This window comes from Leuciscus leuciscus, assembly GCF_965113295.1.
Source record: "Leuciscus leuciscus genome assembly, chromosome: 14".
Classification (NCBI taxonomy): domain Eukaryota; kingdom Metazoa; phylum Chordata; class Actinopteri; order Cypriniformes; family Leuciscidae; genus Leuciscus; species Leuciscus leuciscus.
In genome coordinates this window covers 11,534,801-11,820,998 of record NC_138738.1, presented here as the reverse complement: position 1 = coordinate 11,820,998, position 286,198 = coordinate 11,534,801, and the positions used below count along the sequence as shown (strand labels likewise).

Sequence of the window (286,198 nt, the reverse complement as noted above, 5' to 3'; positions counted from 1 at the left end):
TCAGTTATGACTCCATTTTAATATATTTACAACCTAGTATGGTTTAACTTAGAACTATGAATTTTAAGCAATAATTTGAATTTATCTCATAATTATGACTTCAAATCTCATCATTTCTACTTTTATCAAAGTTCTATCTTCTACCTTTATCAAAGTTCTATCTTCAACTTTTACCAAATCATAATTTATAAAAAATTTTCTTATGTGGCAGAAATGAGTTTCCATAAAAAAACTGATATTCAAATTTGAATTAATAAAAAAAAACTGCAATGGTTTTGATAACAAGCCCAGCTTAGTCTAATGCAGATTCTCCTACTGATAACGTGATCAGGAGTGAACTGTTTAATGGAATACAACTTAGGTTACGTGTTAGTTATGCGCTCCAGATGAAATTCATTCAGGATTGCCAAGTGCGAGTCTTTCAGGCCCCCAAAAAAAGAAATGTTTAATTTCTATAACAGCTTCTAAGACTCAATTTTGCTTTTCAACCATTTTGAAACAAGGCCTCACATTCATAGCTGGGTTAGTTAACTACTGTACATTCACAAAATGCAAGCACGAGTCATTACGTGTGAGTTTTTGTGTGCATGTTCCCTAATAAGAGACCAGATGCACTTAAACTTTAGGGTCTAACCTCTAATACAAAAGGATTTATGTATTTTGGTTAAAGATACCTATAATTCAGCAGAGCATATCATAATCATACTGATCTAAAACATGTCCACATGGTTAAGCTACCCGTCACATCCATATATCCATTATATATATATATATATATATATATATATATATATATATATATATATATAGAGCAAAATGCAGACAAACTGATAACGATATTCAAATATAAAAATATATTTTCTCTCCATTCTTAAGCTTTTGCGAGTCCATTCTGCGGCGCCAGGTTACACTAATGTGAGACACGATCTTCACCAAAACAGCCACAGAAGCACAGACCTGAGAGAAATTACTGTACATACGATAATAAAATTAGAACAGAGAGGAAGAGAGAGAAAGGGAAACTGGGAGAAATGGTGAGAGTGAGTATGTGTGAGAAAGCGTCACAAAGAGAGACTGAGAAAGAAGGCGTTAAACTTATCTGCATAGTGTAGAAATCATCTTTCTAATGTGGCCAGAATCATGCAACGAATCATTATATTAGAAAAACCATTGAATAAAATGCAAAATAATTAGAAATATCTGCAAACGAGACAAATATCAATTGAATGCATTAGTGAGAAGATCTATACAAGTTTAGGTAAAGGTGTATTTTTTTTAGAGATGACAGAAGATAATTCATTTCCACTGCAGTGCTTCCTAGTCTGTGCAGTCTGACAGGGGCGTTCTATGATGTCGCCACTGTAGCCCGGAGAGTGTCTGTGAGCGGGGTGTGGTCAGAACGTGGAAACATTGGTTCCCATTTGTCACATGAGAGGATTTACAAACACACCGTGACTGAGAGTTTTGAGGGGAAACGGGGATTCGCTCCTTTGAAAGACTCAAAGTATATTTAGTTCCTATTGGCTGAACGACGTGCTCATCATCTGGATGTGGGCTGTGATTGGGAGGAAGCATCTCCAGACGTGCTACTCCACTGACCCGAGCCCATTCCCGCTAAAACAGCAACAGCCTCCGCCGCACGCACGCTCAGACCGTTAACAGACACCGGAGCCGGGACCGACACGGGCATCACCAACGCCGACACCGAACCCTCATCTACTCCTGCAGCTAAAGAGAGAGAAATGAAGGAAGGATGAATGTTAGGCATGAAGGATTTATGACATATAAAGGAAATATGTGGGTGTATCTTACCGAGATATGCTTTTTTCTGCATGGCCGTTACAGGGCAGTCCTTATGGGCCAACAGCAGCTCCTTCAGCCGTATCACCTCAGTCCTCAACAGGGACACTTCACCCTGTCAAGCACATGTACACAACAGCAACATAGACTCAACCAATGGCATGATCAAAAATGGAACTATACCGTTCAGAAATTGTAGTTCTTAGTAATAAAGAAACCATAAACATAGATTTATGTTTTTTTTATGCTCAAGTCTGCATTTAAATTTTTTTTTAAATACAGCGATGTTGTGAAATATTATATTATTAAAAGTTTTATTTTAATTTATTTTAAAATGTAATGTTTTCCTGTGACAGCAAAGCTGAATCTTTAACATAATTCCAGTGTCACATGATCCTTCAGAAATCATTCTAATATGCTGATTTGCTGCTCAAGAAACATTTCTCACCATTATAACAGATGGAAATGGTTGTGCTGCTTAATATCTTTGTGGAAACCGTGCTACATTTTTTTTCCCAGGATTCTTTGATCAATAAAGAGTTGAAAAGAACTGCATTATTTGAAATATGATGTGTTTTTTTTAACCGTACAAAAGTCTTAATTGTCACTTTTGATCAATGTAATGTGTCCTTTCTAGATTTGTCAACCATAGAGTACATTTCAACAACATAAAATCATCTTATTTCCTGAATCTTTTCACTCTGTCTGTATGACTCACGGTGAGCGTGACGTTAGAAGTAGCTAACTCCTCGGCGCGCTTCTCCAGGGCACTAACCCACACTTTCCGTTTTTGCCGGCAACGGGAAGCGGCTGCTCTGTTCCGTTCAAGAAAACGGCGCCTGCGCTCATCCGGTTCAATATCTGCACCCCGTCGTCTACGGCCACCTTTTGGGGGAGCAGGGGATACCTACAAGATATTGCTTGGGCTGTCAGATACAGTGAGAACTTAAGCATATGTCAGCATTTACACAGTGTATACTGACATAATGCTTCAGTTGAGCTTATTTACTGATATATCCCATTTAAACCCATTAATTGAACTATTTTCAAACGTCACAAACTACTCAAAAAGAACAGGCAAATACTAGCATATATGTAACACAGGCATGAGGTGTCTGTGAGCACCTGTGGTTGAGCAGGTGATGGTGTCTCAGTGTGATCTGTTTTTTGTATTGGTGCTGGTCCACTAGGACTCTGCTGAGATAGTGCTGCTTTTAGCCTCTAGATGGAGACAAATCCCATACACAAACACAAGGAAACACCACAGCGTGTAAATTAACGCTCAAAACCTGTGTGTTACATTTGTGTAGTAAGTTAATCGTTATATAATAAGCCCGTTGTAAAGCATTTATCCCTATGTAAAGTCTACATGTGCTAGAGTGGGTGTACGCGTGCTCATTCTCACCGTCTTGGCATCAGAGTGTGTACTGTATCCAGACGGAGAGGAGGAGCCACTGCTGCTCCCACCAATAGGAGGGCCTGGAATCCCTGGGATATTGGGCACTGTGTTTGATGATCTGGCAAGCTATATATATATATACACACACACACACACACACACACACACACACACACATAGCAACACAAGTTTAACATACTATAATCACAAAAGCATAAACACAAACACAAAAAAGATGTGTACTTGTTTTGAGGCTCATACTGCTGAAAATAAAATCACTATTATTTTGATTTAGGAGCAATATACTGTATGTCTGTGGAAAGTTTTCACAAGTAGAGATGTAATATATATTTTCATAATTGACTAGTCAGTGGTAAAAAAAAAGTGTGTTACTCTGTATTACTAAAAAGATTTAGGGTAATGTTCACCGGGGCTGTTCACATCAGATGTATTCTTGCATTCAAAAACAGCTGGACAGGGTGCAGCAGAATGCATAACTATTTTTAACTTGATATGCTGATGGTGCAAGAAAACCTGCTAAATAAATAGCGCAGAGTGCAAGAACACACATTCCCCCAAAAGGGTAACATCTATTCCACAAATATTTAGGCTAAATAACTACAACTTTATTGAAAAAAGAAGACAAAATATCTAAAATTTTTATTTTATATTTTTTTTATATTTCACACAAAACAGAGAACTACAGGTTATGTAAAAAAAACAGCAGGTAATTTGAAGTATTTGAATGCAACTGTCTTGAAGTAGTTGTCTTTAAATGTATTGAAGCATTAGCTACAAATTATTAAAGCTAATATTAAACTATAAAAAAAATTAAAACCAAAAAATTTAATTAAAAAAAATATTGAAATAAAATGCATAATAACTAGCTGATTTGTTAAATGATGGATTAATAATCATACGTATGTGAGACCTCCATACCGATATGACTGAAGTCTGCCCTGGACTGGGAAGCAGAGGAACAGTCTGACCATTTGGAAGCTGCATCAGCATAGGAAAAGAACCAGACGGCGAGCTAAAAAAGAGAGTTATAGAGGAACTATTTTAGGACATTTTTCCTCACACAGGGTGAGGAATCAGAGGTGTGAACAACACTGAAATGACTCATCCAAATTAAAAAAGTTTCAACTCAAAGAAGTGAGTCTGCTCCACTGCTGAGGATCAACACATCCTATCAAAAACTCAGGCTAGCTATTTATTTGAGTGGATGAACTACCAAAATAATCGTTCATAATCATGCATTTTGGGTATCAAGTAATCTGTTGATTATTTTGACGATTAATCGGATAGTTTTTTTGTGTTCATAAAAATAGACCTAAGTGAACAATAACCATTGTTGAACAACCAACAATAACTGTCAATAGATTAAAATATTGAATCACGATTAATCGCACCCTCGGAAGAAACTCGTAACCTGCACACATGTAAGTAATTAAAGGCGTCGCGCTTCACCCTGAGGCCCGCAGTGCATATTTTTATTAAACTGAATCGCAGCCTTTGTGATTTCACAATAGTCCTATGCTATATTATGATTCTTAAATGGTTTTAATATATTGTGCAGCCTTTGAAAACTGTCTAATAATGAGATCCATGGATTCTCATCCATGGAACACTTCTGGTATTTTGCCAGTTAATCGACACGGGCAAATTGCAATCAATATTTTTTTTTTAAATTAAGTACTCGAATTTAAAAGAGGAATCGTGACAATCCTAAACAAAACCTTTTTGACATGAGGTCAACTAGTGTGTACCTGAGTCTGTTTGACGGAGGGGTCCTGGTGATAACAGAGGTGGGAGAGGGTTGAGTTGGGATCATGGAGTCGAATACCTGGTGAAGTGGGAGCGAGCCTGGGCGCATTATGGTTGGTGTAGGGGTGGAACTTGCTGCAGTTCGTGGAGGAACATCCTGTAAAAGTGAGTTACATGACAATATTATATTCTGCACTACAACAACAAAAAACCTGCACTGTAAATACTGTAATCTGCCTCGTCTCAAATTCACCATGGCTTTCCTCAAGGCAATAGGCTCCTTTGCCATGGCAACTGCATCTTTGCTGTTTGTCATGCTGGAGGTGGAGTCAGGGCTGTCCGGAGGGGAGGAGTCAATTTCAAGAGGACCTTCCCTCTCTTTAACCTCTGTAGGCGTCTGTAGAGCTTGAAGCTTTGAGGGCAAGATTCAAGATGTCAAGTTCATGCTAACAATTGTCAAACAAAGCATACAAGTTGATAACCTTTGATACTTCACACTTTCCTTATTTGAAATCTTACCGTGCTCTTAATTCTCCTCTCCTCCTCCTCGTGTGCTTTGCGAAGATCTTGCTCGAAGGAGCCAGCCAGCTCACTAAACAGACCCACCTCCTCACAATTCTTAAGAAACCGGGTGGGAGTGGGTGTCTGATCTGCGCGCACACACACACGCACAGTCTTTAAAATTTATATTAACATCTAAATCACAACCAGACGGCACGCTTTATTGTGTGATACTGCTTAATTACTACTATTTTGACATCAAAATCAAGTGTACAATTATGATATTTATAAAACATATACACAGCTTAACAAGCAAATAATGATTCATAGGAAAATCAAACACCTAAAGGCCCGTTTCACACCCAGAGCGATTACCATAATGATAAAGTTTTAATAATCATTGTAATTCTGTTTCAGGGAGCAGGGAAGTCCATAATTATAAAGGCCCATTCAAACCAAGAATGATAACTATTACAATAACCACAGTAGTATCCACACTAGTGGATCCTTCGGATGAGACGTTGGTCCTGACTCTCTGTGGTTATTAAAAATCCCGGTATCCTGGCCAAATTTGCCCATTGGCCTCTGTCCATCATCATGGCCTCCTAATCATCCCCTTTGTGGATGAAGGAGTTGATTGGCTTCATATCCTCTCCACCAATAAGCTGGTGTGTGGCGGGCGCTCTGTTTTTGGATATAGCATAAAAAAGGCTGGATTGAAAGTCAGAGATGCCCATAAATTCTAAAAATATGCATACAAAAATGTATGCGCTCAATTGAGGCGAATCGCTTTTTATCAGATAAGAAGACAAGCATATAAACTACAATGGAAACACATTTACAGAATAAATCCCTCAATGCACAAAAAAAAAAAAAAAATGGCGTGCTTGTCTCAAAACAAAATGTGATTGGATAACTGGACTAAACAGCAGACCAAATTCATTACAGAGCATCTCAAATGTTGTTTGAGTCATTCTGAAATTCCTGAGCCAATGTCCGTAATCAAAAGTATTTGGTATAATGACCTCCCAGAACTGTCTTGCACGACTGCGTTCCCAAGGCATCTGAACGCAAGAGGACATGACAGTACTCACTGCATTTCGTCTGCACGCTCTGCGTCAAGTCATGTATGAAAAAAGCCACAGGGGCTTTCCCGATTACAGCAACTTCCATCTTATTAAAGATATTTTGTACGAGTTTCCAAGGTACTGAAGATTTTGTTCTCTTAGAAATGGTGCTTTATTTACAAAGGTTTTATGTGGTGTTCCAATCAAGTTACATTCGCAACTTTGGATGGAAACATCGTTTTTATCATTCATCGGCTGGAAAAAAATAAAACGGTCTGAGAGCAATTCCAGCGATATTGTTCTTCTCTGTCATTATCGTTACAGTTGTAATATGGTCATCCCTATTCGCATAGAATTCTTTATTGATTTTGGTGAAAGCGGGCCTTAACGATAACGACACAAAAGGAGGATACCATTGGAATCACTTTCAGAATGTTTTTTTTCCAACTGATTAATGATTAAAAACATTGACAGCCAATCAGAATCCACCCGAATTTAAAGAACTTAAACGTTTGCAGCAGCAGAGGACATAACTGCAGGCTTACGATAAACACAATTTTATTGTGTGTTGGTGTGGACACTAAAATAGTTATCATTCTGGATGTGAACAGGCCTTAATGCAACTTACTCTGAACTACGGGTTAAACAACCTCAGATTTTTTGAAGTCGACGTCAACTAATCACCGAAGATGTAATTAATTAAAACAAGAGATGGGAATGCTTTGCAACATGCCACAATTTGCAACAGCTAAAGTTTGTTAACAATCTTAATGTTGGCTTGAGTAACCCGAACCTCGAGCCGAGACTCAAACTCGGGTTGCCTTGTGCACAGCTGCAGCGTGTCAGAAAATGTTTCAGTTATTTTGTCTATGGGTCGTAATATTTCTTAACTAATAGTAAAGCTGTGGGGTTTAGTCCAAAAGCAGATGGTTAGTTTGTGCACTCCTGAATGTTTCTGTGTGCGCGAGATCTGCACGTGATGTGCGAGCTTCTGTCTGTATGTTTATGCGTGCGTGTTACAATGTAGCAGCACATTAGTTTAGAACAGCGATTAACTTCCCTGTACAATAAACTGTTTAAAAGGTGCATTCACCTGATCAATATTGAGTATCCAGATAGTACTATAAACAAACATAACTAGTGGAGCGCTCTCGTAGTATGCATTTATTTGTCATTTTAACTGATGGATATGGAAAGTTAAAGTGGTTTTCAAAGATATCTTATCCTCTATAGGACTAGTATTACAGCCAGTGTAAATCTATGGGATTTTTTTGGAGTTTTGATTGTAATTTAAACTTAAATCTTAACTCCGATCAGTTAGAAAAGATATAGCACACTAAGTCAGAACAGTCTGAAGGTCTTCTGGAAGGCAGCCGTGTTGTTAGTTTCAAAATCACATGATCAGCGACTAGTTAACGTCATGGCAGAGCATTAAATTTGACACGTCGACTAGTCAGTGCAACCCCTACTATGAACACAACGCAGACTGAGCCAACAGAATGACAGAAATGCATCTATGTGGGGACACAAACCTGCTATAATAACTGTATCTGTTCTGGCTTGTCCGAACTTCAGCGTCATCTCATGCTTATGTTTGTGCACTGCCAAATGGTCCTCATTGGTGAACCTCTGACGTGAGAAAAGCATTGACAGAGACACATGCATTAACCCACAGTAAAGTTTTCAGTCATTTTGGGTCTCATTCAGGGTCCTAATTTAAATCAGATGGAAGCTAGAGACAGAGAAGCAATGGATGATATCAGGCCATCTGTTGTTTTCATGACGGCTTATGTTATCCAGTTATGCAGTGCTATGGGAGCCTCTTACAGATGCCCAGTGGAAGCAGGGATTAAAACAGCTGGAGTGATTTCAGAATAAAAGTTTTGGCCAACAATCTGCTTCTATCACCAAGATTAAGGGGCATAAAAGAAATTAAGGGGAATGATTCTTAAACATTCCTATTTGGGCTCCCAAATCTTGAACACCTGGACTAAAGGATCAGGACTGTAAATATTCCTTACACAGTAGGACAGGAACACCATGAAAGGAGAATTTGAGAATAATAATTAAAAGAAAATAGCTCTTACCTGTCCACAGCCTGGGGCAGTGCAGACAAAAGGTCGATCGTCTCCCATTTTAGATCAACTACTTCCTGTGTTACTTCTAAAGACCATCCAAAAAGAACAGATGTGATTTATCTTATGAGATCCAGACTTTTTAAAAGACTCATTTCTATTCATTTCAGCTCAATTTGAACAATCATCTGAACATAAAACCCCTATTTAAAATATGAATTCCTCCTAAACTTTCCATTTGAAATGTTGTACAGTCTCTTGACAGATGACAGGAATCCATACTTCATTGCTGCACAGAGGCCTGCTGGGTTCAACTGATTGCATAATGTGCATGACGATTACATGATAAGACGCTTTCATTTGACTACTGTCTGAGATCATCCCCGTTTAAAGAACATTTCCGCTAAATTAAACCAGCTTCAACCCAATAGCTTTATCACACATTTCGCTAGCTAGCATGCGTTTCCTCTCTAAGCATTTCCAGAAAGATATCCACGATAAAATTAACCGCCACTAGTATGTAACAAAGCCATAACAACCATGTTAACCACACGATAACATTTCGGAGGGTTTGTCGCAACTCCTAACGCGCCGTGTTTCGTTTAAATGGTTCTTAGCGGTGTCCAATTTGTGAACGAATCGTTCTTTTGAGTCGGATCTTTTCAATGCACAAAACCAGACCGAACGATTCGTCCACAAATCGGACTGAATCAGTGAGCCGATGAGTGAACTGACACTAAGAGCAGTTGGAGTTAACTGAAATGTAAATTACTTTATATAACTGAATAGCAGAAATGTTACAATTAAAATGTACTGTAAATATGTTCATGACTTCACTGCATGACAACTTAAAAAAAGAAGAAAAAAATAATATATATATACTGCAGTGGACAATTATATGTAAGGTTCTAAATGGCTTTTTAAACAACAACTGAAACGAGACAAATTACATTACAATACAACTGTTATTAATTATTAATAAGATTGACAAAATCAGTGACTGCGAGATGACGCAAGTACGTGATTGAATCACTGGTCATTATCAGTGGATTGAATACAGAATAGCTGAATTCGTGTTTAATCGGTTCTTTAAAACGAACTGTTCAAAAGAACCGATTCTCGAAAACGAGTCGGACTTCCCATCACTAAAGCTAACTGGCTAATGCTAACCACACATGAGCCAACATGCTGTAACACCCTATTTACACCGCAAGCGATCGACGCGAAGGGACAAAACAAGAACACTCCCATTATATTAAACGAATCTACAATGCGAGCGCGCTCGGATTTCGTTGATTCTAATGGGAGTGTTCTAATTGTGTCGCGTCTCGTGCAGTGTGTACACACGGTGCTCATGACACCTCCACCATTCGCGAGACCAGCGTCGTTACACTTGAAATCACTAATTTTAATGCATCAGGTAATCCGAATGTGTTGCGTGTCACCTGTTCCTCAGCCAAGGATTTCAGTGTTTACAAACTTACCCTGCTCCTCCCTCTCTCGCTCGTTCCCTCTCTCTCCGCGTTCCCACCTTTGGAACTCCTTCATCCAGCTTGCTCACAATATGTAAAATCTCGCGATATGTTGAGGTAATACTGAAACCAGATTAAAGTCGTTACGTAACAGATTTGAAGCAGTGATGAAAAATCCATTGCTCTAGTTTACGCATGTCTGTGCTGCACACCGTACACGTCGAATGACGCAATAAAAGCAGACATTACAGATAGAATAATAGCTCGTAAAGCTTTAACCATTACTTGTTGATTTATCTTTAAATAATTAAAAATCCCCCAAAATTGCAATCAAACGTTCGCTCACATTCTAAACAGAATCCAATACAATGCCGTCAATTTATGCACTGTGATTTATTACTACAAAATGGCCCAGTGGAAACACAACAAAGGTCATGTGTGCTGTACATGATTTCCAATTCCATTCAGTTACCACAATTTGGAACAAATGAAATAAAATCCTACTGATGCTACAAGAGTTTCTTCCCTTTAGTTATGTTGGACATTAGCTACTTTATCTTTATCAGAACAATACTTGCATTTAATTAAAATTTAAAACACTGCAGCAGGACAGATACAGAAAAATCACAGGGTTTTACCATACAAACAATTTTAAATTACTCTAAAAATACTTGTTCTAGGTGGTCTACTTTGTGTGTTATGTGGTGGTAATACTTTATTAAATTTAAGTTAAATTATAATTTAAAAAATCCCAATAGAATTACTAGGTTGTACTTTCAAGTTGAAAAAAAGTCAAACACAGATTAAAATCATTTTATCATTTATTTTTTTTCTTCAATTTCCTTAAGCATTTTCATTAAACATCTACGATATCATCCAAAACACTTCACTCAGCAGTTGCTATGCCTATCCCCCTATAAAATTAAAAAGAAAGGATGAATACTTTTTTTCCTTTTTTTTGGCTAAAGACTTGCTACTTGTAACCGTGCCATTTCATGGTGTCTAAAAAGCTTACAGCCTACACAGGATATAAGATTAGGAACAAAACGTAATCATTTCACCAACCAGTTATGAATCAAATCCATTAATTCAGTTAAAATAATAAAAAAATAAAACCAGTTCCACTGATTTTTCTAATTTTAGTGGCACAGTCTCTACGTAATTTGCGCCCAAGGATAATATTGCCAAACAAAACAAAAACAAAAAAAATCTGAAAACATCTCAAACTAACAACAGGCATATGTTTGGGCAAGAAAGCCACAATGAAAGTACAACAGAGAAACAGAATTTAAAACAAAATAAATTAAAACAAAACTGATGCATAATTTCCCTCCGATATTTCTTCTAAAAACTGTAAAATTAAAAAGTAGGGGATTGAGAAATTATTCATTAGGACACATTAATAACGTTCCACACGCACACAGATTTTTCAAAAACTAAAACATACATAGTTCAACTCACTAATCAACAATCATGATTATAAGCACTCGCTCAAACAGTGGCAGAATAAGAGAGGAGTGAGGGAGGAGCTACTGCATTTAAACAGCACTTCCTGAGATTGTCTCTCTGCTGATTTGACTTTGGTCTGGATCTGTGCACAACCCATCCATACATGGGAGGAAATCAAATTGTAGGAGAGAATCATGCATAACAGTGTGATTGATTAAACATTTTTTTTTAAACGTTCAAATACACATTATTAACTGAAACTTAAGACCCCTAAACAGTTTTATGTGATTACTGAATTCAAAAAAGGCTACCAAAAAATCCTGCAATAAGTATTGGCCAAAAATGTGCAGTCATACACATCACCAATTTCCTCTGAGGTCCTGAGTTCCCTCTCTTTTACCAAGGCTGACATGAGACTGGATAACACGGGTAAATGAGCTCTGTATATTTATGTAATCACACCTGAAAAGTACAGGCATAACGCAAGCGTCAAATACAGATTATTATTATTATTAAACAAATAGAAGGAAAACACACAACATAGACTGACACTATATCACAGACTAGGACATGAAGCAGCACACTAACTCAGAGCATATCAAATCCAACCTGATTATTGTCACCAGCATCTACAGCAGACGGAAAAAACAAAGGCTGACAGTATAGAAACACCATCAAGACTTTCACTCCAAAGGAAGAGGAAGACAAACAGTGGCTTTGCTCATTTACACAATGATATCTATTCATTCTTTCAGCATTTAAGTAGCTTGATCTTCCCATTACTGACAGACCCAGCATTCAAAAACACCATACATCACAGATGACACCGTACGACATTATACAGCACGACACACCAACTCAAAATCACCTTAAATTGTATAATATTTGTCTGGATCTTTTTTTCTATGGATGTCTAGTACTATTTCATCCATTCGTCAGTCTTGATCAGTCGTGTCCTTCAAACCTACAAATTTCCCTCTTTCTTTGTCTGAACAGGATACACTTGTCTTCCAGTTTTAGACCGGGGTGGGAATCAATAAGCACCTCATGATTAAATTTTAATTAATTCACAAAGTGCTTTGAGCTTTCTGAATCAGGCCAAACCCTTAATACATGCTTGACAGTTAGTTTGAAACTGCATGGCGGACCTCGCGCACGGCATGCCACATATCGACAGGGTTCCCACACATTCGACCAAAACATTCCCTTGACTTTTCCAGACGTTATTAATGACTACATAAGGATTTTTTAGAAATGATCTTAAAAAGAAATTGACTCATCATATTGGAGTAATTTCTAGCTGTATAAATAACTGAAATTACATTAGTTTTTTTTATTCATTTCTATGATTTTTTTCCCAAGCCTGGAAAAAGCACTTTTGAAATTCCACATTTTTCAAGGACAGTGAGCAGTGGGAACCTTTTATCGATATCTGTAATGTTCTTGCGCATGTTTCCAATAAATTAAAGAACAAACCACTATGAATCGCAAATAATTCTGTGTCAATTACAGAATTATTTGGGAGAGCATCACATCTGAATCAAATTTTCCCCCAGCCCCTTTCAGGACTGACGCAAACACAGGAAGTAGTGCACAAACACACACACAAAGGTGAAATATGGACCGGTGGGGGCGGTATTATGCCGTCTTTGTGTGATCTGTTGCATACAAACAACATGTGCTTGATTTCTCACCAACAGTACTATCATTTATAGATAATAATAAAATAAAATAAAATAAAAAGTACAACATTGTACACTAGTGCCAGGACCTTAAACACTCCAAGTAAAATCAAAACTCATTCACAAGCTAATTAATCGCTGTAAATCAGACAACACAGGAAGCATGGCCTCCATTTCTCAGTTCAAGTGTAAGAGGTTTTTCCATCTTCCTTAAAATTCCTAGTTTTCTTCTGTATTTTTAAGAATCAACTTCCCAGATTTCAAGTCATTCGGGAGGCAGAGGATTCTTCGACACCACAGTGCGACAGTCCAGTTTTCATATGTAGATTTTATATAGATATATATAGATATATATAGATTTATATACTCTTGCTTTATGTATAAGATGTGTATCCAAGTATACACGCGAGTTTGCATGTGTCGTGGGCATAAGAGGCATTACTTTGGCGATCTGGGTGGGATGTTTTGTTCTTTTCCACTGCGTCTGTTGTACCCCGACTGTGGCGAGGAGCGCCGACCTTGTGGGGGTCGTCTCTGTTGCTCTCTGAGCTTAAAGCCTGACCCTCTGGGACCATTACCACGTTGGTAGCCAGTCTGCTCTCTGGACGTCCGACTCTCGCTTCCTTTCTCCATTTTCTCACCGGGGCTGCAGCGGGATGAAGCTGGGTCTTCCGCTTTGTTGACTCGAAGTTCACGTAGTGGTTGGTTTGTGGTGGGAGAAGGGGTGGGACTGGGCGGGGCTACTGGTGCAGGGGGAGGGTCTTTGGGTGGCCTCTGACACACCTCCGCATAGCTCAGCTTCCGAGGTTCCTGAGGAGAGTCAATAAAGCCTTAAAGGTTAACAGAAATCTAATTTCTTTTACTTTCATGTGTGAATAAGCTCCAGGAGCATTTATAATTTAGCAAATTAAGGTGTTTACCTGAAAAGATGTGATTGATGGCAGAGGTGGAGTAGATGTTTCAGTGCTTGAAGTTGATTGGCTGCGCAAAGGTTTTGGAGCGGAAATGGGCTGGACGTGGTGGTGTGTGGTCACTGATGCGGTCACTGATGCAGGCTCTGGAGGCGTGTCAGAGGTCTGAACCTCTTTCTCTGGTTTCTTTACTTGATGTGACGCACTGTACAGAGAAATGTGGAGTTCCAAGATTTTCAACCTGCTTCTAATTTGAACAACCTTAATAATAGTCATTTATTTACAAATCATTTGTATATTTGTTTTAATAAATGCAGTGAAAGTAATGTTCATTAGTAGTTTATGATGCCTAATGCGTGTGCATGCATTTGTGTACCTAGTGGTAGGTGTGTCCTGTTTTGTGGCGGGAAGCTTTGGCGCTGGAGGGGAGAGTACGGTCGACTGGGCTTCCACTTGACATGTTCTGGGATCTTGACTGAGATCTTGCTTATTTGTTTCAGGCTAAAGCACAAGGAGAAATTGCAACTTTACTGGAGTGATATCGAAGATTCTCTGAACAAGCAAAACTATAGTAATTGAGAATACACAGGTACAGGAAGTAGTTCTTACTACCTTGTCCCTGCTGATGCCCTTAACTACATCTGCCATGCGATTCTCCAACACAGACTCTGTTTGCATGGTCACACCTGGCAGACAACTCGGCACACCTCCTGGTAAAGGCGGGAAGTTAGTGGTTGCGAGGTCAAACTTTGGAGGCGGAGTTTTCACCTCTGATTCAGGATTCTGCCTCTGTGTAAAATGAAATTGAATGAAACGAGAGACAACAAAAATTTTACACTTTTGGAGAACCATGCAATAAACTTAGGACTTACCATCCTTTCATCTTCTCTTCTCCTCCTCATGCCACGATAGCTTCCTCTCCTGGACACATCACTTAAGTCGTTAAATACACTCGTATCATCAAACCTGTCAGCATTCAGAGAACGCACTTAACAGATGACCCTCAGATCTCATAATCTTAACGCTCACTGGGACAGGAGTGACAGAGACTTTAAGGAGAGAGACCGAGAGAGATAAAGGAAGAAATGAAAGGACAAGAGAAGTGATCAGAGAGAAAATAAAGAACTCCTAAAGTCTTCCCATCACTCCCTGCTTCCCTCTATGCGCTTAGTTGATCATCACTGGGTCAAAACAACCAAATCTGATTCTTATACAGTTAACTTATATTATACAGGTAAAAGAAAAATGCTGCTACATGTCTTATCTGCGTGTACTGACCTGGCCCGGCTGCTGATGCAGAGTTCGGAGAGGTGGTTCTCTCTGGGGGAAACTGGCGGTTCAGAGAGTGGGGTGAGGGTGGAGGCAGTGGTGTCTGAAGTGGGGGTGCATGGGGGCTGAGGACTACCGGCACCGGACGAAGTCTCCGTCAGCTGACTCGCATCAGCACGAGGCTGTGGCTTTACATGATTCCTGCACAGAAAAATCAGCCGTTTCTCAGAAGTGATAGCATTTAACTATAACCATGGCTCATAAAGCCAGAGCAAAGCTGAATAAACATCTGTAGAACAGATAGTTTATCCAGCTGGGCTTTAAGGGTGGTCTCTCTCACTGTGTAGAACAAGCATCACAAATGGAGATGTTATGCATGAGAGATGTAGTGACAAAAAGAAAAATGTTTTGCAGAGAAATTCCTGAAGTGACACCATTTCATTTCATTTCTTTTGTAGCAGGTTTGCTGCGGTAGTCAGGGTTTACCAACACAGCACCACCGCCACTTCGCTTTTTTTTTTTTTATAAAAAACATTGTTCAGTTGGACAACGAACACTACTCCATACAGTACTATCAGCAGAGTCACAGTGAACAGAGTAAGAAGAGATGGGACGATGGCAGAGGATTTGCTTGCTGAGATGCGTATTTTGACAATTGTGTGAGTGTCCTTTCAAGGGCAAGGAGATGCGAAAGAGGAATCAATTGAGTGTTCACGCGTCTTAAACGCGACTCTGTGTGTGCACGGCTGTGCTTACAGATAACAGTGAGCACGTACCGAATTGAGTTATCTATCGCATCTTCTTGCAATAGATTAAAATCGCTTGAATTGTCTTGCAAATTTGCAAGACAAAACATGGCAAATTATAAACATTTGCTCTCTGATGGTTAAACTTTGCAATTAATCCACAAATCACATTGGGCCTGGTCCGTACGAACCACGGATAAACTATGATCCATTTAATCCCTACACCGTAACCCACCCTTTAACCTAACCATATCACTAAACCTGTCCCTAACCTTACACGCATCCCACCTCAATAGCAGCAAAAGTGTTTTGCAATACAACATGCACACAAGTGCATAGCACCCAACAATTACTTTTTCGACACAAGTACATAAGAATATAAAAAGTGAACAAATATTGTTGCTACTTCCTTTTAGCCAAAATTACATTTAGGCTATCTCATTTGCCATTAAATTGGATTAAGCATATATTGGCACTATAGGCCACTGGTTCACCTGTCCTCATCATTCAACACCTATGCAGATTTTATTTATAATGCATGTACTTAGACACAATCAGGAAATTCTCATACCTGCAGAGCAACAGATGATACATGCAAGGACAGGGTTACATGACGGATCTGATGACAATGCACTGTCATTCACTGTGAAAGCCAACATGCAACATACAGCTTTTAGCCGAGTCATGATGGTCTTTCACTATGGAGCTCTTACTCATGGTTAAATAGCACTAAGATGAACGTGCATAAGATTATGATTTAAGATGAATTTACCTGAAGGCATTGATTACATTCTTTCTGGAATAAAGTGGAAGTCTAGAAAGTAAAAGTAACAAAGACAGTCTGACTCCAGTGTCTCAAACACAGAGCTCCGCCTCACTTTCTGCACATGACAAGGAAATCAATGTAGTTAAACTTCAACAATATTTCACACTTGAACAAAAATTTCAGCCAATTTAATTGTAAATGGAGGGATAGACGTGCTGATATACGATAATATGACATATCACAATAATGAACATGCACGGTATTATTGTGGGCATTTTAAAATACCATGAATAATAATTTAGGAAATATTCAGCTTTGTAGGATGCATTAAGAATACTTTTCCATCAACTGGTTAAAATGTACAACTGTGTGTGTGCGTCAGAGGCTTGTGCACTCTGATGTAAACAAGTCCAACACGCATGAGCAGCAAGGCGGAACGAGTGAAGGAGACGCACTGAATGACAATGCGCATTCACTTTCTGACAGCAAATGTTGCTTATGGAAGAGCAGAAATGCAACCATTACATTGGAAACCATAGTAAACAAAGTATTTAATTGTTTAAAACAGCCATTCAGATTTTTGTATTTGCAATGGTGTTTATCACACTGCCAAATTCTTTATAGGCTATTTATTTCAAACTTTTACATTTTAATCTGGACTACAACATGTCCTAGATATTGACTGAAAATGTTCTGATTCTTTATTATTGTTCGGTAACACTTCACAATAAGGCTTCATTAGTAAACTCAATAGTTAAACACACTGATGAAAAATACTTCTAAAGCATTTATTAATCTTAAATGTTAGATTCAACATAATAATACATTATTAAAATAAAACCAATGATCAGGTTTTTACATTTTTTTTTACTAACGTTATTAAAGAACAACAACTTCTGCACAAAAACGAGGACATTTTCAGTAACCGAAACTAAATAGCGTCTCTAGTGAATTGAAAGGCTGTCACTCAGCGTGCAGTTACATTGTTTTGGCAATGGACTGTCTTTGAGTGAGTCATTAAACCGTTCATTCAAACACCTCATTAAAAGATAGAAGTAATGAAATGGTGTTAATTATTTTGAACTTTGAGCTCCACTTTTTAAGGATCAGGTACTACAATATTGCGGTTATCGCAACAGCCCTATTGTAAAGTTTTCATTAAATCTATCTTTGAATGAATCTGCTTTTTTGAGCGTTAGCTGAATGAATGATTTAATGACTCACTCAAAGACAGTCCCTTGGCACCAGGGCCCGTATCCCTAAAGAATTTTTGTGCAAAAAGTGGCTCCTAGCGGCCAAATTCTAAGAAAATTCTCAGAGTCATGACGTTTTCTTAGAATTTCCCCTAAAAGTGACACGAAAATCCCAGTTAATATAAAAGCTATTCCTCAAGATTCCTAGCGCTTAAAAGGGCTCCTAAGGCGAGATCTGCTAAGAGCAGGGAAGAGGACTTTTAGTGGCTTAGGAGTTCCCCTAAGCAGCTGCACAAAACCTTTTTTTCTCCATTTTCTGTGTTTGTAGGATATTTGTTAACAAGCCTTCATAAATAGACCAGCCAGCAATCACAGACATTGATAAAAGCTGAGCCGTGTTACCCTTGTTAAGACCACACTGAGTTGTAACGTTGCAATTTCTACTTCATTAAGGACAGCCCCTTGAGATAGGCCATCTTTTTTTCAATGGGGTCCATATGGGAGTGAAAGTACAAAATATGCCAGCTAGGATAATAATATATGAGCAAATAAGACATGAATCATTATTTGAACAGGGTGTAATGAGCTTAAGTTTTCACATATTTTAGATTCTAATGTTAGGCTATAACCCCTACAGCTTACTATTCATTTTCCAGATATTTTCTTGAATGTGAAATATTTACAATTACAGTCTGCATAAGATTAGAGTGTATAATTATGTTTATTGATTTGAGGGTACATCCTTTGCTCATTATCACCAAAAGTTCCTTTTCATCAAACTTGTAGGATCAACCAATCACGGCTTTTGAAATGATGACTCATACCTAGCAACGGGTCAACCACACCTCCTCACTAAGATAGGATTTTCCATCCATTCCTTGCTCAGAGTTCACTGAAAATGTTCTGGAATCACTTCTAAGCTAAAACTCCTGGCAAGGAATTTTTAGGTTAAGTTAGGAGCTCTCTGAGAGGATTCTCAGAATCTTTAGGGATACGGGCCCAGGTTTTGCAACTTTCAATATCACGATCATACAGTTTACTGTATAAAATGTTCATGTTGTGTTAAATGCTGAAGCTTTTATCAAAGTCACATGCCAACTGAGGGATAATTTAGTATAGTTTAGTTTAAATAATTCCCACAAATATAACATTTCTGTGTAGCACGGCAAGGTAAAGTCTACAAGATGGTTTTAATGTGACCTTCATAAAACAGGGTTTCTGCAGGTTTTATGCAGGTACATTTAAGACTGTAAGACCTTTTTAAGACCAAGTAAAGAAAACCTAAGGAATAAATTAAAGGGAACACAATACATTGTTTTCTAAATGTCCTTGTCTATGGAGAAACACAATGATTTATATTAACAACACTTCAGAGAGTTGTAAAATACGACTTCCAACTAGGGGTGCGCGATATAAAAATCTTGATATGTTCTGGGATTTTCTCGATAACGATAATTAGACGATATTTGTGTGTTATTGTGCTGGTTCCGTGGCAGGTTTAGGACTGCCGTGGACAGCTGACTCCTTAAGTTTATGATATTCTTCATATTCTGTGTGGTGGTCAGTTCACAGCAGTGACAGAAATTTTTTTCTTCGTACAGATGACAATGTTATCAAAACAATCCCCTTTCACACGGAAACAACTTATACCGCTGTATTATGCATGCCAGAAAAGTAGTTGGCCATGTCACTTTGTAAAGGAAGACTACACACCTGCGCACATATGCATTTTTACTACAGTGCACTCGAGCTGAATGCACATGCCTATAACCAAATAACAATCTATTTTTTTTTTGTCCGATTTTTATTCTGAGAATGTTAATCTTGAAAATACTGTATTTTTACTCTGTCTTCTGGGTAAAATTCATCTTAAAGCCAGAAACATTCACTGTAGTTCCTAATTTTAGAATGTTCTCCTCTGATAAAAAGTCCTTTTACTTCCTTTAAGAAAATGTCAAAATCTTTGAACACAAAGGCTTTGAAAACATATATCATCCTTGAGTCTGTTGTAAGGAAACTTTAATTGTTCATGATAAAATATTATATTGTGCTATGTGTAATTCTTATAACCACTTGAGATGATGTCCATATGCCCCCCCCCTTATTTCTTACAATTAATATCTCCTAGACAGCAACAGTGTTGGCCCAGATCCGGACCACATGTGGTACGTGTGGAATCCATGTGTACCAGATCTGGGCTGACACTATGTTTCTGTCTGGGTTGTATCTTCATTTGCAAAAAATAAACCTATAAACTAAACAATTAAATAAGCCTTCGTATGTGCATGACTTGACCGTTTTCACAGATTCACACACCGCTGTGTGTTGCTCAGAGACGCAATTGAACCATTTTCGTTGGCTAAATAGATCAAAAACAGACAATATGGTGTCTAAAATGTAAGTCACTTAATATTAACTTCATTTATTAAACTGTGATATTTGTTAACTTTTAAATTATATAAATAGACTAAATTACGCAGTGAAATTATAAATGCGCATCCACACAGTGTATGCATGCACTCTCTGGGTGTGTGTGAGGGATATACTCGACAATGTCAGATTGCACATCATTACAATATTAAATCGCAGACGATATATAATTGCACCCCTCTACTTCCAACTGATATCAGTTACTTTTTCATTCATTTTACAAAAAAAATAGCTTTAATACCTCTGCTCCCAACCACTAGAATATGGAAAAAACTTTTACTGTACCTTTGGATTACACTGCAAAAAAAGGATATTCTTCCACAGAGCAAATGTCTAAAAATTCTTAAATCAAGATGCATTTATTGGAGATACAAAATATGAAGTCTTGTTTATCCAGCTGAGAGTTTCAGTTTGCTATCATAATGCTCAGGCATCAGTTGGATGTTTTGACCTTCCATTCAGTCTGTATTTCACTGATTAATTCATTTGTACTTGAGCGCTGTGATTTAGAAGCTTTAAATGATTAGATTGCAAACAGAAAAGCTAAAACATATAAAAACTGCTTTTCATTTTTCAAACTATTATTTCCAATACAATGTATTGATTGAATAACCAACTTCAGAGGTTGAATCTAACGCTTTTGCACTGCATACAACATTTAATGCCATGACTTCATGAATTTAAGACTTTCTGCTTTGATTTAAGGCATTTTCAAAGCCTTAATTTGTGGAAGGGTGAATTAAGACTTTCTTAAGACCAGCAGAAACCCTGAACAAGTCCGTTTTTATTAAAAACCAACCCCTAGGATATACATTTCCCATGGTAGAAGAAACAACCGATTATGTTTTTGGCAGAGAGGGAAAGGGATAGGCTAAGAAAGATTTTTAAAACAACATTTCAGGATCTTACCGGTTGCGGGAGTAGTTGCGTGTAAGGCTGATTGGAGACGAGCCAGTTTTGTAGTTTCCTGCTGTGCCAAAGCCATTTACAAATGTGCTGTTTGGAAATGGAGCCTGCAAGATGAAACAACAGCTGAGATTAACCCACACATCCTCAAACTCCTACAAATTATCTTCAATTCACATTTTTGTGACGCATGCCCAAAACACCTCTTAACATTAATGTGAAACGCTAAATGAACCAAACAACTGTTGGCATGGTAACCATTTAGAAAGCAGTCAACTGCCCTGACTGACATCATACTGCGCTTCACTCCAGTAACTCCCCTGCAGCTCGGTCTGCAATCACAAACCTGATTACAAACCCAGAGACCTACTGAGACTCCATCAGCTCATACATTCAGCCTCCATGACTGCAATACAAATTTAACTAAAAATGCTTTTAAAAAGAGTAACTCATTGGATGAGTCACATTCAAATCTGTTGAAAAATGACTGCGTTGCTACAAAGCTTGGACATTGAAAAGTCATTTAGTTGGCATTCCACAAGTGACCCTCAGATCTCATAATCTTTACGCTCACTGGGACAGGAGTGAACTTTAAGGGGGAGAGAGAGAGAGAGAGAGAGAGAGACACAGACAGACAGACAGAGAGAGACACAGAGACAGAGAGAGAGACAGAGAGAGAGAGAGAGAGAGAGAGAGAGAGAGAGAGAGAGAGAGAGAGAGAGAGAGAGAGAGAAAAAAGGAGAAGAAAAAACTCCCCACAAATTCAGATCACTCCCTGCTTCCCTCTATGCGCTTAGTTTATCATCACTGGGTCAAAACCAAATCTGCTCTGATCATCTTTCATATACAGCTACAATTGTGTTTCTGAACATATAGCACCATGGCAACATCAATTATTTTTGAAACTGCAGTCTTTAATGATTTTTTTTTAAACCATTTAAAATATTTTAATAAAATAAACAAATTATTCTTAAATATTTTTAGTTAGTATTTACACTACCATACAAATGTTTGGGTTCAGTAAAATAACTAAAAAAATATATATATTTAGCAAGGATACATTAAATTGAAGGGACAATAAAGACTTAATTTTTTTTTTACACATTTTAAAGAAATTACATGCAAGCATGTGATTTGCGGATTAACTGCAAAATTTAACCATCATAGAGTGAAAGTTTATAATTTGGATGCGTTTTTCTTGCCAATTTACACAAATTTTAAACACGGAAGAGGCGAAAATCAGAAAGAGGGGCGTTTCAGACAGTGCTCGAACACCGAATTGATTCCTCTTTCGCGTTTTGTTGCCCTTGAATGAACAGGACAAACACAAAATTATGTAAAAAATACCCATCTCGGCAAGAATTCTCTCGTTTGTCATAAGTGAAAAGTTGAGAAAGAAACCGGATGTTTGCCAGTTTTTGCGGTCCGTGCATTCGGTCCTAAAGTGACAGCAGACGCCTAATATTCATACTGTTGTCTGTATCGTTAATAACACAACAAAATACAGCTTTAACAAAGATAAAACTATATTTAATTTCTACAGTGAACAAAGTGTTATTTTACATTTAGGCTGTTATTAATTTCTGTACCTGAATAGCACTTTGTTATTTAGTATCCATCTCTGCTTGTAATTTGTGTATTTATTCTTATTTTTTATTACTCACCGTTCACAATTTCACTTATATGTGGAAATTGTCACTTGAATCTCTTAATTCAGCAGTAAAACATATATATTATATTATTGATAAAATATATTTTATATCAAGTTCTCACCAGTGGCGTTTCAAAATAAGGGGTGGGTGAAGGGGTCCACGTCTGTGGCAGAAGGCTGTAGAGAGGGTACTGCTGCGGAGGCTGGTACACCTGCTGCAGGTAAACTGGAGACGAGTACTGTGATGGCGTGGAGTACACTCCAGAGTCAACGGCCCCATAACCATTCTTAGCAAAGAACGTGTTAATGGCCTTGATGCGAGCCTACCATGACAAAAACATACAAAGACAGACCTGCATTAAAACCAGGGCTCGTTGTTCAAAAGTAATCTGATCGGAAATCTTGAAAATGGGTTGTTCAGAAGATAAATGATTCTGCAATTGGAAATCTCAGTATAGATCTGGATCAAATCATCAAGTTTGTGTTGTTCAAAACTTTTCAGTAAGTTTGGGATACCTTTGATATAAAAAAGGAATAAAATAAAAATCAGGATTTATCCTCATCCCAGCAAAAGGGTGGATTTCAGGAACAAAAATGTAATAAAACTTTAAAACTGGTCATAAAAAAATACAACATTTGTATCATAATATACGCTTTTTTTGCTCTTGATTACTTTAACTGTTAAAGTAACAAATTAGACATAAGGTTACCTATTATTAAGCCTTTGAGTACAGTAAAAAGTAAAAAATATTTTGTCTGGGAGGAAAAAAATATTTTAATGTTTGTGTTGTCTTGCAAATGTTCTGCATTCCCCAATAAACTGTGTTCACTCAAAACTGTTGAGTTCTTTGGGAATAAATGCAAAGTTTCCTGGGGAAACACAAAAGCATTAAAGAGCCCATTAGAGATGCAGCTATATTAAATTTCTCAGCCGATGATGATTATTCAGAATGACAGCTGTCGATACAGATACTGATAGTTGGATTTTCTAAAGAAAAAGAAAAGAAAATATCTCTCCCAAATAATGCTGCAAACTATACAGGGAACCCTCTCATCTGATACATTACTATAATATTAGAGGATATTGTATTCAACTGCCATTTATTTTCAGATATAATAATTACACTCAAATAAAAACTGAAATGTTTGTATGCAGCTCAGTTTATGGCAATTTTATTTTTAGCTATAACTTGAATTAAAGTGGAAGAGATGACTGGCGCTGCCTCTTGATCTGAAGCGTTACAGCGATCTGTCAAGTCACATTTAAGAGCACATTTCGAATTTCATGATAAAATGGACATTGCTTGAACTACGGGTGATCCATAGGGTCAAATAGAGACTGCTTTAACGTCACTATTTTTCTGTAAATGCGATATTGTTATAGTCTAAATCCAACACAAGAGATTTTCACACAGTATGAGTTGCAGTCTGAACACGTTTTTCCACCCCCTTATGATTGACAGGTTATAATCATCCCTGATTATTAGGGGTGGCACGGTTCACAAAACCCACGGTTCGGTTCGTATCACGGTTTTAGGGTCACGGTTTTCGGTTCTGTACGGTTCTTGTTGTTGTTTTTTCTTTTAATCTTTAACACTCCAAAAATTTACTTCCGCATATGATATATAGCTGAATTATCTAATTATTAATTAATTTATTTCATAAATGGGGTGTGTTTGCAAAACGCAGCTTCTCATTTCCCGTGGGCTGTGTCGGACAGTTATTTGTCACCACTTTTTGCCAGGGTTGATATTATGTCCCAGCACGGATGTACCAATACAAATAAATAAAACATTTCCAGTTAACTAGCAAAGTATTCGTTTCGTTCGTTTGTTAAATAAGAAGCAATCTAGCGCTGAAATGTGTTTTTTTTAATCAAGTGATCAAAGTGCTCGTTGCCGTTGCGATCAGTGGCGCTGATACAGTGTTCTCGTGGCTCGCGCACACACCGCAGCGGCTTCACATTCTTCACTCAGACGCGCGCTTCAGTCCGTTGAGGAGACTCTAGGCTACTCTATTCGTTCCGATGAAATCACAAAACAAAATTCATACAAATCTGTCCCTGCTTGATATACAACCGCTGATAAACATAATCGGTTTTGATGAAAAAGAAAAATATATACGAGTGCAGATTAGAACTCAGAACCTTTGACACGCTTGGCAAGTTCTGCCACTGGACCATTAAAGTACATACCGGTACGTGGAACAGTCGATCTATGTAGCCTATTTATTCACGTGAAAAAAACAACATATAGCCTAGTGGAGTTGATCTCATTAAATGTCTAAGTAAACCCAGTGTACTATTTAAATCGATTGCTGGACATTGTAATGTTATTCTACATTTGTCTGATTTATGATTTAGCATTGTATTAGCAGTAGCACGGGCACAAGGCTACATTGCGCATGCGTCGAACCGTGCGAACCGCGCGACGCACACACGCACCGAACCGAGACAAGCGAACCGAACGGTTCGGATGTTTTTTCATGTACCGTGCCACCCCTACTGATTATTGGCTGTTTTTAAACAATCGACCAATGGGTGATAGTGAAAGTAATTGCTTTAATCTGCAGAGACAGTGCATCTCTAATTAAAACACAATTTCACCCATTTTATATCCCCCCCCCCCCCCCCCCCCCCCATCACCATTAGTGCCTCCATAGGGGTCTGATTGTTTAGAGGAAATTGAAAATGGAAGGGATGTTTGATTATGTTGTATTTTTTTTCTCTTCAAATAAAAGCCCTTGAAGTGACCCCACATTGACTATTCTACTTGTTCTTTACATAGCTAGTAGCCACTGTGAAATGTACAACCCAATTTGAAGCACCGAAACATGGGACTTTCAAATCTAGATAATTCTGATCAAGATTCAACTTTGAACAACTGGGCCCAGAACATCCAAGATCAACATCCATTATGTGCGATGCACATTCATTTTTAAACTAAATGGAGGTCTTAAATGACAAGTGCACATTCACACATCCATTCCATTCTAACACACAAGCATATGCACATGCTGGCATAAATCATCAGTCTGGTCAAACTATAAGACAGAGCAACACAATGTGCACTCACCATAATTGGTTTGCCCTGAAAGGTTTTGACTTCCTCACGCAAGTATCTGTAAGCCTGTGAAACAACGTGGCCAGATAAAGACCATTTGCATTAATTAAATCAGCAGACAAAATGCAAAAACACGTTACGCCTCATCCATGCAACAGCAGAGCAAAAGTGCATATTGGTTTTCATATCAGCAAATTATGGCTGTTAAAATAACTTTTCAGTTTTAAGCAGAGCAGCTAGTTAATCAGCAGCTAGCTAATATTATATGTATATAATAACTTTATATAAACCAAGTCTTTACTGCTTTTTAGATTTCATTATGGCCATATTTCATGAATTATAATAGTGAACAGAAAATTACACATTACAGATGAAATGGTCATGAACCATATCACAGGAAAAGGGCATCACAACCATTCATGAAAAATTAGTGAATTAAAAATGAGTTAACTCAATATGGTAGCAGAGATCTTGAAAAAAACCCAACATTATGTAAGAAAGATTTTACCAATTATTTATACAGACAGCCGTTTGTGAATGTGTTTGTCAATAATACCTGTTGAGCATCAGTGTCAGACTGGAATGTGATGTACCAGTTGTTATTGTGCGCAAACTCCACGCTGATGACCTGCGGACACTTCTCACTTTTAAAAAGTGCCTCCACCTCCTGACAGAGAGACAAAAGCATTAGTCAGCAAATCAAAATAAGTGAAAACTACTGAAAAACAGAAGGTCAGATATCCCTCAGATCTCATAATCTCACGGTCATTAGGGCAAAATCCACTGTACTGAGAGAGAGAGAGAGAGAGAGAGAGAGAGAGAGAGAGAGAGAGAGAGAGAGAGAGAGAGAGAGAGAGAGAAATAAGAATAAAGTACAGATAAAGGAGGACAATGAAATCTCAGCAGCAATGGTTCTGGATCCTTCCAAGCGCGATACTGATCATCATCGGGGTAACCACAGTAATAATAACCAATCTCTATTCTCTACCATATACAGCTACAGAGATGAACATACAGAATGGTCTCACCTCGACAGGTGTGGTCTCAGGGACTTCTCTGAGGATGATGATGCATCTCTTGTGATTTGGCCGTACCTTCTCGCCCTTCTCATCCACCTGCACCATGGGAGAGGCTGAGAAGAACAACACAGTTAAATGCAAGGAACGAACAACAAACTCTGTAACTTTGGCCAGTGGTTGTTTTTTTTTTTGCCTTTTTTTTTTTACCTCGTAGCACCTCAAGTATCAGGTCCATATCAGTAGTCAGCAACTTGACCCCCTCCATGCTCGCAATGGTCCAAATAGGGACAAACTGATCACTGTCCATCTGAGATATCAGGTAGAGGTCTTTGGAGAGATTCTCCCTGTAGAATTTTTTTTTTTAATTGTAATGAACAGATGTTGAACACTTGCAATGATATTCAAGTTTCACTTGGTAAACTTGGTGTTTCACTTGGTAAAGCCTTTGAATACAGATTAAGCAGAATTTTAATGTCTGCTTTGCTAACTACAAGCTTCCATTGCATGATTTGCATATTCCATTGATAGAAACCCGTTACTCCAAATATTACTGTTATCACACCACTGGACATGTTTGCTTAAGTTCACATGTGCAAATGAAAAAAGACCAGGGCCCGTATTCATAAAGATTCTAAGAAAACTCTTAATTTAGCTTAAAAACTTTTACGTACAAGTCTTAGCTTAAAAGCGATTCCGGACCGATCTGAAAGCAACTCTGAGTAAGGAAAAGACAAAAACTTTCATCTTAGTAAGGAGGTGGGGTTGACCCCGTTGCTATGTATGACACAATCTTTTGAAGACTGTGATTGGTTGGTTGTCCAAGAAGAAAAAAAAAAAAGTGATTTTAAGTATAGGGTCTATTCTAAGCCTTCACTTTGAAATTACATGCGTCATTTTTCCTATTTGACCGTTCTCACACACACACACATTAAATATGTGTAGATAAATCCTTTTTTATTTTATTTACCATGCTGTTAATTTCCTATAAGGTATTTGATTGGCTTAGAATGATAAAAATTGTTCCACTCTTTCCAATTACACTGATTGCTGGCATGTCTATTTAAGTGGTGGTTTGAATGTTGGTTTTAATGTAGCAAACATGGAATTTTCCCAGTTGCCAAATATCGTAATGTAGTGATTACTTTCATTTCTGGCGCTATGGCATTTCTGCGCTGTGTGGGAGATGTTAGCGCGTCTCTAATAAGATCAGTCTCAAACATGATCCCTGCACGATCTAAACTATAGCGTCTTATTAACTCACTGTTATTCATTGTCTGCAACACATTTCTTCTCCCTCTTCGTCTTTCTGCCATTTTCTCCTCTGCTAAAGAAACTCTTAAGCCTTTTAAAAGTCCTCGTCCGTGCTCCTAACAATTTTGAGCTTAAGACCTCTTTTAAGGGTTAAGATGCTTTCTGAATTACTTTTTTCTTTACTAGGATTTTTTCTTAAATTTTAAGAGTAAACGCCCACATTTCTAAGAATTTTGTCACTAGGAGCTACTCTTTGCATTAAGATTCTTTATGAATACGGGCCCAGATGTTTTTTCCACAGAAGCGTAGAAGTATTTCTACAGTGTTTCTTTTGACTGGTAGTATTTTTTTAAATAAGACTAGTCAGTAGGTTTCCTGAACAACTAGTCAACTAATTGATCCTAAAGAAGCTAGTTAATTCATTAGTTAACATAGACTGATATGAAAAACACTTCTAAAGCATTTATTAATCTAAATGAACGCATTATTACAATCAAAAGTTGTAACTGTATTTAATGGACCTGAGCGAACATGAATTAACAATGATTAGTTGTTTTTAACTAACATTAACAAAGAATAACTTCTGTAACAAATGTAGCTATTTCTCATTGTTAATATTGGTTAATGCAACATTAATAACTAAAGGACCTTTTTGTAAATTGTTATTTATTCTTTTGCACTTTAATCTGTTTGAAACATTTGTTTACTTTATACATTATGTATAGCTTTGTATAGTATAGTGTATAGCTATTTTATGACACGCAAAAACTAAATGACTTCTGGTATCCAATAAGCATACATAATATTTGGGTGATCTATTCTTTTCATATCGAATTAAATCATAAAGAGATTACAACTGTGCATGCTTGACAACCAACAATTACAATACTGCTGAATAAAAGCGCTTCAAATCATACTGTCCATGAAATCACTTCCAATGTCATAGGTCCATTACGACATCACATTTAATTACTGAATGAGAATTTTTTTCAAGCAAGAGTAGAATAAGCATTGCTTTATTGTTCAGGTGATTATGAATTTCCATTCATCCCTGAAGGTCTTAAGTATAAAAAAATAAAATGATGTAATATGGGAGAGCAGGTGTAAGCATGTCTGGGCGTAGAGTGGGTGTTACCTTGAGAAACAAAATTCTAGCTGCTTCTTCAACGACTCCTTCAGACTCTCTTCGGACAGTGGAGGCTGCTCCTCGACGGTCTCGCCCTCCACTGAGCAACAAAACATACAGTCAACAATGACAATCAGCCATTAAGCATCACGGATGGAATTAAAGTGTGACAGTGGGTGTTTGTGGCAGACCTGGTTCGTAGAGTGGGTAAGCCAGTTCTGCTGACTCAATGCCATTCAACAACATGCTGCTCTCCATAGGAGGGGCTGACTCAGAGTCACCATAGCCAACAACATACTCCTTGAAACCTTCAGAAGAGGAATGACAGTAGTAGTAAATGAATTTGAAACCTATCCATTCAGTTACCATGCAAGAACAGCAATAGGTCATGCAACCCTCAGATCTCATAATCTCACAAGTCATCAGGGCAGACCCAATCCACTGTGAGAAAGAGCAAGAAATTTAGTTTGAGAATTAGAGAAAGAAATGAGAAAGGACAGAATGGGGAAGCTAGAGGAGAAATTAGGTTGAAAGATCTCTACAGTGAGAATAGTTCTGGGTCCTTCCAAGCGCGATACTGATCATCACTGGGTTTTAGGAAACTTTAACATCATGTCTGAAATTATCTTAGTTGCTATTGCATATGAATCCCCCGCAGAGTAATTTTATTCGTCCCAAAACAACACCTGCCAAGAATCTAGCCACGTCTAACCAGAAAAACCGCAACAGTAGGGCTTCCCAAACCCCTGGAGGTTTGAGCGGGAACTTCAGGGTGTTCATGAGTTTATGAAAAGTCAATTAAATTAGTTTTGTTAATATTATACATAATTTTCTAATAAACTGAAATCAAAATAAAACTTACAAAAGATACAATATTTTATTTACCTGCATGTTATTAAGCAAAGAAACCAAGTAAACATGTTATAATTATATTAACTTAATGAGATGTGTAGAAATCAAAATCCTTTGGTTTCCTACATAAAAGAATAGGGGTTGACAATTTAAATTTCCAGGTGAACAATTTGAGAAGATAGCATTTAAGTCTATTTTTACACATTACTTGCAGCACCAAACAACTGCCAATAAATATACGTACCCTCTGACTCCTCAGTAGAGACGGTTTCTCCTTGTGGCCAATGGCACGTCTCCGTGGCCGCCTCCGGAGCCTGGGCGGTTGGTGCAGACACTTCCTGCCACACTTTAGCATTGGGATTCAGACCGGCCCCCTTGGTGGTCACCTTGAAGACAAGGTTAAAAAAAATAATCAAATTTTCATATCACAGTAGAATAAAACCAGAAGAAATCTGTCAACACTTTCCAACTGTAGATTCAGTAAACAGAATTGAGACTTAACTACAACATTACCGGTCATGTACCTACCCATTATCATAGTCTAAAACTGACAGCCATCTATCATGGCACAACCTTATCAAAGTTAATGTAGAGTAGGCTAACTGTTGAATGTAGTTGGACCACAATTGTACTTTACAGGTGGTCAGTGAGATGAAGAAATATCCCATATCTTGAAACTATAAACAGTGTAAGCGGTTTGATCTGACACAAACTCTTTGAAGGCTTCAAGAAAGTAATTGCATACTTCATTATAACAGGGGTGAACTTTTGCAGCCCTGAAATCACAGCATTGCAATTTTGAAAAGTTCCCCCAAACATTCATCCAAAATACGATTAAAATAACTAATTTTAATATCACTTTCAATAGGGTAAAGAGAAAATGCATTGTCAGTGCTTGGGTCTTTTAAGGGTTAACAGATCCGACGCTATCAAAGTTTCACATGACACGCCGAGGAACAAATTACAACACTGCTTCAAACTTTGCTGTAAAGTCTCAATTTTTAACTGCTATATCGAATATAACTGCTCTCTCAAATGAAACCGTGCTCTTCAGACGTCCTTAATCAAATAACACAGTGAAGGAAAACAAACACCACAGGACAGGCAAAGGGCCCCAACTATTAACACACTCCACGAGTTTGAAAACCAAAACTGTGCACAACTTCCCCCTCCAACTTCTCTATACTTTACACTACTGCGCCCGATCAGATTGAACATCATCCACAAGATCTATTACCTACCCGGCGCGACACTCCATACACACACAGAGATAGGTTTTAAATAGTTGGCCTTTCACCCGTTTAATCTGATTAGCCTCTCTGATAAACCAGAGCGAGAGTTCAGGGCATAGAGCTACAAACCTGCATCTGTAACGCAGCCTGGTTAACCTGACTAATGCTTTATTGGATTTGAACGGGCTAAAGTTATTTTTGAACGAGAGGATAAATAAAAAGCCGATACGAATCGTGGATGTGGTCATTACTAGTTGTGAATTTCAACAATAAAAGTTACGCACCTTACGCTAATAAAAGAGGCTGGCTAAATAGCTAGCATTTGTTGCACGCACGTGGATCTTTCGCAACCGACGCTCAGTTCGCATCCACATAAACAAGGTATTACATAGTAGGTTAACTAACCTTGCTTATCGCTAACTAATCGATTTAAAACCAGAAACAAATAATAATAACTGTAGCAGCACTACAAAACCACAAAAAAATGTCCTCTTGTTGAACTCATGGCAGGCGCCATCGATTCCATGCCGCAGCTGTGAAGAACCTTCGCGGTCGCCAAAATGACCTCTTTAACTCACCTCCACAAACAACAGCATGGTCTTCTCCCCCGACAACGTTACCCCTCGCTAGATACCTTGTAGGCGAATTAATCTAGCTTACAATAACGCAGCAACGTATTCCACTTATTTCCGTTTAAAGCAAAAGTGCAAGTTCACTGCCAAAGAGTTTCGCGGCCACTATCTGCATCAATCCCCTTTAGCTCTGCGTAAGCATTGGCACGGCGCTTGACGAGTCTGATTGGCCGTTCGCTCGTCTTTCCTTCGCCTTTGTGATCACATGTAGAAGCACATTTTGAAAATCTCCCGCCCACCATTACGGGATTGGTGCATGCTGAAATACGTCATATGGAATCTCCCTGTGATTGGAGTGGGCTTTCGTCTGTCAAACGTATGTTCAAGTTACCGGAACTGTAACCTCTGCCATCAAGATCACTGCTGAGCACGTGGCGACAGCTGAGACAAATGCTGTACAGGCTTGACAAAAAATGAATGAATGAATGTAGTAAAATATGAGCAATTTACAAATAACACTACATTTGGAAGCAATAAAATGGCTTTTAATGATACAATTTGTGTATTACTAATATAACAGTGTCTAATATCGTAATGTCACGAGGCATCGACTAGTAGGCTACTAGGAACGCCTTATTTAGACAATGGACAATCTGGTGGGTGGATCTCAGTGCATTTAACCCACTGTTCAAAGAAACTGCAGAAAACCGAGACTTGGGAAACAAATGTGAGAGCCCTATAAAAAGTCTTCCAGAGCTGTCTAATAATTTTTTTTTGATGGCAAGTCAGACACAAAATGCAATCAAGTATGTCATTTTGTTTAAAACAATATTAAACGTACAATACTTAGTTTTGTAATGTATTATTTAGGAAAGTCCATAGTTTCCCTAAGATTATATTTCTACAGCTGAAACAATAATTCCGGACATCTTTATCTATACTAGCTTGTCAGAAGCCAAAGTAAATGGAAGTTTATTCTGTATCCACACAGAAAAAAAGTGGTTCTTAACCAATGGGCTGGGACCCACAAAGGGGCCTCAGCAGACTTCAAAGGGGGCTCAAAATTATTACAATTATTTAAAATAAGACAAAACGAGCAATAAAATAAGCTAAAACAACAAAAAAAATCAAGATATTTCTTATTTTATACTACTAGGCTGTTGAATGCTTGAATCTGATTGGTTGACGAACGTTCTAAGGTGTGATGTGCAATATATAGTGTATTTTCAGGGAAACACCCACCTAAAGTAGTTCCAGGTCTTGACCACATTATCACTTCACCAAATGATTTCAGTTATTTCAAAGGTCCTTACAGCCTACAACAGCAAAAGAACCAAAACCCACAACGACACTGACCAAACAAATAAATATAGTAAACAATACGATAAAACGACAAATTATTTCCATGTTTTTTCCCCCAACAAAATTAAGTTTTATTATGTACGGAAAGCACATAGCCTACTCTCTTTCTCCCGCTCTCTCTCCCACTCAAACACACACACACAGTACGGACACACACTCGCACTGAAACGTTGTCAGCGCTGCTCTGATGATTTTATCAGTAAAATAGTTTGACAACTTAAAAGCTACATGACATTTCTCACTAGCAAGGTAACGGCGCTGTTCTTGAATCAGATAAACTTACAGTTTCGCTTTTAGTAGAGACCGTAGAGACGCTGCTGTCAAACACTTTTGAGAGACGCACAGACTCTGGTAATTCACACATGCTGAATCTCTCTCTCTCTCTACCAACTGCATTAATAAATGCATTAGTCTACTGTCAATGGCTAAAGCATCCATTAGCTACTACTGAACAATGTTTGGAGGTGTGGTAACCGTATAAGCTGAATAATTTACTCCAGTCCGTTGAATTATTAGAAAACAATACACACCAGATGTGTAACTGTTTCACGTTGAGGCCACATTACCACCTCGGGTGTGCATTATTTTCTAATAATTCAACGGCCTGTTGCCAATTAATCCTTACTTAATTCACCCCCACAATAACTGTCTTTAAAAACCTGGACATAGTACGTTATGTAAATTAATACATTTATAAATTCATAAATACGTTTAAATTAATAAATTAATAAAACTCCATGGCCATTCTTATGAATATAAATTTTTCTTGTTATGCCGAGTTGAAATATTTTATGATGTAGAAATGTTGAGTACAAAATATTTGTTTATCCTTTACCCATTAACTCATAAATAACTGGAAATGTCATGGGGCCTTCAAATATTGAAGGTTAGACTGATGTCTTCATTATTTTAAAGAGAGAGAGCTTCATTTTGGTGCAAGTCCACATCTGTCATTAAAAACATGGTAGTACAATGATATTCTTTAAGATACTATGTTAATACCATGGTACATGAATATGGTAATCATTGAGCACCATCGTATACAGATGTACCATAGTATTAAAATGTAACGCCATCCCTGGCGTTCATTATTTTGTTCAATTTGGGTTAAAAGATGAGGTTAACATGCTTTAATGTTCAAAAAACTAATTTTTCTCATAATGTACATTATTGCAGCTCCTCTATTTTTAGTCTGTCTGAAATGCAGTAATTTCTACAAAGCCCCATCTTCCGAAAAGCTCAGAGTGCTCTGATTGGCCAGCAGACCCGGTGCGTTGTGATTAGCCAAACACCTTAAGCCTATCGATCTGAACCAACTTTGCAAGCACGACTTGAGCAGAACGTTTCACAGCGCTAATTAATCAGTCTTTGTATAAAACCGGCGTTGTACAGGAAGCTATCCTGACCTCTGTTAAATTGTGCTATGCACAAGCAAACTTTTGGGTTGTACTGCTTAAGAACAGCTGTATACATAATCCCTGATTCCTAATTTCATGCGTTTTTTTGCTTTCGCCTCCAAACAAACAGTCTCAGCGACATGACGACAACACAAGCCCCGTCTTCTCTCTTTGCGTACGCCTTTGGAGGGAATTATGCTAATCTTTCACAATGTGACGTAGACGTTTGAGGAAGTAATAAGTCTGGACTTTGGTCAATGCGTTTTAGGCAGGTCTGGATTGTTAGATATAATTAATCCGTTTGTGGGAGACTATGAGCTTAGTAACTTTGCAGATCGTATGCATGTACAAACAGATACATTACACACCTAAGGAAAAGGAAAACATTAAAAAGGATCATATGACATTGACCCCTTTAAAGTTGACCTTCCTCACCATGTTAAAACATTCATTGCAGTGACTAAGCACCTCAAGTCTCTGTTCAACAAAAAAACAAACACACACACACAGGCATGACACAAGAATCTGGGCAAATCACTAACAGAAATATGTGCCTGGTAAATGTATAATGTACCTGTAATCACAGTGGTGTCACAGTTAGAAATTAAACCCTGTTTAAAGTACATTAGTAGCATTTGTTTGATTGAAGTGGAAAAACAGTCATGCATCTTGATTTGTTAGACTAGAATATCATCATCATGGTTAAATGAGAACCATTTAATTATAATAATAAAGTTTCAATTATTTAAATAATTTTATTACATATAAATTATTAAAATGAATTGTTTTTGACAAATGCACCCAACATTATTACACTAGATTTTAATTATTATCAAACTAGAAAAAAAAATCTCGAAAAGTAGTTAGGCCTAATTGTAACTTAAAGCAAGCTGTCAGGTGGTCGTGGTGGGGTATTTTAATTTCCAAACGAGTTAACCCGCTTGTAATAGAAAACGTATGAACCTTAGCTTGAGTCACGAGTCATGCAAACATTGCTCATTTACAGTAGAGCGCTCCGCTGACCAGGATACGAACACGTGCTGTGTCATTTATGCGCAGACGAAGCCTCGGTGTCAATATATTTAGTTTATGTTGCCTAGTAATGTCGTCTTACCGGTGTCCGACTTAAAGCCGGCTAGCCAGGCGTAGCTAATACTCAACTAAGCAGTTGTTAAGCTCAACAATTTCAGTGGATCGATAAAACGTAACGAACTGACAATCTGGGTAGCGCGCAATAACACAGGTAGTTTGTCAGCATATTGCAAGTAGATACTGATAACAGTTCGATAAACATGTGGTCTAAACACGTATGTTCTAAATATGGAAGTGCTACACTCTAAACGAAAAGTTAACACACAGTAACGTCGTGTTTCGCGGGAGATTAAGTGGGTTGTGCAGATTCAGCACCACAGGCCTGAGCTCACCATGCTGCCGTGGTCCTCGCCGGTTTTCTCCTCTTGATCTAGGGCGACTGATCCCGGCTCGACCTCCTCCTTCTGTTGCGCTTGGCTGCTACTCTCCGAAGTCATCGGCCGCCTTCGTCTCTGCACCGGCCGGCCACTCTCGACCCCGATCCGCGATCAAGCTCCTCCTCGCCCAATCCGCCGCTCCTCACCTCCTCTCACCGGCTGAATGCAACAAGCACTTGCTCTAGCTAGTTAGTATGTCTTACCGTTTCAGAAACTAAACAAAGAGGGGGAAAGGGAGCTGCGCTTACACTAACGCATGCGAATCTATCTCCAATAGGGGTGTACTTCATATCCTAATACTGAGCCTTAATGGGGATCAGCGAGCGTTCCTGGCAGACGGCAGAAATTCACACACCGCCACCGTCCCGACAGACAATGCGACCACCCCCTCCATCGCGCTCGCTCTTCCCTGGCAACAGAGCGCAACACGCGCCGCGCCGCATAACGACAGACAGACGCGCAGCGAAACTCTGCAGCCCGGCAACTGAACCATGACACAGCGAATAATACACATATAATTACCGCAGCCTTCGCACTCATCTATCTATCTATCTATCTGAAGGATTGACTTTAATTGTCATTAGTTTGAGACTCAAACTAATGACAATTAATGTCAATCCTTCAGATAGATAGATAGATAGATAGATAGATATAAAAAGACAGATACATACATGTAGTGTCTGGTTTTAAGTGTCAATTTTTATTATTTGTTTCAGCATGGGTGGAAAATAGTACATAACATTTTACAGTAGTCATTAAGTTGCTGCTCTCTGTAACATGGCCCAGTAAATCATCTGCCTGCATGGGACAACAAATCAAGCCATTGTTTTTGACATTGTTTTGCTTGTAAATTTCCGTAAATTCACTTTTAGCCAAGCAAGAACATTTTCTTTAGCCGATTTCATAAGTAAATATTTGCTGTATTAAAAAAAAAATCCATGCAAAGTGTTTGCCACAAAGTAAATCTCCTCCAAAGACATTAATCCCAGTCTTGGAAGGCTTCGCGGATACAGCCACAGGCTGTGCCCAAAGCTTCATTTGTTCACTAAACATGAGAATGAAAACAGAACAGAAAAAAAAATTTGTAGTTGTTTAATTTAGGCAAAGTGCTGGACTTCATTCTCCTCCAAGGAGATGTGAACAACATGTTGACATCAGAGCAGTGGTTCTCTGTTTCAAGGGTTCAGAATGGATCCGTCTGAAAGGTCAATGCTCAGGATCTCCTCTGGATTTTCTGCCATGCTTCTTGTAACCATTTTTAGGCTTTGGTGGTGCCAGACTGTGATGCCTGTTGGCTGTGCAGTTGCTGAAGCTTCATATTCATGACTTCCACCACAGCTGTTAGGAGGCAGATAAAACATATTTAATCCATTTACGATTTTGTGCAGGTTTTCCTATCATTATCAGAAAACGTGACAGTATGCAACAGGTTGATCAGGGGTCTTGTATGATTCTGAAGGGGTTTCTTTTGTGATAGTGGTAAAGACTTTATCACTACTATTACATTACATCACTACTTATTACATGGCTGCTTACCAAATAAATAGACATGAAATACTGATATGAGCTGAAATAAACTAATAATTACCAGAATACCAGTTACCAGTATTCTAGATAACTATGTGATTTGCAGTAACCTGACTTGGAAAAAGTAAATATATTATATATATAAATATATATACAGTAGTCAACATTTGAAGTGGATCAAAAAAGTTAATCAAAGTTGTCATAAGACAAGAACAGGTATTGTTCAAAATTCATGTAAAACTTTGATGAAGTGTGTGTGTGTGTGTGTGTGTGTGTGTGTGTGTGTGTGTGTGTGTGTGTGTGTGTGTGTGTGTGTGTGTGTGTGTGTGTGTGTGTGTGTGTGTGTGTGTGTGTGTGTGTAAAAAATAATCACCTTGTTTCATAGAATGTTTTTCTTGAAGGGCAGGCTGAATTTTCTCAATTTGTTTTGTAAGGAAGTCAATTTTGCGTTTAAAGAACTCTTTGCCATCTTCTACATTCTGAAAAGATAAAAAAGCAGTGAGATTTACTTAGACTTTGATTTCCTTAAAGGGATACTTCACCAATTAGCATTAAGCTTTGTATCAGTAGAAACCCGGTAGTATTTTTCAAATGGCTGTGCTTCCCTCCCTCATGTCCCCCTGAGACGAGAGATTTCTGTATTGTGTGTCTGGAAAAAAACCTCAGATGACGCAAAAATCGTCATTTTGTGTCAGTCGGAGGCTTTTTTGGCCAGAGGCTAGAGCAGGGGTGGGCAAACTACGGCCCGCGGGCCACATACGGCCCGGCCCGTTAGGCTGTTTAATCCGGCCCGTCGAGTATTTAAAAAATTGTCTTAAGATCGCATTCATTTAGCCTTTTTCTTGCAATACTTTGCGTTATATATATATATAGCGTTGCATATATTTGACAATCGGAATATCAGATATTTCATGCCATAGCTAACAAATGTAAAAAAGGAAAAATGACATAAAAGCAGATCATCATTCATTCAGCGCTGTTGTGGCTGCGGTGTGTCAAGTCAAGTTTATTTGTATAGCGCTTTTCACAATACAGATTGTATCAAAGCAGCTTCACAGTATTAAATTTAAATAATACAACAAAGTTTGTTTCAAGAGGAATTTATTGATTGATAAAAATTAAATTAAATATCCCCAAAATATCCCCAACTGAGCAAGCCAAAGGCAACAGTGGCAAGGAACCGAAAAACTCCATCAAGTGACCTAATGGTGTCCTAAAACTCCATCAGGTGACCTAATGGTGTCCTAAAACTCCATCAAGTGACCTAATGGTGTCCTAAAACTCCATCAGGTGACCTAATGGAGAAAAAAAAACCTTGGGAGAACCCAGGCTCAGTCGGGGGCCAGTTCTCCTCTGGCATTTATGAGCTAGAGGCCATAATGTGTGTGTCACGTAACAAGCAATGACGCGTCACCATGGAAACCAAACAGACAGCGACTTAAGCGCATAGACTTGTTGCACGACGTTAATGTTTTTTCCTTTTTTGGAAACTCACAGAGAAAAAAAAATGTTTGGTAACCGCTTGCACACCCGTTTAGTTTTTCCTTTGATTTGTCTGCTATTTAGTGTCTTTGTTCCTCTGGATTAGTGGATGTATCCTGACTGATTCCGTTTACCGCCCGGCTTTCGACCACGCTCCCCTGTCTGCCATGTACAGAACCCGGTTTTGTTCATGAAATGTTCTGATCTGCCTTTGCTTTTTATGTTTTATTTTAGTATACTTAAAAAGAAATTTGTATATTCGTTTATTTCGTTTTTTTCCACAAATGTATGACTTTTGGAACTGCAAATTAATTGCCATATGCAGTTTTAATAAAGTTGAATTAATTTCTGTCATTTTTACTCTTCTAAGTGTTCACTTGCAGGTGTTTTGTTTCTAATTTACTGTTAGGCCCATTAAATAATAATAAGGATAAACAATATTTAAAAAGTATAGGCTATAATTATCTAACATCTAACTAATTAAAAATTAACCTCAAAACATAACATGCTAAATGGGGGATATCTAGCAAAAAAAAGTATTGTCAGAATGTCGTCTCTCAGTTGTTGAATTTCGCGCAGACGTTGCCACAACATAAATATGAAGTGTGAATACCACGAATTGTATTTGTAGTAGCCTACTTTTCGCGTGCATATGATACGCACTTTATGGCGTGTAATAGGCACGCACTCCGCACCCCTAATCCTAACCAAGGGGTTTACAGTGCGTAGCATATGCACGCAAAAAACATTCTTGGCGTATAAATGGCCCGAGAAATAAAATTTGTGGTATAGATAGGCACTTTCATGAGATTGTGTTTCATAATCTGCTACTGGGCCGGCCTTCTGTCAAATTTTAAAACCCAGTGTGGCCCTTGAGCCAAAAAGTTTGCCCACCCCTGGGCTAGAGACTACAGCCAGTAGTAGGAGCTAGTTCTGCATGTTTTCAACCCGCCCATAGGGGGTGGGATCTCATGATAAGGCAGAGGTGGACAAAGTACACAACTTCCTTGAGTGAAAGTACAGATACTACTGGTGAAATATTACTCCGTTACAAGTAAAAGTTGTAAAGACAGAACTTGTTTTTAAAAGTACTTAAGTATCAAAAGTAAATGTCAATGCATTGTTTTATTATTGTTGGATTGTTGTGTGTAATACTTACAGTACCTTATGCCTCTGAATCTATGCCTGCCTACCCTCATATCAATATCAAATTTATTTCTAGAACACAGTTCCAGTCGTGGGATTGAATGTGAGATTGAATAAGTGCACTCAATAACGTCCACAACGGTTTCGGACACCCAAATAGCTGTTCCCTCAAATAGTGCCCTATTTAAAGTTTTTTGGCTTTTGGTATGAATATGTTAGCCTTACTGTTATCTATAAGCTAGTGTGCACCAAAACAATGACAAAATTTGCATTTAGAAGACCAAACCCAACGTTGAAAATGAAAATCAGGTTGATGTCAGAATCCAACGCCGGATTGACATTAATCTCCAACGTTGGACAGACGTTATATTGTGGTTGAAAACGAAAATCGGGTTGACGTCAGAATCCAACATCATGTTCGACTTGAAACTGCCCACAGTCTGACTCATTTCCAACCAAAATGCAACCCCTGCAACCAAAATCATCCCCTGACTGACATTACTACGTTCTACTCAAGGACCTTGACAGAATTGTAGTGGAGTAAAAAGTACGATATTTGTCTTTCAATTGAAGTGAAAGTAAAAAGTTTCCAGAAAAAAATTATACTCAAGTAAAGTACAACACTCAAAATGTTTTACTTTGTTACTGTCCACCTCGGTGTCTTTTCAGTTTCGAGTCAACTATTAGCCTAGTTGTATCATTTCTTCCGATACTGCCCTCTGTAACCAGTAGGCGTGGCTTGGGAGTGACCTCATAGGGCAGCGAAGCAAGTGCATTCTGGGAATTGTTGTCTTTCATCCACATGAGCCAAAAATACATTTTCTGTCTTTTCTCAGTCTAGAAGGCACCAACTTCTAAAATAATTTCACATTTCTACTACATAAATTACCCAATTTAAAAAACACATTCATCTTTACAGCGGTGAAATATCCCTTTAAAAGTACAAATTATTAAATAGATTGGCAAAATCCTGGCTCACCTTCTCCACGAAATAACCTGTTCCGACATCCACTAAGACATGATTCACATCATGAAGCTTTCCAGGCACGTACATCTGCAATGCAGTAGTTAAGGGAAACAACTTATCTGAGATGGATGCAAATTAATAAACACCAAACTGCCCATGTGACTTTGTTGAGGGTCAAAGAAATCAATCAGCAGTAATTTATCACTCAGCCATTGGGAGGATACAGAACTGGTGAGAGGGACAAGTAGTTCTTTTCCTGAAAGAAAAAAAGTAATAGCAAAAAGAAGCCAATGAACATATTAACTATTTATATTAAAGAAGCATCGTATAAAGTTTAGCAGTAATACTCACCTTCATTGCTTTTGTTAAGGACATTCAAACTGTCTTTGGCTTCCACATATTTTGTTTGGACGACTTTCAACTGGCCTATGGATGATGACAGGAACTCCGTTTCCTAGAAAACAAATGTTTGGCATTTCATTTGTTAACATGGCTCTGATAAACTGCTGCTTTGTAAAAAATATAAAATAGGAGGGAAAGGTAATTTATACTAAACTAATGTGTGCAGATCTGTCCTGTTCAAGCAAAACAAAAAGTAATACATATTTATCTCACTTTCTCTATATCCTAAAAATAAAGGTTAATCAATAATTTTGCTCATTATGTACTCGTTAAAATCATTCTAAAAAGGAATAGACAAAAATAAAAATGTCATAATTTATGTTTTGACACCCTTCACTTTCATTCCATCCAATGAATGGTGAGCGAGGCTGTCATTCTGCATCTCCTTTTATGTTCTAAAATTACTTTAAAGAATAAGAAGGTTGGTAAATAATTACAGAATACTCAATTTTGGCTTAAGTATCCTTTTAATGGCGAATTAAAGAAAGCACTACCAGCAGCACGCGCACAGACAGCATGACAACCGCTGCGTGCATGTCAGGAAACCACTGACAGAAAACTACCATCCTAAGCTGCAATTTAGGGATCTGAAATCAAAGAATTGTTATATTTATAGCACAAATTACCTGATCAAGCTGAGTTTTCAAGCCTTCTAATTGTGGAAGAGACAATTCAGTCAGATTCACCGCCATGTTGACAATTGAATAGGGGAGGAAAGCTTCCGGGTCAACGGGAACAACTGGAAGGACTTTTAGCAATGATTTTGCATTTCGATACAAAAAAAAAAAAAAAAACTTTAAATAAAAATCAATAGACAAGCATAATACAAAAAAAGTACATAATTTAAATATTTTGTAAGGCTTACAAATATTCCTTAATGGCTTTTTTTTTCTTACTCTGTAACACCATACAATGCAACAAGTATTTTACTTTTATGGGTATAGTATTTTGCCAAAATTCCAAGTAAATTTTCCAACATAGGTAAGGTGGGTCTTGAACATTTGATTAATGGAAGCCTGAAATGGAATGAGTGATAAATCAAAGACGCCTAAATCTATCATGGAAAAATAAGAATAAAAAATTCGTATTGTTGGGTGTAATCAATCATTTCACTTTTGTCAGGTCGATCATTTAGCCTGCCCCTGCACACATATCAGATACATATCTGAGGAACATAGAGATAAGATCCCCCATGTCCTCCGCCACTGCCCTTGACATTCTGAAGAGTAATGGGGACACGACTTTCAGTGTTTATGGTCCTTGCCACTGGAACAGCCTGTCAGTTTATCCGTCCAGTTTGACACTTGTACTATTCATGTTGTTTTTCCACCATTTGTATTCTTTAATTCTTACATGCAATTGCCTCATTCCCACTACACAGTATGAAGTTGAAATAACCACCATTGTCAAAGAATACATTTTAAAATCATTTTATTTTAAAGAAGCTTGTCATTTGATATAACTTAAACAGAAAATAAAAATGTAATACAAAAATGTAAAAGAAAAAAAACTTGTACATCAGAAAAATGTTTGACTTAAAAGACTTCGTAAAAGTAGTAAAACATCTTGAGGTATGAGCACATTAAATCAGCAATTGCAATCACAAAATAACATGGAAGAAAACATATGGGAGGACTTTAAAATGGCAAAACACTTCAAGCACCTAGGCATAGGTTAGATTTAGTCCTCATTCATTCTCATTAAGGCAGATCTCATTCTTTGCATTGTTAACTAGCCCTGAGATTATATTTGACCTTAAATAAAAGATGGTTGCATTTACATAAATCTTTTAAAAATCACTATATTAAATTAGTTAAAATTTAAATTCTGGGCTACTGAATATACACAGGCAAACCATATGCAATGGGCGCAGCACCAATTATATGTTTTAGATGTGTGGCATTACGTGATTGGGCTAAATGCTGAAGAAGGGAGGAGCCAGACCCAGAAGAGAGCCAGGACTGGAGCAGAGCCGACGTGAAACGATCTAAATCACGATCTGTCACATCCCACAGATTACCGAGCACTAACGGGCTGGTGAAGAGACAAAAGCAACATTTAATAATAAAGCAAATCATAAGGAACTACACAAAATATTTGTATACATGGATGTGTACATTACCATCCTGCGGTCAGGTAGCTGAGGATGATCCCTGTTCCCTCCTGATGGCCAAGGACACTGAGAGCAGCACTACTGCAGCCAAACAGAAGAGCAACTGTCCGCACAGGCCCTTTCAAAACCCTCTGAGCATCCAGAAAACGGGCACCTGCACCGTGTCCAATGTAACTATAGAGAGGTACATATACATACTGTCAAGCACATGTCATCTAATCTTTATATTTCATCATCCATTATTTAACAAATAACAGTATCTCTTTTCAGTTTCACTTACATGTAGAGGTCTTTGGTGGTCACAGCCTCATGTAGTTTATCTGGATCAGGAGCAGTTCCACAAACCCCCTGCCACACCCGCTCACTGGCCAATCACAGACAGAGATGCCAGATTGGAAATGGGACCAGTTACACAACTGTGACTGTCAGGGTGTTTATGCATATTTTGTGAACTTACCCAGTAAACCATTCTTTAAAGCGATTCTCAGTGTCAGGTAGGTTTCCATCTGGGTTTAGCACATAGTAAACTTTCTTAGGGTTCACACCACAGGACAGAACAGAATTTGAATCCATCTGAGAAAAGACAAGCAGAATTCTTATCAGAGAAACCGTTCACCCTAAAAATGAAGAAAGTCAACCATAAAGGTTCAGAATGTCAAAAGTGAATAAATTATGACAAAATACAATTAATTTTCCTTTCAATGGAACTTAATAGAGACAGGCTGTTGAGCTTTTTTAGGATATTGGAACATGAAGTTCAAAAATGCTAACTCGGTTTCGGGTTTTAGCACTCATTCCTTAGCACTGTTTATAAATAGACCAAAATTGTAACTTGATATAAATATTGACTTTCTATTCTACCATAGCTCACAAATTTTTATTGAGTTTCTACATCAAAAATCATTGTTTCTTATCAATAGAAAAGAACAGCCAAGACATTCTGCCAAATAACTCCTTAGTGTTCCATGCGAGTAATATAGATTAAAAAATGGGTGATGGGTGAACTAATTTTAAGCTAAAGCTTTACTATGTGTATTAAATACTGTGCATGTTTTGCTTGCAATAAGTAGCATATACCTCTTTCAGATGACTGTGTCCGAGTACTGCATGTAATGAGGGCATACGAGTGACGGAAGAAGACTTCAGACAAGCAATGTTCTCCCATGGTAACCTTTGCAAGTACTGTAGAAACAAAAAACTTCTTATAAGATCAAAACATGCATATGCAATCAGATCAAAACAATTTCAAGTTGTCTAGAAAATAGTCATGTCTGTATTATTTAACACGAGTGGATATTATTAGTGTACCTTGTCTAAGATCAGAACTGTATGTCCCTGTGGTTCCTCCCTTCCCTTCAGTTTAGTCACACCGCACTGCAGAAGCCTCAGGAAGTCTTTGTCCTGCTGACCCATTCCTTCTACAAGACACTGCAGGTCTGGCAAGGACAGGAGTGGAGATGCTGAGAGAACCACCTTCAAGGAGAAAGAAGAAATGAGAAAGTACTACAAGTGGGAACATGTGATGATCAAACTAATGCAGGTGCAAATAGAGGCCACATACCCTGAGAATGTCCTGTGTGATCTTTGTTCCTTTCAGTGCCTTTTGGAAGCACTTCACCTGAACTTCAAGCTCAGGGTCAGAGGTTAAAGGCAGGAGTAGAGTTCGCCACACCCCTAAAGCCTCTTCCATCTCCTCAAGCATTTTCTGATGGACAGAGAAAGAACTTACATTCAGTATATCCAACATCCTCACTTTAATATTAATCATTTTCTAACGGTCAAAGATCTTTGTGTCTCACCTCCACACGGACATCCAATGACTTCCTTCCTTCCCACCACTGTGATTTCTCAGCCACCATGCTCACTTCTTTTTGCCCCTTCAAGACTCCATCCATTTCTTGCAAAAGCATGGCAACCGAGCGCTAAATAATGGTCAAATATGAACCAGATTTGAGCAAACATCTCCCCATTTCCTTCTCATTGTGAAAATATAATTTTAAAGTTTTAAAACTCTTAGCTGTACTGCATTAGGTAATATACAGAAGTACTAAGAACATCAGCACACAATCTGTACCTCTCTGTTTGCAGTAGGGATTCGAACAGTGATTGGGGTAGAGCCACGCTCCAGTCGAGTCAGAAGAATAGTGCTGCCAATTTCATCAGGATACACCCCCGCGAGTGACAGCATGCACACTGTTATTCCTAAAGCAAATATGCATCACATTTATATCATTCTGTATGATTCTCATAATACATACCAACAGGGCTCAAAATTACATAACATTTTCTTACCACCATGAAACTATTTTTCATAGTTCATTAAAATGTTTTGTTGTTCCTATGACAAAGCCATTACCCTTGCATACTTGCAGCAAACAGTGACTCATTAGGTCACTTTCAGAAGCATAGACAATTCCCCATTCTAATAATTTGGGTTAGGGTATTACAGCGAGCTTTGTGGCCATCTTGCTTAAAGGGATAGCCCACCCAAAAATGAAAACTGTCATCATTTACTCCCCCTCATGTCATTCCAAACCTGCATGACTGACTTTCTTTTGCAGAACACAAAGGATGATATTTTGAAGAATGTTGATAACCAAACAGTTTCGGTTCCCATTGATTTCCATTCTATTGATAAAAGACTACAATGGGAGTCAATGAAATGGTTTTTGGTTATCACTATTCTTCCAAATATCTTCCTTTGTGTTCTTTTTGGAGGACTATCACTTTAACTTTCAGATGAAGTTATTACCTGCTGGCAGATCTTTCATCTGCTGTGTGAACTGATGACAGTGTGTCTGTGGGAACTGTGTTGGGTGTGATGAGGCGAAGGAAAAGATCTGCTCAAGCGCAGAGAGTTTCTGAGACTGTGTCACCCCAGACGTTTCCTCCAGACTCAGAGCGCCAAGACCATCTGCTACATCATTACAAGATTTCTTCAGCTTCCTACAGAGACAGGAAGAAGAGGTTCTGTTCCTCATCCAAATAGTTTAGAATACAAGCTATCACTTTTTTTCTGCCGAAATGTTTGCATTTCATACTAACTGACATACCTGAACTGACTAACCACATGACGGGTCATATGGTGGCGAGTGGACACACCCAGCGACTGTGCATGCAGCATTGCTGTGGTGATGGGATCGGTCTGGCCGAGTGACTGAGCGAGAAGTGAGCAGACGTGGGGATAAAGAGAGGGAGGCGGGAAGTGATGGAGAAGAAGCCAAGAGGAACGCAGGTACGACTGGACCGCCTCTATGGACAGGTCAGCTAAATATGAAATAAATACACTGATGGTTATAAGACATTCAACAATTTTATCAATGACAGCAAAGTCAAAATGCAATATAAAAACAAACATAACTAGGATCCTGTAAGATTGTTTAAAAAAAAAATTTTTTTTTTAAAGAAGTCTCGTACTCACCAAGGCTGCATTATCAAAAATTCAATAAAAAACTAAATATTTGTTTTAAAGATATTTATTAATATTTAAAATTGCATGCATTTCTATTTTCATATCTTTTAAAATATTTATTCACTGTCACATAAAAATATTTCTTTAAAACAAAACAACAACAAAAATGACAAAACTTTTGTGTGGTAGTGCACATGCCACACGGTATTACCTAGCGGTGTAGATCCATGTGGTAGGGTTGTGTGAGATCCAGAGCCATTTTGTCCGGTTCTTCTGAGCTCACTGAAACACTCTCGCCCAACATCTGCAGCCAGATCTCTCCTCAAGACCTCACAATCAGCATCTGGGCTGCCTGGAACCACACACAACATGAATTTAGTCCAACAAGAATTAGTCAAATAAGCAATTCAATTACATCAGTTTTGTACTGCACACACACACCTGTGTCATTTATCTCTGTGTCAGACCCTCTGAGCTCCTCCAGGCTGACATCCAAAAGAACCTCATCTTCATCCTCTTTAATCATCCTCATCCTCTCTGGCTCTTCTGTGACCTCTGAACTTTGACTCTTTTTTGATCGTCCTCTGCGCGTGCGTGTCTGGGAAGATAAGCCAGTTTCTTCCTCAGAAGAGAGGCAGCTGGTAGAGGCGAGAGCTGTGCTTTTCTTAGTGGTCCGTGACCGTCTGGGAGGTTCTGGTTCTACAGTGGGGTTCACAACTTTGGCGTCACTAGGGATGGTGTTCAGTGCTGGTTTCAGGATGCATGATGTTTTGGAGTTGCAGGCGTTTCGCTTTTTCGACTTTTCCACTACAGCAGGAGGTGCGGCTTCAGCTTCACTTTCATCACTGAACTCGACCTAAAACAGAACAGATGTATTTAATTAACTGACGATTTATGATTCGTAAATGTCTTACCATCATCTTAAGAAGTCTGAAACCAATCAATGGGCCAAACCTTAAAGCGAGAACGCTTGGATCGTTTAGGCGCAGCTGGCACGACCACAGGTTTCTCTTCTGCAGGAGAAGAATCTTTGTAAACCTCGAAACATCCCTTTGGAGCAACTTTTGACTTCGTAATCCCACAATGGCTGGCAGATGCGTGTAATGAGGGGGTGAAGTTGACAGAAATTTCAGGCACCTCATTACTGAAGTCAAATGCTCTTAAGTCACCAACACCAGTGCTTGTGGAGACAGATTTTGACCGGGATGTCCTTGTTGCTTTGGGCGTTTTAAAAATCATGGAGGATTTTGTGATGGTAATTTTGGGCACCAAGTCTTTAGCTTTCTTTGAAACTACAGGGGTCTCTTTGGTTTTCCTGCTTTCATGGTCTGCAGATCCACTCTTAATGTCAGGGTTGCGTTTAACACCTTCTGGAGGAGTAATTTCAGAAACAGGGCTCTTGGATCGATGCATTGATTCAGTTTTAAGTTTCAATTGTGGTTTACTTTTTGGAGGATTCCAGCCCCATGCAGAAGAAAAGAGTTCATCAGGTGTACATCCTTTCTTCATGGCCAATGCCAAGCAGCAGGCCACAGCTTTAGCCCCCAGCAAAGCAGCTCTGATGGGCCCAAGCTCTGGCTTCAGTGCCCCTTTATGTGTCACTGCCTTCAATCCTGCCTCTATTTCCTCCCACAGGACTGTAGCTTTCCCTTTGTCTCCTGTTCTGAGAAGTTGAAGCACAGCACCCAAATGCACCTTGCCCTGTTCCACCTGGAGAAGACACAGTTCAGCTGACTTTTTAGAGCACACAAGAGCTGCCAAACTGCTTTGGAGCTTAGCTGTGACACTACAGCAGCGTTTACTGGCAGATTGGCGTAGTCGGCGGGAGTTTTCGGGGTCTGTCTGGAGCTCTGCCTGTAATAGTGCCCAGTGGATACTGACTCGAGCCACACTAAGCTCACTGCAGCAGGGACAGGAGCAGGTCACTGCGTGGGTCAGGCAGGAAAGCCCATGCTGACGTTTGGGCTTCAGAGGGGGAGATGCTCCTTGGCTTCCTAATCTAGACATGGCTTCCAAAGGCTCCTTGAGAAGGCCACGAGAGCTAAGGATCCCACTCAGATCATCATCTTCCTCAAGGGTGTGACCAGAGGAAGAAGGGGCAGCTGGGCGACCTTTGCGAGGTTTTATTTTCACCTCAGACTTCTGTTGTCGCCCGTGGCCAAAATCTACATGCAAGCGAGATGAGACCAATATATAAACTTTGTTTTTAAAAAATAAATAATTTCTGTAAATCTAGCTTGTGTTTAGCAGCAGTGAAATAAATACATTTTAAAAAACAAAAAAAATAAAACCTTTTCTCCTAAATACCTTTTGGGCACCTTTACCAATACAGACAGTATAATCACAAATAATGACTAGAGAAGGGATCAAGGTGTCTTGATTTGGTAATCAATATTACATATTTACCTGTACAGAGATCAAGTAAGTTTCTAACTTGCTCCAGGTCCAAACTACTAGCTTCAGTTGCACCCTTCATCAACTCCAGTTCTGCTTTCAACACCAACAGCTCAGCACAGCTACAAAACAAAATATTCAAATCCACAAGAAATTTGTCTGGCATCCAAGGAGCATATTCAAGCCTACTTCAAGCTTCAGAGAAAAAGCATTGGTTTGTCATGTCACCCATCAATGTCAGAAATACATGTTTGGACCTGAAATGTCTCACACATTCTGAACTCTCACACTCAAAGAAATGGAGCATCCACTCACTGGCTGAGTGTCTGCAGTTTGGTGGCCAGTTTGAGAGCCTCTAGACATTGAGCTTTAGCTTCATGAATGGCTCCACTGCTGCTCCTCACAATCACCATTCTCTCGGAGCACACCAGCACCTCACTCAGCAACAGCCATTTAAAAACAACACTGTCTCCTACAGTGAGAAAACACAACAAGTTGAAAATGACAAATAAAGAAAATTCCTTTAAGTAGCCAAACCTGCTACCGCTTGTTGTACCTTGGTCTACAAAACGAGAGTCTGTGTTTGGTCCAGGGGCTCCATAAAATCCATTGCCCAGCAACATCATCACCAGGCTGCACAATAGCTTCAACGCTTCATACTGAGCCGTGTCTGGAGTCTTCAGACCTTCAAACACAATTCACAACATTAATCACAGTATATAGGTAATTGTGACGTCACAAATTTTCTGTCCAGAACTATTAAGTCATTAAAAAATAAATTAACTACCATTCAAAAGTTTGGGGTCACTAAGATTTTTTTTCACTTAATACTTTTATTCAACATTATAAAAACAATATTACCATTTAAAATAAATTATGAATTTTTATTCATCGAAGAATCCTGAAAAAAATGTAAATCAGCATATTATAATGTTTTTTGAAGGATTGTGTGACTCTAAAGACTGGAGTAATGGGTTCTGAAAATTCCGCTTTGCCATCACAGCAATAAATGACATTTTAAAACATATGAAAATAGAAAACAGTTATTTGAAATTGTTATAGTACTTTGTAATATTACTGTTTTTACTGTATTTTTTTAACAAATAAATGAGCCAAAAAATATTGACCTCAAACAAACAGCCCACCATATTTTGAACTTCCGATTTGTAATGCTCTACATCATGAATTCTATATTATCGAAGCAAATTTTTTCTTCTTGCTCTAATGAAAGTTCACACAAGACGAATGTCTTCAACTGTACATTTGTGTGAGCTTATACATGGGATATAACTGTTCCGTTTGTAGTTCCTAAATGTGTAATGTGTGTATTGGATGAGAGCTAACCATGCTGTATGATGCTCTGACGTAGCTGTAAGTCCAAAGCCTGTGTGTCCAGACTCAAGTATTCACTGGCTGTCTGCAGTGCTCGTGCCCTGAGCAGGTACCAGCTCTTAGAATGATGCTGAGCGGACTCCTTTATCACCTCCATCAGGCAGCACACACCATGCTCCACCTGAAAAAGAGAACAGGGACAAATCGGTGTTTTTTCAGTATGTATGCAATTACAATTTAATGGACGGTTCCCAGGAGTCTAATACTGGATAAAATTGACTCACTGGTCCACAAACAATTATATGAACGAGTATTACCTGTCCTAAAGCGTAGTGTATCTGTGCTTTTTGCAGCATAGCCAGCATGGATATAACAGATCTGCCTTCGGAGCTCGGGACAGAAGTCAAACTCTGTTCTGCTTTTTGCAATTCCACCTGAAACATGCAGACAATGTTCTGGTGTAAACAACTTGTTAGAGTTTAATATGATATAAGGCTATTAATTGTCAACAGAAAAGTTTGTCCTGGTTAAAATTAATTCACCTGTGCAAGCTGAGGGGAGCCCAGATACAGCAGGACCCTGGTAGAGTGGCAAAAGGCATTCGCACTATTCTGGGCATCGCCGAGGCTATGGAAAAGGGCTGCAGCGAGCTGATATGCCTCCAGAGCTTGCAGGTGCTAACAGAGACATATTTATTATTCAACATAAATACAAACACCAAATACTTCTCCTCTCTTGGTAATGAGTTTGAGGAGACTTGTTACATAGAACACAGTGAGTGATGTGGGTGTGTAGTCTTACTTTGCCAATAAGAGTGTAGAGGGCAGCCATCAGTGTCATGGAATAAGCAGTCAGTTTAGGGTCTCTAACTGCAGGCACAGACCTCTTGAGTAGACTCCGCCATAGAGACAAACATCTATCCAAAGGCTCACTTAACTCTGACACACACATGAATCAACAGTATTAATAGATTATCCTAAAAACAGTGATTCTCAAATCTGTTCAGGAAATTTTTAATGCAATATGCAAGTATGTATTTGCTGTGATTGAGTGTGTGGCTTACTGCTTTGAGCCAGTAGATTGAAGCATAGTCCATCATAGACTAACTGGCTCTCTTGTGATTTCTGTTTATCCTCATACTCTAGATCATTGGTGGGAACAGGATCCATATTCAGCTCTGTTTTATTCTCCTCCTGCACTGCCCGCAATCGCTTCTCTGTGTCCACAGCCTGTTATACACATAAAGGAAAATAAAATGAAGCACAGGTGTATAATATTTTAGGAACGTACAATGCCGTTCAAAAGTTTGTATGATGTTGAAAACTTACAAGAAAATTAAATGTATTCCTGTGTGATGTAAATCTGAATTTTCAGCAACAACTATAATTTTATAGTATTAGAAACATTGAAAACAGTTGCGCTGCTGTGTGATACATTTTTTCAAAAATTATTTGATGAATATAAAGTTCAAAAGAACAGCATTTATTTGAAATAGTAATATTTTTTAACATTATCCAATGTCTGTACTGTCCTTTCTGGTCAATTTCATGCATCATTGCTGAATAAAAATATACATTACTTTCAAAAAATAAAGTAGCCCTAACTTTTGAACAGCAGTGTACACTAACAACCAAAAGTTTGACCATATCTAATCATCCTTTATATTAGCATAATTTTCTCATTTTAGAACAAAAGTAAAGTATGTTGGGCACCAGTAGGTTACTTTTCCTTCACTATATGAAGTGACTTACAAACTAAATAAATAAATAAATAAATAAACAGATAGTTTATATATTTGTCTACAAGAAAAATTTCAGGTAGATCAGAATGTTAAGATCATAAAAAAACAGATCAGTCAAATGTCAACCTTTGTCTGGTAGTGTATAAGGCACTGACCTCCTGCAGGTTGGACTCAAGAGTGCAGATGTAGAGCCACAGGGAGGCATGTGCCTTCTCATCCTTCAACCTATCAGCATTCTCTGCGGTTTCTGGCTCTGCCTCCAGCAACCGCAAAGCCTCATGGGTAAAGTCAACTGCTGAGCTGATTACCAAGAGCAAAAAAATTGTTTAAGTCCTCCATATTTTCAATCTTCTATCTCTGATTCAAATGAGGCAAAAGCAAAATTATATAAAAATAAAATGAATAGTCCTGTGTTCATGGTCACCCACCAGTCAGTCTGTTGGCTGAAGTCCTGGTAGCACACAACCTGTGCCATCTCACACAGATAAGTAGCCCGTCTCAGTGTGTGTGGTGTTTCTTCATGGCAGATATCTAAGAGGTCACAGAGTGTGTTGTAGCGCTCCTGTGCTGTGTCTCCAGTCTGCTCTTTATACATGCGCAACTCCTCCTCTAACAAACACATCAGAATTTCCTCATCCATTACTGCTTCTCCTAACCCATCCCTCAGAGTCCTGACAAAAAAAAAAGAAATGAGAAAGATTTTCAGCACATTCACTCTTTAGTGTCAAACAACAGTACACCGGAACCTTTTCCGATTGGCTAAGTGCAGGTTACCTCAGGCGTGTGTCGTCCTCTCCTGCTCGGGCAGCATCACACTTGGTTTTGACCCACAGTGACACAGGTTCTGCCAGATGATCAAAGATCTGCATGCCCAAAACCCGAATCCAGCGCACTATCCAGTCTAGAGCTTGCTCCAGCTGACCTCCACGCCGGCTACACTGCACCGTCAGCATGAAACAGCGATTTACCTGAAACATCCACACAATAAATCCACAGCCAAGATCTAACATTGTCATTTATACATTTGCATGCTTTAAACTGATTGTACAGCTTGAAAGAGTTATATATTATAATATATAGATCAGACAACACAAATACAAGGTTCTTCAAGGGCCACAATAAAAAGACAAAATGTCAAAATTTTATGTTGCTCCTTTTTATTCTCTTTTAATCTCAACAAAAGCTAAAAAATGACCAGTGGAAGCTGCTGTTCTTACCCTATCCAGAGGAAGAGAGGGTGGGCAGTCCTTGCACAGCTCCTGACACACAATTACAGCCAAACCAAAGGCTCCCTCATACAGCTTCCTGTTAAACAGCTCATACACCACATTATTCACCGCGCACACTAGAAACAAAAACAAAAGAAAATAGAATTCAGTTTATTTGCACACTTACACTACAGTTCGAAAGTTTGGGCTCAGTAGAAAAAATTATTAAATTAAATTAATAAAATGATTTTATTGAGTAAAGACTTTTACATTGTTGTTATAATAAGTTTCTATTTCAAATAAATGCCGTTCTCTTGAACTTTCTATTCATCAAGTAACCCTGAAAATAAAAGTTAAGCAGCAGTTTTTAACAGCAATTTTCAACATTGATAAAAAAAAAAAAAAATGTTTCTTGAGAGCTAAATCAGCATATTAGAATGATTTCCAAGAACATGTGACACTGTATGGCTGCTGAAGTGCTTGAATTCAGGTATTCAAACATCCAATCAGATTTCAGCATGCAGACTTCAGGAAGACGTACCTGCTTTAAGTAGGAAGTTGTCGTTGTTGAGTGTCCGCAGTTCACCAAGCATGCGTCCTGCAGTCGCCTGGCAAAACAACAGCACCCTGTCCAGAGAATCGCCCGCTGACACCTTTGGACATAAATGTTAAATGAAGGATATAAATGTGATACATCTAGCCAAACACTTTATCATGGTTTAAAGTAGGTTTAATATGTTACCTGAGATGCGTGAAGACTATCGTATGTGCTAATATAGCCCTGGTAAAAGCTGAAGCAAAGGGAGTACTGCACCTGCTGCGAAAACGAGTCCTGGAACGAACAGAAGCTTTTAAAATTGATACATATTTGGAATGTGAATTTAGTACCAGTGAATTATACAATCTTACCTTTTGCTGTGCAAGCAGAAGTTCTTGATATTCTTCTAAAAAGGAAAAGCAAGCCAGCAATGTGGTTATATCCATCGCTTTACACTGACCAGCTTCCAACGCCCAAACCACTAGCTGACAAGCCTCTAATAGGGCATGAGACTCTGGGCCCGACATGGCACGGGGCAGCACCCTGAGTGCACGTGCACATTCGGTGAAAGCCTTACTACATTCACCTCCCGAGCTTAACGCACACTGCAGCTGCACTGCGCAATCTGCAAGGCTCAGAGCCGAACGCAAACCCACATGACCATCAACCCCCTCCAGAGTGCCACGCAACAGTCCAACAGCCTCAGCTGAAAACCGGCTCTTACATAGCAGTTTACACACTTTAAACACCACCTCACACCGCACAGCCAGCGAGGGACAGGTCAGCGCAGAGTCTTGTGGGCCGAAGAACAGTTCTCGTAATTCAGAGGTCAGAAAACTCACGTCGTCGAGAGTAAAACACCCACACGACCGTTCATGCTCCACCACCGCTTCCTCTACAAACAGAGGAACTTTGGATGGGAAACAGGCCGAGCTGGACCCCTGTTCTAGGAGTTTGAAGGATAAAGCCTGTAGCTGACAGTGAAGTCTGTCCCGCGGAGAGAGGGTGGAACTACTCGTTCTGTTAGACAGGAGACTGTTCCACAGCACTGCAAAGCAATTCCGCACCAGAACATGGAAGTCATCCGTCTGTTGACAAAAAACGAAATATGAGGTCTACAGATAGCACCTTGAAATATTAATACTTTATTACAATCGAAAGAAATGTAACGGTTTCCACACTTTTTGACCAATGAATGGCCATGATTTTTCCAGATTAATGGACATAAATGAACACTTATTTTATTGAGATTGCTATTTTTTAAGACTCAAGCATACGGTACCTCTGCAGACAAACGCTTCAGTCTTCTATACATAACTTGGCCCAATCGGCAAGCAGGGACATGAGCTCCAAGGCTACAGACTTTCTGTAGGATGTGGAAGACTATTTTCTCGAGATAAAACGGGTTGTTCTGCATTCCGGACTCTTCGAGCAATTCAAACCCTCGGATGGCCAGTTCCACCAACTCCACTATCTGCTCCTGATGGGCAGGGTCCAGATTCCCACTGCCCAGGCTCTGGTTGCACGCCCGGATGATACGATCACACATTGTTCGCCCATAAGGACCAAGCCCATCATCAACATGTTTCTGCAGCAAAAGAAAAAAAAAGAACAGCTCCAGCAGTGTACGTCATATATGAAATAAACTCAACTCAAAGCTGTTTCCACTCACACATGTATACACAAAACAAACAGTTTTTTTTTTTTTACCTTAAGCTTGTCATGAAGAACTACAGTGTCCTTTACACAAGATAACTGTTGGACATACTCCTCTGTTTTCAGACACTTCATTGTCATCACTGTTGTCTCTGCAATGTGAAACAAACTGCTTTTTAAGGACAACTATTTCAGATACTAAGATGATTAACTGGCATGGTAAACTAATATATGTGTTGTATACGTTGGCTATATATATAAACTTTAATATTAATATATATATATATATATATATATATATATATATATATATATATATATATATATATATATATATATATATATATCGTTATGAGTGTGTGTATTTCTATTGCAGAGTGATTTGGGCTGAATGACAAGTACATGGATGTACAATAAGTTAACGTTACTACATAACAATATGTTTTATGATCATCTGCTATAATTTCTTTCACGCTTTGCCATACATCTGCAAACTAGCATGTTAGCTAGCTAACTCAGCCCAGTGTTAATCCCTAACCCGTGTAAACAAATCAAATAAACCTGTTAGCCTGTCACTTACCATGCTCGGATAAACGGTCAAATGTGGAGGAATATCGACTCTATTTGAGTGTTATGAAATGTGGCGTTCATATGTATCTTCAATAAATATAAATGTCCAATGTTTTGTATTTCCAGTCGCGCGTCGCCGTTATCAGGATGACAGCAGCGGAAAACAGAAAGTAGCGCTGCTCGCGCACTTGTTTAAAATACCGCAAAGCTTATCGGGAAACTGCGGGCACGAAGTGGAGCTAAGGAACTATGGGTACTGTAGTTTTTATAATTGTTACGTAACAAAGTCTCTTCTGATTTCCTTAATTAGTAGTAACAATAAATGTAAGTATTAATCTTTCGGAAACGGACAATAGAAGGCGATCTATTAATTAAATTGATTTAAATAAACTGAAATTAAAATATGAAAGAAAAATACACTTTTTTTTTTAACGGCACCTTTATTTTTTTTTTTACACAGACCAAGTAAAATACAAAAATAACACTATTAAACGTATTGCAGTAAAGCTAATCAGACATAAACGGTAGGCCAATGTGATTCATTATAGGTCCCCTCAGGAATTTCCTATGGGAATTTAATCTAGAAAATATTCTATATACAGAAAAGTTGTTTTGGATCAATGAGAAAAATAAACTGTGGTTAACTTTAATGTTTTTTTCAACAACATAAATAACACAAAGTCATACCTCAAACATACATGTTGAAGCCATCATTTAAAAAAATAAATTAAACAATGTAAACTGTAAAGTTGCTGACATAAGGACTATAAGGAGGACCATAAGGATTATTTCCCAGAGGAGATTCTTGAGGGACCCATGGCTTAAAAATGCAAGTTCTCTTAGATAGAGTTGTTTAGTTTTACAACAACCTGGACAGCTCCATTTAATCATAAGAGAAACTCAAGGCTTTTTGTTCAGCATACATATTAATATGCATAAAATACATCACCATATTTATAACAGTCCTGTTCTCCTGTACTGCAATACTTTTATTGCTAGCTTAGAATATACATTTGAAAGAAGTTTAAATTTGCACAGTGTAAGATGTACAATAGAAAAAAAATAGAAAAAAAATAAAACAAGATATTACAATAACACACTTCGAGAGATTAACGTTTCAGATGAATTCTCTTTCAGAATGTTAAATAATTTCAGAATGTTGCTATGCATCCTCTTCATTTTGCATATGCAAAGGGTTAATCACCGTTGTTGTGGCACCTTTGAAAAGAGGATTCTGGACCTGCATTGAACAGAGAAACATTAGATTGTTAAATATTCAATCTGTAAATGCTTTCATTTCACACTGAAGCACTTAAACATCATTTTGTATACACAGGTTATAATTTGCTCCACATTTATAGCCTAAACTGCTAAATGTGTTTAAGCAGTGTGTCTCTGTGTGCACATCACCTCATTCCATTCGGTCTGTTTCTGTGCTTTGACGAAGTTCTGATATTCTCTGATGTCATACAGTTCCAGCAAGACACGGTATATAATGATTATTATAATGCCAATAAGAATTATGCCTGACACAGAGCTGCCAATTATAACTGTAGTCTTATCAATGGAACCTACAGAAGAAAATAAAAAAACATTTTAACTTTTAACATTCGTTACACCAATTCTGTGTCATACAGATATACGTGTGGTCTAATCAAATGAATGATTTATAATACATACAAAATTATATTTTAATACATACGGGGCAGGTCTGCATATCGAAGAATAATTTTGCCGTTAGCACCAAGTTCTACTTCGTAGGAATTGGCATCTTGATATGTGCAATGCAGCTCATGAGTGCCTTCAAGACGAGAGATTTCAGCATTCAAACATTTCACAGCACAGACACTGGCATCAGAAGTACCATATTCCACAAGACATGCCACACATTCCCTACAGACACATTAAAACAGAGAAAGGCATCAGTCAGACACTTTTATGCAAAGTGACTTTTCATTTGTAGTAGATTCAAGGTATCAGTTCATGCTTTAATCGAACCCATGACCTTGGAGTTGCTAGCACTATATGCTCTACTACTTGTGTTATGCATGCAGCATCAGAGCATAAAGCAAATTGTTTTTTTTTTTTTTTCATTCTGCCTGGAAATAATTTTATCATGCTATCAGTTTTATACAATGAGCACTTGAGAAAGAACTAATGACTGGATCTGCCAAAGATTATCCCATGTTTTGTTTGAGGCAAGTACAAATTCACAAGCAGAACTGAATATTTTGCTTTTTTGTTGTTTTATGAATTATGTCTACAAAATCATCATAATTTATTAATAGAAATTCTGATCACACAGAGTACACATTTTCTGTTATATTTTCTTTGTTCTTTCATTGTATTATTATTATTTTTTTACAACCTTTCACAGAGACTTCCATACCAAATACTTTTTCCCACGCTGGTCTATTGATGTGGTATAATATATTTCAGATCAATGTGGCCTAAAAAGCACAAACTGTGGCCACAATAAGCTTTAATGAGGACCACACATTATAGGTGCATCCCAATTCACATACTTATGCACTATTCTATTACGTTTTTAAGTATAGTGTGAGTAGTGTGTTCACACTAAAAAAAAACAAGTGCACTTTAAATATTCGGATGATGCACTAACTTAACAGAATGTTTTACACTTTGTGCACTCAACTGTTGCAACTTTAATCATAGATAGATAGATATACATAGATGCCTCATTAGCCATATTGGAGCGGTCTGTGAACATTCAAGAGCGAGTTGACTGTGCATCTGCAACCGTAGTTAGATGCATGTATGAATAGAATATCTATATATGAAATAGGCTTCAGCAGATGATTTTGCTAAAATAACACAATACAACAAGACAAAGGCGTCAGCTGACATTACGAAGTTACCATAGTAAAAAGATACCTTAGTAAAAACCTGCAATATTGAGTTAATACATATAAAAACCCAAACCAACACATTTTCACCAATCAAAGGCTATCCCATTTCTTTGGGAAATCATGGCAGTTTCACAACCAGAAGCTGCGCAATGATGTGTCATCATTGATTCTTACTGTGAGTGATGGCACGCTGACCGTTGCAAGATGGCGGGCGCGCCTTTGTGTCTGGAGCGATCAAATGAGGCATCTACGTATAAATTCCTATGACTGTTTAATTACAGGGCATTAATTACAGCATCAGACTCTTTTGTTGAATGACTAAATAACCTTATAAACTTCATACACTACACGGATGAGTACATATGTATGAGTGCTTAGTGTATAAGTGCACAGTGTATAATGCGTCATTTGGGATGCAACTTATGTCACATTTCAAATGTCTTGCTATGCAACATTATAATCATTATTAAATGTATGACTTATTGAACAAACAGACAGAGGAAACTGAAATTGTGGTTTAAAGAAGAAGCAAACCCACACACAACTGCACAACTCACTAAAGATAATCTTGAAACAGATATCAGATCACAGGAAGAGATACTCACTTAAACAGCATGCAAGCGTCGATGAATGTAGAGCAGTTATCTCCCATGAAGCCTGTGTTACACTGACAGCGGTTGCAAGTGCATTTGCCTTGACCGCTGCAAAGCCCCTTGTCATTAATACACTTGTCTTGGCTAGGCGAGCACTCGCAGGCAGACCCCGTGTAGTTTTCTTTACATTCACATATTCCACACTTGCATGTTCCCTGTCCTATGACAACCAGGCATAGGAGTAGATAGTGAGTTTTGAAGGCGAAACTTAAAGAAACAAACAAACAAAGGCCAAATATTTTGCTTACCATTACAGGACTTGCCATTATGGTTTTCACAACTATTGTCATCACACTCGCAGTACTTCCCACTGTAGTGGCCTTGACACACACACTTGCCACACTCACAGGCGCCGTGTCCACTGCACACCAGAGAGCTGTTGTCAGGCCGACAGGACGCCAGCATGTTGACGGTAGAGTCCGCATCGCTTTGTTGCACACACTCGCAGTGCTGACCCAAATATCCTTCATCACAGCTAATACACACATTTCACACACAATTTAAGTAAAAAATTATAGTTAGACATACAAACATTTACACTTGTACAAACAAAACCACATATTCACTTAAAAGATTGTTTAAATATATTAATATGTTGGCATGACATCACATATCGTTCTGGTGCTGTTTTATTTTCTTTCTTCTGTGAAACACAGAAGGAGATGGTGATTTATATAGCCAAGTTAAAAAATAATTTAATTATTAATTTAATTTACATTTTTTATGGCAAACCCCATTGTTTACTGTCACCTGACCAATCACAACACAATGTGTGACAATTTTACTGACTGTTTACAATTCGAGACTAGCAAATTAGATTTGTGAGCTGACAGTTTTGGCGCTTGGTAGAATAAATCACCATGGAAAACACCATGGACAATCTCTAAGATTTACTTTTGTGTTTCATGGAAGAAGAAAATAATACAGGGTTGGGTGAATTTTTAGTTGAATTACTCATTCCTTTATTCCTTAATAGTCTTTAAAGGCACAATATGTAAGATTTTTTGATAAAATAGGCTATCAATGTTATATATTTTGTTGACTGGGATATTATCCCAAACTAACCATTGTTATATAGCTCAACACAGTTAGACTTATTATTTGAATCTATTGTTTTCTTGATTTACCGCGAGTAACATTTTTGTACCATGCCTCAGAGACAACACTATTTTGTCAAGTGGCTAACGTAGCAAAATCAGAAAGAGCCATTTAGCAACACAAGTCATCCAGCTTTTATTAATATGATATTCTAATATTGATCTGACTTAGGCCTACCTCAATGTGCAACAAGTATCTCACAGCAGCCACCGAGCTAACGCAAAGAGTATGATTGTATTTTTAGCATGATGGTTTGACCTATTAAAATAGCGCTGCGTTACCCTACAACTTTAATTCGTCAAATAAAGTGACCTGTATGAGAAGTAATTCAGCACTTGGGGCTATTTCATAACAATGTAAAAAATTAATGTTAATTTAAATGATCAAATGGAACTGTAACAAAGTTCAGGTTCAGGGAAGAAGGAGGTGGACGTTAAACGTAATCTTAATCGTAAAATATACATAAAATAAAAGTAGCATAATAAAACAGCAACGTAAAATGCCCCAGGCTCTCGACCCCACTATGCTTCATACCAAAGTAACATTAATAAAACTTTAATACATTAGCTTAATGTTTCCCAACCCTGTTCCAGGAGGCACACCAACAATACACATTTTGGATGTCCCTTATCTGGCCCCTTAATTTCTGGTCTTGGAGCATGGGTGTCCAAACTTGGTCCTGGAGGGCCACTGTCCTGGAAAGTTTAGCTCCAACTTGCACACCTGCCTGGAAGTTTCTAGTATGCAAGAGCATGATTAGTGTTTATTTGGGGTTGGAGCTAAAATATGCTGGACAATGGCCCTCAAGGAGCAGGATTGGACACCCCTGTCTTTGAGTCTCTAATGCGCTGATGTTGAATCAGGTGTGTTTGATTAGGAATAGTTTGTTGGTGTGCCTCCAGGAACAGGGTTCGGAAACACTGCGATAAGCTCATGATTTCTGCCCGAGTCCCGTCTGATTTATTTCCATCGGCTGTGGAGTTGAAGACGACAACTCCCATGATTCCAAACTACGCCTTTTTCATTGTTTTGAATAAACTACCTCTAGCAACGAAACTTACATACTGTGCCTTTAATCATGACATATTTCACAGATTCTGTCAGCTGATGTGTAATTCTCTGCTGAGATGCTAGAGGGCTCTACCTGCACACGCCGCATGAGAGCGTTCCTGTACTGTTGCAGTGTTTAGAAGCATTCTCTGGAGCACCACAGTCACAGTGACACTCTGTATGTACTGTGATCTTCACTTCCTCACTGATACCATGCATTCTGATCCGAAATGTCTGAGGCTCCTTCAGACACGCAGATGCGTTCAAACGTACTTGGAACGCAATCTATACAAATAATAAATGACAAGAAAAAACTAAACTTATCAGACACAACAACAAATGTTTCCTGGTTTATGATAATTATGAGGAAACCACTGATGGTGGCGCTCACCTTCTCATGCTTGATGCCTTGACACTCTCCTCTCTCCTTCCATTCAGCATCTGCCTGATTCCCTTTACATGAAGACCTGTAGGACACATCCAGTTCTTTCGGAGCTCCCTCCTGCTCCAACACCAGTGTGGACGACAAATTCTGGCCCACAAAAAATATATATTCAGTATGTATATAAAAATATACAGTCATTTATGAAATAAAGCAAAAACATAAATATCTATGGCAAATTTGCCAGTTATATGTAGACATACTGATTATATGTAGTTAGGTTTTTTCAATAAGTTGTTTAATTAGCTGTTTAAAGTGTCAAAGCAAAAATAAATGTGTCTGCCTGCAATACTTTATGCTGAACGGTCAATTGTTTCATGCTAAGGTAAAATATTTTCACGTAATGACCAGTAAACTGTATAATTGACCGTCTGACTGCAGTTCCTTACACTGTGCAAGTTTAAAGTCTCTAATACGCAGTCACATGATCATAATAATGATCACATAATAAGATAATTTAAACTTAAATAATTCCATTTATGACAATTTATTTATTGATTTAGAAAGTAGGCCATGTAATAGGCACAAACACAACCACACACAGTTTCAGTTAATTTAGTAAATTATTTAACCATTAAGCAGAAGTGAAAAACAGCAGGGAAACGATGACTATTTTGTTCCTACAGCCAATTGTAATTAGTTCAAGTGGGAAGTAGGGCGAGTGCACAAGCCACTAAATAGGGTCAAAACACAGGATAGCAAATGATGAAAACACTCACCCCATAGGCTTCAGAGATGAGATCAACAACATTACTAGAGTCATTCTTTAATACAGCAACCACAGACTGAGGAATCAATGCACTCAATGCCTGTGAATATATTTGTATGTGTGTGCGAAAGATGGAAAAAGAGAGGATTATATTTTAATAATACATATTAATTATTATTATAATAGATATATTTAAATATTTAAATGTATACACAATGCTGTTCAAATGTTAGGGGTCGGTAAGATTTTTAATGTTTTTGAAAGAGGTCTATAAGAAGGAGATATATAAGTTTCTCTTATGATCATTGAGTTTGACCAAAAATACAGGAGAAACAGTAATACTGTGAAACAGTATTAGCCTACATTTAAAATGACTATTTTGTAGATTTATTTCTATAAAATCCAATAGCTTTCCTGACTCACATATACTTAGTAAACTTTACTCAGTAATATAAAATACATACTTCTTACTAGGTTTTGTTGAGTTACAGTCAATTGCAGGGTGAAAATAACAAGTTACTCAATCGTTTGAGTGACGCTTACTTGAAATAAGCAAGTAGCAACAAAGGATGCAATGACTTTACCAAACCAGTGAGAGGCAGCAGTGAATTAAAGCATGCCTAATGTGCAGAAAAAACAAAGAAGAAGAAGCGGCACTTGTGAGAGCATGCGCAATAGATTCAGTGCGTATTTCATTTTCGGCGCCCATTTTGCAGATGTGGAAAGACTTTGACAGACTACCTACATTTTTATCTGGAGTTTTTGGAATAATAATAAGGTGAGTAATCAAGCATGCGACTTTTGTGTGAATGTTTTTTTTTTACTGTCTGTCGCAAATTTTTACTGATTTCCTTAATGTCTAACGTTACCAAATAATTTAGATAATTAGAGCTTGAAGAATATGGTTTGGCCTGTTTTGGGGTTTTTTTGCGCATAAAACTATCAGGTACCATAACAGTTCCTGGAATGCCTGAAAAGCGATTTATTTGTCCCAAATGTAAGAATTATGGTTTTCTATTTTACCATTTTCACTGATGCATTCTCCTCTGTTGGCATTGGTTTATAAATTATTAAGGTTCCAAATCTGGTGAAATGGTGCACGTCTACAGTTAAAGGTAACCTGCAGCTTATGCAGAGATGAAGTATGTGATGCTTTTTGACAGTATTTGTGATTTCACAACAGCATTAAACTATTATTTTTTAAATTGAGTAAATTCAGATTGTAATGCAAGCACTGTAAAAGTGATTTTATTTTATTTTTTACTCGAACTCAACTGCTTTATCACTGCATCAAAGATGGACCAGACCTTCTCAATGCGAAGACGTGAAATTTTGGATGCAGATGGAGCAGTGGCCAGCTCTTTTTACAGAGAGACAAGTAAGTACTTATTCATACCCTTTTCCACCATGAGAAACCACATTCTGTTTAGGTCTGGCTTTAGAATTGGCCTATTGGCCTGACCATGCATTGAAAGATATTTTTTATAAAGATCAGAAAAATCTAAAATAATTGTTCATTGAAAGATTTCCACACTGTCCCATGCCTTTTTTTTTTTTTTTTTTGTGTTGTAGGTGTTTGCAGAGTTTAACAGGATAGTCCCCACAGATCTGCAGACTGCAGAGTAACTTTTATGGTGCTGTGGATCGCTACACACCACGCTTTGTCACAATCTTCAAGTCTTCAAGAAGCATTGGAGAGAAATTAGATGAGCTTATGCAGCAAATTAATACAGGGGTGAGTTTACTGTATGTTTCGGTTTACTGTGAGTTCACCCAAAAGTTAAAATTATCCCATGATTTACTCACCCTCAAGTAATCCTAGGTGTATATAACATTCTTCTTTCAGACGAATACAATCAGAGTTATATTAGAAAATGTCCTGTCTCATCCAAGCTTTATAATGGCAGTGAATGGCCGTATATTTTTTAAGTCCATCAAAATGCATCCATCCATGATAAAAGTGCATCTATCCATCATTAAAATATACAGCCATTCACTATAAATCATTTTTAAATTATACAATTTTAATTTATAATTGATAAATCATGCCTTTTCACTTTTCTCTGTTGTAATATTTGTATTGTTTGGTTTCATTCAGGTATGTGATGTTGATGAAGCCTGGGCACAACTATCTGTTGGGGTGCTGACTGTCATTGATGAAGAACAACTTCCCTCTCTAAATAAACTCTACCTTTGCCCAGTGTCTACTGCCATCATTGTTGAGAGAGGTATTGTAATGGATAATCTGCAGAACCTGCCTCAGGCAATTTGCATCTATTTTGGTCTGTCTTATGCTTTAAATTTGGATTACCCAAAAGACATGAAAAATACTTTTAACTTCATTCAGAAATTGATGCTTGCTTTGAGACAGAACAAACTCTCACCAAAACTGCAATCTCTGAACAATCTCCTGTTGAGTAATCAAATGTGCAAGATTGATGATGTTTGGCATTAGATTACATTTGTTTATGACAGTGGAATTAGATTAGTTGATAGAAAAATAAAAGGGAAACTAAGCCACTTGTTTAAAATTGTCAGCCCATTCGTTCATGAGCAAGTTAAAGGGTTAGTTCACCCAAAAATGAAAATTCTGTCAGTAATTACTCACCTTCATGTCGTTCAAAACCCGTAAGACCTTCGTTCATCTTCAAAACACAAATAAAGATATTTTTGATGAAATCTGAGAGCTTTCTACCCCCCCATGACCGCAACGTCATTGCAGCTTTCAAGGCCCAGAAAAAAACATCGTTACAATAGTCCATGTGAAGTATACAGTACTTCAACCTTAATATTATGAAGCGACGAGAATACTTTTTGTGCGCAAAAAACCCCCCAAATAACAACATTATTCAACAATCTCTTCTCTTCCACGTCATTCTCCTACGCTGTTGACGTAGTGTAGTGACGTAGGCTTATTATTGGCCAGCATCACACATGACCAGCGTCAACCAATAATAAGCCTCAATCTGACGTAGAACCCAGAAGCACTGGGCGTTTACACTACGTTAACAGCGTAGGAGAATGGCGTGGAAGAGAAGAGATTGTTGAATAATGTCGTTATTTGGGGGTTTTTTTGCGGCCAAAAAATATTCTTGTTGCTTCATAACATTAAGGTTGAAGTACTGTAGACACATGGACTATTTTAACTACGTCTTTACTACCTTTCTGGGCCTTGGAAGTTGCAATGACATTGCAGTCTATGGAGGGACAGAAACCTCTCAGATTTCATCAAAAATATCTTCATTTGTGTTCCTAAGATGAACGAAAGTCTTACGGGGTTGGAACAACATGAGGGTGAGTAATTACTGACAGAATTAAACATTTTGGGTGAACTAACCCTTTAAGAATCTGTCAGCGTATTCATTTCTAATGTACATGTGTGTCAGAGACATTGCTTTTTCATCGTTTAGGCTTAAACGATGAAATACTATTCCATCGTTAATGAATGTAGCCACTTTTTTTGCACTTCTATATACCAAGTTTGGTATCCGAAGTGTTATTGATTAAAGTGAGTCATTGTTATGTATTGAATTGTTAAAGCTGTTTGTTGAGAATCTGTTAGAGTCAGGGTATGGTCTCTAATATATTTATTTTTATTCAGATTTTATATACATTTACTAATACGTTATTAAAATCAAAGGTTGTATTTGTTAACATTAGTTAATGCACTGTAAACTAACATGAACAATGAATAGCTGTATTTTTATTAACTAACATTAACAAAGATTAATAAATACTGTAATGAATGTATTTATCATGGTTAGTTCATGTTAGTTAATACACTACCTAATGTTAACTAATAAACCTTATTATAAAGTGTTAATGTTTTTTGTTTTTTTTCCCCCAAAAAATTAAAAAACCTAAAGTGACTATTTGCATAAATTGTATACCCCAATGCAAACTTGTGTGGACCACCCCTGTGTCAGTTGTTTAGAAAACAAATACAATAAATTTACCTTTGAACTGTATCATTGCCTTAAATTTATTTGTCCAGTTGTAAATGTTATCTTTGTAAAATTGTGAAAGTATTCTCAATGATATATAATAGATGATTGATAGCACTTAAGTTATTGGAGTAAAGCTTACTTGCTATTTTAAGTGCAATCGGTTTGCATGGTTTTAACAAGTAAACTGGATTGCTTTTGAAGTAAAGTAAACTCAGTAATTCCAAGTTGTATGCAGAAAACATTAGAGTTAACACAACTAGCATAAATGAGTACATAAAGTAAATGATCAAGTATACTATACAAATTAATTTTAAGTTACTGGAACTCTCTTGTAAGTGTACACTACTAGACATGCACTTGTTAGTACTACATACTATTCCTATTTCACGTTACTTAGTTTTTTAAGTGCAATCGGTTTGCATGCTTTTTTTGAGTAAGCTGAACTAATTGGATTTTACAGTGTGGTGAAGCTGAATTTTCAGCAGACATTACTTTAGTCTTCAGTGTTACATGATCCTTTTATCAAATTATTCTAATATGCTGATTTGGTGCTCAATAAATATGTTGTGCTGCTTAAGATTTTTGTGGAAACCATAATAAATATTTTTTTCAGTATTCTTAACTGCATCAATTTAATGCATCCTTCCTGAATAAAAGTAGTAATTTCTTAAAAAAAATTTAAGAAATTACTCACACCAAACTTTTGAACAGTATTGTACAGTATATATATTTCCCTCAAACCTTATATGCTGGATAAATGCCCTCAGTCACAGCAAATATGAGCTGAATATTGTTTTCCTGCAGAACTTTAGATACATGGCCCACTGATGGGTAATCCTGTAGGAGAATTGAATATGATTTTTATTTTGTCTTCATATGCAAACTATCCCACTTATATTCCTCTTAAAGTTGCATTTTTATTCTTTTTTTCTTTTATCTATAACAGAAAACGCATAAAGAATGTTCATCATTAAATGAGCAACACTTACATAGGCTTTTCCATTATAGGAACCTTTCTCATTAAGATGACACTCTCCATTATGTGGCTGAAAGACACCACCTAGTCGTCCATCTCCTGCCATGTGGAAAGTATCATCAGATGTGTAAACCAGAATCCGTGTCACATCATGCCATCTAATCTTCTCCTGTGGTGAGAAAACCAAAAATAAATACTTTTTCATGTACAGTAGCTTTTCACAGACTCTGATATACTGCACACAAAAATGGCAACTTGTGTCTTTACATGTAATTCCATTCGTTCATGGCATATCAGCTCTCACCTTACAGACTGCAGCCTGCATTATTGCATCCAGACCAGCCTCAGGAGAGTCCAGGTTGCCAGAGATTTTCTGTTTGCTAACTTCTCGTTCAAACTCCTTGGCATCGTTAGTCAATGGCAGGACATTCTGAAAACTGAAAGCTGGTTGGCAGGTATCTATACGATTGGGGCAGGGGTTCTGACGTCTTGCCTTCACCTGACTGACATATGGCAACATCTCCTTATCAACAAAAGACCCGAAACCTGAAAGATGGAGAAAGGGCTTAGGATAAATGACAGAAACATAGCTCTAGTTCAACCACTGCCTATTCTTTAAAATTGCAGTTCAAATAGGTCTATTTTAATTGACAATTACGTTTTTCATTAAGCAATAAGATAACTTGTCAGTAGGACTTTTTAAATGTTTTTGAAAGAAGTCTCTTATACTTACCAAGGCTGCATTTATGTATTTATTTAATACAAATGCAGTATAAACAGTAATATTGTGAAATATTATTACAATTTAAAATAAATGTTTTGTATTTTAATATATTTTAAGATGTAATCTATTCCTGTAATGTTAAAGATATATTTTCAGCATCATTACTCCAGTCTTCAGTGTCACATGATCCTTCGAAATCATTCTAAAATTATGATTTGGTGCTCAATAAAAATTGCTGTTGAAAACAGTTGTGCTGCTTAATATTTCAGAAAGTTCAGAAGAACAATTTTCTTTTTGTAAAAGAAAATCTTACCGACCCCAAACTTTTGAATGGTGGTGTACTTTAAAATAAAATATTAACACAAAATATTTATTTTTGAGAAAGTTTGATAAGTTATAAAATATGAGCAGAGTTTAATAAATACATTTAATATATAAATGTATTTTCCAGACCTGGAAATACTAATTATGTTCTATTTAGAAATAATTGTCTCTAATCTGTTAAAAATTCATCATTGGTTAGCCACATTGCTGCTAGTATTTCAGTTAGCGATTCTCACCGATCCGGACGGTCTCTGTGATGTCTTTCAGTTTCTTGAGGATTTTCTGCCCCAGAGTTTTAATTTGCTCCAGATCATCTTTCATGGAATAGCTCAGGTCCATCAGGTAGTACAGATCTATAGGGTAACCCTGAGCCCTCTTAAACTCAATTGTGAATTCATATGGAACTCCTGCACATGTGAAATAAAAAAATTATTAGGAACTGCATTCACAAAATACTATTGACCAACAATGTTAAGGAGAGTCAAAATATGGTTGTTTTTGTGCCAATTGTTGTATATGGTTTATTGTATGTGTAAGATACATAAGCCTGTATATCTTTGCTGTATAATATTACATCTACTGTACATATTAAAGTGAACAATTACACTAAAGTGAAAATACTCTGCAAATGGCTTCAAGCTTATGTTCCAATAAGTTGCAGCATGCAGCTGTATGTCTGGGTAACTCACCAACTCTGAGTGTAATGTTGATATTCTGAGGTTTGAGTTGGACCACATTTTCAATATCGTTGCTGAGGTCACTGTTCTTTACATAGATCAAGGGATGTTCTCCAGGATTGATCACATTATCCTCTCTACAACTCCTGGCCTTCAGAGACTCGGGAGAATCACAGCGCCGTTCATTAGACTCGCCTGATTTTAAAAAGTCCTGCATCACAAGGAAATTAGCAGTACAAGTACAATCAGTTATAAGCATGTCCTTAAAAATGTGCTTCATATGGTAACATCTAAACATCTTTATTATAAGTGACCTACACCAAATCATGATACGGTTCAAATCAGGGTAGAAATAACGATTTTGATACCAATTTATTTCACATTTACAATATAGGAGATATAGGTGCGGTTTTGTTAAATTTTTATAATTTTTTTAATAATGGTTTGTTATCCCATTATACACATTTATAAATTGTATAAATGTTTATTTAATTGATTTAATGATTTATTGGTTTTAAAATTGCACAAATGACTCTGGTAAATATATGCAATATAAACTAGAATCTTCTGAAGGCTTCAGAAATGAACTTTGAGCATTCTCTACTTTAAATAAAATTTCAGGATTTATAACATTAAATGGTTAGTTCACCCAAAAAAAGTAAAATTCTGTCATTAATTACTCCCTCTCACGTCATTCCAAACTCAGAAGACATTTGTTCATCTTCGGAACACAAATGAAGATCTTTTTAATGAAATCTGAGAGCTTTCTGTCCCTCCATTGACAGTCTAATTTGAAGACCCAGAAAGGTCGTAAAAACATCATAAAAGTAATCCATGTGACTCCAGTGGTTTAACCTCAGTTTTATGAAGCGAAGCGAGTGCTTTGTTTGCGCAAAAAAACACACGAATTTACCAATTCATTTACGAAAAAAATATGAATCTCCAACATGGGTCACAAGGATTAATGCATGAATAACAGCAGCCTTAACTACATGTTAGTACATGTTTGATAGTGTAAGACTGGAAAAACTGGAAGAGAGGGCAACTCTCTGAGAAAAAAAAGTGTAAATGAGAACCCAAGTGCAGTTTATTATAAACAAAACCAAACATGAAACAAAAACATGGCGTGGCATGAAAACTCAAAAATCAAGACATGAACAGGACTCACAACAGTGGTTACAGGAAACAATACTTGACAAAGAAGACACATGGCAAACATGAGGGCTTAAATACACAGACTAATGACAAGACAAGGGACACATGTGAACAATGATCAGACAATTAACCAATGACAAGACATATGGCAGGATCACATGACAAACAGGGAATCACATGACAGACATGGAAACATGACATGAACAACCCCAGAAACATGACATGAACAAACCCAAAAACAAAACCGTGAAAGTTTCTGTCTCGGTCTGAGCACTTAAAGAAATGTCACAAGAGGCTAGGGGCGATTTGTAGTTCACATCAGCCAGTGATGCTGAATGTGCTCAAGACACTCAGCATCATGTATTTTCTAATGTCAGGTTCGCATCTTTTCTCTATTTTTCCAGAGCATTTGATGTTTTGTATTTATTATCTTTGAACTGATTATGTAATTGGCATGATACATTTACCTGACATAATAAATTGTTACATTTGGATTTATTCTGACTTACTCTGAAATAATTTTTCCAAGTAGATTAAACAGATTCGTATGTTACCGCAAATCTGCATCAGATTAGTGACGGACTAGAGACCAGAGAAAGTAATATTGGTCGGCTTATAGTAGTGGCCATGACCTCTGTCTTAAGAAAACGTTACTTTAATTCAAGTATATACTGACAAAGGGGGGCTATACAAAAATATCTTTGATTGAATAAGCATGAATGCGACTGTCTAAGATATTAGCCAATTACCTTTGTTTAGTGACCAAAACTGGCAAGTTTGTGATCCTGAGACTCTTGTTAAACGGCCGACGTGAGGACCTCAAAGCGACATAGATTCCTAATGAACGGGTAAAATATAAGTAAGTATAATATATAATATATTAGTAAAGAGTTGAATAGAATAATCAAATGTGTCGCTTAACTTATCTATGCGCTCTATTGACTCTGTTGATGCCTTCAAATGCAGACAAATGTATTTTATGATATAAATGTTTTGTTGTGAAGCACTTTGTGGCCTTATACCTGTGAAAGGTCGGTGCTATATAAATAAAACTTACTTACTTAACTATTATATAAATTACCAATAACCAATTGGCATTCTAACCTAAATTCTAGGTCGTGATAAAATGGAGTCAGATAAAAGTTGAATTGGAATTAAATTACTTTGCCACGCTGAAAAGACAGTAACACGCAGTAAACCTTCACCCGCTTATCGGAAACTGTAGTTGGAACAACTGGGTAGGCCTGACAATTGTTAAAGGGATAGTTCACCCAAAAATGAAAATTACCCCATGATTTACTCACCCTCAAGCCATACAAGGTGTATATGACATTCTTCTTTCAGGCGAATACAATCAAATTTATATAAAAAAAATCTCCTGGCTCTTCCAAGCTTTATAATGGCAGTGATTGGCCGTTTCTGTTTTAAAGTCCATCAAAGTGCATCCATACATGATAAAAGTGCTCCATACAGCTCCGAGGGGGTCTAAGGCCTTCTGAAGCGAAACGATGCGTTCGTGTACGACAAATATCCATATTTAAGTCTTTATCGTCAAAAATAACTAGCTTCCGGCAGACGGCCATACGCATCGATTTACGGCGAAAGAAATCGATGATCTGTGCTTTAGAAGTTTAGATGCCAACAACTGTAGCAGATGACTACTATTATTCTGTTGCGCGGAGCTGAGTAAGAACTGATGACGGCACGGCTTAATCTTACTGCGCGCTGTCTAGTGCGTCGCACAGCTTCTGCACACATATTTTGAGAGTTGGTCAGCTAAATAAAACAGGTGGTGTGCCAAATATGTAGGCTAGGGGTAGTTGTGAGAGCAGATGCCACGTAAATTATTATTTAGGCTAATACAATAAATTAGTATTTCACGGCACGCAAATTTATGTGTAGGCTACACATAAGAAAGCTCTGTCTAGGCTCTGCCCCGGTTTGTGTCGGGCCATTTATTGGTCTGGCTGTTTGATGGAAAGAGATTAAATGTTGTTGCAATAAACTCTATAAAAATAAGAATAATAACAAAGAATAATAACATGAACTGATGACAGCACGGCTTGATCTCGGTTGACCAATCAGGGGAAAGGGGCGTTTTATTCCCGCCCATGTAGAGATTGAATATTCAAGCTGTTTATCCATTTTGGTTTTATTGTATTTCCATTTGGCGGATTAGAACAAAGTGTGATGAAAACAAAAATAAAAATTTGACAAAAACGATGCGAGATTTGTTTATTTATGTTCATGAGAAGGGTCGAATATGTGATAAATGAAAAGTTTCTTCGGTTTTCTTTTTAGAAGACAAAAACAAGAAAACAAATTACCCGAAGGTACACAGACCTTTCTATTAGGTTGAAGTTGTATAGGGTTACCATTATGGTGAAGAATAGAGTCTGTGGTCAGGTCGAGGATGGGCTTCAAATGTTCAAGGCTTTACTGAATGTTGATTAGGTAGGCTACTTGCAAGTATAGTGTGATAGACCCTTTGATGGTTAAATTAGCATAAGCTAGCTATTGCTAACTAGCGCATAATCATAAAGGTTTGAGTTAATAGGATGTTCATGCAAAAAAAATTGTATGAGCTAGCATTTTCAATATTTCAACTGAATTGTAATTAACACGTTTGTGTAGTACAACATTTTTAAGATCTAACTGAATCTTTGAGTTAGTTAACTTTAAAAAAAATTGAGTTAGTTTACTTAAATTTTTTGAGGTAATCGGTTTCCACAAATGTTTTGAGTATTCTGAACTTAACAGGTTTTACAATGAAGCAGCTGTTAAGTTTGCACAGAAAAACATGCTCAACCACAGGTACCACAGCAGGAAAAGAGCCTCCAAAAAGGAGCACAAAGCTAAATGTGAATGCTTTGTTTCTCAGTAATCTCTTCTCTCAGTTCTCGTCAGCTCTGACAAAGTATGACATCTTCTCCATCCTGATCATGGGAAACTGACTCTTGGGGAAGGTTCAATTAAACTACTTATTGATCCATTCACATGATAACCTACCATCTGTGTGCACCACGCACATCCAGGACTCCTTATACATTCAGAACATGAAGGGTGAGATTGACAAAATGGTTCTTGCCCTAAAATGCACATAATAAAATGCACACTTTAATAAAAATCAAATATCAAAAGCATCAATGACTTGTTTTACTTTTCTAAAAAGGCATGGATGTCCATGTGCATTACCTTGTATACAGTGAAAGAGAACTGTCACAGCTATCACAAAAGCCTTCATCTGCAGAGAAAGAATGTTTTAGGTTATAATGACAAAAAGTTCATTTCGAGCTCATCGAATATATTAGAATTCTAATATGAAATATACCTTACTAATACTGTATTTCCAAGATACTGTCCATTTAGTAAAATTTGAATAATACAGAATTACTAAACAGTGAAGATGTTTTCATATTTACCAGATTTTTTATCAAAACAATATTCCTTTTAACTTCATTTTTCTTTTTACACAAATAAATATATAAATAAATAAATATTGAAATATCTGTGTTTTTGGGACCAGAAAGACAAATCACATCTGATCAAAAAAAGAAAAAGGATTTCTACATGTGCGTGACATACTATACCATATGACAGGCACATGAATCAAGAAAAACAGAACTAAATGCTAAACGTATTTAAAAAGCACTTCCACCACGCTGTATAGCCTACTTCTCATTCATGTGAACATACTTAACACCAGACATGTGACAATGAGTCAGGCGTTACAAGATGGAAGCGTGCAAGCATCTGAAAACCAAGGCGACAGACAGACATACAAAACCGCAGTTTGTCACTCTTCCTCTTTATCGCTCACATCATTAACTATAGCACAGGGACATAGAGACAACTCATCCAACAGTGAAAACACACATTCTAGCATTTTTTCTCAGTAGTAACAATCTGAACTTAATCTGTCAGCTGTTTTTTTAAGTAGTTTTTTTCTGAAAAATTCAGATTTTTGGGTTAGCCCTGTTTCGGTAACGGAAACATTCAGAGAAACAGAGAGAAAGAGTGTTTTTTTATATTGTTTTATATATATATATATATATATATATATATATATATATATATATATATATATATATATATATATATATATATATATTAGTAAAGTATACTTTAGTAAAGCAAGCATTCTAATAGACAACTCGGCTAAAACATTTTTTTATATATATAAATTCCAAATTGTGTAGCTAAAATAATTAAGAAAGCAAATATGCCAGAATAAAATAAAGTTTGAAACAATTAATAATCCATATTTAAATACAGAAACAAAGGTTTTGCAATAGGAGCAATATGAGACAAAGCAAATAAAGAGCTACAAAATATGTAGCACCTTTTTAACAACATGATAGTTTGTATGTATTTCGTTGTTGTTAATTTACTAATTAGAAAACCTTGAAAATGTTTGGAGTGGAATCCACTTTTATTTTATTTTGAAGGTATTGTATAATGGTACTCTAATTAAGCTAAAATGATGTAAATTTGTAGTTGCAAAACAACCAAGTAATGGCATTTTTTAGTTCACTATGTAAATATTGGGTTCATAAATTACATTGTAGAGTTAATATGTCATTACTTGTCATGTAAACAGAAAAACCCTTTGAAAAATCTTTAACATTTTTAGCAACATATTAACTATCTAGGCTAAAGTGTATTTAGTTTATTTATTTAGGTCAACTTATTTATTGTCTACCATTAAACTAATGATTTATTTTTACTTCATTTATTTATTTAATTTCTTTCAAACAAAGTGGGACAGCCAACCAGTAATTAGATATTGGTCAGTCTACCAGTTTCAGCCCTACAGCAACAGTTTCCTAATCCAATTCAACTAATTGCTTTTCTCCAAATTCAAATAGTAGTTTTCAAACTGTTATAAACTAAACCTGTCAATCCTTAACAAAACCAAGTCAATTAGATAGCATCCAACACAACGAAATCTATTAAAATTTGAAATCATTTTAATCGTCTCTTACCGTAAATGTGAGATGTCGTGTGAATGCGAATTCAAAGCGTCACTGGAGGGAGGCGTCATCATGATTCTCGTCAAAATGTCTATGGTTGTGTCTCAAAATCTAGTGAGCTTCCTAGCTAGACAGCATATTTGGTCGCTATAGATACGTGCAGCATGTTTGAGCAGGATACGCGGCTATGAAGCTTAAAAAAAATTTAAAAAAAATAATACACTGTATGTGGTTCCCAAAAATGTCACATGCGCCTATGATGTTTAGACATGCTGTCTAGATAGGAAGTTCACTAGGAATTGAGACACAGCTTATCGATCACATCAGAGATAGGCTACCCTGCAAGAGCTACTGGAATAATGTGGTCACTTTAGTTCACCTCTTCCTCTTCCTGTCTTATATTTTAGTTGTCACTGCGTATCTTACTTTTGTGACTTTCCCCCCACAAGCCAAATGCAACACGCTTCAAAATATTCACATAAAATGAGGATAGTATTCGCTCTATACAATTTGATAATAAATGAGTATTGATATTTGCAAAGCAAATGTTAATAACGTTATAAGAAACATTTTATTTAACACTGAATAAAGAAAGTCACCTTTTTAGTTTTACTAGATTATTACTGTAACAAGGGCATTGTCACCACATGGCGGTGCTCTTTGTTCTCTCTTCAGCACCAAGTTTTCAGCTATTGGATATATTTGAATCTCACATTTGTTCGTAATCTGAAAATTCTGCTTTAGAAAACAGTTATATACATATACCGCTATATACCATAGGCCTATATGTTACCATATACATAAGAAAAATTGTGCACTTTGGAAACAAAATTTATCACATATATAAATCCTGTTGGTCTTTCAGAAAAAAATAAACAAGTAAAAAAAAGAACTGAAAATATGCAATGTCTCTGGCAATGTTGCCATGTTGATATTAATGTGACTGTACAAATATTACTTTTCTGTGCTCAATGAAATCGTCGAAAAATAAATCTACAGGTTTAATTTAGTCTGGCAGTTTTATTTATTTAGAAACAATAGTACAATAATTTTTTTAACAATAGTTTATTTAGGCCAGATAGGCCTAGTGGTGAAATGTTAAAAATACAGCTGTTCAAATTTGTGAGGTTTTGTACTTAAAGGGATAGTTCACCCAAAACTTCTGAAATGAAATTCTGTCATTTTTTAGTCACTCATGTAACCCATATTTCTTTTTGTGTGTTTACATGGTTTTGGAAGAACATTAGGGTGATCAGCTGATTATTCTTTTACACTAGATCTTTTTTTTATCCCACTGTAATTCAGTGTGTGTCTAGACTGCTCCTCTCTTCTTAATAACATGCTCCATCGTAGCGGTCTCTGAGGTGTCCAAAGTGATCTTGTATTTGGCCAGAATCTTGAGAATGGGCCTAAGCTTCAGCCACCACTGAGTCTTCGGTATACGATGTCTGGAACAGAAACGGGTGGGATTCACTCAGTGAATGACAATGTGTGCGATGCAATGAAACAACAGTAAAATGAATCTGGGATCACTCACACAAAGTCAGTGTCCTCTTTGAGGTCAGAGAGAGGCTGGAAGATCATGGCTCTCTTCCTCATTCCCAGAACACAGGCAGAGTCCGGTGTGTTAGCAAAGATACGGCCTGCTCATACAAGAGTGAAAGATGTTTATGGAAAGACAGAAAGATACAGTCAGGTTCATTAGGATTTATGTAAGGCGCTTTCAATGAATACAGTATATTTTGGTGTTCAATTGCTTTTTATGCATTAAAGATTGTGAGAATTATTACATATGTTACATACAATATTATATAAGATACAATTAACCTAGCATTAAAAGTAGCTCATTTGAAACATTAACCCCCTGGTAAGACAAGGCTTAAGCCTATAGTCCCAGACTAAAATGCATGTTTGAGCTGTGCTATATTGACACTAGCTATATTTCCAGGCAAAGCTGTGAATTTTGTGCAAAAAAAAAAAATTCACATACAAAAGTGCAAAATTGTCATGCATTATGCATCTTTCATTCTGAGGCTACACCTTATGTACCACAAATATAGAGGGATTTATTTGGTAAATGTGTTTCCATCTTAATTTATGTCCATGTCTTCCTATCTGATAAAAAATGATCGAACTCAAATTAAAGCATACATTTTTAAATGCACATTTTTAGAATTGATGCACATCTTGGTGGAGTTATTTCTTTCTCTTACGATTTCCCAAAATTCACATAAAAATAGGTTGATGGAAACATAGCTAATGATATAAATCTATTGCAGTAAAACATGTTATATGTAATTATTCTTATTATTTATTCATTCAAATGTTTATTATTTGAATTATTATGAAATTGTAATTATTAGTAGTAGTATGTAACCGTGTGTTTGTGTGTGTGTGTGCGCGCATGTTTGTGTGTGTATGTGTGAGTTTGAGTGTTAAAACTTCAGTCACTATTTTCTAACCCATTCATGGAAAGTGCTGTAAATTTAAACACAATTCAAACCCATTAAGTCCTCCTATTTAGTCTTGTACTCACCATGTCTGTAACACTCCTTCAGTTTATCAGTCAACCACAACACCGCTTTAGCACCCATCTTTGTGCCAAAGTTCCTGTCAAACGGTGTAGGCGCTCCACCCTGAAAATACCATGAGAAAAGTTAGCAATTGAGCCCAGAGATGATGACAAGGAAGCTCAGCAATAGTGTTCAAAAACACAGGCCAAAACCCTAGAATACTATCAATATTGTACACACAGACCTGCTGCATGTGCCCAAGCACATTCTTACGGCAGTCAAAAACTCCTTTGCCCTCTTCGGAGTACAAGTTGAAGATAAAATCTGTAGTGTAGTTTGCATTACATTTCTCATTCCTGAGGGAAAACAGTTTGATGTTATTAGAGTGCTGGCACAAGAATTACATAAGACTGGAGTCATTTGTCTAGATTATCGCTGAAGTTGACCGAATGAGAAAGAAAGAGTGAAAAGATGCAGAAACAGATTGTGTGACAAAATGACCAACCTCAGGATGAGGCCTCTTTTCACTGTGGTCTTCATCTTCTCCAATAAATGCTCCACATTTGTCTATTTCCCAACCAGAAATTTAAGTTAAAATCAAACAAAATTACATCCATCCATCCAATCACCCATCCTAACATGCCTCACCTCCAGGTCGTGAATGGCAAATGGATCTTCATAGATATAAGCAGCATCAGCCCCCGCAGCCAGTCCTGCCATGGTAGCCAGATATCCACAAAATCCCCCCATTGTTTCAATGATGAAAACCCTGCGCTTTGTTCCAGCGGCGGATTGCTTGATCCTATCGCATGTCTTAAAAGACACAAAACAGACGATTAAACAGATGGTTGGGGACATGTCTGTGAATTGTACATTATACAATTTTATAGTGTGTGGTTTCTCACAGTCGTGATAGTATTCAGAGCAGTATCAGCACCGATGCTGAAGTCTGATCCAGGAATGTTATTAGACACAGTAGCAGGAATAACAACCAGGGGAATACACAACTCCTCATATTTTTCTCTGGCAGTCACTAATTCCAAACCTCCAACAAAGGCCTAAACAGAAAGGGGGAGCGAGAGAGTGTGTGTAAAAATGAAACAACAAGGTGAGGTAGTTGCCGGTGGACAAATAAAAGGATTTCAAATATTTTATTTCATATTGGCTGTAGTATTTGAGATTGTCTCACCTCAAATCCTCCAATGATAACCAGGGCATGAATGTTAAACTTGGCTATATTCAGACTGATATCTTCCATCATAGTAGCCGGCAGTGACCTACAGGGAGAGAAGGAGAAAGAAAGAGATACAAAAATAACACACACTATTTACAAAAGTTTGGGGCAAGTAAGATTTATTTTGTTCACCAATTTGCATTTATTTGATAAAAAAAACATACCTCTTGGTTCCTAAATTAGAACCGCCTTTGCCTGTCCAGCCTCCCACATAGCCCCATTCAATTGGTTCAATCTGCAGGAGACAGTTTAAATCAAAGAGAAGACATTTCTTCATATGGACTCATGGATTCCTCATGCATGTTAAATACTTTACAGTTCCGTGTGCAAGTCCCTCGAAGCCGTCATGTACTGCTAGCATGTTGTGTCCTTGAATGATACCGATTCTGACTGCCGAACGGACTGCTGCGTTCATTCCTGCACACGGAGCTCCCACGTTCAGTATAGCTATGTTTATATTACTCTAAAGAAGAAGAGAAAGATGGAAAGGGGAAGATGATGAAAATCAAAATAAATAAATATATAGAAGAGAAATTCATACATATCTGGAGTAAAGTCTAACAAATGGGATAAAATGAACAGTTAAATGATTCATATGTTGTTACGCACCTTCACATCTGGGGCGGTCACATGGGCCAAGAGTTTATATGTGTTCCAATTGTTCTCAAAACTCCTGCAGAAGAGAAACAGCAAATCAGTCACAGGTTTAGTTTGTTATAACAAAGAAAGAAAGAAAGAAAGAAAGAAAGAAAGAAAGAAAGAAAGAAAGAAAGAAAGAAAGAAAGAAAGAAAGAAAGAAAGAAAGAAAGAAAGAAAGAAAGAAAGAAAGAAAGAAAGAAAGAAAGAAAGAAAGAAAGAAAGAAAGACAGACAGACAGACAGACAGACAAGGATAAAGAACTCACTTTCCCCTGAGCTTAACAGCTTCCTCAAACCTGCCCTCTGCCATAGCTTTGGTCACCTCTTTTGTCTAGAAAAAGAGAACAAGATGTATTACAAATTAAATGGCGTAATTAGGGTACAAATCAACAAACCAAACATCTGCATCAAATTGACTGCAATAAAATACAATAAAATACATAATAATAATATATTAAATGTTATATAAAATTACACTACCATTCAAAGAAAGGGTCAGTAAGATTTTTTTAAATAGATTTATACTTTTATTCAGTAAAGATTCATTAAATTCATCACACCGTAAAGACTCTTATATTGTCTCAAAATGTTCTATTTCAAATAAATGCTGTTCTTTTCAACTTTCTATTCATCAATGAATAGAATAACATTGATAATAATAATGAATATTTCTTGAGCACCAAATCAACATATTAGAATGATTTCTGAAGGATCATGTGACACTGAAGACTGGAGTAATGATGCTGAAAATTCAGCTTTGCCATCACAGGAATAAACAAATTTTTAAAAGAAAACAGTTATTTTAAATTGTAATAACATTTCACAATATTACTGTTTTTACTGTATTTTTGATCAAATAAATGAAGCCTTGGTGAGCATAAGAGGCTTCTTTCAAAAACATCAAACATGAACGACCCAAACGACCTGTTCATATAAATACTTTTATATCTGGTTGGGGAAAACAGCAGTTACTTTGATATGATTTGAACTACCGCATCAAAACACATCAAACATAAAATAATAATGCGGCCAGGAAGTCAGGATGTGTCTATGCCTGCTCACCACTTGCACACACTCCATGAGGGGCAGTCGAACAGCCATGTTTCCAGACAGACTGACCACACATGCAGGGGTGTCAGGAGTGGCCTCTAGCAATGCCATCACAGCCTCCACCCCCATCCTACTGCCCTGAGAACGAGACAGAGCATGTTACATATGCATCAAACAAACAAAAAATGCTGATTCTGATCATACCAAGATTCTGTCAAAGGCTGAAGGTGTTCCTCCTCTCTGCACATGACCCAGAATAGTAGCACGTGTGTCAAAGCCGAGCTTTTTAGTGACCAGCTAAACAAACACAAACATGGACAAAGAATTAGTCATGATAAAAAAAATCTCTATGATCATATTTTATGTGACAGTTTGGGCTTACGTGCTTGATAAAGTCACTGGTGATGGGTTTGCCGTGGCGATCCAAAGCACCTTCTGCCACAATGATGACATTCAAACGATGGCCAATGCTTCTTTGCTGCACAATTAAGACAGTATAATTATATTGGACAGAATATATTGATGATGATGGTGACTATGATGTTAAGTAAGGCATTATAATGTGTATAGATGTTACATAGGTAAGTCTCCTGCACAGATGGTCCTCCCATCCTTCATCTGGAGGCATCTCAGGAATAAACACCCAGTCAGCGCCACACGACAGGGCAGTGACTAAGGCCAAATACCTATATTTACACACAAAAAAAAAAATACATACACTCTTGGTTACACACGGTCATAACAAGGAATGTTATAGTTAACTGGAGCTAAAACTATTTTCATGCACGTTTTAATAAATGCTACTTAAATGTCCTAATTTAATAAGGCCTTGTCCTGGCTTAGTCTAAGCCCTGTCTGTGAAACCAAGCCATAACATATTAATTTATAATTTTATAATTTTATTTGAGCTTGTTTCCAAAGCAACATTAGTCATTTTTCATTTAGTTATCTTGATGTGATAAAGTAACTAAAGCTAAAACTGAAATAAAGAAAATAAAAACTAAAGTAATAAAAATGACAAAAATACACAACAAAATGATTTAAAAATAAAATTAAAATGAATGTAAAAAAAAAAATACAAAAATAAAAACGTATTCAAAATATTAAAAAAATTATAGTATCTCAATGATACTAAAATAACACTGGTGGTAACCTTGTGCATAAAACAATAATCAAGTCAAACACTGATTAGCACAAGATATGGATTTTTTTTTAGAACAGATAATATGGTAATATGCAACAACAGAATGACAGATCATGCATCCATACTACAACATACCCACAATGCCTCCCCATCACTTCCAGAATAAAGGCTCTTTGATGACTGCAAAGACAAATCAATGTGTTGTCAGGCTCAGAATGCAACTGTGTTGTACCATATGTACGTACATGTGTGTGTATGCATTTACCTCTGAGCTGTTGTTGTGATGGCATCCACTACTTCCATGATTCTGTGCAGAGCTGAATCGGTGCCAATGGTCATGTCTGTGCCACAGAAATCATTGTCTATGGATCCAACCATCCCAACGATGTTCAGATGAGATGAACGTTTAGCCTCCTCTGCTGTGATCTTTCCTACAGTATGAGCACAGACAGACAGGCATGTGTTTTATGTGTATCTTTCTAATAACTGACACATTGAATCTTCTCATCAGTCTCCCTATTTATATAAAGGTACAGTGTCTTACTTTCTGCAAAATATTATGTACATATTTAATATATTTACAAAGCCAAAACATATTCTCAGAGATCACCATATACACTACTGTTCAAGAGTTTGCGGTCTGTAATTTTTTAAAAATGTTTTTGAAAGAAGTCTCTTATGCTCACCAAGGCAGCATTTATGTCATAAATACAGTAATAACTGTAATATTGTAAAACATTATTACAATTTAAATTAATTTAATTTGAATACATTTGAATATGTAATTTATTCCTGTGATGGCAAAGCTGAATGTTTTCAGCCATTACTCTAGTCTTCATTGTCATATGATCCTTCTGAAATCATTGTAATATGCTGATTTGGTGCCCAAGAAACATTTCAATGTTGAAAAGTGCTGCTTATATTTTTGTGTAAACTGTGATCATTTTTTTTTCAGGATTCTTTGATGAATAGAAAGTTCAAAAGAACAGCATTTATTTGAATTTAAAAATGTATGTTTTATGTTATGTCCTTGCTGAATAGAATGAATGGATGAATGGGGACATAAAAAAGTTTTAAAACCCTTGATGTAACAGACTGACAAGCATTACTGGATGGTGTAGTCCTACCTGCTTTCAGCAAGATTTGGAGCAGTTCACTCCACTCATTACGGAACTCGTTGGCGCCAGTCAGGCTGCCATCTCCACCAATTACACACAGATTAGTGATGCCCAACTTCACCAGGTTGCATGCTGCTTTAGCTCTACCCTCCTTAGAGCGGAAGTCCTGACAGCGGGCACTGCCAATGACTGTGCCCCCCTGACAAAATAGAAAGAGGTAAATAAGAAAAATAATCAGAAATACAGAAAAAGTGCTGTGGACTGTTATTGACAACATAATGTGTAGGATGCCAATTGAGTCAAGGTTTGGCTGGATAGTAAGGGTTTGAGGGCCCTATTTTAACGATCTTATATTGCGCCATTGACTTTAGACCAGGTTTCAGTTGGTCAATGGCGCAGTCTATTTCTGTTGCCTCAAAATAGCAACGTGCCAACAATGCGCCCAGAACACACCCCGTTTTCAGACCAGCACGCCCATGGGCGCACAAATGGGCGCAAATGCATTTGCCATTTAAACAACGTGGCACAGGACGTGAAAATTATAACTGCGTCGGACTGAAACTAGCAAAAAACACTCGCGTCGCACTTGGCGCTTTATTGCGCCAGGTGGTGATAGGGCCCTGAAACTGTCTGCGGTCTTGTGGTGCCATCAGCCAATCAGCATTGTCATAATGTAATTTGTCTATGGCTTGTGACATTACTCACATGGTAATTTGTAGTGTAGGCACAGGTAGTAGTGTGTGTGTAATATGTGTGTCTATCTAATATTACCCTAAGTCTCAAAAGCAGAAATCTCTAGATGAACTCTGGCATTTTGTGCTAGATCAAAGTGGTTATAGCCTGCCATGCAATATGACCTCATACATGCATACAAAAATAACCTGATGCACTCACCCTTTAGTTTCATTTATGGTTTGATTGTGTTGGTGTGTGCACAAGAGTCAGCTGAAGGAGCATTAATGTGTGTTGAAGGCAAGAGCGTTTCTAGCTTTTCATATTGTACTGAGGCACAGGACCCCATAAAAAAGCATCCCCATATTTTAATAAAAAATGTTATACTGTTTTGGATACATGGATACAAATTTTACCTGCAATACAGAGTGTGCTGCTTGTTCACAAACTGCACGTGCAATAAAGAGCAGCTTCATTGCTGACACACGCATGCAAGTTTGTGTCATACAATGGTGGACTGTAGGTAAATATCACCTCATCCAGTGCCGTTTTTGTTTTACCACTGCAAGTGTGTAATTGAACTGTTTGAATTTACATTTAAAGTTACACATTTATTCAAAGCAATTTACATTGCATTGAATGTATCCACAGTGGCAATTTGTAAATTGAATGTGCCTGGCTTTCATTGTCATCCGCTTCCCGTTATTTTATACAGAACAGCTTGTTATGCTGCTTGATATTGCAAACTGATATTTTTCACCATATTATTTTTAATACATAGTCACTATGGTTTATTATAAACACACTGGTTTGCAGCGCAAATAGTTTTACCAATTACTGCACTTTGTTCTAGTTACCTATAGCGGCTAATGAAGTCTCGCTCATTCACAGGAAATAGCTTGCTTCCGAGTTGCTAAATAAAGTGGATACAATTTATCAGTCGATGCATTCCCTGGGGATTGAACCCATGACCTTGGCATTACTAGTGCCATGCTCTAAAGTTTGAGCTCCAGAACACTGTTTGAATGAATCAAACTGAATCGCAAACTATTTCAGACCTTTTTGCGAACCCATTTGACCAATTAGATAAATAGTGATTCATTCACAAATTGCTAGTTCGGATTCCAAACAGCTGATAGAAAACACACATGATATAATTGCCGAAATATTACCAGTGAAAAGATTATCAAATTACCAGTTGCAGCATCATTGACACGCTCTCCCAAGTTGCTTGTCGGATGTTATCGCCTCCATCGACTAGGCCCTGATAACCCTAGACGCACACAGAAATTGGAGGATGCATAATTGAATGCACACACATGTTAAATAATGCATAGACTTTAAAAAGATTGAGAGGACTTAGAATTGAGCCAGAGCTGAGTGAATTGGAAATTGAATTTCTCCTGCATAAGTGAATAACAGTGAATTAGAATTACAAATTCTCAATTTTTGTGTCCAGCGCATACCAATCTTTCACTTTTAATTCTTTGTTTCTTATGTGTGTATGTGTGTGTTTAGATGTACAAACCTCATGCACAAAATAGACTTTCGCACCGGTGTAGATCCCAACTCTCACTGTGGCTCGGACAGCAGCATTCATGCCTGAGATATAATAATTAATGAATCATAATTACTGCACATATTTTATAGTATTTTGATTTGCTCGACACTTAGTAAAGGTAACTGGAAACTGTTTTTGGTTTTATTCCAAACCTGTTATCTTGTCATCTGGTCACACATACACACATGGTGGTTAAGTCCCATTGAAAAGGGCAATCTAAGTGGCTCAAGTTTCATTTAAGATTGAACCAGAGAGGACAACAGGCAAGCTTCATTGCCCAGCTCTCCAAAGCAACCACATTTCCCCAAAGGTCACCGGCTAAATATAACACCCTCCAGACAGAGAGAGAGACAGAGAGATCATGGGAAGGAATTGAGTGAGAGGGAGAGGGAACGATGGGACAGCCATAGTTAAGGTTCTTCTAGGACTAGTTGACATTACACAGTTATTTGACTTATTCTGCAGCTGGTACCAGATAAGGTTAAAGGTCAGTTCTTTTTCCTACTGCTAAAGGTTGGATAAAAGGTCAGTGTGAAAGCTTTAGCACCTCTCATGACCTCTCTGATATATGATTCCTGTTGCTCATTCAATATGGCTGATATAGTAAATGAGGGGGTGGTAGTTCAATCAGGTAATCAAGGATTCAACACAACCACTTTAAATGATCATCTATCAAGTTATGCCCAAATTCAGAACCACACACATTTGACTTTATACCCATTTTAATGCAAAAGAGGAGGAAACTGCATATCACTCTTGATTCTGTAGTTGAAAAAACCTTCCTACATGGAGGTATAGTTTCCCCAAATCTGTAAATGATGTCATCATTTGCTCACTCTCATGTCATTCCAAACCCCTATTCTTATATTTCATGAAACACAGGAGATGTTTAGCAGAATGTCCTTGCTGCTCTTTTCCATATAACAAAAAGTGGATGATGATTTATATAGTTGAAATCTATGCAACAACAAAAAGGAGGAGAACAAGTTGCACACATTTTGAATGCACAGAAACATGAACAAGGTTTGTATCATGAACATTTTCATGTGTAATTTTATAGTGTTTGACGGTATAAAAATCTCCTTTAGTGTTCCATTGAACAAAAATACATAGGTTGCAGAAAAAAGTTGCAGAAAAATGATCAAATATTTTGTATTTTTAAAAACTGATGCTAGCTGAAGCTAAAATAAATACTATTATGTGTTCATATAAACTGTAACCTAAAATCATGATTTATGTTGAATATACTCATCATTAAGGGCATGTTATGCTCAACTACCCAAAAACATCTACACTAATGTTCAAAAGTTTGTGGTCTGTATGATTTTTCTTAAAGAAATTAACACTTTACTGTTCCTTTTGATCAATTTAATGTGTCCCTGCTGAATTAAAGACATTTATGACGTTACAAACAAATGCTGCTTTTGAACTTTACATTCATCACAGAATAATATAAGGAAACACAACTGTTTTTTGTTTAACTGTGATAATAATAAGAAATGTTTCCTGAGCACCAAATCAGCATATGAATGATTTCTGAAGGATCGTGTTACACTGAAGACTGGAGTAATGATGCTGAAAATTCAGCTTTCATCACAGGAATAAATTTCATTTTAAAATATATATTTAAATAGACACCAATTATTTTAAATATGTAATAACATTTCACAATTTTACTGTTTTTCGATCAAATAAATGCAGCCTTGGTGAGCATAAGAGAATTTATAAGCATACTGACCCCAAAGCTTTGAATGTTAGTACACAGAAACTTAATGACCAAATCATCTATTAATACAAGGACAATGGCAGATTATGGGTTTTGTTGTATGAAGTTGTCACAGCATAAAAATATGGATAAGTTATGTTTTAAAGCACTTATTTGTTAGATTCAGTATGTGAGAACTTAAGTAAAAAAAAAAAAAAAAAGCTGTGACAACTGCTTAAAGTTGGACCCCAGAACTGTTTAAAGCGTCAAAGGATTCAGCAAACTTGTTCTGTATCTACATCCATGGAGTTAGTCTCCATAAATGCCTGTACACACAAATACACACTTCCTCACCCTGTGCATCTCCTCCAGAGGTGAGGACAGCGATGGCCCTTCCAACACCCATCTTTGTGGGGTCCACAGGTGCTGAACGCTGCATTTTGACAAGATGGCCTGAAGACGACAAGAGAAATTTTGAAGTGAACTGTCAACCTTTCTCTCGCTATCAGACCACTCTCTTCCCGACTGACTGAATGGGAGCGTGACGGCAGTATAAACACCCTCCACCCTGGCATGCAGTGTCACACACAGTATCCACCCCCGTCATAACTAAATTTAAAATGATCTGATGCACCACGTGCTTCTAGTGTTCTGATTAAAACACACATACAAACTGCATTTACGATCACTTTAATCCCATGCCATGTGATCTTTATGCAGAAATACAATCAGATACAAACACAAAACATTTACACAGAGGAACAAAAGTGCACACACATGGTTGGACAACCATACACCAACATGACCTTTATGCTATCTTTTCCTATAGGTCATACTGTGAATATGCAGTGCAAAAATACTCTCTCTTCCACACACGCACGCACGCGCGCACACACACACACACACACACACACACACACACACACACACACACACACACACACACACACACACACACACACACACCAACACACACACACACACACACACACACACAGACTTACAGCCATTGCGTATGGTGGTAGAGCAGTTGAGATCTCCCAGGGTTCCATCGAAATACTTTGTAGATGTGGTCTTTCCATCTGTAACAAGGTTATTGAAAAAAAAAAAGATAAAAAATTTTCATCCAATGAACACAGCTCTGACATGACTAAATTTTAGCACACTTCCATATGATCTTTCTGAGAAAACAATGGTATGAACAAAATATCATGACCATATGGTGAGGAGGTGTGTGTGTTTGTTTATGAGAGTGAAACAGCTTCTCGAACAAGAATAAATGTAGGACTTGATTTTGTCTATCGCAAATCGATTGGATCGTTGTGGTTTGCTATTGCTGTGATCACATATGAGGGACACTTTGTCCCGCCTTCGTGTCAGTAAACATCATCATGAAAAAAAATAATGAAGTGGACGGATAAATCATAAAAATACTGCAATATAAAAATATTAGGAATTGTCCATTGGTGACTTTAACAAATATGAATTTTGTGGTGGGGCAGTAAAGATGTTGACAAGGCAAGTGTAAATCTGAGCCCCAAACCAGGAGGAAAAAATTCTAAATATTAAGGAAATTAAAGTAAATAGGAGTAAATTAACACATTATCCAGTACTGGTGAGGTAGATTTATCTTTTATTACCCCATTTAGAAAAAAAAAGAAGATTTTTAGTCACCAAGATTAGTATCCTAAAGTGATTATAGTAGAGCCCGGATTAAACTCTATGACTCTAACATGCAACAGCTGCTGGGTGTTGGTCAACGTTAGTGTTAGATGCAGCGTCCAGACTCCAGTATGTTGCTGTCTACTGGTTGAATGCTGTTGTGTTTGGTTACACCCAGCCAGTCATGTCTCAGTTAGTTACTACGGGTTAAAGAAGTGGATCACTATGAACCTTCCAATCCTGTTTTGCGATTTAAACAAGTTATTTACAGTGCCGAGTTAAACCTCCTTAACACCAGATAATTCTCTTTAGCAACATTAAATGTAGTGTGATCTGGGGCCAGCTGCATTAACGTAGCGTCTATGTTAAGACTGTGTCTTAAAAACTAGTTTGACCAACTAGCAGTTATACAAGAGGTAATCACTCTTACTTTTTCAGATTCAGATTAGACCAAACTACCTTTTTATGTAACTGAGCTAAAAAAAGTTAAGACCAATCTCGAAGAAAAAATGATGTTACAAACTTCCAAGATAGTCTATTCTAGACTAGCCATAGTTCTTATGGTCCTCCTGAAAATTTGTTCTGGAAACAAATTCCTGTGAAAATAATCAGACTTAAACCTACTATATGCTGTAAGATTTTTTTAATCCTTTTAGATAATGTAATGATAGATTATGCAATGTGATCTCAAAGACAGATGGTTCAGTGTGTACAGTGTTAATGCCAACAGAAATCCTTTACGATCCCAGAAATTTGTCTCAAATGGCAAAATTTGTGGTCAAATTTGAACTTGCTTCATATTTTTATAGAAAGACATGAATAAATAATGAATAAATAATCGCAAACAAATTTAAAAACTAATATTGACATTTAATGTAAGTTAGTTTATTAATATTAAAGTCCGCGTGAACCGGAAGTTGCAAACGACTTTTCTCCAGTGTTGTGACGTATTTCCCAGTGAAAAGGAATATTGAACAGAGGGCAGGGTTTTACTCTAGCGCTCCTCCTCTCCACCTCTGCTCATAGCAGACTAACGGTTTGAGGGGAGTGGTTAAGCGTTTCCCAACCCAAGCCGTCAAACCTAAATCATCAGAGAAGGAACGCCATTCCAGACCAGACCGGAAGTAACTTTTCAGACTTTGATTAAAGATTACGACGGCAAACAATTTTTTTCTGTGTATTAACTTGCACGGATTAATTGTTCACCACAAGACTAGTAATATGCGCTAACAAAGTAAATAGGGTCAATTTTGATTTCAGTTGGACTTTAAAACTGTACTAAATCTAGTCACCTTAGTTATCATGTAAAGAAGAATCCTAAAGAAAAATGCAAGGCTGGTAGTTGAACCCAAAATCTACAAAGCAGAATTGACTACACAGATGAGCGTGACTTAATGGGATACTCCACTTTTTTTGGAAATAGGCTCATTTTACAACTCCCCCAGAGTTAAACAGTTGAGTTTTATCATTTTGGAATCCATTCAGCCGATCTCCGGGTCTGGGGGTCCCACTTTTAGCATAGCTTAGCATAATGAATTGAACCGGACAAGACCATTAGCATCTCTCTCAAAAAAATGAACAAAGAGTTTCAATATTTTTCCTATTTAAAACTTGACTCTTCTGTAGTTACATCGTGTACTAAGGCCGACGGAAAATGTTAAGTTGCGATTTTCTAGGCTGATATGGCTAGGAACTATACTCTCATTCCTGCGTAATAATCAAGAAACTTTGCTGCAGTACCATGAGTCCAGCAGGCGTAATGATATGACGCAGCGCCTGATAATAGTCCCCAGCTCAGTAGCCTATTATCAGGCGGCATGCGCTGCGTCATATCATTACGCCTGCTTCAGCCATGGTACTGCAGCAAAGTTTCTTGATTATTACGCAGGAATGAGAGTATAGTTCCTAGCCATATCAGCCTAGAAAATAGCAACTTTACATTTTCCGTCGGTCTTAGTACACGATGTAACTACAGAAGAGTCAAGTTTTAAATAGGAAAAATATTGAAACTCTTTGTTAATTTTTTTGAAAGAGATGCTAATGGTCTTGTCCGGTTCAATTCATTATGCTAAGCTATGCTAAAAGTGGGACCCCCAGACCCAGAGATCGGCTGAATGGATTCTAAAACGGTAAAACTCAACTGTTTAACTCTGGGGGAGTTGTAAAATGAGCCTATTTCCAAAAAAAGTGAAGTATCCCTTTAAAGGAGTCATGACATGAGAACTCAAAATCCTCCTTATTATAAACAAAGCATTTATTTAATCAAGCTTCAAAAATGGCTTGTTTTGATATTGCGGGATCTGTGATGTCACACAGCCAACTACATTTGCATATGAGTGCTTCCAGAGCAAGACATCAACGAATAGTTATTTATCATTGAACCATAGGCCCAGCCTAGTTGGCATTCAGTCGCTTAAAGCTTGGTTTTACTCGCTGCACGAGGTGTGGGCGGTCTTTCGCGTGGCGGTGTGCACGGCTTTTTTTTTTGTAACTTTGCGCATGGCTCCGCTTTCATAGATGCACGACTTAGAGCCGAGGCACCCAGTTTGTGCTTGTCCAATTTAATTGCTTACATTTACAAAATAAGCCTACAATAGCAGAAATAAGCCCTTTTAATGAAAATAAAGATTTAATAAAAATGTTCATGAAATTAAATAAAAATATGTAATGAAATTAGAACATATTTAGAAAACAATTCCTACTCAGAGTCGCCCCCTGTTGTTTCAAAGAATAGCACAACGGCGAGCGCGTCAAGTAAAGGCCTAGGACTAGTCCATTTGGGAAGGAGGAGCACTCGCAGTCAGCGGAGCCAGGCGAAAGAATAAATAACGGCTTAACAGCTGAGTTTTGCCTACACTGTATGTGAGCGTCAAAAAGCAAAAAGACCCCATTTTAATCACTGACGCTGTCTACAGATGCGCATTCAGTTTCTGACGTAGTACGTACATGTACTTGAGTCTGTGGACAACAGGACAAATGGAAGCGTGAAAGAATGTTGGCTTTGAAGCGTCCTGTTTAAAGGGATACTCCACTTTTTTTGGAAATAGGCTCATTTTACAACTGAATATTACGCAGGAATGAGAGAATAGTTCCTAGCCATATCATCCTAGAAAATCGCAACTTTACATTTTCCGTCGGTCTTAGTACACGATGTAACTACAGAAGAGTCAAGTTTTAAATAGGAAAAATATCGAAACTCTTTGGTCATTTTTTTGAGAGAGATGCTAATGGTCCTGTCCGATTCAATGATCTATGCTAAGCTATGCTAAAAGTGGTACCGCCAGATTCGAAAAACGGTAAAACTCAACTGTTTAACTCTGGGGGAGTTGTAAAATGAACCTATTTCCAAAAAAGTGGAGTATCCCTTTAAACAGCTCGTTTGCGTCTTGGTATACAGACTTCAGAAAGATAACGTAAACCAACCATGTTCCGTACACTTTTCGCATCAGGAACAAGTGGATGTTTTTTCTTCTTTCTTTTTTAAATGATCGCGTCGGAGTTTTATTTGTTTGTTCAGAGCATTTGACTGCAGATTGTTTTGTAAACGAAGGCACAGTGTAATGGAGAGTTCGCAAATAAACTTTTGTTGAAAGATGAAGCAGCCAAATGAATTGGATCGGACAGCAGCAACATCACAAACTGTAAGTAAATGATTTCATAATGATTTGTCTGTAAATGACGTACAAGTGTATACCGACGGAAAATGTACAGTTGCGATTTTCTAGGCTGATATGACGTATATACAAGTGAGGGTAATAGAGTGGTGCAGGACTTCACTTTGTTGTCCAATCGGCAGTTAGAATCCATCAAGATAATTTTCACAGATGAGCACAACTTTTATGAATTTTTAAGGCTAAATGCAGTCACCAGAAGTAAAAAGCGAGAGGGGGTAAAATCTTTGCGTGGCAGGGGGAGCTGCCACTCGACCAGTCACGGATATATGCGCCTGCCACTGCGTTATATGCGCCCGCCACTCGACCAGTCACAGATATATGCGCCTGCCACTCGACCAGTCACGGATATATGCGCCTGCCACTGCGTTATATGCGCCCGCCACTCGACCAGTCACAGATATATGCGCCTGCCACTCGACCAGTCACGGATATATGCGCCTGCCACTGCGTTATATGCGCCCGCCACTCGACCAGTCACGGATATATGCGCCGGCCACTCGACCAGTCACGGATATATGCGCCTGCCACTGCGTTATATGCGCCGGCCACTCGACCAGTCACGGATATATGTGCCGGCCACTCAAACTTACACAATATGTAAGGTTTAAAAAACAAAACAAATGCAGCGCGCGTCTCGTGGCTCTATTAGCATCGCGCCGGCCATACCAGCCACACAATCTCTCACTGTTTACATCCATCAGACACTCCTTATGATACACAAAAGCACACATACAGTGCAATACATATCTTATTTACCTATTTCTCATCTTATCTGGTTTTTTATTTGATCTTTTTACCCGTATGGGAGCGCGCTCGTGGCTAAGCGAAGCGTCGTACCAGCCACACGATCTCTCGCTGTTTACGGCCACTACCAGCCACACGATCTCTCACTGTTTACATCTTTCAGACACTCCTAATGATACACGAGAGCACAAAGACAGTGCAATATATCTTATTTACCTATTTCTCATCTTATCTTGTTTTTTTTATTTGCTCTTTTTACCCGTATATGGGAGTGCGCGCTCGTGGCTCTATTAGAATCGCGCCGGCCACTACCAGCCACACAATCTCTCACTGTTTACGGCCACTACCAGCCACACGATCTCTCACTGTTTACATCTATCAGACACTCCTAATGATACACGAGGGCACACACACAGTGCAATACATATCTTATTTACCTATTTCTCATCTAAATCTTATATTCTTTTCGCTCTTTTTACCCGTATGGGAGCGCGCGCTCTTGGCTCTATTAGCATCGCGCCGGCCATACCAGCCACACAATCTCTCCCTGTTTACATCTATCAGACACTCCTATTGATACACAAAAGCACACATACAGTGCAATACATATCTTATTTACCTATTTCTCATCTTATCTGGTTTTTTATTTGCTCTTTTTAACCGTATGGGAGCGCGCTCGTGGCTATAAGCGAAGCGTCGCACCAGCCACACGATCTCTCGCTGTTTACGGCCACTACCAGCCACACGATCTCTCACTGTTTACATCTTTCAGACACTCCTAATGATACACGAGAGCACATAGACAGTGCAATACATATCTTATTTACCTATTTCTCAACTAAATCTTATTTTTTATTCGCTCTTTTTACCCGTATATGGGAGTGCGCGCTCGTGGCTCTATAGCATCGCGCCGGCCACTACCGGCCACACAATCTCTCACTGTTTACGGCCACTACCAGCCACACGATCTCTCACTGTTTACATCTATCAGACACTCTTATTGATACACGAGAGCACACAGACAATGCAATACAGATCTTATTTACCTATTTCTCACCTTATCTTGTTTTTTATTCGCTCTTTTGACCTGTGCCGCGCCAGCCACACGATCTCTGACTGTTGCAGCTGCCTGATACTCAGATAGACATTCTGAAGAATGATTTTGACCACTCCATTAAGTTTTGTATAAAGTCTTTTTTTTTAAGTCTGATTAATTTTGTGTAATTGTATATTCATTTTAATCAATGTTTGACCAAACAATTCCCTTGATTTAATAAATAAGAAGCATATATAGAAGACATATATAGCCTATAGCAATACAATCGTGGCATGGTTTCTGTGCGATCACTTGCATTGTACGTTCCTCACATGCACAATAAATATATACAGGGTGTGATTTGCCGGGGGGGGGGGGGGGGTGCGTGGGATTTCCCCCTTTTTGGTCAATGTATCCCTGCCTCTGCTTAATTATCACGGATCCGTGGTTTGATTAAAGTCAATTTTATTTTAAAATGCGCTACTTAGATATAGCTGCCGCAGCCTCTGCAGACTTGCTCAATGTCCCGCCCACGGCGCTATCTGATTGGTTACACCTCACGAGTAATAGCCTATCAACACTTGCGAGACGGTTGCAGGTCCTGGGCAGTGTTTCGTGTTTCGAAAGGAAGGCATCTTAGCATATTACTGAAGCGGGAATAAACATCACAATCTGATTATCTGTTTCTAATGATGACAAGCAGAGTTAGTGTCCCAGTCATGAGTCACGCCACTGAGAATGTCCGAAGTTACACACGGTGTTTCACTCAATTGAGGCTAAAGCAAAGGTTTTTTGATTACTCACTCACTCTTGAGCGTCTGGCGCGAGTGATTTAAATTTCAATGTAAAGACGCGTTTACGCGCGTCTAGAGGTCCTGCGGCGCGGGCGCGTCCAGTTCGCGCGAATGAGGCGAATTGACTAACACAGATAATGCATCTGTCTTTTCTATCATTTCACTGTAGCTCAGCATCGCGATATAAAAATAAGATTTAGATGAGAAATAGGTAAATAAGATCTGTATTGCACTGTCTGCGTGCTCTCGTGTATGATTAGGAATGATAGATGTAAACAGTGAGAGATTGTGTGGCTGGTAGGGGCCGGTAGTGGCCGGCGCGATGCTATAGAGCCACGAGCGCGCACTCCCATATACGGGTAAAAAGAGCGAATAAAAAATAAGATTTAGTTGAGAAATAGGTAAATAAGATATGTATTGCACTGTCTATGTGCTCTCGTGTATCATTAGGAGTGTCTGAAAGATGTAAACAGTGAGAGATCGTGTGGCTGGTAGTGGCCGTAAACAGCGAGAGATCGTGTGGCTGGTGCGACGCTTCGCTTATAGCCACGAGCGCGCTCCCATACGGTTAAAAAGAGCAAATAAAAAACCAGATAAGATGAGAAATAGGTAAATAAGATATGTATTGCACTGTATGTGTGCTTTTGTGTATCAATAGGAGTGTCTGATAGATGTAAACAGGGAGAGATTGTGTGGCTGGTGTGGCTGGTATGGCCGGCGCGATGCTAATAGAGCCAAGAGCGCGCGCTCCCATACGGGTAAAAAGAGCGAAAAGAATATAAGATTTAGATGAGAAATAGGTAAATAAGATGTATTGCACTGTGTGTGTGCTCTCGTGTATCATTAGGAGTGTCTGATAGATGTAAACAGTGAGAGATCGTGTGGCTGGTAGTGGCCGTAAACAGTGAGAGATTGTGTGGCTGGTAGTGGCCGGCGCGATGCTAATAGAGCCACGAGCGCGCACTCCCATATACGGGTAAAAAGAGCAAATAAAAAAAACTAGATAAGATGAGAAATAGGTAAATAAGATATGTATTGCACTGTCTTTGTGCTCTCGTGTATCATTAGGAGTGTCTGAAAGATGTAAACAGTGAGAGATCGTGTGGCTGGTAGTGGCCGTAAACAGCGAGAGATCGTGTGGCTGGTACGACGCTTCGCTTAGCCACGAGCGCGCTCCCATACGGGTAAAAAGATCAAATAAAAAACCAGATAAGATGAGAAATAGGTAAATAAGATATGTATTGCACTGTATGTGTGCTTTTGTGTATCATAAGGAGTGTCTGATGGATGTAAACAGTGAGAGATTGTGTGGCTGGTATGGCCGGCGCGATGCTAATAGAGCCACGAGACGCGCGCTGCATTTGTTTTGTTTTTTAAACCTTACATATTGTGTAAGTTTGAGTGGCCGGCACATATATCCGTGACTGGTCGAGTGGCGGGCGCATATAACGCAGTGGCAGGCGCATATATCCGTGACTGGTCGAGTGGCCGGCGCATATATCCGTGACTGGTCGAGTGGCGGGCGCATATAACGCAGTGGCAGGCGCATATATCCGTGACTGGTCGAGTGGCAGGCGCATATATCTGTGACTGGTCGAGTGGCGGGCGCATATAACGCAGTGGCAGGCGCATATATCTGTGACTGGTCGAGTGGCAGGCGCATATATCCGTGACTGGTCGAGTGGCAGCTCCCCCTGCCACGCAAAGATTTTACCCCTACAGTAAAAAGCTAAAGGTAGTAGGCTAACGTTACACCACGGTCCCACGACTTCAATCACCACCACTACGCTTCCGACAACTCTTTCAGTTTTTATATAAGAACATTTTCCCAGAAAGTGAGTTAGAAGTTTATAAGAGCACACTTAAGCATAACGAGGCTGTAAAAGCGAACTGATCTTACATGTGATGTTCGGCGTGATGACGTTTAATGTCCCCGACAGCCTAGTCCCATTTAGCCTTTAGCCACTCTTAGCAACCCCCCATTTTCAAGACACGTAACAGCTTTAAAAATCATGGGGTAACCTAATAATACCATAGACTGTAAAAGGGTAATACTGATGTATTTTATGTCGTACAATAAAACTTGAAATTGTATTGAGCTTGTGTTCACTACAGACCTTATTTCAGCCATTTAAAGCTGCAGTCTGTAACTTTTTTTGTGTTAAAAATGCTATATATATATATATATATATATATATATATATAATAAGCGAGTACATCATGAATCCATTTTCCAAACCGTGTTTATGTCTTATCCTGAATCATTATGGTACACCTATAATAAGTGTTTATATTTGGATTATTTTAGACTGTACGGGTCCTACCACTGTGTAGTAGCTAGTACCTGTATTACACAAACAGAGAGAAGTAGCTCCGGCTACAATGTTCTTCCGCAAGAGTCGATCTGGGACGCATTACGGATTATGATTACGAAATAAAAAAATTTATTATGATTTTTGCTAAATCATACATATTTTACGAGTTGCCCAATTCGTATGAATTCATTCTGGGCACATAATGCAATACCTGCTCTTCCTCTCTCATCTCCATCTCTTTCTTCTCTTAGTCTCTTTATCTTGACCTGTACATCTTCCCTTCCCAAAGCTGAGCTTTGATTGATACAGTCTTTACAAATTGATTATTTTTGTCGGTCGCTTAAAACTTCTATCTTAAAACAGCTGTTTTGCCTCTTATCTAGCACTGTATTATGACCGTTAACTGAAGCGTGAAGCGCGTCGCTCTGAAATTTGCGCTCCTGTAAACATAAAGCCCGCCTACTGTGATTTGATTGGTCATGTGGTCACTCGGTCAGGTGTTTGAGAGTGTGCTGATGCAGCGCAGATGAGAAGGTCGGTTAACGTCGCGACTCGTAGCTTTTGTAGCAATTGAGCTTCTCTTCCTTCTTTGTCCTTTATTTGCTTTCTTTTCATTGATCACTCGGTTGTGGTTTTAAACTCATTTTTGTTTTGTTTTTCGAGAAACCGTTCTAAGCGTGACTTTATATTACGCAGTGATTTTAACTCGCCTCTAGATGTCCCTCTCGACAGCGCAGCAATACATTAAAATTATTTATTTGATTTATGTACCAGTTAATACTTTGCAACTGCAGAAAATGATCACATTATTCCACAATATTCAACAATTTTACTGAAAAAATTTATATATAATAATAATTATTTGAAAAGAATAAAAATTTGACAGGGCCCCCTGCTGGCCCAGTGCCCTGGGCAACTGCCCATTAGGCCCATGCGTTAATCTGTGCCTGCGCAGTTCTGTTTATTAACCGCTAGAGCGACAAAGGTTAAGGACTCTAACCAAAATCCTATTTAAAACGAAAAAGGGAACCGGAAGTGCTAAAATCCTTGCGAGTGCCCCCTTTGCGGTCGATATGGGCCCTTAATGTACACTTTTGCAGAGCCCGCGCTGAAGCGAGCTCTGCTACAGACTTCTTCCCGACTGTCAAAGTGGTGTTATGTCACGATAGTGTGGACTCTTTGTTAGAGTGTTAGGGTGCCATTTGGGACAGGGCCTTACTCATGTGCAATAGCGAAACTTTATTAAGTGAACCTCAAGGAACATTAAAATAATAAAACAAACCAATGTCATGACCCCTTTAACTACAGTATGTCCATTAACTTGATTGCCAAACTACTTCACTCTCCAGAAGAGCCTTACCAGCACATAGTTCGGATTTTGATTCATCCCGGCAACTCAAATTTTCCGATCCTGTTTTAAAAAAAAAAGTGTTACATCACTAGACCAGTAGGTGGCGACGATCCTTCTTTAGTACAATGAGTGAGTTTTTAAATAATTTGTACAGTCTCAACAGATTCATTCAATTCAGATTTGTGTCAATTGTGATGGAAATACTATAACAACGGAAACACTTTACAATAAGGTTCATTAGTTAGCCTAACTACCTTAGTTAACATGGACTAAGAATGAACAATACTTCTTCAGCATTTATTAATCTTACTTAATATTAATTCACCATTTACTAATACATTATTAAAGTCAAAGGTTGTATTTGTTAACATTAGTTAATGCACTGTGAACTAACATGAACAAACAATGAAGAGTTGTATTTTTATTAACTAACATTAACAAAGATTAGTAAATGCTGTAACAAATGTATTGCTCATTGTTATTTCATGTTAGTTAATACATTTACTAATAAACCTTATTGTAAAGTGTTGTAAAGTGATACCATAACAACACAAATAAAAATATTAAAACGATTTTTAAAAGCACTGCAAATTATAGCATCATTAAAGGCATTAAAAGAGGTAACGGCAAGTTTATAAACTAAGCTATGTCAAGATATTGTGCCATTTCACACTAACATCATTCAAGTTAGTGTAAAATATACTAGCTTGTATACATCAGACAATTGTCTCACTTTCCATCTCTACTTTTTAAAGAATCAAGTAAATACAGCAGCCTAATTCTGGAATCAAGCCATTGAAAAAAGTTTAATAAGCCACTAAATATCAGTTCCCTATGAGCAACGCTTGCTCACTGTGACATCAGAATATTGAAAAGTGCTGTGTCATTTGGTTATCTGCCTGCTTGACCACTGAAACGGCATCTCGTACTCAACACAGATACACAATCAAACACATGCCACAAACACATGAGTATTTTCTGATGTAAGTTGACTACATCCACAACAATGTATAGAGATAAAAGATGCACAGCTTTTTTTTTTTTTTTACACACACATGTACACACACACACACACACACACACACACACACACACACACACACACACACACACACACACTACGCGTACCGTAGACATGATTTGCATCAAACTGAATCTTCCTGTGCGTGCACTGCCAGATCAGCACCGCCAGTCCAATATGTGGGATCCAGTGGAACAGGAGAAAAGAAAGTTGCAGAAAGCACACAAACAACTCTAACAAACAAACACTAATCTGACACACGCATACAAACACATCCCAAATGCATACACACACCTGGCAGACACACACACAGTTGTCCCACACTGCCTCCATTCTTCCCATTAGAATGAGATGGTGTGGTGGCCATGACAAGGTCTTATCAGTATTATTAGAACTGACCTCACGTTTCCTACTCACGTTTTTTTCTCTCTACTTCCAGTGCGTTCTCTCCTTCTATACACCATCCTTATTTATTTGGTGTTTCCCAGCAAATCTCTCTCTCTAACTCTCTGGTGTTTTTAAATCAGCATTTGTTCGTCGGTCTGTTTTCACTGGATTTTTCTTAATCAAATGAATGAATAGTATTTTAGTTCTGGCTCAATACTTCGAAATCAGCTTGACTAACAGCAGTAGAGGCAGTCTAATACTGTAATAGGATTGCACGCAACACAGTTCACGTGTAGATTTTATTGGATCAAAGCAGGAGTTAATAGAGGTAATGTTAGTGAATAGTGAATGTAAAAAAAAAAGAAATAAAGAATTTTTAACAAACTGTGATTTTAAAAGATGATGGTGGTTTGATGGCCCCGGGGCCAGTGTGAAAGAGTTTCATGCCAAAAATCCTTTATTGAGCCCTACCTTATGCCCTATCTTTATGTTAAAAAATGCAACTCCGAGTCCTTACCTTACCTTACAATTTTTGGACATTTATACTCGTACTTTTATTCATTTCAGTTTTGACCTGAAAATATAAAAATACTTTACTACAGGCAGGATCCATCAAAAAGACTATATATTAGAATAGTAACAGATTATGCTATTTTGTTTCTGAATAACTTAATTAATATTTATGAGTTATGGTTTAATTTTGTCACATCACAACCATATAATACAAAATTATTCAGATACTGTACTTTCTCTTCTGCTGTCTTTTAGTCTTCATTCATTAAACTGCAATACCATTTCTTACCAGTGGGCGGAAATAGATATTCACCTGCTACTTCCCACCAAAAAAGACTGCTGTTATAATGGACTGTGGTAAATGTTATAAGAATATAAAAGAATCTTGAACTCCATTTTTTTTTTATTTCCCAATCTTTCTCTCTATACCTCTATACCTATACCTCATACTGTATTTCTAATACCTCTTCCAGCTACCTTTATTCATTTATCGTGTCTGCTATTCTCACTTGATTCATTCCCCCATATTTAATTTCTCTTTAGCCTTTTCACCATCTCTCTTTTTCTCCATTTATCTTTTCAATACATTTTTCTGTTTGTCCTCCTCCTCCACCACCCACCTTTTTTAGTGACTTGCCCTCTCCTAACTTTCCTTCTTTTGTGATCTTTCTCTTTACCCCCTCTTCCTGTTTTTAATTGTATGCTAAATGAAATGCTTAACTTACTCACCCTTGACATTTAAAGCACACACACTTGAGAATGCACACGCATAAACACGCACTCACACTTTGTGTTGCATATCAAATGAATGTGTGTGTGGCCGTGTAGGAAATGGAATGGTGGGTGTTTATGTAGTCTGGCTGGGTGCACAACTTTTTATAAACACTGAAACTCTGTGAACATAAGTTGGCTGTACAGAAACAAACTATAATTGTTGTTCATGAGGTTCTGGGTTAGCTATTACTTTTCCAAATTTTCCAATTATTGATTTTTTTTTTAACCTGGTGGATGATAAAACAGGAGAAAAAATTGCATACACTTCGAAGAATTAGGTATCAACACATACCTGTAGTTTTCAAAAAAGGCAGAAGGACTCGATTTGCTGGATCCAACATGTTTAACTTGCCACCGCCAGCATTTTTGATCATTTTCACAAAAATGTCATGTCCCCAAGAATATTTTGTTGTATGAATATCTGAACATGCAATATGTCCAAAGAAAGACCAGACCCTGTTCTTTTAAACAAAACAAAAACCCCGTTTTAGCTTAAACGTACAGTATGGAATTTTTCGCCACTAGTGGTCGCTAACCTATTTACAATAACAAAGGCGTAGTTTGATGACGCAACATTTGCTAAGAGTAATGGATCTTGTCGTCAACGTCAAGCCGACCGATCTAATCTATGGATCTAATAATGTTTATGGATGACTGAATACATCGATGCTTTTATCATGACTGTGATATGAAGCAGTTTGGGATTGCTAAGAGACAGCTATCAGCTCCACACGCGACGCGAGTCCCGCATAAGGAATATGGACATTTCATTCTCGAACTAACGTTACACGCGAGTGCAGAATTACTACTCACAGTCACAGGTTAGTTTATTAGACAAATTAAACTTGTGAGGTAACGCAGCGTTGTTTCACTTGGTCTAACATTACACTATCACACTAAACTGCATTTGAATGTGTTGAAATGTATGTGTTAGTTTGTCTGTATGAGACTAGCAGTAAGCTAGATCAACATTAGAATAACATACAGATCATATTCTAACATTTCATCATGTTGAGCTATATAACATTGATTAGTTTTATGTAAATGTGCTCACCTGTTTAATAAAGTACATGTAGAAGCGGTCGAAGTCTCGGACGTGGAGCTCTCGTTTACTGTCTATGGGAGCTCTAGGCATCTCGAAAACACCGCGCTGATATTGATTCTTGTTTTAGTTCTCCTTTTTTATCCAAAGTCTGCTTGCCATGGTCCATAATGTTTGAACAAAACAACAACAGCGTGCAAATAGACATTGCGACCTACCGTCAGTCGCTTTGGTTACTATCAGAGGGCTCTGGTTCATAGCTCTGGTTGCTATGGCAGTACGAGCGGAAACCAGGGACAACGCGGATATGACGCCATTGACGGCGACAAAACGGAAATAAAGAAACGGGACGTTTCTCGAATTAAATTACAAATTTCTCCTGGTTTGAAAGTTGTTGGAAACAGTCGGGATAATGTAAGTACACAACTAAAAAATATATATAACATAGATATAGTGATTTTTGCTATTTTTAAAGCAAAAAAGTTACATATTGTGCCTTTAATTCATTCCTTCTTTTATCAACATTTGAATATGGGTAAGTTTCATAAAAAAAAGCAACATTTTGAGCAAAAAGCTGAGAAAATTGGGTTTTTGTCAAAGACATACAGATCGGATTCAGAACGATGATCAAATTATAGATGGAGTAGATCGAGTCCATCAACACCCACAAAGCTTGCACAGTCATAGCTTGTCCTGGGTCGACATGGCACTTTTGATTTATATGCTGTTTATTATTGATGATCGTGTTATTTTATATGCATCTGCTACATATGATTTCGTATGTTGCTGCTGCTTTTTCTCCTGTGTTTTGATGAGGAGATTCTCAACTCTTTCAGAAGATGTGTAATAGCGCCCCCTATAACAGTGAAAACACGGAAAGCCGGAAATTTCCTTCAATGGTGGGGAAGCGTTGTCTCACAAATGACGGAAATTTCCGTCAATGGCAGGGAAAGAGTTCATTAATGTTGAACCTAAACTCTACGGGGCTGTGGCCCTCCAGGAACCAACTTTGACACCCCTGCCCTAGACCTTTCAGTAAAACGTAGCACAGGGTTTTCCAGGGATGGACTGAGGCACATGTTCTCTACAAAGGTGCCCGATTCCACAATCCAGCATAGGGCAATGTTAAAGGAAGATGGCTAATACTGAGACCTCACCGTGTCTGCTGTCAAGTACCTTCAAAAACATCACCGTCCACTTAGAGAGCTGGACTGAACATCGCAATGTCTCCAGAAGGTTTCTAGATGAGCTTTAAAAGATGTACTGATCACCAACCCATGAATCCATGTCAAGGTTGTCAGAAGAATGTTACATTGGAATTGGGGCTGAAAAAGCCTACTAAGAAAAAGGTAGAAGAGAGATTAAAGAAAATACTGCCATACCGGTTTGGAAAGACATGAGAGTGAGAAAATGACAGAACTGACTGAACTATTCCTTTAACATTGGTACTAAAAAGACAGTTAATGGTAACGCTCATGAGTCATCTCGAGGACATCACATTGATCAGATCTGGTGGAATTGTGCACAATAAATACCTCAGTGTAGTTCACCTTCAGCGTTCAACCTTTTTTTTTTGGAAAGGTATAAAAACAAAACCTATTAATGATACTTGCTGAGAAGGACAGCACTGTGTGGTCAGATTGCTTTTTCAGATTCTCGTTCTTTCTTAGAGACATTACACACACACACACACACACACACACACACACACACACACACACACACACACACACACACACACACACACACACACACACACACACACACACACACACACACACACACACACACACACACACACACAAACATTCATGCCACTGTGTCCATAAGGATATGTGCTAACTTTCATGCTAACACACATACAATGTTTCCCAGTTTGACACCTAACAACTGTGTGGTAACAAGGCAAATCTATTCAATTACAGCAACAAATCCCCTTACTCCATTTTTTCTTTTCCATCTTTTCATTCTTTTTATCTTGCCACTAACAAGCGAGTATTTATACACCCAAGAAGATTTCTGGGGTTTCAGTGTGGTGCTAGCTGTTACATTTTGTAAACTTCTTTAAATGTTTGTTTGTACTTTTTGTTTTACGTATACTGTGTTTTTGAATGTCAAACTCAGGTGACCCAATGTATGGTAACTCAATAAATGGTCACCCAATTAAAAATATAATACACCCAAATAAATTAGGTGACCCAATATATTACCCAATGTACAAGCATGTTTTTCTGTCTTTCTGAAGGCTCAAAAGTATTGCTAATATTCCATAAAATTTGGGTCATGACATTGACATCGATTTGAAATATAAAAGCAATTATTAAAACAGCAACCATTTTGTTTTGAAAAGGAAAAGAACATGATTGTACTCTGCAAATTATAGTCATAAGCATCATTAATGGCGGGACTGCCAAAAAGTGGTCCTTGTGTTTGTCAACATTAATGGAAAAGTATGTATTCAAGGTGAATATGCGAGATCATTTGATGAAGTGAACTGGTCAGAAAGAATTATTGCTCCCTCTAAACACTGTGTAATGAGATTTGTAATGACATTTCAGTTTGGACTTTAAGAAGTGAACAAATATAACAACTATCAAGACCAGATCAATACATATCATTGAAAATGTCTTTATTAAAACAATAAAAGTTCAAAATTAAACATTTTAGTATTGCAATATTAATGTTAATATTCATGAGCTAAGCCTCGTGACAACATAACTAGCACGTTTGCCCCCTTCCCCTTAAAACTTGGTGATGCCAATGCATGTGAACATGTTCTCAGCATCAAAGGTTTCAAAATGTAATCTGAAGAAGCAAATAAACTAGGTAAGAGTAATTTACCTTAGCTAATAAAGAGTATCGGGGTATCTGTCCTGGCTTGAACTGGCTGCATTATGCTTTCAACTCACCATGTCTCAATCCACCCCAGTGGGTATTGACTGCAACTTGACAGACAAACATTCAAGAGCATACTTCAAATACGATAGCCTGCATGGTTCCGAAGTGTAAAGAGATTCAGTTGCACTGCTTTATTTTTATTTTATTTTTATAAATCACAGAATATTTCAGTGATGATATTGATTGTTAACAGCAAAGGATTAATTAATTAACAACATCTCTCTTCAGATAAAAAGCAGCATACAAATCTTCTGTACTGGTTTAAAACATGAAGATCTAACATTATATGAAAATATTGTTGCATCCCTGATCCCCATTCCATTTCTAAGGCTTAGTACTGGACTGTCTACAAAAGCATAACTGTTCACCAAAATGCTGCTATTTCATGATGGAAAGCAACATTTTTAATGGCCATCATTTCTTCTCATAAACAAGCAGTGGGTGCGGATGCAAGTGCGTGAGATGCAGTTTATTCTGGTATTTGGTGTTGTCATTGATAAAAGATGAGCAAGATTATGTGCAAGAGAGTTATGGAAAGCGATTAATTTTTGAATTATATGATCGTGAGTTCATCTACTGAACCATAAATCCTAACCATCCCTTGAGTCTCTTTGGCTCTCCTCTTCTCCTTCGCTTTATTTTTTCTCTCTCCCTGGTTGACTGTTTGTTTTCTTCTTGCACTCAATTTATGTCTCAGACAAAAGAGAGAAGGACAGTTTTGCAGTTGCTTTAAGTTTACCTAAGTGACAGATCAGTTTGGTATGACTGTGATTTAAATATTCATTATGCTTTTTCAAATGTAATAATTAATGTATGTTGATTCACCTGTGCATTGCCTCTCTCCATTCTGTACTCACTTGTGCCTTCGTCCTCAGATATTATTTGTTTGGTTTATTCTCTGCATCAATGATCAATTGCTTGTCTGTATTTATGCCTTGAAAATTGTCCTCTGCATTTCATTTTAATTCCAAATCCGTGGTCATTTTTTACATCAACTTTAATAATACGCTATTAAAACATTTAATTTTCTTCAATCCATCCATCCAAGAGTGAGTCTGTATACCCACACACATTCAGGAGAACCACTTGTGTCTCCTAAGCCAATAACAGAAGCCCTGAAGTGTGTATTTGTCTGTTTTTCTACTTCGGAGCAATTGGTAAAAGAGAAATATGGCTAAATAATACATGCAGCTGTGTGTGTGTGTGTGTGTGTGTGTGTGTGTGTGTGTGTGTGTGTGTGTGTGTGTGTGTGTGTGTGTGTGTGTGTGTGTGTGTGTGTGTGTGTATGTGTGTCTGGCCCTGGGTCTGCTTTAGTCAGCTAAGCTATGAATGATTAAGTATGTGTTATTAAAATTTGAGTCTTAATTATTCCTGAGTCTTTATCATATCACTGTGATGACAGTCTCTATAACCACTTATGTCTGAGATCAGCCTATTCCCTATACTGTAGGTCTATAGTTATAGTATATAACAGTTTTTAAATCAGAACACTGATTTATTGATAATTGTTTCATTTAAGCCAGATTTTATAATGCACGATTGCAAGTATGATATTGTTTTTATACAACAGTTTAATATACAAGAAGTTAAAGATAAGTTACTAGACACAGTATTATCAGATACTTAATCTATTTTTGCTCTGCCAATGAAAATAGTGCCAAACATCTCTCGTGTCACCAAGCATAACACGGAAGTTGCGTTCCTGAGCGAATCAGTATTTTTCAAATCGTTTGAGTGAATGATTAAATTGCTGCATCCCAATTCAGAGGCTGCATCCCAATTCAGAGGCTGCATCCTTCAAAGGGCACGTTCGAAGGCCGATTGCGCCACCGTGGTGCGACGAAGGCTCTTTAAAGTCGACATGAAACAGAATTTATAATAGACTTTTCTTCCCTGTTGTGACATATTTGAGTGAAACTTAAATGTAAGCTCGCGCTCGATTGGCCCAAAGTCCGGCATCCGACCAGCGCGGAAGGTCTCATGTTACTGTCTTTTCTCGAGGCAAAGTATTTTTTTATTAAATACAATACATTTGAATATGTATTCTCTCGTTATTTCATCTGACTCCATAAATGAAAAGGTTTTAATGATATCTGTGCATCATTAAATGTGAGCGAATGTTTGACTATTCCTTTTAACTCTTTAATGAAAATGATGCCAAAGTCAGTTAGAATAATCAAATGTAACAATTTATTATGTCAGGTAAATGGATCACGTCAATTTCATAATCTGAATTGATTATGAAATTGACGTGATACATTTACCTGACATAATAAATTGTTACATTTGATTATTCTAACCAAATCGATAGATAATCGATAATCGATAAAAAAGATAATCGATACAAAACATCAAATGCTCTGGAATAGAGAGAAGATGCAAACCCAACATTAAGATATACATGAGGCTGAGAGGTCTCACTCTCAGCCTCACGGGCTAATCTGAGGTACAGAAATGCCCTGCATCCCCTGCTGCATTTCATTATATAGTCAGGACCTCTTTCACTTGGAAATTTGCATTCAGATGTTACACCTTTTGGGGGGGTAGGAGACCATTTGTCTAGAGACCACCTTCCTTTGTGTGTCAGTTATCCCTAAACTCTTAAAAACCTTATTACCTTTTGTTTTACTTATTTGGAAATGAGACATTTGTACCAGTCGCAATGAGACATTTCAAATGATTCTAAATATGTATAATACTCGATGTTAATCATTCACAATAAACCATATATTCTTGGGCGAGTCCTTGGTGATCTTCGCATTGGGGGAGAAGGAGAGAGGGGGATGAGAGAAAGAGATGTAGATTAGGATGACTCTGAGATGAGACTTTCGTCTCAATAGTTGCACGAGGAGGAGTTCAAATGTTAATTTCCAGAGAGGTCCTTTGTCCTCTCTTGTCGCTCTTTAACCAGACTGTCCGGCATCTCCTTATTTCTCAATTCTTACAGGCGGGACTTGTCCAGTGGGAATTGATTGGGTCTTTGTCATTTGCTACTGCTGTGATCTCATGTGAGTGACAGGTTGTCCCGCCCTCACGCCATTAAACGCGTCATCAAAGAAGAGATGTCACTGCAAGAAAGAGAGGAGGTCATTTTGATTAAGAGGGCACATGAATAAATAAATAAAAAATGTGTACCAATAAATCATTTACAATAACTACTGCAATTTTGCATTTAAAAAACAAACAAAAAACAAACAGGAATTGTCAGTTTTGATTTCATAGAGATTTTAAAGACCGTCACTTGGTGCATGGTCATGACCATCTGCTGAAAGATTCAAAACGTTGAACATAATCAGCGGAATGTCAAACAAGTTCAAGGACCAGAACTAATTATAACTATTTATAACCAAATCTTTAATTAAATTTAAACATCTTGACATTAATTTTATCTGTAACATTTTGTCTCATTTTGTTTTGATGAAAAAAACTGAAAAGACCTTGCGTCAACCGGTTTAGTCTTTTAACTACTTGAAAGAATCAATAAGCGTGAGTCAGAAGAGCAAACATTCCGATGTTACATTTTATGACACTGACAACATCAATTATGAACCAGAAATTACCAACTCCAGCAGCCGACCAATCCTTGTCTCCTCGACATCCTATATCCCTTATTCAGTGCTTGAGTTAAATCTACTGTGTCAGCTAATGTTAATTATATTGCATCCACACTCCTTACTACATAATATACAGGCCTTCATTTGGACATGGTGTACATGTAGGGCGCTGGGAATACGTGTATTAGTGCCAATGTAAACACTGTGTGCGTGTGTGTGTGTGTGTGTGTGTGTGTGTGTGTGTGTGTGTGTGTGTGTGTGTGTGTGTGTGTGTGTGTGTGTGTGTGTAATTGCCGTGACGGGACAAGATGTTGGAAGTTCGTTAGTGCGTGGCGGTGGACTGCTTGAACGCACCACAGCAGGTCCAGGGAGAGGGATCACACAGAGACAGACGGAGAGAGAAGAATAAAAAAGTAAAAGTATCAAACAATAGAAAAAACTAATAACGAAAACTGAGAGATGCCTAATGTGCATTGAAAATGAAATGCTTTGTTTCTTTGCATGTTGCTGAGACTAAATTATTATTTGCTTAAGGAAATATATATTGCAGCACAATTACACAATAGCACACAATAAAAAGTGTTGCACTGAACACCTGCACCTTAATGACAGGGAAATAATGATAAATGCAAATAATATAATTCAACTAACCATATTATTTGTACATAGTTAGTATAGTAAGCAAAAAAAAAAATCATTTTAAAAGGGAAGAGAAAACATTTTTTCAATATATTTTGTTTCAGACTGACATTATTTTGGCATAAAATCCTGTCGCAGTTCATCTGACGCTGCCAAATTAGGCAGATGGCAACACGGACAGGTTGCATGACAAGCAGTTAACCTCAAAAACCATGAACAAAATTACAGAAGGTAAAATAAAATATGACCCAGACAACATTTAATATGGTTTTAAACATGGTTTGTGCCAACCACATTGAGTTTTGCGATATACTGGCTTCCTAGAAAATGAAACCATCAAGAGACATCACATATTCACACCTATTGAGTTTTGTTTAGTAGTTGTAAATAGGAATAACTTATTTAAAATAATAAAAAAAACAGTAATCAATTCATACATTTCAATGTACTGTTTTTTTTAGGACGTTTTTTATACAATTAACAATTTATGTGCTGTTTTAGTTCATCCCTCGATGTCCAATGCAAAATCTAATTTGTATAAGTATAGTGTGCATTGGCATTTAATGGGATGTTATTTGGATTCTGTTGAAGTATTTTGGATATTGTTTGAATGAACGTCAGGGAAGTGTTGTGTCAAGAGTTTGAGGTAAAAGTCTCTTTGACATGAGAATCTGGAGCATCGCATCGATCACCAAGAGACCACAGACCGAGAACGACCTTTGTAATTCATACTGAATTATTTTTTTGCATGGCTACACTTTAGCTGTTGGCGCTCTTACACAAAATATGACACACACAGACATACAGACATTTACAAAAGCATGATGTTGTATTGATTTATGTTTCCTGACAGGAATTCTGACGGAATGATGGTAAATATTTTGACGTTTCTGTCTTTGTTCCCTTTCTTCTGTCTGATTCTATTCCTTCTTTCACCTCCTTTTTCCCTTTCCTCAGTCTTTCTTTTTTCTCCTTCTTTCAAAGGCGTTTTTGAAATGGATGACAGAGGGCCAGAGAGAGATGGGGGAGGGTAGAGGTGGAAAGAGAAACAGTGAGAAAGAAAGAGAGAAATGGAGTGACAGTCAGTGACGGTGGGTACAAACCGTGACCTTAAGAGCAGAAGCAAGGGAGCATGACAGAGAAGAAGAGAGAGAGAGAGAGAGAGAGAGAGAGAGAGAGAGAGAGAGAGACTCTATAGCTCTTCTTAAAACAAACATTTTCCCTTGTGTGGCCAGAAAAGGCCACATCCTTCCATGAAATCAGCATCAGTGGAAGACTTCAAGCAGCTGCTGCCAAATTAACTGATGAGGATAAAGGGCACACCACGTCTCATTGACTTTGCAATTCAAGTAAATACTTGCTTTTTCACAAGTCCTCTTTGACAACAATGTGTAACAAATTATTTTTGTAGCTAGTGCAAAACAACTTTTTGCCACAACTGCATTTAATTGTGTTCAGCTGACCTACATTTGTAATAGTTTACCTAAAGGGATTGTTCACCCAAAAATGAAAATTGTCGTAATTTACTCTCCCTCAAATTGTTCCAAACCTACTTTGAAGAATGTTGGTAACCAGGCAGTTGACAGTAGCCATTGACTTCCATAGTAGAAAAAAAAAAAAAAAAAAAAAAAATATATATATATATATATATATATATATATAACCAACATTCTTCAAAATATCTTATTTTGTGTTCAACAGAGGATAGAAACTCATACAGGGTTGGGACAACATGAGGGTGAGTAAATTATGGCAGATTCATTTTTGGGTGAACTATCTCTTTAACCATTTGTGAAACTGGACCACAAAACCAGTCACATGGGTAAATGTCAGCCCGTTCTCATACCCAAATCGTCACTTTTTCGTCACTTTCAACCATGCTTCAATATCCGACGCACAAAGCACCCTTTAGCGTCCATATGAGACGCATAACCCTACCACATACCTAAACCTACCCATAACCGAAGCGTCACATATGGACGCTTTAAGGCCTCATTATGCTTCTGCGTCAACTCCACGGCGTAGCTACGCCGTCACTCCAACGGCGTCGTGACCGTTTTATGGTTCTGCGTCGGGTTGCGTTGCAAAGGGTGCTTTTGCGTCGGATATTGACGAACTTTCGAAAGCGTCAGTTACATGACGCCTAAACCTACCCATAACCGAAGCGTCACATATGGACGCTAAAGAATCCGTGTATCATTCGTTCAGTCGTTTTTTGAATTAATATTGAATATAGAAAAATGAGAAAACGGTTCCTTTTTCGTTTTTTCATTTTTTACAAAAAAACGAAAAACAAGAATTCAGCTGGATTTCTCGTTTTTCGTTCTCAGTTAGAAAAATGAATAAACAGCTTGAATATTCGATTTCTACACGTGGGCGGGAATTAAACGCCCATTTCCTCTGATTTGTCAGCCGAAGATCAAACTGTTCCGTCATCAGTTCTGCACAGCAGAATAAGAGTCCTCCGTTGTGCGGATTCCTAACGCATTTATTGCAACTACATTTAATCTTTTTCTCATCAAATAACCAGACTAACGAATGTCTCGACACAACCCGTACCGGGGAATAGACTAGACGGGGCTTTCTTCTGTGTAGACCAGGAGTTCTCAAGTAAAATAAAACAGTCAACCAAACATATAAAACGTTATTCTGCTTAATTGGTCTGTTGACATTCCAAACTAATTTCCCTTGCTGTGGAGATGCTGATTTACGTGTAGTATTGGGACTCGAATGAAGTACGAAGCCTTCTTTACATTATTAATTAGCATCCAAATGTTACATTGCAAATATGGATAGGCTACTGGACGAATGAGAGATGCCCGAAACCAACGTCTGCTCCTGTACAGTTTCAGTTTCTCGTTAAAATACGCATATTATGTTATTAATAGTGTTTATAATGTTAATGTTGTATTTTATTTACCGGTCTTTTACACTATTTATGAATATGCTTTTTTTACAACGATGTGACGCGCGCGTTTCCCTCTCAACATGACCCGGCGCGCCACGCACAAGCGCGCATCCTAGAGATATAAATTATAATACATTTTAATGAAACACAAGGCCTACATCATAAAACTTCTCCAGTTGTTAGATAGGCTAGTCAGTCTGAATGACAGTTTATACGTTAACGTTAATATAGGCCAATTATATAGTCAATGCATTATTCTTTTCTTTTTGTATTAGTGTTAAAAATATTTAATTTACAACTAATTATATTGATTTATATCTTAATTTATATATATATATATATATATATATATATATATATATGAATTACTGGGCGAGTGCGACAATATAGGCTAACAGCCGGCTGATGCAAATCGTAGGTGAATTTATATATACACAGAAGAAAGCCCTATCTAGTCTATTCCCCGGTACGGGTTGTGTCAAGACATTCGTTAGTCTGGTGGTTTGATGAGAAAAAGATTAAATGTAGTTGCAATAAATACGTTAAGAATCCGCACAACGGAGGACTCTTATTCTGCTGTGCAGAACTGATGACGGAACAGTTTGATCTTCGGCTGACAAATCAGAGGAAAGGGGCGTTTAATTCCCGCCCACGTGTAGAAATCGAATATTCAAGCTGTTTATTCATTTTTCTAACTGAGAACGAAAAACGAGAAATCCAGCTGAATTCTTGTTTTTCGTTTTTTTGTAAAAAATGAAAAAACGAAAAAGGAACCGTTTTCTTATTTTTCTATATTCAATATTAATTCAAAAAACGACTGAACGAATGATACACGGATTCTAAAGGGTGCTTTGTGCGTCGGATATTGAAGCATGGTTGAAAGTGACGAAAAAGTGACGATTTGGGGTGAGAATGTGTTGCAAATGTTTAACTGTTCAAAATTATTTGTAATAATTTATGTGTTTTTGAAAGGAGTCACCAAGACTGCATTTATTTAATCAAAAATACAGTAATATTGTGAAATATTATTACAATAAAAAAATGAAATACAAATCCTAATAACACATTTATTTAAATATATTTTAAAATACAATGTATTCCTGTGATGGCAAGCTGAATTTTCAGCATCATTACTCCAGTTTTCAGTATCACATGACATGATCCTTCAGAAATCATACTAAAATAGTGATTTGGTGCTCAGAAAAAACATTTATTATTATTATTATTATCAGTGTTGAATACCCGCGCGCACACACACAAACACACAATAGTACAATCCTCAGTGATATTTCATCTTGTCATTGTGGACAAGGGCAGGCCCATATGTTGAAATGTCCGCTGTATTATTTTCAGGCAGTGATTTCTGTCAATACCATCAAGCTTTGTAAGATACCCTGTCAACAGCGTCTGATTCTCACACGCATGCAAACGCGCCACAAACCCGATATGACAGATCCTCCTGTTAAGTGAAGGCTCCTGCATGCATTCACATTCAAGGGGTAAAGCTCCTGACACAATCTGCTCATTTCTTCCTCGCTATCTTTCTCTTTTTACTCCTTTCATTCTGATCCTTCTTCCCAGTCTGCAGAGACTGTCTATCCAATAGAGCGTTTCACTTCTTTCTTTCTCTTGCACGGTCAGTCTTTCCATTCCCAACCAGTACTTTCTACATTATATTGAAAGAAGACAAAAAAAGGGAAAATCCAAAGGACAAACTTAGTTTTTGGCTTGACAAAGCTTTACCTGAAAGTTTTAAAAATCCTATAAGGTTTTAAGGTTAAATATGCTTTATATTCACTGAACTGTTTAAGATCTGTGTGCAATTGCAAAGGTACTTTGGTTATTTGTTGTGTAGTTACAAAGATCCTGCTATGGCAGATTGATTTTAGATGGTTGCTTTGGTGTTCATATATAATTAAAGCTGCAAGCAGCGATGAAAGGGCCCTCGCACCCGTGCCATCAACACTCGGTGGCTTTAGGAAGACAGAGCATGGTTGGGAAATGTACATTTAAGGAGGTATATATAGTAAGAGTATGTCAAAGTAAGTTACAAAATGTTTTGTATAATGGTGATAATAGCATGCTTCATGACTCAGCTAAGTGTTGCTAGCATGTTTAGTCTGTTTCTAGCATGCTTAGTACACAATAATTATGTGGTTAGTACTGCATTACTGTGTTAACCATGTCAGTTTCTGTTGCCAGTTGGTGGCGTTATGACTATAACTGAATATGAGCATGGATGTGTGTTCAGGACAGAACTCTTATCAAACGTGTGAAGTTTGGTGCAAATTGGACATTGCCTTCTTGAGTAACAACAAAGTCATGTTTCATTGAATTAGCATTCTTTAGCACTTAGCTAAGCATTGTTAGCATGTTTTAACATGTTTCTAGCATGTTTAGAACTCAATGGCATTTTTAACATGTTGCTAGAACGGCATCAACGTGTTAAACATGTCACTTCCTGTTGCCAGTAGGTGGCGCTATTACTATAACTGAACATTCTCATGTAGATGTGTTCAGGCCATGACTCTTATTAAAAGTGTGAAGTTTGGGGCAGATTGGACATTCCATGCCTGAGTTACAGCAAATTCCTATTTAATTGCAATAATAGCATGCTTTAGCACTTAGCTAAGAGTTATCTAGCATGTTTTAGCATGTTTCTAGTATGTTGTTAGCATGTTTAACACTTGCTGGCACTTTTTTATATGTTATTAGGAGTCCATAACAGTGTTAAACATGTCACTTCCTGTTGCCAGCAGGTGGCGCTATGACTGTAACTGAATATAAGCATGGTCATGTGTTCAGGACAGAACGCTTATCAAAAGTGTGAAGTTTGGGGCAGATTGGACATTCCATGCCTGAGTTACAGCAAATTCATATTTAATTGCAGTAATATCATTCTTTAGCACTTAGCTAAGTGTTTGCTAGTATGTTTTAGCATGTCTCTAGTATGTTGGTAGGATGTTTAGCACCTACTGGCATTTTTTTATATGTTATTAGGAGTCAAGAACAGTGTTAAACGTCACTTCCTGTTGCCAGCAGGTGGCGCTATGACTATAACTAAATATGAGCATGGACATGTGTTCAAGAGATAACTCTTATCAAACGTGTGAAGTTTGGGGTAGATTGTACATTGCCTTCTTGAGTAACAACAAAGTCCTGTTTCATTGAATTAGCATGCTTTAGCACTTAGCTAAGTATTGCTAGCATGTTTTAATATGTTTCTAGCATGTTTAGAACTCAATGGCATTTTTAACATGTTGCTAGAACGGCATCAACGTGTTAAACATGTCACTTCCTGTTACCAGTAGGTGGCGCTATTACTATAACTGAATTTGAGCATAGACATGTGTTCAGGCCATGATTCTTATCAAACGTGTGAAGTTTGGGGTAGATTGGACATTCCATGCCTGAGTTACAACAAATTCCTATTTAATTGCAGTAATAGCATGCTTTAGCACTTAGCTAAGTGTTTACTAGCATGTTTCTAGTATGTTGCTAACCTGTTTAGCACTTGCTGGCTCTTTTTTATATGTTATTAGGAGACCACAACAGTGTTAAACATGTCACTTCCTGTTGACAGCAGGTGGCGCTATTACTATAACTGAATATTCTCATGTAGATGTGTTCAGGCCATGACTCTTATCAAACGTGTGAAGTTTGGGGCAGATTGGACATTCCATGCCTGAGTTACAGCAACTTCCTATTTAATTGCAATAATAGCATGCTTTAGCACTTAGCTAAGAGTTTGCTAGCATGTTTTAGCATGCTTCTAGTATGTTGTTAGCATGTTTAGCACTTGCTGGCACTTTTTTATATGTTATTAGGAGTCCATAACAGTGTTAAACATGTCACTTCCTGTTGCCAGCAGGTGGCGCTATGACTATAACTGAATATGAGCATGGTCATGTGTTCAGGACAGAACGCTTATCAAACGTGTGAAGTTCGGGGCAGATTGGACATTCCATGCCTGAGTTACAGCAACTTCCTGTTTCATGGCGAAACATCGAAATTTGTCAGGCCGCCGAGGACCCGCCCTTCGACGAAAACTCAAGATCTTCGCAATTTAACGTCGCAAAGGCCTTAAGATTACACTCACCAAATTTGAAGATGATCAGATTAAAACTGTAGGAGGAGTTCGTTAAAGTACGAGGCCTGAAAATGGCAAAAACTGCACAAAAATCTGAGAGGAAGTTCAAAATGGCTGACTTCCTGTTGTGTTTAGGGCTATGCTCCAAGAGACTTTTTTGTAGGTATTAGGTCATTACATGTATGTACCGAATTTTGTGCACGTACGTGGAACGTTGCGGGAGGCGCACTCCGTTGAACTTTTATAGGTGGCGCTATCGAGCCATTTTGCCCCGTCCAATTCTGAAACCTATATCAGATGTAAATTTTCGCCAGTTCTGACGCGTGTGCAAAGTTTTGTGAGTTTTCGAGCATGTTTAGGCCCTCAAAAATGCAATTAAATGCGGAGAATAATAATAATAATAATAATAATAATAATTAAAGCTGCAAGCAGCGATGAAAGGGCCCTCGCACCCGTGCCATCGTCACTCGTTGGCTTTAGGAAGACAGAGCATGGTTGGGCAATGTGCATTTAAGGAGGTATACAGTATATAGTAGTTGCTAGCATGTTTAGTATGTTTTTAGCATGCTTAGTACACAATAGGTATGTGGTTAGTACTGCATTACTGTGTTAACCAGTTCAGTTTCTGTTGGCAGTAGGTGGGGTTATATATCTGAATATTGCTTTGTAGATGTGTTCAGTGCAGGACTTTTATCAAGTATGTGAAGTTTGGGGCAGATTGGATATTGTATGTTTGAGTTACAGCAAATTCATATTTAATTGTAGTAATAGTATGGTTTAGTACTTATAGTGTTTACTAGTATGTTTTAGCATGTTTCTAGTATGTTGGTAGGATGTTAAGCACCTACTGGCATTTTTTTTTATATGTTATTAGGAGTCCACAACAGTGTTTAACATGTCACTTCCTGTTGCCAGCAGGTGGCGCATTGACTGTAACTGAATATGAGCATTGTCATGTGTTCAAGACAGAACGCTTATCAAAAGTGTGAAGTTTGGCGCAGATTGGACATTGCCTTCTTGAGTAACAACAACATCCTGTTTCATTATATTAGCATGCTTTAGCACTTAGCTTAGTATTGCTAGCATGTTTTAACATGTTTCTAGCATGTTTAGAAGTCAATGGTATTTTTAACATGTTGCTAGAACGGCATCAACGTGTTAAACATGACACTTCCTGTTACCAGTAGGTGGCACTATTACTATAACTGAATATTCTCATGTAGATGTGTTCAGGCCATGACTCTTATCAAACGTGTGAAGTTTGGGGCAGACTGGACATTCCGTGCCTGTGTTACAGCAAATTCCTATTTAATTGCAGTATTAGCATGCTTTAGCACTAAGCTAAGTGTTTGCTAGCATTTTTTAACATGTTTCTAGTATGTTGTTAGCATGTTTAGCACATGCTGGAACTTTTTTATATGTTATTAGGAGTCCACAACAGTGTTTAACATGTCACTTCCTGTTGCCAGCAGGTGGCGCTATGACTGTAACTGAATATGAGCATGGTCATGTGTTCAGGACAGAACGCTTATCAAAAGAGTGAAGTTTGGCGCAGATTGGACATTGCCTTCTTGAGTAACAACAACATCCTGTTTCATTGAATTAACATGCTTTAGCACTTAGCTAAGTTTTGCTAGCATGTTTTAACATGTTTCTAGCATGTTTAGAAGTCAATGGCATTTTTAACATGTTGCTAGAACGGCATCAACGTGTTAAACATGACACTTCCTGTTACCAGTAGGTGGCGCTATTACTATAACTGAATATTCTCATGTAGATGTGTTCAGGCCATGACTCTTATCAAACGTGTGACGTTTGGGGCAGACTGGACATTCCGTGCCTGTGTTTCAGCAAATTCCTATTTAATTGCAGTATTAGCATGCTTAAGCACTAAGCTAAGTGTTTGCTAGCATGTTTTAACATGTTTCTAGTATGTTGTTAGCATGTTTAGCACATGCTGGAACTTTTTTATATGTTATTAGGAGTCCACAACAGTGTTTAACATGTCACTTCCTGTTGCCAGCAGGTGGCGCTATGACTGTAACTGAATATGAGCATGGTCATGTGTCCAGGACAGAACGCTTATCAAAAGTGTGAAGTTTGGCGCAGATTGGACATTGCCTTCTTGAGTAACAACAACATCCTGTTTCATTGAATTAGCATGCTTTAGCACTTAGCTAAGTATTGCTAGCATGTTTTAACATGTTTCTAGCATGTTTAGAAGTCAATGGCATTTTTAACATGTTGCTAGAATGGCATCAACGTGTTAAACATGACACTTCCTGTTACCAGTAGGTGGCGCTATTACTATAACTGAATATTCTCATGTAGATGTGTTCAGGACAGAACGATTATCAAAAGTGTGAAGTTTGGGGCAGATTGGACATTCCATGCCTGAGTTACAGCAAATTCCTATTTAATTGCAAAAATAGCATGCTTTAGCACTTAGCTAAGAGTTTGCTAGCATGTTTTAGCATGCTTCTAGTATGTTGTTAGCATGTTTAGCACTTGCTGGCACTTTTTTATATGTTATTAGGAGTCCATAACAGTGTTAAACATGTCACTTCCTGTTGCCAGCAGGTGGCGCTATGACTATAACTGAATATGAGCATGGTCATGTGTTCAGGACAGAACGCTTATCAAACGTGTGAAGTTCGGGGCAGATTGGACATTCCATGCCTGAGTTACAGCAACTTCCTGTTTCATGGCGAAACATCGAAATTTGTCAGGCCGCCGAGGACCCGCCCTTCGACGAAAACTCAAGATCTTCGCAATTTAACGTCGCAAAGGCCTTAAGATTACACTCACCAAATTTGAAGATGATCAGATTAAAACTGTAGGAGGAGTTCGTTAAAGTACGAGGCATGAAAATGGCAAAAACTGCACAAAAATCTGAGAGGAAGTTCAAAATGGCTGACTTCCTGTTGTGTTTAGGGCTATGCTCCAAGAGACTTTTTTGTAGGTATTAGGTGATTACATGTATGTACCGAATTTCGTGCACGTACGTGGAACGTTGCGGGAGGCGCACTCCGTTGAACTTTTATAGGTGGCGCTATCGAGCCATTTTGCCCCGTCCAATTCTGAAACCTATATCAGATGTAAATTTTCGCCAGTTCTGACGCGTGTGCAAAGTTTTGTGAGTTTTCGAGCATGTTTAGGCCCTCAAAAATGCAATTAAATGCGGAGAAGAATAATAATAATAAACAGAGCAATTCCAAGAGGGTCCTCACACCATCGGTGCTCGGGCCCTAATAAACAGAGCAATTCCAAGAGGGTCCTCACACCATCGGTGCTCGGGCCCTAATTATAAATAATCCTACCGGAAACAATAGGGCCTTCGCCCTTTCAGGGCTTGGGCCCTAATAATAATAATAAATATAGCTGCGAGCAGCGATTGCGGGCCCAAGCCAGTGGCACCGCCACCCTGGTGCCTTTAGTTACACTAAAGGCACCGGGGTGGCGGTGTCACCGGCTTGGGCCCTCCATCGCTGCTCGCAGCTATATTTATATATATATATATATATATATATATATATATATATATATATATATATACATATATATGTATATACATACATATATATATATATATATATATATATATATATATAATAAAGATGGGAAATTTGACTTGTCTTACCTTATTCTGATTTTATGATACACTCAAAATATTCCACAACAAATCCTTTAAATTTAATGTAAAAATAAAAACGAAAGTAAGTGTTGGGCTCACGTAACCCTTTCATTAGAATCAAAACGTTTCAACAGTTGTGATGTATTTGGATGCTAAACTATTCTTTATTATAGGCTTTGTACTTCACTCGTGTTCCAATATCGACGGAAAAAATCATCCTCTTCACACGCGCAAAAATGTGCTTGGAAAAATCACAGTGGAGCAGTGCTTACTGTGAATGTACGAACTGTACTACTGACTATTTAAACAGAGCAGTGTGTATATGTTAGGTTTACTATTTTATTATATTTTATTAAGGCTATAATGAACAGGCTGCGATGTCAAGTTTGCAATGCTGGAATGTGTGTGTGATTTAACAGTAGACACATAAAAACATAATTGGCACATAATTTTGTTCATACAGGACATCATTCAAACTGCAAAGTGTTTGCTTATATTTATATACACTCGCAATAAAACACAACATTGTGCTTTTGTAAAATAAATTCAAGCAATCCACCCCCCGAAATGGCGTTCATTTTAAAATTAAACTAAAAGCTCTTGGCTAAACAGGCATTCATAACTGTGAGCGCCCACGGCGAGGAACGAGCAGGAAAAGAGCGAACGTTTTTTTGTTAATTCCTACTTCCATAGGAATTCATTGAAAATGCTCGCTCTACTCAGCACCATTATTAAAGTCTGTGCAGACATCTGTATTTTACTTTAAGTTAGCGATTTAAAAGCCCCCAGCAGTGTCACAGGTCGATTAACCGACATCCCTAATATATTTATATATACAATAGGCCTACCTGAAAGAGAATTTGGCTTGCCCGACCAGAGTAGCCTGATTTGAACGTCAATGACAAAAAATAACTTGGGAATCACTAAAACGAGAGATTATTCTAATTTTATTACATTCATTTTAAGTTGCAATCAACAGTTGATAATAAATGTATTACTGATCAATGGTAACAAGGTTGCGCTGCTGAGGCTCGTGCAGCTTCTCCAGGAGAAACGTAAACAAATGAGCGCAGCACACAAAAAAGAAACCCAGTTAACAACATACTGACTATAAAAATGACAAATATGGAGTTTTTATATATTTTATGTAAAATGTTTTGTATAATGGTGATAATAGCATGCTTCATGACTCAGCTAAGTGTTGCTAGCATGTTTAGTCTGTTTCTAGCATGCTTAGTACACAATAATTATGTGGTTAGTACTGCATTACTGTGTTAACCATGTCAGTTTCTGTTGCCAGTAGGTGGCGTTATGACTATAACTGAATATGAGCATGGATGTGTGTTCAGGACAGAACTCTTATCAAACGTGTGAAGTTTGGTGCAAATTGGACATTGCCTTCTTGAGTAACAACAAAGTCATGTTTCATTGAATTAGCATTCTTTAGCACTTAGCTAAGCATTGTTAGCATGTTTTAACATGTTTCTAGCATGTTTAGAACTCAATGGCATTTTTAACATGTTGCTAGAACGGCATCAACGTGTTAAACATGTCACTTCCTGTTGCCAGTAGGTGGCGCTATTACTATAACTGAACATTCTCATGTAGATGTGTTCAGGCCATGACTCTTATTAAAAGTGTGAAGTTTGGGGCAGATTGGACATTCCATGCCTGAGTTACAGCAAATTCCTATTTAATTGCAATAATAGCATGCTTTAGCACTTAGCTAAGAGTTATCTAGCATGTTTTAGCATGTTTCTAGTATGTTGTTAGCATGTTTAACACTTGCTGGCACTTTTTTATATGTTATTAGGAGTCCATAACAGTGTTAAACATGTCACTTCCTGTTGCCAGCAGGTGGCGCTATGACTGTAACTGAATATAAGCATGGTCATGTGTTCAGGACAGAACGCTTATCAAAAGTGTGAAGTTTGGGGCAGATTGGACATTCCATGCCTGAGTTACAGCAAATTCATATTTAATTGCAGTAATATCATTCTTTAGCACTTAGCTAAGTGTTTGCTAGTATGTTTTAGCATGTCTCTAGTATGTTGGTAGGATGTTTAGCACCTACTGGCATTTTTTTATATGTTATTAGGAGTCAAGAACAGTGTTAAACGTCACTTCCTGTTGCCAGCAGGTGGCGCTATGACTATAACTAAATATGAGCATGGACATGTGTTCAAGAGATAACTCTTATCAAACGTGTGAAGTTTGGGGTAGATTGTACATTGCCTTCTTGAGTAACAACAAAGTCCTGTTTCATTGAATTAGCATGCTTTAGCACTTAGCTAAGTATTGCTAGCATGTTTTAATATGTTTCTAGCATGTTTAGAACTCAATGGCATTTTTAACATGTTGCTAGAACGGCATCAACGTGTTAAACATGTCACTTCCTGTTACCAGTAGGTGGCGCTATTACTATAACTGAATTTGAGCATAGACATGTGTTCAGGCCATGATTCTTATCAAACGTGTGAAGTTTGGGGTAGATTGGACATTCCATGCCTGAGTTACAACAAATTCCTATTTAATTGCAGTAATAGCATGCTTTAGCACTTAGCTAAGTGTTTACTAGCATGTTTCTAGTATGTTGCTAACCTGTTTAGCACTTGCTGGCTCTTTTTTATATGTTATTAGGAGACCACAACAGTGTTAAACATGTCACTTCCTGTTGACAGCAGGTGGCGCTATTACTATAACTGAATATTCTCATGTAGATGTGTTCAGGCCATGACTCTTATCAAACGTGTGAAGTTTGGGGCAGATTGGACATTCCATGCCTGAGTTACAGCAACTTCCTATTTAATTGCAATAATAGCATGCTTTAGCACTTAGCTAAGAGTTTGCTAGCATGTTTTAGCATGCTTCTAGTATGTTGTTAGCATGTTTAGCACTTGCTGGCACTTTTTTATATGTTATTAGGAGTCCATAACAGTGTTAAACATGTCACTTCCTGTTGCCAGCAGGTGGCGCTATGACTATAACTGAATATGAGCATGGTCATGTGTTCAGGACAGAACGCTTATCAAACGTGTGAAGTTCGGGGCAGATTGGACATTCCATGCCTGAGTTACAGCAACTTCCTGTTTCATGGCGAAACATCGAAATTTGTCAGGCCGCCGAGGACCCGCCCTTCGACGAAAACTCAAGATCTTCGCAATTTAACGTCGCAAAGGCCTTAAGATTACACTCACCAAATTTGAAGATGATCAGATTAAAACTGTAGGAGGAGTTCGTTAAAGTACGAGGCCTGAAAATGGCAAAAACTGCACAAAAATCTGAGAGGAAGTTCAAAATGGCTGACTTCCTGTTGTGTTTAGGGCTATGCTCCAAGAGACTTTTTTGTAGGTATTAGGTCATTACATGTATGTACCGAATTTTGTGCACGTACGTGGAACGTTGCGGGAGGCGCACTCCGTTGAACTTTTATAGGTGGCGCTATCGAGCCATTTTGCCCCGTCCAATTCTGAAACCTATATCAGATGTAAATTTTCGCCAGTTCTGACGCGTGTGCAAAGTTTTGTGAGTTTTCGAGCATGTTTAGGCCCTCAAAAATGCAATTAAATGCGGAGAAGAATAATAATAATAATAATAATAATAATAATAATAAACAGAGCAATTCCAAGAGGGTCCTCACACCATCGGTGCTCGGGCCCTAATTACTTTGAGTAAATGTGTAACTTTGAGCATTCTTGTTTTTGGGGTTATTTGGGATAATCAGTTAGAAAAATAATATAAAATACCTAAGTCAGAACAGGCCAAAGGAATGTGCCAAGTATTATGAACATAACCTGAATGCTCTAAGATAGGTTGGTTAGTCAAGTGGGAGTCTATGGGGATTTTTATCTTATACACTCTGGAAAAAAATATCTGTAATGTATAACAGTTAGGAAAAAAATGTAGCAGCCCAAAGCAGACAGAACATGCTGACTGCTTTTGCACTACGTTTATTGGATCTACAAGATCTAGAAGGAATTGCTGTCAAACTTTTCAATGTAAGTCTATGAGTTTTGGGAAATTGAATTGTCAGCTAAAGGGTGGAATACACTACATGACCTTTAAAATCTGAACAGATATTAAAACACTGGGCATCATACACTTGCCAACATTGTAAGTTACAGAGGAAAAACAGAGCGCCAAACACTAAATGTCTGAGGACCACGCGTTACCAGACTTTCCGCTCGTTCCAAACACCACTCACTCATAAAAACACTGCCTGTGCCTATGCATTTTTCTGTGATATTTGTCGACTCAAATCTGCAGACTGGCTCTGACTTTCGCCAACTAACTAGCACTGACTCTTCCAGACAGTGAATCGTATTCGTGGCAAAAGTTGTAGTGTAGTGGCTGTAGTTAAAAAGCCCTAGCAGAAGTTTCATGTCGAAATGTTAGTCTTGGGTTAGGGATTTTTCAGAACAACATGATGGCTTTTGGTTTTGAAAAGCAACCATAACTATGAACACCTCTGTGGTTAGGAAAGACTGTTAAGAGGAAATGGGACAGGAACTGGAAATGCATGAAGCCGGAGAGTGAAAGAGAGAGACATGAGTAAAGATTAATTGGCTCTGAAAGATGTTCCTAACAACACTACGGAAGACTGTGTAGAATTTCAATGAGAGTCAGCGGGAGGGAAATGCCTGTTTGTGAGAGCGGTTTCCTGTAGGACCCAGGAGCTGTTTGCCCTTTTACATTTATTTTCTATTTACCAAGGCAGTATCATTGCAAAAGAGGGCAATTATCTCAACAGCCAGAGTCCTCAAACACACTTGTTTAACTAGCTCACAAACAGAGCACCCTTAGCTATTGGGAGGCTGCACACTTACAGAGGAGATACCTCCTTTTATTTTTACTGTTATTTATTTAAAAAATGTTCTTCTTCATTTATTTGCAGTGTGGCTCTTTACTTTGTCAAATGAAATACTTTAATCTGATCTGTATATTTGAGGGAGACGCCAAAAACAGTGTTAAGCCATCTAAAATGTTTTGAAAAAGGTCTAAAACTTTTTGAGCTTGTTTGAGTTTCGAACACTTCCAGAGGTATAAAATGCATTAGACCGGATTGCTTTCGTAGTGTATACACTCATATGATCGAATTTGTTCAACCAGCCATAAAAGACCGCCTACTCCTCCGCTTACTGACCTAATGCATAAACATTATGGGAAGCGCACTAGCCAGAAAACTTTGTCGCCTGAAGACGTTTTTATCTCAAAACGTTTTAGACCCCATTTACTCCTGTAATTAGTATCGTACACTTGTGATCGGAAGGATCTTAATACCAAGTGTAAATAGGGCCAAAATTAGATGCAATGAGAATGTAAGTTACTCAATATTAATTTCTTGTTTATTGAAATGTTGTATAAAAGCAATTTCACACACACACACACACACACACACACACACACACACACACACACACACACACACACACACACACACACAGACACAGACACACACACAGACACACACAGGCCGGTTTACACCTGGTATTAAGATGTGTTTTGGTCGATTGGATCACAAGTGGATGATGCTAAATACAGGTGTAAACGGGGGCTAAAACGTTTTGAGCTTGTCCACTTTCGACCACTTCCCGAGGTCAAAAACACTGCAAAAACAAATCCGTTAAATTTACGGTAAAAAAACGGCAGCTGTGGTTGCCAGAAATTTACCGTAAAAAATATGGTAGCAATATTTTATGTTTTACAAATTTACTGTAAAAAAAAATCTATTTCATTATCTGATATAATGTTAATTTACCGACTTATTGAAGTACTAATATCTGTTTTGTACCATTGTAATACACTGACAACCACCAATCACAATAGTGATGAGTCACATGATGGGTCAATGCTCATCACAAGCAACTTTTCCTCAAGCTGAGAAAGTTAATACTAATATACAGAAGCAGCACAGTGTCATTCACACAAACAATAAACACCATGGTAACACACTTGAAATTTAAAAAATGCAATAAAAATTAATTTAACAACATTAAATGTAACCTAAAACCCTAATGTACAAAACTGATTAGGAAAAAATTAAGAGGAAACAGTTATTTCAACAAAAATACATCAAATGTGAAGTGTCACGCAAATTTAACGGTAATTTACTGTAAAATGACATTAAATGTGTGGTTAGATCAATCACAGTTATTCACCGACGTATATAGTTCAGAAACGTTCTGTTAAACAATTAACAGTTTTTCACCATTTACCGTTAAAATCACAATCATGTCAACACTCATGTGGTCAAATGCATTCGAACAGACACAAACGACCGCTACTCTCCGTTTTGTTCATGAACGAATCATTGTTTGAACGAATCGAATTAATGATTCAGTTACTAATTTATACAGTAACTTGGCGCCACCTACTGGTGTATGTATATGACCTTTAGAAATCCCCACTACTGATACACAGACTGACTGGCTATTAAAATAATTAGCTTAGACATGCTATTAAAGTAATTAGCTTAGCAACATGCTTGTGTCAGACTGATTGAAATAAATTCTGAATCAAAACTACAACAAGGAGTTGGAGCCCATTAATTATTGGATGGATTCATAAGCATGCTGGGTTGTGAAACAGGCCAGTTATGCTCACTGTAGTTGGTTAATAATGAAAGTTGAAGTGCAGGTGCCAGCAGAACGGTGGAGAGAAAGAGAATAGGGGAATGCAGAAAGAAAGAGAAAGATGGCAATTATCTGAGGTTAGCCTAGTGCGTCTGGTTTTGTTCATGTTTACAGTGCTGTGTTCTGAACACTAACGAGACAGACAACACTCGTTAATAATAAATTGGGCAGGAGGTGACAGAGAGGGACAGAAAGAGAGAAGAGAAAGTGAAGGTGGGAGTTTTTTTGAATGATCTCTTAAATTAGATGCATTAATTAAAACACCTTAGACACCCACGTACATACAAAAACCTGGACCAGAGAGTTCAGAAGCTATGATAACTAAATGATCATATTTAGATCAAGTGCAGAAGTGCTGATTCAGTTCAGATTATGATGGCCATACCAGTAATTGTAAATGTACACCATAAACAATCTCAAACTACACATCAATTTTTACATACCTCTGACTTCCATTATAAAACGCTTTATGGTTTACTCAAAAACATTCTCTTCCTTCAAAATCAATATAAGGCTTCAAATGAAACCCAAAACCCAGCAAATGCACAGACTATTGCTCTGCCCATTACACACCAGTGAGATCACTGACTGATAGACACAATCATGAAACAGCTCAGATTTGTCTGGACTCTCTGCCTGGCTTCCCTTGTTGTCATTTATCTTCAAATTCTGGATTTTTTGCTGCTGCTTACTGTTCGTGCATGGCAAGAAATGTTATTTGAGTCCAGGTTGTTATTTTTTCAGGACTTTCTGAATATGGACATGCACATTTGAACATTTGACAAATTGGAATGTGTGAAAATAGGTGAATAGTATTTAAAAAATACTGCATGTTTCTTTTTTTCAAAATGAAAAAAAAAAAAACCTTTGTCAAATACTATTATGTCTAATACCTATAATCTAAATTGTTTACGAGAGAGAGAGAGAGAGAGAGAGAGAGAGAGAGAGAGAGAGAGAGAGAGAGAGAGAGAGAGAGAGAGAGAGAGAGAGAGAGGGTTTACAATTGAAGAAATTTAAGGGCAAAGAATCATTGTTTTGTAGTCTCTTTTATTTTTGTCAGTCCTAGTGGATGTTCCCTCATTTTCTCTTCTCCCCTGCTGTCTTTCTATCCCTTGTCATGGTTTGGAGATTTCTCTTTTATCTTTTTAGTTTTTTTTTTCTCTCTTCTGCAGCAGTGATATTTTTTTGTTCTCAAAAAGTTCAGTGTCATAATTTTTTTCAATGCGCATTGAGTATACTTTATTTTGTGTATGTGCACAGACTTGTGGGGACCTAAACAACCTGAATGCACACTGTCTCATGGGGACTCAATTGAGGTCCCCATGAGGATCAAGCTTATATCATACAGAATTAGTTTTTTGAAAATGTAAAAATGCAGAAAGTTTTCTGTGATGGGTAGGGTTAGTGTAAGGGGTTAGAATATACAGTTTGTACAGAATAAAAACCATTACGCCTATGGAGAGTCCCCACAAAGATAGTGAATGGCGCAATTATTATTCTGTCCAGAGAGTGGAATGAAAGTCAGTTTTCTACCATCACAAACATGCAATCAATCCTAGCAACGTGCGGGTGGGGCTTCTCCACAGTGAGCACAGGAACACCTTTAAAAAAATCAGGTACATTTAGCAATATAGCGGGTAAATTATGTGTACTATATGATCTATATTATGATGTTATGATGCCTTTCTTTACTGACTTTCTATGATGTTCAAAGTGTTTCTAAGGATTCAGATTTTTGGAAGGCAGCTGTCTGACTATGAAATGGTGAACGGGAACATCTTGTGTAACATTAGCAACACATTTTTAGCTGTTTGATAATGTAGTCAGTCCAAAGGCTAATTACGTTATGTGTCCAACGTTGTAGTGAGCGATACATACAATGCATTACCATGCTGATACATCGACTTGTAGACTAACCTGTATAGGCTACTTCACTCTTCCTTTTTTTCTTCTGAATCAGTTTCAGGTTCAAACATATAAGGCTGAATTAAACCAATATTTCCACTTGCCATTGTGTAGCGTTTACTAGTTGACGGCGACCAATTTGTATATACATTTATATTCCTCCACGTAGGCTGTTAATCTAAATTAATAAATATTATATGATCTAATGGACCTGCTTAAAAAAAGTCAAAGTCTGCAATGTGATTATTTGCCCATCCTGCTTTCATCACCTATTCAGTAATATTTATAGATGGAAATCTGATGCGTTTCTGGCTGTGATGTCTTCTTCTTTAAGATGCCTCTTTGGTGCGAGACTCTAACTTGCAGTGCTATAAGTAATAACCCAGCAAGCAATAGAGCTCAGTCATTTCACCATCTCGGTTATAGACCTAAAATAGTCCGGCTTTTAGTAACCCACTTCTAGCCAAAATAACCTTAAATTTGGTTACATGTTGTTTTTACCAAAATAACTTTAGAAATGTATGATATTCCATGATGGAAGCAAAGTCAACAATGATTACAAGGTGTTTGGTTTCATTTCTTTGACATGTTCTATGCATTGACGACTAGTCTATTCTTGGGCTATGGTTATAGCGTTTTAGACATCTATTAAATTTTCACTGACAGCTCAAATTTTGCCTTGTTTTAGCCAGATGCCAGGGCTGTGTTAGGATGGCTATTAGATGTCTTTTGAATACAAAATTGCTTGCTGGGAAATAATAGCATGAATGGAAAGCAGAAGTATGATAGCTTTAATATCAGTTAAAGCTGTACATCCCTGTCCATTTAAGAAGAAGGGGGGAAAAACATTTTCACGAAAACAGCAAAGATGAATTTGATTTGATAAATGAAGTTCTAAATGAAAAGTAAGTCTTGTGTGGCCTTTATCTCCCTCAAGATCATATGAAAATGTGAACTTATGAAATTTTATTAGATGCATTTTTGATGCATGCTTCTGACTGAGCAATTGAATAATTTCCTATTTCTAGTGGATAATTTAATACTTTCCTAGTATGAATGCCAGTTCTGTTTACTCAAGTGCAACACTTTACCTAACCTTCATATTTCAATAGAATTAAGATGTAGGAATGCTGGCCTTCTCAATCTTAATGCTGAGAAGGACACGATCGAGAGGCAGGTGGAATGGACAGATTTGGAATTGGAGAGAAGGCCGGTGAATCGGACGTGATGCAGGAGATGATGGGAGAAAAAGAGAGAGAGAGATGAGCAGAGGTGTTTGGGAGAAATACTGAAAGAGAAGGGGAGAGAGAGAGAAGGGGAGAGAGAGCAGATGACAAATTGAGATGAATAGATGTAGTCCGGTGCAACAGTGGGAAGCTGTGGCTTATTAATAGAGAGAATTAGAAAAGCAGGCTGAGTCAATCTGCACCATGTCACCCTGTATCAGCAAGCAATCAGAGACACACACACACACACACACACACACACACACACACACACACACACACACACACACACACACACACACACACACACACACACACACACACACACACACACACACACACACACACACACAAACTCAGCCTCCCTTTTGTCCTTCTTCCTTATTCTCTTCCAAACACCCATACACTGCACCCATGCATGCTTGTATACATACATAAATGCATACATATATGTATTTACATTACCTTAATATTATATAATACATTACAGAGAATATTCAATCCACCTTCATTGATCTAATGTGGTTTATGTTTCTGCAATAACAGATTGAAATGTGAGTTTGTATTCATTCATCACAACAATATGAATATCAACATCATCCAAACTTGAATTGTTCTTAAATTGACATCATAATTAGGACTGTCAAACAATAAAAAATTGTGAATTAATTAATTAATATTTTCGGAGAAAAAAGCAACAGTTTATAGATATTGCAATATTGTGACAAACGAAAGAAACAAATAGAGATTACAAAAGTGGCTTTAGAAGTAATTGTTTGTTTTATGTTCATATTGAACATAAAACCAATTTAATCCATAGTCTACATAATCCATTTTGCAATCGAATTGTCAGTTTGTCCATTATTTGTATAGTTTATTCAATCGTCTTTGGCAGTTGTTTTTTCGGATAGTATATCTTTCTATATATGTAATGATGTGTGTGCACACTGTAAAAAAAAAAAAATCCATGATTTATCACAACTTTTTATCTTTTGTCAAATCAACTTAGATAGCTAATGTGGTGCAGATAACATAATATTTTGAGATTTATATTTAATAAACCAATCTCCATTGTATTAACTAAATGTTATATTGTATTACTGTAACTACATTTTTTTTCAAGGCAACCAGGTAACTTACTTTTTTAAGTTAAACCAACAATATTATTTACAGTCTACAGCAAGTTGAGTTGCTCAAAGTTTTCATGAGTTTGGTATGCTAATGTGACCCCAGACACATCAAGCAGTTGCCAGTGTGAGAAGTTGACAAGGTGCATCATGGGAGGTGCTCTATTGATTAAGAGGCAAAATGGCGACAAGCCTCCTTGCACCTGCCCCAATGAGCTTTGAGGAGGAAACATGGACAGGCATTCACAGAAACAAAGGCAGACACACAATTGTAAATAGGTCCTACAGCAGTAGCTCTCAATAGATTCACCAAAACCACTTATATGAGACAAAAGCAGTCTTTTGAAACCTAAAGAGATGGTGTAGAAAGGCTACAATGTTTCACAATAACACGCACACAGGGTGACACGCTCAGCAAAGGGAGGGTGGCTGTCTTTTCTTTTCCAAGGCTTTAGGTTGGCCTTCTTCCTCTGTACTCCAGATAACTATATGTATAAATGAAAAGTATAGTGTGTGTTGCTGCCTGTTATGCTATCATTTATATTGTTACCATGAAAACGCTGTGTTGGAAATTTATTTTCATCTTTGCCTGCCTTACTGCAACCACACGTGACAGTTGTGTCATCAATTATTATAATTGCATTTAAATACTGATCCGTGCACATAGATATAAGCATATCAAATATGGTAAAGGGAAGCTCAACCGTAATGCTTGACGCATGTGTCCAAACCTCATTGGTTCTTGCATGTCAAGCAGCATGTTTAAACTTTTGATGTACTCTTGATGCGTGTGATGATCAGTGTGACATTTTTTTTAAAATCTGTTCTACAGATAAAGCAACATATCTATCTATCTATCTATCTATCTATCTATCTATCTATCTATCTATCTATCTATCTATCTATCTATCGTCAATTTCAGCACCAACAATTAGTTCCAACAATAACATTTATTGTTAAGGACACTACAATCATCAGTAGTCGGTACATATTAAACCAACATTGACAAAAACACAGAATTTAATCAATGATCGCTTGTGCTGGAACCGACCCTTTAATTAACAATTCCACTTACAGTAGAGGAGATACGACCATGACTGATTCTCCAGCAGTGTGAGAGATAAAACCATAAACGTTGATGAAAGAGTGAAGAAGGGCTTTAGTAAAATAGAGAAGGGCACACGGAGATGGTGATGGAGATATAAATGATGGTGAAAGTGGGATGATAGGAAAAGAGTATGGTGAGAGCTAAAGTGTGGGGGAGGTTGTCAGTAGCAATGTGTCTATCATTGCTAATGAGCTCTGAAGGCTAAAGAAACAGAGACACTGACAACAGACACAGCTAAACTGTCTTTCACCCTACACACTGTCATTCTCTCTCCCTCTGCCAAGCTTTCTCATCCTTTTCCCCTCCCTCTCCTCCTTTTAACATCACCACAGATGAATGCAAAGAGGATTTCCATTTTTTTTTTTTACCAGCAGTATAATGAACACATCTCATGCTACTTTAATTTATGTAAGTGTACAGATGCCTAAGCAGCCATTATTAGGTAAGCTGATATAAGGATGTTGGTTCGCTATGGCAAGTGTATTCTGCAGGGCTATCGACTCCTGAAGGACATGCAGTGAAGCGAGAGAGGGCTTAAAAAGGGGTTGAAATTTAAGACATTCAAGATTTTTTTAATCTTTTTTTATGACTCCACTGAGTATAGAGGAAGACAATTAAGTTACATTAGCAAAATGAAATGTCCATTCTCTCACTGTAAAAAAATTGCTGTAAAAAAAACGGCCAAATTTTACAGTAACATGCTGTTCACTAATATAGTCCACTTGATTGAATGAATCATTTCATAGTTAATTCAGTTAATTTTCGAAGTTAATTGAGACACTGATGAACACCTGCTGTTAACAATCAGAATCACTGAGGAAAAAAGGAACTAGAAAGAGGAACTAGAAGAAATCAAGATAAGAGACATTAAATCTTAGCAAAATATCTTAGCAGAGGAGGATTAAACAACTTCACAAACAGCATTACCAGCTTCACTTATTACTAACCAGTTTGACTTTATTTCTGTCAGACGTCTACAGAAGTTCTTATTAAAAGGTGGCAGAGGTTTAGATGTCATTTTGTATCATGCTGTGTCATGCTGTTGCTGTGTCTTTAACGCTGAAAGAAAACAGGATCAGATGACAATGGCTGTTTGTTAATGGTCACAATCATAATATAGTGGCACAATTCACTGATCTCATTTATTGTCTAATGTTTTTATATGGGTGATGTTTTGTATTTTTGATTTTGGTTTCATTATGATTTTACAGAACGAGATCTATCAGGGATTTAACATCCAGAAAATATGAAGGATTTTAAAAAGTTTATACACAGAACATTTTTAACTTCTAGATTAGCCAGACACACATAGGCATCAAGAATTGGCGTATGGATCTCAACAATGGTGACAATCAAAAGTTTTATGCTGCAATGCATGTTGGGTACCAGCATAGTACAAAAAAAAAATCTGACATGACTCCCAGCATGCATTGCAGCATGAATAAATTATGCAGCTGAATTGTCTGGTTATTTTCTTTAATTTGTACTTTTTGCTTTTTATTTTTGCTGTTGGTTTTGTGTTGACTTTTTGTAGTGTATTTTGTGATGTTCAGATTAGATGTTATCTTTTTTGTTGATTTTCACCATTGTTGAGATTCATTGTCTGATTCTTGTTGTTTGTGTGTGTCTGACTGAAGCCATAGTTTAAAATGTTAAAAGCTGCAGTAGGGAACTTTTAGAAAACGTTGACTTAGCCTGAAAATTTGAACAAGCACAGCTTACAGGTCACTCCCCCTCGCTCTCTGCTGCGCTACAGCCATCCCTCCACAGCTCCTCCCCCACTACGGAGCCTGCCGTGAACGCGCAGGCTAGTAAACAGGGCCACTGATGACGGCGGATAAACAGTTATTGGACATTCACTGGTAGGGACGAAACATCAACAATATGCTTTACATTGACTATCATGGCCTGCCCATACTTTGACTACAAACTTGGTCCTCAAATCATTACGTATTTTGCGATACATGTAATGTAACTTCATAACGTTGCACTCTTTCTATAAGTTTTAGATAGCTAGCAAGATAATATAATGGTAACGTTACAGTATGTAAGTAATTATTCTAGCGATGTGTAATGCTAAATAAGGTTTTCTAGTACATTATTTCAGCAACATGACAAGCCAGTGAATTAGCAGGTTTCAATTGTTGCTTTGCACACTGCGTGACATTTTATCTGTATGCTATGCGGCTAGAGTTTTGACACTGAGTAAATGGGCTCCGACGCGCTTGTTTATCGTCATCGGTCTTTTTCCGTTCACCTGTCTTTGTTGTATGAGCAGGTGCCACTCGAGAAATTGGCAGTTTTAGTTGTTTGTCCGCCATTAGCAGAGCTGCGGCACACCGGCACTCTTGATTTTGAACGACTGTAGGCGCTGTGCGAGAGAGGGGGGTGATCAGCGCGTACACAAGCTTGATTGACACTGCTAAGACACTCCTCCTGGCTCTGATTGGTTGTTTCTTACCGGGAGCGGTGTATTTCTGCAAATGGCAATAGGACCACTGGGAGGAGTCTGAGGAGCTTGATTTTTTCACAGATTATCTGTCTCATATTCTACTGTACGGAAATAATGACAGTTTTAACAAATATGTAAAACATACATTTTTACAAAAGTTACCAACTGCAGCTTTAAGTGAACAATGAGTTTAAAAATCCTTCATAACTGATTTTGCTGCACTGCTTGATGTGTGTTTGACACACTTGCTATAGTTTCACAGTGTAGTAATATCATCTACACATTTTTGATAAGGGATTAGACACAGGCTGAGATCGGTGATCCAAACATTATGTAATGACAACATAATCAGTAACACCTGATCTCATTTTGGTTGGATTTGTTTTTGCCACAACAAATGTGTCTTAAAAACCCACAGTTACAGCAGCCAAAGAAAAACTAATGTTAAAGTCATGGGTCAAGAGCCTAACTAAAGCAAACACTGATCACCATAATGATAACGTCAAATGAACCAAAACAACATCTTAACCTCGTTAATTCTCAATAGGAATTTCTGTAGACATATGAAAAAATAAAGTAAATCTTGTAAGTAATATAATAAGTGAAGCTGGTAATGCTATTTTTTTAGTTGTTTAATCTTCCTTTGCTGAGATCTTGAGAGATTATATGTCTTCTGTGGCTGAAGTCAGTTGTAGTTCTTGTGTTTCGCTTTTTTATCTTCTTGTTCCTCTGTCCTTCAGTGATTCTGCTTGTTAACATCAGGTGTTCATCACCAATGCTCAATCATCAGTTAATAAATCACTAAATTATATAATTAACTTCAACACTGCTTCAGTGTTACTTCAAACACTCTGTAGTGTGGGCACACAAGTGTTCATTTAAAAGATTTAGCAGTGGGGTTAAAAGGGTTAAATGTGTCAAATAAAAAAAAAAAACAGAGTGAAGCGTATTTTAACAGTAATCAACTGTAAATTAATTTGCGGCATAAAACTTTAGAAAAACAGCAATTTACTGGCAACCCAGCAGCCAGTTGATTACCATAAAATCAAGGAAAAACAGTAATATGTAAAATGTAACAGTCAGATTTATTAAGCAAAAGAAGTTAATTTCACTGAAATATTAGAGAAAGTTCATAGAAAAAAGTTATGCGAAGTCAGTAACTGATAAGGAGAGTAAATATTAAAGTGTTTTATGTGTTTTTGCACAAGATGATATAGGAGAGATCTGTTAGTTTGATTAATTCGTTTTGTGGGTCACCATTGTGCTGGAGAGTAAAGCCTGTGCTTCAGTCAAATGAGCAGAGAAATACTGATGTTATGCTGCCTGTTGCTTTATTTAAAAGCAGTAATTGTTTCGTTGCTGATGCATTGACAATCTCCTTATAAGTACTTTAGCACATATATGTGTTCTATTGTTCGCTATACGAACTGCAAAAACTTTAGTTCAAATTATGTTTTTAGTTAATTCACTATTACACATTAGGTGTTTGCAGTTTTATATAAAGAGAAATTCATTTTCAGTGGATTCAAAAGAAGTAAGTGCACAGTACAATCAGTACTCGAACTGTTAAAAGCAATCGGTTTCCCAAATAATAGGAGTTACCTTCCATGGTAACACTGTAAAAAAGGAGAGCTGTAATTTAACGTTAAAGGGCTGTAAATTAACAGTACATTGCTAGCAACCACAGCTGCCAGTAGATTACCGTTATTTTACAGTGCAATTTTTTACAGTCAAACATAATGCACCTTTTCTGCTCAGTTCCTGCTAATCAGTTTATGTTGAGTTTAACCTACAGGTCGATTATGACAACGTGCTGTATGTAGGCTACTTTTCTCTTATAGGCTACACTTTATATTATTTGCTTTTAAACTAGTATGAAGGTATACTTACATTTAAATTAAAATGCAACGCATTTAAAACTATGTACCCTATGTGTACATTATGTACATAGACTATAAATCGTCTCAACTACCACCACACGCTTTACATTTGCTGCTACAAATTAAGTTTAAGGTTTGCGTTGGGTAAGATTAGTCACTCTTGCAAAAATGTTGGATGATACATCATCCTGTAGTACATGCTAAACTAATCTCTAAATATGTTACAATTTAGCAGTTAATATACGTTTTTCATTTGGAATTTGATTTCCCCATCCTCGAACCCTCTATAGTTAAACAGCTAATTTACAGTGGGTCCTATATTTCTAGCTGCGATCACCCCTCACTACTGCTATTAGTGACAGCATACCAGTACAACCTGACTTATTTTTATAAGTACTAATTGGGTAGACAGCAACCCTATTAGGATGCACATCTCCTCGGGAAATCGATTTCTTGATCTGCGAAGACTGGTGCGAGTGAGCGCGAGCGCGAGCGCGTAATTGTACGGAGGGCGGGGGAAGCGCGAGACAGACATCCCGCGGGTGGAAGCGCCTTTTCCTCACAGAAATCGAACAAGTGAGAAACTGTTGCTTCTTGATGATATCTAAACAAAGAAATCGCCATATCTGACTTTTAAATAGTAATTTGGTCACTAAATAAGATTTTACAAGTGCCAGTAGTAGTTTGATGATTCCTAGAGATATTAAACGATATAAGTATGAGTGTTTAAAGTGAACTGACTTGAAGACGCTGCAAAGAAGCAGCAAAAGGAGAAGACGAGATATTTCAAGCTGACAACAGTCTGAGCAGAGTGACCGTTAAAGAAAACCCCGAAGGCGCGAGATTCTCTGACATATTCTGAGCCGTTCGCGCACGCGAGAGGAGCTGCGCTGTCGTGCGGAGTTACTCATCAGTTTTCATATTTCCCTGGGAAATTATAAGGTAGGCAGAATTGTTTTGCAGTTTACATTTGTTCTTCAGAAATGTTTTACGAACTTTTAGCATAGGCTACTATTCTATAGAATTTCTCAATTATTTGCCTTTTAGTTGGCATCAGAATAAAATAAAAATGATTTCAGGAAATAAATATTTGATTTAATTAGCATCCTGCATTTACCATACAGAAGTTTAAAGACATTTGAGTGTAAATGGGCAAGACCTGAAAACAAGTAGCTGACACAACATTGATTGTTATCTGATTATTTAAATTAGGAAATCTGTGATGATAGGCTACTGTTTGTAGTTTTGGAGAGGTAGGCTATGTGTCTGTTAGTAATGTATCAACAAACTCTGTAATATAATAGTAATGACTATTAAAATTATTCATGTAAGTCACCAAGATGTCTTATGCATAAATTGTGCCTGTTTTTACTGTAAAATGCTCAGTATTGAACAGAAATAAATAACCTTACATAATCAGCATCAGGGATTCTTTTGGGAGCTCTTAAATTATTTCATAGGCTTTCTAATTCATCTAATTTAGCTTTTTTTATGTTTCAACTCAGTGAGAAACATGTCAAGATGCCAGAGGTGGGTGATCTTGGGACCTGAATGTCACTCAGCTGAAGTTTGATGAAGACCAGCAGGAATTGAAAATCAACCCGAGTGCTGTGAGCCAGATTTAAAATTATATTTCACAATCCACTTACCATCCGGCTTATAAGACATTTGCAAGCGAAGCATTTAAACCGAAGCATTTGAAGGTTTAAGATTGTCACAAAAAGACAAAATAATTTATAACATGGATTGTTTTTGATGAATCTGAATCACAGTCACAGCTTTCTTCTGTGAGAGGAGGGCAGAGTTTGTTTAAATGCTGCAGTGGATATGGACTTTTCTGGGAATTCTCCAGAACGCTTCTTGAACTTCTCCTGGAAAAATGAACCACACCGCTGTCACTCCAATAATCTATAAGGAGACATAACCGGCACACAGCAACCCCTGAGAAATACACATCCACATCACCTGATAGAATCTCCATCCTTGGACAAAATCTGAGACACCAAATCCCTCATGTTGCTTATATCAGACAAGCAATATATATTTATATGACAATATAAACCTACTGGATCATCCAGAATTGCTGTTCATAGCGATAACTGCGTCCAATGTGTGTCACTCAGAAGAGCGGGTACAGGTTAGAGGGCTGGCTTTTAATGTAGGCTAGTAAATACAAGCAAGATAAAACAGCAGAAATTGAAACTTTGGAACGGGAATGAACACAAACATCCTTAAAGACGTTGTTACATATAGGACATTTGATTCATTTGTTGCTGAAGGTGGATTTTTCTAGTTTATTTCTGAGACACAAGCCACGTTTCATCGTATCTGACTCCCTCATTAACTTTTCTATCTTACCTTAGTCCCTTTTCCTTCCCAGAGTTCATTCTGGCCGGGGCTGTTTCTTCTAAAGGGGAGGAGGACTTCCTCTCTATTGCTGCCTCACGCCTCAGCCGCAGGAAGCGCGTTATTGGCGCGGCAGTGGGTGTGGCCATGGTACTGGTGCTACTGGTCGCTATTCCACTATTGGTCCACAGCACCAAACTGGGTGGTTCTGGAGGTGGAGGTACGCATTATGAGATGCTTGGAAGCTGTAAGATGGTCTGTGACTCTTTAACGCCGACCAATGAACTAACACCGGTTTCGCCTCCTCCTCACGACATCCCTGGACGCAGAGGGGGAGGCAAGTCAGGTTTTCGCGGAAACCAAGGCCCACAAGGCCCACCAGGCCCACGTGGGCCACCTGGAGAACCAGGAAAACCAGGTCCGCCTGGACCTCCAGGTCCAGGCCCGGGGGGATACGTCCCATCGTTCTACAGCCCCAAAATAGCCTTCTATGCTGGTCTGCGCAAACAGCATGAGGGGAGCGAAGTACTCAAGTTTGATGATGTGGTGACAAATGTAGGGAATTACTATGAGCCTACCACAGGCAAATTCACCTGCCCTCTTCCTGGAATCTACTTCTTCACCTATCACGTGCTCATGAGGGGCGGAGATGGAACTAGCATGTGGGCCGACCTCAAGAAGAATGGACAGGTAGGAGATGTCTCTCTCTCTCTCTCACTCACTCTCTCTCTCTCTCTCTCTCTCTCTCTCTCTCTCTCTCTCTCTCTCTCTCTCTCTCTCTCTCTCTCTCTCTGTGTGTGTGAACACAAGGATTGTGTGCCATTTAGAGCTGATTTGAGGATACCTTTTAAATTCCAGTTCAACTCCTGAATCAAACTTTGGCTTGACAAACCCTGTTTCAAAGTTGAAAAAAAAAAGTCTGCAGAGAGATAGAATAATAGATAGTTAGAATGATAGATGGAATGACAGAATGATATATAGACAGGCAGACAGATGTATTGTCATAAACAGAATTACATAATCAGACATAGATAGATGGATAGATGGATAGATAGATTGATAGTGTTGATTTTGTGGACCAGTGTAAATTCTGCCTTTACCAGAATCCCTGTGTTGAATTACAATCCAGTAAATTCCTCTTCCTGTCATTCCAATTTAAGTTTCTGTGGGCCATGACCAATTCAAATTCAAATTCCAACTCGTGTATAAAGAGACCAAATTCTTAGTGTTGCATATCCCTGGTGAAAACAGCATTTGGATTCACTCTACCCAAAGGTAGAGTTTGCTAACTAAGTTTTTAGAGGCACTTTAACTAGACAAAGGTCAGACGTGAATGAACTGTATTGAAAACAAGAGTCTGATTTGACTGAAATATCTAACAAATATTAGATTCACCGAGGTAGGGATTAAGGAATACGTTTAACATTCAAATAGGATCCAGTAAGGCAGCTGCTCAATTATTCAGCAGTCATTTTGTCTGTCTATCACTTGTAGCCTTACTGAAGATACCTACAGTGGGAAAAAGGACAATGCAAACATTAAACAATTAAAATGTTCAGTTTTATTAGAAAATGAAGACTTACAAAGAGCATAACATATCAAAGCATGGTTCAAATGTGATTTGAGATGTGCCTTTTATTGAGAAGTCAATTTGGGTCTGTTTAACAGAGCTTTTAAATAAATACATTTTGCATAGTCAGAAACAACATTAGGTTAACAGTTTCCAATGAAAAAAGGACATTCATAACTAACAAACAAGCAAACACAGTCTCTTTGTCTCTCTCTGGAGTGGAACGGAATGCAACAGCTGGAGACAGTCCTCACAGGACCCGTGGATTTAGAATAAATGGAAAAAGTGAGGGGAGAAAAAACCTCTCCATCTGGTGAAACATGACACGGATCTGGGATTCAGGCTCTCTCAACTCAACCGCTCAGTTTTGATTTTTAGTAGTGGAAAAGAAAGCGGGGATTATCCAAGAGATATAAAAAAATTCCCTTGGCAACACTTGTTTACATACACACTGTGTCTCTTTCTTTCTCGCACACACACATGGTTTTGTGACAGATATATCAGACAGGAAGTGATGAAAACCCTTTAATGAGTCTGTAGCAACCTGTCAGCTTCTTCCCTTCAACACTAATGTCATTAACATGACATAACACCTGCCATCAATGCCCCATGTCTGTTCATCATATATAATCCAGAACAAAAGAAAATGAATCCACAACTGGTATCTGTGAAATAAGAGGTGGAACTGGTTATTTTCAAAAGCATATGAGCCATCTCAGCTAAATATATTGATTCAAATGCACACGCTCTGCATGTAAAGCCAATCTCAGAATCAAATTTTAAGCCAGTGAATTCTTTTTTTTTTTTTTTTACTGATGAAAATAAAAAATGTTTTTTACATTGGTCCAATAGAATCAACAGTAAAATGAAAAACCACCTCTGCACTAAACATCAAATTAGTGTTTGTCATACTGTAAAAATGTTTTGTTAGGTAACCTTAATGCATTCCAGAAAACATCTAAATTAACTGGTTAAGTAATATTACAATATTAGTAATAGTAGTAATAGTAATAATAATATTACATTAATATTATAATATGACTAAATAAATCAAAATTTAACCAATTCAAATATTTTTTCTGTTCAGATGGAAATCTCATTGGAAGAACTGATTTTACCTGTTTAATTTAGTTGACTGTTATAGCAGATCAAGTGACCTGAATTGACTTAACTGAACAATAGCAACATTAATACAGTATCAAATTTGTTAAATCTGTTATGGACTGATAAATCTGTTACATGACATAGAGGAGCAGATTGTCTCTGCCACTCATATAAAACCTTTTATTGCTGAATATACAATAGCAGTTGTGCTGTGGCCCATAACCAGGCTTGGGGATTCAACACAGCTTCCATTAAGTGGAGGACAAGATGCAGAAAATGAGAAGATGAGGAAAGTAAGCTTAGGCAGTGTATGGCATGCATGTTGTATTGCATATATTGTCATTCCAGTGATCTCCTCTTGTGTTAAATCATTCATGTCTTTAAGATGAGATTCCCTCTTTTCCACCTGGGCCACACAAACACACACACACAGCCACACTCTGCCACTCAGCCAATCTCTGCCCTTCGATTAATTATCTCTCCCCTTAGCTAAATTATTTAACCCATCTCAAGGTCCTCTCAAAGTATTCTCATAAACATACACAACCGCGCCAAGTTTGGGTTGCTCTTAAAGGGATAGTTCCCCCAAAAATTCATTTTATAGTTGTAAAATAGATAGAATAAATAGTTTAAATATTATTTCTCACCTAAAACAACAGTGACATGTGCAGGTTTTTCAACACTTTCCACTCCAAAATTAAAATAGTGTCATAATTTAGTCACCCTTAAGTCACTAATGGTACAAATGTACTTTCTTTTGTGGAATACCAAAAAAGTGTTGCTGTTTTTTTGTCTACACAATTGCCAACCAATGGGGTTCAATGTTGTTTTGGGCCTCACTGACTTTCATTGCTTTGACAAAAAATTGTTGTTTGTTCCACAGAGGAAAGAAATCCATATAAGTTTTGAATGACAGAATTTTCATTTTAGAGTGTAAACTGTTGTAAAACCTGCATGCCCATGTCAATGTTGTTTTAGGTGAAAAACAATATTTACACTATATGTATATAACTATTTTAAAATGAAATAGCAAATGAAAAAGGCAAAGGAGAAATCTAAAAGTGTGAGCCCACCCAGATGAGGAGGGCGTGCGATGGGAGGCGGTAAGATGGTGTGGGATGATAGAGAGATGAACGGAGGAGAGGAAGATGGATGGCTAATCAGAGGAGAGCCGACAGAGAGGTCGGGAGAAAGTGTTACTGCGAGGCCAGAGACACAGACAGCATCAGATCAGTGTAAGTAAGATAGATGAGCAAAACGACAGAAAGTGTGAGCGCGTGTGAGTGAGAGAGAACGAGAAATGACTACTGACCTCATTGCAGGTCATAGACTTGCACAAGCTGCTATACAAACATAGTCTATGAACTTCTATCTAAAACAAGTAGATTCTAACGCACTTTGAGACAAGCACAAATCTGCGGCCTGTAACTGCAGCGAGATCATGGCAGTTAGTTTTATTTTTAGAGAACTGAATATTAATGTATTTATGAAATGCCACTTATTAGTTGAAGTTTGGCTCCTCATGGCAGGAATAGATTGCATGGGGCTGAATAAGAAACGAAAACAGCATCATGAGAGGTGCAGCAGGGAGCTCAACATCCACAAATTAATGTCACTCAAGCAGAATACCCAGCCAATTTGCTTCTCATTACAAATTCTATTAATTAAATCAGTAATTGATTCTTGGCTATGTAAACATGTCTCTTCTCATCCCACAGTATGACTATCATTATACTTTAGGTTCAGCTTTAGCACTTCACCTCCCTGCCACTTTTGAAAACCTCTCTCTCTCTGTGGTCTCGTCAGAGTAGCGCAGCACTAATTACGGTGTGATGCAGAGAAATTGTTAGAAAAGCCTCAAACATCCTGTCAATTACACAGCAGCTAATGAGTTTACATCCTCCAATTAATTAATTAATACAGTTAATGAGGTAATCCCACAGTACCTTGACAGGCTTTTGCAGCTGTTGCAATAGACACTCGTACACCCATTTTCCCTGTATGTTTGCACTTTCTCCGCCCCTGTTTTCTTCTTTCATATCTCTATCTCTCATTTCCTGTGCTTTCGCTGCCCTTTGAATGGCCAAAGCTCGGTCTCAACATACTATGAGATTCCAACTTCAGTGTGCGTTTATAAAAGGCCCATTTAGGAGAGAACATACTGTACAAAACACACCTGTACATGAACCTATACGCACGGCATTATTCTCAAGAACAGACCTTTTTACCCGTTTTTTACCAAGGACATCCTGAGAGAAACACACTTGAAGCATTTAACCTTGAAGCAAGATGGGGAAAGGAGACGGACAGGAAAAAAGAATTATGAGATTCTGCTTGGAAATGATTGTAAATTTGTTTGGGCTGTTTAGGAGGAAACAATTTTGTACTTATATCTGGCACATTAAATTTGTTCTTTTCATTCATTTCTTGTTTTATCTCATGGATGTAGCAGTGTCCCCCATTGCCCACACCGGGTTGGCAATCCAACAAAGACCGTTTGCACAAAGACTTGCATATATTGTCTGACAACATAAGAGATAGAAAAGAAGAAAGACCATTAAAACTGAATGTATTCTTCATATCCACGTTTGATTATGTCACAAAACTGGTCTTTCTCAGATCCCCTGTATTTCATTTTATGAATTTGTCAAATGAAAAACACTTGCATCAAAAAAGCTAAATCAGTCATATTAATTAAAAATATTAATTATTATCAGTATTATTATTATTATTATGATTATCATTATTGATAAGAAATTTACTTAGTCATGAAACTTTATGAATATTATATACAGCATAGCTTAGTACACTGTTTTTTTGTTTGTTTGTTTTTTGTTTAGTTTTTTTACAGAAATGCCTTAAATACATTTTTGTACTTTTATGAATTGCCAAACAAATACAATCCAAAGTAGGCTAAAATTCTTTTAAAAACAAATAAACTCTTGAAAAAAGAAAATAGATTGAAAAGTAGCTGTAGGCATGTGTCATGTTTATTTTATTGGCTTTCATGAAAGTCAAGTAAAATAAATTACATTCACAACCAAATAAAATAAATTAAGTTCACAACCAATGCGTTCTGTGTAGTCTATTACTTTCATTTCTTGCAATTGGTTGTTTTATTTGGCTCTTGAATTTATTTAACGAATAGCTATGTTTACATTATCATCACTCTTTTCTGTCAGAAGCTGTCTGTATAGTTTAAACCGAAGACCTGCTATTTAATCTGATAACGGGTCCTTGAAATCACTGGGGGAAAACAACACATTGTACATTTAATAAAACACAACGTCCATATCGTTTAGACATTTATTGTTACCAGCTAGCTATATCTCTGTATTTCACACACACACACACACACACACACACACACACACACACACACACACACACACTCTTGCGCGCGCGCACACACCCAGTTAATAGTTAGTGACTCCATTTGACCGGTGGTCGGTGCGAAGCTCCGTTTATTGTGATACAGTGGAGTTATTGAGGAGTGGGTCCCATTAGGAGCAACAGCCGAGCCACAGCGCCGGGCAATTACCGATCCAGCGAGGCCCCGACGCAGACCCAGGCCTCCCGCGGGACCTGCCACCTCGCGCCGTTAATCAATCCGATTTAGACTGGACAGGGACACGCGCCAACACGAGACGCTCAGTGGAGACACGCGCGTGACCTGCATTTTATTACGATTCCCGCAGAAAAAGATGGATAGATGGTGCAAGCAATGAACAGATACGGGGGAAGAGGTGGAGGGAAAAGAAAGATGAGGGGAAAGACAGGGATAATTAATGAGTAGATGTGAGAAGAATTAAGCACAAATTCAAGAAATTGTCGATCACTTGAAGACGCGACTGAAATACATTTGAAAAGCATTATTCTTCAAAAGTACAAAGTGTATCATACTCTAGAATTAAAAAGATAAATATTTTATAGATTGTTTTATGGTAGCAGAGCTTGATAGTGAGAAGTAGCCTATAGGCTAGATTAATCTTAATTATACTACTCATTAATTATACATATGAATGAAAATATTAATAAAGCTTTGGTTCTTATACTAAGATCATGCATTAATTAACAGTGCAAAAAATTAGGCCGTGTTTGAAGCTTTAGGCATTAATCAGTGTTTTGACCTGAATGGTTTAAGACAAATGTGTTGATTTTAATGTTGACCTTTAGTGCTTTTGGTTATTCTTTATTTTAAAGTGTACTAAGTAATATCAATTAACAACATGTTGTCTACTTACTATGGGGCCAGGGTTAGGATTAGGTTAAGTGCATGTAATTAAGCACAATTAATAGTAAATACAACTACATGTAACATATAACAAAGACACTGAAATGAAGTGTTTCCGTGTTTTTTTTTTTTTTATAGGCTACTCCTCCCTGCTTTCCCTTCCACCACTTGAGTGTTTTTCTCTTAGCATGCATGTATGCAACTATAGGGACTATAGCAACTAGTTACATTGTACTTGTTATTCCAAAAGGTACTGAGTAATATTAATTAACTAGGCTACATGTACTTACAATACAGTTAGGGTTAGGGTTTGGTTTTGGATTAGTTACTTGTAGTTGTAATTACACATAATTTTTATAAATTGTTAAACTGTTATTACTATACTAAGTACATGTAGTAATGTGTAATTATGTTACCTTAAAATAAAATGTTACCACAAATAAAATTACATGAGTTTAACTATTTAACAAATGTGAACATTTGTGAATGACTGAAGACCTCAGTGTTTAACAGCCTTTCCATAAATTACACACCACACACATACAATATGCAGATCAATAAGCCTTATTCCCTTGGCCCTTGGTCTGTCTTGGTCTTTTGTTCTCTCTGTATATCCTACTTAGGGAGGAGATGAGAAATCATAAGACAGGAGGGAAAGAGAGATAGAGAGAAAGACAGACTGTTTTTTTAATATATATATTATTTAATTATTTATCTTGAATCTTGAAAGACTGCCACGTTTACAGAGAGATTTAAAGGATTTAAAGGGGAAGTTGTAGACTGCTGTCATATTATAAAGTTAAAGCTTTAGAGCTTAAATGCAAATAACATAAATGCACTCCATAGGACATCACAACATTTATTCCATCAAAAGGTGCATACATTTTTGGTCAAGATCTTGTATTGACAATGCAAGAGTCCAGCACTCTGTAAAGTCTCTTCCAGCACATCCCAAAGACTTTCAATGAATTTTAGGTCTGGATTCAGAGGTGCCAATTCATGTGTGAAAATGATTCTTCCTGCTCCCTCAACCTTTCTTTCACAATTTGAGCCTGATGAATCTTGATGTTGTCATCCTGGAATATGGCCATGATGTGTCTTCCTACACGGTTGTTTAAGAAATGAAAAGCTACACACTCCATCAGATTAGAAGAACTGTTGCCACATGCTAGAGACATAATAATCACTGCAATAATGATCCAATAAAGACTCTTAAGCATTTGCCTATTTAAATCTAAACAGGATTTATTTTGTGATGTATTTTGTCCTCCTGATTATTGTTCCTTTTATCCAACATTATTCTCTCTCTCCTTCTGTCTTTCAGGTGAGGGCCAGTGCGATCGCTCAGGACGCAGATCAGAATTATGACTACGCCTCTAACAGTGTGATCCTGCATTTAGATGTGGGAGATGAGGTCTGTGTGCAGCTGGATGGTGGAAAAGTACATGGAGGAAACACCAACAAATATAGCACATTCAGCGGCTTTCTCATCTACCCTGACTAACACACACACAAACATACAAAAACACAAATACTATATCACATATTTAACTCCCTCACATCAGACTAATTGATAAACAAAAACATTTGATCCATGTGATACAACACTTGATATAACATCGAGAGGAAACATTGTAAAATTAACTTTAAAGCTGAAAGTATACTTTCCGATTATAGCTATAAAGTCATCAGCATTGACAACCTATTTAATTTCATTCTAGGGAAAACAAAAGTCCGGGAATTGATTTTATCCTCTGGCAGTTGATTGGATTGTAAAAAGTGGTCTCTCTGTGACAGGTGTACAATCTAAAGATGAAAAAAAGCTTACTAAATATAATTTAAAGTAGGAAAAAACTGCCAATGAATTATGACAACATGCATTCTCTGAAAACAAATCTTAATAGTTGAGAACTTTTTCTTCTTCATTGTAACCAATTCGTGAACCATTACAGGCAAAAAATAGTTCTGAAAAGAAAATATTACTTTTCTCATTTCGCAAGCAGAGCAAGTTATGTTTTAATGAAAGATTACATTGACAAACATGCTTTTTCTTTGGAACATTGTGCACAGATGAATCGATCACTAAAACACCATGAATGTGTATTAAGAAAGTAAATAAGGGGTCAGCTTCGAAACATTGTTAACAGTCCTCTTGATGGTGTATTTACTACTTTTTAATTTATTTTTTAACTTGAAAAAGACTGGGGCTTAATTGTTTTATTTTGAGCCTATGGTGAACAGTATGTTTATTAAGTTGATATTTTTATTTTAGATAATGTTATGCTGCAGAATGCCTTTTCAAATCTTGTGTGCAAAGCTCATCCAGATCCATATAGCATTAGGCTGAAAAAAAGAAAACTACCTTTTAAGTTAAATTAAGGATTACCTCATTATTTTTGTTGCACTTTATGAGATCTCCATCCTCTGCATCATATGTATGTGTGTGCGTAACTTGGAAAAGGTTGTATGCATTCCATGGCATGGAAACTGTATGTTTTTAACCTCTATGTCTACTAAGTATGTACACAGTGTTTATACTGGAGAAATTTTGAGACTATTGTGAAATTATAGATATATATATATCAATTACTCACTATGTATAGTGGCACAAAACCTCCTGTAGGATCAGTTGTTAGTAAACATTTACAGTAAAAGTGACCTGATCCGTATGTGTGTGTGTGTGTGTGTGTGCGTGCGTGTGCGTGTGCATGTATCAGCAATGTAAGTTTTTAAGTGTGTGTCCATATCAATAAAAAGTGTTTGAAATTTGCTTCTAAATATTTTACTTGTAGATTGATTGCTGTTGTAAAGCCTTGATGTTGTGTAATTTATCATTATTGCAGACTTTTATTCTGGCATGTTAAAGAGTACATGCTGTAAATAAAAAATTAACACTTTCGCGTCAGTCTTCATTTTCTGAGTATAACACACATTAAATTGCCAACTAATTGCCTTCCATTTTTAATTAAAGCTGGACATTTGATGATCTAATTAATTTCATTTGAGTTTGTGCATTTGTACTGAATGCCAGGAAAGCCACTTCACTAGCCAACACATAATCAATAAATGTCTCCCCCAATTTGAAACTGAGCTCCTAATACTCCTATAAAAAGAACATGTAAGGTAGAAATACAGTTAAAATAGATTTAAATCGCAAACTAAATGAGCTTTCTTTCCTTCTCTCACACACAAAACACCACTATTTAGTGAGGAAGCCATTGACAGCGTTGATTACTATTCACCACCCAGACACAGACACTTTTCCTTGGTAATGAGGGGAGATAGATGGCTGGGCATCCTTTGAAGGACAATAGTAAAAAGGTCAAAGAGATGTTGGCTAGACAGCAACACCAACACTCTCTGAAATTATGATGACTCTGGCAGAAACATGGTTAGGAAGAAGAAAGTTTCAATGTTTGTCAATCTACACTGACATTGCAGGTCTCTCTACAGCTCAAATTTATTGTGTACGCAAGGCCTCACAATCACAGTTTAAAATATCATTTGAAAAAGCACTGAAGGGTGAAAGATTCTCACAAACTTATCATGTCGACATAGACATGAACATGAAAACGTATCCATCGATACACAATCAGACTGACAGACAGAAAGACAGAAAGAAAGAAAGAAAGAAAGAAAGAAAGAAAGAAAGAAAGAAAGAAAGAAAGACAGACAGACAGACAGACAGACAGACAGACAGACAGACAGATAGACAGATAGATAGATAGATAGATAGATAGATAGATAGATAGATAGATAGATAGATAGATAGATAGATAGATTAGGAAAAGCCAAGAGGTAGGCCTATCATATTGATCAGCATGTTTACTGAGCCATTAAATGGACAGAACATGAGATTAAACCATGTTGCAAGGTAAGTCTACCGAACCACCAGCACTAAGCAAACCAAACGCAGCACTGACTTTACTTTAGACAGCAGCGACACCTATTGGAAACGTTTAGGTATTGCTATTTGAAGACTGGACTTGAACTTGAAAAGTTCGAGATGGTCAAGTGCATCCAGTTTAACAACATCGTGAGTTATAGCATGTATGGGATGTTGACAGACAAATTTCGTTCCTTCTCATTATCACTAGCCATTCGAAATGACTTGCTGTTTGCTGGTGCGTGGTAAGTAGCCTAGCTAGACTGTTAATGAGCGTTAAAAAAATCAAGTGATTTGGGTGATTTGCCTTTACATTTTTACAGCTTGAGAGAAATATGAGGCTACTTTGAACCAGGTGGTAGAGGGCCATCAAGGTTACTAAAATACGAGGACTACAACAATCTATTGTGCAAAGCTCAATGTGGAGATGTGATTCACTATTTGGAGGAGGGGGTTGGGATACAGGGAAGTCACTGGTCCCCTTTGTCCGCCATTTTGGCTCAAGTTTTCTCAAAGCTCCAAGAGTAGCGTAACCCCAGAATTTGAGCCAGAATGGGGGTCGTTTCATAGTCATTGACTCTAGCAAAATAACAAATGACCGCCAGGGGGCGGTGGGTGGCAAAACTTTGGAGCAGACAAAGATGGCGGTACGGAAGAAAGACGGCGGCCCGAATGTAAAATATTTCGAAGCGTCTGATACCGTCTCGCAGTTCGACAATGTCCGGGTTTGGCTGGGCAAGAATTATAAAAAGGTACCATTCGTTTATTTGTAACCAGCACTAACGGTCATTGAGTTATTTGTGCAGGAAAGGATAGACTCGATGCGGGTAGTCAGAAAGGAGAGGGGAGGGCAGGAAAGGAGATGGAGAGAAATCCAGCTGTTTAAAATCCAGTCTGACGCGTCTCAGACAATAGAAGATGCTGCATGCGCGTCTTGAGAAAAGTCTTAAGACGTACCCAAGAATTGGCTTCATCTTTAATATCTGATGTCGTTTCTACATCTCTGGCTAGTCATTAGACCTTCTCTAATAGGTTTTAATGAATGGCCTTTCTCTTTTATTCAAGAAAGGCCAGCTCATGTAACGGGGCTGCGGTATTGGCAACGCAAGTGCGTGAATCCAGATGTGCAGCCAAATCTCGCGCGCTGTGCTTATAAAAAGCAGCAATGTGATACAGACGATGAGAAATTCTCACTCGGATGTGAAGAATATTTCTCTGTAGAATTTACACATGGAAATACCTTGATACGATAAAACAATGTGTGGAATTCGACTATAGGTTGCAACGAAATCTAATTTCCCGCTAACGAAACACCTCAGTTGCATGAAATTGTTCATGCATTTAATATATGAGGTAAAGAAATAAATTCTTTACATATAAAACGTTTTTTTATATAATCTAGTTCAAAGCAAACCTAATCCATTTACACTTGAATTATTGCAATAATAATATTATGAAATTAAGGTACAGAAACATAAATAAAGGAAAATTCAAATAAAAATATGAAACTTATTTATAAAATATGTGCACTGTCATCACAGCGTTTGAGGATGAGGATGCATTGATGTTCAGTCATTTACATCTTGCTCAGAGCATCCTTCGCTTTTATGTAATTTAACTGATTCAAGGTATTGATTTGAATTATTATTTTTTTAAATAGTCAAGTGATGCAGATTGTGATAAATGTAGATGTTCCATTTATTTGTGGAGGAAAGCTGACAGATCAAGCATGTCCATGTGTTTTAGAGCAATGACTTGGTGAAATCTTACAGAAAGTGTATTTATTTAAAAATGTTCTAATTTAATATATACTTTTCATGAATTATATTATCAGCATTAAATTTGAGTGAAAGTTTGAATTAACATGAATTTGAGCCTCACATTATACGTAATACAATATAATGATTGCAACGGTCACAAAAATTAACACAAATATAATTCTGATAAATCAGAATGGCCAAATAATGAATGATTACTCAGCCTGGTTGATGTATTGCTCTGTGACTAATCCTTATGTATGTTCCTTTTATTATGGTGTCTAGCTCCTTAAACTTTCTTTGGTTCCTTCTAGTATATTCAAGCAGAGCCCCCCACCAATAAATCTTTGTCGAGTCTGGTGGTTCAACTGCTTCAGTTTCAGGAGGAAGTGTTTGGCCGACATGTCAGCAACCCTCCCCTTACTAAACTACCGGTACTCACACAAGCCTTCTTTCATAACAGTATTGAGTTGAATGCATTAAAGTAATCAGTGCACCATTTAGATTTCTGATGATGCTCTCCTCTCTCCCGTAGATGAAGTGTTTTTTGGATTTCAAATCTGGAGGAGCCCTGTGTCATATTCTGGCTGCTGCCTACAAGTTTAAGAGTGATCAAGGATGGTAATGGTCCTCTGTCTCCCTCTCTTTCTTTCACTCCTTTTTATTATTTACTTGACACTATAATTATGTAAATTAAATGTAAATTAATTATGAAAATGAAAAATTATATTTTTGTTATATATATATATATATATGCACACTGCTGAGCCAAAACATTATGACATTGTTGATCATCTCCTAAGAAGGCCACATATTAAGGTCTGGGTAGATTAGATGGTAAGCAAACAATCGGTTCTCATACTCAACATGTTGGATGCAGGAGAAATGGGCAGGAATAAAGATCTGAGCGACTTTGACAAGCTAGGGCCAAATTGTTATGGCAATGCGACTGTGTTAGAGTATCCCTGAAATCCCTATTCTTGTCTTGTGGGTTGCTCCCAGTCAGCAGTGGTTCGAAAGCACATACCATTGACAGGGTGTTGGGTGCCCAAGGCTCATCGATGCGTGAGGGCAACGAAGGCTATCCCGTCTTGTCCGAGCCAACAGAAGGTCTACTGTGGCACAAGTCACACAAAATATTAATTATGGCTATGGGAGGAATGTGTCACAATGCACAGTGTATTGCTGACCAATCAGAGTGCCTATAATAACCCCTGTCCACCGGTGAAAATGCCTACAATAGGCACGCAAGCGTCGGATCTGGACTGAGCAGTGGAAGAAGGTCGACTGGTCCGATGGGTCCCGTGCTCTTTTACAACCTGTGGACAGCTGTGTACTTGTGTGCTGTTAACCTAGGGAAGTGATGGCACCAAGATGCACTGTGAGACAATAGTAAGCCAGTGGGGGGAGTGTGATGCTCTGGGAAATGTTTTACTGGGAAACCCTGGGTCTGGCCATTAATGTGGATACAGATTTGTCACATGCCAATGACCTAAACATTGTGGCAGACCAGGTACACCCCTTCTTGACAATGGTGTTCCCTGGTGGAAGTGACCTCTTTCAGCTGGATAAAGCACCCTGCCACACTGCACCCATTGGTCAGGAATGGTTTGAGGACCATGATGAAGAGATGATGTAAGCGTTGCCCAGGCCTCAAAATTCCCCAGATCTTAATCCAATTGAACTTCTATGGGATGTACTGGACCAACAAGTTCGATCCATGGTGGCTCCACTTCACAACCTACAGGACTTGAAGGATCTGCTAGTAACGTGTTGGTGCCTGAAACCACAGGACACCTTCAGGGGTCTTGTACAGTCCATGCCTTAGGGGGTCGGCTATGTTTTGGCAGCATACAGGGGACCAACAGCATATTAGGCAGGTGATCATAATGTTTTGGCTCATTAATATATATATAAATATATATATATATATATATATATATATATATATATATGAAGAGTTCAGATGTAAAAGCCTCTAAGTGCCATCTGAAATTTTCTTCTAGAAGGATCATTTTTATCAAGCTGGTACATTTAAGTTCAGTAATTTCACTTAAATGACAATTAATAGGTAATTTTCATTGCCATTTAAGTGAAATTACTGAATTTAAATATACAAGCTTGATAAAAATGATCATTCTAGAAGAAATTTTCAGATGGCACTTAGAAGCTTTTGCATCTGAACTCTTCATATATATATATATATATATATATATATATATATAAATCAAGTCCAGTCAAAAAAGGATGTCATGTAAAATATATTCTTTATGTGGACTACTTAAGAATCTATTAATTTAACATGTATTTTTGCCACTTATTTGAGTGGCTTAATCAGTTGTTGTATAATTTCTCCCTCACTTAACCTTATGACACACTCACCAAGAGAGTCGTGATTCGCCTCCATCGTGGTGTCAATTGGTCCTTATGCTCCTGAATAGATTCTGCATGACATTTTTATGTTGCTGCATTTCAACTTTCTATTAGTGTAGTAACCCTGTGGTGTTAAAGTACTTACCAGTGAGACATAAAGTGCCACTTCAATGATTACGGATCAAAAACCTAATTCATACTCATTAGCTGTTCACTTTTGTATCCATCAGGAGGAGATTTGATTTCCAGAACCCTTCGAGAATGGACCGCAATGTTGAAATGTTCATGACTATAGAGAAATCTTTGGTACAGGTGTGTATCAAACACACAATTTCACACACACAGTCATCCAGTTAGATGAACATTTACTTGCAGTCATCAAATGGTTGGATTTTTAAGTATTTGTATTTGTGAGATTGAATAATGATGTGTTTTTTCCTTTGTAGAATAACTGTTTGTCCCGACCTGTGATTTACCTGAGCTCAGAGATAGAGCCCAAGCTACTGGGAAAACTGAAGGACATCATCAAACGACACCAGGTACTTCCAAAAACCATTAGTTTTAGTTGTTACAAAGGACATCTAGTTATGGCTGGATAATGTGTTTTTAAAAAGTATATTTATTTTATTCATTTCAGGTTTAAAAAAAAAGTTTTTTTTAACCTTTTTATAATATTCAATATGTGTCTCATATAGATAAGAAACATATTGATATCACATCAGACATAGAGAGAGATGTGTGATTACTTGCATCTAAGCCGCATCTCTCTACTAGCATAGAAGCTGTAAGTTTAATAACTTCAAAAACAGTGACATTACAACCTCCTTGTTGAGTAATAAAATGTAGCGATTCAGTTGCGAAATTAACTTATTAATAAAAGTTACGGGGAAGAATTGACAACAAGTTTTTATGTGTGCACACGCACGCAGCACGATTTTCGATCTCTTTGTCGTGTGTGTGTGCTTCAGTGAGATCAGTGCATTAATCTAGAACAGTGACTAAATTGACTTAGAACTACTTGGGCTGAGTTTCCCGATAACGTTGTCTCTTAGCGCGCTACGAAAACTCTTAAGGTATAACTTACCTGAAGGTATACCATTTCTAGGCGTGTTCCCCGAACTATACCTTAGGAAGCTGCTTAAGATATACCTTCTTACGTGCGACGTTACCCGGTGCTGTCCGTGGCGATGCTGCTGAATCTGCTGATATCGATGGCTCGAGAATCAATTATTCTCTCGTGCAAGGGCTGTTTATCTGAGAAAGCGGTGTTCTTTATAAAAGAAGCACTTTAGAAATAGTTGAAATTGCATTTATTAGGACTCATGGGATATTATAAAAAGTAATCCAAACTATAATAGCCTATAATAGCATTGCCTACATATTTTAAAATTGTATAATATATTGCTGCCATAATAACCATTTAAATTTGTATGTGCTTTCTTCTCTTTCCCATTTTTGTTCGCTGGGGTGGAGCTGCGATGAAATATTGTTCTTGGAAATACTTTCAAGCATTTCAGTAATAAAAGTGTACGTCACGTACGGTGCTCGGCAGTGATCAAAAAGGATTTAAACAGTGAATTTTGAATCTCTTCTTGAAAACTCAGAGATGTGGATTCAGACGGCAATTAAATTACCACACGACCTGTTTGTCAAAAAACAGTAGGTACTAATTTGGCCAGGGATTTTTACGCGGGTTGGGTGAGAAAAAACACTGATATTATGGATTCGGACGGCACTAAAATCACAGACTTACCCCTGTAAATGTTTAAAATACCGGACGAGCCCATGATAAACAATATCAGCGTCCGAATAGGACTTAACTGACAGTAGCCTTTGCTTTCACTGGCCTTTAAAAGCGCTCTTTTATTAAAATACATTTATAAAATTGTATTATATATAATAATATAATTAAAATTCTAACAACAATCAGTGTAATGACAATTTTATTCTTTGCATGAAAACACTTGAATTAGCCTAACTGAACACTGTCTGTGTGTATTAAAACTTCAGAATTATATTCATATAGCCCTTCAACAGTGATAAGGTGAAGCTAAGAGTGGTCCAGACCAACCTTCCGAAAGTATGACTTACAGAAGGTATACTTAACTAAGAACGTTTCGGGAAACACGTATTATCCATAAGGTACAGTTTAAGGTGTAACTTAATTACGACGTAGCGTTAAGAAGGTTTCGGGAAACTCAGCCTTGTGCATTATACAGCTTTATAGCACACCTTCCAGCCAATCAGAATTGAGTATTCTGACAGACTATGGTATAAATATATATATATATATGCCCTGAAATACATTAAAAGTTAAGGTATAAAACTAACCTACTGATACATCTTTATTTACAATGTCGCTTAATTTTAGATTTGCATAATTTAAAAAATCTTTGTCATTTTTATGATTTTTATATTTTAAAATATCAGCCAGTCCATATTTCAATACTTTATTTCTTTGAAGTCAATCTGGATCAAGAAATTACATCTTATTTGACATGTATGTGTGTGTTTTAGGGGTCTGTGACTGAAGATAAGCTTTCTAGCTCTCATGTAGTGGTGCCTATTCCTGCTAGTCTGGAGGACGGTACGTTCTGCTGTGTGTTGTTCATAGTGTAAAAATATACATTCACAGTTCACACACATGTGTAGGGTACAATGGGGCTAAACTCCCCCATAGGGTAAAATGTTCCTCTTATTTTCTCCCAAAACTCATTAAAAAGGCAATTTGTCAAGGCTTTTAGCCCCTTTGTACCCCTCCATTTAAAAAGAAGAATGGTTTTCTGCAGTAATATTGTAATTGGTATGTGTGTGGTTTTCAGAAGAGTGGGTCCGTCCTGTAATGAAGAGAGACAAACAGATGCTGCTACACTGGGGCTACTGGCCTGATAGGTGAACACACACACACACACACACACACACACACACACACACACACACACACACACACACACACACACACACACACACACACACACACACACACACACACACACACACACACACACACACACACACACAGAGTTCAGGTGTGTATATGAATGCAGGATTAATGTGCTGTGTTCATGATGCAGTTATGACACATGGATCTCAGCCAGTGAGGTGGAGGCTGCTGTGGAGGATCCGCCCACTGCTGAGAAGCCCAGGAAGGTTAGAACCCCCCCCCCCCCTTACCTCTCTCCATCTGTCTCCAGTCCTTTACCTCTCTTTTTCTTTGTCTCTTTTGTCTTGCACATGCTCTCTCTGCCTTTCATGTTTTTTCATAAAACCACTGATTAGCTGATGGTTATCTGAGAAATCCAGCCATTTGTCACCTGACTACAAGTTTATATGTTTGTGTGTGTAGGTTCATGCCAAGTGGATTCTGGACCTGGATCAGTTTAATGAGTGGATGAATGAGGAAGACTATGAGGTGGGAGAGGGAGGACCAAGGAGGAAGAGGATTTCAGCAAAGACTCTCACAGATGAAGTGAGCACTCCAGATGAAAGGAGGGATAAAAAACCCAGCAGTGCCAAAAAGAGGAAACGCTCCCCGTCTCCATCTCCTACCCCTCCACCACAGGAAAGCAAGAAGAAAAACACCAAGAAAGGGTATTTTTTATTACGGAATCTTAAACCATTGATTCTCATGAAACAGTGATATTTGTTTCAGATAATTTCTGAAATGTATTTATTTTTTAGATGTATTTAAATGTATGAATTATATTAAATCTTATTTTCACATCACAGGCCCAAAGAACCAGGGCCGTATCCACCATAGGAGGAAGTGCCTGCCCTTAATATTCAGAATAGAGGCTAACAAATATGGGGATTTCAATGGATTCCTAAACTCTTATCCCTATATAAATATAAATATAAATATCTTTAAACACAAGACATTTTACATACAGAATATTTTGAAACAAGGAAAAAATATTGAGAAGAAATTATTTCAGATAAAATCAAGATAAAAGCGGGGCATCTAAATCAAAATTCAGCATTTTGTCAGAAAATGCATAAAGCATTTAAAAACACTAAAAGTAAAATACTGGAAGAATTTAAGTTTGTGTGCCAAATAATGTTTGGCATTACACGCAAAATAGATTTAAGTCTATCAAATAATGTATTTAAGATCTGGTATGTTATTTCTTGAAATCAATGGATGCACTGGAAATGTAAAGATGACTCTCTCTGTGTGTCTTTGTACGAACCTGTGTGTGTGTGTGTGTGTGTGTGTGTGTGTGTGTGTGTGTGTGTGTGTGTGTGTGTGTGTGTGTGTGCGCGTGCGCGCGTGTGTGTTTTTAGACCCACTACACCCTACACTAAGTCCAAAAGAGGACAGAGAGAGGAAGAACAGGAAGATCTGACTAAAGAGTTAGATGAACCCTCACCTGTGCCTGCAGTGGAGGAAGCTACACTACCTAAAACAGGTAAATTCACACACATCTTTTTACCTAACCATTGAGTCTCTATTGTGTGTAATCTTGATATTTGTGTGTGTAGTGACTAAGAAGGATTCAGATTCTACTCCAGTGAAAGGAGGCACTATGACTGACCTGGGTATGTCTCTACAGTAGCTTCTGTCTCTAACACACCTGACACTCAGACTAACCGAAAGGTGAAGTGTGTATTTTCTGTGCCATTAATGGCACCAAGTGGAATTGCAAAAATAAAGGATGTCATCCTATGAATGTTCTTCGCACATTGAGCTGGAATCGGAGGAAGCATTTTAAAGGGATAGTTCACTTTGAAATTAATTTTTGGTATGTTTTAGCTTACCTCAAGGGCATCCAAGATGTAGGTGTCTTTTTTCCGCAGTAGTTTCAATTGATATTTTTAGGTCAAACCGTTCTTGTCTGTCAGTCATATAATGCAGGTCTATGGTCACGGTCTCAAAACACAAGCACAGAGTCCAAATTAAAACAATTCCCCGTCGTCCAAATTAAACAATTCCCCATCGTAAGTACACATTGATGGCCTAAGACACGAAACGAGCGGTTTGTGTGAGAAAACGAACAGTATTTATATCGTTTTTACCTCTTATACGCAGACATGTCCGAGTGATCTGATCTGACGTGTACGCAGACTGGTGCATAGATATATACACACTAGATGTCGCCTTGTCTACGGCAGTTCATTGGAACGAATGTCTTTAAGGCGACATCTAGTGTATATATCTATGCACCAGTCTGCGTACACGTCAGATCAGATCACTCGGACATGTCTGCGTATAAGAGGTAAAAACTATATAAATACTGTTCGTTTTCTCACACAAACCGCTCGTTTCGTGTCTTAGGCCATCAATGTGTACTTACGATGGGGAATTGTTTAATTTGTTTAATATCAAAATTGAAACTACTGCGGAAAAAAAGACACCTACATCTTGGATGCCCTTGAGGTAAGCTAAAACATACCAAAAATGAATTTCAAAGTGAACTATCCCTTTAATGACGAGCACATGAAAAGCACACACTTCAGCTTTCTGTGCTAATTAACAATGTCTTTTTTTGTACCATAAAGTAAAAGTGTATGTGCAAAATTAATTAAACTCTCAGTTTTTGTTTTCTTCTGCTATCACACCTAGATGAGCAAGAGGATGAATCAATGGAGACTGTAGGAAAGGTATAGCAGCAATTATATGCACCACATTTCACAGTTTTTTTGCTCACAAGTTCAATAATAGATAAATACATAATAATAATAGTAATATGCTAAAATGTTAATTTATTATTAATTGTATTTTATATATATAAATTAAAGTACCATAACAATTTGAGAGAAAATATTAAGAGTTTCTTTGTATTTCTAGTTGAATGAACTCCATAAGTTAGTAAAAACTCCATAAGTTAGTAAAACAGGATTTGATTGTTGACCTATAATTTGAAAGATTTAAATTGATCAAAATCTTAACATTTTGATAATTTCCAGATTTAAATTAGACTAGGTTATCAATATGGTGTCAGATGTTTAAATCTCACTGTATTTCATGAGCAGCATTCGTGGTTAGCTTTACGTTTGTGTGTTTCTAGGAGGAAGAAGAAGGTTCCCAGAGTGTGAAAGGAGAACCGGTGAAGGGATCGGATCTTCATGAGGATAATGTCACTGAACAGACCCATCATATCATTATCCCTAGCTATGCTGCTTGGTTTGACTATAACAGGTACTGTGACTATACACAGCTTTGAAATGTATTCTCATCAAGAATCGGCCATTTAGATAGGAAGCAATTGGCAATTCTGTTTTTTTTCTTGAAATAAAAAGCAAGAGTCAGAAAAAATGTAACTGTCTATTTCTGTCTCTTTTAGTGTCCATGCTATAGAGCGCAGAGCACTGCCTGAGTTTTTCAATGGGAAGAACAAGTCGAAGACTCCTGAAATGTAAGAATATCTTTTGGTGAACATATACACAAAGATTGATTTGAATTTAAATGTGTCTCTATTGACCCTCATTAAAGTGCTCCCATTATGCTATTTTAAACGTTATTCATTTTGTTTTGAAGTCTCCTACAACAGGTCGGAGGATGACATTCATCCAAGGTCAAAAAATACTTTCATTTCCCTATAATATACACTACCGGTCAAAAGTTTTAGATCGGTACGATTTTTAATGTTTTTAAAAGAAGTCTCTTCTGCTCACCAAGGCTGCATTTATTTGATAAAAAAAACAAAAAAAAAACATTAATATTGTGAAATACTATGACAATATAAAATGACTGTTTTCTATTTTAATATATTTTAAAGTGTAATTTATTCCTGTTATGCAAAGCTGAATTTTCAGCATCATTACTCCAGTCTTCAGTGTCACATGATCCTTCAGAAATCATTCTAATATGATGATTTTATCCTCAAAAAACATTCATTATTATTTTCAATGTTGAAAACAGTTGTGTATAATTTTTTTCTCAGAATTATTTGATGAATAGAAAGTTCAAAAGAACAGCATTTATTTAAAATAGAATATTTTTTAACATTATAAATGTCTTAACTCTAACTTTTGATCAATTTACCTCACCCTTGATGAATAAAAGTATTGATTTATTGTATTTATTTCCCCCCAAAAATAAAATAAAACTTCTTACTGACCCCAAACTTTTGAATGGTAGTGTAGTTACAAAAGCTTTAGATTTCAGATAAATGCTGTTCTTTTGAACTTTCTATTCATCAAAGAATCCTGAAAAAATAATGTAAAAAACTGTTTTCAACACTGATAATAATCATAAATGTTTGGTGTGCATCAAATCATCATATTAGAATGATTTCTGAAGGATCATGTGACACTGAAGACTGGAGTAATGATGATGCTGAAAATTCAGCTTTGATCACAGGAATAAATTACACTTTACTGTATATTACATAGAAAATAACTTTAAAATTGTAATAATATTTCACAATAGTATTATTATTTTTTGTATTTTTAATCAAATAAATGCAGCCTTGATGAGCTAAAACTTTTGACCGGTAGTATATATATATAACTTTGCGGACCTTTTACATTCACAAACAGCTATATTAGGTCATATAAAAAGTATAAAGTATAATAGGGGCACTTTAATTAGCTTCATCCACCCTGTTTCATCTTCACACTTTGCTGTGTTACAGTTATCTGGCGTACCGTAACTTCATGATCGACACGTACAGACTGAACCCACAGGAGTATTTGACCTCCACAGCTTGCCGTAGAAACCTGGCTGGAGATGTCTGTGCCATTATGAGGTCTGGGAAAAGAATTACACCTCTAAAATACCTGTTTATATTATATATGCATGGTTCTTTTTGACTTTGATGAATTTTGACTGTGAAAGTGTGTGTGTGTGAACAGAGTCCATGCGTTTCTGGAACAATGGGGTTTGATTAACTATCAGGTGGATTCAGAAAGTCGGCCCACTCCCATGGGGCCTCCACCCACCTCACACTTTCACGTACTGGCAGATACTCCATCAAGTCTGGTACCACTACAGCCTAAAGCATCCCAGGTAAAATAAAACACAATGTATTCTCTCTAGAGGTGTCATCCACACAAAATTTTGAATTTGTATTATTTCTTAGATAACTTATTTTTTCTTTCTTTCCCGCGACAGCCCTTAAAACACACTTTCCATGTAAATTGTTGTCTATATTCACTCTTTTCTTCTCTTCGTTCCCTCTAGACTTCATCTTCTCAACAGATGCTCTCATTCCCTGACAAAGTGAAGGACAAACCTGCCGACTTACAGAACTTTGGGTTGAGGACAGATGTGTACAGTAAGAAGAGTGGTCCAGTTAAAGTAAGAGCTGCACATTAAATATCACACATGGTGTAGAGAGAGTGTGAGAATGTGTGAGGTTGAAAGGAATTTTGCAATATGAAGTATGGAGATGATTTTGATCACTGTGAGAAAGATTAAGGACCTTCTTTTGTCATTGCACAGAATAAAAATGCTGCCAGTGCCACTCGGGAATGGACGGACCAGGAGACGTTGCTACTGCTGGAGGTACTGTATATACATATAAAAAATCTGAGACCACTAGTCATTTTTTAATTTTTTTTATTACAATTTGCACTACCGTTCAAAAGTCTCGTATGCTCACAAAGGCTGCATTTAATTGTTAAAAAATACAGAAATTTGTGAAATATTATTACAATTTAAAATGACTGTTTTCTATGTTAATATATTTTAACATGTCATTTTTTCCAGTTATGGCAAAGCTGAATTTTCATCATTATTACTCCAGTCTTCATTGTCACATGATCCTTCAGAAATCATTCTAACATGCTGATTTTGTGCTCAAGAAACATTTCATATTATCATCAATGTTGAAAACAGCTGTGCTGCTTAGTATTTCTTATATATAATATTTAATAGTTTTGTGTAAACTGGGATTCTTTGATAAATAAAAAGTTTTGAATTACAATTATTTGAAATAGATAATTTTTTACTGTCACTTTTGATCAATTTAATGTAAATCTTACTGTTTGCAAACTTTTGTGAAGTGTTGACTTGACTTCTGCTCTTTTACACTCACATTACGATTCCTGTTTGTTCTCAGGGTCTAGAGATGTATAAAGATGACTGGAATAAAGTATCGGAGCACGTGGGCAGCCGCACACAGGATGAGTGCATTCTCCACTTCCTGCGTCTACCGATTGAGGACCCCTACCTGGAGGAAAGCACCGCCCCCTTGGGCCCGCTAGCCTATCAGCCGGTTCCGTTCAGTCAAGCGGGGAACCCTGTCATGAGCACTGTGGCGTTCCTGGCCTCTGTGGTTGACCCTCGAGTGGCTTCAGCTGCAGCTAAATCTGCGCTTGGTGAGAACTTACATTAGTAAAGTAATGGTTTAAACAAAAATGAAAACCATTACCGGTATATACTTACCCTCGAAATGACTGTAACTGAAATTTTTTTAAATACAACAATAGTGAATAGGAACTGAGCTCAAGCTCCAAAAAGGGCAAAAATGTATCATAAAAGTAGTTGTATTTTGTATTTTTCTACATGGACTTCATGTTTCTCTTCTCTTTCTCAGAGGAGTTCTCTCGAATGAAGGAGGAGGTACCAGCTGCATTGGTGGAGGCTCATGTGCGTCGAGTGGAGGAGGCGGCCAGAGCAAGCGGAAGGTCAGACCCTCTCTACGGCCTGGAGGGCAGCGGCATCGCAGGAACCGGTCTTGAAGACTCTGACAAACCCGGTAAGTGAACAAACACATTTTCACTTATTTTCCCTAAAGTAAATAGTGAGAGAAATTAACTGTGTATGTTTGTTTTTCAGCGGAGGATGGAAATGAGGAGAATAAAAGCAGTGATGGTCAATCCAGCCAAGATAAGAGAGACAATAAGGTGTGTACAGACAAAATATGTACAGTGTAGTCCAAAAGTCTGAGACTGCATTGAAAATGTTGGATTCAAAATCTGATTTAAACCGGGCAGGGAAAAAAGTTGTGTGTGTGTGTATATATATATATATGTAAGGGATAATGTAGAGCGAGACGGTTGTTATAGCGAATACAACCCCGACAGGCTGATCAGGACCCCGACGCGAAGCGGATTACATGGCTACCTACCAAGTAAATCAATAATTTGACACTAAATATTGATTTAAAAAGGAGTTTATTGATTTAAAAATGATTGTATTGCTTCCGCTAAAGAAAATAGTCCGTTCCGTCTCTACGGTTAGAATCCTGCGTCCATAGCAACGCTCTGTTTTTCATGGCAACAGTGTGTTATACTTAGCAGTGGTCTGTTATCAAGAAATAACGGACCGCATTCTACATTAGAATTCAACAAGCCATGTAATAAACATATATATATATGTGTGTGTGTGTGTGTGTGTGTGTGTGTGTGTGTGTGTGTGTGTGTGTGTGTGTGTGTGTGTGTGTGTGTGTGAGAAGACCTCCGATGCAAAAGCCCCTAAAAGCCACCTCTGTCTAGTATACACTCATCAAATACTTTCACTTCAAACTCACTAAATCCCAGCCTCAGCCCATTCAGAAATGCTGGTACTTGGATAGAAACCTGTACATAGGAGCCTGATAAAAATGTTAATATTAAACAAATATTTTAGATGGACTTAGAGGCTTTTGCATCTGAAGTCTTCATATATATATATAAATACACATCTGTAAGATTTTAAATGTTTTTGGAAGTTTGTTATTTTTGCATCTATGCATCTATTTGATAAATATGGTAAAAACAAAAATATTGTTAGAATTTAAAACAAACGAAATCTATTTTAAAATGTAATTATTATTATTAGTAATTATTCAATTATTCAAGTGATGGCAATATTAATAAAAAAAATTCACTATCATTACTCCATTCCTCAGTGTCTCATGATCCTTCAGAAATCATTGTAATATATTGATTTGCTGCTCAATAAATATTTCTTGATATTATCATCAATGTTTAAAAAAGTTGAGCTGCTTAACATTTTCAGCTTTCAGTTCAGATGAGATTTATGATATTTTCTTAATATTAACACATTAATCTCCTGTGTCTGTTAAATTTTAGGAGAGCAAAGATGGACCCAGTGAGGAGGAAGAAAAACAAGGAGAGAACGGCAAGAAAGAGGAAGAGAGAGTGAGAGAAGGGGAGACAGACAGAGAGACGGAGAAAACAGACTCAGAAATGGGTGTGTTTACAGCAATAAAATATATGTGCAAGATAAAAGTCCAGCAGAATAAAAAAAACAGGACTTATAAGAAGACATAAAAAAAATGAATCAGTTGTAGACGACATGTACAAAACTGCCACTGTAGTATGTGTTGCCTTCATTAACCGTTATAGTTAATGAATATATAGAGACAGAGGTGAAGTTACTTACCTGAACTCTTTTGGATCCCTACAGCCGATGGCGAGAAGGAGAAAGAACGGAAGGAGGGATCTGAAGAGGGTCAGAGGGATGGAGAGAGTGAGGGAGAGAAGAAGGCAAAGGTGGAGAGAGATGTAGGAGAGGGAAACCTGTCCACTGCTGCTGCTTCGGCGCTTGCTGCTGCTGCCGTGAAAGCTAAGGTGCGTGAAAAGGCGGCAACATAGTGAGAAAACAAACAGCTTTCCTGCAAATTAAACACTGAACCCTATTTTCTTTCAGCACTTGGCTGCGGTGGAGGAGAGGAAGATCAAGTCTCTGGTGGCTCTGCTGGTGGAGACCCAGATGAAGAAACTGGAGATCAAACTCAGACACTTTGAAGAGTTGGAGACCATCATGGACCGAGAGAGAGAGGCGGTAAGGCCACATGGATAATGTGATTTTTGTTTAATAATCAAGCGTAGTTACTTTCAGTGGTTTGTCAGGTTCATTAAATTATAACAAATGCTTTGTAGATTTGTTGCCTACAAGAACAACATTTTTACAAAACCTGTATGATTTTATTTCTTTCATGCACTTAAAATAAATAAATAAATAATTCAATTTTTTTTTTAAATGTCCCTGTAAAAAAGTAAACATTCTTAAAACAAGTATAAGAACATTTGAATAACTATTATAATTTAATAACTGGTAATTACATTTATTTTAACATTTTCTGTTTGTTTTTTTGGTTACACTTAAAGTCTTTATGTATAATGCATTATAAATGTATTCATAATGTACATTATAATGCACTATATCTTTTTTTTATAAATAATCAAAACCAAAGTTAAAATGTATTATAAATTTGCAGACTCCTTGTTACATCTGAAATTGCTTGTTTGTCATGTGTTTTAATGCATTATATTTTCTAAAGGCTTGAAAAGCATGACAATTTATGAGACAGATTTAAGAAAAATAAATGGAACAAATTACCTGAAAAAAAAAATGAAAAATGAAATGTATCTTCTTTTAATTATGATTTTTGCTGCCCGAAAATATGAAAAAATAAGTAAAAGAAATTGTACAGTGACCAGGGGCTGTCAAGCTCCAAAAAAATAATGCAAATTTTTAACTTTTAAAAACAATGTGAGGAATCAAAGTCATCATTATTCACCGAAAATCTTATTTTTAGGAAAACTGTTCCTTTAATTAGAAATGAATATGTATATTATGTTTCTAGTTGGAGTATCAGAGGCAGCAGCTTCTTGCTGATCGTCAGTCGTTTCATATGGAGCAGTTGAAGTATGCAGAGATGAGAGCCAGACAGCAACACTTCCAGCAGATCCAACACCAGCATCATAGCAACCAGCCTGGCAACCAGTCTGGCAGTACTCCATCTGTACCCCACCAACCTGTCACTCCATCTGTCCCGCCCCCAACGGCAAGCCCCGCCCCTGTGCCCGCCTCTAATGCCCACAGTGAAGCTCCTCCACCTGCCTCTCACAGTTCTCCCCCGACCAACGCACAGGCTGGAGCAGCACACGGTAATGACACATGCACACACGCTGTGAGGGTATGTATACAGTACCTGTCCAGTGTACACACACCACCGTCCGAAAGTCTGGGGTCGATACGATTTCTTTAAAGGTTTTTGAAAAAAGCCTCGAATGCTCTCCAAGGATGCATTTATTTGAACAAAAATACAATAAAAACAGTAATATTGTGAAATTTTAAATCAGATTTTTTTTAATTAAAGATTTAAATTAATTTTTTTAATTCTGTAACATTGTGTTTGTTTCTTTTCCACTTTTGTCAGGTATAAATTTACTTTTTTATTGTTTGTATTTATATTTCTATATATATAATTATTATTATTATTATTTATTTATTTATTTATTTTATTTATTTTTTATTTATTATAATGCTCATTATATTTCTATTTAACATATTTCAATATAAATAATAATACTTGTATCCGTTAGTCGTCGTCTTCTTCTTCTTCTTCTTCTTCTTCTTCTTCTTCTTCTTCTTCTTCTTCTTCCGTCCGTGACTTCTATGGCAGCCCATAGAACCGTATTGTAAAAAGTTGTGAAATTTCACACACAGATAGAAAACAGTCCCAGCATTCACCACAGCAAATGCTCAATCCCTCTACCGCCACCAACTGTCCAAAGTTGCACTTACGTTTATGCTAATAACTTTATTAGCGCTAGAAATATATTAAAAAAATTCGCCATGAAAGGTTTTACGAAACTCGTGTGTCATCAGCACCATGACCTGAAGGTACTTAAAAAGTTTAGAGTTTTGAATCTGGTCTTTATAGATTCATTGAGTCATACAGAGAACAATGAGCGAATTATGTCTGCCATTTTGAATTTCTTTGGGAAAAAAACTCCTCCTAGACCGTTAGTCCAATTTTCACCAAACATCAACAATTTTTATGGCATGGTGCCAAGCTGATTCCGAGGCTGTAACTCTGCAACACTTTTGCATATTGACACCAAACTTTTTATGTCATTGTCACCTCACACTGACCACACAATTAGAATTTGATAACTGCGTCACTATTGGTCAAAACTGATAAGCAATTAAATCGTATTACTAGTGATTGTATTAATGATTTTTCAGCCATTTCGCATAAAATAATGAAGGTCGTAGCCATGCTTGAATAACTCGTTGTGCTTTTTTGTGTTTGGCCCCAATAATTATATTTAATATAATATATTTGTTATGTATAATTATATTTATACTAATATAATTGTTGTATAATTGTCTTATAGATTATTTTGTTTTTTTCCCCTCCAGATTCCAGCACTCCACTACCAGGGGATTCTCTCTATCCAAACGCCCCTGTGCCTCCACCACAGTAAAAGAGAGGGTGAGATTTAAAGGGGATCAGTGATTCCAGAGAAGAAATGAAATGAGATAGAAAGCAAAAGATATAGAGATAACTGGAGCGATATCTTCTTTTTTGTCACTTTCATCATTTTTGGGAGAAAATGATATAAATGAATTCTTGCCAGCATCTTGAACATGACATGATTCAAAATAAATAGCTAAAGCTAAACACAGATAACCTTGAAAAAGACTGACAAAACCCCCCCAGAAAAAAAAGACCTTTGTTTGGACTTTTGGAAAGGTCTTAAACCCGAACCCCTGATAACACCCAACAAAAGCACTCTTGACCCTAACAGCCTGCATCCAAGTACCAGATACAAGGCTCAATATTTCCTTGTCTGTCCTCCATTTTGAGTAACATCACTTAACTTTGAGTCGAACTACAGGATCCAAGGTACCTGTGATCTGCACTTCAGAAGCATCTCAATGTACATTAGGTACTCACATGGAAACAAACAAAAACAAAAGAAAACCAAGAACAAATTGCACTTTCAGAATGTTTCCCAAATCGTACTTTTTGGAGGGATGAAGCATAAAGTCAAAATTAGTCCTGACTTAATGTTTTCTTTTATCAATGTTCTTTTTATCACTTTGTATTTGTTTTAATAGAAGCACTCGATTTGGAGTAAGTCCGAAGAGAAACTTGACTTTGTAATCGTTACTTTGTATGTGTGCGGGTGAATGTTGGTTTTACTTTTGGGACAATGTGAAAGCTTCAGTGGTTTGGCCTGGTTTTTTAATGTACAATTCGATTTTAGCATGAGAAAAAAAAGAAGAGATTACAAATTAGTATTAAATCTGTTTACTTTGTATGAAGCATCTCTGACAACATGTACTGTAAACCTGGAAGTCATGTCATCAATAATTGATGTTTGCATGTTATTTTTTGGGGGTATGTGTGCACGTCATCTGCCACAAAATATCACAAGTTACTCTACCCTTCTAACAGGTGAAAGTAGTCTTGTTTCATTCACATCTCATTGCCATGCTTATGAGAATACTTAATTATTGGAGTGTATGACTAATCGACAATGAAATAATAATGGGAAACGCAGCAGGGAATCACATTGGTTCCTTTCCAGGAAAACAATACGCTGAATATGTGTTGTATTTTTGAGTTGAATTAATCATTTTCTTGAGATCACATTACACATTTTAGTATTCAGTGTTCATGCCAGAACTGATATTTCAGTTCAGAATGTGTTATGTGTTGTGTGTGTACGGGTGTTTTAGTATCAGGCCAAACCCACAGAAAGTATTTACGACATGAAGGAAAAACCGTTTTGTTTTGTTACAAATTAGTGGCAACTACCTGATGAGTAGAGACAAGGGATTTTAAAGTTACGTTTGCAGCTGTGGTCTGTGTAACTCATATCTTCATATTGTAACCGTCCTATTTTTGTATTTTTATATGTTTCTTTACACTATTACGAATGACGTTATCATATTATACATGTCTGTAATGTTTCCTTCTCTTTCTGATTGTGGATGTTGTCGTATTATTGACATGTTCATGTGAAAGTGTCTGTCGTTTTATACGATGAAGCTGGACTCTGTGTGTGTGTGTGTGTGTGTGTGTGTGTGTGGTGTGCATGCCCTCTATGATTTGCCACACATGTCTTTTTGTATGTATGTATGTTTTATTTTTTTATTATACATTCATTTGCCATGTTTCCAGACTACAAATGCTAGAGGTGATGGATATCAATTCTGTCAATATCATAACCAACAAACACATGTACACTCCCGCTGTGATCGTATCTGCAGTTTACATCGTCACACACGTATGTGAATACACATGTATGCAGTAGTCCAACATGCAGTATTACTGACAGAACAGATTCACATCAACCTCACACATTTTTGCACACCTCAACCAGTGTTGAATCTCATTTGATCAATTTGCTCAGCTCTTTGGTCTTTGTCTTTTTCGTTTGTAGTTGTATTAGTAGTTTTTTTGTTTGTTACATTTTGTTTATACTTTTTTTAATGGTGAAAGCTGGTAACCATTGCATCGAGATGTGTGAATGTTTGGCGACGTTCGGTTTGTCTTTTAAGGAGATGTAGCTGGAGCTGTCTAGCACCTGTTTGACAAAGAATGGATTCATTTTGGTTTCATAAATAATGAACGGTTGTGCACAATAAAAGGCATCATCAGTGATAAGAGCTGTGTGAAGTGTACTCAGTATATAAACCCATCTTATATTTCTGATTAAAAGGACAGTTTAAAATGTATCATACTACAAAGTATATTACAGATGTACAAAAAGAAGCTCTCAGGTCTGTCCTGAATGTGCCAGATTTTAACTAACTAAAAAAACAAAAAAAACAATGGCAGAAACCAATACTGGTGTAAAAAGTAATTTGAGTTACTAATTTGAAGAAGTAACTCAGGTATTTTATTGTACATTTAGAAAGTAATGCATTACTTTACTAGTTACTAGGAAAAGTAATCTGATTACATAACTCGAGTTACTTGTTACACTATTACAATAACTATTCAGTTTTAATAATTATTTGAATTCTATGAGAATAGGGAAGTCCATAACGATTACAACACAGGGGCACAATATCATTGGAATCACTCTAAAAAAAAATTTTCTCAGCTGACGAGCGTAAAAAAAAAAAAATTACAGTCAATCAGAATCCACTTGAGCATTTAAAACAGCAGATGACATAACTGATGGGTTTATACTCTCATAGAATTAGAACAATTATTAAAACTTTACAGTTATAATTATCATCCTTGGTGTGAACAGGCCTTATAATGATAATAATGACATGAATTTAAAAAATAACAATATGCACAGATAAATTATTTATGATAAACACTGCAATAGTCTTAATAAGAACTGTAAATGCTGATTTCATGTTGACTTTAATTGAATGTGAAAACGGAATGTGACACGACACTGTGGATCGCACAACAGCCAATCAGAAGTTTCTTTCCGTTTACCCGTTCCCTCGTTCTCACAACACACTGCAGCTGAAGAACACACAGTGTTTGAGTGTTATTATGCATGTCATAAAAGGTTTTGTTTATTAAGTCAACTTATCTCTTAAGGTAAACACAGGACCACTAAAACATGTAGGCAACGTTATGTTCTCAGCCAGCACATGCAAACCCCTTCACATACTCCTAATTTGGTATTGTCTTTTATCATGTTTATCGGGAGAGAGAAGTCTGCGTTACTTAATATCTTTACTAAAATGGAGTGGTTGGTGCAACAATGCCCTACAAGGCAACCCACACATACACCCCCGCTCACAACTCTGACATGAGAAATCAACAAAACCAAAAATGATTCTGAATATTTATTATAATGAACATTAAGGAGGGATGTCAAATGACTTACAAACATTTAGATAACAGGTTAATAAAAAAAAAACTGCAATAAGAGCCTATCAAAATGTCCCTCACAGTTTAAGACAAACAGAGGCTGAATACAATGACCTGTGGAAAGAATGCAATGGCTGAATGGAAGGTATTCAAGCAAACCTATGAACATCAATGAAAGTTTTTGGAATTAAATGAGCCATAATCCTCCAGAAACATGATAAAAGGCACTTAAGGAAAAAATAAAGAACAAATAATTTAAAAAGCTAATAAGGAAATGAAGAAATCACATAAATGGGGGGGCCTGACTGACAAAAATTAAATAAAAATGTTTGAATTCTTCAACCGCTCATGACCATCCTTACGAGTTCTGTAGAAGAGAGGAAAAAAAAGAAGAAATATGAGGCAGGGATCCAACAAAATTCAACCCACTAGATCAGCAAATGTTGCCATGGACACCACACATGAAGTTCTAGATACTTCTAGACCCATAAACAGTCAAAGATCGCTCAGTATGTGTAGTTCAGTGACTGGCAGTCAAACTACATTTCCCTGCAACAACTAGGGGTGAAATGCAGAAGCCCCAGGATGATTTGACAGAAAGGGGAGGAAGAGAGATTGTCCAGGCCTAAAAGAAATTAGAATGGGTTAGCATACCTTATAAAGGCATAAATAGATCAGATAAATACACAAGTACAGAAGAGAGAAAGAGAGCAGGAACAACATTGTGACAGGACTGGATACTAGAACTACAATACATCTCCTTACAAAGCTTCCTACAGTAACAGCAGATGTTCATACCAGAAAGCGGGAGATTCTCTAAAGGACCCATCCGAATCCACTACCCTGGCACCGTTTTAGCCTTGAAATATGATGCCGATAGTAATTTTTCTATCACAATACCATCAGCTTCTATATACTGTTTGTCTGCGTACACACTGCAGAGACAATCACATTTAAAAACAGTTATCACTTATGTACACTACTGGTCAAATGTTTGAAATAATTAAGATTTATTGCTTTTGAAAGAAGTCTCTTATGCTCACCAAGGCTGCATTTATTTGATCAAAAATACATTAAAACAGTAATATTGTGAAATAATATTACAATTTAAAAGAGCTATTTTCGATTGTAAGATATTTTCAAATGTCATTTATTCCTGTGATGGCGAAGCTATATTTTCAGCATCAGTGTCACATGATCCTTCAGAAATCATTCTAATATGCTGATTTGATGCTCAAGAAACATTTTGTATTGTCATCAATGTTCATCAAAACTGCTGTTATGCTGCTTCATATTTTTGTGGAAACTGTGATACACTACTATTCAAAAGTTTGGGGTAAGGTTTAAATTAAAAAAGAAAAAGAAAACAAATAAATGCTTTTATTCAGCAAGAAAGCATTAATTTGGTCAAAATGACAGTAGACATTTATAATGTTACAAAATATTTCTATTTCAAATAAAAGCGGCTATTTTGAACTTTCTGTTGATCAAAGAACACCACATCAGCATATTAAAATGATTTCCGAAGGAACATGTGACACTGAAGAGTAGAGTAATGATGCTGAAAATTCAGCTTTGATCACAGGAATAAATTACATCTAAAAAAAAATATTACATTAGAAAACAGTTATTTTAAATTGTAATAATATTATTATTGTTTTTACTGTAGTTTTGATTAAAAAAAATGCAGCCTTGGAGAGCATTCTTCATCGAATACATTAAAAATCTGAATTATTCCACTGAAAAAGACCAGCTAGCTGCAGTTTGTATGTGGCCTATTAGAAGTAGTGCAAGCAAATGGGTTTTGATATACAATATTAAAGTTGGAACACAGCATTTCTGAATAAAGGGGAATGGCTGGTTTGGGGGAGATGGGCATAAGAGTGACCAGCAAACTCTGTTAGCACTGGCAAAGCATCACCATGGCAACAGTGGGAGTCAGGAGACGCCTACATTATGCACATGCAGAAATGCTACATGCTAGGCTAAAGCCAGGGGACGCAGCAGAGAGGGAGCTGTAGGAGAGAAGAATAAGTAAAAACAAACTGAGGACCATTCGTACCCTCTCCTCAACCAGCCATAATGTGGCGCACCAATGCTGTCAGAAGGAAAAGCAAATGGATTAAACATTGACACTTACACTAGTCTTGATGTTCAGACTCAGAGAACAAAAAAAGACCCATTTGTGATTGTTGTACCTTCATAATTGATGCAGCCATTAGCGTCCTCATGTCCTGCCAAGAGCGTCTCCACTTCCTCCTCTGTCATCTTCTCACCTATCATAAAACACGGGCAAGAAGATGCATCAAATTCTCCTCAAAAATATATTTCAACCTGTTTTGCAGAATGTCATTCTGTACAGCTGTAACGTGCTTCTAGTGCTTTGTTGGCGTTGGTCAATCTGTTTGATTGAAAGGACTGATATTATATACAACAAAAATCAATTCAATACAAATCGGATTTTATGATTCAAAATATCAATGTATTTAATTTCAAAATATTTTCAAAATACTCTACTTAAAGAGAGAACACATTCATTACAGTTTCTTAAACTTGAAATGGAATGATACGGAAATTGTGATAGTGTTTTCTTTAGTATTGTGACGCATATCCATGTGAAACGGCTTCTTGGAGAAAAAAGAAAAAAAAAGTTTCATTTCATGATAACATTTCAAATAATGTTTTAATAATCTTTTGTTGTGCACAAGGGTAGGTAAAAGCAAAATTTCAAAAACTAATTTCAAATTAACAAAATCTGACAACAATGGCATTAAAAAAATTCTTAAGAAAAAAAAAAATGTTCAGGTAAAAAATTCAAATACAAAATCAGTGAATGAAAGACTTGTATTCCCATAACCACCTTAATGATCGCTAACAATATCTCTTATGCGTTGCATCCCTACTTGAACTCTCCCTATACCATGCACACAGTTCTTTTCAAACAATCATAAGCACTTTATTTTAGTTTAGGTTTTCAAAATAAATCTCAATAGAACTCTCAGTGAACTGTTCAAAGGAGCTGAGAAAAAAAACCCTAAGGCGCCTCGCCTCCTATGAGGAAGAAACCTTGGGAGTAATCAAAGAAAGATTATATTATACTATATTGTGATATCATTCTAAAAGAGGCCATGACTCTTTACCCAGTGTCGTGAGGACATGTCGCAGCTCAGCGCCCATCACCGTTCCATTTCCCTCTTTGTCAAAGACCCGCAGCCCCTCCACAAAGTCCTCAAAGGAACCCTGATCCTTGTTCTTAGCGATGGCCTGCAGCATGGGCAAAAACTGCTCAAAGTCCAGCATTTTCATGTTCATATCTGAGAAAAAAGAACATTACAATCACTCTTATTTTGTATTCACACCAACATCTTAACGCACTGAGAATTAAGCTAGAAAATCATCACTTAATAATTGAATTATAACTGTGGAAGATAGAGACACGACTAGATTAATTCAGTGGGACTGTTGAAGTTGTCCTGATTGCATCTTAGACTGATTAAAGGAGATTAAATTGCTTTTGTCTGACAGAATAAGGAGAAGTAGCTTATTGATCAAGGGAAGTGACAGAGTCATGCGGGTTTGGAACAACATGAGGGTGAGTAAATGATGACAGACTTTTCCTTTTTGAGTGAACTATCCCTTTAAAAGAACAGGGCAGGGCTTTTAAACATTGTTATGTTCAGCCAGTAAAATTGGCATGATTCAGCTGTGCTTATACCAACGACCTTTAACAATTTCCTGTACTAAACTAAATGCATTTTTTAACACAGTAACAAGTAACACAGGACAATGCAGCAAAAGAAGGGTCTGACCTTCATTACTGGGGTTTCCCAGGACTTTGAGGACCTCAGCATTGACAGGGTTCTGGCCCAGAGCACGCATCACATCCCCACACTGATTGTACATGATCTTCCCATCTCCTGTTCGGTCAAACAGGAGGAAGGCTTCCTTAAACTCTGTTAATGAGAGAAAGAGAGTGAGAAAATGCATAAGCAGGTGATGCAGAAAATTATGTGTAGTTATCTGGACTGAAAAAAGAAAATGATAATGGGTAAAAAAAAACGTAATCCCCCGGTTTCACAGACATTGAAAGCTAGTTCCAGACTAAGATGCATGTTTGAGCTGTTCTAACTGAAAGCAACTTGCATTGACAAATCTTATGTCAGTGCCATTCTTTTGTCTCAAGATACACACCAGTAAATGTTTTTGTTATAATGCACGTTTATAAAAGCAACTTAAATGTCCTAATTAAACTAAGGCCTAATCCTGGTTTAATCCAAGCCCTGTCTGTGAAACCAGGCCTACGTGATTTATTCTAATCTAAAGCAACGAGCAAATTCTGATCTAAAATGATTATGCTTCTAGTTCTTGCTTGAGGATTTGAGATTACTATCATAATGCTTGGTAGAGCAGCTTACAGGAATGCGACACTTCCCAGGCCGGCCTGAGTCAAACTTCACACACACTCACTGTGATTAACCATATATGGGCAGAAGAGAGATCGCAGCACTACATCAACAGGAATATTAGTTGTGTCCAAAATGACACACTATACACTTTACACTGACACTATGCACTATGTACTCAACAGTCTAATGTGTGAGGTTTTTTAATAAACAAGGTAGAATAATACATAATGGACCAACACAAGAAATTAGAAATGTGTTAAAGCGACTAAATATTTCAATTACAGTGACATAAGAACGGTATTGAATCTCATCATTGATTTAGGCTATTAATGTCTTTTTTTCTATAGCTTGATACAATTCATGCTCAGCATAAAATGTCATTTTATCCTATCTATTTTCTAAATGCAAGTTACTGATCTTATTGTGAACAATTCATTCATGCATGTTTTTTTGCTAATAAATAAATAAATAAATAAATAAATAAAGACAGCTGTTTCAAAGTTTTACTTTTCAATTAGCTTTACTAAATTACCAAATAGAAATGTATAGAATTCATTTACCATCATCCGACCATTCATCTTCCTTTACTTTTTGAGTGCAAAGCCCATACATCCAATTGAATCAACAACTGATGCATCGAAGTCACAGCAGTATAATTTTTCAATAATCCGTTGATTAAATGATGATTAAATAACTTAACACAAAAGACACTTCAACGGGTCATTGGATGAATCTTTTCAGCGACCTGATTCAAAAGATTCGAATCACTGATATGAATCAAATCCGCAGCACTCGCCCGTGATCACGTTTAACTTGGAGCTTTGTGCTGCAACTACGACCTATTAAAAAAAACATAACTCACGATATTACTCCGTCTAAAATTCAGCAGATCACATTATCATTATTTTCTTGAATTCACACCCAATCCATTTTGATGTTGTTCATACGTAGCGTCTCTAGCTACACATTCCACAGCAGCAGCTTCCGGTGCTTCAAAAGCGCCGCATCTGAAAGCTGTCTGTACTGTAACCTCAGCAATTTAACATCAGAAATTGATATATAAAAGAAGTCAATGGTAAAAAAGAAGTCGGTGTTACATTGCACATTAGGTACACAATAGTGTGTACAAGTGCTAAGCATTGACTGCACATCTGTCAGACTCAGCCAGAGTAAGCTGATGTGCAGGCCTACGTTTATTTTGCATTAATCGGCAACACAAAAGCAACTATATAACCTCGACGAATTCATAATCACAATATATTCAAGTAGTAAACATTTATTACTCACCACAAATCTGGTCCTCTGAGAAGTCAGACTGTCCATGCCAGGATGAGGATGAGGATGGCAATAAAGAAGATCAGCATTAAAACCGAAGATGCATTGGTTTGATCTTACAATAAAGGATACTGAGATCCTCCCTCAAAAAATACAAAACACTCAGAGCAAACCAAGACACATGTGATAATTAAATGTGTTGGCCTGATAGAAGAGCTTGGCGGTTTAAAAAACCTTCAACATTCTGTTTAACGGTCGCCTACCGACTGTATGACTAATAGGCGTTACCTGCATTATAGTGAGAATGAGAGATGACTGGCTATGATAATGGACTTACCATGACTGCAGTGGTTGAGGATGGAGCGAGGGAGCGTCAGTATGAGCGCTGTGTGAATTACAGTATGGGCGAACACACTTTGTGACACCGCTATATTCACGATGATGTCATATCAACTCGATTCAAGCTGAATCGGCCAATCAAATAGTGCGGGCGCTGGTTTCCCTCTACTGTCATTACCGGCAAGTCAGTATTATATGCGCAGCGGAAAACCTTGAATACCGTAATGCTGTTTGCGTTTCCCAAATGGGGGTTCGCGAGGGAACTGTCTGAGTTGATGAAAGTCTCATTTCATTTCATTAAATCTAATGTAAAGTTAAAACAAATAAATAAATGAACGGGGCTGAATTGAAATAAAACTTAAGTCGCGATATAACGTTAGGTAAGTCAGCGCGGTTATTACATCGAAAGCTGCAATTTAAGGTCCTTCTGTGCAATACGAAAAAACGCAAACGAAAATTTCGGACTCGGTGTGCAAGTTGCGAAGTTCGAGTCCGACTCTGAATTGTCAAAACACCTCTCAAAATGCTTGACAAAAAAAAAAAAAAAAACGAAAGTCGAACCCGATCCAAATTTTTATGACATAAAAATATAAAAATATAAAAATAAACATAAGCTTCGCACTTAAGTTTAAGAGGCAGTAAAATGGTAAATTCTTATTTTTTTGGAATATTGCAGTATTTATTATAAATTATTTATTTGCGCGCATCATTTTTAAAATTTTAAATTAGAATTTGTCCATGTAATCTTTAATCAAAATAACTTTCCCTCCTTCTTGCAGCAACATCTCTTCTCTTCTCTTATGATGTGTTTACTGGCGCACTGTCTATCCCTGCATTTCTTCTTGTTCGAGAAGCCATTTCCTTTCTTACGTCATAATAGGAAGGAAAAGACTATGGCAACTTCAGTGTCATTCTGACTTTAAGACAATACATATTAGTATTGTAACTTTTACTGTAAAATAAATAATACAATTATATTTCTTTATTTACAGTAAAATTGTGATTTACAAAAGTAATATATTTTATCTTCATTTTTTTAAATTGGAGTTAAAATTAACAATAACAACAATTATTATTATTCTGCCTATTATTGTTATGCTTTTCAATTTGAAACACCAGTGTGACTATAAACCAAACATCAGAGAACCGTGAAAATGTGCATGTCATTAAATTACTGAAACATTAACTGATGTTCTGTCAGCTACATTTCTCTCATCATGTGGAAATCATCTTAAGAAAACATTTATGTACACAGTGCTACTGTCAACAAGGCTCCTGCACATATAGAAATGTCTTCCACATTTTCTTTAGACTTATCACATATTTTAAAATTGTCCTTTTAATTTTTAATCATTGCATAATTAGTATGTTAGAGCTTGGTTGTGTATTGAGTAGTGTTTCAGGACTATGTGGTGGTTATGATTTGGTTTGGTAGCCAGCTTGTAGAAGCCTTTAACTTCTCAGAACTCAGTTTGCAACATACAAACAGTTATTCTAGCATATTAGATGCTGGATCTGTAATAAAATTGTACTTCACTGCTAAAGGGTATACCAAAATTGATATGGTCTCTAGTTTGTAGCAAGGTGACCCAGGTAAAGATCTAAGGCCCGGTTTCACAGACACAGTTAAGAGTAAGCAAGGATTAAGCATTGTTCAATTAGGGCATTTAAGTAGCTTATAAACGTGCCTAAGAAAAAACATTACTGGAGTGCATCTTGAGATAAAACAATGGCACTGATATATTTTAACCTGTCTGTGAAACCGGGGGTAAAATTATGAAATATTTTTATTGCACTCCATTAGATGGCACTAAAGATTCAGTTAGGATGGATAATAGCACATTAGAATGAAGGAGCAAATATCCTGACGAAATAAACTCTTCATTAAGTGGCAGTAAAGCACTTGATTAGTTTACACAATCATTGCACATAACGAACTACACAGACACCTGCCCAAGTCATTCGCTAAATTAACTAGGTGCTCATACTATAAAATTTTGAATTTAGTCATATAAAAAGACATCAGAATTTTTAGATTGTAAAATGTTTATTTTTTTGTGGTGGCACAGAACCAGCAGTTGTTTAGATTCATGAGAACTAAGTTCATTGAACAAAGTTGATGAGACATACATTTTATCGAAGTTGATCCTTACAGGAAATATAATTCATATTTTTACAAGCCATTTATTTTCTCATTCAAATGGCTGTGCTCACTCCTCCTGACTGGTGCTCTCTCCACATTTGAAACGTATGAAGTCTAGCACACGTGCATCCTGTGAAATCAGGTACTGTCCCACTGTGTATTTGGGATCTGGGAGGAAGGTCTGGGGCAAAAGTCTTGTCTCAGAATCACCACATGGTATATCGTCCATGTTGCCAAGAGAAACAGGTGCTTCACCTACTATATGTTGCCCCAGCTTCCTTCCCAGAGTGTCTGTCCCTTCCTTAGGTCCACCTTGAAACACAACTAGCGATCCATAGCGCCCCATATCAACGCCAACCTGCCCAGGAACCGTTCCATGAATGTATGAGCCAATGTGCCAATCAGAGGGCACGACAAGTGATACGGCTCGCCGCATGCCAATGTTCTCACCTAAACGCCCTGAAGGGGGAAAAAAGATTATTATTTTAATGCTTGTATTTAATTATTAGGAGGTGAAAGGTAACAGGGTGTGTTGAAAAGCTTCACATGTTGTTTAAATCATTTAAATATTTTGTAAATATATAATTTCCTGCACTGTACAGATAAATACACTACCATTTAAAAGTTTGGAATCAGTATGATTATTAAAAATGGTTTTAAAAAGTCTCTTATGCTCACCAATGCTGCATTTATTTGATAAAAAATACAGCAGAATGGTAATATTGTGAAATTATATTACATATTTTTATTTATTTATATTTTAACATATTCTAAAATATTCCTGTGATGGCAAAGTTGAATTTTCAGCATCATTACTCCAGTCTTCAGTGTCACATGATCCTTCAGAAATCATTTTAATATGCTGATTTGGTGCTCAAGAAACATTTATTATTATTAGTAAGTATAAATTAGTATAAATCACAGATAAACCTGGTTTTCGAAGGTTATGCTGAAATGAATATAATGTAAAAGGTTTATTCTCACCTATAGTCAATGCCACCTGATCTGCCAGTGATGGTCCCTCAGGAATGTGGAGCTTAGAAATGTCCTCAGATGACAGCTCACTCTGAATCAGAGAACAGATCAGCATTAAGAGATTGCAGAAGGTGTGGAAGAAATGCACATTTCTCAAACTGCAAATGAAGGGCCTGTACCTTAAGATACCCTGTCTGCTTTTTGCTGCAGAGATGAGCCATTATTGACAAAGCAACATCCTTCACCAACTGCTGAAATTTCTCATTTCTCGCAACAAAATCTGTCTCACAGTTCACCTGAACATTAAACATTAACATTAGTGAACATTAGTTCATTCACACACCACATCATTTTGGAGACCAAATATCACATCGTGTGGTAAGATTGGCATGTTAAGTCTACCTCAACCATGACAGCTGCATTATCACCCTTAATGACACCAATCAGCCCCTCTCTGGCTTTCCGACCTTCCAGTTTGCTTGCTTTGCTCCAGCCCTCCTTTTGTGCTTGTTCATGCAGCCAGCTTTCTGCCTGCGAACACCACATTTTAAGTCATAGTTAGTTCACATCCCTTACCATGTAAAACTTGTGACTGCACACCCTGTGAAACAGAATAATGCACACCCTTATGTCATACACATTGAAGTTATATATATATATATATATATATAAATAAAAACAAAGACGACAACAACTACAAGGATATGTTCGTGTGCTTGACAAATCAAATGACCGTTGCATTCCATTTCAAGTTTACAAATGATACAGTGAGTTTAAAATTCATGTTTGAGTTATCAAAATAGTACAATTATTTAAAGGGATACTCCACCGAAAAATGAAAATTCTGTCATCATATACTCACCCTCATGTTGTTTCAAACCTGTATGAATTTCTTTCTTTTGCTGAACAGAAAGGAAGATATCTAGAAGAATGTCAGTAACCAGACAGTTTTAGATACCATTGACTTCCATAGTATATTTTTTTTCCTACTATGGAAGTCAATGGTATCTAAAACTGTCTGGTTACTCACTTTCTTCTAGATATCTTCCTTTCTGTTCAGCAAAAGAAAGAAATTCATACAGGTTTGAAACAACATGAGGGTGAGTATATGATGACAGAATTTTCATTTTTCGGTGGAGTATCCCTTTAAAAATCTCCCTCATGTTTACTTCAGAGAATATTCTAGGTTCAACACAAGTTAAACGCGCAAACAACAGCATAGATAGATAGATAGATAGATAGATAGATAGATAGATAGATAGATAGATAGATAGATAGATAGATAGATAGATAGATAGATATTGGATCGCACCTGTGTAATGTCATTGTTGAATTTCTCCAGGGCCTTTTTGCAGTTGATGAAGGTGTAGCCGGTAGATTTGCGTAATTTCAGGAGAAGTGTTTTCTCCGCTGCTAAACTCGGGCAGCTGGTGTAGAGAGACTGGACATGCTGTGTGAGACATCCCTATGAATAACATATTGTTAATACGACACGTGATTAAATTATGCTACAGGACATTACACAACTGAATGGAAACCGTTTAGCAAATACTGTCATGTATTATTTAAAATACAATATAAAAAAAAAACGTTTTTTTTTTTATCAAACTAGACTAGCATGAAAATATTATAACTTCTAAAGCATCTAGTCAAAGGCATTAAAAGGTTAGAATGCTCAACGGGAAATGAGTCAAAGCCCACCTTGACTACTTCAGTCCTGACAGATCGAAACAAAGAATATAAAGCCATTTCTGTTTCTTCATTAACTAACCATAGACAGTATGCAACTAACACAGGCTTCCTTACATCAGTAACTGGGATGTCATTGAAGCACGCTTTCTACAGAGAGAGAGAAAGGTCATGTAAAAGAGAATTCAGGCTCACATGTAGCGCCATCTCCTGCACAGGAGTTTAAGCTGCACCTACTACAGCTGAGTAAAAACTGTTATTAATGGTCAATGATAATGTGTCAATGTGTTATTGATTTGTAATAACTGTGTATTTGTTTGTAAAATATATTATTATTATTATTATTCGGAAACAATCCTAATGTGATCATATATATATATACAGTATATATGATCACATTAGGATTATATATATGATCACATTAGGATTATGGATATAAATGTATAAATAAAAGCTGAAAAATTTTAAGCAAGAACACAAGAAGGCAAGATGAAAACCTTTTAAAAAAAGTATCTTGATTGCCGTGTGAATGGAACCACCTGGTCTTGCTGACTGTTTGAACACTCATCAGTTCATGGAAACATATTATGGAACACGTTCTTGCCAAATGGAGGCAAACATGATTTCAAGAAAGAATAGCGAAATTGTATTAAATGCTAAAGTTTATTCATAATTTCCACTAGATGTCAGTTCCTGGAACCTGACAACTAACACCACTGTTGTTCTCATTTTAGACCAACTGACTGAAACAACAGGAACAGAGATTCATTTATTTTATTTATTTAAAGTATTTATTATAACTTTTTTTTTTTATCATCTCACCACTCTTAATACCTTTTTGCTCATAGCAAATTTGGTCCTATCGTATCGCAACAGACTTGGATCATGGGAGGAGTTCCTAAGAATGTATTTATCTGAGATGATATAAAAACCAAATTGGGTCTTAATCTGCAGTTCTTGCAACTGCATCGCCTAACGCCCATGATGAAGATCATCGTCATCCTCTTCCTCACCCTGATCTCTCAGGGCTGCGGTGGTAAGTTCATAACAAACTACAATTTCCATCCTGATTGTACATTTGTAAGTTACTAAACTAAGCATGTTCATGTGTCTTTTGTTCTTTTATAGCATAGCAATTATCCAAATGCAAACGCAGTTTCCCTCTCCCTCTCTCTCAGATGTTTTTGAGGAATGTTTTTACATTTTTGTAATTAAAGAAAGAGTTGTTAAGATTCAAGAGTCAAAAAAGTCTCTCTCTCTCTCTCTCTCTCTCTCTCTCTCTCTCAGATTCTCTGGAATTCTGTAAGTGTGATACTGAATTTTACACTGACTTTTTCTAATTTGCCTTATGTCTAATTGTGACATAATTGAGTTAATTTCACAAGCTCTAATAACTACTAGTAGGCCTACAAATAATAGGTTAATGACCAAATTTGCCTAGATGTCTTTGTCCACATAAAATGTAACTCAAAATAGTCTGATTAAATGTTTAATAGCATGTGAAATATACCTCAACTCCAGATGTGGAGAGCCTTACGATGTCTTAAACGACTGCCTGCGATGACTATAACAAGCAGTAGTCGTCGAGGTGACTTCAACATCTGTAATTCTGTAAAATATTATACAGTACATATTTGTATTGTTAAAGGGTCAACAAAATTAAAACAAATAGGTGTGATATAGGATAAAATAAAGCTATTTGACTGTACACAATAGCTGGCGTTGTTAAATCTGTAAAGCTAAATATGTTCAATTAGACAAAAGGCACAAACGAATTACAAATCAGTCGAATCACACACACTGATGAATCACTGAAAGTAATTCTGAACAAACACGAGCAGCTTTTATTTCTTACATAAAATTTTTTCAAGGTCTGTTGAGTCACGTGCATTGCAAATCAGCTTTTTTTAACAGGCACAAAAATAGGAGCTATGAAAGATTTAGTTCTAAATATTAGGGGTTTATCTGTGATAAGATACTCAGTGTAACCATGAGTCCTGTTTCTTTTGGATGCCAAAAGTGGCCTGGAACTCAGCTGTGTCAACTGCTATAGTTTCACACACTTAGTTCATCTCGGCATTCATTTCAAAGTACTAAACAACACTGCCGTAAAAGCCACAATATATTGTGCAATGATTCATAGTTTCACTTTGGTTATTTGTAACAGAAAGCAATTACAAATATATTTAGACAAAATTCATTTGTTTATTTATTGTCATAAAACAAGTCTACAAATCCTAGAAGACAAATCTCATATTAGTATCAAAAATCTGCACTACACACAATGCACTTTGCAATAAGGTCTCATTTGTTAATGTATTAATACCATTAACTAACAATGAGCAATACATTGTATTAATCTTTGTTAATGTTAGTTAATAAAAATCCAGCTGTTCATTGATAGTTCATGTTAGATTACAGTGTATTATCTAATGTTAACACAACATTTGATTTTAATAATGTATTAGTACTTGTTGAAATTAATATGAACTAAGATTAATAAATGCTGTAGAAGAATTGTTAATTCTTAGTTCATGTTCACTAACCTAATTGTAAAGTGTTACCCACACATTTGTGTGATACACACATATAACAACAAACAATATAATAAACTCAAATCCAGTTAGATTGAAAGTGAACACTAAACATGTTCAGACTTTTGAGTGATGATTCATTTAACACTGTTTTCTTGACTACAAGACAACATAGAAATCGAATGGCGCATGTCAAAAAAAACACAAAAAAAAAACACAATTGCAGTGATTGTTTGGTTAATTTATTTGCAGTAATTATGTTAATTCTTCCCTTCATTCTTTCAGTTTGCTCAGGCTTTGTCAGACTTTTCTTTGCTCCTCAGGTACTAACACTTTTTTTGTGTATCCATTTCTCATCCCAAGCATTAGCCAGTGTCACTGACGCTGAGATCAAGTCTCTGTCTGAGACACTGTACAAGTTAGACTCTAACAGGGCCACAGCCTCAGAGCTGGTTATTGAACCTCAGACACTGATCTCTTCTTCTGCAACCGGCTCCGCGAATGACCTGTCATCACGCCCGTAAGACACACATAACCACATATGCACATGTGTGCATGTTATTATGTATTATAATGTTCTCTTATATTCTCTAGATTGTTCAAGCAAGTTAGTAGTACTTTGCTCTCCAAGCCCACGTATAAAGCTCTCCTGAATCTACTGGACAACTATAAAAGGATGACAGGAGAAGTGGAGGATGTGCCCTCACAGGAAGTGCAGGAGCAGGACACTTTCCTCCAACAGACCATGAACACGGCCCTGGGCAAGGAGCTCTACAATTTCCTCCACTCTAAAGGTATGTGACGCCAAAACTCTTTTTGTTTTGGACCTTGTGAATTTGAGCCATCTCAGTGTAGAAATGCTGCAATCACAATAATGCCAAATAAATAGTTTTGAATATATTGGTATTTATTAAATTATATTGAATTAATATTATCCTTCAAAAGTTTGGGGTCAGACAAAAACATTTAATACTTTTGTTCTGCAAGTATGCATTAAGTTGATCAAAAGTGACAGTAAAGACATTTTTAATATCAGTTCTACTTCAATTTCTACTTTAATAGATTTCTACTTCAAATAATTTGTTTTTGTTTTTTTACTTTCAGTTTTCATCACAGTTTTCACAGAAATATTAAGCAGCACAACTGTTTTAAACATCGATCAAAATAAGAAATATTTCTTGAGCTTCAAATCAGCATATTAGAGTGATTTCTGAAGGATCATGTGACACTGAAGACTCAGCTTTGGATTCACAGAAATAAATTACAATTTAAAATATATTAAAATAGAAAACCGTTTTAAATTTTAATAATATTTCACAATATAATGTTTTTTGTGTTTTGTGAGCATAAGATGCTTCCTTCAAAAATATAAAAAATTATATAAACTATTTGAACAGTAGTATTAATATTCTACTAATTTGACTTCTTATTTACTAGAATAAATAATAAACTGGGGTGTAAAATGTGAAAAGATTTCATCAAACTGTAATGTAAATAATTTATGCAAGATATTGCTGATTTTGATTGTCAAATGACTATAGACATACTTTATTGTGTTATGGATCAGGTGCATACTCATCACAGAGTGAGTTTATCCAGGATCTGAAGATGATGTGGTTCGGCCTTTACTCTCGATCTGATGGCAAGCTGGACTCCAGCGGGTTTGAGCACATCTTTGTAGGTCAGTCTGCGTGTGATCACGTGATTGGCTGCCAAAATGCATTTTGAATGTCTTTAGCTGACATGTAGTGTGTCAACAGGGGAAGTTAAAAGTGGTAAGGTGTCTGGTTTCCACAACTGGCTGCAGTTTTATCAGAGTGAGAAACAGGGACTCCTGAATTACTACAGCCATAGTTATGATGGCCCTGTGAGTACTTCATCAAAACAAACCAGTGCTATTACAGCATGCATTTTAAAAGTGTGGTGTGGATGTCTGCTTGTAGAAGTTTTGATTTAGTGAAAGTCAAATTTCCCCTCTCTCTCAGTGGACCACATATCCTGACGTACTGGGAATGCAGTTTAATTGGAATGGCTATTACAAAGAGGTTGGATCTGCCTTTATTGGCTGTAGTCCTGAATTTGATCTGGCTATCTACAGTCTCTGCTACATCACCCGCCCTGGGAAGAGGTGAGTTGTTGTTCTCTCTCTATTCACTTTCAGCCATTCATCAAATAAAACTCTTTTTTTGTTAATATTAGAAACATCCATTCCGTATAGCATATCCTTCAAAATGGCTAGACTTAAGGCCAGTTCACACCAAGAACGATAACTATAACGATAATAACCATAATGACTATATTAGCGTCCAATGTTTAATAATAAAATAAAAATAAAATATAGAATTATATTAAATTATAACAATTATCCATCCATCCATCTTCCCAGCGTTATTCCCACTCATTTGCAGGGTCCACTTCACACACACTTGATTTGGCATATAGGTTTTTACATCGAGATGCCCTTCCTGACACACAAATGATAACAATTGTCATTTCTAATAATTTGATTATCATTTAATTATCCACCTTAACCATCTGAAACGCTTGACTGCTTTCTCAGGTGTTATGTGAGTTTGGGAGGGCAGAGTCTGGGCATTCAGACCTACACATGGGACAAGAGCAGCTATGGGGATGGAAAGAAGTACATTGGCTCCGCTTACCCGGCCACACCTTGATTCTCTGTCATCTGAACATCAGCATCAACAAACTCACAACCAACACAACTCATCTGCAATTTTAATTCTTCACTTGATTATTTGAGGTTGATGTTGGATCTAATAAAAAACAGGAACAGAAAAACACCCCTCCTGTCTGTACTTTTACTTGTCGGGATCCAATACATTTCACATTTTTCCTAGCTACAACTGTCAAAACTGTACACGTCTTTTAGTCTGTTGTTAAGCAATATATTGTAGGTCACAGAATTTTCTCTACATTTTTAAATTTGACTTTGAAATGATAATCTAAGCGTATCTTTACATTTCAATACCTTCTGTAATTACAAAAAAGGAAGAAGTAAAAGAACTGAAATAACACCAAATTGTACAAAAAATACAAATAGTTTTATTTACATAAAATTCAATATTCCTCAAGACTTCAAGCATTTGACAGTGAGAGAACTGATGATGAGGTTATGGATCAGCGTCAGAGACGCAGCGGAAGCCCAGGTTAGAGGCAGAACTGTCCGGGGTATTCTGACTACGGGCCGCACACCTGTATCTGTAGCAGTAAGACTACAGAGAGAGAAAAATATCTTTACAATCATGCATGTAAATAAGATGAAAAAAAGCTTATTTCAGGGTTCATACCTATTTCTACTTTTCAATGATTTTTAAGGCAAAAATTAATGACCTAATGTTCCATGAAACGCCTGTGTAAAATAGGAATAAAAATCCATGTTCAAACTGCAAATCACAGCATATCATAACCAATTAATGACAAGCTATGTGGTTTATTACAAAATAAACATTTAAATAACGCTGACATACAAGTAAGACGGTTAGATAAAATACTGTGTCTGATCCTCAGAACTCCACTGTGTAGCAATGGATGAACATACATCAATGGGAGGCAACAATGTTAAATAGGTAAATAAGCGTGTTGTTTTTACAGATGGAGGTTGTGTTTTCCACTTAGGTGGATATATGTGCAGACTAAATATGTAGAGACCAGCTTTACAATACTGTTCAAAATGTTGACAGTATTTCAAATAAATGTTTTCTATCTTAATTTTGACAGTTTTTCAAATAAATGTTTTCTATCTTAATGTATGATGTCAAAGCTGAGTTTTCAGCAATCAATAATCTTCACAACCCATTCTAAAATGCTGATTGGTGCTCAAACATTTCTTAGTATCAGTGTTGAAAACGTACCGCATAATATTTTCATGGAAACCATGATACATTTTTTTTTTCAGGATTCTTTGATGAATAGAAAGTTGAAAAGAGTTTCAACGGTTGAGTTTCAACCGAAAAAACTGTTTTTTTCATTTGAAATAGAAATCTTTTGCAACATTATAAATGTATTTTCTGTCACTTTTGATCAACCGAATCAGTTTTTGCTAATCAAAAGTTTTAATTAAAAAAAAAAAAAAAAAAAAAGTCTTACTGGCCACAAATTTTTGAATGGTAGTGTACTTCCAGCAGTATTTTATCTGACATAAAATATCCCAGAGCCTCAATAACCCTGAGGTCCGTTTGTCAGTCATAGAGTAGATGGCTTTGTGTATGTTTTACCTTGTGGCACATGTACGATCCTCCTTTCTTGACTCTGTCTGTTCCTGATTCTGGTCCTTTCTGTGGAAAATTTGTAGCATTAGTATAATGGGTTAACATTCCCTTTTGAGTATAAAGAAATACTTTTTAACCGTGGATGTGTCTGCATGCTTCCTTACAGGATTATATCTCTCTTCTGTATTGTGATGTACATTCCACCAGTCTGCCGTCCACTCCCATGCGTTCCCGACCATGTCATACAGACCAAAGCCATTGGCAGGAAATGACATCACCTGCCCAAGACATCACTTAAAATGTATTTACAGTGGATATACACAAGTCTACACACCCCTGTTAAAATAGCTGGGTTTTTTCTATGTAAAAAAGTGGGAGAAAATAATTATATTGGAAAGAGTGGGAAAATATTCCCTTGTAAAAATGATAGACTCCTTTCCAAACAGACGGAGTGCTGTGATAAACTCAAATGGTGATCAGTATTAGTTCAGGGGTATGAACCCTTATACTGAATGTGTCACTTTGGTTTTCAGTGGCATTGTATAGGTTGTAATTTTTCCATTAAAGGTGCAAAAGTTCTGATATGATTTATCTTTGTTTAATTTTTTACATCACAAAAAATGCTGCTTTAACAGGGGTGTGTATTTTTTTTATATCCAATGTACATGCTGAACATCTGCAGTCAGTGCTTTAACTTCTCTTCTCTCAAATCAAATACACAAGGGTTGAGCTGATTGAGAGTAAATCAGGATAAAGGGCTACTATAAATACCTACAAATTTAAATAAAAATATAAACAAAAACAAAACAGCATTAATTTACGACAATATACATGTATAACTATCTTTTGTATTACCGGTGATGTGTTAGCATAGCCGTCCTCTGCTGTGTTGTGTTTAGGGAAATCTCCCTGCCACAGGTTAGCATAGTGTTGCCCTTTAGGCATTAGTTTATTTCCCCATGGGTACAGCCTAACAAGAGTGATAGAGGGAGAATATGTAAAAAAAACAAAAAAACATTCAAATTGACAAAAAGTGAGAACAAAACACAGACACAAACGCACCTATCCTGAAGTCCCCCTCTACAGGCCAACTCCCACTCAGCTTCAGTAGGAAGTCTACGTTTGGCCCAGTGACAGTACGCCTGTGCGTCAGCCCATGACACATGCAGAACAGGGTGATTCATCCTAGATACAAATGCAGAGATTATTTTTAATATGACTTCTACACATGTATATTAAAAACAGATAAGCATATAATCGGTGTATTCAGTATAGTTGGCGTTGTATTGCAATCATTCAGTGCCTGCTCATGTGATATTGCTTACATATATTTTCTTTACCTGTGCTCTATGGTTGAATCTGGTCCTTCTGGATGTCTCCAGTCTGCACCTTTCACTGGTGACCACCAAGGAGCAGCAGCCACCTACTGACCATAAATAAACATAGGCAAACTGTAGCACAGCCAGTACTGTTTATTCTTGGCTATAACAAAAGTTGACTACATTTGTAGTTCATTTTTAAGTTTTTCTATGTCTTTAAGACATTCTTTTCCCTGGCCCCCCTTGAATTCATTTCGATTCAATTTTACACTGAAATATATTTAGTTATTGACAAATAGGATGGACACAACCTTTTTTTTTTTTTTTTTTACATTAAGATTTTAGGTTTAAAATATATACATGTAACAGAAAGTATATATTTTTAGATGCTCTTCTTTCTTTACAATTTTGAGTCTCTTTTGATCTTTCTTCAGATCATTTGTATTTATGTATTAATAGTCATTAATATAATAATCCTGCAGCCAGACAATTTTTAATTTATATTACAAACATTATAAATAAAATGTATAACCAGCAGCCAGTTGGTCATTAGTACAGAAAGAAAGAAAGAAAGAAAGACGTTTCTCACCGCATGTAACAGAGTGCTCTTCACCTCCTGACTCAGCAGTCCCTCAAAAACAAAAGAGTCTCCAAAACGCTCAGCCTGTAGATATAAATAGCCGATGGAGCTAGCATGATTATTGATTATTTGTCTTATGGGCCAGTAAACGGATATTATTTACAACGTCATTTCCAGAAAAGTTGGGACATTTTGTAAAATGCTATAAAATCAACAATCTGTGATTCGTTAATTCTCTTGAAAAAACCTTTAACAAACAAAAGTACAAAGAAAAGATTAACCAAATTAATTGTATTTTGTAAATATAAACATTCTGAATTTGATTACTGCAACACACTCCAAAAATAAAATAAAAGTGAAAAGATTATAGAATATCCAAGTTAAACCACAATAAGTAGGTGAATTGATAACACTGTAGGTGATATTGTTATTGGGTTAAAAAAAGAAGCATTTCTGCAAATGAAATTGTACCTCTGTGACGTAGCCTGTCTGGTTGGTGAAGTGTTGGAACTGCTTGTTTGTGACCTCGTGCTCTTCAATGTAAAAAGGGTCCAGCCTCACTCTCCTCTGCGGCCCCTCTCCATCCTGTGGTATTCCTGGGTCATCCGTTCCCATCATAAACCAACCTCCCGGCAGAAGCACCAGCTACACACACATACACACACACAACATTCAGATTGTTCTGTGGCTGTTTTGTTCAACATTTAATGCAATAGTTAATGAAAATACTTTTTTTATCATCATGTCTTTTTCTCATATAACCTTCTTTCCTCCATGAGAAGTTATTTAAATCAGAATGTTGTTCTTCTCAATATAATGAAAGTAAATGGTGACCAAGGCTGTCATTTGAGTCATTGAGAAGATTTCTGTCCGGTTTCACAGACAAGACTTAAACCTAGTCCTAGAGTAAAATGAAAGGGACAGCTCATCCAAAAATTTAAATTCTGCCATCATTTACTCACCCTCAAGTTGTTCCAAGGCTGAAATTCATACAGATTTGGAACAACTTGAGTTAAATGATGGCAGAATTTTCATTTATGAGTGAACTCAAAGCAACTTTGCACTGACATACCTTGAAATATACCAGTGCCATTGTTTAGTCTCAAAATGCACACCAGTAAAGTTTTTTTTTTTAAAGAACATTTTAAAAAGATAATTAAATATCCTAATTGAACTAAGGCCTTACGTAATCCTGGCTTAATCTAAACCCTGTTTGTGAAACCAGGCCTTAAGAGGCCTTCAAATCTATAGAACTAAGTTACTTTTATAATATTTTTTATTGTGCTTTTCTCTACTTTTTTGAGATTGACATACACTGGTCCCACACCCCTTTTATCAATTTTATTTAAAATTGCTCCTCAATGAACTTTAAACAATACTTTACTTGTCTAGCCTATGATAATGATAACAAACCTACCTTAGTGCGTACACCAGGCTCTATCGTGTGGGGACTTTCATTTGCTGTTTTGGAGTATATATTTGCATCATCTTGATGTTCCAGTTTGTTTTCATAACTCACATCAACAGCAACCTCCCTTTTCAGTCCCTGACAACCACAACCCGTGCTCTGTGACTCCGAAGACTGCGGACTCTGTTCGAGCACGATGTCGCCTATATCACAACGTGCTGCCACAATGCATAGAAATAAAACCACAGAGCTGTTCAATATTGATGCCATAACCAGTTTTAACTCTGCTCGTGTTGAATTGCACTTCCTGCTAAGCGGCAATGGTCATGTGATCAGTCAGGTGACGTGTCTTTCTGAAATGATTGAGTTCATTATCCTGAGTTCATCTAACATTTCTAAAGCTATCTGTTTACGTTCCCATTCATCTCAATGGCAATAACTGCCATTTAATGTCGTGTAACATTTGCTTTAGTAACCCAGTTCTGGTGTTGTGTTGAGTTGATGATTAGACAAATCTGTGACAGTAGAGGTCGCTGTTCATTAGGCTAAAATTCGTGCGAGAATGCGCCAGGCGCGCGTGCACTGGCGGGGACCTACTTCAAGAAATAATATTTTTAGACAAGTTTTCCGAGTGCAATGCTTGCTCTATCATTATTATTGTATCATTATTATTTTTCTAATTGCGTTTTACTTTTCTGATTAAATTCAGATTCTGTCAATTGCATCAAATAAATAAAACAATCTATTACATTTGGAGTTGTTATTATTATTATTTAGAACAGACTATCTGTAAAGCTCTTCAAATACACTCTTGTAATGTCTAAACTTTTCTGTATTTTTGAAAGCATCCTGGTCTGATTGCCCTGTGAACATATGATATGCATGAGCCCACAGCATGGTCACTGAATCCGACAGCGAACACAGCATTAGGCTGCCAAAATCTGTTACCCTCCTCTATATCACACAGAATGAATGTAATGTTATCCAAATGCACTCTGGTAATGTCTGACCTTCTCTCTTCCATATTTTAGAAATAGCTGCATGCAGATATAGCCTGCAGCAGGGTCACAGTCACAGAATCTAACGAGGTAGCATTGGTTTCCTAAATCTGTTCCCTTCTAGGCTATTTCACTCAAAATGGCTTTTAAAGTTTTTCTAACTCTGGTGATGTGTACTCTAAACCTCTCTGTTTCATACTCTAGAAATTATTTTGGTCTGATTTGAACAGCAGCAGATAACAGCAGGGTCACATAATCTAACAAGGCAGCATAACAGGCTGTCGAAATCTGTTTCCCCTCTCCTCTCGTTCACTTAGATTGACTTTCCAAATTCACTCTGGTGATGTCTAATCTTGTCTATTTTATATCCTATAAATAATTTTGGTTTGATGTGAACAGCTGCAGATATAGGCTACAGCACGTTCACCACATCCGACAACACAGCATTTGAAGTTGGCAAAATCTGTTACCCTCTTCTATTTCACACAAAATTGCTTGATTGTGATCCAAATTAACTCTGTTTATGCCTAAAATTCTCTCTTCTGCATTTGCGGATGTAAACCGCAATAGACATACAGCAAGGTCACAGAATGACTAGTTAATGGTTAATGAAATCAAAATTCATTCTTTTCTAATCTAAACTTAGAAATCTAAACTTCTCTTTTCTGTAGCCTATTTACAGCCTGGTCAAGGTATATCTGATATGGCAGCATAACCAAATCTGTTACCTCATTTTGGGTCTCACTTCAGCCTTTATTAAATGTATTTAGCTAATATGTATTGGACTACTTTGAACATAAATTAATTATTTGTTTCCATGCACTTATTTTGAAGTAGGCTACATATTATAGATTATACATTATACTTATATTAAATAAAATAAAATGTACTTAAAATTATTATTCTAGGTTAATTTGATTACCACAAACAAATTATTGCATAAAATGTAAAATGACAGTGGGGCAAGTTGTAACAACAGCATTAGCATAGCAATGATCTGTTACATGAATGTACTATGTAGCAATGTTACAATGTAGCAGTTACATGATCACTCCCCAGTCACCACTACTTTTTTGCATTATTTAGCTATAAATAAACGCAGTTTTTCTTTAAAGTCTCTATAGACTGTTTGCAACAAAAACGAAATTATTTTAGTCAATTGAAAGGGAATGTCTGGGTTTTGTAGTTCTTGAATGCCGCAATTTATTGAAATAACCGTGGCGTGGCACCGCTGGAACACAATTTCCCAGAAACCCATCGCACTCCACCGTTTACAGAGTCACTCGGCAAGCCGAAAAGAGACGAACATCGGGGCGATGGACCGCTGTGCTGGACTCTGTGAAGAGTCGGGCTAATAACTTTCTCAAACAGAGGACGCAACTTTGGGGGGAAAACAGCGGACACGTTTGCTCCAACTTCGTTTGAGAGAGGTAAGATCTAGGCTACGCAAGAATAAACGGACTAATAAGAGTTTTGTTCAGGAATGATGCTTTATTAAATATTTATCTTATCTGCGGGAGAGCATCGCGCGCGCCCTGTTGAACCCGCCCCTAGGTTAGGAAAACTGCCATGAGAAACTCTCACGGAGCCTATAGAAAGATGGGGAAAAAAGATACAAACTCAGCGAGGAAGACACAAGTGTTTCAGTTAAGCCGGTATTTTTTGTTTTGTTTATACTGTTTAATGCAACAGTCCAAACCAATGTTATGATGCCGTTAGTTTAATCGCATTTCGGGCACGCATTCATAAAAAAACCTCTGCTTTTCATAAATGCGTTTGCTGGATGGAGTTAATGTGCCCATGTTTAGTAGGATTTCTGTCTTTTTATTTCTTTTTGACATTGTTGACATGGTAGAAAAATGAGTTGTCAGTTTCTGTTTTCAAGACGGACGATCTGCCGATGTTCAACAGATGGAACAGAATTCTGTGTTTTACAACAGCATCAGACGAAGCTGTAATTAACGCAATAAGTAAAACTAGCATGTAGTTTTCATGTAAAATAAGATGCTTTTTTTTGCTTTGCAGTTAGATAGAGCGAAAATGATTCATGCAAATCCCTCCTCCGCACTGCTCTCTCTCTGTCTCTGTCTGTCTCTCTCTGTCTCTCTCTCTCTCTCTCTCTCTCTCTCTCTCTGCATATTTACGGTTTGCTTGTCTAATCATTTGTTAATCAAATCTAGTAGTTACAGGAAGAGTCTGGTGATGATACAGGCGTCAAATGGAACTGTTACAGTCAGTATGCCCACAAACAGTGTCATACAGTAGACCTATTTCTTATCATTTGGTTTATTTCTGTTATGCAGTACATTTCCATATCCCCATCCTAATATGTTGATTAAACCACTATATTTTAAAGTGAACTTAGGGATGACAGGGATAGTATACACTCTAAACAAAAATGGTGCTAAATAGCACTAAAAGTGGTTCATTGGCTTGTAATCATAGGGGAACCATAAGTGCCATATAGCACCTACCTTTGTCAAATGGTGCTATGTAGAACCATAAGAGGTGCCATATAGCACCTTAACCACCCCAAAGAACCGCTAAAGAACCGCTGAAGAACCAAACTGGGCTTAACAGGTTCTTTAAATGGTAGTGGTGCTATATAGCACCTTAACCACCGCAAAGAACCCCTGAAGAACCGCTGAAGAACCATTTTTTTTTTTGTGTGAATAAAGGCAGCATGAAATCAAAATGGACAGTTCTTGTAATCTTTAATAAAAAATTTAAATACATATGTATATACTGGCAGCTATTTATGAAGTATTTTATTTAAAAAAACAGGAAAAGTATTTTTACACAATCATTTCAGCTTATTTTAATTTTAATTTAGCACTTCAGAAGAGCAGTCTCTTTATTTAAATTTGAATGCATTTTGTCTTCCTGTTATATTTTGTATTTATATATGCATTCAGATTTAACTTGGCATGTTTTGTCAGTTGTACATTTGACACTGAATGTGTATTTTTAGTATGGTATTTCACTGCACTGCACTGGACTTGGAATAAGTGTTTAGTCAGTTAAGTTAATAATTAACTTGCCAACTTGTAATTTGCAGCTTCTTGTTATCGAAACTCAGTGGAGGAATGACATTTTGTGATGAATTAAATTTGAACTGAGAATGTGAAAAGGCCCATGCATTGTGTTATATAATGCATATTTAGTATGGATTCAGCTTAGACTGTAATTATAAAACAAATAAAAAATAAAATAAAAAAAAAGTCCTGCAATCAGTTTTAAAGTCCTCAGCTTGTTCGTCTTTCTTCGCATCATGGGTTACCAATGATCACATGTTTTTATTTAGTTCATGCAGTGGGCCACTTGTGGTTTTAATCAAATTGTGTTGTCTTTGATGACATCAAATTGCTTTAGACATGAATATTCTTCTTTTGTTTTTGTGGAAGCATTCTGTTTAAACAGCTCTGCAGAGCTTTACATTTTTTAGATGTTTTATTTGAAACTGCTTTGTTTTTGTATTTTGTACGGTAGGAAATGACACTTCCAACCACACATCATAATGTGTTGCTTTAAATGTGTAAACCTATATGTCTTTGTATGGTTAGAGCTCCTGTTTGGCTTGTTTGCTTAATGATAAACCTGTACACAGACACAGTCATGACTCTTTGACCTCTGACCTCTGCAGGTGGTGGAGTGGTTGCCATGGTGGATAAAATGTCAAGTTTCCTACACATTGGGGACGTGTGCTCCCTTTATGCTGAAGGCTCTACCAGTGGCTTCATAAGCACTCTGGGGTGAGTTGATTGACACTGCCTGTTATGATATTATGGAATGCTTTAAAAATCACATATTAATTGAAAGCAGATCAGTGAATATTATGAGCAGGACATTTTAACTGCATTTGTTCCAAGAGTAATTATTACATCAAATAAATGATTAACAAGCAGAACCAGCTCATTTGTTAAATACTTTTTCTGTTAATTCTTCAACATTGAACTCTCTCTGTTTTCTGCTGACAAAAATCTTAAGAGAAATAGCTGAACCATCATCTCCCCATCTGTGACGTTCTTTCTTCCATGGAACACAAAATATGTTTTCAAAGCAATTTTTTCAGTGAAAAACTACTTAATTTTTACCCTCATCATCAAATAATCTATTCAGAAGACTTCTAATATATCCACTTTAATGATACTTTAAGACTTGTTATTGCATTCTTTTTTAAAGCATCTGTTAATTGTAATTGCATGGAAAAAAGCAACTAATGCAAAAAGTCAAAAAAAAATTGTGTTCCTCTGAAGAAACAAAAGTAAAACAGGTTTGGAATGACAAGAGGAAGAGTTAATGAGCTAATGACAGATTTTGCACATTTGGGTGATCTAACCGTTTGAAGATCAACACTGTGTGAAGTTTGCTGTGGTTGAATGCTAATCTTTAATGTGTAGTTAAGAATAACCAGCTGTCAGCAGTTTAACCCTGTTTATGTGTGTGTGTTTTTTGGCCGACTGGTCTTGGAATTTGGATTATGTCCAGTAAGCTGCTGCTTTGGGCCAAAAAAGCTGAAATACAGATGCACAATTACAAATGCACACCATTATTTACTCAAGCAAACACACACAGATGTTCAAATTTATCAAAATTAAAAAACTTCTACAGATTAACACTCTCATTGGTTTCAGGTTGGTTGATGACCGATGTGTTGTTCAACCAGATGCAGGGGACTTGAACAACCCACCCAAGAAGTTCAGGGGTGAGTTTGTGTGTGTACCTACTAAATATATTTTGTGGCCAAATTTGTACCCAGTAGTGACCAAAACCTGACCAAATCTCCCAAAACCTTTACGTCTATGGAATGTCCCCATTTAGATAGCTAAGTAAATGTGTGTGTGTGTGTGTGTGTGTGTGTGTGTGTGTGTGTGTGTGTGTGTGTGTGTGTGTGTGTGTGTGTGTGTGTGTGTGTGTGTGTGTGTGTGTGGGGATGTGGATGTTACGCTGGTTTATTTTCAGTTAAGACAGGAAGTTCAGTTACTTAAATTGGACTTTGAAGTCAAAGGTCAGATGATGTAGGCTACTCTAGAGAAAAGTTTGTCATTTCCATGAAAACCACTTAATTTAGCATGTCGTCCTTCATTCTTTGGAATTATTATAACATTGTCTTCCAAAACTTGTAGTTATTATTGTCAATCAAATCTTTGACCGCATAAATCTGTGTAGAACAGTCTGATCTAATTTCTGTCTACATTTACTTTGCTGTGGAAATTGTTACCAACACAGAAAGCACATATCTACTTAGTTAAAGGACTTGATAAATGATTGTACTTCAAAGGCTGCACACAAGATTGTGTGAGGTTGAGGCCGACTGCCCTCTAAACTCACATCACTCAAAAGGCATCTGCCGGTGACAATGAGAAGCTACGTCAGGAGTAGGGGTGCGTGTATATAAGTACATTTTTACATCGGTGTGTACTGGTTTCCATCACTAGTTGGCCACTGAATGTTAAAGGAAGAGTTTGTCCTAAAATATAATTCCTCTCATAATTTATTCATGTTGTTACAAATGACTTTATATCTTATGTGCAACCTTTGCTTTGAAGGAAGTTCGCACTGCTCTTCCACACAACAAAATCATACAAAATGACCATAAACAAATGACAAAAAAAATACCATAAAAGTGTCAAAGTAGTACATTTTACAAAGTCTTTCAAATCTTCTATTCTCACTTTTATTCTCACTTGTGCATATTTAAACTTGGCAGATCAAGAAACAAGCCATTTTTAACTTTAGAGATGCCAACCACCATTGGTTCTTGTAACTTATGTGAACAAAGCTTAGGTAAATACTAGAATGTACATCTGAGAGACACTACACTACTATTTGAATTAAAAATCTTTTGTAATGTTTTTAATGTTTTTATTATGACCTGATCAATTTAATGCTTCTTTGCTGAATAAATGTAAACATTTCTTAAAAAAAAAATCTTACTGACCCCAGACTTTTGAACAGTAGTATATTAATAATAATAACATGAGGAACTACCCCTTTAACATTTATATACTTCTCTATCAAACACATATGTCTCAATAACCCTGCTGATAAATAATCCCTGCACAGTGTGCTCGAGTCTGTGATGAAGAGAGGAAGAAAAGGAGAGATAATTGTCTGATGGTCAGTGGGCCCCAGCAGAGAGGAATGCGTACTATTTCCTTCAAATATAAACACACACCAAAGCAAAATGGAAGCATGTGATGGGTTCATTTTCTATTGCTATTATTTCATGAATATGTTTGTTTTGTTTGGGTATGCATTGAGCTCAAAACGATTAAACTTATGATTTTCATCTGGCAGATGATAAATAAGCAAAATAGTACAATAGACTGGCACTGAAGGAGGGACTCGCGCTATATCATACGGGATTGGTGCGTGGAATCTTTAAGCTTAGGACCATTAAAGCAAAACCCTGGCAACCACCCATAACACCTTAGCATCAACTTTAATCTCAGGAAACATCTAGAAATCTAGCTCCTTTTTTGTAATGGGAAACTCTTAAACACTCTTGTTTTTATACAAGTGTGTGTTCTACATTCCTCCAATGACCCTAGAGCTTTTTGGTGTTTTATCAGCCCAATCTCCAGAAAATAGAAACAGAGACCAGATTCTTTCTTTCTCTCTCTCTCTCTCTCTCTCTCTCTCTCTCTCTCTCTCTCTCTCTCTCTCTCTCTCTCTCTCTCTCTCTCTCTCTCTCTCTCTCTCTGGCTCCCCCTCTCTCCTTATTTGGTAAGACTGGAGTTCTGCTGAAAAGAAGTGCATTTTCACTTTTATGTCTGAATAGCTCTTTTCTTATCACTTTTGAAAGACAGTCTGTGTCTGTTTTCTGTCATATTAGGTGCTACCTTCATTTAGTTCTATTAAAAAGTAGTTTTTTTGGTTGCTTCTGATCGTATGAGGGAATAGTCCTGTTTTAACAGTTTTGCACATGTAAACCACACAGACACAGAATTTACATATTGATTTTCATACTGATTTTCTTCCTTACCATTTATGATCACCTTGTCATCCCATCAGCAGGTTTTGAAAGCTATGCGTGTGTGTGTCTAAACACAGTGTGATTGTGTATGTGCTTACAAGAGTAATGAGTGATGCTTGTGTTCTGCTTGTCTGTGGCTGAGATGAAATGTGTGTTCTCTCTTTCTCTCTTTCTCTCTCTGTAGACTGTCTTTTCAGACTGTGTCCCATGAACAGATACTCGGCACAGAAACAGTTCTGGAAAGCTGCCAAACCTGGAGGAAACAGCACCACAGATACTGTTCTGCTCAACAAACTCCATGTGAGTGTGAAGCTTAGTCTTCCCCTTGCCACGTACATGATCTGTTTGTTTATATAAATATAGGGAATTCCAATCGCTTTCTTGGAATAACGCTGCTCATAATTGCCGGTCTAGAATTAGTATCCACTATCCACACCTCAGAGGATTGGCTGATGGCACCACAAGAACCTTCAATAATGACTACCCTGAGCTGCGATTTTAAAGTCACGATGAAACAAGGAACAAAGATCTTTTTCTTCTCTATTGTGACATATTAATATCAAATTGGATTATTGGAAAAGGAAAAAATGTAGGGCAGGGACTTGGTTCTTCCCATTGGTTTTTGATTGAATGGTGGCAGATCATCTGTATGCAAGCTTGCAGTCGATTGGGTTTACCCAGACAAAGTTATTGGAGGAGCCTGGCACCAAAGAAAGGGAAAATGGCTAGGAAAAAGTTGACTCCAAAATTGGTGAACTAACTGGTAAACATCTACTAAAATATAATCAAATTATAAACTAACCAGCCAAAACTTGAGCTCTAATCCTTATTTACTATTAAGAAATGAAAAACTGATTCTAGATCAGTGGCAACTTCATCTTTAATCTTAAAGACATTGTCTTCATTTCAGGGATGATTTTGCATTTTTAAAGCAAATGTATTGGATTAATTTGTATTTCGTAGATTATGGTAGCATTAGAAACAAATTCATCCAAGAATGTAAAACATTCCTTTACAAATAACTTTAATATCTCATTTTGATAAATTGGCAACTTTCCAGTAGTATAAGGTATATTAGTTGCGTATCATGCCGATAAAAACCAATCATGCATTCATACCTGCTCTTGAGTAGCTTAATTATCTAAATGCTGTGAGTAGTGGTATTTGATTGGATTGCATGTGTAAGTAAATAGCACATACAATATTTTATCCAAAGAAAGGAAACCACGGAGGGACACACCTCCATGACCACGACCTCCTAGACTTCATAGCTTCACCCTGCAGTTGGTTCATGCTCTGCTTATGACCTTATATATACACAGAATGTAGAAAAGTTGCTAACAATAAAAAAAGATGTGCTTGTAAATGAAACCGATTGTGAAGAATGCTCTGTGGGCCATCTGAACAATGTTATAAGACGTCATTAAAAAGAGCACAGTTTGTTTGTTACCCAACAGCTTCTTTTTTGGAGGACTGTATATTTATCAACTTCTCTGAGTCTGAAGTTCAGTTTCTATTGTTCTGAAGAGCAGTAGAAACGGAATGTGCTCTTGTCACATGGTTCTTTGGTGCTCATGTGTATTGCATTTGCATTTTTTTTTTTTCTCTCATTTTTTTTTCTTACTGTGTTTTGTTTAGCATGCTGCTGATTTAGAGAAAAAACAAAATGAATCTGAGAACAAAAAGCTTCTAGGAACTGTCATTCAGTATGGCAATGTCATCCAGGTAAATCTCTCATTTACACGTGAGCACAAATATTACTTCCGGTAATATTTAAATTGTATATATAATACAGAACATTTATAAGCACTTTAATGTAGAAAAGCTGAATATTTAGCAGTCAAATAAATTGTGTATCTGTTCACATATATTTGCAGCTTCTCCATCTGAAGAGTAATAAGTATCTGACAGTAAATAAGCGCTTACCGGCTCTTCTTGAGAAGAACGCCATGCGTGTGACGCTGGACGCTGCAGGGAATGAAGGCTCGTGGTTCTATATCCAGCCCTTCTACAAGCTCCGCTCTATAGGAGACAATGTGAGTATGTCATCAACTCTGATTATTTGATTTGTTGTGTATTTCTAGTTCTTGTACTTACATAAACCCACATTAGAGTTCCACTTGTAATGTTTTGTGTGTGTTAATGTGCGATTCAGGTGGTCATTGGCGATAAGGTTGTGTTAAACCCTGTCAACGCTGGACAGCCGCTGCATGCCAGTAGCCATCAGCTTGTGGATAATCCAGGATGCAATGAAGTAAAATACACACACACACACACACACACACACACACACACACACACACACACACACACACACACACACACACACACACACACACACACACACACACACACACACACACACAAACAGAGAGAGAGAGAGTTCAGATATTACTGGATTTGTCATATCTTTCTTTTTTCACTCTCTCTGGCTATGTTAAGAAAGCAATACTAGTGTACTGGATACGGCCTGGAGTTTTTTTTTTAAGTAGTATGCAAATGATAAACATTTCAAACAGTATTTTGACAGCATCACATAAACCACGTCACATGACCTCAGTTGAATTCAGGTTGGTGTTTAATTTAGTCAGAGACATCAGGTTATCTAAAAAATGTAATACATTTTTGGACAAAAGTGTCTTAACTCTTAAAAATTGGGGTTAAGATTATTTTTTATTTTTTTTATGCATATGCATTTATATGAGTTTCCCTTTTAGATGCAAAATTTATGGGAGGAGAGAATTTAAATGAATCATGCAAGGTGATTTACTAAGGTTTGCGCTAGTCAATTTACTGGTATTTGCGGCATTATTTAACGCCCCAATAAAAGCATGTCTTAAATCAGACGCTAATTTGTGCTGCTCTTGATAGATTGCGTTGGTCATTATGGGATTGATCCGGCTGCGTCTGTGTTCTTTAATTTGCGCGTCGTCAGTAGATCACATGCAGAACTTTCCACTCCCATTTGTGCTTTTTTGGAATTGCGCTCTCACACTAATTAGCCCTGTTTAGTAAATCTGGCCCATAGCCTTTCTTCCAGGGATATTAAAGTTAAATAATGTAAAAAAACGAATAAAAATCACAACAACACAACAAAATTACTAAACCTTTAAATAAAATGAAAATAAAATGGAAAATATATAAATAAATTGTAATTAAAATAATTGTCCTAGATTAATAATTGTCCTAAAATATCTAGAAATAACCCTTTCAAAATTAGGCCACCTCATATAAGACATTGGGAACCCTGGTTATTCAGAGATGAGGGGCTGATGAGGGGCTGTATTAAAATAAAAAAATATCTTGAGTTTTAGTTCTTTTAGTTTATTTTAATGCTATATTGTCTCATTTTTAAAACAATTTGGGCCTCTTTGGAAGCTGAGGCCCCATAGTGGGCCCCTGTTCCCAGGTTGAGAACCACCGGTCTATTCCATTGTCATTTTCTCTCTCAGGTGAATTCAGTGAACTGCACCACCAGTTGGAAAATCGTTCTCTTCATGAAATGGAGCGACAACCAGGAGGTTGTCTTGAAAGGAGTAAGTTTCATACACAAACATGATGCACACAATGACCTTTACATTTACTTACTTTTAAAGGAATTATATTTGACTTTCTTGCGTTTTAATGGCCTTTTAATGAAATACATGTTATCAGGGTGACGTGGTGAGGCTTTTTCATGCGGAGCAGGAGAAGTTTCTGACGTGTGATGAACACAGAAAAAAGCAGTATGTCTTTTTGCGTACCACCGGGCGCCAGTCTGCAACCTCCGCCACTAGTAGCAAAGCACTCTGGGAGGTAGAGGTAAGTTAAGGACTTAGCTTTGTGAAGTTGACCAGTTGTTTTTGTGAGTGTGATTGTTGGTTTGGGAATCTAAACAGATGTTTGCATACTTTTCAGGTGGTTCAGCATGATCCCTGCAGAGGCGGAGCCGGCTACTGGAACAGCCTCTTTAGGTTCAAACACTTGGCCACCGGCCATTACCTTGCTGCAGAGGTTAGACCGATATGTTACCTGGAATAAGAGTTCACACACATACACACATGCAAATTAATCAAAGAGTGCAGTTCGAGAGCTTGACGTTAGAAAGAGTAGAGAAGGTGACTTGCAACATTTATCTAATTATTCTAACCTTATTGTGATCAGGTAAATCCAGACTATGAAGAAGAATACCTGGAGTCCCGTTCCTCTGTGAGTGTGTGCTTGAGAGCGTGTGTGACTGTGTGTGTCTGTGTTTTTCCCCTTTCACCTTCTGAGCTTCTGAATTCATAGTATGAGCAATTTGAGGGTCTCTTTACCATATTGCACTCATTTCAACACACATTAGTTGAGACAAAGCAGACTGTCATCTTGAATGCACAGTCACAGTTGATCGATTGTTTCACTCGCAGCTGGATTCGGAGCAAGAAATGATGCGGGCACGTGCACGTAACCCTCAGGATAAGGTTATGTATACACTGGTGTCTGTTCCTGATGGCAATGACATTTCGTCAATCTTTGAGCTTGACCCCACCACTCTGAGAGGCGGAGACTCGCTTGTGCCGAGGTACAGCGAGATTGTGACTTCTTGTGACATCTTCTGATTAATTACACTTATATTAAACTTGCTGTATTTTGGATTGTGCCTGTCAGAAACTCATATGTGAGGCTCAGGCATCTCTGCACCAATACGTGGGTCCACAGCACCAACCAGCCAATAGATAAAGAGGAAGAGAAACCAGTCATGCTCAGAGTGAGTCAGCTTCTGTCTATGTATGACTGTAACATTGGTTTATGGTTTCTCTGAAGTGTGTCTCCTTCACTCTGTATTTGTGTCTCAGATAGGAACGTCTCCTCTGAAGGAAGATAAAGAGGCTTTTGCCATAGTGCCAGTGTCTCCGGCTGAAGTTCGGGATCTGGATTTTGCTAATGATGCTAGTAAAGTGTTAGCTTCCATCGCAGCCAAACTGGAGAAGGGCACTATTACCCAAAATGAGAGGAGGTAAAGGTTATATTCATCTATTCATCCATGTGTCTGTCTATCAGTCCCTCCTTTCCTTCCATCTATCCATCTTCAACTATTCATCTTTTCATTCATCCATCCATCTGTCCATTGGACCTTTTTCCATCCATCTGCCCTCTGTTTTCTTTCTTCATCCATCCATCCATTGATCCATTCATCTGTCTGTCCATCTGTCCATCCTTCTTTCAACTATTTCATCTTTCCATCCATCCATCCATCCATCCATCCATCCATCCATCCATCCATTCATCCATTCATTCATCATCTGTCTATCTCTGTCCTTCCATCCTTTCTTCAACCATTTATTCATCTTTTCATTTTCATCCATCTGTCCTTTTGACTTTTAAATATATCTATCCATCCATCTTCCCATCTTTTTGTTCTTTCTTCCTTCCTTCCTTCCTTCATCCATCCATCCGTCTATCTGTCCGTCCGTCTATTTCTCCATTCATCCATCTGTCTGTCCAGATTCCATCCTTTAACTATTGTATCTTCCCATCATCTATCCATTTGTCCATCCATTTGTCTGTCTTTCCTTCTTTCCTTCAACCATCCAATAGTTCATCCATTCATTCATCTGTGCATTTGACTTTCAATCCAATTTTCTATCCATCTTTCTTTAGATCTTTTATTATTTCTTACATCATCCATCCATGCATCCATTAGTCTGTTTATTAATTTATCCTTCCATCCGTCCATCCATCCATCCATCTGACCATCTTTCTGACAATATTATTTTAACCAATTCATCTTTATGCCCTTTTTTTGTTAAACTGCTCACACTTAAAAAAACACATTGTCTGCCCATCATGCTCTCACGCACAGGTCAGTGACAAAGCTACTGGAGGATCTGGTGTATTTTGTGGTGGACATTCCCAGCAGTGCTCAGGATGTGCTGGAGATCACAGTCAACAAACCCAACAGAGAGCGTCAGAAACTCATGAGAGAGCAGAACATACTCAAACAGGTACTCTTATAGGGTTTAGTTTTAAAACATCTCACTAACATTTCTTTTCAATGACCTTTCAATCCGTCTTGTTGTGTGATTGGCCAGATATTCAAGCTGCTGCAGGCCCCATTCACTGACAGTGGGGATGGCCCTATGCTGCGACTTGAAGAGCTTGCAGACCAACGGCACGCACCTTTTCGTCACATCTGTCGGCTCTGCTACAGGGTCCTACGTCACTCACAGCAGGACTATCGCAAAAATCAGGTTAAACGTTTTACTGTGAAACAAAATAAATGCAACAAAATTACACTACTGCAATTACAAAATTCACTTACAACCCCTTGTACTATATATTGTACTAAAGGCAAAAATGTCCTCTTTCTCTCATTATTTGTGTTTAGGAGTACATAGCAAAGCAGTTCCGCTTCATGCAGAAGCAGATAGGATATGATGTGCTTGCTGAAGACACTATCACAGCCCTGCTGCACAACAACAGGAAGCTTCTGGAGAAACACATCACTGCAGCTGAGATAGACACCTTCGTCAGCCTGGTCCGCAAGAACAGAGAGCCCAGGTGTGCGAAAATAGATCTGCATAAATGTTCTTGGTCATTTACATGTATTCATTTAGCATACCCTTTCATCTAAAGCAGGGGTGGGGAACGTTGGTCCAGGAGGGCCGCTGTCCTGCAGAGTTTAGCTCCAACCCTGAAAGAAACTCACCTGATTTTAGCCTTAGTGATCCTGAATACATTGATTAGCTTGTTCAGGTGTGTTTGATTAGGGTTGGAACTTGGAACTAAACTCTGCTGGACAGTGGCCCTCTAGGACCAACCACCCCTGATCTAAAGCAACAAACAAATGAGAAATGTTATGATTTAAGTGATTCATCTTAAGTACAATCCAGTACAGAGATGTTGGCGGTTTAAGCGAAAGTGAAATAGATGTTTTAAAGTAAGAGTTTAGAAGTACAGTAGAAGTGTATTAAGTTGTGTCTTCAGATAATGATTTGAACTATATTTGTAATAGTTTTGTGTCTTATCCTGAATGATTGAGTTGTGTCCCTGTTTCTCTAGATTTCTGGACTACTTATCAGATCTATGTGTGTCGATGAATAAATCCATCCCTGTCACTCAAGAACTCATCTGTAATGCTGTGCTGGACCCAGCCAATGCAGACATCCTCATCGAAACAAAGTACAACACCTACACTGACTATTATCCTATGTGCATGTTTAGAACAATATACACTACTAAGTTTGGAGTCAGTAAGATTGTTTTGAAATCAGAAATTAAGACTTTTATTCAGCTAGAATGCATTTAATTGATGGATTGTTACAAAAACATTCTATTTCAAATAAACGCTGTTCTTTTAAATTTTCTATTCATCAAAGAATCCTGAAAAAATGCATCACGGTTTCCATATTAAGCAGCACAGCTGTTTTCAACATTGTTTTTTTTAGCAACAAATATTATTTTAGCACCAATTCAGCATATTATAATGATTTCTGAAGGATCATGTGACTGAAGACTAGATGCTAATGGCTGCTGAAAAATTAGCCTTGCCATCACAGGAAAAATAATGTTTCACAATATTACTGTTTTTACTGTGTTTTTGATTAAATAAATGGTGCCTTGGTCAGCATAAGAAATCTTACTGGCTCCAACCTTTGAATGATAGTGTTGCAGAACAGCTAAAACATATAATCAGCAAGCGCAATTTTGAACATGTAGTGCCATTATTGAGGGCAAATCATCTCATCTACACTGAATCAAACCAGAAAGTGAAAGTTCATGAGAAATTAAAAATAGTTAGCTTGTGTGGTCCACAAGAATAGAGGTCTGTGGGTGTGGTATTGAATGAATGTGTGTTTGTGTGCCAGGCTTGTGTTATCACGGTTTGAGGTGGCAGGAACAGTGCTTGGTGAGAGCGCAGAAGAGGAAGAAGAGGATGAAGAAGAGGTATGGTTGTTCTGGAAGGACAGTAGAGGAGAGGTGAAGAGTAAGAGCATCAGAGAGCTTGCACAGGATGCCAAAGAGGGACATACAGAGGACCATGAAGTTATCAATTATTACAGGCATGCACACACGCCTACATTTACATGAACATTTGATGAAAGGAAAGATACACAGAAATAAAATGATAACGTCTCTCCGTCAGGTATCAGCTGAATTTGTTTGCACGGATGTGTCTGGATCGGCAGTACCTAGCCATTAATAAGATATCAGCACAACTGGACGTGGATCTGATCTTACGCTGCATGTCAGACGAAGACTTGCCCTTTGACCTCAGAGCCTCATTCTGCCGCATGATGCTGCACATGCATGTAGACCGTGACCCTCAGGAGCAGGTCACCCCTGTCAAATATGCTCGGCTGTGGTCTGAAATCCCTTCACAAATTGCCATTGATGAGTAAGTGATTCACTTTAGAAACGGTAAACGGTGAAGCCCTTTTATTGAGTAGTTTGTTTATTAGACAGATGTTTTCCTGTTTCTGACCAGTTATGATAATGATGGGACATCACGTGATGAGGTGAAGGAGCGCTTCTGTCTGACAATGGAGTTTGTGGAGAATTACCTGCGGGATGTTGTTTGCCAGAGTTTCCCATTCTCAGACAAAGAGAAAAACAAGCTCACTTTTGAGGTGTGTCTTTTAAAAGATATATATATATTTAGGGGTAAATTTACCCAATGTATTTTATTCACTATGCACTCGCAATCTAGTTTAAACAGACAACAAATAACGCGGTACTGTGAGTATTTGAATTAAGCCATTGCCATCGTATTAGGCTTCTTATAATTGTAATTTAATTTAATTTAATATTCAACAATATTATTGATCTGCCTGCATTGACACCATTATGTGAGAATGGAACTGAGCTGGACAATGACATCACGGTTTTCTTCAGAGCGGCTATATTTATATATATATAAAGGAACTAAATAAAAAATAAAATAAAATTTACAACAAAAATGAACCATCACTGAACTTACTTAAGCTGGACTGTGATGCTATTTTCATCTAAAAACAAACTTTATTGCATTATTTTCCTGTTATCATTGTAAAGCTGCTTTGAAACAATCTGTATTGTAAAAAGCCCTATATAAATAAAGGTGACTTGACTTACTTGACTTGACTTATAGCTTGCTCAGTAAAATGCAACATTTTCCTGGCACAGTTAACATTGTTTCCAGCTGCAGAAATCAGCATTTTATGCTATATAATAAAAAATTATAAAAAGTATATTATATATAAAATATTAGTTTAGTAAATAAAACTTTAGTTTTTAAAACAAGGACACTTTTCTGAAATGCTTTTCCACTTTCTATAGGTGGTGAACCTGGCGAGAAACCTGATCTATTTCGGTTTCTATAACTTCAGTGATCTGCTGAGGTTGACCAAAATCCTGTTGGCAATCCTGGACTGTGTCCACATCAGCAACCCCTTCCCCATCAAACTGGATGGAGAACCCGGCAAAGGTCAGAAACAAACGGAGCCCCTAAAGGGACATAGTGAAGAACAAAATGAGATGGGAGGAAAAATAATTTGGAAAAATATTCTCACAAATGTTTTGCGTTCCCCGAGAAACTTTGCGTTCACTTGCAAAGAACACAAAAGTTTTGCAAACGAATGCAAAAGTTTTACGAGGGAACGCAAAGGTTTTGCGAGGGAACGCAAAGGTTTTGCGAGGGAACGCAAAGGTTTTGCGAGGGAACGCAAAGGTTTTGTGAGGGAACGCAATTTCTAATATTTTAGTAATTTAATATTATTTAATAGTAATATTAAAATATGATTTAAAATATGTATTTATAATAATAATAATGTAATAATTAATATTTATCACTGAATCAACATAAATACATTCAGATTTCAGTCACACCAACAAAACTAAATTAAAAGTTATATCAGTGAGAAATAGCTTTGAAGTAACAGTTGCAGGTTACTTGTTTTTATTGTGTAGATTATATGTCCACTCCAAGCACACAAACTAAAGTCCTACTAAAATGAACTAATGTCAGCAACAAAAGCTCTTGTGTGAAAGTGTCCTGTTTGTGCCGGTAGGAAGTAATGTGATGCGGTCCATCCATGGGGTTGGAGAGCTGATGACACAGGTGGTGTTGAGGGGTGGGGGATTTCTGCCAGCCACCTCCCACAACCCTCCTGATAGAGATGAAGTTAAAGCCCAAAGTGAACCTCAGAAACAGGACATCCTTGTGATGGACACCAAACTCAAGATCATTGAGATCCTGCAGGTGTTAAAACACACCCTAGCCAACAACTGGATTGTGATGTTCCATATGATTTAATATTTGAGAAGTTAATATCTTAAATGTCTAGGAAATGCAAAATTAGTTTTGTACAAGTACATATCGCTGTTTTCACTCTCTCATCTTCTGTGTAGTTCATTCTGAATGTGCGGTTGGACTACAGGATCTCCTGCCTGCTCTGTATCTTTAAGACAGAGTTTGATGAGAGCAACTCTCAAACAGAGCCGTCTGTAAGCCAGGACTCTACTGGCAGTGTTCAAGGTGAGATGAGCATGTGTGTGTTTGTGTCAGTATCAGCTGGTATGGATAAAGTGGTGTGTGAATAACTTCTGTCTTTGTTAGGCGCGCTGGACTTTGAGCACATTGAAGAGCAGGCGGAGGGTATTTTTGGAGGAAGGTAAGAAGGCTGTGCTCATTGATAGTTTGTCTCATGTTTGTGTTATGTATGTGTGTGAATCTGTGTGTGTTTGAAGTGAAGAGAACACCCCACTGGATCTTGATGATCATGGTGGCCGGACGTTTCTGAGGGTCCTACTGCACCTGACCATGCATGACTATCCTCCACTGGTGTCACGAGCCCTTCACCTCCTCTTCCGACACTTTAGCCAACGCCAGGAGGTTTTACAGGCCTTTAAGCAGGTATTCATTCATTCATTCATTCATTCATTCATTCATATATCCTTATAGAAAATTATGCATTTTTAATAGTGCTGTCAAATCGATTAATCACATCTAACATAAACGTTTTTGTTTACATACTGTAATATGTTTTTGTGAATATATATTATTATATTATATTATACATATCTATATATATACTAATATATAATAATATAAATACACACACATACTGTATATTATGTAAACAAAAACTTTTAAGTTAGATGCGATTAATCACGATTAATCGATTTGACAGCACAAATTTTTAAATAAAGAGGCCATCTTTTTATGTTATTCATATCGTTTTTTTTGTCTTCCTCACCATTAATAACAAAAGACATACATTTATTAGATAAATATTCTATTTTTGTTCAGTTTAATAAATGTTAAAATTGTTAGTGGTTATTTCACTCTTTGATAATTCATATTTGTTAAAATAATAACTTATTTATTTTATTTTATTAACTTAAATTGTTTTATTGAATTTTTTATAGAAAAATAAATTCCCCAAAGTTGAAGAAAGCACCCAGTATTTCGGATGAATAATACCATTGTAATAAATGAACATTTTCTGTTGTACCTGTCCAGGTTCAACTTCTGGTGACCAGCCAGGATGTGGAAAATTATAAACAGATCAAGTCAGATCTGGACCAGCTGAGGTCTATAGTAGAGAAATCAGAGCTGTGGGTGTATAAGAGACAGGGGTCAGACTCTGGACTGGACCCTGGAGAGGTCAACACTGAAGCTCACCACAAGGTCACGACGTGCTCCCATTATTATCTGTCCATAAAAAACGAAGAAGCAACATAATTGATCTTTTTCAAAGCCTAGTGATTTATATGATGAATTAAAGTTTTTCTCCTCCAATAGGTTGTCATCAACTCAAGTAGATCAGACAAACCCAAAGTGGAGAGTACAAGCAGCTCAAACTACAGAGTCGTGAAAGAGGTGCAGTGTGTTTTTCGTTTATAGAGTTCGTAGATTTTGACAAGAAAACAGGATGTTCTGTGAAGTGTGAAGTAAGTTTTATGTTTGTAAGTATTGTTATGTTTGTGTGTATAGATCCTGCTGAGGCTGAGCAAATTGTGTGTCTTGGAGGGCATCTCTGGCAAGAAGAATAAGAAACAGCAGCAGCGTCTCCTCAGGAACATGGGAGCACACAGTGTGGTCCTGGAACTGTTGCAGATCCCTTACGAGAAGGTGCGGGTCAGCCTTTGTGCAACTGAAAGGGTTAGCATTCATCATTGAGCACCTGAAGTAGATTTAAATGGTTATATGTGTGTTTGTTGAAATTTTAGGGAGAGGATATTCAGATGCAGGAGATTATGACTTTAGCCCATCAGTTCCTTCAGAACTTCTGTGCTGGAAATCAACAGAACCAGACACTTCTACACAAACACATTAATCTGTTCCTCAACCCTGGGGTGAGAGCAATCACAAATAAACACATTTTCATCTGTGCATTTCAGCTGTTCTTCACTCAGTTCTCTGTCCCTCTGTTTGTCTTTTTTTCCCTTCTGTTTCTAGATACTGGAGGCAGTGACCATGCAGCATATCTTCATGAATAATTTCCAGTTGTGTAGTGAGATTAATGAGCGGGTGGTGCAGCACTTTGTGCACTGCATCGAAACGCACGGCCGCAGTGTTCACTACCTCAAGTTCCTGCAAACCATCGTCAAGGCTGAGAACAAGTTCATCAAGAAATGCCAAGACATTGTCATGGCTGAGGTCTGTGGGCCAAGCAACATTTTTTTGAGATTAGTGTTTTTAACTACAAGCCCCACATTGCTGCTTTTCAAACTAGTGAAGACTGTTCTTAGTGAAATAAAAATGTGTGTGTATTTGTGTAGTTGGTGACTGCAGGTGAGGATGTGCTGGTGTTTTATAATGACCGAGCATCTTTTCAATCATTGGTCCAAATGATGCGTCTTGAGAGGGAACGACTTGATGAGAGCAGTGCACTCAGGTAAGGAGGCGCCTTTGCTTAATGTCCCTGTCTCCACTCTATTAATACTTATAAATGTAAACATTACATAAAAAACGAACATGCTTTACAAAAATGCATATGTTAGTATGATAATATAATATGATATAATAATTTGCACTTTAACTAGTATTTTTTTACACAATATATACAGTATATATATATATATATATATATACGTATATATATACAAAGTCATACAAAGTTTGTAAGCTTTTTCCTGCTAAATATTTGCCATCAGCGGTATTAGATTTGTTTTCACTGACTCTTGCAGGTATCATATTCACTTAGTGGAGTTGCTGGCTGTGTGCACTGAAGGGAAGAACGTTTACACTGAGATCAAATGCAACTCCCTGCTCCCCCTTGATGATATTGTACGTGTGGTCACACATGAGGACTGCATCCCTGAGGTGTGTGTGGCTGGGGAAAAGGCTTGAAGTGTTTGTCTTTGTTGAATAATTTTAGATTTAGGTTGTAAAAGTTTTTTTTCTTTTATTGTATTGTAACAGAAGTCATTTGTAGATCTGTGTGACTTCATAAGATGTGAATATATTACTTTAAATGTAGGTGAAGATGGCCTATGTGAACTTCCTGAATCACTGCTATGTGGATACAGAGGTTGAGATGAAGGAGATCTACACCAGCAATCACATGTGGAAACTTTTTGATGATTTCCTGGTGGACATCTGCAGAGTAAGACTAGACACTCAAAGATATACTCATAATGTGGTCTTGATACTCACACATTCAACATGACTTCTTATAGGTGTGCAATAACACGAGTGACCGCAAGCACGCTGACACAGTTCTAGAGCGCTACGTTACTGACACCATCATGAGTATCGTCACCACCTTTTTCAGCTCACCGTTCTCAGACCAGAGCACAAGTTTGCAGGTAACACACAGTGTCTTCCAGCAGCCCAGTACAACTCAGCATCATTTAGACCATCTGTAAGAGTGACATTCATCTCTGTTTGTGGCTTAGACCCGGCAGCCAGTGTTTGTGCAGATGCTGCAGGGAGTTTTCCGAGTGTATCACTGCAACTGGCTGCTCCCAGGTCAGAAGGGGAACGTGGAAGCCTGCATCAAAGTGCTGAGTGACGTGGGTAAGAGCACCAATTCCACCAGCTGTTTGTAACTTTCTTATTAATATTACCTTGAATTGTATTATTGTGTTGTATCATACGATTATAATCTTAAATTAGTGCCAAAAACATTTCTAGAACAGTGGATTGCAACATTTTTGACTCAAAGGTCCCCTGTTGTCCAACACAATATTCAAAGGCTCCCCTATATTGGCTGTTTCCTATTTCTATTGTAATTATGACAGAGCTGCTTGGTTTCAAACTTTATATATATAAAAAAAACTGGGAGTATTGATATATTAAATACATTTTCACAATTTGTTTTGGGAGTTCAGAAGTTTCAAGAACTATATGTTTTCAATTAAAATATTTTACGTTTTTACATTCATAATATTTTTTTCTTTTTCTATATTAGAAATACGTTTCAGTTTACATCTTGATTTAGTTTTTTTAGGATTTTAATTTAGATTATAGTTTGATTATTTTAAAATATTAATTATATTTTATTAATCTGAATACCTTTTTAGTCATCTTGGAAGTTTGCTGAGGCCCCTAGTGGGCCCCAGGCCTCTGGTTAAGAACCACTGTTCTAGAAAGTTGTATGGTGCCGAACTGGTGGCACCAAACATTTTGTGTAATGCATGACTCTGAATGTGCGTGTCTTTTACCATTTTGTATTGTGCAGCCAAAGGCAGAGCCATAGCCATTCCTGTGGATCTGGACTGTCAGGTGAATAATCTGTTCATGAAGTCCAACAACATAGTGCAGAAAACAGCCCTCAGCTGGAGGTTGTCCGTCCGTAATGCTACGCGAAGAGATTCCGTTCTGACCACCTCCCGAGACTACCGCAACATCATTGAAAGACTCCAGGTGAATGAGTGAAATTGCATCTGTTTTCATATATGTTTGCTATGTATTTTATGCTTATTAGAATATTGTGAATATAATCCTTTCTATTGAAATCAGTAGTGAGAAGTGCTATTTGTGTGGAGTTATTGTGTGGAGTTACTAGGTAGACAGTGACGCAGCTCATTAGGTTTCAGAACAGAGCTATAATGTCTGTTTGTCTTGTCAATGATCACCCATGTCTCTCATTTAATTACTATTAAACCTGTATTCAATTGTTTGCCTCAGTGCCTTACTTTGTTAGTGTGTGTGGTGAATGTGTGCTTTTGTGTGTATGCGTGTGTATGTCCTCAGGATATAGTGTCTGCCTTGGAGGAGCGGTTGAGGCCTCTGGTTCAGGCTGAGTTGTCTGTATTGGTGGATGTTCTCCATCGTCCAGAACTGCTGTTCCCAGAGCACACTGAAGCCCACCGCAAGTGTGAGAGTGGAGGCTTCATTTGCAAGTATGATAAGCTCTTGTTGCAATATCTTCAATGTAATACTTTATATAACATAATAAAATACTATATTATTTTTTATAGGTTATCATGCTGATTAATTGTAAAATATATTACTATTTTATTCTATTTTCATCATTGCTTATATGTTTTAATTACATTGGCACACTTTTATCTGCTTTTTGTACAGATTGATAAAACATACCAAGCAACTTCTAGAGGAAAATGAGGAGAGGCTTTGTATCAAAGTCTTGCAGACACTCAGAGAGATGATGACCAAAGACAGAGGATATGGAGAGAAGGTATTTAACTCAGCAAACAGTAATAAAAGGACTAAGAGATGTGTTAAAAAAAAGTTTTTATCTTAAGGTATAATACAGATGTGATAGCAAAACATCTTAAGTGTTGTGAGAGGTTGATGGAATTGTCCTCTACACGTGCCGTTTTCATTTGTAGTGTCTGCATGTGTGATCTTAATCACAAATGCAAGTCCTGCTAGAGCATGTTTACTTAAAGCTGCAGTCTATAACTTTTTTTGTGTTCATAAAAGCAAGTAGATCACAAATCCATTTTTCAAACCGTGTTTGTCTAATCCTGAATCACTACGGTACACCTGTAATAAGTGTTTATATTCAGATTATTTTAGACTGGTACAGATTGTGCCACTGTCGAGTAGCCCAGTACTTCCGCGGGACTCATGCAGTTCTGTTTATTAACCGCTAGAGTGCCAAAAGTTACGGACTGCAGCTTTAAGTTAGAGTTAATGGTCACATCTCCTCTGTTATGTCTTTCTGTTACCACTCATGCCACTAATAGTTACTGGCTTAATTTGAAGAATGTCCACCCTTTCATTAACCCCGTACTTCACTCCTCTTTTTCAGCTACTGGGATTTGATGATGAGATGGATGTCACTGAGGTTGTCCCCTTTTTGTCATTCATCCCATCTTCCCCTTGTTCATTTATCATCTGTGTATCTTCTTTCTTTTTCCGTCCTTTAGAGTATACACATTATTTGTTAGATGTGGTATGGATATTAATCTGTTGTGGTTCAATGTGTCCCCTAAAACCATTTGTTACCAAATAAAAAGTAAGAAAGAAAAGAGTATTTATAAGAAGGGCAAGCCTTTTAATGCGCACGCCCCCCACTCTAACTTCCTTTTTCAATAAGAAATACGAAGAAAATGTTCTTCAAACCATTTTGTGGTGCTTTAAAAGTGCTGCTAATAGTATGATGTAGTAAAATTAGTAATTGTTCTTAAAGATTTACAATAAAAACCTCTTTGTGAGCTTACCTTAATATTTACCAACTATATGGGTAATAACTAAATATTTGGACAGTTTGGATATTAAGTGTTATGTAACAGACATTTTATTCTGACCGTAACATTCTCATCTTGTACTTTTTCCTAATGTAACTCTTAAATCACTTGCATATCATAACAAACTAGGTTACTATGAGCTGACCATATAATTTTGGTCATTATTATAACACACAAGCATGCTGCTAGGATAGATCTTGAGATTGCTGCATGATGATACTCTACTAACTCTGTGTTAGTGTTCTGTTGTCCACTCTGCTCACTCACTCAGGTGGTGGATGTCAGTCTGCCACCCAAACAGCTGGAGGATCGGAGGAGGGTAGGTCACTAACATCACCTAACCCTGCTCTTTAACCACACACCTGTACCTCTCAGCTGCCCCGGTTCAACCCAACTATTCCTTTGATATTAATCCTGTTTATTTGTAAAATAGCTCTTATAATACAAATTGTTCCAAAAAATAGTGTTTTACAGCCATGTAGGGAGCAAGCTAAAACAACAATGGCAAAGAAAAAATTCCCAAAAATAAGATGCACACTGAAACACACACTCTCACTCTCATCACAGGGGGAGGCCCTTCGGCAGCTGCTCGTCAATCGTTACTATGGCTTCAGGAGTGGCGGGCGGAGAGAGAGTCTCACTTCCTTCAGTAACTCTGCCCTGACACCAGTAGGACCAATCAAGAGCCAGTCAGGTGAGTTCATTTTTCATTGTACCTTCTGGGAACGTTTGTGATATAATTGAACATATGTTTTTGTGTGTTTGTATGACTTCAGGGGGTTTGAGCAGGGCTGAGATGTCATTGATGGAAGTGCAGTGCCATCTGGACCGTGAAGGGGCATCTGACCTTGTCATTGATCTGATCATGAATGCTACCAGTGACCGTGTTTTCCACGAAAGCATCCTATTGGCCATCGCACTGTTGGAGGGTGGGAACACCATCATACAGGTCAGATAGGCCTGTCAGTGAAACGATGAAGTGATGTAATCGAATGTTATGGCATTATGTTATTTTATATGTCTAAACTATATAGTTTAAAAGGTTAGTAGGACTTTCTTTTTTAATGTTTTTATTCAGCAAGGATGCATTAAATTGATAAATGACAGAAGATTTCTATTTAAAATAAAAGCTGTTCTTTTGAACTTTCTATTCATCAAAGAACCCTACAAAAATTATCATGGGTTAACTGTTTTCAACATTGATAATAATAAGAAATGTTTCTTGAGCACCAAATCAGCATATTAGAATGATTTCTAAAGGATCATGTGACAGCTCTGCTATCACCTGAATACAAATATATAAAATAGAAAACAATTATTTTAAATCTTAATAATATTTCACAATATTTCTGTTTTTACTGAATTTCTGATCAAATAAATGCAGGCTTGGTGAGCATAAGAGACTTCTTTCAAAAACATAAAAAAATATGGCAGACCCTAAACTTCTGAATTACATTTGAAGTTTTCCATAGAACATAACATATAATATAATGATGGATTTATGTTTGTATTTTATCTCGTTGCAGCATTCCTTCTTCAAACGTTTAACAGACGACAAAAATTCCGAAAAGTTTTTCAGGGTGTTTTATGACAGAATGAAAGCAGCTCAGCTTGAGATAAAAGCCACGGTTACAGTCAACACCAGTGACCTGGGCAACAAGCGGCGTGATGACAACACTCCAGACAAAGAAACCCCACAACGCCCGAGAGGTCTGGGCTGTCAATACTTTGTTATCCAAGTTTATATGCTATCTTTCTTTAAAATAATTGCCACTTAGTTTGATGTTTTGATTATGACGTTCATTGTTTAAATGTCCAAATACATGTTGAAGTATGTTGCTATTAAATCTGATACAGCACTTTATGAGAAGTTCTGTCATGATGATGAGATTCAAAGCCTCTTTTTTTTCTCTCCAGGAAAAGATTCAGGCGTTGTGGTGACTGATGATGCTCGTGAGCAGTTGTTGGAGGCATCTGCTGTGACTAAGAAGGCCTTCAGTTCGTATCGACGAGATGCTGATCCTGAGGAGGTTTATGGCGTTGCTGATGGAGACAAAGGGAGCGGAGATAAAGGAACGGAGCAGGGCGAGATGAGTCCTGTCATTCTCATCATGCAACCAATCCTACGCTTCCTACAGCTGCTGTGTGAGAATCACAATCGAGACCTGCAGGTGTGTGTGTGTTTGTCACATTTACATCTCTTTTTATTGTTCTGACCTGATTAGAGGTCCACTACCAACCTGACCTGGGCCTGAAGGAACTCGGCACACTGTTTTTGGGTTCAAACTTTGACAGTATCAGTATTGTGTTTGGTCAGAGTCTTGTTTATGGACTGTGTGCTTTTTCTTGATATATTGGTTTGGTCCGGTTCTATATATCATATATGTTTAAAACTTTCTCTTTTTTTTTCTGCAGAATTTCCTGCGCTGTCAGAACAATAAGAACAATTATAACCTGGTGTGTGAGACCCTGCAGTTCCTGGACTGTATCTGTGGCAGCACAACAGGAGGCCTGGGGCTGTTAGGACTCTATATCAACCAGCAAAATGTGGCACTCATTAATCAGACTGTAGAGAGCCTCACTGAATACTGTCAAGGGCCCTGCCATGATAACCAGGCATGTACACAAACATTAAAACAATCATAAAATATTATCTTTCCATCACTCATAAACCCATATTGAATGTTTTCTGCCATATGTATTTTTTGCAGAATTGCATCGCCACCCATGAGTCTAATGGCATCGACATCATCATTGCATTGATTCTGAATGATATTAATCCACTAGGCAGAAAGAGAATGGATCTGGTTCTAGAATTAAAGGTACGTCACTTTAATCTTAAACATGGCCGGTTCTAGGCATGGGCAGGGGTGGACTAAGCAAAAAAAATTACATCAAATTATTAACAATGCAATACAAATTGGTCAGGCTTCAAGTCCTATAAAGCAGTTCTTCTCAACCCTTTTTTACTATATAATGAAGACAATATTTGAAGGCCCCCCCAATATATTTTTGGTACTTCTGCTGTTATTATTCATAATTGCTTTTTATTTTAAAGTGGTAAAATATAAAAATAATTATAAATAATTAACTTAAATAACTGAATGTTTTAGGGTTTTATCTTTTTATTACCAATAAATTTACACAATTGTCTTTTTTCTTAGAATAATGCATCTAAGCTACTGCTGGCCATCATGGAGAGCCGTCACGACAGTGAGAACGCAGAAAGAATTCTGTACAACATGAGACCAAAAGAACTAGTGAGTATGTTAGTTATTATGCCAGAATATCCTGCTTCACTCATTGCTTTTACTATATCTTGGAGTCATTCTATAAAGACAGATATTAAACCATAAACATGAACAATATTTGGATACAACACTTGCACAACTCCAGCTGTGTGTGTTCATGTTCAAGGTGGAGGTGATGAAAATGGCCTACCAGCAGGGGGAGACAGAGTTTGAGGATGAGGAACAGGAGAACGGAGAGGACCATGCGGCTTCACCACGCAATGTTGGACACAACATCTATATCCTTGCACATCAGGTACACACACACACACACACACACACACTAGGGATGGGGAAATGAAGCCTCATGAATCACTGAGGCTTTCCCCTGACTGTTCCGGGAAAAGATTCAAAGCTTCGAGAGTGTCGAGAACAGCGCCGAGAGCAGCGCCATCTGGTGCTTATTTAAAATAAAGCAGCCAGAAGCCTGTGTTAGAAGCTCTGGCAGATGAAGCAACCACAACACACTCCATAGTTTCAATGTTATGTGTACAAATAAAAACCTTACATGTTTGTGTTTGATTTGTTCATTAAATAAATTATTTTACCCATTAAAGTGTGACAATTAAAATATAAAATGAGCTTATATGATTCAATAAGATCTAATGTAGGCTCTCTCTCGATATATTTCTCTCTCTCTCTCTCTCTCTCTCTCTCTCTCTCTCTCTCTCCACACACACACACACACACACACACAATGAATAAGGACATTGTCTGATAGGATCATCTGTTATTAAATGTGATTATGACACTTGTTAGTGCTTAATCAACTGTAGGAATGACAGAAAGTTGATAAAGTTTTTAATTATTTTTATATTTTTGGATGTTGCCATTGCTCTAAATACAAACCCTTCACCAAACACCAACACCCCTCTCCCCTAATCCCACCCTAAACCCCAATACCAACACCAAATTACCTAAAATCACCAAAAAGTGCAAAGATTTTACAAAAACAAAAAGACACAACAACAAAAAATAATAGCCTAAGTAGCCAAAAAACAGCACTCTCCTCACAAACCCATCAACCAGACTGAGGCAACAATGACTCGTTAAATACGATCTGGAGTTCGAGCCTTCTGACACCCAAAGCGAAACGCGCACGTGACTGGAGAGAAAGTGAGGCTTCGTTTGTCATCGTTCACGTGACTCTAGTAAACCAATACACACCCCGATACGGGGCTTCACTAGAAATTGTTTCGCTTGTGTGATACGCGCATCGAAGCTTCAGTGTCATATGTAACATCACTAACACACACTCCTGTACATATGAACAAAAATAACTTTTTCCACATCTGCAAGTGTAGGGTATAAGGAGAACATTTGCCAGCCATAAATATTTCTAAATGTGAAACTGTATTTTGCAATATATGGTACATTTTCTACTTTGGCAAAAGATGCAAGTGAAGACTTTCGTATCTTACTTTAATACTTTGAATTACGCATGTCACTTCTATCAGCGAGAGTTAGATTACCATTCCTTTGATTCTTTTTAATCCACAATAAAGTTACTAACTGACAAGCATATTTTTATATGGTACAGTATTTACTATACCAAAGCCAGTTGGAAAGTGTTTGGGCCTTTCATAAGAAAATTTTTATTAGAAAATTGTGATTTTCCTGATCTACATGTGTGCATTTTAAGACATTTGAAGACCAAAAAAACTGGATAACAATATGTTTAAAACCTTGTCAATGGGCAGAAGCATGAATAATTTGTCAAGCTATTATTTCACAACCTTTATAATATACACCTCGAAAAGCCTCAATGGTGGGTACGGCCCTGACCATTATTCTAAATGGCATATCTCTTTATCTAAGAGCACTTCATTAGATCAGTAGTGTGATCTGATTAACCTGCCATTTCAGCTATCACGTCACAATAAGGAGTTGCAAATACTACTTAAACCAGGTGGGGAGGACCAGGCCCTGGAGTATTACACGAAACACACCTCACAGATAGAGGTAAAACACTCAAATGCTTCTAACATAAAATCTTGATATGCATGTTGTTTATTGTTTTTAAATTCTCATCTTTGCATGTGCTCTTTTATGTTTTTATATACACAGATAGTCCGCCAGGATCGCACTATGGAACAGATTGTGTTTCCCGTACCGAATATCTGTTCTTTTCTGACAAATGAATCCAAGCTGCGTGTGTACTATGGTACAGAGAGAGACGAACAGGGCAGTAAAATAAATGACTTCTTCCTGCACGCAGACGACCTCTTCAATGAAATGAGGTGGCAGAAAAAACTAAGAGGTAATAAATGTGTTAGTTTGTTTGCATGGTCATTCTCTGGTGTTTGAAAATGGTTTAATTCAGCCCTCTTCTGTTTTATATAAGTGTTAGATATACATTCACTTTAACCATTCTTATTAGTTGCAAAATTGGTAGCACTTTACAGTAAGGTTTCATTACTTAAAGCTGCAGTCCGTATCTTTTTTTGGGTTAAAAATTATCCAAAATAAATTGAGCAAGTACATAACCAGCCAGTGTTCAAAACGATCTGCTTGCCTTAGCTCGATTCAAAACGGTAAGCTTGTAATAATATTTTTAATTCCAGTGGTACTGGTGGATTTCCGCGGGAAATTCGAGCATGTCTTTGCGTCATTACGTCACATCTGTACACATAAAGATGATGTCCCGGCTAGTAGGCTATGTTGCGTGTGAGGATGTTGGAGGTGGAGATTTATAGCCTTTTCTTACAGCACTAGTAATTAACTTATCAATTTGATGGCGGATCCAGAAAGGTTCAAACGACAATCACCAGTGACGACTGGAGATTCACTTGCTTTCTGGAGAAAAGACTTGCTACAGAAAAAACGGACTGGCAACAGAAAAAAAAGAGACTACAACCGGGCCCATGCGAAAACAAGGATAAATATCGGAAGGGCATTAAATGTAGTCACGCAATGCTGATGTTGTTAACATGAACAATTTGAGAAGAAAGTATAATTTGCACGGTTTGACGTGATATGATAAGCGATGCTTTTTTTCCCCTTAGTTGGTCAGAACAAAAGTGGATGTTACTTACTTGTTCGGATGACATTTTCCGGTGAAAATGATTATGTTGGTCATACTTCCAAAAAGTAGAATCTGTGATTACAAATGACAGTATTAACACCGGCGCGGTGACTGACACCCGCACATTCTCCTCAAAACATTGGAGTCATCCGTGCTGTGCCGTGCCGAGGCACAACCCACGTATAGTTGATAATTCCGCGAATAACTGCAATTGCAGATTTCGAACAGAGATGGCGACAAATAAGAAAAACTACGGACTGCAGATTTAACACGAACTAACATGAGCAATGGGAAAAAGTTGTAATATTAGTGTTTTAATTTATTTTAGTTGTTTGCATTGTCTTTTGATTTTTCAATGTTTTACATTATCTTTATTAATTGTCATTTATGAAAAAAGTTAAAGTTATGCTGTACACTAAGCCATTCTGAGCAAATTGTTGTTTAATTGTACATTAGGAGTTTTTTATATCGTAATTTCTGAATTTCATCCCTTTCATTTTGTTTTTAGCACAGCCAGTTTTGTACTGGTGTAGCCGGAACATGTCTTTCTGGAGTAATGTGTCTTTTAACCTGGCTGTTCTCATTAATCTGTTGGTGGCGTTCTTCTACCCTCTGGATGGAATGAATGAAAGTAAGCTCTCTTCATAGTGTCCTCTTCACGACTCAGCCTTTCTTTCCACAATATCCCTGACCTGTGTTTGAACATTTACACCTTACACGTGGTGTGTGCGTGTTTCAGGTTCACTGGATCCTTCTCTTTCTCTGTTGCTGTGGGTGTGTTTGTTGGGCTCATTGAGTTTTGTGTTGATGTCACCGAGGCCGAACGCAGTGCGAGTCCTGGTCATCTCCACTGTTCTGCAGCTGGGGTTCTCAGTGGGCCTGCAGCATATGCTGACACTCCTGGGAGCTTTTAATGTACGATCACAAACACACATGGGAAGGCTTTATTTTGAGTGCATACAATATACATTAACACACTGTACACACAGATTCTTTAAAAATTCTAATTACAGTCTTACAGTCAGTCTTTATTGACTCTGACCTCATTTGGTGTATGCACAGGTTTGCAATAAGATAGTGTTCATGCTGAGCTTTGTGGGAAACCGTGGGACGTTTACCCGTGGTTACTGGGTGATGGTGATGGATAAAGAGTTCCTGTTTCATCTGTTGTACCTTCTCATCTGCACTCTGGGCCTTTTTGGACACGTCTTCTTTTACAGTCTACTGGTCTGTCTGAAAATCTTATTACATTGTTTAATAAAATAAGGGAACGAATTAATAAATACATAATAATATTGTATTTTTTTAATCATATATATTTTGTTATGTGTTTTTAACAATATAATTATTATATATAAGTAATGTTAATTAATTGTACTTCTGTGTGTGTGTGTGTGTGTGTGTGTGTGTGTGTGTGTAGTTGTTTGACTTGGTGAACAGGGAAGAGACTCTTTTGAACGTAATCAAGAGTGTGACCCGAAACGGCCGCTCTATTGTCCTGACAGCTGTTCTGGGTCTGATCCTGGTCTACCTCTTCTCTATTGTTGGATACATGTTCTTTAAGGATGACTTCATCCTGGAGGTGAACCGCATCCCCAACAGCACACTGGGTAACACACACACACACACACACACACACACACACACACACACACACACACACACACACACACACACACACACACACACACACACACACACACACACACACACACACACACACACACACACACACACACACACACACAGTTCATACTGGTGGCTTTGTAAATCTTTTCTGTTGTATTTGAATGTGTGTGTGCCAGAGGAGGGAGTAAATTTGGCTGCTGGTTTCGTGTCTGAGGGAGTCTGCAATGTAAAAAATGGGTCCTGTCTGCCTGCGGAAGTGGAGGAGGGTGAGCAGTGAAATTCATCCATACTAGGGCTGTCAATTGGTTAAAATGTTTAAATCCTAAAAAATATTATTAATGTATTAAAATTGCTAGCTCTAATCCAGTTATTTTAATCATGTCATCCAATCATTTAAATGTTAACTTATCGCTTTTAGCCAATATTTTATGCATCAGTCATACGCTGGTAGTGAGTGGAAATAGTGCCTTTACATTGTGTGTTTTGTGTGTTTATAGATGATGTAGAGCGAGCGTGTGATTCTCTGTGGATGTGTATGATCACTGTACTGAGTCACGGTCTCAGGAGTGGTGGTGGAGTTGGAGATGTTCTGCGCAAGCCATCCAAAGAGGTACGCACAAAAAAATATTTACAGTTATAGTTCATTTTTCCTAATAACAACTTCAATCGAAACCTGTGTGTGTGCTTCCAGGAGCATCTGTTCGCTGCACGTGTCGTGTATGATCTTCTGTTCTTCTTCCTGGTGATCATCATTGTGTTGAATCTCATCTTTGGTGTCATCATTGACACGTTTGCTGACCTGAGAAGTGAGAAGCAGAGAAAAGAAGAGATCCTCAAGACCACATGTTTCATCTGCGGTGAGATTAGTTGTACAACAATCAGTTGTACTTAAACATACAGTATATGTGCCTTTACATGTGATTGGGAATTTATTTCTGGGTCATTTTCTTGTCCACCCACAGGTCTGGAGAGAGATAAGTTTGATAATAAAACGGTGACGTTTGAGGAGCACATAAAGGAAGAGCACAACCTGTGGCATTACCTGTTCTTCATTGTGCTGGTGCGGGTCAAGGACTCCACTGAATACACAGGCCCTGAGAGCTACGTTGCTCAGATGATCAAGGTGAGAGCATCCATGAGCATCCAAATTATCATGAGGCTTTTACGAGAAAACATTTAGATATTTTTGTGTGCGATCTGATACTAATCAAGCTGAAGTTCATTGCCCTTAGCAGGTCAGTAGTGTTTTTTTCTCCAGTTTGCAGATGGTATAAAAAAAAAACAGCATATGATTGTCAAGAACACATACACGTCATATTTCACCTCAAAATCAAGACCCAAAGAAAAAAATATATGTACATAGTTCAGTCATGAAACTCTTCCGAGCAGCTGATTGGTTCTCTTAAAGCTTACCGCTTTGGCTAATGGAACTGTTTGTTTTGTCTACATAACCTATTTATTTCCATCCCAAACCAACTCCATGGGAATTTTCCTAGCCCTCCACCTTCCCCAGCACCACCCGCCTAGATCTGCTAGGCAGTTCTCCCTACTCTCATTGCAGCAGCTTGCATTCTATTCACAATATTTACGTGCATGTTTCAGCTGTAGCCTTCACTCATTCAGCAGCAGTGTAGCAGATCTAGTCTGCCAAGACTATGTATTTTCCATTCTTATCAATAAATGGTCATGATTGAAATATATGTCGGCACCAATGGCCTCGTGGTCAGTGCGCCGACATGTAGCGCCTTTGCGCTCGGGCGGCCCGAGTTCGAGTCCCAGCTCGTGGACCTTTCCCGATCCCATCCCCCGTCTCTCTCCCACCTCGTTTCCTGTCATCTCTCTACTGTCCTGTCACAATAAAAGGAAAATCACCAAAAAAACAATATACAATTTTTTTTTTATTGAAATATATATAAATGTGTATATATATTTAGAACCATGACATTGAAGCACATACCCGAATAGTTATGTGCATAACCTACTGTAATGTGAAAAGTGTATATTATTATTAGTAGTAGTAGTAGATTTATATATCATCATGGTAGTACTGGTGTTTGTTGTATGAATTTATTTTTACGCAGATTAGAATTACAAAATCATTATATCTGAGCAGTCTGATTTTTATTATGCTTTTTACATTGATGAGAATCATCATGAATAACAACTTAAAATTACTACAAAAATACTGCATTAATATAATGAAGATAATATTTATTTTCACATTACAGAAATGGGGGAAGGAAGATGAAGCAAGTGTATAGGACCATCAAAAAAAGTTATATATATTTCAAATATAAATATAATTTTACATTCGAATGTGTGTATAATTGTAGTAATTATGTATAATTATAGTTACTTTTAAGAATATATTAACTAGAGAGAGAGAGAGAGAAATTAAACCGCCAAGGCAGCTAAATAAAACCATAAATCGTTTAATGTTTATCGGTGCATGATCTCTTTAACCCCCATTCAGGAACACAATTTGGACTGGTTTCCTCGAATGAGGGCCATGTCTCTGGTCAGCAGTGATGGAGAGGGTGAACAGAATGAACTACGCAGTCTGCAGGAGAAACTAGAGTCCACAATGAGGTTGGTCTCCAACCTGACCAATCAGCTCACAGAGCTCAAAGAGCAGGTGAGTGTGCGACTTGTTTAATAAAGGTGTGCGAGTACACACTATAAATTCTTAGAACGTTTTTTTTTATAAAACAAAAAGCCTGTACTACACCTAAATTACAGAAGCTGTCAACTTGTGGTGTGAGGTGTGTATATCTAACTTAATATTTTTGTTTTAACTCATCCTTGTGTGTCAATCTTCAGATGACCGAGCAGAGGAAACACAAGCAACGGATTGGTCTGCTGGGAAACCCCGCCCACCTCAATATCAACCCACAGCAGCCGGCATGAGAGGCGGGGCCTGAGGTCTGACTGACATAATGGAAGCACCAGTCAAGCATATATATGCGGTGTCGCAGCCTTAAAAGCATGTTATATTGTCTTAGTATGGACTCTAACATGTTCATGAAGTCATACTTGGATCTGTACAATCAAAGGACTTGAATTGTGATATTTTGGCCCTCATTGCTGTACGAGGTGGTATATTAATATTTTAAGCACTGACATGATCACAAGAATCTTTGCACTGTGTATAAGTATAGTATTATAGGATGCTTTCACAGAGTGGTTCTCAGAATTATGTCCCTCTGGTTTTCTTCGCACCTTTTTATCAAAATGGATTCAGTTTGAGATTAATATAATGTGTGAAATGTTTGTATATTTTTCCCTGTATATTTATTTTGATGTTTTGATATTTCTCTCTTTTAGAATTTCTATTACTGTGATTGATTGACATCCATATGGAATGTTTAAAAAACACCTACATTGATTAAAATCTTTTTAGACAAGTTTCTAGTAAGTAACATGTAACAATGATTGAGACTAAATTGGCTTTAAAAGTTGGGTTCACTTTATAGGAACATGTCTGCTATGAAGATGCAAAAATAAGTAAATTCAGCAGAACTTGGAGACAATATTACATGAAAGAATGATTTAATGAGAAAATGTGACATTGTGCATCAAATTTGAGAACCATGAGCTTCAAGCACATTAGCATATTCAGCCCTACTGGTCACAGCGACCCACAGGACAGAATAAATCACAGATTCACAGAGCTCTTCACATTTGGTTCTCAGATGTGCTCTTCAAATAATAGATGAAGAAAAAAATCTCCTGGTAATAAGCATGACAATAATTGAGATGAACACATTTCAATCACTTTATCTCCTTAAACACTAGACTGTAGAGTAAAAAAAATTAAATAAAAATGTAAGCACAAATCAATTTCAAATATATAGTTGAGATTAAGAACTCGTTTTTTTTGTCCAAAAATAGTTAAAGAAAATTATAAGTATGCTTAATGTGCAAAAAAAAAAAAACTATTGTAACAAGACTTTAAAAATGTAAACATTATATTTTGCTTTTGCAGGAAATGTAACAGAGGTAATATATTTGAAAATTTCTTGCAACATTTTGAGCATTTTTAAAACGCTCATGTCACAAGTCTGATAGGAACTGCAACATCCCAGTGGTTTCAACACTGTACAAAGTAATGTTCTTGTGCGCTGACAAATCTGCAGTCATTTTTTTTAAACCAAGTTAGTATTCTATTTTTATGAATGGTATTTAGTGTTAAATGAAAGCCAAATCACTTGATTTAAACTCCAGTGTGTGAATGACTGAGATGTAAAGTATTGCTTAAAGAAATGTGAAGCCAGAAAGCAAATCAAAAAACAAAAACATTAAACAGTCATTATGTGGACACACACACACACACACACACACACACACACACACCGATCATTTAGTCCCACATACACAAAAAAACGTTAATGATTCTAGCAAAAATCTTAAGTAGAAATGTATAGAAACAATACCTACATGTGTGAACACACACTCACACCCCAACACTAGGGTTATTAAATCAATAACTGGATTCCAGTCACCTGTGTGGCAATTGAGAAGAGAGAAAATACAAATCTAAGTCCTAAAGTTGCTCATCTTCAGGACTCAAAACTGACTTTCTGCCCAATGTTTTCAAACACAAAGAAACCAATAAGAGGAGTCACATAAAAAGGATGGAAGAGCATGATGGAGTGTTGCTGATGAACAGGATGTGATGTCATAGGTCAATAGTGGGCCGGAACAGTGAGAAGAGCCTCTTCTGCCAGACGGGAGATGTCCACATTCTGTCACCGTCAAAGAATGGATTTTTAATTTATGTTCAAAAACTGACAGAATTCATATTTATACATGTAAAATGACTGTCTGGTTTTCTTACCTCAGGTTTGTCTCTGTGAGTGTTCACTGCTTCTACATTAAGATAGATTGACTCCACTTTACAGCCTAGTGCAGGAGAGAATCTAGGTTACATTAAAGTACATTTCAAGAGGTCACGTTTCCAGGTAATTAAATGAACTCTTCAACAAATAAGACACCAGGGAGAAATGCTCCCTCAAGGATTCTGCAAATTTCTCAATGCGTCTTTGAACTGGTTTCATAAATCACTGCCGTAAAATCCTCTCTAAAACTACTTACGGTCGGCTCTCCACGTTCTGTTCTTAGTGTTAAACTACTCAATAGTTTTTGCTGTCAGTGCTGTTGTTTCACACAGAACACCTCATCACCTCTCATGGAGAGTCAAGGTCGTACAGTAAGCACATTCTTTTTTTTAACTTAATTTTGGACTCGCATAAATCTATTATACTGATTCAGAAGAATAGAAAATAATGTCTGAAAAGATTTCTTGTTAAGGTTTATATTTTGTGTGCCCAGTATGGAACATTAATGTCCTTTGTCAGAACATGCCTGTTTTATACTTGTGCTACAATTGTGTGGCCTGTGCTATGTTCAAAAAAAGTTAACGTGAAGTCCTTTAATAATGAATCATTAATTTGTCGCAATGTGCATGGCTACGTACATATGAGATATTGAGATCATAACCAATCTCAAATTTCATTTTTGGGTGAAGATACAAGAATATGCTGTTCACATGCACAGTAAATGTCTATGTGTGAGATGAGTTTCTCACCATAAGCTACAGGAGTAAGCTTCAGGACTGTGTGTAGAGGACATTTCAAATACGGAAGCTCTTCTGGAAGGCAAATAAAAAGGTTTAAGATCATAACAATATGAACATATTTCATTGACCACGATCATGTTCCCATCTACACACCTGCACTCTTGTCCAAGAAGTAGGCAAGTAGACAACGCATAACAGCCTGATGACAAATAACCAAAACATTCTCCTGACGTTCAAGCTCCATAATGACGGGCTCCAACCTCTGGACCAGATCCTCATAAGACTGTATAGAGAGAGAGAATGTTACATTTTGTCAGATTTAATCAGGATTTTTTTCAAATTGATAGTAAATCTAGATTTTCAACACACCTCTCCTTTAGGGTAGCGGTACCGATATTTGTCCTGGTCTCTGAGGGCGAACTCCAGAGGAAAATGTTCCTGGATCTCCTCATACATCATCTCCTCACACACGCCCTGCACACACGCTGAAAGTCACTGACTTGGTACTTTTAAATGCGATTACAAAGAGAAAATCATCGTATAACACTTACAGCATCAATCTCATTGAGCGCTTTCCATTGTTCATACGGTACTCCTAACGATTCAGCGGTCTGAATGGTCCGCTTCATCTGACTCGTCCACACCTTGAGATCCTTTATATTCTGATCCTGAATAAACCTTCCTAAACCCTGAGCAAACTGAGACATACGAGAAACAGAAAGAGAGATGATGAATCCAAATGACCGATCTAGCAGACATTCTCTCACAGACACATATACCATAACGCACCTCTTTACCACGGGGCGACAGGCCTGAATCCCCCCCGATACGACCTCTGACGTTAAGGTCACTCTCTCCATGGCGACAGAGGTAGATGGAGCGTGGTGTGATGTGGATGTTCATCAGATAATAAACGATTCTGCTCTGAATGTGGTCGAGCACGCGGTTCACCAAATACCGCTGACCCACGTCCATTATCTTAATGTATGACAACTCTCTGTAAGAAAACACACAACATTTAAGAAACAGAACACAAACTGCATATATAATATGATGCTGTATTTACTCTCGGGTGGAACACGTTCTCAGAAAGAGGGAACCAATGAAATTGGATTTCTGACCTGTCTAGGTTTTCATCCAGTGGCTGGTAACTGGTTTCATAGCATTTGATCCTCTTCATAAAGTCCTGGATGGCTTCTTCAGTGTTACGGTCAGTGTAGTCAGGACTTCCCAACTTCACCTGCTGTTCTCCAACACACAAAAAGAAGAGAAATTAATGCTGGGATAATTAGATTTAAAAAAATCTTTCAATCACTGATTAAAATCACTGGAATATTACAACTTTGAATGAATAATTTGTCAGTATTTAATCACTGCCTTACCACAATGTTCTCTGCAATTACTTTGGGGTCTTCACACAAAGACTCAACAAAAAACACCTAAGGAAAAAACAGACACTTGAAGATAAAAACTAGCGAGTAAAACAGTGGGGAAAAAAACAAATAATGCCAAAGGTTTATGAATTTCACACGACTGCGCAACATGGTGTTTTACCTTATAGCCATTTTGTTCAGCAAATCTGATGATGGTGGTCCTCCGTTCTCTGGTTGTGTTCGTAGCATCAAACACCTGAAAAATCAGCACACTTATAAATACGATTTTTTTTGTTCTTAAAAAAAAAAAAAAAAAAAAATTATCTTATGCTCACCAAGGCTGCATTTATTTGATCAAAAACCATAATATCATAATACTTTGAAATAGTATTGCATTTCAAAATAACTGTTTTCTATCTATATTTTAGGAGGTAATTTATTCCTGTGATGGAAAAGCTGAATTTTCAGCATCATTACTACAGTATTCAGTGTCACGCAATCCTTCAGAAATCATACTAATTTGCTAATCAAGTAACATTTCTGATTATTATCAATGTTGTGATACAGTTTATTTGATAAATAGAAACAGCTCAAAACAGCATTTATTTGAAATAGAAATCTTAACATTATAAATCTTTTATGGTTGCTTTTGATCAAACTGAATGTGTCCTTGCTAAATAAATGTATTAATTTCTTTCAAAATAATAATAATAATAATAATAATCTACTCACAGCAACCTGGCCGCCCTCAACACTGAGGTATTGTCTGACATCATTGAGCGCTGTCGAAGCACACTGCCTGAAAACCAAAAATTTATATTTTTTAAATCATATGACAACACAAAATGCACAACAACAGCAAAAATATAAAAACAAGCGTCCACAAACAAAACATACTAAAACATGCTGAATCTTACTTTCTTATCTTCAGCCCTTCCTCATTATCAGGACGAAAGAATTCAAAGCTCTTGTAGATTTTCACACATTCCCTCCTATACTGTCCCACATTGAATTCTGCAATAAAATACACAGATTTATTGGCTGTAAACTTAATGTTTAATTGTTCATAAGTATGTGAGCATTGTGCATCATTACCGTACCTTTTGTTGGTACACCAATCCAGTTGAGGTAGCGTGTGAGTTTTTTAGAGATGTAGGTTTTTCCTCTCGCTGGCAAGCCCACCGTCACAATGAGAGTAGGACAGTTGGTCATGCATACTGCCAAGAGACAGAGAAAGAGAACAAAAATACATCTGTAAATATCAACTGTTCTGTGTACAGTAGAAAGGAGAGTGAATTCTGTCTTTGCTTCATTTTCAGTTAGTATAAAAAAATCTGACAGAGCTAACCATACATACAGAGTCTATTGTTGGTCAGGGTAACAGACGTAAAGCGTCTCTGCAGCTTCTGAAATAATTTTTTATTTGTTTATGTTTTGATGTTCATAAATCTATTCGGATTATTGTGAAATAGTCTTTGGAAACATTGGTTTCATTGCCTTTATATTTTTTACCTTGACCAAACCAACCAAAATATTGACATGCAAAATTATTTCTGCAGAATTATATCAATTTATGGCCGGGACTAAATCTTTTGATTTATATACAATGTAACCAAATTCTACCTCTTTTTTTTTTATACATTTGCTTCAACCCTTCTGATACTTATTTGACTTATATTTTATTTCCTGTACTTAAATTCTCTAAAACTCATCACTAATGGTAATCAAGCTCTTCTCAATATCTGCTGATTTCTCCTGAACCCTCAAAAACTGAGAGATCATGTGCACTGTGTATTTTATTTTCTGCTGACTAGTTAAATAGGAAACATACTGAGACTGTTCAGCATCAGATTGTGCTGCATGGACAGCTTATTCAACCAGGTTCATGGAGTTCAAAACAAATCTGCTAGATGAAAATCAGCATATAATTAAGTAAAACCATACAAGTGAAAACCCTCTTTATGTGCAGCCTTCGCTCAGCAAACCTGCTCTTTAAAAGGCTATAAACTTCCTCTTAAAATCCTTTATGGCAACAGCTTTGGTTCGACAGTGATCTGGGGGAAGAAAAAAAACCTCAACTGCTGCACGGTTACTTTTTGCCCATTTAAACGCAACAGGCCCCAAGGAATTTAAAGGACATCCCTAAAGTCAGACCACAATCCTGATTTCCCACCCACAGACACACTGGGCAAGACAGCAGGAGACGAGAAAACACAATTTCCACTATGAAAAGCCACAAATTGCTGAGATTGCTTTGATTAGAGACCAAGAGGTGTATAATCTTAAATATTACAAAATATACAATTGTATCCCAGTAGCCAAGAAAACTACAAGACTGTAAAGAATTGGTATTCTGTTTATCAAAAATGACAAACACTAGGTCACATTATCTCATGATGTTTATCATGAGCTGATCATCTGAGACCAGCTGCTGTTCCGTGTTCACACGCTGCACACATGGGCCGCGAATGTTGATGCGCCATTGACCAATCAGAGACAGTCTACAGTCAGGGTTCAGCCAATAGAACACCAGCAACGCAAAACAATGCACGCAGCCATTGTACCGGTACGGTGCTGAAAACATGCCCGCGTTGTGTTTGTTTCTCACACAGTATACAGTACAGGATATTCAGATGACATGCTCATGATGCCGAGTTGATACTGATATATGAAGTAAATAAGCAAATAGAGGGAGGGGCTGCGGAGCTGATAGTGATACAGCACTTTAGACTTGTGATGCTTTGGACACATGTTATTCTCAAACACTCAGGGTTTACTCATACCAGACACACGGGAGGAAAAACTGTAGCTAAATATAGAACTTAGACTGGAGCTTCAATGTAACTTACTGTACTTGATCTAACCGGCAGATTTCGGTGCATCCTGACTGCATAATTCCCGACTTATTATGCTGCGCCTACTTTAAGGTTTCACTGGGTTTACTTGCAGGTGCTTCATCTTTAAATGCAAGGCTGCAAAGTGCAATTGGAATAGTATTCGAAGAAATTACCTGATAATTAAATCAATTAGATAACAAACAAGCACGTCACATTGCGAGAATTTTGATAAATACAGAACATGCACAATTACTTCCGCACCGGGAGCATTTTATTACTCAACTCAAGATGGTAACTTTAACATATTCCCACATATTTCCTCCAAACCTAAAAGATACATCACATGAGCCCTGGGTAACTTATTTAAATCAAACGTAAAATGTAACAGATGCGCGTATAAGCATGCAAGTATCATTAATTAAGCGGGAATTTGTCAAATAAATAAATAAAAATAAGGCGTTTGGGACAATTGCATATAAAGCAAACATATATACATAACCACATTGTCTCTGATCATTTAGTCGTGAAAAGCTGGTATTTGACGAAAGCTAACATACCTCTCTTTTGAGAAATGTGTTTTTCCGGCAGCCCGTTCTTGCATGGCATCCATATTTTCCGCAGTGGGTTTTGTGTAAGCTCTCTGGGAATCGCCATGATAACATCTTCGTTTGAACTCATCCTGGCTGTGTTATCATGACCCGGTTCTTCAGAGTTCTACCACTGATCTCTGTTACTGAGCGAACTGACTGAGGCTGAGCTGCTCACGGTGGGCACTGGGCTGTGTAGCATGTCATATCGGCTGAGCGTTATCGATGACAGACTTTACCGTAATACCAACAAAAAACGCGCAACTGCTACAAAAAAGTTTCGTAATCAGGCAGACTAGGTGCATAAACACAGCCACTACTTTTGAGTTAAAATGAGATCAATATACTTTTTTATCTGATTTTAGAAAAAGTATAACCAGTTAAACAAATTAGATGAATAACTTGTAAGACTATACGTATTTCATGATACTGGCCAATAATATATGAATAAAACTGATTATTTTAAGTTGAATACTCAATCTTTTGTTATGAGAACGAAAAAGTCCCCTGACAATTTAACATGATGACTAACATGATTTTTATTTTCGCTGAATAGTGTTCATTGCACGCAAAAATATTTTATAATATTAAATATTTTAAACTCGTTTATAAGAGTCATTGGTTACTATTAGTAGCCTACTGGGTTAGAGGCTACACACATGCGCTGAAAATTACACAATTTACAGTACAAATATCACAATGTATCTCGTGTGTTGAAATCTACCGTAAAACTACTCAATGATGTGGCCAAACAAAAAACTGATCAGGAAGGCAAACAAGAAGTAAGTCAAGTGATCGCAGAAGTTTGGAGGAAAAAAGCTCATGCTGTTCACATGAATTGCACATGGGTCGTGAATGATGATGTGTCTTTGTCCAATCAAAGCCCCTCGACAGAAATGAGTCGACCAATAGAATATCAAAAACACTGCACGAGGAGGTGTGCGGCGTGAGGGGCGCAGTATGCCAAATATCTACAAGACTTGAACATTCTGTTCTTTTTCGCCACCAAACACGTAAATAATATTACTAAGAACTTTGCCCTATAAATATATACGCAGAAAGTAAAGGTCCATCATTGGAAGCAAACATATCATGTTTTGTATGGTCTTCCCTGCTGAAAAAAACAACAAAAACAACAACAGCTAGAGTCAGCCTAAGCTGGTTAGCTGGTGTTTCAGCCTGGTCATAGCTGGTTTTAGAGGGGAATAAGAAAAAGAGCACCTTCCTCTCTTTAAAAGCTTTTTTTGTGCATAGTTTTGAGAAAAGGTGTAGTATATCGAGTACGGAAACTAATTTTAGACCATCATAAGCAATATTTCTGGCTGTACATAAACTATATCAGTTTATATAGGTTTACTAAAAATAATCATACATATAGGCCTATACATACTGTAATATTAGCTAATATGCATAAGAATTTATAATACAATAAAATTAGCTAATGTAGTTACACTTCAGTCAAAGTCAAACTTCAAATAATAGCCTAGTAAGTCATCAAAATAACGTAACAACACAAATCAAAGTATTTTTAGTGACCAAAAAAGTGAAACAAATATCTTATTTTAGCCAGCCATTCAACCAGCTTAAATAGCTTTTTAAACATTTCCATGTGTGCTGGTCATTTGTTGGCTGCTTTTCCTTTATTATCCAGTCCAACTCATCCATTAAAAAATTCTTTCAACCATTTTAGAATAAGCCTGTACATCAAAAGGTCAGATGTGTCTAAACTTAGACTAGTAGTGTATTTATTGTTAGTGTGTTTTGCAGGTGCTGCAGAGGGATATCCTGCGGATGGGATATAGCCTACTCAACAGAAAATAGTTTAACAAAACAGCAGGATAATAGGGCCATCTTGTGGTTGAATGATGAATCACACTTGTGTAAAAGATGTAGGCCAATGTCGTTAAAGTGAATTCAAGATTTTTCTAAAATATATACAGGCTATAATTTGTCTTAATTATTCTTTTTTTTTAAAAACATCCACAGTTATTTTTTTAACTAGATGGCAAAGAGATGATGAAGAAAGAAAGGGAGGGGAAGAAAGGTGAGTGTCCAGTCAGCGGGTCAAGAGGACTAATCTCCTTAGTGGACAGCAGCGAGCTGCTCAGGTACTCAGACACTTATATATTTTCCACCTGAGATCTGTGTGAGGTTATCAAAGACTATTTTTTAGAATAAGGCATTAGGTCCACAGAAAGATGAAAAAGATAAAGAAATATAGTTTGTAAAATAATATTTAGATTATTATAGAATAATGATGTGTATAAAAGGTTTTTACGCAGCCAGTGTACAGCACAATTTCACCATCCAGACAGTTTTTGAAAAAAAAATACATCACTATCAAATTCTCTAGTTTGAGAAAATGTTGTTTCTTTAAAATTCCCGCAATCCCCGCCTGTTAATTGTGAGTTTATTAAACGAGCATGGTGCATGTTTTTCAAAAATAGCCTTTCCCTTTCCCTTTCCTCTAGATGTCAACCGCCCACATAGCAGCCTGTGACATCAGAGGCAGAGCAGAGCCTTTTAAACTCAGAAACAGATGAGAGTATTCTGTGTATGGGAGTGGGCTGAAACTGCATTAGGTATGTATGCAGTGATTCAGCAGATTTTGCACATATAACATACAGATTCAATAGACATGGGAAAAAGACACGTACACAAAAGCAGACACAAAACCCGAGTTAGACCTGAATCCTTAAATGGGATTGGAGGAATAGAGCTGAACTTTCACACAGATAACCAGAAAGGGAGAGGGAGCAAGACAGAGATGGAGAGTGTGCCACACATGAGCAAGAAATAAACAACATAAGGAGGAGGAAAATGGGAAAGCACAGAAGGAGGAACAACTCTCTGTGGATATAGAGCACAAGAAAAGTATAGAAGTAAAAAGAGAGCAGATAGGAGGAAGTACATATCTCAGGAAAGAAAAGATAAACAAACAAAAAAAAAAGAGATAAATTATCACATGGGTCACAGACCACAGTAAGATTTATTGGCTCTACACAAAGGCCTGAAATATTTTGATATTGTTGCCAGGGTGTGTTACCATAGTAATCCACCCACCAATAGGACTGCTGACACACCTTAATCAGATCTGCTCTGAAAACCCCTGTCCAGCACAAACCAGCACACTAAAATACATTATACTGGACAGTACAATTGCACAGTACAAATACATATCTGTATCATGGTTATTTTTGGGTGATAGTGCAGTTGCAATTCTGACAAAGCTGGAGGCACATACCATGCATTTTGATCTAAGAACGCACACACACACACACACACACACACACACACACACACACACACAATTCTCCTCATTCTAACATACTCTGACCGATTTGTCTTGCATACTCATGCCAGCTTAGTAACACTCAGAGTGTGTGCTTTTCATAATTACAAATTCTTATTTAACCCATGCTGCTAAATATACAAAATCTTATAAAACACAAGTAATAAATGTGTAGATCATCCAATAATTTTTGCTTTCTAAGGTTATTATAAAGTTTGTTTACTGACCATTAGAAGTCTTCCCCCATGCATTATTTACAACAAATCAAAGTGAATAGATAGATAGATAGATAGATAGATCTGACACAACTGACCCGCGCACACGATTGCTGTATGGAAGATACCGTATTACCTGTCCCGTCGCGGTCTTGTCCGTCTCGAATGCGGCTAGAATTCCTCATCGTCCAGGTTATAATAAAGAACAGCGGGCGGCTAACGTCTTCAGGCACGGGCTTTTGTGGAAGAGCTTGTGGTTGTCCCCGTTGGTTCGCAGAAACATTGCTTTAGAAGCGCACCGGTACAGGATTTGTGTGCGCGTTTATAACAGACGCGCGTCTATAAACAGCCACATGGGAGTCCCAGACTTCAGAGAAACAGATTGAGGGCAGAGTAACGCCTATAACGCTCACACTCATTATGTAATTTCAGATGAGTTGCTTTACAATAGATTAATTAAAATGTGCTGTAGATAATGAAATTCAGTGCAAAATGTTTCTCTCTCTACGCCTATTCTAATCCACTTACAGAAACTGAACTGTACACTGTTCATCTTTTAAATTCATTAGCTGTAATGCACACTTCCATTGAGTCAACTTCAAGAACCCAAGGGCAAAATGTGATGATAATGCTGCCATTTATCAATCAGTGAGGGAAGAAATCTCAAAGCTGATAATTTATCAGTCACTATCACACAGAACATTATACATTTTGTGCTGTCATTGTCTAATGCTGTCATCATTGCTCTAACAAAACACTTTATTCATTCTACGTAAATGAAGAAAAGTCACTGATAAATATTTAAAAAGTATTTGGATAGTTAAGCTACACCTAAAAATGTATGAATGCCATACACTCCACCCAAAAATGCAAATTCTGTTTACTCCCGTCGCTCCAAACCTGCATGACTTCTATGAAACACAAAAGATATTTTGAAGAATACTGGGAAGTGGGAACCAAACAACATTAGAGCCCATTGAATGGACAAAAACACTTTTTAATGTTCCACAGAAGAAAGTCATACGGTTTTGGAAAGGCACTGTAAGTGGGTGGAGACGGAGTATCCCTTTACAGCATATAACTCAAGTAAACATTTCAAGCAAAACATTTCACAAAAAATTATTTATTTAGGTTTTAAATTGTCAAAATATCTAGACACTTTGTAGTTGAAGTAGTCTTCAGTTCAGTTCAGAAACTGTTCGAGGCCACTGTTATGTTTTATTAGATTATACTTCACTGCATCATTTTCATAAAAAAAGAACCACATTGTGGTGCTGAGATTCCTATCATATAAAGATATATATTCAATGTGTAAGTGTTCGGAGGGAATAGTGGGATAACATGACCAGATCCTTCTTTTGCTGTGTCATAAAGTCCCTTATGTTGGAGAGGATGGTGGTTTTAAAGGTAATCATCATAGCCAGATTCATCCTCGGTGCCAGCTGTAAATATAGAAACATGTCTGCCATATTTAGTAGTCCTTAAGGAGAAAACTGAGTCAAACAAATTAGATTTAGACAGAGGAGTTACCATTATTCTGAAAAGTTTGCTTCATTCCAGCTGAGGAGTGATCTTTAACCTACAACAAACACATTTTGATATAAAAATGATATGAAACAGGTATTTACATACATTTTGGTATTTCAGACAGTATATGAGCGATATGAGCACACTTACAGCTGAACTTAGAGGGGCTGTGGGAGCGTGGTAAGATGGAGGGGGTGGAACCCCTGATGGAACAGCAATGGTGGAGGTAAAGTGTTGCATGCTAGAACTGCGATTCAACTTCAGCATGGCCGTCCTGGCATGAAGGGGAAGAGGTGGGAGGGGCCCTTTCCTCTGGGCGAGCGAGATCGACTCTTCATTAACGTTGGAGAGAGTCTGCGATGAGTTATTTATATGGCTGGACTTGCTCTCTGGAAATGTTGCATCTGAATCAAGATGGTGTGGAACTCTGGGTGCACTTCTAAGAGAAAGCCTATACGACCAGAATCAGAACCCAAATATTCTACACTGAAAAAACGAGTTACTTTGAAACAATTCTCAGAAATTACAAAGAAACAGTAAGTAACAGAATTTCTTGCAAAACGTATTCCACTAATCTTTTTTTATAACATTGAAAAATCATGTTTTACAGTGTATATGATGTAGATTTCGGCACAGAGTCTAAGGTTGCCTGTCTGTGTCTGTTTTGTTTCTCACCTCTTTTGCACTTCATGTCCTCTAAGACATTTGTCAAGCTTGTCTTTCCAATCAGAAACAGCCCCCACACTGTATCTGCGTGTAAGTCCCGAGTGAGAGGCTGGAGAAGAGAGAAACAGCAGGTGTAATGGGGCTCGGATACACATTGTTCTTTATTTGATGTGATTTGTGAGGAGTGTTCAGAGTGTCAGACCTTTGTTGTCACTGATCTGCTTCTGCATAGCAATGTAGAACTGCTTGGCCTCACCTTCGTCCGCAAAGTTTATTCCTATCTGACACTCCTGGATGAACACACACATTTGGTTTCCATCATGATGAAGACTTTCCATTGACTTCTATTGTTCAGCTAACAATATTTCAAATACCCTAAGCCCTAAACCTGAATGTTACACAAATCTTTTAGCATTTTTTTTTATTTTTTATCATGATTAAGGCATTTAGTTTGCTTGGTTGGTCAAAACCATAATGTAGTCAAAACCTGATGCATATAAGCAATGGGTTTGTCACTCACATCACCAGGAAAGGTGTGGAAATAAGCACAAGTTTCTGAGTACTCAAATGGTGTATACAGCTCCTGTTCCCATTGCAGCTTGGCCTTTTGCTGAGAGAAAGAGAAAAAACACAGTAACACAGAACCTGAGAGACGAGGTGGTACCAAAAAAACTAGTAGCATCCCAATAAGAAATGGGCTAAACATCCAATGTAGAACCATTGCACAATGGATTGAAATGGAAGGGCAGACAATCAATAAAGAGATTTCTGGAAAAAAGTGCAGAATGAATGAATTAAAGAATGAATAATGCATGCAAATAAGCCCGTAGAGTAGAATCAGTACAAGCAAGGGTCTTTATATTGGAAAAATGTTCTTTATTTTGAAAATGTTCTTCACACTAAGAAAAAAATGGTTATTTTAAGAACTGTTCACTGTAAGGTTCTTCGGCATCGCTGTGAAAACCCCCATTTGGAACCTTTATTTATAAGAGAGTATTATATATAATAATGTCAGGGTTATGAGATTTGTGAGATTTTTGTGATGCAACATCAGTGTTAAATATATAAAAACACATTCCGTGTATTGGTATTTGTCGAAAACCTTTAGAGAAATGTACACAAAATCACATATTAATTTTATATTGTAGTATTTAAAGGGATAGTTCCCCCAAAAATGTTGTCATCATTTACTCACCGTCAAGTTGTTCCAAATCTGTATGAGTTTCTTTCCTTCTGTTGAACAGAAAAAAAATATATTTTGAAGAATGTGTGTAACCAGACAGTTGACGGTAAAATACTATGGAAGTCAGTGGGTACCATCGACTGGCTGGTTACAAACATTCTTCAAAATATATTCTTTTGTGTTCAACAGAAGAAAGAAACTCATACAGGTTTGGAACAACTTGCCGATGAGTAAATGATGACAAAATTAAAAATTTTGGGTGAACTATCTCTTTAATATAAGAATTTATGGAAATGATTTCAGCTGTAATTTTTTTTTAGAAGGAATTATTTTACCATTTGGGATAAACACACTGAGTGGGTGTAAGCTCTCTCTGTAATATCTGTTAGCCTCACCTTAAGACAGTAGATTCTCATGAATGTTGAATGAATGGATGTATCTTGCACCAGACATAAAACTCCAAAACTGTGACTTTTCCACTCCTTTTTCTCTGCAATTACCAGCTGGACAATACCACATGCTAAAACCTGTAATGTACACAAAGAAACACACATATACATAAATATAGAGTGTGTCTCTAAATCTGCATGATGAGTGCATATAAAGTAGGCTACATATTCACAGACACACAATATCGTTTTAAAAATACACATTCAACCACAAGTATCCAGAAGGATCCAGTTGCACCACAGACAGTGCGGTCAGCGGTGTAGTTGTGCCATGTCTTTTTGCCTGCACAAATATGCAGTTTTGTCGAAATATGCTGTTTGCATAAGTTTGCATAGTTGAAAAACAATTGTATGCGGCAGCCCTGGCTTCTACGGCTCTACTTGTGAATTATTAAAATAACCCCCATCTTTCTACAAACCAGAAAAACCAGTGATCAGTTAGGATCAGGATGTGTGAGGACAGCAGTAAAACATTATGAGCATTGCATGAAAGTTCCAGAAAAAGTTAAACAAATGCATGAAAAGAGCTAGGAAAAAGAACCAAGTGTTTTGATATCCCATTGGGTACTGTGGAGTTGGAATTAGAATCTTTAGAATAAGAAACACTCACATGAAAACATATATAACACATAGTAATGTGGAATGCAATACAGACCTGAAACTGTTTCTTATATATTCTGAATCTCACCTGAAAATTATGTCACTGAATGACATTTTAAACAACACACACACTATAGGCTAACAGTGAATTATGGGAATGCAATAACAGTAATTCCTGCACAATGTATGGTTTCTTTTAGAAATATGATATTTTGATCAATTGATGTATAACATAAAAAAGTGAACTCACACTGCAATCATGACTAAGTAAACTGCAGAGAAGGCCATTCTCACGAGTCGACAGGAGCGGACTCAAAATCCGTGACATCTCTTCGTCCACTGTCTTCTACAGTGTGCCGTTTCTGTTTTTTAAATTCACAGGTGTCCTGATCCATATCAAACAAATCAATCTGCTTTATACTTCCTAATGCAAATATCCTGACATCAGGAAAAACAACAGAGCTCTATTCACAAAACTCACACACGTGTTATTTGTATGTTCATAATTATACATAAAAAAAAAAAAACTGTTTGAAGAGAAGATTTTACATTTTAGTATTTATTAAATCAAACATGGCTACTTGAGTCTACTTTGCATCACATATACATTTACATATATGTTGAGTGACAAAATAAAGACCTGTGTGGCTAAAACTAAAAAGAGCAGCACATCTACATAAGAATTTGAGTTTTTGCGTGCCGCCATAATGGTGGAAATAAGCATGGCAGAAAGTCAAAACAACAATGTCATTGGACAATTCTTTTTTTAATGGAATATTGCAGTATTTTTTTTATAAATGATTTATCTTGTCGCAACTTCCGTTTCATGCCGAATTCATATAGACATTCAATACAGTCAAAAATGTTCTAGAGAGTGTACATCTTGCGAGCTTCAATATCTCCAGAGGTTGAGTATCCTAAATGATTTAAGGGCCAGTGTCCGGGACTTGGCGCAACAGTACGTTCAATACGCTGAAATAAAACCATCGCAGGAGAGTTTGTCACCACAGGCAGAAACAAGCGCACATGATCTTCCTTTCCAGGCCAGAAGGCATTAGGGTCCGCCCAGCGAATTGACTGCTTCTTCCTACAACACGTATACAGACATAACTCAATACAAACACTCTTATTTAAGGCATACACTACTGTTTAAAAGTTTGGAGTTGGTAAGATTTTTTAATGTTTTTAAAAGAAGTCTCTTATGCTCATCAAGGCTGTATTTATTTGATAAAAAAATACAGTAAAAACAGTAATAAATGTGAAATATTTTTTTACAATTTAAAATAGCTGTTTTCTATTTTTAATTTATTTAAAAATTTTAAATAGCAGCCATTACTGCAGTCTTCGGTGTCACATGATCCTTCAGAAATCATTCTAACATGCTGATTTTCTTGTAATTTCTTATTATTATCAATGTTGAAAACAGTTGTGCTGCTTAATATTTTAATACCATAATATATGTTTTCAGGTTCCTTTGATGAATATAAAATTCAAAAGAACAGCATCGTCCTTGTCCCAATTAGTAGATTTATTTTTTTGTCATAGAGAGACTTACATCGCTTTGTGGCCCTTATTTGCTCCACCTTCAACTCGGTGTGTTTTGGATGTCCTGAAGGATGTCAGGACTTGTTCTTGTCCACCAAAGCCTGACAAGTGACCTTTCCCTCCCAATTTGGAGATGCTAGACAAGCTCATGTCACCAGGGTGCAACAGGACTAGAGAAAGACACACTGTCAGGTTGCATTTGTATTCTGCATGCTTTTTTACAATGGTTTAATAAGTCATCTCTATATGTGCTTGTGTGTATGTGCAATTTCTATATATTATAAAAAAAAAAAAAAACATGCCTTTCTGTAGAGTGGCTTGGCTCACATTAAGCCCATGTCGTTGGCATTGCTCTATAGATTTGAGGTATTCTCTAAAACAAAGTGTCCTGAAACGATCCACTTCTCTGCCCGTACTGCCACCAAGAGAAGAAGGGCAAGAGGTCTTGGTGGCTGCCAAAACTCTCCTCATGATCGCCAGCACCTCCACGTCCTGCATGCCCGTCTAGAAACATTCACATTCAAAGAGCTCTATTACAGATGTAACATAACTCAACTGACATAATTCAATACTGTAATTAATATTCTTTGAATACAAAACTATTGGTAAAAATTATAAATGTGTGATTATAATTATAGTTTTAATCGCAGTGGTGGGAAAATGGTACTGTGACGGTTTCTGTTGGTAATACAATACTTTAATATTTACCATGGTATTACATGATTACCATATACATGTACCTTAGCCTACTCCAAAGTATGTCAATAAATAGGCTACCATGGAATTATCACCATTTGTTGGTATGACGAAAAAAATGTTTTCAAGCATAATCTTAACAAAATGGACTGTGATTGTTTTATACGTTTATGTGTTGCAGTACCTCATCATCTTTCTCCTCTAGTGAGATTCCATGTGTTGGAAGATGGTGTCTTGTCCAAGTCCCTTTCTCGTGGTCTGCGTTCCAATAACCTAAACATAAATACACAATACCTTATGCTGTTACAAACTGAAAGAAATAATGCTCATAATAAGAACTATTTAGTTTCTCCCTTTACCCCTTGACCAAGATAAACCAGCGTTTGACTTGTGGTCTTCCCTTTGCTGATGCTTTCCGTTCCAGGCCAGGATCCCAGCAGCCAGGTTTTCCACAGTTACTGAGTTTCCATCCTCACTATTTAATGAGGACATCAGAACGTTCATCCGCTCAGGCTGTATGAAGAAGCCTTCCTACAAACCAAAACACAAACTTTTTTTAACTCCAACAATGTTCTTAAATTTGTGCAAAATCAAAAATATTAAGAATAAATCTATTGCCAACGCTATATGCATTGCACAATGCACACACCTTCTTAAAGAGAGCACAGAGGTCTACACGCTTTAATTTACCAGTCCCATACCAGTCCAATAATTTGGAGAGATTGCAGGCTTCGCGAGCGCGCAGAAAGCTCTTCACTTCTTCAGCTTCACGCCTGAGCGCGCGCGGAGACTGTGATATAGAGACAAATGTAACAATACAGTAACATCCTGATCAGGCCATCAAATAAACAGTGCCCCCAAAAATATTTGGTTTACGAATTCGTTTCTAATGCAATACAATTCTAACTTTTTGTAAGATTTTTAAGTGTGGGCTTTCTTTTAGCCACTTTTCTAGTTTGTACTATATCAGTATCATATTCATATTATGTTCCTACAGTTGTTGTAACATCTGGTGGTGGAGGGAAAATGCTTGTTTTTGAAGGGGGTGATGACATCCGCTTATCTTGACTGTCTCGTTCCGTGATGAGAACCTCCAGGTCGGTGAGAATCGGTTTATTATGGAGCCATCTGCGAAGATCTCCCATACCGTCAAGCGCTTCTCTGAACGCTTTCCTGTCGCGGATCCAGTCCGGGTGTTCCGCGGGCTTGTCTCCGGGGAAGCGCGTGTAGAACTCAGCAGCGCCTCTGAGGTCTGATGTAGGAATTGCAGGTCGAGCGTCAAGGTGCTTCGGCTGCGGTCGAGTTGGGGGAAAGGTTTTTACCTTATCCATGATATGCTTCCTAAAGGCACTTCCACTGCATTTTTGTGGTCTAAACGAACCACATGCCATTTGAAATAGGTACGTCTCTGTCAAATCACGTTTTTTTAACCGCCTGAATTCCTCTTCCAGCGTCGGATCACCCTGTAAGCACTCCGTCCCCAGAGCCATTATTGAATTTTTTTTGCACTGTGTAAAAAAAAATCCTAAAGCTATTAAAATAAAGAGGACGCTAAATTGTAACATATCATGATTTTAATTCAGCGCCACTCATTTCTTGAAGCTGTGAAGTAACTAAAGTCTATTGGTGGCATGTTGACATTTGTATCCATGACTCCCATTCTTCTTACTCAAAGGTCAAACCTTCAGTTTTGCATCTGAATTTAATACTTTTGTTTGTAGCACGATACTACCACAATACCATTTGACATGTAGCCTACTAGCTATAATTGCAATAGTGCAAAAGATGTAGGCCTACTTACAATTTGGCCCCTTGTGATTTATTTTTCAGAACCATTTTTACCTTTATGGGAGCTTATTATTTTATAACCATATAAAATACACATCAGGTAACATTAGGCCTACCTCAAATACTTAATTTAAACCAATTCACTGAAATACATTTTCAAAACTGAACAATTATAGCTTTCAATTGTTTTCATTCATGACATCAAATTCAAAAGTAGCTGTAAATAATGGACTATTTCAGGGTACTCTTGAACATTGCTGTATTTGACTGTAGAATTTTAATATTACAGTCTACATAAGCATTCGATTGTCCATTTTTCCTGAGTGAATAGAATAGTTCTTGCGAACATTTTATTCTGGTAAGATAAGATGAAAGCATATAGACATTCTGTAGCATATTACTGCATAATTTCATATTTAAATGTGGAGTTCAGTTGATCCCAGTGCATGATCCAGAATGTGTTCTTCCTGTACTGGGTTGGGCATTGTGACTCTCAACTGACGCTGATCCTTCATGGTACTTTGAATCGCCTCATAAGCATTAGCGTTGCCTGACCAGCATCTCCGTGCCACCTAGTGATATACACATCAGTATTTACATAACAGTATAATCATGTATATGCATCTATATTTTATATATATATATATATATATATATATAAACACAGACGGACACACTCACCCCATTAGAGACATCCCAGTTCAACATTAGTCTAGCTCTCTGCCCTGCCTCTTCAGAACCATCCAGAACCAATCCAAAACCACCATTTATCACTTCTCCCCTAAAAAAATTAATTCAGAGTCAATAATTAAAACACTAATAAATAATATATTTTTTATGATCAATTTTTATTCCCAAAAAGTTTTTTTGCTCAATCAATAATACAAAATAGCAAGAAATCAGTAACATGTTTTTATCTAGAACTAGAAAGTAATTCATTTTCACCAATAACAAATCAAATCTCTACATACCATCCAACTCCGCCTCCATTGTGCAAAGCAACCCATGTGGCGCCACGGAATGCATCACCAACAAAATTCTGCACTGCCATGTCTATAATAAATGCACAGACATGAATCTATTAAATAGTCTCTCTGGAAAACTACATTCTGATTGGTCAATCACAACATTCTGTAGTCAGATATTTTGTATAATGATAATTATTTAAACTTAAATCATGGTAATTTATTTTTTGTTCTCTAAGTAGCCATGTAATAAGCAAGATAATGTATATTCAATCATTCATTATCGCACAATAAACCCCTCTCAGAATAACACAACACCCCTCCTGATCACCTTCTCAGCTTTATTTTACAATGTCAATATGACTGTACATTATCCCTTACTTAGTGTATAGTTAGTATATGGTGTATGACTATATGGTTATATACAACTTGTAGTTCACTTGTATATCTACACTGTGTTCCAAATGATTATGCAAGTGAAATATAAGTAGGATTTTAGTGCAATACACATTCAGATATTAGTTTTTCAAAGAAACTGTTTGTTGTATTTCTCATATCATTTTAGATAACTGGTATCAATCTCAGACAAGTTTGTTCAGTAGTTTGCCAGGTCTTCTCTTCTTCAGCAAGTCACAGTTTTCATGCAATATGGGGAGGAATAAAGATCTTTCTTAAGATGAAAAGCCTGAAATGGTGCAGAGGATTTTGCACTGAATAGATATTTTCGAACTGTCAAAGGATTTGTGAGTGATTTAGAGCATAGAAGAACTCAGTCAGATAAAGGCTAATTAAGGAAAGTTTCTGTCAGATATTTGAAGCTACTGGTGTCTCTGGAGTCTCAAAAAACCTCTTCATGCTTGCTGGCAGTTGTGTGTAAAGTTGCACTCACCTCTAACCAAAGCGAACAAAGAGAAACGTTTACAGTGGGTGTAGAAATACAGTACATTTTCTAAGAGTTTTATTGCTGTGGAGTTTTTTTGCAGCGTGGGATAAGTGCGTTGTCCTGCATGAAAATCCTTTTTATTTCAGAAGGCACTATCCTTCTTTTTATACAGGAGTAGAACATGGTCAGTTACAAACTCCACATCTCTTGCAGAAGTCATTTTGACACCCTCAGAGACCCTAAAGGGACCTTCCATCTCACTTCCCAATATTACAGCCCAAATCATCACCCACCAGCTTCCTGTCGACGTCACAGTCTTGTTGGAATGGGGTGTCCATTCACCAACCATCCACAAATCCATTCATCTGGACCATTTATTGTAATACGGCATTCCTCAGTGAATAAAACCATTTAAATCTTCATTTAAATCTTTTCATCTTCAGAAAGATCTTTCATCCTCCCCATATTGCATGAAAACTGTGACTTAATAATAATAATTGTGTTGCTTAATAATGAGGAACAACCTCTTTAAGTAGGTTTCAAATTTACCTAAGAAGACATGGCAAACTATTTAACAAACCTGTCTGAGATTGATACCAGTTATCTAAACATATTGAGTAATAAAACAAACAAACACTGTAGTTGAAAAACTAAAATCTGAATTTGATTTTGAGTCACTTGCATAATAATTTGAAAGATGGTGTAGATGTGTCTTTGTGTACCTGCGCAGAAGGCAGAGCCATCATAAACATTGGAGGTCTCCCTGAAGGGGCTGTCTGTCCCACTGACATCATGATGATCTCTACTGATGACTACTGGAGCCTGAGGGGGGGAGGAGACAGTTGCATTGATATGTTGCAAAGTGTGTATTAATGAATCATAATTAAATGAGTTCGGTAGTATGCACACGTAAATTACCGAGACTTTGCCCTTAGCAATGGCTTGGTTTATTGCCAAGGCAATGGAAACTCTTCCTCTCTGGTCCGAATAGAGAATACGGGCCTGTGAACCCACAACCTAGAGACCAGATAAAGCAAAAATTGCTAACTGAACACACAAAACATTATTTTAAGACAATTTATTTATTTAAAGTTTAGTACTTTTAAAACATACGTTTGAAAATAGTATCCTAATGAACACTGTTTTATTTTACATGGAGCAGGTCACTTCATGGCAGGGTTATTGTAAGGTTTTAGTTAACTATAATAACCCTGCCTCATGGTGACTGACATGTTGAGATCACATTTCCAGTTGAATAATACTTGCTGTATAACCAGATATTATTGGACACTTTTGTGGACTGAATAAATGAATTTTGGCTGAATATCACATTTTAACAATGGCATTAGTAAATGTTTGTTTTTGTGTTATGCTGCATCCACACCTCAAGCTCTCAGTATAGTGCAAAATCGATGGGTAAATAAATTAATGTGACTACAAAATTAATATGATTTTTTTATTTGTTTTATTTAGAGTTGGGTGTCTGTGAGCCATACCATGTTGTGTTTCCCAGCTTCACGTATCCAGCGGATGTTGTCACTATATTGCTGTCGGACACGTTCAGTTACTGTGGAACTTATCTCTTCTAGTACAGCAGTGGCGATTGCATCAGTCTCAGCCAGGTCAGCAGGGTCACCAGAGGTACAGACCCAACGAAATGGCCCAAAACCCAGTGAAAAAATATCCCTACAGAAAGGGGCAAAGATTAAAACTAGTCTCTGATTGACGTGTGTTGGCCACTTACCCCATTATAGTCACTTACCCTATTATGTGTTGGACATATGAGGGATATTTAAACTCAGTAGCCCCTCCCCCTTTCTTCTCTACCTTTGCACCTTGAAGAGACAGAAGAATACTTGGTAACACTTTATTTTACTGTGTCCTTATTACACATGTTACATGTAGTTACTATAATAACTATAAATTATGCATAATTACATGCAACTAACCCTAAACCAAACCCTAAGTACATGTAAGTGAATTAATATTATTCATTACTTAAATGTATAATTACATTGTAACAATTACACCTTAAAACACAGTGTAACCGAACACTTTTATTATGCATACTTTGATGTTAGTCTCACAACACTCTGGAATACTTGATTCTGACTGGCTAATCTTGGCATTTTGTGGTCTAGTCAAATATCTTTGTATTATGACAGTTAAAATTGAATTGACCTTTTTTCCTTTTGCAACATAACTACAGGTTTATATCTCTCAAATCACTTAGTGGTCTCATTCTTCTCACTGAATAAAAGTATTAATTATTTAATGCTCATTCATTTATTTGATAAGTATTTGGATAATGTACAGTCTGAAGGATTTATCTCATAATAAATAAACCCCGTCAGAGTAATACCTGATCACCGTGTCATGCTTTATTTTGTGACAATTACTCTTTACTTGCCTGCTCTCTGGGCCTCTAAGAGAAAAGCATTGCCATAGTCCCAGAAGAACATCCCTGCATCTGACAAGTTATTGATGGCCTCCACCTGCCTGCAAAGACTACACAAGAGAGTTTGGAGATTATGTAGATTTAAATTAATTTGAGTTATTTGTGGCATTAAGATGTATTTTGTGTACCTCTCATGTACTAAGGTTTTGAAGCGCTGGGGGTCAGTGTTCATGAGCTGATTGGCTTGTCTGATGGTGAGTTGCACTGGGTAATATCCTCCACTGAAGGGATTGTGAAGTGATGTCTGATCAGAACCCAAATCAACCAACAACTCTCCTGTCTTCTTATACTCCTGGTAGAGGCACTCCCTGAAACATATTGCACTTATAATTTACTAAATAAAACTCACAAACAATAGAAAATATGAAGTACACGACTTACCAGAGATCCACAATGTTGCCATGGTAGCCTAAACTCAAGGCCGCTTTTGCTTTTCTGGCCTCTCTATGAGATTAAGTATTAGAAGTTTAAGATATGTCTGTAAGTCTCAATGTTTTTCAATGTTTTCTTGCATACTGTACCTGATGCGTTTGATGCAGTGGCTCAAATCACTAGTGACTTCCATCAGCCAGCCCTGCTCATGCCTTTTCTTTAGGGGAGCTTCATCAACCTGTAGAGGCCAGTTATGATAGTGTACTTAGGGCTTTGCATCATTTCCGGGGTCTGAGGGTGGGTTGCAATTTGGACTTAAATGTGAAGATTTTTTATTTAGTAAGTTATTACAGCTAACATGGACCAAAAGGATTCCTGTGCCCACTTTTATGGCCAGCAAATGCGTAAACCAAACAGTTTTGTACAGTTTTAGTATTTTTGTCCATAATATGGGTCAATAAGGAACCAAAACTGCTTGGTTACCAACATTCTTCAAAATACCTTCTTTTGTGTTCCACAGAGGATAGAAATTCATACAGGTTTGGAATAGCATCAAGGTGAGTAACTGATGACAGAATTTAAATTTTTTGGCTGAACTATCCCTTCAAATAGTATTTTCTCTTTGATTAAATCTCAACTGTAACAAATTGAGTCAATTTGGTTGATTGGCTTGAAGTATTCAATGAGATGGTTAGGTAACAGTAAGCATACACAACCGTCATCTAACCTCGGCAATGACCCCTACACAGCCAGAAATGACTGCTGCCTTTGCTTGTGCTCCGCTCATGCCACCCAGACCAGATGTCACAAACACACGACCCCTCAGGTCATCTGAGCCCAAGTATCTTCGACCTGCATTAAGCACTGTCAACTAAACAGGCAGAGAGGATACTCTTTTAGTACATTTTTGAATAAGTTTTGGATATTACATTTTTATTAGTTCTGTATGTTGTTCTTACCATGGTGCCATGAACGATGCCTTGAGGGCCAATGTAACAGTAACTTCCAGCGGTCATCTGTCCATACCTGAACGTACACACAGAGAAACATACACACTACTTATGCACACTATCCTTTTGCCCAGTTCTGCTTCAATAAATGTGGACTGTAAGGCATTAAGGTAATTTAAATTACATTAAAATCACAACCACATTTGATTTAATCAAATTCTCACTACCACTCAAAAGTGTTGGTTAGATTCTTTTAAAGAATTGAATTGTTTTATTCAACAAAGGGTCCTTTAAAAATTGTATCATGGTTTCCATATTAAGCAGCACAACTGTTTTCAACTGTGACAATAATAAGAAATGTTTCTTGAGCACCAAATCAGCATATCACAATGATTTCTTAAGGATCATGTGACACTGAAGACTAGAGTAATGACTGCTGAAAATTCAGCTTTGCCATCACAGGAATAAATTACATATTGAAATAATATATAAAATAGAAAGTAAACATTTGTTACTGTTTTTACTGTATTTTGGATCAAATAAATGCAGCCTTGGTGAGCATAAAATACTTCTTTCAGAAATCTCACTGACCCCAAACTTTTGAATGGTAATGATGTACATGCACATTTTCTAAAAGAGCCTATGACTGTTATTAGGTATTGGTGAAATCTCACATGGTAATGCCCATAGCAAACATCTTCTCATATTCCTCTCTGGAAGAATAGTTTGGAATAACCTGAAACCACACAAGAAGAAACAGAAAAGAAACAGTTATTTCCCTTCCCTTACTTATATCCCATTCTCAATGCAGAATGGCCTGTGTGTATCTTACCATGCCATTCGTGATAACACAGCGTGGAGAAGAGGGGAGGCTGGGAAAGAGACCTAATGGATGACCACTGTACATCACAAGAGTTTGCTCTTCAGTCATGGTGCTCAGATAGTGAAATACCAGCCAGAACTACGTATACGAACACACACATAAACACAATGGACATAAATTGCCAATTGAATTGCTGAGCCCAACACTTTCACTTGGTTTTCTCTGTTTAAAAAGAAACTAAAAGTATTTCCAACATATCAACTACAATATATTTCCAAGTCCCAAGGCATGGGAAGTGAGGACAGTTTAACCCTGAATAAACAGGAGAAACGGAGACGTGACACACAGGTTAGTGTTTTGTGTGTGTGTGTGTGTGTGTGTGTGTTAGCGTCACTCATCAGCATCTGATGGCTGAGACCTCACGTGCTATTTATACCCTTACGCCCCCTCGTGGATGGATAAGTACAGCTGGACTTAAAAATAAATGTTACATCAACTTAAATAATACCAATTAACTTAATTTGTTATAATTTAATATAACACAGAAAGATAGCTGTAATAAAAGTAATATATAAATACATACAGTATAAAAATCTCACACTTTACCTGCGCCCAGTTGCTGAACACCTGTCCATTTCCTCCATACGTTACAAGCTCTTGTGGGAACTGAGAGAATTAAAATAAGAATTAAAATCAGAGGCTTATTGCAGTTCTGGAGATCATTACACTATAACATATTTTCTTGAAGTCAGGAACAGACCCACTTTCTGCAATGAAGCTGTAGCAATTTCTTGACTATTACATCAAAACATAATACAAAATGTGAAAATGTACCTGTGCTACAACAGGATCCAGATTGTTCATAATCATAAGCATGATGGAAGCAGCTTGTCTTGTTCTGCATGGGTACTGATCAATAGGATAGGCTCTGTAACACACATTTAGTCATGGATTTGGTTTGAACTGCCATAGTCAAGACATACCTTATCAATACAGTTGCCTAAATATGCTGTGCAATTGCTTTTGTTGTACCTCATACGCAGTGCAGGACAGAAGCGGTACATGTAGATGTGTCCATACTGCCTGAGCTCCTGCGCAAACTCTGCAGCCAGAGTCGCGTGCAGACTCGGAGGAAAGTATCTCAAAGCATTCCTCAAAGCCAGCTAGAGAGACAGAGACAGAGAGATGACAGAGACCCAGAACAGGTGAGTCCAGTAAAGATTAACTGAAGAGAGAGAATGAGTAATCATGATGCAATCAACTTACAAAATGTTTTGGTCTCTGTCCCTCAACCCCTCTTTTACTGAGCATTCTTCCCTTTCTGTGTTCGAAATTCAGACTCTTATCTTTAATGATTGACAGGACTTGCAGTGTGGAAAGATTAGGGAGATTCTGTTTTTTTTTAACCGTTGCTGACCACTGAGTGGACCTGAAGCATTTAAAACATCCTAATTCATTTAAATTAATCAACAGTTCAAGAGTTTGGGGTCGACAAGTCTCTTTTGCTCACCAAGGCTGCATTTATTTTATTTAAAATATAGTAAAAACTGTGATATTGTGAAATATTTTTACAAATTAAAATAAGGGTTTACTATTTTTATATATTGTGAAATGTAATTTATTCATGTAATGGAAAAGCTGAATTTTCAGCATCATAACTCCAGTTTTTAGTGTCACATGATCCTTCAGAAATCATTCTAATATGCAGATTTTTAATTATTATATTAAAACAGTTGAGCTGCTTAATTTTTTTGGAAACTGTATAATGTTTTCTGAATTATTTCATGAATTATATAGTTTTTTTTGTAACAATGTAAAAGTCTTTACTGTCACGTTTGATCAATTTAATGTGTCCATGCAGAAAAAAAGTATTTAATTTTCTTTTTTTATCTTACTGACCCCAAACTTTTGTACTGTATATTACAACATAATATTTTTATTGATTTTTGGGGGGTTGTAAACAGCCTTGCTTTTGAGTGACAACTATGTCAAATTATGAATAAACTTTAAAAGATCTGCTGTGTGATTTGTCAGTATAAAGTTATCGTTTGGCTTCTGAAAACTTGGAATACAGCACACAAAGTCATATGCTCTCTATACATTTACAATACTTTATGATTTTTGTCCTTGTTGGTCTCCATTTCATTGTATGAAACAAAGCAACTCGGACATTCTGCAAATTTTTATTTATTAATGATAAATATTCATTTATTATGAATAATTAAATGACGGAGCATAGGTGTGAGAGACCCACCCGTTCTTCTGCTGGAGTGAGGTTTGGAGTTCGGACAGGTGCATGAGGTACATTGGGGTCTCTCCCACGGTTCGGGGGTAGAGGATCAAGAGGCAGTCCCGCACAGATCTCCTTTAGACTGGACATCACTCCTGCAGAGAGGAGAGACAAAGAAATGAAAACAGCAGAAATCAAATTAAAAGTTCTCTGTGTGAGCTGAGGTTTATACTTACACGTTCTCACTGGATTAGTCTGAAATTTTTAGGAAGAATCACAGAGGTTCATATGAACACTGCTCTGCTGACCCTCTAACCTCCTCCCCATCAGTCCATTGGTCAGTTTACTTGGTTTTCTATCTAGTCTTATCCAATAAGAAACTTTGGATATCTCTTTCAGGTAATCATTGAACAAGCCAGACATGATGTGGCACTCTCCCAAAAACATAAAAACAAACCTCAGGAACATGACTGACTTCACTGTACTGACCTTGGATGATTGTTTTAAGGTCATTGATCATTTTAAAGCCATTTCTTCCACCATGTTCAATGCTGGCTGTCAAAATATATCATTCAAGAAGCCTCATTCTGGGTCATACCTCTCTTTTTTACATAATGTAAAATATTACATATCATATTTTTTACATTGCTAGAACCCTTAAAGGGATAGTTCACCCAAAAAAACAATTCTGTTATCATTTACTCACCCTCATGTCATTCCAAACCTGTATGGCTCTCCTTACTCTGTCTTGTGGAATACAGGCAATGTTTTGAGTCCCATCTTTTTCATGTAATCTCAAACTTTTGCACCCACTATGAATGTTGATTCATAAACTTTTCTTTATATTACGGATACAATTTGACTAAAGAAGCACAAACAGTAATACACATTTATTCTTAAATGGGCAAACTATATCATTGATGTGTCTATAATCTTTAATCAAAATATGATTTCACATTGTACACACAAACACTTGTTATCTCATGCAACATGTTTGACACACTGTCTCGGTAGATTTAAAATCACACTTTCACATGTTATGCGTGTCAATATGTAACAAAGTTACACTTGGATTAAGATGTTTGTTGGAACAAAATAGAACACAAAAATGAAAAAGGAAAAATAAAAAATGTATCCAATGGATGGATTTATAAATATGAGGATGGTATTTCCCAGAACACACAAAAAAAGTTTTTCAAAACATCCTTTATATGCTTTATTTCTCTGGACTTCTCCCCATTTTTTTCCCCCTTCAATATCAGGATGTCATTTAACCTAATCATAAAACGTTTAGAAAAATATATATAATCCATATAATGTTACTTTCTACATTTAAGTAAACATTGTCTTCGTCTCCCTTTTATTGTCTCATCTTAAAACAGATATAAATATATTTTAATAAAAAATAATATGTGGAATATGAGATGGAGTTTGGATCTCTACAGTTTTAAGTAGCTATGGGCAACTGTGAAGGCAGAGGGCCAGACTCTTCACTTGTGCTGAAGTCAGAGATAGAAGGGGAATCTTTTTGCTCTGAGTCTGGCCCAGGATTTGCAGTTTGAAGATCATCTTCCTGAGGGAACAGTTCAGGATGTTGACGAAAACACTCCTGCATGCTATTGAACTGCTCCAGACAGTCCGAGCCCTTCAACTCTTCTTGACTTAAGTGGAAGCAGGTGAATGCCGTCTTAAACTGCTCTCCACATACTCCACTTGCCATCCCACCTAAACACGGACAATCCCAGTTTATCTCACCACTCGGCAAGATGAGACCTGAATACACAGAGATGGTGAGGTAGATATAAAGTTACAAAGTTATACAGCTTTAAACTGAATCTGAAGAAGGAAGTATTTCTTTCTATCGATATATAATTAGCAGATTAACTAACTCTCACCTTTTTCTTCATTGTCCTCATTTGCATCATCCTCAACCAGTGTCACAGTGCTAGGAATTTCATGCTCTTCCTTGGTAACAAATATGACTTGGTCCTTCCCTGTAAAGAGTTCATGAAGACAATTAATAGTTAGTTAGTAAATAAGTAATATATAATATATATTTAAAAAGAAAACCTGTCCCTTTATTTCATATCACTAATGTTAATAATTGTATTCATTTGTTACATTTTTTAAAAATAAAATAAAGTTGTGGTAAAACTACTTCCAAGGTCAACATTCAGATTTACACAGTGTGATGGTACGGTGTACCCTCACACAAGGGTGTTGTGCCCATCACACAAAATTTTCTTACAGTTAATTTTTGTTACACTGTGTAATGTTAATGTCATTTCTGTCTAAAAATATTACTGTGATGTGGACAATGATTCTTTTCCTAGAATAGGTGCCTTTTTAGAACATTTTCAGTTTATCTATTCGTCACTGACAGGGAATACAACCCTTGATTCTTTAAATAAAATACTAGAAATAAAAATAATAAAATAATAATAAAACGTATTTTAGTGTGGCATACTGAAACTCAACGAGTAACGTAAACAGACAACAGAAAAACAGAAGAAAAATACCGCACACATTTCAGGAATTTACTCTGTATTACCTTCCCCGTGGATTGCAGTCATTTTTACGAATAATTTGTAAAGGAAATTTTGCAGAAATAATGCAGTAGTGCTTGCGCAGATTTTACGGCGCTTTGTTATCAATATATTGCGGTACCAAAGAGTCCGGATCACCAGCAACGATCAAAAGACGAGTCCCAAAGACTTGAAAGAGACTTTGATCTATCCGTCCTCCTGTCAATCTTTCCCCGCATGCCGCTTTCACGCCAGGAGGACGTGAACTGAAAAACATGACGTCATATACAGTAGACGAGGGCCCCACATTTTTGCCTCTCAGAATGCCTGCAAAAAAAAGAATAACCCTATTCTTTTGAGTGCGCGTTTTTGGAAAGCATTTTACTTTACTATAATTGTTGTGAAACTTAAAAGGAGCCTATGAAACGAATAGTACTCTTAAATATGAATAAACAACATGAGTCACAAACACAATCTCTGAACATCCCATCAGCTTTTGCCAAAATTTCAGAAAAGGAAAACGCCATAAACCATATTATACTCTAGTTCCTACAACATGGCAATTCTCTTTCAGTTAAACAAAACTAACACAATGCAGAGGGCTTGTGAGGTACTTTGGACATTTTACAGAAACCTGCATAATTAAAATGTTTATTTCAAATGCCAAAAGAAATAATCTGAGCCATGTTTAATCATTAAAGGTGTATTTAGCCATTCTCACAGTCACAAATGAAACAATCTTATCTCCCAAAAAATGAGTTTTTATTGAGAATGATCAGTCTTTGCTGAATATATTTGTTCGGAACATTTCTTTTTACATAGTCAGAAAAAAAAGAAAAAGGGTCTATTTTACATGGTTGTGCACTGCATTAAATGTCATATACAGACACCCAATGATACAGTAAAAAGGGCTTAATTTAGAAAGTATACAGACTTTAGGTGTAACCAGTTCTGTCTGCCAATGAAGCTCTCACTGATGTGTTCTGTACAAAAGGATTCCAGCTTAATTGTGTACACACACACACACAAAAAACACCACACTATTGGTGCCACACTGTATTGCATTTCCTCTGTTGTGATGCGGTCTTGTTTAGAATTTACAAGCTATTCTGCAGACTGGAAACCAGGCACCTCTGTTTGGTTCTCAGACCTCTAGCTATTACTAAACCATCACAATTTCTATGATTAAATATGGTGTGAGCCTTACACTAAACAAAAGCTATTATGGACAAAAAAAAAAAAAAAGCCTGTTAGCTTCACATATAAGATTGATATGACTGACAAACTGAGACATAACAGAGACTTTGTGTGTGTGTGTGTGTGTGTGTGGAGACAAAATTGGCAGTGTTGAGTAAATCACTCACCAAGCATTAGCAATACTTTCTGGAAAATCCTTTTACCAGGCATAACTAGGTTCAGACAGGAAATAAAGCAAAGGGTGAATGAAGGGATTCATGGAGACGGAGGAAGGACAGACTGATGAAAAGGGAAAATTCCTGAATATTCCTAGTCAGAGCTCACAGAGTCCATCTTTACTGTCCCATCACTGAAGTTCAGCTTCACTGAATTTTAGAAACATTTTGCCACTTCTGACAAATAAGAGAACAAACTTGGCCTGAACTAGAGGCTAAGAACACGTTCTCCCAAGACGGCACTCGTGACAGACCATTTTTAACGCTCAAATCACACAAAAAAAAGAGAAAAAAAAGAAAATACAACAACGATCATAAAAATAATAAAAGTGTTTCACAAGGTGTCAGCAAGTATGTGTGTGTGATTTGTCAGTGTCCTTGTTTAGAAGAGTAACGCTCCCATGCTGCCAACTTCACTCTGTTCCTTAACAAATATCTCAAAGTACTGATAGATGATGGTAACAGCCAATAGGATTCCTGTTCCAGAGCCGATGGCACCCAGGAAGTCAGCCATTACTGAAAGGCCTCCGATACAGAGTCCACCAAATGCTGCCGCTGTGGGGATGTACCTGAATAACAGAAAGAGAAAGCGTGAATGAAGGTCCTGATAATCAAGTATTTACAAGCTAAGCTTACAGAGCAAGTGTGTTTGCAGCTCACCTGTTGAGTTCATGAACCATGGAGGTCTCTCTGTGTCCCCTCATTACCATCTGCTGTTCTTTCAGCTGCTTGGCCACCTAAAACACACACACACCCATTACAACTTCATACCAAATAATCAAATAAAGTGTTGATAAATGAACAAGAGCTGGTGACTCACATCTTTGGCAGATGATCCAGAAACTTCAATCCAGGTCTTAGAAAAGAAGGCACAGGATCCCAACATGAATACAATGTAGATCACTGCATGGACAGGGTCATCAAGCACAGAACCAAACGACTCCGGAGGAGACAGAAAGTAACACAGACCACCCACAGGGTAGGCTCGAGCCGGACCACCAGATGATGTATCCTACAACAAAAAATAGATATGCTTTAAGGAAGGTTTTCTTTTCTATATCCAACTTGTTTCCTATAAACATGCTCTGGATATGCAATATAAATATAGTGTCAAGTTCAATACATGGTACACAAAAATAAAAACATTGGTGACACTTACAGACCAAGTTCCCAGGAGGTTGACCAGAAAGTTCCCGCTGAAGCGGGTGGAGAGCATCTGAGAGATGACGTAAAGGTTCGAAACCAGAGCAGACTGCAGGATGATGGGAATGTTGGAGGTGTAGAACAGCTTGATGGGATATGTGTTGTACTGGCCACGGTAACGTGCAGACTTGATGGGCAGGTCGACTCTGAAGCCCTGTACAAAACAATTTTAATCCATTTTTATTTTCAATTCTAAAGTACTTTAGGGGCATGATTGTGTTTATGTACAATATTGCCAAAGCATTATACAAAACAATTAATGACAAGAAATATACAATATTAAATTAACAGAAACCAATACAATTGTTAAAGGTGCCAGTCAACAAAAAAAAAAAAAAATAATCATCAAGAAATTATGAACAAAAAAAACATGTACATGTATAGTCTTTTATCATATTCATCAAGTAGTTGATTCTGAGGGTGTGCAGCTGAAGAATTAATTTTGCTGCAATTAAATCTAAAGTCCATTTAGGGATGTACGATATAGCAAAAAAATCAATCACAATATAATGTTTTATATGATTCGGTATCGATAATTATTTAAATTTTTTATGTATTTATCCAAATTATTAAGGAGTTTTGAAGTGCTGGAAAAACACGTTCCGCTTTCATTACGTTTGCCATTTTGCTGTTGGGCAACGTTGTGGTGGTCACACCAGCGATGCGCTTGTATTTTAATGAAAATATCGAGCGCTATATCGAACATTTGTTATATCATTACTGACAATGGTGTACCGTCGATAAATACCGATACCGTTTTATCACCTAGCCCTAGCAAGATTATTAAATAAAAGTCTTGCATATTATGGCTCCAATTAATTTGCAACAAAACAATATAACAAAAACTGACCTGGAAGTATATGACTACGGCAAAGACGAAGACTGTAGAGATGAGGTTCATGAGGTTGGGCAGGTTCTGCCTGTAGAAGGCCTCCCTCAGAGCCCGTACTTTATCAGTACGAGTGGCCAACAGGTGGAACAGAGCAATAATGGCTCCTTCAAACTCAGTACCTGAATATGCACAAATGGAATTCAGTCTACATCACCAAAGAATGGTTTAAAACAAGATGCAGCGTCCTGAACTCATACCTCTGCCAGTGTTGACTGTGGTTGGGCTGAATGCCTTCCATACGATCGTCTCGCAGATGTTTGTGGCGATGAAGAGAGAGATACCAGAGCCCAAACCGTAACCTTTCTGCAGCAACTCATCCAGCAGCAGCACGATCAGACCAGCCACAAACAACTACAGGAAGAGTACACAGATTTAATCAAGTCTTTTATTAATTTACAAACTCTCTAATTACAAGCCCAAGAAAAGCTTCTCCATTTGACAAATAAATTTCACATCATTTTGTGTGTATTTGAGCATGCTCTTTTACCTGAATGATGATCAGCAGACAGATGCCAGCACCCATCTCTGAAGGGTCTCCATACATTCCAGTCATGACGTACACAATAGCCTGGCCAATGGTGATGATCATACCAAACACTGAAAAAACATTTAAATAATTGCCATTACCATTATTATAATAACTGTAATCCATAACTCCATAATATTTAAAGGGGTCATATAATGGTACATGCACTTTTACAAGCTGATTGTACTGAAATGTGTGTTAGCAGTGCCTGTACACAACCATCATAAAATGATAAAAATCCATCCAGTGTTTTTTTTTTAATCTTCTTATATGTTTCCTCCCATCTCAAATCAAGCCGTTCGATTTTGTGACGTCACAATATCGACACCCCTCCCATGATGGTTGATTGACAGGAGCGTTTCAACACAGACCCGCCCTCGCGCCCTCGTGAGCGAGCTGTCAATCATAGCCCGCGCCGACCGGCGTGTTGATAGCTGGAGCACTGAGTAGAATGGCATCTAAGTTATTGTGGTGTTCTGTTCTTCGGTGCAATAACGAACACAGCAGTCATGTTGATGTTCCTAAATCCGTACAGCTGAAGACGCAGTGGCTGAGTTTGTTTTCGAAGGGAATATTACTCACGATCAACGTCAATGCTTTCATGTTTGCGCGAATCATTTCACACACCAGACTGCTTTACAAACGAGGGTCAGTAAAGCTGGTTATTTGCTAAGAAGCTGCTCCTGAAAAAAGGATCAGTACCAACTATTCGTGTTCCTGCTGCACCTCCAGAAGAACTGAAGTGAGTGTAACGTTTTATTGACCTTTATATTAATCTTTATATTAATCTTTGCAAATCGCTTGCACGCTTCACGATGAATGCGGCTATTTTTACACTCAGGGACATTACGTGCATGTTTTCTATGTATGACGTTCTCAATATAATTCATAATCCCATGTTTATAATGAACAACGCGTTATGGTTATTGTGTTACAAACAGTGTACGCACAGAACAGAGGGGCGGGGTGAGCAAAGCTCATTATCATTTAAAGACACATGCACTTATACGGCATGCTGAAAACAGAGCTGTTTTTGACCAGGTAAAATTAGTGTTTTCTTACAATACTAATGAGAATTTTTTATTAAAGTATATTACAAACTTTTAATTTAGACCCTAAAGAATCATATTAGCTTGTACAAAAATGACATTATATGACCCCTTTAACTATTTAAATGCAAAACACTAAATATAAACAAAATCTCACGTTTCTGAGCTCCATTGAAGAGCGCTCTGTCTTTAGGCGTGTCTCCGACCTCAATGATTTTAGCTCCAGCCAGCAGCTGCATGATCAGACCAGAGGTCACAATGGGTGAGATACCCAACTCCATCAGAGTACCTGAAAAACACGGTCATTAATAGAATGGACAACCCCCAATACCTGACATCATGAGAACACCACAGAACCAACTAATATATTCTATTCACAAATTATAGGTAATCATTGAGCATAGATGAAAGTTTACTAAACTGCTTTTACTCAAACTTGGTAAAAGTTATTCAGTTTGGGCTCAATAAGATTTTAAATGATTTTGAAATAATTATTATATGATTCTATTCCTTTGATGCAAAGCTAAATTTTCAGCATCATTACTCCAGTCTTCAGTGTCACATGATCCTTCAGAAATCATTCTAATATGCTGATTTGGGGCTTTAAGAAACATTTCTTATTATCAATGCTGAAAACAGTTGTGGGGATTAATAATATTGTGGAAAACATGCTTCATTTTTTCAGGATTGTTTGAAGAATTGAAAGTTCAAAGAACAGCATTTATTTCAAATAGAAATCTTCTGTAACATTACAAATGTCTTTGCTAAAAATAGAGATCAATTTAATGGATAAAAGTATTAATTTCTCTCTCCTGACCCAAACTTTTGAACAGCAGTGTATATTACATGCTTGAATAAACTAGCTATGAACTTGACTATTAGGTGGTAGTGCAGACCAATAATATAAATGGTGAACTGAACACTGCAAACCATAAAATCAAAATCATAATTGCATGTACAAAAACAGACTTACCTCTGTTGGAGGCCAAGATGACTCTCATCCAGTAGAATGGATCTGCTGAATCTGAAGACATGATCCCAAACAGCGGGATCTGAGAGATAAGAGAAAAACAGTACATTAAATGAGCTCCTAACTTTTTTTACACTAAACATATCAGGAGCACTTAAGCATTAGCAAGTACTTAAGTGCATTTTTCATACATTGAGAAATCAAACTTACCTGGCAGCAAACAAGAAAGATGAACAATGTGATGGCAGTCCATAGCACCTTTTCTCTGAACTGGATCTGATAGACAAACATAAGTATGGGTTTAAAATGCAGGTTTTTACACGTGTAATTAATTAATAAAAAAAATCCATATAATATTTGTGGTGTACAATGACATACCTTTCTTTCTGGTTTCTGGATTTCCGGCAAAACCGCACAAAACGGTTTTATTACCTCCAAGAACTTAACTAGAAATGGAAGAACAAGAGAAATGTTACACAAAGCATTGATTTGGTGCCATAAAATTAAACAAATTGCAATTTTATTAACTGCAACTTAACATCCACTGAACCACATTCCAACATTACATAATAATACCTCATTATGAGGCGAAAATTGTTTATAGTGAGATTAAAGAAAAACTGACGAAAATACTTTCTTCCCAAAGGACAACAGTAGGGAGATGCTGTCCAATCTAAAGCGTCGTCATCGTTAAACTGACAGGCTAAACTCACAGTTTCGACATTTTATACAATAATACTTTTAAGTACAACAGACCTAATAACACAGCGATTTCTCTGAATCTGTGTAATGCGTATTAAATGAAGTGCCAATTAATTATCAAGTTAAACACAATTAGATTCAATTAACCAGCCTATTTGCTGGACTGGGTAACGTTAATATCTGACCGCTTCCCTTTGGTCATGCAATCAATCCAACTAAACTATAAAACAAGCCAATATTAGTCTTTAAATGTCTTTTAATTATATATATTTGAAGGTGTCCTTTACAATTCTGTAGTAATACAAAGCCATGCAGATGTGTAAAGAAAGTAGCTAACAGGCTAACACTAGCTGCCCGCTACCATTCAATCACCAGAAAAGCAATATAAATGTTAATTCACATACGAATCACAACCAAACATAGAGGAACTGAGAAACATTTTACTTGCAGTAAAAGATAGCTCTAAATAAATATGAAAAAGTACACGAATCTGATACCATTCTTTCAGGTCCCAAATCAAAGAAAGCTGTCTGGCTAGCATGCTAATAATGCTAACAGAACTCGAGTGTGATATAACAGCAGAATTACATTAATTAACTCTATTAAACATACGAGAAACACTTCAAAACGATCTACTCACTCCCCATGATGACGGTTCCCTGAAATCACAGTCACTATCTGGAGTCCCAGCGAGCTGTAAACGGATAGTACAGCCCTGCCGGTGCGCTTCGCCGCCCGGGTAATAGAGAAAGACAGAAGCGAGAGAGCTGAAGGGAGGAGAGCGCTTTAGAGACACGTCAACACTACACAGACTCTACTACACGTCAGATCAGATGTACAGCGAGTTGATCTTCTGTTTCACGTCATGTGATTTGATCAAACGGCCGCTGTGTGTTTCTTTGTAGAAAAATTTCACTTCGATTTTTTTATAATATGTATGGCTACAAAGTAAAGAAAATATTATAATTTTCAAAGTTTACTTAGCTAACTGTTCAAGTGGTTAGATTAGTATTTAAAGTGTTTGTTTTCATTTTGTGTAAATTAATTAAATTTAATTGAGTTACGTTTAAATAGATTGTATTATTAAAATAATTAGTAAATCATTAAGAATAAATATTGTTATGACAAAAAAAAAAGAAGAAGTTTAAGTTTTATGAAGAAAGTTAAAAAGGGGGAACGCTAAACAATAAATTAAATGATCGTGTACTTCCGGTTAAAAAGGCTTGCGCCTTAATGTATCCAGAGCAAATGGACGTCCACTTATGGCATTTTAATTATTTTGTATTGGTAGGCTATAGATACATTAGTTTCCACTCCAGCGATTATAAAATCAAATTCTGCTCTTATATTATTGATTATATAGTGAAGCAGCGAGGCCAAATTGAGAGGCTGTTCTCAACATTATTAATTGTCTTGGTCTTGTTTTCAAAGCTGAAAACATTTATGATAGGCTATATCCCAGTGGAAGCTTAATCACCAACTCAGCAGACTTCTTTTATTTACTAATTATCTTTATCCAAAATAAAAGAATAAATAAAAACAAATAACCTTCAGAGATTTTCTTAGAGCCTTCCTTATTTTCAAAGGCCAAATTAGAAGAATTCAAATTCAGCGATCACGATCAGTCTTATTAATGATGTTCAATGAAATCCAATCCAATCAAATCCAATTAAATTAAACGAGCAGTTTTCACTTTCGATCAGTGGGTGTCATGGAACCATTAGTTTAAAGTTAAAACAAATTAATGTTTTTCTGTTCCACAGTTTATTTCTCTAACCAGCAGAGGGCTCCATGTATTCAGCTAAATAGATGCTTGTCTATGGCTAGTATTTTCTGTCATTTTTCAGGCGTATCAGTACCTGGTTGCAAGAGTTGGATATGTATTTTATGAAGGATTTTTTAGTTTTTTTTGGTTAATTTCTGACCAAATACAAATATTTAAATATTGAATTCGGATAATTCAAAAACAAGACGTGTTGTGGATATGGTGTTGGTGTTTTGATGTGGAATTGATCCTAATACAACCTAATACAATTGAAATACATACTAGCCTACATAGTACACACACACACACACACACGCACACACACACACACACACTGACTGCTGAACAGTTGACAGTTTTGTCCATTGTGGTTACATAACTAAATTTGCCCTTCGAGGACAGCATCACAAGGTATCTCTGTATCCCTCTTCCCTTTATTTCTTCTTTCACACAATCAGACTTAGACTGTCACATTCCAGATATAGATTAAATCACAATTTAACCTACCAGACAATATCAGACTTTATTTGGTCAGACCTACAGTCTTAAAATGTCAAAGGTCACTAATGTTGTCAACAGTAGGCTATAGTCTCAGTCTTAACTTATCCATGGCAGGCAGGCAGTTGTGGTTTCTATAACCTGTTACATGCATTTGTGAATATGAATGTCATTTTCAATAGAAGAGACCACAGATAATAAAAATGTTCAAAGAAACAAACTAGAGACAGTCTGAGTACTGAGACCAGAGTTAATATCAGGTCACTCTCAGCCTATGCGACAATAATGAGAACGCTGCGTCAACAAAAATGCTTATGATAAACGGTTATCTCTCATCCTGTAATTGACTCTCTTATCCATACCATAACACATTACAGTAAGGGCCTGTGTGAGACACAATAAACTGTCTAAAAATGATGTAAGACATTGATTTAAAAACAGACAGGACAATAGTTACAGTTTATTCTTATCACATTATTCCAATCATAAGCCAGTTTTGATATTTAATATTTTGTGTCAATATAGCCTAAGTCACTTCACTTAAATGGGACACTTTCCAAATGAATGGACTCATGAATGATTTTACATACGATTTACACATATTTCCATATACAAGTCTCCCTTCCTCCTTAAGGAATGTGTGGCGTGTGGTGGTCACACCCTTTTCTTTTCCATCTTGTGTGTATTACACAGAGAGGGAACGGGTGTAACCACCACACACCACATGCCAACACAACCATGCTATTCTCAGAAGGATTTCATCATACTCTATGTCGTCTCAGATAAGTGGGAAGGCTGTGATGTCTTGGGGGTTTTGATGACCAGTGATGACATCAGTGTGGATCATAGGATGCTGTAACCACCTACACACATTGTATCCTATAGTGTTAACATTGTAACCTACCGTTAACGATTTTGTTTAAAGAAAAGCACAAAGCAGAATAGAATGCCGCAGCATATTTTCACCTCCGTCTTTCTCCCACAAATGCAAGGCTCAGGGAAACTCCAAACATGGGTCTTAAAGTAACATACACCCAGACCATTACAACCTATACATATATTCATGTATAAACACTAACCAAGAAGATTGATTCTGGAAAACACAAAAGTAGGCTACTCAATGCCATGTGTCAGTTTCTTTTGGATCCTCTACAATTCTGTTTTAAAGCTAAAAAAAACAAACACACATGAGATAACACTTCAGAAGGAGACCCTTGTCCTTTACTACCAGTTCTACTGGGAACATCGGTAGTAAACAGATTTGGATTATACCAGATTATGGGCCGCCGTCGCCTCTGTTGTTACATGACACACACACAGCCGTCAGCTCTATGTGGGATTTGCTGTGTGTGATGATTCATTAGTGGAACATTTGGATGTCATTTTGAGATTGTAAATTGTGTTAGTCATAGATCAAAACTATAAGTCACCATTTCATTTGAATAGTGTAGAACTTCATTTATGGCAAAAGGGTAGAGAATTAGTTCTGCACATTATGAAAGTTATCATACACAGCCCTAAATACCCCTTAATCTCAAACAGACTAATTGAGTTCATCAGAAAAAAATAAGAGAAATTATAAATTAATTATTTGAATATTTGCTATGGTCATCTGAAACATCAGGGATTGAAAAGACAGCCTAACAACAATGACAACACATACTAATATGTATGTAAGTGTGTTCTCTGCTCTGTTGGTGATGTTGTATACTTTGTCCATAATGTTTGTCAGCAGTATAATGAACTTTGCCCAGAACTGAATGTTCTTCATCACAGTCAGATTAAATAATTATCTCTTGTGCTGTATTCTCCCTTTCTTCTTACCCCAAAGCCAATACCTCTTTGTCTCCCTCCCATTTTATTTGTCACTCTAATGCTATTATTCATTCTGTCTTTATGCGTCTTTATTATTTTATTCAAATTAGTGGAACGGGTGTAGACAATAAACACCTGACTGCTGTCCTGTGTTCTGTTTAATCATTACAGCAGAGTGTCCTGTGAATGTACTGTGAATAAAGTGCTTACATACATTCTTAAAGTCTTAGTACCAAAGTACATATAAGGGACAAGTTAAAAATACAACCTTACACAGACAATGGGAGTGTGTAGTACAGAAGTTCAGCTTACAGTTTAAGTGCTTCACTATTCCTGTGGCCTTGTTGATAAGGGTGGACAAGGCAGTTAAGTAGATAATCAAATAAAATAAAGAAACGACTGCATGTGTGACTCCACGTACATCTCGTAATCCAGCCCAATGAGCTTCATTATGTCAGTTAAAGGAATAGTACACCCAAAATGAATGCCATTATTGACTAATTCTAAACCTGTGGGATGTGATTTTTCTTTTTATGGCATACAAGTCTTATGGACTTTTTTGGTGATTATATATATATATATATATATATATATATATATATATATATATATATATATATATATATATGCTGTACACATCTACACACACACACACACACACACACACACACACACACACACACACACACACACACACACACACACACACACACACACACGTGTGTACATGTATATAGCACTCTATGCACATTAGTATTACATAACAGGGAAGATATGTCCTATCTTCTAGTCTTTTCTGCTTTTTTCAGTTTATGCCCCAAAAACATTTCTGGGTTTTTGGGCCAAATATCTTTTTTTTCCGTTCACATTATGCATCTAGCTAAAAATACAGAGATGGTTGCCATAGTATTCCATCATTATTACAAAAACCCATGCTGACAGCAACAGATGAGAAGAAGGGATGTCATGGGAGCTGTAAAAAAAAATTATATTCATGCAGACAGCACACAAATGTTCAAAATAAATCTAACCACTTTACTCACAGCCAACATAACATTACACTCAAATGTCAGCAATTACAACTAGACTAAATTATACTGAAAGTGCATAATTTGTCATAACTCAGGAGTTTAAAGACATCTAGAGGTTTTCAAGTAGGCATTTCTGTGGAGAAAAATGTATATACACAAACGTGGAGAAATTGTAAGCGAATTGTACTATTTAAGGCATTCAAAGTAATCCGAGTAATCATACGTTTCCTGTTTCGAGGAAAAGTGTAGCAAGCATGACGTGGCAGCTTTATGGCATTTTCCATTCATGCTCTCTTTTGGATGACTCTTATACAGCATTCCATGTATATTTTCCACTTAGTGTTTGTTACCTGGCAATAGTTTCGGTTTTCAAACTAATTGCTTTCTTCCAGCATTCACGTCAGCATTCACATGCTGACCTGATTAGAAATGTGGCGATGGTGTTTCCCATTCACGAGTAGTTTTCCGGCACTTACAATGTAATCCAGAGCTTTACTCAGGAATGTGAGGGCTAGAACAGCTGAGACAGTCACAGACTGCGCCAAGGCCACAAGAGGACAAACATACTGTATATGGTGAATACACCAAAACACAATATCTACTAACATATTCCACAAACATACACAAAATCCTTACTTAAGAGAGGTGACATGAGGAAACGCACAAACAGTTTGCACGTATGCAGTTCTAATACGCGTTTCCTCATGTCCCCCAGCTCAAATCCCCCCTCACTCCTGCACGCACGCACAAATAACAGGCTTAGAGAGTGCTTGCAGAAAGCTTTTAGTATAAGGTTTAGCAAACCGGTATTATGCCTATAAAGCAGCAGTGGGTTGTACATCTGGTGTCTGAATCCAGTGCTTTCTGTCAAATGAAAGTGATGTTGCTTATTTATGGTTTATAAAGCCTTTCACTTCATTATATTTCATATCAAGACCAACGGCCTATATTTGAACCATGTTCACTGACCAGAGTCTGAGCCTGCTGTACAAATACATTGCCATTTACACAAGTCTTTGACCAAATTTATTCTGCCTTTGGAGGACTTGCTGCTTGGCTATTTGTTTCAAGTAAACAAACATTTGCGCCAACCAGAGAGCTAATATTAGTTGGCTTTTGGTACTTTGTAGTTGTTTTATTGAGACAAGTTAAAAACAAACACACAGAGAAATAATAGGCTTCAAAATGTACCACAACAAAACAGATTTCTCTTTATTTTGTTTCATGATGTCAAAATCATTTATCTACCTATATAACTTACAACATATGGTAGAACTAAAGGATGGAATGTCACATTTCCATTCACGTTTGATAGAAATATTTTTATAAATAAATAGGGTTCTCTTTAAAGTCTCTGGAGTGAGGATGCTAATCTTCAACACATGGATATGGAATGAAGAGGATCCAAGACACTGAGATATATTAAAATGTCCAAGAGAAAAAGTCTTTTATGATCCGGAATGTGGAAAGGACTATGCAAATTCCCTTTCCCACAAACCCATCATTCCCTACAAGTACAGAGTAAGTCTCTTCCCTTGAGTCCTGCAGGTTAGTGTTTCTAAAGCACCTTCATGTATGTTGCTAAGTTGCTTCTCATAACAATTTATGATTGTGCTACAGTTGCTACAAACCCACCTCTCTTCAAAGGTGTGTAGAACATCAGTTTTTGCAAATGTCTTTGTATAAACCGCTCTTTTAATGCAAGCATCAGCTTTTTTCTTGTATCTTTCATAGATGAAGGAACAGATAAAGATACAGGAGCAGATGAGATGTCACAGAAACTCATCTACTGCCGCCCATCTGCGATTCAGGGCAAGCAGAAACTACAAGCGTGAAGAGGGACCGCATTCCATCGCCTCGGCGAGAAATTACAAAACAGTTCAGTCCGTTCAGCTCCTGAAGGATTCTAGGAATTCAGGATTTTCCTTTGACCCTTGCCTACGTAACTGCTCCGCTAAGCGTGAACTTTAACCCCTGATGGCATGTTCAGGGTGCCCACGGTAAGCTTGGCATGGCAGATGCACGGTAAGATGTCGCACAAGCGCTTAGTCATTGCTGTGCTCCTCAAGCTGTGACAGAATGCTGATGAGATTCTGCAGGCCGAAGATGTAGCCGCTATCTCCACCCTCGTGAACGATGCCATCCTCTCCGTAATCACGGCACGTTGTGTGGGCGAAATCGATCATTCGAACATCCACCGTCGGAGAAATGCCGCTGGAGTGATCGTGACGCCCTCCGTAGGCTCCCTCTTCATCATCGTCCTCATCTTCATCGTCGTCCTCCTCATCTTCCTCCTCTCCTCCACGAGAGGGCCGTGATCTGGAAGGGGCAGGTGGTGGAGCCCCGTCGTAGATGACGAGAAGAGAGGAGGAGAAGAAACGATAGCTCTCGCAGGCCTCCAGCACCGCTCTCATTTCTCTTAGTCTTTGCAACACAGGGGTCAGAAGTTCTCTGCGCAAAACTCGGCCGTCACTGAAGAACTGGCACAGAGCCTCTTTGAACCCGGCCAGACTCAGCTTACGCCCGTGATACTTATTCATGAATATCAGCTGCCCTGTAGCGTTGTGATACACCTATTAGGAGAAACACAGATCAGAATTAGACTTAGGGTTTTACTACTAATCACTAAAATATAAAAAAAAGAACACATTGTATTAATAAGATATAATCAGGGGTGTAAATAACTGGTGCGAATGCATTAAAAGAAGCAATGCACAGCAGAAAACGTGGAGGGAAGCACTTATGAGAAACCGCATGTGTCAGTATATTTGGTCTGTGCATTTGGTCTTAAAGTGACAACAGCCTAATATTCCTGCTGTTGTCTGTGTCATTAATGTTATTAAAAAAATAAATACAGCTATAACAAAGATTAACCTATATTTAATTTCTACAGTGAACAAATAGTGTTGTAGTGAGGAGAGCAGTCAGGAGGAAAGTGATGACGACAGCTTGTAGGATAAATATGCCGCGTAACGTATGAGTACCAAGCAGCATCTCAAGGTGCTCCCTTGAGAACCAGACCAAAAAAGTTATGTGCACCCCTGGATATAATGTATAATAAACCAGTCATTACAGCAAAATAAACTCTGATGGGGTGATTATGTCTATTAGGTTTTGTATCACCCTGAAAATGTTTACTTGGCGATAATGACGAGCTGACTGTACATTTTCATTCTCACATTATACAGCTGACTTGAAATTATTTTATTTTGTGTAAGACCACAGAGTGATACTAGAAACTAGGGATCCACCAATATAAAAATAATATAAAATTACATTAGAAGATAAGATTTTCTGTAAAATAATACAGAATTTTCGGAAGATATTAAAATGTTAAACTACTTTGTAGAATTAATTTTAAAAAAAGTTGAATCAGTCGTTTTAAATGCTAAAAGTGAATTTTACAAAATCAGTTGCATGAACAACCGTGAATTATACAGTTTAAAAATGACTATACATATTTTGTGTATACCTCAAAACATTTTTGGTCTGCACATGTATGTAGACCAGGGGTCGGCAAGTAACTTTGGCCGCGGGCCAATATTTTTTTTTAGCCAGTAGATGGCGGGCCAGCTACACGGAGTAGGCCTATGGATACAAATTAAATACTCTTATATAGGCCTATAATTGTGGAATATGATGTGTCCGTCACCGTCCGTGGATCATTCATTCAATCTTTTTATTTTTATTTTATTTTTTATTAAAACCAAAAATAAAAAGATGAAAAACGACTTGTTTTTCCATTATTTATTTCCTGAACTGAAATTAAAAAGAAAAAAAAAACGAATAAGGACGGGTTTTCTGATTTTCTGATTGTGCTCAGATCAAAAATAGAAAAAATTTATTAGACAAATTTTTATTTTTATTTTTAATTTATGCATATATCAAGGAAATCATTTTAAACAGATCAAGTACTATTGTGGTAACAGATTACAGCCATTTTAATAAAGGTGTGAATAGCAATCATGCCTCATTCCGTACAGTCCGACTTTTGAACTTTATTCCTTTTTTTTAATTATTATTTATTCGGGACACACACATACACACCTAAGGTTTAAGGAGGTCTGCGCGGGACTGTTTTTTTTTCCGTCCCGCTCCCACAAGGTTCTATTCAGCAACCGCTTAAAATATACTCGGTGTTACCCCCGCTTTATTTCCCGACCTGACGGGTCTACAAAATTTAGATCTCGTTTCCATAATCTCACATTCAAATGTCTCTAACGGAAAGAAGGAGATTAAGTAGCCTATAATAATTATAAATGCTATACAAAAATTGTGTTCGTGTCAATATAAATAGTAGGCTATTTTAACATTGTACTGTCAGCAGAGAAAAAAAATGCCACAGAAAAAAAGAAAGAAATATAAATAACAAATTAAATAGGACAAAGCCTATCACTCAAATTTCTAAGCAACATAAACGAAAATCATATTGCCCTACTGACGAAATGAAGTAGGCTATTTTCTGCCGAACTATTTCAAACATCCTTGCAAAAAAAGAATGTTGTTGACTGACAATGGTTTCAGTACCAAACAGCTCCTCAGAGCTCGGTGTACAGGCGGTCAGAATTAAGTGCGGATACGCTGTCAAAAGATGTCGGGAGTGCGAGTGGGCTATTGTCAGTCAGACCGCCCGCTCCGTCCAAAGTACACCAGAGTTCTGACCGCTAACGTCTTTTGACGCGCGAACGGACACAAAGTGGTCAAGCGTATAACTAGACGCGGCAGGCGCGAATTTGACGCGCTATTCGCGTCCGGTGTGAACGCCAGTTATACTTTAAAATGTAATCCCGCGCCGCATGATTCCCTATGGGTGTTTCACACAGTATGCGGCGGTGAAATCGCCGCGCGACTACGGCTTTTCTCAAGTAGTGGAAGAGTTTTGTGCAGCATTTAGGACTACCAAAATAATCCGGCGGGCCAGAAAATATTGCTGGCGGGCCAGTTTTGGCCCGCGGGCCGCCAGTTGCCGTTCCCTGATGTAGACTATTTAGAAGATGTGTAATTACCTGCATGCCACAGAGGCGTACTCCAATAGAAGAGGAAGTGCTTTGTTGGCATTTACGAATCTGATTTGCTTTCTTTTCTTCAGAGGCATCGTCCCCATGCTGACGTGTTCCCATTTTCAGATCGAGAACGCACGGAACCCGGTACCGCCATGTTAGATTCTCCAGCAGAATAAATTCTAAGAGGGGTCAGGAGTCAAGGAGGAAATACTACTACACGGTTGAATATCTGATTGTATAAATGTGTTTGCATGTCGTATAATAAGATTTTATGCTGGTATTCTTTTCTGATCATTATTCAGTGGTAATTTGTGTGTTCACTTGTTAAAAAGGATACTGTGCTGGTTTCTGTGTTTGGAGTTCTCCTTCATCCTCTGTAGGTGTTGCTGATGACATTGCAGACTCCAAGGGTTGTGTTTGATCTGAGGAACCACATTTCCTTTTTCCAGGCTGTAGTACAACACCTCTGCCTTATCATCCCGATTACTGCAGAGATCAGAGGAGAAAGGGTTAACAAATTATATTCATTATGTGCGTTTTTGTGTGTGCTTAAACATTGAATTTCATGATAAGGATGTACTGTGTACATACAACAAACACAATTGTTTAAAAACTGTTTTGAAAGAAGTCTCTTATGCTCAACAAGACTATTTATTTCATCAAAAATAATTTTAAAACAGTAACATTGTGAAATATTATTACAATTTTAAATTCTATTTCAATATATGTTCAAATGTAATTTATTCCTGTGATGGCAAAGCTGAATTTTCATCAGCCATTACTCTAGTATTCAGTCACATTATCCTAATATCCAATAAACATTTCAATGGTTTAAAACATTTGTACTGCTTAATATTATACTTTGAATCAGTGATATTTTTTCAGGATTCTCTGAAGAATAGAAAGTTCAAAAGAACAGCATATATTCTAAATATACATTTTTGTAACAATGTACAGTTGATTTTTTTTTAAATCATACTGATCCTCGATTTTTGAGTCATGTGCCCTCCCTCACCTTTTGCCCTTCTCCTCTTTGCGACTCTGTCTGGCTCTTTCGTTTTCCGGGAGCAGGCCTGATGGTTTTTTCTTCCCCCACTTAGCAAGCTTATTCTTGGGCTCGCATTCAGGAGAGGGCTCCTTGTTTTCCAAATCAGCTGGATCACTGAGAAGCGGGTATGCTATCAAACACAGATTCCCCTCCTCATCTTCCTCAAAACTCACTGACACCACACCTGAAGAGAGCACGAGGGAAAGAAAGAGAAAAAGAGAGATGATGAGTACATTGGACGTTGTGTTGACACAAACAACATATGATTCAAATATGATGAATCATATGATGATTAAAGAAAATGTAGCTCTTACCCAATCCGGCTTAAACTGTACTTTAATATGCATAAAACAAAATAAAAGCAAGGGTTTGAGAAGAGAATGTAATTGTGTACATAGTGAATATTCAATACTGTCATGTAAATGTAAGACTGCGGGAGTGTTTTGCATGCCTTCTAGTGCTAAGCAAAAAAAGACACACAAAAAACACAGGAGGCGAGAAGGTACAATTCAATGAGCTCTTTTATTACGACTCATTGGACAAACCATCTGCAAGATTCCCACATCAGATATCAAATACAGATAAGAAGCAGATAAGAAGTTTTACATAAAATGTATCATTGAAATTTACAAACAGCAACAAATTGGAAAACTCTTGATACATTTGAAATACAGATCAATACATAAAATACAAAGCAAAAATATACATATACACAAGTAGCATGTGGCCTAAGACATGATTTAAGCTGGTATCTCATGATAACCATAGATGGAACAAAGCATCACAAGAGGATTATGGGTAACTGAGTGGGGTAGGGGGGTACACACAGAGAAAGAAAGAGAACAGCAAAATCGTTTCAACATTGAATGGCATAAGCATTAAAACAAATAATTTTGATCACAAAACACAAGCTTTAACTGCTGAAACTTGTCTGTGGTGTTTGTGTGCAACTATGTGTAATGGAGCATGCCAGGCACTAGGACCCTGCAGCCTCTCAACCTCTGCAGTCATGGTAGAACGATGACATCACTAGCAGTGATGTCACGTCTCTGCACCAACGCTCATTCACACTTTGGTCTATACTTGCTGAGTCAGAGTACATTAGTGTTTAGTCTCTCTTTGATGTGTTAGGCTTTATGGTGAGCAAGACATTTTTTTAAATCATATTTGAGCCTTATATGTGTCTTAGAGAATGTAAGTATGCTTAAGCACGTGAGAGTGTGTGCACATACTTTCCTCTAAGTCATATCCTCTCTGCCTCAAAGGTTTTTTTTTAGTCCTACATTGCTGCCCAGTCAAAGACACCGCCAAATACACTGCGAGAGATGCCAGAGTGTCTGTGTGCGTATGTTTAAATATACCAGATTAAAAGAACTGAACATGATATTCCATCTGATGCCATGAGCATAAATCTGAGTGTCAAGAAGTGTGTCGAGCGTGTTCTTGTGGCATAACTCAATCTACCATTTTCAATCCATTAAATCTTTAAATGTATCAATCTGTCTGTCCATCTATGGCAATTTAAATGTCATTTAAAATAAAAACTCCAGGGCCATCCAATCAGTTAGCGCATATGAAAGTCTGTGTGGCCTTGTTAGTTGGAATTAAGTCAGTGTAACTTATTCATTCAAATTCTTCAAAACGATGATTTACAGCACTTGTTATTAAAATGTATGCACAGATAGAGCAAAATAGAAAGCAGGATAGAGAAAGGAAGACTATGGCACACAATAAGACATAAACAAGAAGTGCCTGATTGGCTGTAATGATCATATTCTGTCAAGTGTCCACTTACCTTTGTACTGTGGTGTGAATTTGCGGATCTCTGGTGGCAGGCTCTTGTAAAACTGGTGTTCTCTAGGTATTAGTGGTTTACAGATAGTCTGTTCCCCAAACCGCAGTACACAAGAGTGACCGCCGACTTGATGGACAAACGGTTCCAACATCACTCCTCCCTTCATTTCTCCTTTCCCTGGGTATCTACACCCCTCCATCAGCGCTTCTAAAGCCGGACTCATCTTCCGTACACATCCGTCTCTCTCAGGCTGATCTATGCTGTCTATCGGTTTTGCTTTCTTTCTTTCTTCTCCTTCTCTGTTGTTCCCGTTTCCCTGGTGGCAGTTCAGGCACAAAAGGCTTAGAAAACCAAAAGAAGACAGAGAAAAAGAAAAATATTCCTGTTTTTTCCTGTTAAAGGAATATGGAAATGGTAATCCAGGAGGAGATACGTTACAAGAATTTTTTTTTTAAACGCGTAGCAGTGTTGTTTGACACTGAGGACAGAATGTGAGAGTGCGTCTGTCCCCGTCTGTTCTGTAACTGAGCGATCTGTTCTAAGCAGGCAAGAAAATATCACAACAGGTCACATGGTTCCACCCCCTCCTGAAACTCAGCCAATCAGAGCACAGCAGCTGTTGTCGGGTGGGAAGTGAGAAAGGGGAAACTGAACAAACAAAGGGAAAGGAAAGAGAGTGTATGAGAGAGATAAAGGTTGGGGGTTGGTGTTAAAGACCAAAACAAAGAGATATAAGGACAAGGAAAGGAAAGAGAAAGTGCACTGTCGTTCTCAGCTATTTTCTCCTGCTTGACTAGGAAGCTGAGAAACAGTAGAAACATGGAAAATGACAATATAACTAGAAATTTGTATTTACAATGGACATTGATGGGGAGGCATGCCACTTTCAGAATAGTGGTTAATCAAAACAGTTTTCTCAATGAGCGATTCATAAAATATTACTTTTGGTTCCCTTAATCTTGAGTATTAGTTACATCCTTGGAATTCACAATGTTTTATAGCTTAAAGCCCAAAGCATTCAGTTTGTAAGTGTACGCCAAGGTGTGCTTACATTGTGTGTGACATAAATATTATCATTTCTATCATGACAACTTTCGGAAGATTTTTTAGCATGGTAATGGATATGACAATGTTAATGTATTTGGTCTTGGCAGAATAGATCTGCTATGCTGCTACTGCTGAATTGTTGCTACTGTTGATTATTGCGGTTATTGTACATTATTACTGCTGCACTGCTGCAGAGCAAGTACAGGAACTTGCTACTGCCAATACATACGCCAATACGCAACTGTGAGAATGTAAGACAAACTGCTGCTGCACAAATGGCATATATCAATTACCCATAGCAGATCTATACAGATGGAGCTGGGGAAGGTGGAGGGTGCTGCAAACTGCTATTCGGTTGTTAAGTCGTGACGTAACCACTCTCCGATAATACTCTTTCCGGGTCCTCTCTACCTACCTACCGCTTTCGCTAGTGTTTTGGTTATTATTGAGTGTTTTTACAATGCCGCAGTGCTGTGTCCCGTGTCCCGAGCTAACTCACTTCAACCTCGTAAATCTTTTTCATTGATGCCTGGACTCTACCCTTAATTATGCCACCTGACCTGAGTGATGAGCTACACTAACCACTCTGTTGGTGTTAAAGGAATTTAAACCCTTTTTGACCGCCAAGGGTGCCTCACTAAGAAGGACGTGATCGTAAATAAATTTACAGGTTCCACCATTGTTATTTCTGGACGAGAGGAGCGCTAGGACCCGGAAAAGGCTAAACGTCAAGCATGACATCAGACTTAACAATCAGATTGTGAATGCTAACCAGCCATTTAAATGCTGAGCAGCAACCTCATTGGCTACATATGCGGCATGAACCAATCAGCTGTGCCAAGTAGTTAACGCTGTAAATATCATCAGCTTGCATAAAGGACCCATCAGTCTGTGCCATTTAGAGTTTCATGTCAGAATAGGTATATATAAATACTGTCAGAATAGTACAAGCACAGCACAGTTTTACTAACTGCTCTAATCTGTATGCTTTTTTTTTACACTAAATAGTTTGCCCACAAGGTGACAACACTAGCCCAAACCATTAAATAAACAAAGGATTTGGAACAGCAAACTACAACACCTATATTGTATGTGAGGTTGTATGTAAGAGGAATTAAGAGATAGACGCAACTCTTCTTTCAACAAATAAAAAAAGACATGTTTATTGTTCATAATTCTGGAGAAAAATAGCACAGACACTGTACACTAGTGTGCATGTTTTGAGTGCCTGTGAGCTTTATTGTATTCATATACTAAGTGCTCACATGAAAACTGAAGTAGACTTTGGGCTTAAGTTAAGAGAGCAAAAATAGAGACTTAAAAAAAATAAAAAATAATCCTGAACAGTGCTTCTATTGGTTAGACAAACAGATAGTCCCATCCCAAACTCACACCATTGGTTGATTCAACAAATATGTTAGCTACAGAATAGTCAAATTGCACTATGTCAAGTCTTCATTTCTATGTCCAGGTATACATGACACAATGCAAAATGCTATATCTGAAAGATAAAATACAAGTTGCACATGTCCTTTATCTCTTGGGTCAAGCGCACAAAGCTGAGGCCAACTGTTAGTAGTGTGATTAACATACACATGCTGGACAAAGTTGCATTCTTCTCACATGTTATCTATGTCTGTTAGTCTTCGCAAAAATCTAACTGGTACGATTTCTGTAAGACATTAAAAATACAAATTATTGTTTTAGTCTGACTGAAATTGAATTTTCAAAGTGCATATGAACACACTTAATGTCAGTTTTAATCGCGCCACAAGGCCAGTGTTTACATGTCATTTCCTTGTTGCATTTTAAACTGGGAAAGTACTTTAACTTTGAAAAACTACTGGGTACACACACACACACACACACACACACACACACACACACACACACACACACACACACACACACACACACACACACACACACACACACACACACACACACACACACACACACCACACACCACACACCACACTCACACTCAAAACAATTCTCGATAAAGTCACTCGATATAAATCTTAACCTAGAAGTGAGCAATCCTGTAATTCAGTTTAAAAATGAGACAGCAGGCAAGGCTGACGCACATGGTTACATAAACACGGACATACAAACACATTAAATTATCCCTGAGGCCCTTGGACACCAATGGGACAACTGGACAATGAGACAACCATGACTTTGCACACAAACCTCTGTGGACACAAATAAAAAGTAATCTTCCCTGTGCTACTTCCCCAGACTAGGATTTGTGTGTGTGATCAATGACCACTGGGTGAGGACTCAATCCTAATCCAGAGCCATAGACACAGATTATAATCTGTTCATCTAGAAGCAATCGTTGAGTGAATACACAATCATAAATTTAGCTGATCTAGACTTTTAGGGAAAATCATTTTAATCACATACTTCACTTTAAGGTTTCACATACTTTCACATAAATCTTGACTCAAAAAACCCTCACATAATCTGGGGGATATATTAAAACAGATTATCTATTGTTTTGTTTTTTATAAATCCGCAATGCCTCTAATCTGCGTTAAAAATACATATTATAAATGCCATCAATCATTACTTTTGTTTAAAAAATAATCCTCTTTGATTCACAAAGTTTGTCCAGTTTCTCTCATCGCAATACTACTAGAGGTCTGTTGCCAGACCTGAACCCGACAGGATTGGACAAAGTACTACTCTGTCTCGGTCAAAGCTTGAGATGGTTTTGGGTCTGTATTGGATTTTCTTTATAAAAAAAATTTTTTTTTTGTTGCATTTTGACAAGCACTGCATAGACAGTAACCTGTTTGAGAGTAGAGACGAGACCACCATTTCCCTACTCCACTAAAAACGCTTTGTAATAACTATTAGATTTCTCTCTATTAGAACACTCCGGGTTTTCCGTTTTCCACTCCCCACTAGTCGTTGAGAGAAACCCCCTCTCGGAGCGATCCTGAAGACAGAGAAAACACAGATGCACTCCTATCTCCAGGCAAAATTCACACAGACAGCACCCCGCTCTGCACCGCTCACATACTTCTGGTCTGGAAATCTGTGAGCACTGGCGACTAGAGTGATACAAACTGTGAAAGAAAATATCAACACTTTTGGAATGCAGCTTGAGATTAGAGTACTAGGCCTACAATGAATCGTTGTAAAAAATATTTCAGTTTCAGGTCAAGTTCAGTATTAAAATTGGTTGAGATGGGTTTTGGCTTTGACCTACTAACATAGACCTCAATGAGCTGCAGAAATGATAACCATTCAACCAGCTAATGGAGGGAGATGGTGACTGCCTGACTGTGGTTGATGTTAAATGTGCTGATTATAATCTTGGATCCAAATATAAGAATGTGATGCATCTGATAATGTTGTGTTAGAATAATTATGATTATGAGAGCAAGCTGCTGTATCTAAATGTGATTATGAAATATGTTGACACAAGGTCTTTGGTGTTCTTCGGTTCGGCCAAACCATAATCCACAGACAATGAGAAACTAGGCCATTGAGCATGAGCCAGTGGGCATGGGGCTTTATGGTAGGGGTCATGGTGTATTTGTGCGTTGTGTTACTGGATATTAGCCTGGCACCTACAGGGGGGTTCACACACTACTGTGGGTCCAGACAATACAAGCTGGCGCTAATGGAATCTAGCTTATGCAACCAGGAAAGGTCAACATGGACAAAGCCAGATCTTCTTACGCCACCTATTCCTGCACTCCAGTCATCCATGAATCTGTCTGAAACATTAAAGTAAGATGATAAATAAGTCACTCAGTCTAGATGACTGAGTTTGTGCATTAGAACGATAAAGAGACACCTTATGTAACATCATAAAGTTATAGAAACACCTGAGATCATTGTTAGAAGACACCCATGCAATTAAAGCAGTTCATTATAAACAGTAATTCTCATAATTTGCAGATGCACAGGCTAATTGTGGGCATCTAAAAATGCAATGCCTACCTACACATTAAGAAATACAGTACAAGCATGACAAGGACACAACAGAGCTGGACATTTTATAAAGAAAATTTGAGAGGTACTTGTCCATGCAAATGATGTCGTCATGATGTTGTGGTTAGTTGCATTGCTATGTGGTTGCTAAGGTGTTTTGGGTTTTTGCTAGGTTACTTTTATTTTACCACATACTATGGTAATATGAAAGTTTGAAGTACCATGGCATTATCATTTGATGATACTTCTATAGTACTTTTTGTAGTCAAAAAAGTGATGAGTGACATTTCTTTAAAAATTTCAGCAAAGAGAAGGATTGTTTAATTAATTTCATGAAACTAGATTTTTTTTAATCAGATAAAAAACAAAAAAACATGACATTATGTAAAAAAAAAAAGAAGAAAAAAAAGCCTGGATATATTTAAAAGTGTGACTTCTAGATCTGGAAAATTCATGTAAATTAGTACAATTATTTTTCTACATTTTATGATTATTATACTGTGACGTCCCTGTCAGTCGTTACCCGTTTTGTGTGTGTGTGTGTGTGTGTTGTGTCTGTCTTTTCGCAGGTGATCAGCTGACTGTTGCATGAATGGCGCACCATAAGTATGGTTACTCTCTCTACAAAAACAGCCTCTTACTTTCGACTGGCAGTCTTTGTGCTGAGCTGGGTGAAGTTGTCTGTACCCTTTGGCTCGAGATGGGCTTAATCTTGATTCTATTTTAGCATGATTGTTAAATAAAGCTCAGATGTTTTGACATAACTATACTCGTCTTCTCTCCTTATTTGTGATGATCCTTCGGGATCGCAACAAATGGGGGCTCGTCCGGGATGTAACATTTCTTGTTATGGCAAGCTCTAAATATTAATAAATATTTATCGAATAGAAATTGTGAGTAAAACTATAAAAAAAAAAAAAATCTATATCTAGTAAATCATTAACTGGAGAAGTCATAGGGCCTTCAAATATTGTGGAGAATAGGGAGCTTAGAATCAAAAAGGTTGAAAACCGTACTGCTATAAAATGTAAAAATGAACAGGAAAAACTGTTCAAAATCAGGAAAAATGGGCATGCATAATTAAATATCTGGCATCTACAGACACTAATAATCGATATGGTCCTGATATATCATGTATCCCTAGTTGCAATATCAAATTAGCTATGAGAAACTGCTGTTCCATCACCACAGACACATAAAATACAAGCTTGTAATGCTGAGATTGGCCAAGTGTGACAGTGAGCGACACATACACATATCATCGTGTGTGTGTGTGTGTGTGTGTGTGTGTACGTGTCAGATTGTATGACCCAGATGGTGCTAAAATTGATTGAGGATGATGGCCTACATTTCCTGCCAAAGGTATTCACAATAAATGTTAGTGTCAATATGAGAGAAAGGAGGACGACAGACACATTGACCCACAGGCAAAATATAGACGTGCTGATTGTGTGATGAGGTGAGAGGAGGGCACGGATGCTCTGAAATTACACACATGCTCTCACTTTGACACAAAGTCAGACCTCTTTCCCAAGCCACTGCAACCAGTGTTTACTTTCTCTACACTCAGACACCTTTGAGAACCAAAGTTCTCCCTCATGGTGACCACCATATCGAGATCCCATAACCAGCTAAATGCTTCAAACTTCTTTTTGGTAATCCCCTATTATAGGACACTTTTGATTGTGGTATAAGTCCTGTGGTATCTCTACAAAGTATTCACAGATATTGATACAAAGGCAATTTCAGTTTCTACAAAGGTATTTCAGTTTAAAGGCGACTATTGCTTTTTAATATATATAAAAAAAATTGAATCCAGACTAGATAGACCAAGTCATCATCATCAACATGAAGAAAATCTGCCTTTAAGATTAAAAACAAGTCCAAACCTAACAGAAAAAGCAAGACAAGCAAAATTCACTATTCATAGACACCTGCGCGCACACACACACACACACACACACACACTGATATTTGGAAAGTTTAGGTGTTTTACAAACATAGGCAGAAAAAAGTTGTCAAAATACAGACGTTTTATGTCATGGAAACAGATGGGCCCGATTTCAATGATAAAGAAATGCGTCAAAGGATAGCACACACACTCACACAACAAACTTATTGAGTTACATACACACAGACACACATTACGGTTAGGTTCTGACAAAAACATCAATATTTTCCAGAGAAAGTCATCTTTCTTTGTGATGGAATATTTCTCGCTTCTGTTCCTGAAAGGCATATGAGCACAAAAACGTTTAAA

At 37.3% G+C, this 286,198-nt stretch overlaps 20 protein-coding genes and 1 long non-coding RNA gene across 32 annotated transcripts in view; 5 read left to right on the top strand and 16 right to left on the bottom strand.

Annotated features, from left to right (window-relative positions):
* Nucleotides 1-10,249, bottom strand: part of atf7b (activating transcription factor 7b) — a 10,679-nt gene extending 430 nt beyond the window's left edge. Inside the window, exons 1-12 of one of the 3 annotated variants that reach the window (XM_082189692.1) lie at nt 10,094-10,249; nt 8,622-8,697; nt 8,067-8,163; nt 5,486-5,616; nt 5,220-5,378; nt 4,969-5,123; nt 4,139-4,232; nt 3,206-3,325; nt 2,926-3,021; nt 2,519-2,707; nt 1,813-1,915; nt 1-1,728 (exon numbers count right to left, since the gene is read on the bottom strand). The exon at nt 1-1,728 is cut by the window's left edge and continues 430 nt beyond it. In XM_082189692.1, the coding sequence (XP_082045818.1) occupies nt 1,541-1,728; nt 1,813-1,915; nt 2,519-2,707; nt 2,926-3,021; nt 3,206-3,325; nt 4,139-4,232; nt 4,969-5,123; nt 5,220-5,378; nt 5,486-5,616; nt 8,067-8,163; nt 8,622-8,669 (1,380 nt within the window). In that variant the 5' untranslated portion in view covers nt 8,670-8,697; nt 10,094-10,249 and the 3' untranslated portion in view covers nt 1-1,540. Of the gene's footprint in view, nt 1,729-1,812; nt 1,916-2,518; nt 2,708-2,925; nt 3,022-3,205; nt 3,326-4,138; nt 4,233-4,968; nt 5,124-5,219; nt 5,379-5,485; nt 5,617-8,066; nt 8,164-8,621; nt 8,699-8,845; nt 9,247-10,093 lie in introns of those variants that run through there. The other 2 variants (XM_082189693.1, XM_082189694.1) reach the window with 2 other exon arrangements.
* Nucleotides 10,250-10,884: 635 nt separating this feature from the next.
* On the bottom strand, nt 10,885-36,840 carry larp4ab (La ribonucleoprotein 4Ab). 3 transcript variants are annotated; one of them, XM_082189689.1, is made up of 16 exons: nt 36,382-36,840; nt 30,639-30,780; nt 29,734-29,850; nt 29,552-29,642; nt 27,373-27,509; nt 27,175-27,278; nt 26,703-26,813; nt 26,159-26,212; nt 23,207-23,407; nt 21,437-21,540; nt 15,402-15,593; nt 14,996-15,089; nt 14,736-14,912; nt 14,500-14,624; nt 14,133-14,328; nt 10,885-14,022 (listed from the first exon to the last, which is right to left on the bottom strand). In XM_082189689.1, exons 1-16 carry the CDS (start codon nt 36,484-36,486, stop codon nt 13,651-13,653), a joined length of 2,322 nt encoding a protein of 773 aa, XP_082045815.1. In that variant the 5' UTR covers nt 36,487-36,840; the 3' UTR covers nt 10,885-13,650. The 3 variants fall into 3 exon arrangements, with proteins under 3 accessions (XP_082045815.1, XP_082045816.1, XP_082045817.1); XM_082189690.1 differs by having other exon boundaries at nt 14,996-15,044; nt 36,382-36,834; XM_082189691.1 differs by lacking the exon at nt 36,382-36,840 and adding an exon at nt 32,205-32,578.
* A 265-nt stretch (nt 36,841-37,105) lies between these two features.
* Nucleotides 37,106-42,682, bottom strand: pfdn5 (prefoldin 5). Its single transcript, XM_082137218.1, has 6 exons — nt 42,577-42,682; nt 41,900-42,002; nt 41,773-41,804; nt 41,561-41,635; nt 38,327-38,432; nt 37,106-37,764 (listed from the first exon to the last, which is right to left on the bottom strand). Exons 1-6 carry the CDS (start codon nt 42,640-42,642, stop codon nt 37,685-37,687), a joined length of 462 nt encoding a protein of 153 aa, XP_081993344.1. The 5' UTR covers nt 42,643-42,682; the 3' UTR covers nt 37,106-37,684.
* Nucleotides 42,683-43,364: 682 nt separating this feature from the next.
* espl1 (extra spindle pole bodies like 1, separase) lies at nt 43,365-57,200 on the bottom strand. The gene is made up of 32 exons (XM_082137108.1): nt 56,925-57,200; nt 56,399-56,496; nt 55,971-56,276; nt 55,060-55,776; nt 54,893-54,982; nt 54,692-54,803; nt 54,160-54,287; nt 53,717-53,910; nt 53,371-53,613; nt 53,098-53,242; nt 52,265-52,430; nt 52,003-52,139; nt 51,744-51,878; nt 51,519-51,635; nt 51,214-51,382; nt 50,426-50,554; nt 50,185-50,341; nt 49,882-49,991; nt 48,430-49,640; nt 47,917-48,331; nt 47,687-47,827; nt 47,117-47,330; nt 46,816-47,009; nt 46,138-46,265; nt 45,863-45,985; nt 45,625-45,768; nt 45,372-45,536; nt 45,141-45,245; nt 44,521-44,636; nt 44,344-44,427; nt 44,073-44,237; nt 43,365-43,984 (listed from the first exon to the last, which is right to left on the bottom strand). The coding sequence occupies exons 2-32, from the start codon at nt 56,483-56,485 to the stop codon at nt 43,783-43,785; spliced, it is 6,549 nt and encodes a 2,182-aa protein (XP_081993234.1). The 5' UTR covers nt 56,486-56,496; nt 56,925-57,200; the 3' UTR covers nt 43,365-43,782.
* A 134-nt stretch (nt 57,201-57,334) lies between these two features.
* On the bottom strand, nt 57,335-76,663 carry itgb7 (integrin, beta 7). The gene is made up of 16 exons (XM_082137130.1): nt 76,525-76,663; nt 74,735-74,783; nt 74,549-74,628; nt 70,397-70,595; nt 69,944-70,114; nt 68,964-69,205; nt 68,673-68,828; nt 68,425-68,520; nt 63,747-63,836; nt 62,977-63,117; nt 62,680-62,870; nt 60,686-60,912; nt 60,390-60,597; nt 58,617-58,807; nt 58,325-58,485; nt 57,335-58,154 (listed from the first exon to the last, which is right to left on the bottom strand). Exons 2-16 carry the CDS (start codon nt 74,781-74,783, stop codon nt 58,077-58,079), a joined length of 2,280 nt encoding a protein of 759 aa, XP_081993256.1. The 5' UTR covers nt 76,525-76,663; the 3' UTR covers nt 57,335-58,076.
* On the top strand, nt 64,837-66,284 carry LOC309474670. Its single transcript, XR_014197396.1, has 4 exons — nt 64,837-64,851; nt 65,033-65,114; nt 65,309-65,471; nt 65,835-66,284. It is a non-coding gene; the product is annotated as an uncharacterized lncRNA (long non-coding RNA).
* An 837-nt stretch (nt 76,664-77,500) lies between the features above and the next one.
* pfkmb (phosphofructokinase, muscle b) lies at nt 77,501-88,722 on the bottom strand. Its single transcript, XM_082136605.1, has 22 exons — nt 88,502-88,722; nt 86,410-86,483; nt 86,077-86,154; nt 84,219-84,408; nt 83,357-83,522; nt 83,227-83,271; nt 82,525-82,633; nt 82,330-82,425; nt 82,152-82,244; nt 81,960-82,085; nt 81,164-81,228; nt 80,869-80,932; nt 80,576-80,722; nt 80,424-80,494; nt 80,215-80,302; nt 79,931-80,083; nt 79,674-79,838; nt 79,531-79,592; nt 79,270-79,381; nt 79,049-79,148; nt 78,050-78,155; nt 77,501-77,960 (listed from the first exon to the last, which is right to left on the bottom strand). The coding sequence occupies exons 1-22, from the start codon at nt 88,584-88,586 to the stop codon at nt 77,825-77,827; spliced, it is 2,331 nt and encodes a 776-aa protein (XP_081992731.1). The 5' UTR covers nt 88,587-88,722; the 3' UTR covers nt 77,501-77,824.
* Nucleotides 88,723-138,056: 49,334 nt separating this feature from the next.
* On the top strand, nt 138,057-149,600 carry c1ql4b (complement component 1, q subcomponent-like 4b). Of its 2 annotated transcripts, XM_082137198.1 has the most exons (4): nt 138,057-138,455; nt 139,019-139,123; nt 139,894-140,549; nt 148,092-149,600. In XM_082137198.1, exons 3-4 carry the CDS (start codon nt 140,007-140,009, stop codon nt 148,269-148,271), a joined length of 723 nt encoding a protein of 240 aa, XP_081993324.1. In that variant the 5' UTR covers nt 138,057-138,455; nt 139,019-139,123; nt 139,894-140,006; the 3' UTR covers nt 148,272-149,600. The 2 variants fall into 2 exon arrangements, with proteins under 2 accessions (XP_081993324.1, XP_081993323.1); XM_082137197.1 differs by having other exon boundaries at nt 139,019-140,549.
* A 1,678-nt stretch (nt 149,601-151,278) lies between these two features.
* On the top strand, nt 151,279-171,087 carry smarcc2 (SWI/SNF related BAF chromatin remodeling complex subunit C2). Its single transcript, XM_082137124.1, has 26 exons — nt 151,279-151,405; nt 152,725-152,844; nt 152,946-153,031; nt 155,014-155,095; nt 155,230-155,322; nt 157,301-157,370; nt 157,606-157,675; nt 157,858-157,933; nt 158,130-158,374; nt 159,068-159,192; nt 159,266-159,322; nt 160,347-160,384; nt 160,792-160,922; nt 161,068-161,139; nt 162,361-162,474; nt 162,581-162,734; nt 162,909-163,025; nt 163,170-163,232; nt 163,789-164,047; nt 164,266-164,427; nt 164,508-164,575; nt 165,746-165,866; nt 166,083-166,246; nt 166,326-166,460; nt 167,266-167,569; nt 168,831-171,087. Exons 1-26 carry the CDS (start codon nt 151,295-151,297, stop codon nt 168,893-168,895), a joined length of 3,102 nt encoding a protein of 1,033 aa, XP_081993250.1. The 5' UTR covers nt 151,279-151,294; the 3' UTR covers nt 168,896-171,087.
* Nucleotides 171,088-172,224: 1,137 nt separating this feature from the next.
* myl6 (myosin, light chain 6, alkali, smooth muscle and non-muscle) lies at nt 172,225-178,417 on the bottom strand. Of its 2 annotated transcripts, XM_082137219.1 has the most exons (7): nt 178,282-178,416; nt 177,957-177,984; nt 176,073-176,216; nt 175,404-175,577; nt 174,462-174,539; nt 174,326-174,361; nt 172,225-172,630 (listed from the first exon to the last, which is right to left on the bottom strand). In XM_082137219.1, exons 1-6 carry the CDS (start codon nt 178,282-178,284, stop codon nt 174,333-174,335), a joined length of 456 nt encoding a protein of 151 aa, XP_081993345.1. In that variant the 5' UTR covers nt 178,285-178,416; the 3' UTR covers nt 172,225-172,630; nt 174,326-174,332. The 2 variants fall into 2 exon arrangements, with proteins under 2 accessions (XP_081993345.1, XP_081993346.1); XM_082137220.1 differs by lacking the exon at nt 174,326-174,361 and having other exon boundaries at nt 178,282-178,417.
* Nucleotides 178,418-180,311: 1,894 nt separating this feature from the next.
* Nucleotides 180,312-183,266, bottom strand: tsfm (Ts translation elongation factor, mitochondrial). Its single transcript, XM_082137189.1, has 6 exons — nt 183,103-183,266; nt 182,714-182,866; nt 181,804-181,932; nt 181,581-181,697; nt 181,411-181,492; nt 180,312-180,885 (listed from the first exon to the last, which is right to left on the bottom strand). Exons 1-6 carry the CDS (start codon nt 183,148-183,150, stop codon nt 180,494-180,496), a joined length of 921 nt encoding a protein of 306 aa, XP_081993315.1. The 5' UTR covers nt 183,151-183,266; the 3' UTR covers nt 180,312-180,493.
* A 675-nt stretch (nt 183,267-183,941) lies between these two features.
* endou (endonuclease, polyU-specific) lies at nt 183,942-188,425 on the top strand. Of its 2 annotated transcripts, XM_082137191.1 has the most exons (8): nt 183,947-184,126; nt 184,378-184,392; nt 185,988-186,144; nt 186,219-186,418; nt 187,192-187,305; nt 187,385-187,491; nt 187,610-187,752; nt 188,185-188,425. In XM_082137191.1, exons 1-8 carry the CDS (start codon nt 184,072-184,074, stop codon nt 188,297-188,299), a joined length of 906 nt encoding a protein of 301 aa, XP_081993317.1. In that variant the 5' UTR covers nt 183,947-184,071; the 3' UTR covers nt 188,300-188,425. The 2 variants fall into 2 exon arrangements, with proteins under 2 accessions (XP_081993318.1, XP_081993317.1); XM_082137192.1 differs by lacking the exon at nt 184,378-184,392 and having other exon boundaries at nt 183,942-184,126.
* Nucleotides 188,344-193,480, bottom strand: sumf1 (sulfatase modifying factor 1). Its single transcript, XM_082137185.1, has 9 exons — nt 193,170-193,480; nt 192,224-192,397; nt 191,762-191,836; nt 191,194-191,276; nt 190,916-191,038; nt 190,709-190,823; nt 190,018-190,131; nt 189,860-189,919; nt 188,344-188,857 (listed from the first exon to the last, which is right to left on the bottom strand). Exons 1-9 carry the CDS (start codon nt 193,428-193,430, stop codon nt 188,756-188,758), a joined length of 1,107 nt encoding a protein of 368 aa, XP_081993311.1. The 5' UTR covers nt 193,431-193,480; the 3' UTR covers nt 188,344-188,755.
* A 1,952-nt stretch (nt 193,481-195,432) lies between these two features.
* On the top strand, nt 195,433-229,093 carry itpr1a (inositol 1,4,5-trisphosphate receptor, type 1a). Of its 4 annotated transcripts, XM_082137104.1 has the most exons (61): nt 195,433-195,588; nt 197,802-197,910; nt 198,793-198,863; nt 201,322-201,437; nt 202,776-202,862; nt 203,015-203,173; nt 203,293-203,391; nt 204,590-204,673; nt 204,792-204,938; nt 205,035-205,130; nt 205,281-205,325; nt 205,526-205,680; nt 205,767-205,866; nt 205,955-206,115; nt 206,962-207,103; nt 207,191-207,349; nt 207,487-207,659; nt 208,161-208,280; nt 208,967-209,161; nt 209,245-209,496; nt 209,587-209,728; nt 210,417-210,564; nt 211,148-211,338; nt 211,488-211,614; nt 211,696-211,750; nt 211,827-211,992; nt 212,602-212,769; nt 212,884-212,961; nt 213,076-213,213; nt 213,312-213,437; nt 213,541-213,741; nt 213,864-213,979; nt 214,272-214,407; nt 214,565-214,690; nt 214,764-214,892; nt 214,983-215,103; nt 215,768-215,952; nt 216,283-216,431; nt 216,616-216,727; nt 217,307-217,342; nt 218,017-218,064; nt 218,313-218,439; nt 218,522-218,694; nt 219,272-219,455; nt 219,663-219,916; nt 220,161-220,361; nt 220,457-220,567; nt 220,910-221,005; nt 221,163-221,291; nt 222,902-222,997; nt 223,103-223,295; nt 224,569-224,691; nt 224,800-224,975; nt 225,123-225,287; nt 225,481-225,670; nt 225,866-225,955; nt 226,187-226,299; nt 226,381-226,546; nt 226,652-226,812; nt 228,163-228,324; nt 228,510-229,093. In XM_082137104.1, exons 2-61 carry the CDS (start codon nt 197,819-197,821, stop codon nt 228,594-228,596), a joined length of 8,148 nt encoding a protein of 2,715 aa, XP_081993230.1. In that variant the 5' UTR covers nt 195,433-195,588; nt 197,802-197,818; the 3' UTR covers nt 228,597-229,093. The 4 variants fall into 4 exon arrangements, with proteins under 4 accessions (XP_081993230.1, XP_081993231.1, XP_081993232.1 ...); XM_082137105.1 differs by lacking the exon at nt 205,281-205,325; XM_082137106.1 differs by lacking the exons at nt 217,307-217,342; nt 218,017-218,064.
* A 128-nt stretch (nt 229,094-229,221) lies between these two features.
* pfkfb4b (6-phosphofructo-2-kinase/fructose-2,6-biphosphatase 4b) lies at nt 229,222-239,905 on the bottom strand. 2 transcript variants are annotated; one of them, XM_082137167.1, is made up of 14 exons: nt 239,708-239,905; nt 233,741-233,857; nt 233,558-233,654; nt 233,373-233,439; nt 232,822-232,896; nt 232,650-232,706; nt 232,389-232,510; nt 232,057-232,264; nt 231,819-231,965; nt 231,637-231,741; nt 231,421-231,550; nt 231,277-231,339; nt 230,527-230,591; nt 229,222-230,434 (listed from the first exon to the last, which is right to left on the bottom strand). In XM_082137167.1, the coding sequence occupies exons 1-14, from the start codon at nt 239,754-239,756 to the stop codon at nt 230,375-230,377; spliced, it is 1,362 nt and encodes a 453-aa protein (XP_081993293.1). In that variant the 5' UTR covers nt 239,757-239,905; the 3' UTR covers nt 229,222-230,374. The 2 variants fall into 2 exon arrangements, with proteins under 2 accessions (XP_081993293.1, XP_081993292.1); XM_082137166.1 differs by lacking the exon at nt 239,708-239,905 and adding an exon at nt 236,035-236,293.
* A 773-nt stretch (nt 239,906-240,678) lies between these two features.
* LOC309474644 (uncharacterized protein) lies at nt 240,679-244,445 on the bottom strand. Its single transcript, XM_082137193.1, has 8 exons — nt 244,247-244,445; nt 243,343-243,474; nt 242,285-242,374; nt 241,967-242,054; nt 241,774-241,873; nt 241,249-241,549; nt 241,102-241,150; nt 240,679-241,013 (listed from the first exon to the last, which is right to left on the bottom strand). The coding sequence occupies exons 1-8, from the start codon at nt 244,322-244,324 to the stop codon at nt 240,973-240,975; spliced, it is 879 nt and encodes a 292-aa protein (XP_081993319.1). The 5' UTR covers nt 244,325-244,445; the 3' UTR covers nt 240,679-240,972.
* Nucleotides 244,446-244,539: 94 nt separating this feature from the next.
* Nucleotides 244,540-248,131, bottom strand: efcab12 (EF-hand calcium binding domain 12). Its single transcript, XM_082137161.1, has 7 exons — nt 247,233-248,131; nt 246,887-247,027; nt 246,597-246,768; nt 246,422-246,510; nt 245,844-246,045; nt 245,552-245,711; nt 244,540-245,083 (listed from the first exon to the last, which is right to left on the bottom strand). Exons 1-7 carry the CDS (start codon nt 247,800-247,802, stop codon nt 244,864-244,866), a joined length of 1,554 nt encoding a protein of 517 aa, XP_081993287.1. The 5' UTR covers nt 247,803-248,131; the 3' UTR covers nt 244,540-244,863.
* A 136-nt stretch (nt 248,132-248,267) lies between these two features.
* On the bottom strand, nt 248,268-257,079 carry uroc1 (urocanate hydratase 1). The gene is made up of 20 exons (XM_082137141.1): nt 256,943-257,079; nt 256,731-256,861; nt 255,509-255,639; nt 255,311-255,404; nt 255,083-255,142; nt 254,486-254,614; nt 254,328-254,389; nt 253,663-253,729; nt 253,431-253,574; nt 252,853-252,941; nt 252,713-252,775; nt 252,460-252,639; nt 252,284-252,381; nt 251,636-251,708; nt 251,370-251,559; nt 250,792-250,890; nt 250,596-250,695; nt 248,997-249,078; nt 248,707-248,806; nt 248,268-248,597 (listed from the first exon to the last, which is right to left on the bottom strand). The coding sequence occupies exons 2-20, from the start codon at nt 256,854-256,856 to the stop codon at nt 248,442-248,444; spliced, it is 2,043 nt and encodes a 680-aa protein (XP_081993267.1). The 5' UTR covers nt 256,857-256,861; nt 256,943-257,079; the 3' UTR covers nt 248,268-248,441.
* Nucleotides 257,080-257,623: 544 nt separating this feature from the next.
* chchd4b (coiled-coil-helix-coiled-coil-helix domain containing 4b) lies at nt 257,624-259,511 on the bottom strand. The gene is made up of 3 exons (XM_082137221.1): nt 259,258-259,511; nt 258,602-258,700; nt 257,624-258,479 (listed from the first exon to the last, which is right to left on the bottom strand). The coding sequence occupies exons 1-3, from the start codon at nt 259,277-259,279 to the stop codon at nt 258,154-258,156; spliced, it is 447 nt and encodes a 148-aa protein (XP_081993347.1). The 5' UTR covers nt 259,280-259,511; the 3' UTR covers nt 257,624-258,153.
* A 460-nt stretch (nt 259,512-259,971) lies between these two features.
* On the bottom strand, nt 259,972-266,783 carry sec61a1a (SEC61 translocon subunit alpha 1a). Its single transcript, XM_082137169.1, has 12 exons — nt 266,626-266,783; nt 265,662-265,729; nt 265,494-265,559; nt 265,287-265,365; nt 264,471-264,602; nt 263,226-263,335; nt 262,936-263,089; nt 262,697-262,857; nt 261,803-262,000; nt 261,464-261,655; nt 261,304-261,380; nt 259,972-261,212 (listed from the first exon to the last, which is right to left on the bottom strand). Exons 1-12 carry the CDS (start codon nt 266,630-266,632, stop codon nt 261,026-261,028), a joined length of 1,431 nt encoding a protein of 476 aa, XP_081993295.1. The 5' UTR covers nt 266,633-266,783; the 3' UTR covers nt 259,972-261,025.
* A 4,294-nt stretch (nt 266,784-271,077) lies between these two features.
* Nucleotides 271,078-279,481, bottom strand: ip6k2b (inositol hexakisphosphate kinase 2b). Its single transcript, XM_082137181.1, has 5 exons — nt 278,941-279,481; nt 277,113-277,329; nt 276,435-276,583; nt 276,101-276,276; nt 271,078-273,667 (listed from the first exon to the last, which is right to left on the bottom strand). The coding sequence occupies exons 1-5, from the start codon at nt 279,161-279,163 to the stop codon at nt 273,140-273,142; spliced, it is 1,293 nt and encodes a 430-aa protein (XP_081993307.1). The 5' UTR covers nt 279,164-279,481; the 3' UTR covers nt 271,078-273,139.
* Between the last annotated feature and the right edge of the window lie 6,717 nt (nt 279,482-286,198).

Excerpts from the sequence above, each read along its gene's own strand:
- efcab12 (XM_082137161.1), bottom strand. The coding sequence starts at position 247,802 with ATGTTACAATTTAGCGTCCTCTTTATTTTAATAGCTTTAGGATTTTTT. Across the intron at positions 246,511-246,596 it reads TGGTTTATCTTGGTCAAGGG|GTTATTGGAACGCAGACCAC; the intron begins GTAAAGGGAGAA and ends ATTTATGTTTAG. Across the intron at positions 245,084-245,551 it reads AATAAGGGCCACAAAGCGAT|GAAGAAGCAGTCAATTCGCT; the intron begins GTAAGTCTCTCT and ends TACGTGTTGTAG.
- larp4ab (XM_082189689.1), bottom strand. The coding sequence starts at position 36,486 with ATGACTTCGGAGAGTAGCAGCCAAGCGCAACAGAAGGAGGAGGTCGAG. Across the intron at positions 30,781-36,381 it reads GCGAGGACCACGGCAGCATG|GTGACCACCAAGGGGGCCGG; the intron begins GTGAGCTCAGGC and ends CTTGTCTTCAAG. Across the intron at positions 27,510-29,551 it reads CTAGAATTTTGTTTCTCAAG|GGAGAATCTCTCCAAAGACC; the intron begins GTAACACCCACT and ends AAAATTCTACAG.
- chchd4b (XM_082137221.1), bottom strand. The coding sequence starts at position 259,279 with ATGACTGCAATCCACGGGGAAG. Across the intron at positions 258,701-259,257 it reads GACTGCAATCCACGGGGAAG|GGAAGGACCAAGTCATATTT; the intron begins GTAATACAGAGT and ends AACTCTTTACAG. Across the intron at positions 258,480-258,601 it reads TGAGGACAATGAAGAAAAAG|GTCTCATCTTGCCGAGTGGT; the intron begins GTGAGAGTTAGT and ends CTGTGTATTCAG.
- LOC309474644 (XM_082137193.1), bottom strand. The coding sequence starts at position 244,324 with ATGTCACGGATTTTGAGTCCGCTCCTGTCGACTCGTGAGAATGGCCTT. Across the intron at positions 241,874-241,966 it reads GCAGATCAGTGACAACAAAG|CCTCTCACTCGGGACTTACA; the intron begins GTCTGACACTCT and ends TCTCTTCTCCAG. Across the intron at positions 241,151-241,248 it reads CAGCCCCTCTAAGTTCAGCT|GTTAAAGATCACTCCTCAGC; the intron begins GTAAGTGTGCTC and ends TGTTTGTTGTAG.
- itgb7 (XM_082137130.1), bottom strand. The coding sequence starts at position 74,783 with ATGAAGGCTTTTGTGATAGCTGTGACAGTTCTCTTTCACTGTATACAA. Across the intron at positions 60,598-60,685 it reads TAATGGCAAGTCCTGTAATG|GACAGGGAACATGCAAGTGT; the intron begins GTAAGCAAAATA and ends TGGTTGTCATAG. Across the intron at positions 58,486-58,616 it reads TCGATATGCAGACCTGCCCC|GTTCCATTGATAAGACTACA; the intron begins GTATGTATTAAA and ends TTTCTTCTGTAG.
- ip6k2b (XM_082137181.1), bottom strand. The coding sequence starts at position 279,163 with ATGAGTCCGGCTTTAGAAGCGCTGATGGAGGGGTGTAGATACCCAGGG. Across the intron at positions 276,584-277,112 it reads AAAGAGGAGAAGGGCAAAAG|TAATCGGGATGATAAGGCAG; the intron begins GTGAGGGAGGGC and ends TGATCTCTGCAG. Across the intron at positions 276,277-276,434 it reads CAAACACAGAAACCAGCACA|AATTTATTCTGCTGGAGAAT; the intron begins GTATCCTTTTTA and ends GACCCCTCTTAG.
- pfdn5 (XM_082137218.1), bottom strand. The coding sequence starts at position 42,642 with ATGGCGGTGAATCTGACTGAATTGTCTCTTCCACAATTAGAAGGCTTG. Across the intron at positions 41,636-41,772 it reads TTGTCCCTCTCACCAGTTCT|ATGTACGTGCCTGGAAAGCT; the intron begins GTATCCTCCCAA and ends ACTGCATTGCAG. Across the intron at positions 38,433-41,560 it reads CAGGTTATTTCGTGGAGAAG|AATGTAGAAGATGGCAAAGA; the intron begins GTGAGCCAGGAT and ends TTATCTTTTCAG.
- smarcc2 (XM_082137124.1), top strand. The coding sequence starts at position 151,295 with ATGGCGGTACGGAAGAAAGACGGCGGCCCGAATGTAAAATATTTCGAA. Across the intron at positions 160,923-161,067 it reads GCTTGGTTTGACTATAACAG|TGTCCATGCTATAGAGCGCA; the intron begins GTACTGTGACTA and ends TGTCTCTTTTAG. Across the intron at positions 166,247-166,325 it reads CTGCTGCCGTGAAAGCTAAG|CACTTGGCTGCGGTGGAGGA; the intron begins GTGCGTGAAAAG and ends ATTTTCTTTCAG.
- endou (XM_082137191.1), top strand. The coding sequence starts at position 184,072 with ATGATGAAGATCATCGTCATCCTCTTCCTCACCCTGATCTCTCAGGGC. Across the intron at positions 186,145-186,218 it reads AATGACCTGTCATCACGCCC|ATTGTTCAAGCAAGTTAGTA; the intron begins GTAAGACACACA and ends TATATTCTCTAG. Across the intron at positions 187,753-188,184 it reads ATCACCCGCCCTGGGAAGAG|GTGTTATGTGAGTTTGGGAG; the intron begins GTGAGTTGTTGT and ends CTGCTTTCTCAG.
- pfkmb (XM_082136605.1), bottom strand. The coding sequence starts at position 88,586 with ATGCAGCGTTCAGCACCTGTGGACCCCACAAAGATGGGTGTTGGAAGG. Across the intron at positions 80,933-81,163 it reads GCTGTTAAGCTCAGGGGAAA|GAGTTTTGAGAACAATTGGA; the intron begins GTGAGTTCTTTA and ends TCTCTTCTGCAG. Across the intron at positions 80,723-80,868 it reads TGACCGCCCCAGATGTGAAG|AGTAATATAAACATAGCTAT; the intron begins GTGCGTAACAAC and ends CTTCTTCTTTAG.
- uroc1 (XM_082137141.1), bottom strand. The coding sequence starts at position 256,856 with ATGTCCAGTCTAAAGGAGATCTGTGCGGGACTGCCTCTTGATCCTCTA. Across the intron at positions 255,640-256,730 it reads TCACTCCAGCAGAAGAACGG|CTGGCTTTGAGGAATGCTTT; the intron begins GTGGGTCTCTCA and ends CTGTCTCTCTAG. Across the intron at positions 252,640-252,712 it reads GGCAACATTGTGGATCTCTG|GGAGTGCCTCTACCAGGAGT; the intron begins GTAAGTCGTGTA and ends AATATGTTTCAG.
- pfkfb4b (XM_082137166.1), bottom strand. The coding sequence starts at position 236,155 with ATGAGTTCAAACGAAGATGTTATCATGGCGATTCCCAGAGAGCTTACA. Across the intron at positions 233,440-233,557 it reads GAAGGGCTGAAGATAAGAAA|GCAGTGTGCTTCGACAGCGC; the intron begins GTAAGATTCAGC and ends TTTGGTTTTCAG. Across the intron at positions 231,340-231,420 it reads CTTCTTGGACAAGAGTGCAG|AAGAGCTTCCGTATTTGAAA; the intron begins GTGTGTAGATGG and ends TTTGCCTTCCAG.
- myl6 (XM_082137220.1), bottom strand. Across the intron at positions 176,217-177,956 it reads CTCAGAGGACCAGATTTGTG|AGTTTAAGGAAGCCTTCCTC; the intron begins GTGAGTAATAAA and ends TCTCATTAACAG. Across the intron at positions 172,631-174,461 it reads TGGCTGCATCAATTATGAAG|AACTCGTAAGGATGGTCATG; the intron begins GTACAACAATCA and ends TCTCTTCTACAG.
- espl1 (XM_082137108.1), bottom strand. The coding sequence starts at position 56,485 with ATGACAATGAAGTGTCTGAAAACAGAGGAGTATGTCCAACAGTTATCT. Across the intron at positions 53,614-53,716 it reads GAGGACGACACACGCCTGAG|GACTCTGAGGGATGGGTTAG; the intron begins GTAACCTGCACT and ends TTTTTTTGTCAG. Across the intron at positions 44,637-45,140 it reads GACACAGTCATCTGAAAGAG|ATGGATTCAAATTCTGTTCT; the intron begins GTATATGCTACT and ends GTCTTTTCTCAG.
- itpr1a (XM_082137104.1), top strand. The coding sequence starts at position 197,819 with ATGGTGGATAAAATGTCAAGTTTCCTACACATTGGGGACGTGTGCTCC. Across the intron at positions 220,362-220,456 it reads GGCCCTGCCATGATAACCAG|AATTGCATCGCCACCCATGA; the intron begins GCATGTACACAA and ends TATTTTTTGCAG. Across the intron at positions 223,296-224,568 it reads GTGGCAGAAAAAACTAAGAG|CACAGCCAGTTTTGTACTGG; the intron begins GTAATAAATGTG and ends TTTTGTTTTTAG.
- sumf1 (XM_082137185.1), bottom strand. The coding sequence starts at position 193,430 with ATGGCATCAATATTGAACAGCTCTGTGGTTTTATTTCTATGCATTGTG. Across the intron at positions 192,398-193,169 it reads AGCCTGGTGTACGCACTAAG|CTGGTGCTTCTGCCGGGAGG; the intron begins GTAGGTTTGTTA and ends ATGTGTGTGTAG. Across the intron at positions 188,858-189,859 it reads GATCGTACATGTGCCACAAG|TCTTACTGCTACAGATACAG; the intron begins GTAAAACATACA and ends CTCTCTCTGTAG.
- sec61a1a (XM_082137169.1), bottom strand. Across the intron at positions 264,603-265,286 it reads CATCTTGGCCTCCAACAGAG|GTACTCTGATGGAGTTGGGT; the intron begins GTAAGTCTGTTT and ends CGTGTTTTTCAG. Across the intron at positions 261,656-261,802 it reads ACCTCCTGGGAACTTGGTCT|GATACATCATCTGGTGGTCC; the intron begins GTAAGTGTCACC and ends TTTTTGTTGTAG.
- c1ql4b (XM_082137198.1), top strand. The coding sequence starts at position 140,007 with ATGGTACTGGTGCTACTGGTCGCTATTCCACTATTGGTCCACAGCACC. Across the intron at positions 140,550-148,091 it reads ACCTCAAGAAGAATGGACAG|GTGAGGGCCAGTGCGATCGC; the intron begins GTAGGAGATGTC and ends TCTGTCTTTCAG.
- tsfm (XM_082137189.1), bottom strand. The coding sequence starts at position 183,150 with ATGGCTTTATATTCTTTGTTTCGATCTGTCAGGACTGAAGTAGTCAAG. Across the intron at positions 181,933-182,713 it reads TCAACAATGACATTACACAG|GCAGAAAGCTGGCTGCATGA; the intron begins GTGCGATCCAAT and ends TGGTGTTCGCAG. Across the intron at positions 181,493-181,580 it reads AGCAGACAGGGTATCTTAAG|AGTGAGCTGTCATCTGAGGA; the intron begins GTACAGGCCCTT and ends TCTCTGATTCAG.